The sequence below is a fragment of the Tamandua tetradactyla genome, chromosome 9 (genome assembly GCF_023851605.1).
Source record: "Tamandua tetradactyla isolate mTamTet1 chromosome 9, mTamTet1.pri, whole genome shotgun sequence".
Lineage (NCBI taxonomy): Eukaryota > Metazoa > Chordata > Mammalia > Pilosa > Myrmecophagidae > Tamandua > Tamandua tetradactyla.
This window is the reverse complement of record NC_135335.1, coordinates 117,589,866-117,834,784: the sequence shown is the minus strand read 5'-3', so window position 1 is coordinate 117,834,784 and position 244,919 is coordinate 117,589,866. Positions and strand designations below refer to the sequence as shown.

The 244,919-nt window shown below is 38.1% G+C and overlaps 5 protein-coding genes, 1 long non-coding RNA gene, 1 other non-coding gene and 2 pseudogenes across 16 annotated transcripts; 5 read left to right on the top strand and 4 right to left on the bottom strand.

The window, feature by feature from the left end:
- Positions 1–5,267: 5,267 nt before the first annotated feature.
- LOC143646299 (small ribosomal subunit protein eS24 pseudogene) lies at positions 5,268–5,709 on the bottom strand (annotated as a pseudogene).
- An 11,622-nt stretch (positions 5,710–17,331) lies between these two features.
- On the bottom strand, positions 17,332–83,067 carry OCLN (occludin). 4 transcript variants are annotated; one of them, XM_077117432.1, is made up of 9 exons: positions 82,878–83,067; positions 66,265–66,381; positions 62,537–63,218; positions 58,863–59,024; positions 31,593–31,738; positions 28,759–28,974; positions 22,826–22,997; positions 20,732–20,773; positions 17,332–19,316 (listed from the first exon to the last, which is right to left on the bottom strand). In XM_077117432.1, exons 2-9 carry the CDS (start codon positions 66,312–66,314, stop codon positions 19,215–19,217), a joined length of 1,572 nt encoding a protein of 523 aa, XP_076973547.1. In that variant the 5' UTR covers positions 66,315–66,381; positions 82,878–83,067; the 3' UTR covers positions 17,332–19,214. The 4 variants fall into 4 exon arrangements, with proteins under 4 accessions (XP_076973547.1, XP_076973546.1, XP_076973548.1 ...); XM_077117431.1 differs by lacking the exon at positions 82,878–83,067 and adding an exon at positions 82,693–82,792; XM_077117433.1 differs by lacking the exon at positions 82,878–83,067 and adding an exon at positions 82,634–82,776.
- Positions 82,866–176,755, top strand: LOC143647412 (uncharacterized). Its single transcript, XR_013158041.1, has 5 exons — positions 82,866–87,528; positions 104,022–104,155; positions 139,073–139,159; positions 139,303–139,465; positions 176,652–176,755. It is a non-coding gene; the product is annotated as an uncharacterized LOC143647412 (long non-coding RNA).
- MARVELD2 (MARVEL domain containing 2) lies at positions 169,972–195,507 on the bottom strand. Of its 3 annotated transcripts, XM_077117426.1 has the most exons (8): positions 195,014–195,224; positions 193,801–193,921; positions 190,577–191,725; positions 188,401–188,436; positions 175,954–176,102; positions 175,535–175,706; positions 172,289–172,339; positions 169,972–171,747 (listed from the first exon to the last, which is right to left on the bottom strand). In XM_077117426.1, exons 2-8 carry the CDS (start codon positions 193,822–193,824, stop codon positions 171,625–171,627), a joined length of 1,704 nt encoding a protein of 567 aa, XP_076973541.1. In that variant the 5' UTR covers positions 193,825–193,921; positions 195,014–195,224; the 3' UTR covers positions 169,972–171,624. The 3 variants fall into 3 exon arrangements, with proteins under 3 accessions (XP_076973541.1, XP_076973543.1, XP_076973542.1); XM_077117428.1 differs by lacking the exons at positions 193,801–193,921; positions 195,014–195,224 and adding an exon at positions 195,453–195,507; XM_077117427.1 differs by lacking the exon at positions 193,801–193,921.
- A 427-nt stretch (positions 195,508–195,934) lies between these two features.
- On the bottom strand, positions 195,935–228,685 carry RAD17 (RAD17 checkpoint clamp loader component). 5 transcript variants are annotated; one of them, XM_077117422.1, is made up of 19 exons: positions 228,407–228,675; positions 227,624–227,666; positions 226,717–226,806; positions 224,488–224,745; positions 223,697–223,780; positions 218,228–218,384; positions 216,407–216,552; positions 216,002–216,054; positions 215,792–215,917; positions 215,632–215,701; positions 212,478–212,589; positions 209,828–210,013; positions 208,619–208,704; positions 208,355–208,501; positions 205,568–205,717; positions 203,060–203,180; positions 198,620–198,677; positions 197,442–197,660; positions 195,935–196,601 (listed from the first exon to the last, which is right to left on the bottom strand). In XM_077117422.1, the coding sequence occupies exons 3-19, from the start codon at positions 226,789–226,791 to the stop codon at positions 196,334–196,336; spliced, it is 2,316 nt and encodes a 771-aa protein (XP_076973537.1). In that variant the 5' UTR covers positions 226,792–226,806; positions 227,624–227,666; positions 228,407–228,675; the 3' UTR covers positions 195,935–196,333. The 5 variants fall into 5 exon arrangements, with proteins under 5 accessions (XP_076973537.1, XP_076973536.1, XP_076973538.1 ...); XM_077117421.1 differs by lacking the exon at positions 227,624–227,666 and having other exon boundaries at positions 228,407–228,674; XM_077117423.1 differs by lacking the exons at positions 208,355–208,501; positions 227,624–227,666 and having other exon boundaries at positions 228,407–228,685.
- On the top strand, positions 198,894–199,620 carry LOC143646390 (dihydrofolate reductase pseudogene; annotated as a pseudogene).
- Positions 206,294–206,364, top strand: TRNAG-ACC (transfer RNA glycine (anticodon ACC)). Its single transcript has one exon. It is a non-coding gene; the product is annotated as a tRNA-Gly (tRNA).
- Positions 228,686–228,753: 68 nt separating the features above from the next.
- AK6 (adenylate kinase 6) lies at positions 228,754–244,652 on the top strand. Its single transcript, XM_077117435.1, has 5 exons — positions 228,754–228,883; positions 230,806–230,898; positions 240,143–240,201; positions 240,319–240,464; positions 244,026–244,652. Exons 1-5 carry the CDS (start codon positions 228,856–228,858, stop codon positions 244,216–244,218), a joined length of 519 nt encoding a protein of 172 aa, XP_076973550.1. The 5' UTR covers positions 228,754–228,855; the 3' UTR covers positions 244,219–244,652.
- Positions 230,800–232,721, top strand: TAF9 (TATA-box binding protein associated factor 9). Its single transcript, XM_077117434.1, has 2 exons — positions 230,800–230,898; positions 231,690–232,721. The coding sequence occupies exon 2, from the start codon at positions 231,707–231,709 to the stop codon at positions 232,493–232,495; it is 789 nt and encodes a 262-aa protein (XP_076973549.1). The 5' UTR covers positions 230,800–230,898; positions 231,690–231,706; the 3' UTR covers positions 232,496–232,721.
- Positions 244,653–244,919: the final 267 nt, after the last annotated feature.

The following is a 244,919-nucleotide window of genomic DNA, read 5'->3' as shown; positions in this document are numbered from 1 at the left end:
ATCCTTGTTCTCCTAGGAAGACAAGCGCATATAATGTATCAAAAAGTGAAAAAGCTATAGAGAAAAATTAAGCATGGAAGGGGAAAGGGCTGGAAGTTTTAAAAGTGGTCAGAGAGGTCCTCTGAGCCATGATCTGATTGAGGGAGTGAACTACCCATCTGGTGCCTGGGGAAGAACTCAGCAGGAGTGAGCAGGGGTAGGGGTGGCTGCCAAGGTCCCTGGAAGAAAGGTGAGCATCCTAAGAATTTTGAAGGACCATGGCTTGAACTAGTGTAGTATGGCGGTGCACCTAATGAAAATGATTCGGTCCTCAATGTCGTCCACAGACTGGATGTATTCAGAAAAAGAAAATCAATAACTCCTAGGTTGTAAACTGAGCAGCTGAAGGGTTGGAGTTGCAATTACTGAGAGGTTGCTTGCAAAGGCTAGGGTGGCACTGTGTAGGATCTGGTGAGTTTTTTGTTGTTTTTTCTCACACTCACGTAGTCACACTGAGGAAGCTGTATCATTATACAGTCATTTTCAAGAAGCATGGCTACTGGAACACATCCCCACAGTCTCAGGTACTTCCCTCCAGCATTTCTAATAAACCTTAAACTAAAAAGGGATACTTATAAAATGCAAAAGAATAACCTCCAGGATAACCTCTGGACTCTGTTTGAAATCTCTCAGCTACTGACACTATATTTTGTCTCATTTCTCTCTTCCCGTTTTGGTGGAGAAGGTTTTCTCAATCCCTTGATGCTGAGATCCAGCTCATTCTAGGATTTCTGTCCCACATTGTCAGAGAGATAAGCACCGCTGGGAGTCATGTTCCAAGTAGAGAGGGGAAGGGCAGTGAGTTTGCTTGTTGTGTTGGCTAAGAGATAGATAGGCCACATCCAAGCAACAAAAGAGATTCTCTAAGAGTTATTCTTAGGCCTAATTTTAAGTAGGCTTAGTCTATCAGTGCTGGTTTGAAGGAATGTATTTCCCTTAGAAAAGCCATGTTTTAATCTAAAACCCATTTCATAAAGGCAAAGTAAACCCTATTTAATACGGTGTGTTTGAAACTGTAATCAAATCATTTCCCTGGAGATGTGATTTAATCAAGAGTGGTTGTTAATCTGGATTAGGTGACAACATGTCTCCACCTATTTGGGTGGGTCTTGATTAGTTTCTGAAGTCTTGTAAAAGAGGAAATATTTTGGAGAATGAAAAAGATTCAGAAAGAGCGGATAATGCAGCAGCACTATGAAGCAGAGAGTCCACAAGCCAGCGACGGTTGGAGTTGAAGAAGGAAAATGCCTCCCGGGGAGCTTCATGAAACCAGAAGCCAGGAGAGAAAGCTGGCAGATGATGCCGTGTTCGCCATGTACCCTTCTAGCTGAAAGAGAAGCCCTGACTATGTTTACCATGTGCCTTCTCACTTGAGAGAGAAACCCTGAACTTCATCAGCCTTCTTGAACCAAGGTATCTCCCTGGATGGATGCCTTTGATTGAACATTTCTATAGACTTGTTTTAATTGGGACATTTTCTCGGCCTTAGATCTATAAACAAGGAACTTATTAAATTCCCCTTTTTAAAAACCATTCTGTTTCTGGTATATTGCATGCTGGCAGCTAGCAAACTAGAACACTATCCTTTGTGCAGGTAAGTTTCATATGAACAAACCCCAAGAATGAGGGGTCGGCCAATTGCTTTGGTTGTCTCCACTGCTTGTGAGAATATCAGGAATTCTCACAAATGGGAAAGTTGAATTTTCCCCATATCTCACCATTCCCCCAAGGTGACTTTGCAAATACTTTTTTATTCACTGTTGAAATCAATTATCTTTCCTTCTGGTTTCATTTGTGCCCCCAGCCCTCCTCCCTCTATCATTCGCACATTCAGCTTCATTGAATGTACTAACATTATTGTGCTATAATTAGATAGTATTTTTTTTCTCATGCATGAACATATTTTAATCTGTACATTTAGTCACTATCATTGTACATTCTAGGCATTCCTAGATTATGCCATTTCAGTCTTTATCATCTATCTTTCCTTCTGGTTTCATTTGTGCCCCCAACCCTCCTCCTTCTATCATTCTCACATTCAGCTTAATTCAGTGTACTTACATTATTGTATCACAGGTAATATTGTGCTATCCATTTCTGAATTATTACAATCAGTCCTGTTGCACATCTATATCCCTTCGTTCTGATTACCCAAAATCTACCCATTTTCAATCTCTTGATGGCCTCTATTCTTAACTGAAATTCTCCAAATTCATTCATAAATGTTGGTTCATATCGGTGAGACCATACAATGTTTGTCCTTTTATTTCTGCCTAATCTCACTCAGCATAATGTCCTCAAGGTCCATCCATGTTGTTACATGCTTCATAACTTTATTCTGTCTTACGGCTGCACAATATTCCATTGTATGTATATGCTACAGCTTGTTTAGTCACTCATCTGTTGATGGACATTTTGGGCTGTTTCCATCTCTTTGCAATTGTAAATAATGCTGCTATAAACATTGGTGTGCAAATGCCTGTTTGTGTCCTTGCCCTCACGTCCTCTGAGTAGATACCTAGCAATGGTATTGTCGGGTCATAACGCAATTCTATGTTTAGCTTCCTGAGGAACCGCCAAACTGCCTTCCCACAGTGGTTGTACCATTTGACATTCCCACCAACATTGGATAAGTGTGCCTCTTTCTCCATGATCTCTCCAGCACTTGTTGTTTTCTGTTTTATTGATATGGCCATTCTGTTTGGTGTGAGATGATCTCTCATGGTTTTGATTTGCATTTCCCTAGTAGCCAGGAAAGTTGAACATCTTTTCATGTGCCTTTTAGCCATTTGTATTTCTTCTTCTGAGAAGTGTCTGTTCATGTCTTTTGCCCATTTTGTAATTGGGTTGGCTGTGTTTTTGTTGTTGAATTGAACAATCTCTTTATATATTCTAGATACTAGACCCTTATCTGATATGTCATTTCCAAATATTGTCTCCCATTGTGTAGGCTGTCTTTTATACAGACAGTTTGTCAATTTTTTCTTGACAAAGTTCTTTGATGTACAAATGTGTTTAATTTTGAGGCGTTCCCATTTATCTCTATCTTTCTTCAGTGCTCATGCTTTGGATGTAAGATCTAGGAAGCCATCTCCTATTATAAGATTTATAAGATATTTTCCTACGTTTTCTTCTAAAAGTTTTATGGTCTTAGATCTAATGTTTAGGTCTTTGATCCATTTTGAGTTAATTTTTGTATAGGGTGTGAGATATGGATCCTCTTTCATTCTTTTGCATATGGATATCCAGTTTTCTAGGTACCATTTATTGAAGAGACTGTTCTGTCCCAGGTTAGTTGGTTTGATTGCCTTATCAAAGATCAATTGTCCATAGATGAGCAGGTCTATATCTGAACACTCTATTTGATTTCATTGGTCGGTGTATCTATCTTTATGCCAGTAACATGCTGTTTTGACCACTGTAGCTTTGTAATATGCCTTAAAGTCAGGTAGTGTGAGATCTCTGACTTTATTTTTCTTTCTCAGGATACTTCTAGCTATTTGGGGCACCTTGCATTCCAGATAATTTGGTTACTGGTTTTTCTGTTTCTGAAAAGTAAGTTTTTGGGATTTTAATTGGTATCGCATTGAATCTATAAATCAGTTTAGGTAGAATTCACATCTTAACTATATTTAGTCTTCCAATCCATGAACACAGTATGCACTTCCATTTATTTAGGGCTTCTGTGAATTCTTTTAGCAATTTCTTGTAGTTTTCTTTGTATAGGTCTTTTGTATCCTTAGTCAAACTTATTCCTAAATATTTTATTCTTTTGCTTGCATTTGTAAATGGAATTTTTTTCTTGAATTCCTCCCTCAGATTACTCATTACTAGTGTATAGAAACACTACAGATTTTTGAGCATTGATCTTGAAATCTGCCACTTTGCTGTACTCATTTATTAGCTCAAGTAGTTTTGCTGTGGATATTTTTGGGTTTTTGACATATAGTGTCATATCATCTGCAAACAGTGAGAGTTTTACTTCTTCCTTTCCAATTTTGATGCCTTGTATTTCTTTTTCTTGCCTAATTGCTCTGGCTAGAACTTCCAACACAATGTTGAATAACAATGGTGATAGTGGACATCCTTGTCTTGTTTCTGATCTTAGGGAGAAAGTTTTCAGTTTTTCGCTATTGAGGATGATGTTAGCTGTGAGTTTTCATATATTCTCTTTATCATTTTGAGGAAGTTCCCTTCTATTCTTATCCTTTGAAGTGTTTTGAACAAGAAAGGATGTTGAGTTTTGTCAGATGCCTTTTTTTGCATCAGTCAAGATGATCATGTGTTTTTTCCGCTTTGATTTGTTGATATGGTGTATTACATTTATTGATTTGGATCTGACAAGTTTTGAACTTGTTCTACTGCTAGATACATGGAATTACTAGCATTTTTCACACTTGAGAAATGAGGCAAGGCACCCTAGAAGATCATAAAAGGATTAGCACCAGGTTAGAAGTAGCAGGAATTGCAGGAACTGTGGCTCTTTGCTTCCTCCATGAGCATATACATCTTCTCTGTTACCTTTGCTGATAGCAAATTCCTCCCATCTGTGTTCTACATTCTGAAAAATATAAATAGCCTAAAATTTTATGCTGTTACTAGAATACATTGAAAAAAGAACACAATTTTACAACACCCTAATGTAAACTATGAACTATAGTTAATAATTCAATTGTAATATTTTTCACCAATTGTAACAAATGTTCCACACTAATCAAGGTGTTAATGATAGGGGGAGTATATGTGAATTCTGTATTTTCTGCAAGATTTTTCTGTAAATCTATAACTTCTCTAATAAAAATTATACACACACTCAAATACAGAAAGCATTCTACATAGTTGTGGAAAAGAGCAGACTTGGATTTAAATCAGGCTCTGCCATTCTACATTAGTGACTTCAAGCAAGTCATAACCTAAGTATGTGATCTTATCTATGAAATACAAATACATTTACATAAGATACAGGACTCTTGTGACATATTAAACACATGCCACATAGTAGCTACTCAGTAATCAGCTACCATTATTTCCTCCCAGAATGCAAGGTCTTCTTGTTTAATTTTTGTTGTTGTTGTTAAGTTTTCACAGAATGTTTAATGGAACAATGTGAACCCTGAGCATCAATCTAAATCTGCCATAACAGCAGACCAATTTTATAACATTCCGAATAAACTTCAAATATATTTCATATAATCAAACATAAAGTTTTTAGTTTTATTAATCCTTTGTTGAAATATCTGCACAATCATGGTTTAAGTCACTGAAGAACTTTTACTACTTCTTTTTGCCAGCTCCAAAATTGGCCTTTGCAGTGCCCGTGACTTTCTTCATTCTGTTCTTGCATTCCTTTTGCTGTTTTATTGAGGCCTTTTTCTTCTCATACTGGCCATGTCTTGCAAGTCTGTGTTTGGGTTCATTTTTCTTTGCATAGTCCGAGGAATCATAAATCATGCCAAAGCCAGTCATGTTGCCATCTCCAAAATGGGTTTTGAATCCAAATACAAAGATGACATCTGGGGTAGTCTTGTACATTTTGGCTAGTTTTTCTGGAATTTCTGTCTTAGGTACCATTGCCTTTCCAGAGTGAAGGACATGGATGACCATTTGTTTCAGCTGAAGTAGTCAGTTGGTCATGAACTTCCTGGTCTGCATAATTACTGTGTCATTCATGAAGGTAGGTCATCCTCTGGCAGCCAGGGAGGAAAAAGTAATTTATGTATTTTTTATCTTGTCTTCACATATAACAAAATTTTAAAAAGAAGAGAAGGGGAAATTGTCATTATTGATTCTTTCTCAGTGCTTAAAGGCTTCCATTTTACATCCACATTTTTTACCCAATTTACAAGAACATCACAAAGTTCACTTCTTCTCCCCCCACCCCAATTGGCTATTCTATTCTGAGACAATATACATTCTGATAAGAAATACAACCCCAAATCTCTTTTTTTTTTAATTTTTTTTATTAATTAACGGAAAAAAAAGAAATTAACCCAACATTTAGAAATCATACCATTCTACATATGCAATCAGTAATTCTTAACATCATCACATAGATGCATGATCACCATTTCTTCTAAACCGTACATTTGCATCGGTTTAGAAGAACTAGCAACACAACTGAAAAAGATATAGAATGTTAATATAGAGAAAAAAAATAAAAGTAATAATAGTAAGAACAAAACAAAACAAAAACCTATAGCTCGGATGCAGCTTCATTCAGTGTTTTAACATGATTACTTTACAATTAGGTATTATTGTGCTGTCCATTTTTGAGTTTTTGTATCTAGTCCTGTTGCACAGTCTGTATCCCATCAGCTCCAATTACCCATTATCTTACCCTGTTTCTAACTCCTGCTGAACTCTGTTACCAATGACATATTCCAAGTTTATTCTCGAATGTCGATTCACATCATTGGGACCATACAGTATTTGTCTTTTAGTTTTTGGCTAGACTCACTCAGCATAATGTTCTCTAGGTCCATCCATGTTATTACATGCTTCATAATTTTATCCTGTCTTAAAGCTGCATAATATTCCATCGTATGTATATACCACAGTTTGTTTAGCCACTGTCATGGACATTTTGGCTGTTTCCATCTCTTTGCAATTGTAAATAACGCTGCTATAAACATTGGTGTGCAAATGTCCGTTTGAGTTTTTGCCCTTAATTCCTTTGAGTAGATTCCCCCAAATCTCTTTCATATGATTGTTATCCTTCAACCTGACAAACTTTTGTTTGTCTTAGAAAAACCAGGAAAAAGACATTCATTCACTTTTCCTAATTGTAAAGTTTACTGTGCTCTTTATAGATTTTAGTCATGCATCTTAAGATTCACTAGGAATGGTACTAAGATAAACAAAAAACAAAGTATACATATGCATAATTCCATGGTAATTTTTCAGGATAATTATGACTGGCAATATTCAAATTGTGCATAAAGTGGTAGAATAGAGAAGGAAATAATCTAAGCCTAAATGTACAGCTGCTAAAACTAAGGAACTCTTTAGCTATATTAATATCCAACAAATTAGACCTCAAATGTAAAAAAAATAAAAGAGACAAAGAAGGACACTGTATTAATAAAAGGAACAATTCAACAAGAAAAAATAACATTCATAAATATTTATGCACTGAACCAGAATGCACAAAAATACATAAGGCAAACACTGAAAAGAGAAATAGACACATCTGCCATAATAGCTGGACACTTCAATTCTCCACTCTCATCAATGGACAGAATATCTAGAGAGAGGATCAATAAAGAAACAGAGAATTTGAATAATACAATAAATGAGCTAGACTCAATAGATATTTATAGAGCATTACACCCCACAACAGCAAGATATACCTTTTTCTCAAGTGCTCATGGATAATTTTCAAGGATAGACCATATGCTGGGTCACAAAACAAGTCTCAATGAGTGCCAGAAAATTCACAAATATATGGAGGCTCAACAACACACTCATAAACAACCAGTGGGTCAAGGAAGAAATTACAATAGAAATCAGTAAGTATGTCAAGACAAATGAAAATGAAAACATGACATATCAAAATTTATGGGATGCAGCAAAGGCAGTGCTAAAAGGGAAATTTATTGACCTAAATGCCTATATCAAAAAAGAAGAAAGGGCAGAAATCGAGGAATTAATTGTCCTTGGAAGAACTAGAGAAAGAACAGCAAACTAACCCCAAAGCAAGCAAAACGAAAGAAATAATAAAGATTAGAGCAGAAATAAATGAAAGTGAAAACATGAAAACAATCAAGAAAAAACAAAACCAGAAGTTAGTTCTATGAGAAAATAAGATTGATGGACCCTTAGCAAGGTTGACAAAAAGAGAAGAGAGAGGATGCAAATAAATAAAATCAGAAATGGGAGAGGATGTGTCTGATGCTCCTTTTATCTACCTTGTCAACAGATGAGTAGAACATATGGAATAAAAATAAATAATAGGGGGAACAAATGTTAAAATAAAAAATAAATAAATAAAATTTAAAAATAATAAATGAAAGAGGAGACATAACCACTGACCCCACAGAAATAAAGGAAGTAATGAGAGGATACTATGAACAATTTTATGATAATAAACTCGACAATGTAGATGAAATGGACAACTTCCTAGAAAGGCATGAACAACCAACATTGACTCGAGAAGAAATAGACAACCTCAACAAACCAAAAACATGTAAAGAAATTGAGTCAGTCATTAAGAAACTCCCCAAAAAGAAAAGTTCACAACCAGATGGCTTCACATGTGAATTCCATCAAACATTCAAGAAGGAATTAGTACCAATCCTACTCAAACTCTTCAAAAAAATTGAAGAGGAGGGAAAGCTACCTGACTCATTCTACAAAGCCAACGTCACCCTTATACCAAACCCAGACAAAGACATTACAAAAAAAGAAAACTACAGACCAATCTCTCTCATGAATATAGATGAAAAATCCTCAACAAAGTTCTTGTAAATTGAATCCAACAGCATATTAAAGTAATTATACACCATGACCAAGTAGGATTCATCCCAGGTATGCAAAGATGGTTCAACATGAGAAAATCAATTAATGTAATACACCATATCAACAAATCCAAGCAGAAAAATCACATGATCATCTCAACTGATGCAGAAAAGGCATTTGAAAAAATTCAACATCCTTTCTTGTTGAAAACATTTCAAAGGATAGGAATAGAAGGGAACTTCCTCCACCTGATAAAGGGAATATCTGTAAAACCCACAGCTACATCATCCTCAATGGGGAAAAACTGAAAACTTTCCCCCTAAGATCAGGAACAAGACAAGGATGTCCACTATCACCATTATTGTTCAACATTGTGTTGGAAGTTCTAGCCAGAGCAATTAGACAAGAAAAAGAAATACAAGGCATCAAAATTGGAAAGAAGTAAAACTCTCGCTGTTTGCAGATGATGTGATATTATTGTTGAAAACCCCAAAAAATCCACAGCAAAACTACTAGAGCTAAAGAGTACAGCAAAGTGACAGGTTACAAGACCAACACTCAAAAATCTGTAGTGTTTCTATACACTAGTAATGAACAATCTGAGGGGGAAATCATGAAAAAAATCCATTTACAATTGCAACCAAAAGAATAAAATATTTAGGAATAAACTTAACTAAAGCGACGAAAGATCTATACAGAGAAAACTATAAGAATTTGTTTAAAGAACTCACAGAAGACCTAAATAAATAAATATAAGGGCATACTGTGTTCATGAATTGGAAGACTAAATATAGTTAAAATGTCAATTCTACCTAAACTGATTTACAGATTCAGTGCAATATCAATTAAAATCCCAAAAACTTACTTTTCAGAAATAGAAAAACCAGTAACCAAATTTATCTGGAATTCAGGGTACCCCAAATAGGTAAAAGAATTCTGAGAAATGAAGTTAGCGGTCTCACGCTACCTGACTGTAACAGCATATAACAAAGCTACAGTGTTCAAAACAGGATGGTACTGGCATAAACATAGATATACTGACCAATGGAAATGAATAGTGTGTTCAGATATAGACTCTTCATCTATGGACAATTGCTCTCTGATAAGGCAATCAAGCCAACTTACCTGGGAAAGAAAGTCTCTTCAATAAATGGTGCCTAGAGAACTGGATATCCACATGCAAAAGAATGAAAGAGAATCCATATCTCACACCCTATACAAAAATTAACTCAAAATGGATCAAAGCACTAAACATTAGACCTAAGACCATAAAACTTTTAGAAGAAAATGCATGGAAATATTTTATAGATCTTATAGTAGGAAGCGGTTTCCTAGGTCTTACACCCAAAACATGAGCATTGAAGAAATAAATAAATGAGAACTTTTGTGCATCAAAGAACTTCGTCAGAAGTAAAAAGATAGCCTACACAATGGGAGACAATATTTGGAAATGGCATATCAGATAAAGGTCTAGTATCCAGAAAATATAAAGAGATTGTTCAACTCAACAACAAAAAGACAAACAACCCAGTTACAAAATGGGCAAAAGACTTGAGTAACACTTCTCAGAAGAGGAAATACAATGGCTAAAAGGCACATGAAAAGATGCTCAACTTTCCTGGCTACTAGGGAAACGCAAATCAAAACCACAATGAGATATCATCTCATACCCACCCGAATGGCCATTATCAATAAAACAGAAAACAATAAATCCTGGAGAGGATGTGGAGAAAGAGGCACACTTATCCATTGTTGGTGGGAATGTCAAATGGTACAACCACTGTAGAAGGCAGTTTGGTGGTTCCTCAGGAAGCTAGATATAGAATTGCCATATGACCTGGCAATACTATTGCTAGGTATCTACTCAGAGGACATGAGGGCAAGGACACAAATGGGCATTTGCACACCAATGTTTATAGCAGCATTATTTACAATTGCAAAGAGATGGAAAAAGCCCAAATATCCATCAACAGATGAGTGGCTAAACAAGCTGTGGTATATACATACAATGAAATATTATGCAGCTGTAAGACAGAATAAAGTTATGAAGTATGTAACAACATGGATGGACCTTGAGGACATTATGCTGAGTGAGATTAAACAGAAACAAAATGACAAATACTGAATGGTCTCACTGATATGAACTGACACTATTGAATGAACTTGGAGAATTTCAGTTGGTGACAGGGACCATCAGAAGATAGAAATAGGGTAAGATATTGGGTAATTAGAGCTGAAGGGATACAGATTGTATAACAGGACTGATTGTAAAAACTCAGAGATGGATAGCACAATACTTCCTAACTGTAATACAATAATGTTAGAACACCAAATGAAGCTGAATGTGAGAATGATAGAGGGAAGAGGGCTGGGGGCACAAATGAAATCAGAAAGGAAGATAGACGATAAAGACTGAGATGGTATAAATTAGGAATGCCTAGAGTGTATAATGATAATGACTAAATGTACAAATTTAAAAATGTTTTTGCATGAGGAAGTATAAAGGAATGTCAATACTGCAGGGTGTTGAAAATAGATGGCAATTAATATTTTAAAATTTCAACTTATGTGTGAGACTAAAGCAAAAAATGTTTATTAGGTACAAAATTTATAGTTTGACTACTGCAGTTCCTAATATAACTTATATGGACAGTTTAATTGAACACCATAAGTATATGGAACATTGAGTAGGGCATAAGATTTTGTAGGTTTGTCCAGTGTGATGCCCCAATAAATCCCAGAGTGATTTGAACAATGAATAAAAAAGTATTTGCAAAGTCCCCTTGAGGGAATGGTGAGAAAGGGGGAAAATTTATCTTCACCAAGTGGAGAATTAGTGGCAGTGTGGCCAACCAAAGCAATAAGCTGCACCCCCAATCCTGGAGTTTGTTCATATGTAACTTAACCCCGCAAAGGATAGGGTAAGCCTACTTAAAATTAGGCCTAAGAGTCACCCCCAAGAGAACCTCTTTTGTTGCTCAGATGTGGCCTCTCTCTCCCAGCCAACACAGCAAGCAACCTCACTGCCCTCCTCCTCTCTACATAGGACATGACTCCCAGCGGTTTGGACCTTCCTGGCATCGTGGAACTGAAATCCTAGAATGAGCTGAGACTCAGCATCAATGGATTGAGAAATTTTCTCAACCAAAAGGGGGAAGACTAAAATGAGACAAAATAGAGTCAATGGCTGAGAGATTCCAAACAGAGTCGAGAAGTTATCCTGGAGGTTATTCTTATGCACTAAATAGATATCACCTTTTTAGTTAAGGCGTAACAGAGAAGTTGAAGGGAACTGCCTGAAAAAATGTAGAGCTGTGTTCCAGTAGCCATGTTTCTTGAAGATGATTGTATAATGATATAGCTTTCGCAATGTGTCTGTGATTGTGAAAACCTTATGTCTGATGCTTCTTTTTTCTATCTTATGGACAGATGAGTAAAACATATGGATTAAAAATAAATAATTAATGGGGGAACAAATGTTAAAATAAATTTAGTAGATTGAAATGCTAGTGATCAATGAAAGGGAGGGTAGGAGGTATGATATATGTAAATTTTTTTTCTGTTTTCTATTTATTTCTTTTTCTGAATTGATGTAAATGTTCTAAGAAATTATCATGATGATGAATATACAACTATGTGATAAAAAAAGAATGTTCATATTGTATGTTGATTGTTTTCATTAATAAAATGTTTTTAAGAAATAGATGTAATGGAGAGACTGGCGGGAACTGCCTGAAAATGTAGAACTGAGTTCCAGTAGCCATGTTTCTTGAAGATGATTGTATAATGATGTAGTTTTTGCAGTGTGACTGTATGATTGTGAAAATCTTGCATCTGATGCTCCTTTTATCTACTTTATCAACAAATGAGTAAAACATATGGAATAAAAATAAATAATATGGGAAATAAATGTTAAAACAAATTTAGTAGATTGAAATGCTATTGATCAATGAAAGAGAGGGATGAGGGATATGGTATGTATGAACTTTTTTCTGTTTTCTTTTTATTTCTTTTTCTGAACTGATGCAAATATTCTAAGAAATGATCATGATTATGAATATACAACTATGTGATGATATTGTGAATTACTGATTATATATGTAGAACGGAATGATCATATGTTAAGAATGTTTGAGTTTATTTGTTGTTGTATTTTTTAAAAATTAATTTAAAAAAACAAAACTAAGGCACTCTAAAGAATGGAACAAACAGTTATTTGCCCATGGGTGCCTGGACACAACCAGAGAGGTTAAAAAACTCCATGAACAGCTTAGCCAGTGGAATCAAGCAGAAATACAGAAGCGAGTAACCTGAAAAGGACTAGGAGAGGTGAGCCTGTCTATTCCAGTACCTTTAGGTGAAGCCTACATTTCTAGAGAGAAAAAGACTCATTTAAAGCCTCCAGATTGGACTATAATTGTATCTAATTGTTCTTATCTTGTCTGTTAGACTCTGATTTGTTCTATCCTTAAAAGCATTTGTTCAACATCTATGAAGTCAGAATACCAGACCTAAAGCTGCATCTGTCAAGAGTTCAAAAAACTTATACTCTAAAGCTGCACCCAGGAAGAGCAAGCACATAGGGCAATGCATGCACTCTTAGAAACACAATTTGCTTCTTAAAAACTTGTTTAAAATTTCACCTTCTGGCTTTAACATGTAGATGGAAAAGGGTAAGCATAACTGACCATTTTATTGAGTCCTTGTTTTTCAGACAAGCCTTTTCTAAGTTGCACATTAACTTACCTTCACAAAAACTGTATTAGACACAAGTATCTTTCTTACAGATAAGAATAATTGAGGTACAGTGAGGCTAAGTAATTTGTTCAAGGTCACAAGGAAGTAATTGCTAGAGGGCAAGTCAAGAATGACTTAATACATTCAGGAAGAGGAAATGGGCCTTGTGGGATCAACTGGGAAGTTTGGGATCCCCTTCCGTATTGGGTCACAGTCAAAAGGAAACATCCTGATTATGTCTCCACGTTCTTTTTCTAACTCTGAAGTATCATCCTTCAATTTCCTAACACATGTTTTCAAAATACTATCCATAATGTTTAGGAATTTTTGTTCATGAAAACTTTCCCACTGGTAAAACAATCAACAATATGACACATTCAAAGAGGGAGGACGATCCAACCCTCCATGTAATTTGTCCTCTCACATAAGAGGTGGCAGGGTGTGGTGTAGTGGAATCACACTACCCAGAGATTGTAATGGAATTCTGACTCTTCCAACTGAGTCTTTGAAAAAGTTGAGATGCAACTTTTTCAGTATCACAGTGTAGAATGTCTCTGTGTGAATAACTCCGTAATCCCACTAAGGTCCCTGAAACTAAGGTCCCAGCTGCTATGACTAAGGCACTATTATGCCCTGACCCTTCTTTGCACAAATCTACTCTTTCAGATTTTCAGATATTTCAGCTTAACCAGGTGCAATATTTTGTATTAAAGTACATAAAATGCACTCAAAATAAAATAGAATGCCTTATTAACATCAGCTAGAGCAATCTCACATTATTGAACCCACTAGACTAGTAACAAAGTCAACCTACCATGGAAGTATAGACCCTAATAGTCAAACAGACTAAGATTCCAACCCTCAGTTTGGCAACTTGATACTGTGTGACCATGGCTAGTTTACCAAATCATTAGTGTTTCCTTTTCTCTAAAAATGAGAATGAGAGTAATAATGACTATATGTCAGAATATTGTGGGGGTGTTGTCATCAACATGGTGATTTAACACATCACTTAGAAAAGTCTCCCCGCAGAATCAGCTGATCAAAGGAAAAATCCCCTTTGTGTAGAACGCGAGAGGATGCCGGAGACTCCACAAAAGCTGAATCAAAATAAAGTAAAAAGAATCTCCAAAAGCAGGTAGTGATCTCCAAGTGCAGCTAATGAGAAATGATTGGATTCCCAGGCAGGAAACTTCAGTTGTGGACCCGCCAGGCCAGACCCCTTCCCCTCTCATTCCTCTGCAGCTGGGAGTCATGCAGAGGCCGCAGAGTTGGCCCCTCCTGCTCTGGATGCAGACTACGGAGCCACTCGCACCGGGGAGGTAGAGCCCAATGCACATCCAGGGACATGGATCCAAGTCCACAGAGACCCAGGGAAGGACACAAACCCCCTTGTTGTGCTGCATACAAAAGGGCCCCCAGGGGATGAAAAGCAAAATAATGGAGATTAAAAACAATAGAGGCATAGAAGAGCAGATTTGAACAGGCACAAGAAAGAATCAGCAAACTAGAAGACAAGGTGATTGAAATCATACAGTCAGAACAGAGAAAAAGAACAGAAAAAAAAATGTGCATTGTCTCAGGGGTTTGAGGGACAGCATGACATGCACAAACATATGTGTCATGGGGTCCCAGAAGAAGAGGGAAAGGAGGCAGAAAGAATATTTGAGGAAATAATGACAAAAATTTCTCAATGTTCATGAAAGACATAAATGTCCAAAAAGCACAACATATTTCAAAAGAATAAATCCTAATAGATCTACTCCAAGACACATACTAATCAGAATGTCAAATGCAAAAGACAAAGAGAGAAATAGGAAAGTAGCAAGAGATTCATCACATGCAAGAGATCCTCAATAAGACTATGTCCCTATTTCTCAGCAGAAACCAAGGAGTGAGAAGGCAGTGGTATGACATATTTAAAGTACTGAAAAAGAAAAACTACCAGCCAAACATTATCTGGCAAAATTGTCCTTCAATTATAGAGAAGATAGGATTTAACAAATGAGTATGACTGCTGAGTCATTATATTGAAATTTCTGTTGGTCTTCAATGTCTTGGAGCAGCTAGAAGAAAAAATGAAAAATCATGGAACTGTAACCCATACCAAACTTATACTAAAATCTGTCCTATAATTATTTGTTAAAATGTACTTGGAAATTTGTTTTTGTATATATATGTCACAATGAAAAAAGTCAAAAAATAATAATAAGGGAGAGAAGACTTCCAATAGCTGGCAGAAAAGGGAGTTGCAGGGCCCACTCCTTCCCCCAAAATGGCAAATGGACAGGCAGAAACTGTCCAAAGTAACAGTTCTGGGGCTAGATGACAGTTCTGGTGCTCTGGAGACCAGGGAAGTACTGCACAGTATCCAATCAAGAGCGGGGACTAAGAGACTGAGAAACTGTGGTAAGAAAGTGTCCATAACTCACCTGGCTGAGGTTCCTGAAACCCATCTCCTATCCTCGAGGCAGGCAGCTTTGAGTCGGCAGTCCCTGCCTGGCAGGCTGCTGTGGACTGAGAGGGCCTCCACCCTAAGCACAGAGCAGGACACAGCACAGTACAGAGCCAGCTATTATTAGCCCGTGCATTTAGACCCCTGGGTGTTACTGCTTTAGCCCATCCCAGAGGCGATGCCTGCACCAGTTTCAAAAGATGGAACTGCCAAAAGATGGAAACTGTCCAAGTGTCAGTCAGCTGATGAGTGGGATAAACAGACTGTAATATATACATACAATGGAATATTATACAGCTATAAGGAATGATGTTCTAATGCAATGGACAACATGGATGAAGCTTGTAGACATTATGGTGAATGAAATAAGCCAAACAAAAAGCCAAATATTGTATGGTCATGCTAATATGAACTAATTATGAGCAAACTCTGGGAGTTATAAAATATAAAGTATAAGTTACAGGAGATAGAAAGAGGGTAGAGAATGAACAGATGATGCTTGAGGAGTACAGAATGTTTAATAGGGCTGATTGTAAAGGTTTGGAAGTGAATAGAGGTGATGGTAGCACAATACTGTACTGTGATTAACAATGCTAAGTGTACATTGAACAGGCAAGTCTGGGGTCGTGGATGTCACAGGAAGGAAAGCGAGAGGATGAAACATGGGACTGTGTAACAGTAAACCTTGTCGATGATGAAGGTAGTTAGTAATACAAACATAATGCTCTTCCATTTGACATACTAGAACAAATGTATCACTATTACAAGGTGTTAATAATAGGTTGATATATGGGGGAAAAAAGCACCTAATGCAAACTATGGGCTATATAGTTAACATAATAGCATAATGTATCTTACATCAATTGTAACAAAGGTACCACACTAATGTTAAGTGTCAATAATAGGGGGTTTAAGGAGTATTTGTTTTTTCTTTCTGGAGCAAGACCGTTTTCTTAAATCGATTGTGGTGATGAAACCACAACTCTGCGGATTATACTGAGCCATTAATTGTACCCGTTGATGAATGGTATGATGCATGAATAAGACTGCGTTAAAAAAAAAGAGGGGGGGGAGTTTTAAATTTTCATAGATAAACAGAATGGGAGAGAATTCATCAACAAAAGACCTGCCCTGCAAGAACTTCTAAAGGGAATTCTGCAGGTTGAAAGGAAAAGACAAGACAGACTGTCTTGAAGCAGTGTAAAGAAATGAAGATTTTCAGGAAGGGTAACTGAAAGGGTAAATGCAAACCTAGAACTTCTTTAATTTAAAAAAGTTAAGAGAGAATATTTTGGGGACAAAAAGATATTATGAGATTAAATGAAATATCATGGACCTATGTACATGGATATATAGAGAATATTAAATATTACTTATAAATACTGAAAAATTTGTTTCAAAACATACGAAGCACCTATGGTAAAACAACACCTGTTATTTCTGGGTGGTGGGTATATGTATGTTTTTACTTCTCCGTATTTCTTTAAATTTTTCAAAAAAAGGAATTAAAAATATTGATCCCATCCACTTAATATGGAATCACACATATAGGGTACACATCACGTTATGCAATTTATCAGATAAATTTATCCGATAAATCTAACATTTATCCGACAGATCACGTCACAACAAACTCAGTGCAACAATCATTTATAGCAAAAAGCAAAATACAGACATATTGTCACAGAAGGTAAAATATGGGAGAAACCTTGGAGATCTAAGTGCCTCTTATTTTCTTCCACATTGGCTTTTCAAAGCTACATGCAGTTAGTTAACGCCAGCACCAACAGAAACACCCTGATCTTGGCTTCCTGAAGTGCCCTTATTGTAAGCACCACATCTGAAAAACAATTTTCTAATTTTTTTTTATTTCAAAGTTCACACATTTATGGCACACATTTACAAAGCAAACAAATTTTATTGTCTCTACACATTGTTCTTTTGTAAGAACATTAGCAAACTTGCCTTCATAAACTAAGTACACAGACATCCAAAAACAAAAGCTTAAAAACTTAACAGACATAGAAATCAGTTACTGTGCTCAAGTCTGAATACAAAAGCAATGAAAAGCACAAACTATCTACCTGTATTAAGTATTAAGTATGTACAGTGGCAGAAAATTAAGAATTTCTTCAATTTGAAGAAATGAATTAGTGTTACAATGGAAACGTTATTTCTTTAAAAGTTTATCTTTGGAAAACGATTCAGGCTCATACATAGAAGACTGTATACTTAAATGTCCAAATTGTATACTAAAGATTTTCAGAAAAACATAAACTTTGTATAGAGCACAGTTCTAAAACCTGGGAGGATGGTAGCAGTGAACTTATTAGCTATATGCAAGGCATTATCAACTAATTTTACTTTACTAACAGTGAGGTGAATTTTTAGAAAACCATGCTGAGATTGAAAGGCACCATTTGAAATAATTTGGTGTTTTATAATACAACATTTTATTTCAGACAAATTGGTTTGCATATAGCCAAAAGTATTAGGAACTACCAACCAGCACAGCACCCAGAATAGTTTACAACAACAGACACAATTCCTGAGTGTAGTTTTCTATAGCTTAATATTAACAGCACTAATGAAATCAAGCAGATATATTATAGAAGGAAACACCAGGTTTAATACCTTATAAAATATATTCAGAACTTAAACTTTCCTGTAAGATTCAATTCAAGTCAAAATTGAATTATAAATGTTATCAGATAATTATTATTATGAAAAAGTCTAGTTGGTTAAAAAACAACTTATAAACCATAAAAGACAAAAAGTATTTTAAAATATGCAACAATAGACTAACTACTAAGTTTAAACTTTTATTTTAAAAAAGTAAATATACATTTATGATCTTTAAATTTTACATGTTTGTTATTTGTACATGATCTTTATTATTAGAGCAACAAAAAAAACAAGAAAGAATACTCTGAATCATTTAGACACAGGAAAAATCAATAGAGAGGTTGGATGAATGCTAAAGGAGTTAAAATATGAAGGCACAAGGACTTCATTAGTGGAGTCATAAAACAGACTTCACCTAAACTGGAAGCTAGAAAACAAGCAGTTATTTCAGAGACCTCAGGGCGTGGACCTTATCTGAAATGAGTTCTAAATAACAGCTATGTGAAGGGTGTGAGGAGCATGAAATGAGATGCCCTGTGGGGATACAGTTAGGAATTCTGAAGACATCACTGTCCAGGAAGTCCAAGTTCATAGCACGGGTCAAACAAAAACCTTCCCTTAAAGTTAACAAATCCAAATGGTATCGACTTCTTAATAAAAGAATCAACGTTTACAGCATAAAATCCTTAAACGGAGTGTTCAGCCCAGTTGTTAGCAAAAGCTACTTATAAAATGGTTCAATACTGATACTAAGCTGATGACATTAAAGCTACCAAAACTTTGTAATGACCACAAAGATGTGGCGTCCCAGACTGGAGTCCAAAGTCACGTGCCTTCTGAGAACACTGCAGAGATGTCCACAAATACACCTGAATCTCTCCAACAACGTGACATCTCCCTTCTATGTTTTCCTTCTATCATAATCTCCAACCATCTTCTTGATGTGTGACAATTTGCTCTTCAACTGCTTGCAATAATTCCTTTTACTTTTGTAATCTGCAGACTAAACAGGTTAAAAATGAATGAGATGAAATCAATAAAAATGGATCTTTTGTGAGTTGTGAGGAAGGCAGAGATGAACATAAAGAGGGAATTCTATTTAGTCACACTGAATTGTTGGGGTGTTAAGTGAGATAATATGACTTAAGGCACCTAGCGGTATCACTGACCACACAGGCAGGTGAGTCCCTTTCCTCAATCATATCTTCTAATCTGAATTTCACAAAGAATACCTTCAATTCTAAAGATCTATAAAACAACCAAGAAAATGTGCTGGCATTTTTGCTAGTAAATCATCTTTAAAATATCAGTAAAATAAGAAACTGGTCATTTCAGTTGACTTGGGAAAGGGCAACTGGGTAAAGGGAGATAACAGACAAAAAATTTGACTACATAACATTATAGCCTTGCATTTAATTTAATTTAAAATTTTCTTTTAATTAAAAAAATGTTTAATAAGAAATCTTTTCAAAACAGAAGTATTTTAAGTCAATAAAGACTGATGCAAAGTTTTGGCAAGAATTTGGAGCAACAGAAACACCCACTGCTTGGTGGGAGTGCAGACTGGCACGACCACTTTGGAAAGCTGTTTGATGGTTTCTAGGAAGGCTGAATGTACACATGCCCAGTGACCCTCCAATTTCACTCTAGGTAAACACCTAGGCAAATGTGTGCAACCGTACACAGAAAAACATTTACAAAAAGTTTGAAGCTTTGTATTTGTAAAAGCTAAAAACTGGGAACAACACAAATTTCATACAATAGAATGGATGAATAAGTTGTGCTTTTTTCAATAAACACAATACATAGCAATAAATATGAAACACAGAACTCTGTAATTTTACCCATGATTTTTCTGTAAAGCCACAACTTCTCTAAAACAAAAAAGGAACCACAGCTAAACACTACAATAGAAATGGATCTCATAAACATAATATGAGCAAAAGAAGCCACACACAAAATAAATACTGTCTGACTCCATTTATATAAAGTTCAAAGTAGGTAAAACTAATCTATGATGTTGGAAGTCTGGACAATGGCTATGGCTCCCTCTAGGAAGATGGGAGAAATTGGAAAGGAGTAAAAGTGGAAGTTTGCGAGGAGTGTTAGAAAATTCTATTTCTTCATCTGGGTGTCAGTTACACAGGTGTATGATCATTTTGTGAAAATGTATCATGCTATATACACTTATGATTTGTGCCCTCTGTTGTATGTATACTTTGACTTTTAAAAGAAGTTTAAATATATATATATATAGGTTATAGCTGTAAACCACTAAAAGTTCTAACTTCTCAGCTACGTTTTCATCTTGCAATTTCAGCCCATTTTTCTATAATCAGTGCATAACAACATATCAAAAGTTAAGTTTTTCTATTAAAAAGTTCTTCCTAAAAGGATCTTACAATCTGAGATACTTACTCGCTTAACTTGCTTCAGTCTATTGTATTCATCAGCAGCAGCCTATTAATGAGAAACACGGGGGGAATATATTTTCATTGAGGACATTTTCTCTTGCCAGAATAACATTCCTAAAGTTTTAATTTGGAGATAAAAATGCCAACATGTGAAAAAAAAGATAGGAAATTAAAATAATAAAGTTTTTAGACTCCTAAAACTATCGTCAGCAGGAAGGCCTATGAGACTCCAGTAAAGAGATATCTATGGCATTCTATTTTACATGCTCCATTCACACAGGCAGGTAACTCTATTTATTCTGCTGCCTCTCATTTCTCCCCAGGGAGCCCACATTTCATAATGACACCAGAGGTCTTTTCTAAAGCAGAGGACTGATAAGGTCATATCCCAGTTGATGTAAAATCTGGCTAAGCTCCCTGGTCAATTTCTCTGAGAACCTAGTCTCCTATCTTTCCAGTTTCAGCAAAATATCTACCTATCCAGCAGAAAACATCATTTGCTGTTCTTTTTAAAAACTAGGCATGTTAACTCTTCCAACCCTCTCATCAATGCTCCTTTTAAGGCTCTAGTCCTGCTTGGTCCTCTCCCCACTCCAATCTGAAGAAATTATTAAACCTACCCTAAATTCTTCAGACTTTGAGCAGACTTTATTCTTTCTCGAAGCAATGGTAGTATTTTCTGCACATAATGCAAATACAGCATTTATCACATTATCTAAGTTGTTTAGTTTCTCTTACATATAATGTATATGTATAAAATGATGAAAAATGTTAATTACTAATATCTAAGATACAAGGCAGTTATTTTTCAGGCATATTAGTGAAATGTGGCTCACACAATCCCTCTAGTGTGCTACCAGGGGGAATGCAGTTAGTACTATATTTCTGGAAGACAGTTTTGCTACAATATGTATTAAAAGTTTAAATGTGCATGACCTCTGATAACCCAATTTCATATTCTGGAATTTGGTCTAACTAGATAAGTAGACAATTACACAAAGATGGGTAAGTTCAGCAAAGTATTTGTGCTACTGGGAGGGGAAAGGCAGGAATGAAAATACCTAAATGTCTATCCATAGAGGATTACTCTTAAGTAAATTATGGTACAACCTTAAAATTGAATATTATATAGCTATATTTACAAGAAGTAGATCTTTATGAGCGTGAAAAGGTAGCCATACACTGGTGTTGTGTGAGAACAGGATTTAAGTAGTGACAGAAAGTGATAAAACAAACAATCTCACAATGATGGGGTCTGTCAAAGGGACACAGGAGCCAAGTGAAAGAGCTTCCTGTGCTCAAAGTTGGAACAATTTGAGCAACAAAATAAAATAATATCAGATTATAATCCAAGTATAAAATAGAACTACGTAAATCCACAGTGATACAAAGGACTAAATGGGGAAGACCAGACTACTCTCCAGTGCAGAATAATTCCTAATAATCTTTGTGGCTATCATCCTGCCCTTAAGGAGGCAGAACACTTACATGCAGGCTGTGCATGGGGGCTTCCTTCCAAAGAGTCAGTATGAAAGGGAGATTAAAAAAAACTGTAACTTTACAGTGGAAAAGGCTGATCAATACTACCTCAGCCGAGTAATCAAGAGAAAGAAAGCAAAAAGCGAAAAACAAAGATAAGTATAAACTGTTATGACGTAAAGGAGCAGGAAGAATGATTGCAAATCATGACAATTCCAAATCAAAGACTAAGTGTGTTTAGGTGCACTCCTGCAGAGAGAGGATGCTTTAACAACCAATATTTTGGTAACAACTGGTGGTGGGATTTAAGGTGATTTGAATTTTTTTATGTAAGAAATTAATTATATTTATAAATAGAAAAGATAATATGACTTTTCTTTTAAACACAAAGGGATATATGTATACATAAGACTATTGCTTTCTAACTCTTAACTAAAACCATTAAAACACTCTTAAATTTGAAAAGAGTTTTATCTAAGACTGTTCTAAATTATTCTTCAATGAAATCAGTTTGATAATTAGTAGCACAATTTTTATCAACATTAGTGTAAAGGACAACATATCTCTGTGGATTAGAATAAACTTCTATTTAATTTGCAAATATCAGGTTTGAATTTACCATATACTCTTCACTTTCTTCTCTATAGTCATCCAATTCCTTATCCAGACGAGAGAGTTCTTTATTGATCTCATCAAGTTCTGCCTGTAAGCGCTTGTATTCCTGCAGACCACTGTCAAAATTTCTCTTGTAGAGTTGTCTTTGTTGATCTGAAGTGATAGGTGGATATTCCCTAAAAAAATGAGAGGGAAAATGACTGCATATGTATCTCTAACAGACATAAAATGCAGTGTTTCTTCCTCAAAAATAACAAAGCTGGTGGGGATATAGAAAATAAGATTCTCTTGTTTTCTTAACGTTTCTTACGGGGAGAGGAAGGTACGGTGCAAATACGTTCTATCAAGAATGATTACTCCTTATATACTATAGTTCATGTTAAAAAAAAAAACATGCCTATATAATCTTTAGAAAAAAATCTTGAGAACTATTTATGAATTTTAAGGTTCAAGTCATAGAAATGTATTTAACTCTGAATACAAAACACCACAGGATAACGGAATACTTCTATTTAAAGTCTTAAAACTAGAATTCTGAAGAATAAAGTATGTTTTTATCACTATAGTGGCAAAACAGTTGACTGGCAGCCTGGCTGTTTCCTGCTACCACCTATAGTTTTCAGACTGCTTTTTATTGTTTTTGCTGTTATCTGAGTGATGCAAAGGAGGGTCTTAAATTTCCTAAGCAGAAATAGCCTTTTTGTTCTTTGATTCTAAAAGTAAACACAAAGCTGTACAGGTATAAAAATGTGTGCTCATTGTAAAACTCAGCTGTCAACCCATTTACCTATAAAGAATTAAGCCTGTTAATTCTATATTGCTTTTTATCTCTCAATATACCAGCCACTCTTTACATATGAAGATGATGCTACTAACTCATATTCCACTAAGAAAACATTGTGTATCATGTCACAGGATTGAAGGGCTTCATAGCAATATAAAATTTCAAATTTACAAAGTTAGGCAAGTATTTTCCAGAGATGGCTGACACTTGTGGGGAAAGAGGAGGACAAGTATCAGAATATCAGTGAATAGGGTTTTTCAAACTATATATGCCCCAGCTGTCCCTCCAATACCTTGAGAAGCAATGTTTCGGTTAGCGAGTTTCTGAATTGTGTCCTATTCCTCAGAATACTTAGGCATAAAAAGCTACACCTCAAATACCAGTCGAGTTGATGATGGTGAACTAGAGTAAAACCGCTGACACACAAAGGAACTTAACACCATAACTTTAGCCAGAGCACTAAATTGTTACCACAACTGTTTATAAAACTGCGTACCAATGTTCTTTGGCTTCACTTCTAAAGGAAACTCTGGCGCCCCACCCCAGTCAACATGGTAGAGTGAGACACTTCCAGACTGTCGCAGATAGAAGCTTTTAAAAAAAAAACAGCAAGAATTTGCAAAAACATCTTTCTCAAAGCTCCAGAAAACAGTAAAAGGTCTACAGGAAGAGGGTAAGCACCCACTTAAGGAAAAGGCTACTAAGATCTCTTGGTGCCCTGGCTGGCCCCGCTCCATCCACTGAGGGGCTGAGGTGGGGCTGGCTCACGCTCCTAGGGAGCCTGACTGTCCGGCCCAACCTGTCTGGTTATGGCCCAAGGGCCTGGCTGTTCCAGGACTTGCTTGCGTGTAAGAGCCAGTCCACAGAAACCTCCTACAGGACACCTTGGGAGAACAGTCACGTTCTGGAGCAAGGGATTGCTGGTTACAGGACATACAATGCAGTGCCCTGCACTGTCAGGGAAGAGGGGATATTTGTATTTATGTAAAAGGGGAAATCCCTAAGGCCACACCCAAGCCAAAGACAAGACATATGAGCAAAATGGATCAGGGAGGCCATTACACTTCGACTTGGAGCTATTCATAAAACTCCTTCTATGGATAAGCCCTGAAAGAGAACACTTGCACTTCCCTTCTATTTTTTTCTATTTTTGGCTTCTATTTTTATCTCACTCTTTTTTTAAATTAGCTCCTCACCTTCATTAGTGAGGAACAGATGCCTCTGAGTCTAAATTACAATAGCACATTAAAATATCACAATGTCCAGGTTTCAACAAAAATACAAAGAAACAGGAAGCACTGGCCAAGACAAAGGAAAGATTAAAGCATGAAAAACAATCAAGGAGGCAGACCAGACTTGGACATGTCAAAGACGTTTTAATAATCATCCTAAATGTGCTCAACAAGCTAAAAGAAAACATGGATAAAGAACTAAAGGAAATCAGGAATATGTTAGAGGAACACAAAAAGAATATTAACAGAGAGATGGAAATTATGGAAAGGAATCAAACAAAGCTGAATACCACAGTAACAGAAATTAAAAATTAAAAATTCCTTAAAGGGGTCAAACCGCAGATTGGAGCTGACAGAAGAAAGAATGAGAGAACCTAAAGATAAAACAACTGAAATAATCCAGGCTACAGAGCCAAAAAGAGGAAAAATGAACAAAGCTTGAGGAAACTGTGAAACACCATCAAGCTTATAAATATATGCATTGTGGAACTTCCAGAAAATGAAAGAAAGAGGCAGAGAGAATATTCAAAGAAATAATGGCTGAAAACGTCCATACATACATCCAAGATGCTCAATGAACTCCAAGTAGGGTAAACCTAAATAAATCTGCACCACGTCAATGTATAACTGAACTATAAAATGTCAAAGATAAAGAGAAAATTCTGTAAGCTGCAGGCAATGAACAACATTTCACATACAAGGGAGCCTTAATAAGATTAAGTGCCAGTTTCTCATTGGAGGCAAGAAGGGACTGCCTTCTTGAAGTATTGAAGGCAAGAAACTGCCAACCAAGAATTCTGTCAAAACTATCTCCCAGGGGCGGGCCGCGGTGGCTCAGCGGGCAAAGTGCTTGCCTGCCATGCCGGAGGACCTCGGTTCGATTCCCGGCCCCAGCCCATGTAAAAAACAAACAAACAAACAAAATACAATAAAACAAGAAAATGTTTAAAGATGTTTCCCTTTCTTCCTTCCTTCCTTCCTTCTCTCTGTCTTTCCTTCCCTTCCTCCCTCTTTAAAAAAAAAAAAAAAAAAAAAAACTATCTCCCAAAAATGAGGGAGGAACATTCTTAGATAAACAAAAGTTGAGGTACTTAAGTCACCACTAGACTTGTCCTACAAGATATGCCTAATGAATTCTGCAGGTTGAAAGGAAAGAACAGACAATAGGTCAAAGCTGCATGAAAAACTCAGAGGTAACAATGCGGATAAATATAAATGCCAGTACTACAGTAGTTTTGGCTTGTAATTCCACTTCTAACTTCCTACAGGATCAAACAGGTATCATATAGACAGATAGACAGATACAATGATATAGCAAATATGATAAAACATTAAAATTGGTGGATATGGGTATCTGGAGGATTTGGGTATGTTCGGAGTCCTCTGTGTGGGTTTAGTATTGTTTTTTCATTGCCCCATAAATATGCAAGTATCTCAAAATAAAAATTTTAAGTAAAAAAAAAAAATTTATGTTTAAGCCCTGGCTATCAAGAGAGTAAAAACACAACTCACAGAATAGGAGAATATATTTGTGAATCATATATCTGAAAAGGATTTAGCGTCCAAAATACATTAAAAAAACTCCTACCACTCAACAACAAAAAGACAACTCACTTAAAAATGAGCAAGGGTCCAGGTTAGTGGGATGCCCCGATATTTCCCAGAGTAATTTTGGCAGTGAATAAAGAAGTATTTGCAAAGTACCCTTGGGGGAATGGGGAGAAAGGAAGAAATATTCAACTTTCCTATTTGGAAAATTTCTGATATTCTCACAAGTAGTGGGGTCAACCAAATCAATAGGCCAAATTCTCAATCTTGGGGTTTGTCCCTATGGAACTCATTTCTGCCAAGGACAGGCTAAGTCTACTTAAAATTAGGCCTAAGAGTCACCCTAGAGAACCTCTTTTGTTGCTCAGATGTGGCTTCTCTCTCTCTAAGCCAACTTGGCAGGTGAACTCACTGCCCTTCCCCCTACGTGGGACATGACTGTCAAGGGTGTAAATCTCCCTGGCAAGGTGGAATAGAACTCCCAGGATGAGCTGGGACCCAGCATCATGGAACTGGGAAAGCCTTCTTAACCAAAAAGGGGAAAGAGAAATGAGACAAAATAAAGCTTCACTGGCTGAGAGATTTCAAACAGAGTCGGGAGGTTATCCTAGAGGTTATTCTTATGCATTATATAGATATCCCTTTTCATTTAATGGTATATGGGAGTGGCTGGAGGAAAGCATCTGAAACTGTTGAGCTGTGTTCCAGTAGCCTTGATTCTTGAAGACAGTTGTATGAAGATATAATGTTTACAATGTGACTGTGTGATTGTGAAAATTTTGTGTCTGATGCTCCTTTTATCCAAATTATGGATAGGTGAGTTTAAAAAATATGGATAAAAAGCAAATAAATAATAGAGGGGATAAGGGGTAAAATAAATTGGGTAGATTGAAATACCAGTGGTCAATGAAAGGGAGGGGTGAGGGGTGTGGGATGTATGGGGTTTTCTTCTTTCTTTTTATTTCTTTTTCTGGAGTGATGCAAAGGTTCTAAAAAATGATCATGGTGATGAACACACAGGTATGTGACAATATTATGAGCCACTGATAGTACACCATGTATGGAATGTATGTATGTGATGATGTGTCAATAAAAAATCTTTTTTAATGAGCAAACGACTTGAATAGACTTTTTCAAAGATGATATAAAAATGAGAAATAAGCACACAAAAAGATGCTCAACATCAACCATTAGAGAAATAGTATAACACACCATTTCACTAGGTTGGCCATAATTTTAAAACAAGTGGGGGGCAGGGGTAAAAAAAGGATATGGAGAAACTGGAACCTTGTGCATTTGCTGATGGGACTGTAAAATGGTGCAGCTACTGTGGTAAATAGTCTGGCAATTACTCCAAAATTAAATGTGGAATTATCACATACCCCAGCAATTCCACCCTTGGGTATATCTCTAAAGAATTCCAAACAGGTGTTCAAACAAAAACTCACACATGAATGTTCACAGCAGCACTATTCACAAAAGCCACAAGGTGGAAACAACCCAAGTGTTCATTAACTGATGAATAAACAAACTCTGGTCTATCCATACAATGGAGTATTATTCGGTCATAAAAATGAATGAACAACTGCTACATGTTACAGCATGGATGAGCTTAGAAAACACGCACAGTCAAAGAAACCAGATACAAAAGACCACATTATTGTATGATTCTATTTATGTGAAGGTCCAGAATAGGCAAATCCATCAAGACAGAAAGCAGGCTACTGGTTGCCAGAGGCTGAGGGGAGGGGAAATGGGAAGTGATTGTTAAAAGTGCATGGATTTCCTTTCGGGGTGTCAAAATGTTTTAGAACTAGATAGAGGTGATGATTGTATAACACTGTGAAAGTACTAAATGACCCTGAATTGTACACTTTAGAATGACCAATGGTTAATATTATATCATGGTGAATTTTACCTTAATAAAAAAAACGCAAACCAAACCAAACATCTTGTAACGAAAGCTCAGCTTCAAAATAACTGCCAAAGGAAAGTCACAGTCCTGGCCTAGGAACTGTATAATCAGTAACTTTTTTGTAAAACAATCTTCCCCAAACTTCTATTTTATTCATCTGAAAGACCTTCCTTGGGTGAGCACTGGTGGAAGAACCCTGGTAAACTTTATCAACCCTTAGTGGGGAGGCTGAAAGTGATTTGAAGACCCAGTTAGAGCCGAATACATCTGCAATCTCCAGGTTCTCAAACTAAGGAGACTTAAGGAGAAAAAGAAAATTGTCTCCAGTCCTGGTTGACACAGAAGGAAATGGTGTCATGGCCTCCAGTTTAGGAGGCACCAATTTCCAAAATTTGTTGGCCCAAATTAATCATCAGAATGTGAAAGTGGCTTTAGCAGGAGGACGGCTGAGCGGGTACCTGATCCAGTCCTCCTCCAGCTCATCGCATGACTCCCCGCCAGTCGTGTAGTCCGTCTCGTAGTGGTCTTGCTCTGTCCTCTTTGGCTTTCCTGCTGTCCCCTTGGCAGGAGCCCTTCTCGAGGGCGTCTCACAGTTAGCACTGCTGCTGTAGCGAGGCTGCCTGAAGTCATCCACAGGTGAAGTCACCGGACGCTCCTGCACCACTTCAGGTACGCTAAAAAAACAGGAGTCATTTTCAGTGATGTCTGGGTATACTACAGCCCTCAGTCAAGGCATGGTAACCACAAAAAAGCAGCAGCAATAATACCAGGAAACATCCACATGTAGGTATTCTCAAGAAATTCATATGCCCCACCCTGAGCGGATCCCTACTTTCCCAGTATTCAGTTTAGCACCAGCTCGTTATCCCATAATACATGCCAGTAGAAGTTCTGATTTAAAGGAAGCTCTTTTACAACCCTTCTAAGTAAAATGGATCTGAGAGTCCCATCTTAAGAGGTTCAGACTGATCTGGAAGAGGTGCTCAGTTTCTTCCAGGCCCATGGAAGGCTGGGTGGGAAAGAGGAATGTACATACATAGCTAATGCTGGAAGCTGACTCTCAGAGACAAGCTCTTTGTAACATTAATTGTAGACTACCTTATATTATTTTTCTTTTCAAGATAAAGATCTTTTAAAGTCTGAAGAAAAAAAAGTAAAAGGTTTACATTGCAATGAATTGTCGTAAGAGTTCATTGAGGATTCTTTTTAAATTACTATATTAATCTTGAAGTCATGTAGCATGAATGGAAGGGCTACCATTAAACTTACTTTTCTAATGCAATTATAATGTTGCATCAGATTTTTTAATTGTGCATAACATTTCTGCTATAAATCCAAAAACTAAGTCTAACACAAGAACATGATAATAGGAGCTGTTATTAGATAACTGAAAACTATTTCTGAGTAAAGGAAATGCCAAGATAAGTTTCCACTGTAATAGACCTAAAGAAAGGCAAGAAAAGAATGAAAGGAAAACCAAAGAAAGGGCCTGAGGATTGCAAGCTTCAGCCTTGCTATTCAAAACAATTATTAAAATAATTTCTGAAGGAAATCTACGGAAATTTCTGTCTTACTGCTTTCAATACGGAAACTGTAATCATATTCTTTATCTACCAGCTGTACTCTGTTTTTTAAGTAATTCAGAGCTGCTTGATTCTAAACTGTTGTCAGAGTCTTAAATTTCTAATCACACATCAACTTTTCAAGACCCCTAAAGCTTCTGGGGTATGCGTGTGCATGTGTGGAGTTGGAGATAGTGGTGGTGGTATTTACTTCTTCTAAGTTTATTCAGGCACTACGGCCTTGTGAGCTACGCCAATGTTATTCTAACAAAGGGAAAATGTGACTTTCTCCATGAGTCAATGATTAACAAGTTCCTAGACATTCAGCCCAAAACGCCAGGTATTATGGTTTTTGCTTTGAGGTGGCAGAACAAAACCTGTAGAATAAAGTTGTTTTATTTGGGTGCGGGAGCCAAAGAAGTTGTAAGCTGAGAGGCAAAACAAAATAAAAACATCAGTGCAGGCCTTCTGCCATAAGTTTATGTTAGATATTAGTATTAGAAATCATGACCTTGCAGGTTTTTCACCTCCCCACATTCTACACCCATTAAGATAGTGAAAACTTGATCTTGCATGAAAGCTAGAAATGAAATGCTTAGCAAGAAAAGTATACATAAATTAAGAGTTAGGGAATGCAAGTACACTCTTTAACCTTCAAACCTATTTTTAGATGCATATCTTGAGAGTCAAAACCTGCACAACCCCCCCCGCCCCCCCGCAAAAAAAATTTTTTAAAGTCTGTAAAAGCCCCTATACTTCCCCAGCTCCCCCAGTGGTGCCTGACCCACTCACTAGCATGCTAGGTCTCACCACTCATTCCCCAGGAGTACAGCCTTTAGCAGCTTTTTAATTCATTCTTTTTTATTCTTTATTCATTTGTTTTGTTCTCATCTCCCACCCCCACCCACGCACACACCTGTACTGCTCCTATCTTGCCCTATAAGTGAAGTTACTGTGCACTTTTATCTACCCTGGTTAGACTGCAACCTGTACGAGAACATGAACTTGGAATTCCCGGGAGCACCTGGACCCATATTATGTACATGGCAGGTGTTCAAGATAATTACTAAAGTGAAAGCACTTCCACAAGAATCTTTTTCTGATGACACATAGTATCAGTGAGGGAAGAGAAACACTACACAATGCCATTACTGCGTATGTCCTTTCAGAATGGCCAGTTATATAAGGAGACACAGCAAAGCCTTGTCAGAGAACTCCAATCTCCCAGCCTCAAGCGATGGCAGTGATCCAAAAGAAGAATCGTGTTTGGACAAGACTGATCAATAAGCAATTGTCCCTTTCTGTTAAAAGAGATCTAAAAACTATAGGCAAAAGGAGAGATTGAGACCCACACTTAGCTCTACTATCAATCAGTAACTTCTTTTCACCTTCACTAAATTTCAAAACCAGACAGAGATAAACAAGAAAAAAGCAAAACAAAAAACAGAGAAAAGAGAATGTGGCAGAGGCCCACATTCCTAAAGTGAAAATACTCAACACAGATTTTCTCTATTTAATATGCAAGTGAAAAAAAGCATTCTCAGTTTAGAAGGGGATGAGAACCCCACCGCCTCACAGCCTCATCCTCCTACTGTCCTCCACTAGACCTCTAACAACAAGGCAAAGACCACTGAACGTGTAATGCAAACATCAGTCTCCAGCTTTTGCGTGCCCTTTTGGGTCACTTTTAAGGTGAGTTAATGGCACAAAACATGGGAGATGCTACTTACGGTGTTGATTTATAGGAAGAATCTGGGTACGAACGTGTGTCATTCACTTTACCATTGGAAGAGTACGCCATAAAATTGTCAACTCTCTCCACAATATCGGAAGGTGGGGGGAGCATGTCTTGTGAGCCTGCAGAAATATTTTTAACCTAAAGAAACAGCCCCAAAAGACATAGTTATTATTTAGCCTATAATTTAAAGGGGAAAGAAATAGAAAAAAAAAATACCATATACAAAATTATCATCTAATACTCATCAGGCTCATTAAATACTATTACTCTAATTAATAAAATAGCAGTCATTACAGGTTAACCGTCAAATCAGTATTTTTACAAACACATAAAAGGTGCTATTGTTATTGCTATTTAACAAGACCAGAATGTATTACAAAGAAGGAAAAATCCTGATTAACTGATTCTCACCCAGATATGATTAGGTGGAATAACCATCTCTGGAAGTTTCCTTTTCTCCCCTTCATAGTAGGAAAATCAGTCTCATTTTATCTAGGCTAGGTCTGGCTTAGAGCCTGAGAATTTGCATTTTTAATAAGCTTCCAGGTAATGCTGATGTGGGCTGCACATCCAGGTAATATGGGCTACACATGGAAAGCCACAAATCTAGGACAAAGGACATTGGTCATTCTTAACCCGTTCATTCCTAAAGGCTTAGTTAGACGCAATTAGAATGCTCAAATCTGAATTCCGCTATAGCTCTTCATTAAGAGGTCTAGTCTTTCAATGTAAGTTCCCAATGGTTCTGTTATCTGCAGCCTTCACACTATTGCCTTCCTTTCTACTTTCCTTTTTACTCCATTCTGGTCTGTAACTAAATTCATTCTACAGAAGTAATATGTGCTAGAGGTTAGGCCCCCTTAACACGGAAGGAAGCTGACCACAGAACTTACAGGACAATAACAGAAGACAATTCGTTAGATAGAAAGAACATACACTGGGGACTCCCGAGAAACTAGGCCAAGCTCTTGATTTTGAGTCTTGCCCTTAAACTTATTTCTATAGCGGAGAAGCTAAGACTATCTATAACTATGCCTAAGACTTACTTCCACAAAACCTCTCTGGCTCCCATGTGGCCTTTCTCTCTAAGCCCAACTCTTCAAGGAGAATGATTACCCTCCCCCCTATGTGGGACATGACATTCAGGGGTGAAAGTCTCCCTGACAATGAGGGACATGATTCCCAGGTTGAGCCTGGCCTTACACCAAGGGACCGACAATGCCCTCCAGACTAAAAGGAGGAAAAGAAATATAACAAAATAAGGTATCAGTGGCTAAGAGAGTTCAAGTGGAGTCTAGAGGCTATTCTGGAGGCTACTCTTATGTGAGCTTCAGCTACATATTGCTAATTGCCATGGTTTGCCAAACCCCAACAAATATCATTCCTGTTAACCCTAAGGAACACCTAGGGCTCTGAGACTCTACAAAAGTTTCATGCACTAAGTTTACTTTCCTGAAACCTGTAACTTCCAGAGGGTTCCTAGGCCAGGTAAGTCCTGAGAACCAGAGTGGCCAGTCTCTCCAAGAATATCAACTAATTGCATCCCCCTACCCTATACTGTTGACACTCCTTTTCAACATGAAAAAGTTAGAATGGGTGTAGCCCTGTAGAATGGGGGAAGGATCAAAGGAGAAGGAGGAATTATAATACTCGTTTAACAAACGAATATGACTGCTGAATTACTACAATGATATTTCTTATAGCTTCCAGTGTTTTAGAGCAACTAGAAGGAAAACCTGAACATATGGAAGGGTAACGCATACCAAACTTTGAAATCTGTTTGGTAATTACTTATTAAAATGTACTATGAGGGGTGCAAGGGTAGTTCAGTGGTAGAATTCTAGCCTGCCATGCAGGAGACTCAGGTTAGATTCCTGGCCCGTGCACTCCCCCACCAAAAAAAAGAAAAGTACTATGAAAATCATTGTTTTTTTTTATATCTATATTTCACATTAAAAAAAAGAACACAGACAATTAGATTCCCAGCATAAAATCCATTTGATTTTATGTAGCAGACCCAACACTCTTAAAATGTCACCTAAAATCTTTTAATGATCACATAATGCTTTGCAACTGGTAAAATTTTTAAAGTGTTTTTAAATCAAAGTCCACAAAAGTGCTAAGGCCAAATTAATCACTGAGTTATTTTAACATAAAAGATCAGAAATAGGATGTGGAAAATCAAGATAATTCCACAAAATATTTCTGTGAAAAAGAGCAACTTTTCAAAAATAGGGAGAGTAGGATTGCTACTCTTATATGATAAGAGCGACAGCACCAGATTGCCTGGGCTCACCCCAGATCAGCCAACTACAAATTCTCTAAAGCCTCTGTGTCTTTGTCTACAAAAAACAGGGAAAGCTACCTACTTCATAAAGTCTACTGTAACAAATCAGATGACACAGCATCACATTTTGCACAGTGCTGTTAACTGTAACTATATTTTAGTTAAAAAATCAGATAATGTTGGGTGCTAGAAATAGGGCCAGTGAATCTGATTAAAGAATTGTTTTACAATTTGAAAATAACAGGCTTTTAACTGGATTATTTTGCTATTTTAAGTCCATGCCATTAGGTTCAACATTAATATATTTTCTTCGAATATATACCCCTTACATTTGTGACTTTTCTATTCTGTGTAGCATTAAAATATGGCATGCGTCTCGCAATCAATATCATATACCAAAAAATATTTTACCCACCTCTCATAAAACACAGAAGTAGTTCTTATTGCTTCCCATTCCTGTTAGCCAGAAAGAAATGGAATCACTTCCCTCTGAAAAGTGGAATTTGGCAGCACTGGGGAACCAGTGGGTGGGCTGCCAGAAAATATTATGTCTGGGGAGGCAGAGGGTGGGAACCATTCTTGGCTCCCTCTGAATTCCTTAGGACACAGCACATCACCAAATCACAGGCAAATGCTTGGCCAGACGCCTATTCTTATTCTGGAGGCTTCCTTATCCTAAAGTGCACATCTCATACTTTTCCAGGTTTTCTCCCCACCCTAACATTAGGGGAAGCTGTAAAGCTCATGGATTTTCTACTGACCTTGGCAAGTTTGAAATCACAATTAAGGGACCTCCATGTCCTTAAAGACACTTCTTACTGCTCTTCCCCTTTCCTTTGCCAGCTAATCCTTAACTGGGCTTCAAGTCTTGGCTCAAATGCAACCACCTCCTTCCATGTAAGTCCTTACTGGGAGGCACCTACCTGTCTCCCTATCTCCCGAGGCACTACGGTATACAAACCTCTCACCAGAGCACCTGCCCCACGATTGCTTACGCACATTATAATCACTTGCTCCCATATCGTAAAGTCAACATCTACTGCCTGCTTACAACGTGCCAAATACTGAACTGATAGACCATTTCGCAGGCACGACCTTACAGGTAAATACTGTTCCTCTCTCAGAATGAGGAAGCGGTGGCTCAGGGAGTTAGACAGCTTGCCCAAGGACCTACACCTAGTAAATGGTAAATGGTAATGTGGAACTTATATGCAACTCTAACTCTAAAGTTTCTGCTACAACTCACTGCCTCTCCTGGATAGTCTTCTACTTTTTCCCTCTCTGACTCTCCAAATCCTAGCACAGTGCCTGGCAAAAATCAGGAGTCCAGAGTTTGTTGACTAAATAAATGTTACCTTATTTTTTACCATTCTACTTCTATATTGTGTATACCCAAGCTTTTTGTCAAATGAGTAGCTCTGAGCTGTTTATCTTTTTTTTCTTTCCCAGCTAAATGTATCCATATCATTGCTTTAATTCTCCAGGTTTTTTAAATTCAAATTTTTTATTTTACTGTGGTAACATACAGACAACACAATTCTCATTTTAATCACTTTCGAGTAAACAATTCCGTGGTGTTAATTATATTCACAATGTTATGCCACTATCCCCAACCATGCATTTGACCTTTATTTAAGAGTCAGAATTAGATTAGTTACATCACTGATTCCAGCACAGGTCCTTTAATGCTTTTTAAATACATCTACATAAAAAGAATTCCATGCCCACTGTGATACCAGATTCAAAGATGAATAAGAAACAGTCTCTGTCCTTAAAATGTATTTAGAAGCTAGACACAGAGACAAATTATACTTATAAAACAATGGAATAAGATCATTTTTTCCTTTTTATGCTTTCGTCTTCCCAAAAGAAACTAAAATGTCACCTTTCTCTAAACCACTTTAGTGGTCTTAGTAGTCTCAAAACTGAGCAAAAACCTGAAACCTGGTTTGAGGTTCCCAGATCCCTAGCGGGGCCATCATGCTGTTTAGGTACTGACTATTCTGACAAAGAAGGAACCTTTCTCATTGCCTGGCCTTGAAACTCTTCACCACAACCTAATGAGAGATGACGTGAACCTGTTTTGAAGGATTTCATTTGCCTACTAGTCTAACTTTACAAGAGCAGATTCTCACACAAAATTCTATGATTACGTAGTAACCAGGTCACCAGGGACCAGGTGCCCTTGCTTAGGGCAGAGTGCAGGAACACCACCTTCAAAAGAGTAAAAGTGGAGAGACATACATGCAGCCTCAGAGGGAGGGGCACCTCAATCTCAAAGTATCATCTCCAGTTTTACAACCTGCACATTCCACCTCTATCTGCCACGTGCGCTTGTGCTGCAGGCTCTCTGAACAGTAAGCCATACAACTTGTTTTTCCCGTTTTCTGATATTTTACACCCACAGATGCTCACCCAGCAATGCCTCAATATTCGTCGGAGAGTTCCTTCAGACCTTTCTCCACCTTTGGCTGCTTGAAGGCAAATGCTCTCAAATGTGCTAACCCCACAAATGAAAAGATCATGGACCAGGTCTGAGCAAGTCCATGATCAGATGGCAATTTGACAAGATGGCACTAAGGATTTTTTAGTATTTTTATTGAGAAATCTTCACATGGCACTAAGGATTCAGCAAACACACTACCAGCTACCCAACTGCATACTTCCCATAGGGAAATATTAATATATACCAGCAAGGGCGAATTCTGAAACTCCCTGAAGAATCAGTGAGTTATCAGAACTTTGGGAGGGAATGAGGTGGAGAAACTTGATACTCATTGAGTGAATTTTATCTATCAGTGATCTCATTCAAGGTCTCGTGGCTCGACAAGCAGAAATCCTGGCGAATACTATACTTCAGTTTAATACACATAAATCTTATGCCAGAACTCTCCAACAGGTATGCTGCAAAGTATAAGCCATATATCTGAGTTAGAATATTTGTCCTCAGCCTGTGTGTCAGTTCAACTGTGAGCATAAAAAACCCATCTGTGGTTCCAAATCCCCTTCAGTTTACTCTAAGGTCTCATACAATGTTATCATATTCTAAATATATTATAATGTAGAAAAAGCCTACGGCATATACCAAATATACTAATTCAGATGCTAATTAGGCTGGCAGTACTGTTGCAGCTTGAATCTACAGAATAATGGTTCTCCAAGTGTGGTCCCCTGACCACCCACATCAACATTACTTGGAAACTCATTCAAAATGCAATTTCTTCTTGGATGTGGGCCCACCAATGTTTTAACGAGCCCTCCAAGTAACTGCGAGACACATTCAGGCTTGAGAAGGACAGATAGAGGACACAATTCTCCTGTATGTCACAGACAACTCAACTGTGCCTTGTTCAATAAACCACTACTCCTAGAGTTGACTTCAGAAAAAATTCTATTTAGTGCTAAAAATCGAGAATCCTTGCTTTCAGAGAGCTACAAAGACACTCACCAGCTCTAGCACATACTAGCTCACCTTCCATTACTGAACTCTTACAACTGGCTCTCCAGAAGAGAGAGCCTGCCCTCCCACACCTTTCCATTCACAGTGGTGCTGGAACTGAGAGGGCCGTCAGCACCCAGACTGAGTCAGCAGGCAGACAAGGTACTTTTATACTGGTTCTACTTTGTTCCATCTGAGGTCACAGTATTATCTTTCCTGGGTGTAAGAACCTAGCTGACAGCCCACAGGACTGCTTTTACACAGAAGAATGGTTGTATTGGCTGAACATAAAAAGGCTGTTCAAGTCTCATTAGAAGTCTAATGCTAACTATCACCTTCGTCCTATCTCAGCCTCCTACCCATGCATACCTGTCTCCCCGCTGCATCCAAAGGCAGATGATATAGAGGGCATGCCTGTAGCCATGAGAAAGACATCTGTTCTAAGATAAACTAGTAGCAGAATGGGTAAGAGGAAGATAAGTTAAACTGCAACCAACATTAAATGTACTTACATGTTCTCCCTAATTCAAACTCAGTGCTGCAAATACTAGCAAGTACTATTCTAACTAAAACTTATTGGGGGCTGGGCCATGATAGCTCAGCAGGCAGGGCTTGCCATGCCCAGAGTTCAATTCCTGGTGCCTGCCCATGCCAAAAAAAAACCTATTGGGCATTAATAGATTATGTGCTGGCCCTGATCTAAGCCCTTTAATCCTCACAGTATGAGCATACCTGTAGATGGAATTGTTATTTTCCCCATTTACAGATGAAGAACAAATTAAAGAAACAGACAAGGCCACCTTGGGGCAAACTGATTAAATTCACCAGAAATCCAAGGAAACCAACAGCTACCTAAGCCTGACCCCAGATACAGGATGTGGGCAGCACAACAAGGAACACTGTCCCTTCTCTACACCTCAGTCATCCTCATTAGCCTATCTGGACAGGCAAATGCTGGGAACAGATGCTTACATAAACGTTGCATCACAGTGTTAAAGATCAAGAAATAGTCTTTACAGACCAGATAAAAACAGACTACCTGGACGGCAAATTTAGCTTTTAGATTTAGATACAGGCACTTCCTACTTACCAGCATCTTGTTAAACAGCATTCGCTTGCTATTTGGTAACATTGGAGAAATAAGTTCATGGTATGTTCTCTTTAAATTTGTCTATTCCTACTTCTGATATAAATCATATGCAAAAAAAAAAAATCATAGCAAGAAAAGACGCAAATTAGGGGACATGCAGATAATATTCATTGGGAATTGGTTTTATGATTTGTGATAGAGACAGTTACTTTACACATACATTACCTCATCTTAATCCTTAAGTATTATTAGCTAAGTACTATTTTCCCCAATTTTACTGGCAAAGAAACTGAGACTAGAGGGTCTCTCTGTGTATAATAGGGGGGAAAAACAAGTTATAAAGGCATATATCTTAGTTAGAATACTTGTCTTGCTTTTCAGTAGCTTTGATGCCTGAGAAAAGTTACTGAAGCCCTCCCAAACTTCAGTTTCTCCTTCTATAAAAAAGTAGTCAACCTTGTGAGGACTGCAGTTAGGATAAAGTGGATAACCTTAAGATAACTTAAAATAATGTACAAAGTGGCTAATATATAGCAGCTACTTAGGAGGAAATGGTGATTACTACTTTTATTTCTTCTATTGCAATTTTTTTAACTTTGTTGTCAAAGTTTTGTTTGTTTTTTTTTTGCATGGGCAGGCAACAGGAATCAAACCCAGGTCTCTGGCATGGCAGGCGAGAACTCTGCCTGCTGAGCTACTGCGGCCTGCTGTTGCCAAAGTTTTTAAGACCTAAAGCTCAAATGCAAATCAGTCTGATTTAACACACTGAAAGGAGCACATAGTAAGGAGATTTCAAACTTATAGTCCTGAATCGTCCTGTCATCACCAGCAAGCTGCCATCTTGTTAGTGTGTCCACCTCACAGATCTTTAGCTTCCTTGCACTTACATTCAGCGAGGTAGATTAAAGTCTTTAACCACTCTCAGATTCTGATTTCTTTAACTTTATCAAAACCAAATCAAAAGGTAATCACAGAAGCATCTGAAACTTTTTAATTTTTAATTACTAACTCCTTCACCCAAATACTGCAGGTATTGATAAAAGCTAATCTCAAGAACACAAGTTTTATAATCAACCCTTAATATTTACTGTTGGTGTGTACCTTTCCAAAACCAGGCCCCAGCTATAAGTATTTACTCTAGAGAAAGTGATTATATATGCTCTGGTTTTCATGACCTTCTAGAAGTAGGGGATGGGAAGACTTGAACACGAAGATCAACACGCAATACCTGTCTCCATGGACACAAGGGTGCCAGAGCCCCTCACGGCCCAGCTCTGCCACCCACACCTTAGCCAAACAGCTGGATTTCTCAGTATGCCAGTGGTACACAATTCCTTGGACCACAGCCCCCTGCTCTTGCAAGAGGCCAAGCTCAAACAGGAACAGGACAGATCTAAAGCAGTATGATGCTCTAAATGGGAGGTGTCAACGGAGTTCTGAAGGGACTGGCAAGAGGCAGGCAAATTCAAAGCTACTCAGCACTCATTTTAAGGGTGCACGGGTAGTTAAGTGGTTAGAACGCCCACCTTTCATGTGGGAGACCCGGGTTCGATTCCCAGACCATGCACCCCGCCCCCCCCCCAAAAAAGCACTCATTTTAAGAACTCAAATTGCATCTTATATTTAAAAGCTGGCAACAAGGGAAGTGCCTGAAACTGTAGAGCTGTGTTCCAGTAGCCATGTTTCTTAAAGATGATTATATAATGATACAGCTTTCGCAATGTGACTGTGTCATTGTGAAAAACCTATGTCTGATGCTCCTTTTATCTACAGTATGGATGGATGAGTAAAAAATATTGATTAAAAATAAATAAATAATAGGGGGAGCACATGTTAAAGTAAATTGAGTAGCTGGAAATGAAAGGGATGGTAAGGGGTATAGAAAAAAATAGGAGGAACAAAGGTTAAAATATATTGGGTAGCTGGAAATACTAGTGGTCAACGAGAGGGAGGGGTAAGGGGTATGGTATGTATGAGTTTTTTCTTTTTTCTTTTTATTTCTTTTTCAGGAGTGATGTGAATGTTCTAAGAAATGATCATGGTGATGAATATATAACTAAGTGATGATATTGTGAGCCATTGATTGTACACCATGTATGGAATGTTCATATGTTAAGAATGTTCATATTTGTATGTTGTTTTGTTTTATCAATAAAAGTTTTTTTAAAAGATTTAAAAAAAACAAGGGAACAATTACAACCAATTCATCCGGCATAGTTACAGTACATATTGCCTACAGAGCAACCACGTCCACATTGCACACATTCGCATCGGAAGCTGCCATATGCCCTATTATGTGAGGAGGTCCTGCCCCTGGCAGAGGATTAGGGTAAGGTGGCAGCAAGGCAGTCACCTGACCCAGGCTCAGCTCTTATACAAAACTAAGAGCTCCAAGTGGCTACTTTTGGCCCTGTGGAGAAAATTCATCTTCCCTGAGAGAAAAATGAAGCCTATCCAGACAGAAAGAAGTCAAAATGAGAAAATAACAGCCTGTAATTCGTAATTTTATCTTTTCTGTATGGGAACCACATCTCAGCCCTCTGCTGCTAAGTTGCTCTGCCTAGGATTTCATAATGACCCTCCCCAACTCCTGCAAATAGATTCTTCTTTTTACCTAAGATAATTTAAGTTGTTTTTTGTCTCCTATACCCAAAGAAACTTAATTCATGCAACATCCAAATTCTTTCTTTTCTAGATAGGTGTTTTCCTTTCAATGTCCCTCGGAGACAGACAACCATATTTTACAAATCTTACCCATTTTCTTATTTGCATCTCACATCAATCCTAAGAGGCAGATAAGATATTACTACCCTATTTTATAGATATGGAGACCAGGCTCAAAGGGATTAAGCTGCTTACCAAAGAGCAGTGGAAGGAAGGCTGGTCCAGGTACAGAGAGAGGTTACAACTAGTTGCTGAAGGCCAGTTACAGATTTTTTGTTCATTCTTCACTCCCATTGCTTCATTTTAGTTGAAAAAAAAAGAGAGAGGTGGGAAGTAAACGAAGCGAGCTTTGGGATCCAATGTTGTTGCCATTATGCCAGGCATCTTCTCTAAACCAGACTGGTTTGACATACAAAGTTTAAAATAACAGAAATTATCTGCCTAAAGTCACAAGAAAAGCAATGAAGCTAGAACCAAAACTCTGCTGTTCCAATTCCCTGATAGGCTGTGCTTCCATCAGAAAGAAGTAGAAAAACCAACACTGTACACCAACAGCGGAAGGAAGGAAGGGCTAAGAATCCCATTAGGTTATATATCTAACAAGTGAAAGAACTCCTTTGCCTCAAGTGATTAATGAACGCAGCAGTGCCTAGTTTTCTGTCCTGTACATGATAAAATATCTTAAAGCAACAGTAAGGAGGTACCACTCAGCTGGAGATGAGCACAAGGGCATCTGTTCCCACTAGCTATATATCATTACTATATCCCAAACACTGAGAATTAAGTTTTCAACATCACACAATCAAGAAAACATCTTACCAATACAACGAGGGAAGGTACTTTGGTTTGTCATATCTATAATGGGTTAGTCATTTGTGAAAAGTGCACTAATGATCGTACAATAAACTATGCTACTTCAGACATCAGAATCTTGCCTCAGAGCAGGTGACCTTTATCCCATCAAAACTCTTACGAGAATCAAGAGTATCAGAAAAACTGGTTGTTTTGCCACCTCAGCAACTGCCAAAAGGTAAGCAGCAGAAGAGAAAAAACACAATGCCAATAAACATGAAGACACGCTCAGAGAAACAATAATCAAAACAATAATCAGATTCTTTTTACACATTTGAATGGCAAACATTATAAAGTCTAATAATACCAAGGGTTGCTGGTAAGCTTATAAAATAGTTAAATTTTAGCAAATAATTTGGCATTATCTTATAAAGCTGGACAGCCACAGCCTTACACCACAGGAGTTCTTCTCTTGGTTATATACCTGTGATGGTTAGGTTCCACTGTCTACTTGGCCAAGTGATTATGCCTAGCTGTCTAGTCAAGCAAGCACTGGCCTGACCGCTGCTACAAGGATATTTTCTGGCTGGATGACAAACTGGAAGGCCCATGCATTAAGTCATCAGCCAGTTGATTTCATCTGTGGCTCATTACATCTATGATCAACTAAGGCCTGTTGCCCCACCCCCACACCCCAAACAGAGACAATCCAACCAGTTGAAGGCTTTTAAGAAGAAGAGAGACTCTTTCACTGCTTCTTCAGTCTGCGAGCCTCTCCTATAGAGTTCATCCAGACCCTTCATTGGAGCTGCCAGGTTCACAGCCTACCCTATGGATTTTGGATTCTTCCATCCCCATGGTTGCATGAGACAACTTTATAAATCTCATATTTACAGATCTCTCCTGTTGGTTCTGTTTCCCTAGAGAACCCTGACTAACACAACACCCAAAAGAAACCCTTACACAAGTGTAGGAGAATCAAAAATGTTCATGGTAATGTTGCTTTAATAATACAAATGCCCATCAGCAGACAAGATAAATAAACTGCTATAAAATGTTGCAAAATAGAAGATCAGACAATGGTACAACCAGGTGGACACCAGGTACATATAATATGGATGAATATTACTAACCTATTGCTGAAGTTTAAAAAGCAAGTCTCAAGTAACTAACTGCTGGAACATTTTCTATAAAATTAAAAAACAACCAAAACAAAACAATATATGGTTGAAGCATAAATACATGTAGGGAAATTTTTTTTAAAAGCAAGGTGTAATGAATTCAAATTTCAAGATTGGTCACTTCTGATATCAGGTAGAAGCAGGTAGATAGGAATGTAACTTAGATTTAATATTCTAATTCCTGGGTTGAACAGTAAGTTCACAGGTGCTCATTATTAAACAAGCAAACAAATAAAACAAGAAGCTTATACATGGACCAGAAATGACAATGTCTTGACTTCCGGAGAAGATGGCGGCTTAGTAAGACGCGCGGGTCTTAGTTCCTCCTCCAGAACAGCTACCAGGGGAGTAGAAACGACACAGAACAGCTCCCAGAGCCACGACAGAGATCAAGAAGACAGCGTACCCCATTCTGGAACGGCTGACTGGCTGGGAGAACCCACTCCGGTGAGATCGCCGAGGGGCGCGGGCTTCCCCAGGGCGGCAGGCGGCCGGAGTTCCTTCCTCCCTCCTTCCCGGGCCGGCTGGGAGAATTGGACAGGCGGTCCCCTCAAACCGCGGCGGCTGGCGCCCTCCCGCCACGCTTGGCACCCCGGGCCAGCTAGGAGATTCAGACGGGCGCTCTCCCGGGCTGCGGCGGCCGGCGACCCTCCCCGCGTTCAGACCCCCGGGCCGGCTGGCACTCTTCCAAGCCGCTTCGGCTAGCGAACCTCCCCCACGGCGAGAGTTTTCCAAAGTTAAAGGACCCACAGCACCTTTTACTGGTGGGACCCACAGACAAACAAGTGCCACAAGCACCACCTACTGGGCAGGATAAGAAAAACAGAACCCAGAGATTTCACAGAAAAATCTTTCAACCTGTTGGGTCCAACACCCAGGGAAATCTGACTAAATGCCCAGATGCCACCAGAAGATAACGGATCACGCTCAGAAAATTGAAAATATGGCCCAGTCAAAAGAACAAACCAATAGTTCAAATGAGATACAGGAGCTGAGACAACTAATGCTGAATATACGAACAGAAATGGAAAACCTCTTCAAAAACCAAATCGATAAATTGAGGGAGGACATGAAGAAGACATGGGCTGAACAAAAAGAAGAAATAGAAAAACTGAAAAAACAAATCACAGAACTTATGGAAGTGAAGGACAAAGTAGAAAAGATGGAAAAAACAATGGATACCTACAATGATAGATTTAAAGAGAAATGACAATGTCTTGAACCAAAAATTGGGATTAACCTATTTCTGCCTTTCGCCAAAAATGTTTAACTTTAGGACAAGTGGCAGGCCATGTGGAAACAAAACCAAGGTAGATCTTGTTTCATATCATAATAAAAAAAGAAAATTGTCAAACTAAATGAAATATGGACTTCAATGAATAATGTACCAATGTTGATTCATTAGTGGTGGCATATCTACTACACTAATCTAACATGTTAACAATAGGGAAAATCAGATGCAGAGCATATGGGACTTTGTACTAGCTTTGAAAGTTTCTGCAAATTCAAACTAAAATAAAAGATTATTTTTAAAAATTTGGATTAGGATGATGGCTGGACAACTGAATAAACTAAAATATCACTTCATTTAATAATTATAATGGGCAAATTTTATGATGTAACACCTCAATAAAGCTGTTAAAAAAGTTTCTGAGAGTCTAACAGTCTAAACTGAAGGAAAGAAAAAAGCAACAATAAAAATAAGAGAGGAGCAAGCAGTGAAACGGTGGCTCAATGGCAAAATTGTTGCCTGCCACGCCAGAGACCCGGGTTTGATTCCCAGAGCCTGCCCATGCCAAAAAAGAGAGAGAGAGAGAGAGAGACAGAGAGAGGAGGAAGCTCGCAACATTCAACAATGACAAAATGTACCATGAATGGACAAATATGTTTAACTCCACTCTCTGCAAACATTTAGTTCAAAACAGGGTGATGATAAAGCAAAGCTTTTAAAATACAGAGGAAACTGCAGGAGTATATTATTTAAACTTTAAAAGGAAGTAAGACTTTCTAGGCACGTGGCAAAGAAATGCAGAAGACATAAAGAAACATGAAAAATGTGAAAAATAAAAACACAACAAACAAGGGTAAAAGATGAAAACTATGAGAGGAAATATTTGCAACATATAAGACAAAATGTTAATAATCATAATATGAAACTATTTTCACTTATCAGAGTAAGAAAAATTAAATCCTGATAATATCCAGAGTGGGGAAAGATGTTGGGAAATGAGCACTCTGATATGCTAAGTTTTAGTGGAACTGGAATAGTCTTTGAAGAGAGAAATTTGGCAGTACCTAACAAAATGTAAATTGTGTACGCAGTACCTAACAAAATGTAAATTGTGTACGTTCAATGACCACTTCTAGAAATCTATCTCATAGAAGCAATACTAGCAAGCATGTGTAAGATGTGTATGTGTATATATATATATATATATATATATAAGAAATCTTCACTGCAGTGTTATTTGGAATAGAAAAAAATTGGAAGCAATATTAATGTTCACAACTGGTGAATGAGTCATGGAATACTCATACTATGCAATACCAAACAGCTGCTAAAAGCAATTAGGTAGATGCCTGTGTACTGACAGACTTAAAAGATGTTCTCAATACAAGGTAAGTTTAAAAAGATTTAAAAAAAGAAACAAAATCAGTGTAATTATGAACCCATTTTTTGGTTAAAAAAATGACATCAAACTATTAAAAATTACATCACATTGTTTACTAAGTGTGGGGCAATATACTACGTACTTTACAACTATTAACTCATGGCAATGGTACCTACAAGATAGCTAAGATTATTATCCCCATCTGAGAGATGGAGAAGCTAAGGCAGAAATGTCAAAGACTTGACCCAGGTCTCACAGAAGTAATTGACCAGGCCGGATTACAACCCAGGCAATGCACCTCCAGTCTACACTGACACCCAACCCTGCTACACTGCAACAAATCTGTGTCATCATCGTACAGAAGGATGATCAATTCTAAGATGTAACACCCATATATTAGCAATTTTAGAGCAGAAGGGGTGAGTATTCCCTGCTATATAAACATCACCCAGTAAGCAGGGAAATACTGAAAATTTTAAATGAGAAAACCAAGGGAGCATGCCTTAGAATGTATGAAGTCAATAACTGTATAAGAGTGAGGATAGAAGGATATAAACCCATCTGCTAAAAGTTATAAAGTGAGGGTGGTGCGATGGTGGCTCGGTGGCAGAATTCTTACCTGCCATGCCACAGACCCGGGTTCAATTCCCAGTGCCTGGCCATGCAAAAAAAAAAATTATTAAGTGAAAAGGGAAAAAATATAGTTGAGAGTATCACAAGAAAAAAAATTTTTACTAGATGGCCCAAAAGGGGAGTTACAGGAAAAGAGAAACACTTCCATTTTCTTCTTTATTTTTGCTATACTGTTTGTATTTTGTTATAATAAATGTGTATTACTTTTATAATAAGGATTTCTTATAACCACCACAAACAAAAAAGGCAAATAGCATTTACAAAATGGTGAGCTTGGGGAACCATTTTCTCCTATTGCTCCTATATTTTAAAACATACCTAATAATTTTCAAGAAAAAGCGCTTGTAAAAATATAATAAAACAACACAAAGATCGATTGCAAATTAATTAAAAAAAATAAAATTCCAATAGAAAAATAAGAAGCATTTTATAGAACAAAAATGAATTTTAAATATATCCAGAGCACTATTAAAGTTCCCATGCTTTTACCTTAGCTCTAGTCTAAAGAAATAACAATTTGGACAAAGATTTCTGTAAAATATTCATTAATCCATTATTTAAAATAGTCAAAAACTGAAAAACATCTTATTGCAACAACAAGAGTTGGCCAAATGCATCTCTACAATAGAAAGTAATTGGCAAAGATGGGTAGAAACAATTCCATACTCACTGATAATCCCATGAATTGGTACAAACCCTATGAACAGCAATTTCCCAATATCTGGCAAAAATTACAGATGCATATACTCTTGACCCAGCACTACTATTTTGGGGAACCTATCCTAGAGATGTAATACATGTACAAACATTAAACAAGGTATACAAATTTGTATTTTTTTAATCATATCATTGGTTGTGAAAGCAAACAGCAAATGCATGCATCAACGAGATATTGGTGAAATAAACCTTACCATAAGGAACTTATCTATGCAGTGATAAGCAAAGACTGCAAAGATACATTACCAAGTCTAAAGGGCAAGATGCAGGCAGAATGGTGTGGTTAGCAATTTCTGTGTGAAAGAGCATGAGGTAGTCCATTTTTCCGTGGTTTTATTTTCACACATATACAAAAATGATGAAAGAAATCATAAGATCAAGAGTGGTTACCTGAAGCCAACATCACCCTCATACCAAAACCAGGCAAAGATATTACAAAAAAAGAAAACTACAGACCAATCTCTCTAATGAATACAGATGCAAAAATCCTCAATAAAATTCTAGCAAATCGTATCCAACAACACATTAAAAGAATTATACATCATGACCAAGTAGGATTCATCCCAGGTATGCAAGGATGGTTCAACATAAGAAAATCAATTAATGTAATACACCATATCAACAAATCAAAGCAGAAAAATCACATGATCATCTCAATTGATGCAGAGAAGGCATTTGACAAGATTCAACATCCTTTCCTGCTGAAAACACTTCAAAAGATAGGAATACAAGGGAACTTCCTTAAAATGATAGAGGGAATATATGAAAAACCCACAGCTAATATCATCCTCAATGGGGAAAAATTGAAAACTTTCCCCCTAAGATCAGGAACAACACAAGGATGTCCACTATCACCACTATTATTCAACATTGTGTTGGAAGTTCTAGTCAGAGCAATTAGGCAAGAAAAAGAAATACAAGGCATCAAAATTGGAAAGGAAGAAGTAAAACTATCACTGTTTGCAGACGATATGATACTATATGTACAAAACCCAGAAAAATCCACAAGAAAATTACTAGAGCTAATAAATGAGTACAGCAAAGTAGCAGGCTACAAGATCAACATTCAAAAATCTGTAGCTTTTCTGTACACTAGTAATGAACAAGCTGAGGCAGAAATCAAGAAACGAATCCCATTTACAATCGCAACTAAAAGAATAAAATACCTAGGAATAAATTTAACCAAAGAGACAAAAAACCTGTATAAAGAAAACTACAAAAAACTGCTAAAAGAAATCACAGAAGACCTAAATAGATGGAAGGGCATACCGTGTTCATGGATTGGAAGACTAAATATAATTAAGATGTCAATCCTACCTAAACTCATCTACAGATTCAATGCAATACCAATCAAAATCCCAACAACTTATTTTTCAGAATTAGAAAAACCAATAAGCAAATTTATCTGGAAGGGCAGGGTGCCCCGAATTGCTAAAAACATCTTGAGGAAAAAAAACGAAGCTGGAGGTCTTGCGATGCCGGACTTTAAGGCACATTATGAAGCCACAGTGGTCAAAACAGCATGGTATTGGCATAAAGATAGATATATCAACCAATGGAATCGAATAGAGTGCTCAGATATAGACCCTCTCATCTATGGACATTTGATCTTTGATAAGGCAGTCAAGCCAACTCACCTGGGACAGAACAGCCTCTTCAATAAATGGTGCCTAGAGAACTGGATATCCATAAGTAAAAGAATGAAAGAAGACCCGTATCTCACACCTTATACAAAAATTAACTCAAAATGGATCAAAGATCTAAACATTAGGTCTAAGACCATAAAACAGTTAGAGGAAAATGTAGGGAGATATCTTACGAATCTTACAACTGGAGGCGGTTTTATGGACCTTAAACCTAAAGCAAGAGCACTGAAGAAATAAATAAATAAATGGGAGCTCCTCAAAATTAAACACTTTTGTGCATCAAAGAACTTCATCAAGAAAGTAGAAAGACAGCCTACACAATGGGAGACAATATTTGGAAACGACATATCAGATAAAGGTCTAGTATCCAGAATTTATAAAGAGATTGTTCAACTCAACAACAAAAAGACAGCCAACCCAATTACAAAATGGGAAAAAGACTTAAACAGACACCTACCAGAAGAAGAAATACGGATGGCCAAGAGGCACATGAAGAGATGCTCAATGTCCCTGGCCATTAGAGAAATGCAAATCAAAACCACAATGAGATATCATCTCACACCCACCAGAATGGCCATTATCAACAAAACAGAAAATGACAAGTGCTGGAGAGGATGCAGAGAAAGAGGCACACTTATCCACTGTTGGTGGGAATGTCAAAGGGTGCAACCACTGTGGAAGGCAGTTTGGCGGTTCCTCAAAAAGCTGAATATAGAATTGCCATACGACCCAGCAATACCATTGCTGGGAATCTACTCAAAGGACTTAAAGGCAAAGACACAAACGGACATTTGCACACCAATGTTTATAGCAGCGTTATTTACAATTGCAAAGAGATGGAAACAGCCAAAATCTCCATCAACAGAAGAGTGGCTAAACAAAATGTGGTATATACACACGATGGAATATTATGCAGCTTTAAGACAAGATAAACTTATGAACCATGTAATAACATGGATGGACCTAGAGAATATTACGCTGAGTGAATCCAGCCAAAAACTAAAGGACAAATACTGTATGGTCCCACTGATGTGAACGGACATTCGAGAATAAACTTGAAATATGTCATTGGTAACAGAGTTCAGCAGGAGTTAGAAACAGGGTAAGACAATGGGTAATTGAAGCTGAAGGGATACAGACTGTGCAACAGGACTAGATACAAAAACTCAAAAATGGACAGCACAATAATACCTAAATGTAAAGTAATCATGTTAAAATACTGAATGAAGCTGCATCTGAGCTATAGGGTTTTTTTTTGTTTTTGTTTGCTTGTTGGTTTGTTTGTTGTTGTTGTTTTTTACTATTATTACTACTTTTATTTCTTTTCTTTATATTAACATCTTATATCTTTTTCTGTTGTGTTCCTAGTTCCTCTAAACCGATGCAAATGTACTAAGAAACAATGATCATGCATCTATGTGATGATGTTAAAAATTACTGAGTGCATATGTAGAACGGTATGATTTCTAAATGTTGTGTTAATTTCTTTTTTTTTTCTTTCCGTTAATAAAAAAATAAAAAATTAAAAAAAAAAAAAAAAGAAAGAGTGGTTACCAACGGGAGTGAGAATGGGTAGGAAAGATACCCAGAAATGGGTAAATGGCAAGAAGAGATTTCCCTAAATACTTTTTTGTTTTACTTTAGACCACGGCTTTTTTAAAAAGGATAATCAGGAAAAGCTTTTATCTTGACAAAAATTTTTTTTAAGTATCCTATTGATAGATGTGAAAAATAAAGATGAATCTCAGTCACTATTCTAGTGAAGGACACAAAAGCACAGGGTATAATTCCATTAACACGAAGTTTAAGAACAGGCAAAACTAACTGATGGTGACAGAACTCAGAAGAGGAGTTTGTCTCATTCTGGGGAACACTAACTGGGAAGAGGATGAGGAAACCTTGGAAGCTAGAATTTTCCATAACTTGATCTGGGTGATGGTTACATGGGTACATAGGCATAAAAATTCATCAATTTAGTTGTTTAGTTTGTTTAACAACTGAATTGGTACACTTCGTGTGCTTTATAAGTGTGGAGTACTTCGATAAAAATTTTAACAGGATCAAAAAATATTGTTGACACATATTCAGGAGATGTAATTCTAAATTCTCAGATCCTGAGCTGTTTGTACACAACCTGGTTGTTCCCAGAAATTTCAGGTATTTATGGGACAACTGAGACTCAGAGCTCTGAAGCTACGAAAGGCAGCATTACTCCATACAGGAACTGTTTAAAAAGTTGAAAAAGTGATCAGAAACATTGAGTAGAGATATGAATGAAGCTGATCTGGATAAGACTAAGATATATTAGAATTCAGGGTAAAGGAAGATATCATTCATATTTTAAAACTTCAACTTCTGTGTGAGACTAAGGGAGAGATGTTTACTTGGTGCAAAATTTACATTTTGGGTAGTGCATTTCCTCATTTAACTTGTATGGTCAGTATATTTGAACATGGTAAGTACAAGGAATCTTGAATAGGACGTGAGATTTGGCTGCTTTGTCTGGGTTGTGTGATGTTCCAATAAATCCCAGAGTAATCTGGGCAGTGAATAAAGTATTTGCAAGGTTCCCTTGGGGGCTGGGGAGAAGGGAGGAACTATTCAACTTCCCAATTTATTTAAACTTTTTTTAATTAATTAATTTTTTTATTCAACATACAAACACAAGCATTCTTACCATACGATCATTCCATTCTTATTATATAATCAATAACTCACAATATCATCACATAGTTGTATATTCATCATCATGATCACTTCTTAGAACATTTGCATCAATTCAGAAAAAGAAATAAAAAGAAACAGAAAAAAATCCATCCATACCATACCCTTTATCCCTCCCCTTTCATTGATCAGTAGAATTTCAATCTACTACATTTATTTTAACATTTGTTCTCCCTATTATTTATTTATTTTTAATAATATGTCTTACTCATCTGTCGATAAGGTAGATAAAAGGAGCATCAGACACAAGGCTTTCACAATCATATAATCACACTGTGAAAGCTATATCATTATACAATCATCTTCAAGAAACATGGCTAATGGAGCACAGCTCTAAATTTTCAGGCACTTCCCTGAAGTGCCTCTCCATTACACCTTAACTAAAAAGGGGATATCTATATAATGCATAAGAATAATCTCCAGGATAACCTCTCAACTCTGTTTGGAATCTAACAGCCATTGACACTTAATTTTGTCTCATTTCGCTCTTCCCCCTTTTGGTCGAGAAGGTTTTCTCAATTCCTTGATGCTGAGTCCCAGCTCATTATATAGGATTTCTGTCCCATGTTGCCAGGAAGATCCACATCCCTGGAAGTCATGTCCCACACACAGAGGGGGAGGGCAGTGAGTTTGCTTGTTGTGTTGGATGGAGAGAGAGGCCACATCTGAGCAACAAAAGAGGCTCTCTTGGGGGTGACTCTTAGGCCTAATTTTAAGTAGGCTTAGCCTATCCTTTGTGGGGTTAAGTTTCATATGAACAAACCCCAGATTGAGGGCTCCACCTATTGCTTTGGTTGTCCCTACTGCTTGTGAGGATATCAAGAATTCTTCACATGGGGAAGTTGAGTTTTCCCCCTTTCTCACCATTCCCCCAAGGGGGCTTTGCAAATACTTCTTTATTCACTATTCAAATCACTCTGGGATTTATCGGGGCATCACTCTGGACAAACCTACAAAATCACATGCCCTACTCAAGGTTCCATATACTTATATGGTGTTCAATTAAGCTGTCCACACAACTTGTATTAGGAAATAAATGCACTAGATAAAATATAAATTTTGTACCAAATAATCATTTTTTGCTTTAGTCTCACACATAAGTTAAAGTTTTAACATATTAATTACCATTTATTTTCAACACCCTGCAGTATTGACATTCCTTTATTCTTCCTCATGCAAAAACATTTTTAAATTTTTACATTTAGTCACTATCATTACACATTCTAGGCATTCCTAAATTATACTATCTCAGTCTTTATTGTCTATCTTTCCTTCTGATTTCATTTGTGCCCCCAGGCCTCCTCCCTCTATCATTCTCAATTTAGAGAATTTCTGATACTCTCATAAGCAGCGAGAACAACCAAATCAACAGGCCGTGCTCTCGATCTTGGGGTCTGCTCTTATGAAAATTATTCCTGTAAAGGATAAGCTAAGCCTACATAAAATTAAGCCTAACAGTCACCCCCTACAATTGTGTTGCTCAGATGTGGCCTCTCTCTCAAAGCCAACTCAGCAGGTAAAGGTACTGCCTCTCCCCTACCTGGGACATGACTCCCAGGGGTGTAAATCTCCCTGGCAATGTGGGACAGAAATCCTGGGAACAAGGTGGGACCTGGCATCAAGGGATTGAGAAAGCTTTCTTGACCAAAAGGGGAAGAGAGAAATGAGACAAAATAAAGTTTCAGTGGCTGAGAGATTTTAAACAGAGTTCAGAGGTTACCCTGGAAGTTATACTTATACACTATATAGACATTCCTTTTTAGTTTATGGAGTATTAGAATGATTAGAGGGAAATACCTGAAACTGTTGAGCTGTGTTTGAATAGTCTTGATTCTTGAAGGCTACTGTGTGATCGTGAAAACCTTGTGTCTGATGCACCATTTAACCAGGGTATGGACAGACGAGTAAAAATATATGGCAAAAAATATAAATAAATAATAGGAGGGACAAAGGGCAAAATAAATGGGGCAGATGGAAATACTAGTGGTTAATGAGAAGGAGGGGTAAGGTGTATGGTATACATGAGTTTTTTCTTTTTTCTTTGTATTTCTTTTTCTGGAGTGGTGTAAGTATTCTGAAAAATGATTATGGTGATGAATACACAACTATGTAATGTTGTGAGCCAATGACTGTACACCACATATGGAATGTCTGTGTGTGAAAATTTCTCAATAAAAATATTTTTTTTAAATGTTGAGGAACATTTAATAACATGGTGAAATGCTCACAATGTAATGTTAAGTCAGAAAAGGCAGGATGTTACACTGATGGGGTATGATCTTAATTCTGATACAGAATAAGAAGCAGAGAAAAAAAGATTAAATGGCAACTGATGGTTGTAGAATTTTCTTTATACTTTGCCGTATTTTCAAAATCTTTTACATTTAAAATCATATAGAATATTTTGTTTTAAATTCAGAAAAAACAGTAAGATATAGAGTTGAGGAATGAGAGAAAAAATAAAGATCTGCATATTTAAATAAGAATCTTAAAACATTTACAATAAAACAATGTTGATACAAACAAGCGAATAACTGAGTACACAGGACCAGGTTAACAATCAAAAATACCCTGTTTATTCCACAAAGGACAAGGTACCTGGAAAGGGGAGGGGAAAAAAAAACTAAAAACCCCTAGGAAGGCAGTAGAAATATGGTGCTGGGGATTCAAGAATAGGAAATAAGAAATTTTCAAGTTTTCTCACAGATACTATAAAAGGGTCAAAACTCATTTCAAACTCTGAAGGCTCAGCTTCTGAGGTGCCTCTGCTCTGTGGACAGGGACCCTAAAAATGTCAAAAGTCCAAGGCCGGATGAAGCGGGGAATGGGGAGCTGATGCTGAGTAAGTGAGGAATGTCTGTTCGGAATGATAGACACGTCTTGGTAATATGCAGCAGTGATGGCAGCACAGCACTGTGAGTGTAGTTAATACCAATCAACTGTATACTTGAAAGTGGGAGAAAATTGAAAATATACTTGAAAATTGGGAGATTTTATGTTGAATACATAAAAATCTAAAAACAAAGCATGATTTAATAAGATAATGAATTTTACAGACATACCCAAAGGTAAGAGTAAACTAATATTGATGAGGCCTCTCTCAGCCAACACAACAAGCAAACTCACAGCCCTCCCCCTATCTATGTGGGACATGACTCCCAGGGGTGTGGACCTTCCTGGCAACATGGGACAGAAATCCTAGAATGAGCTGAGACTCAGCATCAAGGGATTGAGAAAACCTTCTCAACCAAAAGGAGGAAGAGTGAAATGAGACAAAATAAAGTGTCAATGGCTGAGAGATTCCAAACAGAGTCAAGAGGTTATCCCGAATGTTACTCTAACGCATTAACTAGATATCCCCTTTTTAGTTAAGGCATAACAGAGAGGCTGGAGGGAACTGCCTGAAAATGTAGAGCTGTGTTCCAGTAGCCATGTTTCTTGAAGATGATTGTACAATGATATAGCTTTCACAATGTGACTGTGTGGTTGTGAAAACCTTGTGTCTGATGCTTCTTTTATATACCTTATGGACAGATGAGTAAAACATATGGATTAAAAATAAATAAGTAATAGGGGGAACAAACATTAAAATAAATTTAGTAGATTGAAATGCTAGTGATCAATGAAAAGGAGGGGTAAGGGGTATGGTATGCATGAATATTTTTTCTGTTTTCTTTTTATTTCTTTTTCTGAATTGATGCAAATATTCTAAGAAATGATCATGATGATGAACATACAAGTACATGATGAAAAAAAGAATGTTCATATTGTGTAAAAAAAAAAGAGTAAACTAATGTTGAGTAACTAATTGTTATCTTAGTTAACTTCTTTCTTCTTACCCTAAAACAACCCGGTATCAGCAACAGGGGGAATTTCTTCCTTAGTTCTCTATAATTAGTAGAACCAAAATTTTAATCTTCACTTAGCACATACATATCGTGAGCCACTGATTTTATGCTTTGGATGGACTGTATGGTGTGTGAAGATATCTCAAAAAAAATATTTTAATAAAATAAAGTAAAAATCTCTAACGACCAAAAGGAAAAAATCACTAACCCACTTCAGAAGCAAAGTCTAACATTTCTACTTCTGCAGCCACTTTTTTCATTGCTCATTATCAGAATGATACTGATTTGAGCAGAACAGTGCATTAGAGCAGAGAAAAAAAGGGTAATTCACTACATCTGGCTGTTCCCGTAAACTGAGGAAAGAGAAGAACGAGAACGTGTGTTCAACAAAGTGAACTTCGGCAGGGGGGTGGAGAAAGGAAGGAAAAACCAAATGCCTGTGACTAACACCACTACCAAATAACTTATTTCAAAGAGCATAAATTCCTCGGGCATTTATTGGACAAACTAAAGGGAAGGGGAAGAAAAATGAGAAAGTTGCATGTGATTAAAACATATAAAACATTAGTCGAAATCATATATTTACTACTTATCAGATTATTCTTTATTAAGTTTCATACAATGAAAACAGTTTAGTTTATTACTAGAGAGAGAACAGAAGTACAGGTGAAACCCCCCTATTGGGTGTCAAGTTCCAAGGAAGTCAGTGAGGAGGCTTTATAAGAATGATACCATGTCCAAGGCAAGTAATCCTTTCAGCTTAATCATCATCACCACCTCTGCTAAGTTGTTAGGGCTATCTTGCCCCCAATTACCAAAAGCACCTAAACCTGATTAAACCTCCATGACAGTAAAATTAGATGACAGGCCAAAGTTCGCTGGGACTCATATTACTGGCACTGTCTCCCTTGAGTCAGATTTTTCCTAGGCTCTCGAAACCTTAAGTAAACAAATTCAACAGCCAGTGAAAACTGACACACCCAGAAACTCTCAGCAAAACATTTACTTCACAGCTCACAACAGACTGCCCTATTCCATCTACAGGTGACTCTGCCTGGAGCTGAAGGATGAAAGAAAGCATACTCTAATGCCTTCATACCTTATAAATCCTAGGGAGGGAAATAAGGTGGGAAACGGAGAAGGAAAAGGGGAGGAGGACAGGGAATAAAGAACAAGGGTTTCAACTAGAGGGCAGGAGAACAAAATTGGAATCTATCTCATTGTCACAGACACGCCTCACCCCTTCCAGCTTTGTAAATACTGCATCAATTTTCTTTTAACATTTTTTAATGGGAAATATAACAAATATACAAAAAAGCAATGAATTTCAAAGTACATTTTAACAAGCAGTTATAGAACACATTTCAAAGTTTGGTATGGGTTACAGTTTCATAATTTCACAGCTCCACAATTTCTAGCTGCTCCAAAACACTGGAGACTAAAAAGAAATATTAATGTAATAATTCAGTACTCACACTTATTTGTTAAATTCTAACTTCCCTATTATAACTATTCATCCCAATTCTTAGGGATGTTTGGGTTATGTCCATTCTAATTTTTTTCATGTTGAAAAGGGGTGTCAACAATATGGGATGGAGGATGGAACTGGTTGATGTTCTTGGAGATACTGGCACTTCTGGGTTTCAAGACTTATCTGTTTTAGGAACCATCTGATGGTGTTAAGTTCTGAAAAGTAAACTTAGTGTGTGCAACTTTAGTAGGATCTCAGATAGAGCCCTGCGTGTTCTTTAGTGTTACAGGAATAATGTTGTTTGGGGGTTGGAAAACTGTGGCAATTAGCAATAGCTAGCTGAAGCTTACATTGAGAGCAGCCTCCAGAATAGCCTCTCGACTCCATCTGAACTCTCTCAGCCATGATACCTCATTTAGTTACACTTCTTTCCCCCATTTGGACAGGAAGGCATTGCTGATCCCACAGTGCCAGGCCAGGCTGATTCCTGGGGGTCGTGTCTCCTATTACCAGGAATACTCACACCCCTGGATGTCATGTTCCACGTAGAGGGGAGGGTAATGATTATACTTAATACTGCCATCGATTTTGTTCCTTAACTAACTAGAAAAAAATTTATACACATTTCTAAATGTATTAAAAAAAAAAAATACCCAGGCTTATTGGATGCTAAAGCTAAAGGAGACTGCAAGATCATCAAGGCCTTTATGCCTTCACACCCTGCCCTTAGCCCTCCCCACCACACTCCCACTGACCCACGCCAATCTACTTTAGAATCTATGTCCAGTGAACTCATCTACTCCTCATGGCATGAAATCAATCTACTCAAAGAATCCTGTGGTAGCGGTTTCTGAGGATGCTTACAACAACATCCTAACAGTATTTTTGAGAAACAAAATTTCATTCCAAATACTTCTCAAGACAGCTTACTTTTTGAGAGAGGGGCCTTCTAGGCAGTCACAAATCACATCATCCTAGAGGAAGTCACCTACCGATATAATTAACAAAGGAGGAAATGGCTCTGCCTTTCTCTGCCTCACTGATGTATTTCCTATGCAAATGCAGAGGGAGTTACAGAGGTACTGCCTCCTGCTCCCATTCCTGCAAATCCTGAACAAAGCCAGTATCACAGCACGCAGGCAAACAGTGTTTCCCTCCAAAATAGCAAAGGGAAAAACAAAGGGGGAGAGCAGAAGCGGTTGTTTTTGTTTTGCAAAGGCCAAGACCTTTCTGCATCACTCCTTTACAAGCCTTTTCCGTTCAGTGCTAGATCCAGTCCTTGGAAATGGAAATCTGGTATTTACCTCATGGTGAAAGTCTTAACAATTATCCCACCCTTTCAAAATTCTGAGTAAAATGGGGCAACACAATCCTCAAGATATATAAGGGCAATATATAAGATTTCACAAGGGTTCCATGCACTAGAATAACTTTCCAGATACCTACAACCTCCAGAGGGTCCCTGGTCCAGATAAATCCTGAAACCCAGACAGTTCCATCTCCCTACTCCTTAGTAGTGACAGACCCTTCCAATATTAAAAATTTAGAACTGCCATAACCCAAACACCCCTTAAGAGAGTAATGGAAAGATCAAAGGTGATGGTGGAGTTATACAGAAAACATATGATTTAACAAATGAACAGGAATGCTCCAGTATTTCAGAGCAGCTAGAAGTAAAACCTAAAGTTGGGAAATTGTAAACCATGTCAAACTCTGAAATATGTTCTACAACTAATTGTGGTGCTGTGCTTTGAAATTTATAACATTTTTGTATATATGTTATTTTTCACAAAAAAAAGAAGGAAAAAAGTTGATTGCAATGATAAAAAAAAACATTTAAGCCCTCTAGCCTCCCATATTCTGGAGCAGCTAAAAGGAAAAATATGAGAGGATCACATGGTAGTCCATGACAAACTCTGGGATCTGTACTGTAACTATTTGTTGAAGAGTGAAAATCATTGCCTTTTTATTTCATTGCTTTGTATGTATGTTATACTACACAATAAAGAAGTTCAAAAAAATGAAGCAACAACTTTTGCAACACACATAGACAATACTTCTGAACAAGGTTTTATAAAGCACTAAAACTTAAGGTTAGAGACAGTAACCTTGGGATTTAATAAAAGATTGGAAGTTCATTGATATTTTCTACACTCACCCACTCTTCGACATTGGGTGGCTGCTCCTCAAAGATGTGTTCCTTGTCCCACAAAATATTCGACTTGTCATACCGGCTCATCTTTCTTCGAGTTTTCACAGCAAAGAAAATTATTAAAGCAAAAGCCACAATCAGTACGAACCCCAGTACAATGGCAATGGCCTAAAAAGGGAATTAAAGATATTGACATGATTAGTTTTTTAATTTCTTATTTATCACAATGCACTCTCTACAAATTACTAAAACCCACATCATCTAAGTTCCTACTAAATATTTGTGCCTTAATTGACATAAAATTGAAGCAAACTATTACACTTTAGAAATACCATTAAAACTTAACCTGCAATTATTGGGCTAAGGTCAGCAAAACACATGCACACAGACTGCTGACTGAATCCGCAGACTATGCTTGCATCACCATCCCCATTTCAGGGCTCCAAAGCCCGTACACTTAACAGCCATATTTTTATTGACAGATGAGAACAGCCAATAATGATCTCAAACATTGGTATACCTTTAAAGGGTTTGAAAAAAATTACCAGTCATGCTTAATAATCACGTTCAAAATATATTTTTGGCAAACCTTTACCCTGAAAGTAAATTTCAGTTCAAAAAGCATCTGCTTTACCATAAATTATGAGGATATGGAGCTGATCAAACTATAAATTAAAGCAAATGGACTGATGATGCATTTGCTCTGGTAGGTTTCTGTTTTAGGAGTCTCTAGAACACTTACTAGAAAGGACCCTGTGACATTTCTCCCAATGTCTGATAGGAATTAAGTGCTATTTCGACCTGAACTTGAAGTAGAGGCAGGTACCATGTTGCTGCCCTGGATATGCAGCAAAGGCTCTCCTTTCAGCTGTCTGACAGTGACATCCTTTTGCAAAGAAAACAGGTTTGAGGTGGTCAGTGGACTGAGAGGGATAAGGGATGAGTAAGATAGGAATACCAATCCTCAGCCCCAAAGATACATCTTAAATGGCAACAACCCCTCTGAAAATCTACATTTGCAGGGAAAACATTTCAGTCTTCAAAATAAGCGTCCTTACTGAAAAAGAACTAACCTTTTTACCGAAAAAGGACTAACTCATGCAAGTAAAAGAATGGGAATTCCTGAGTCACTGTAAGAAAAAAAAATTCCAAGGAATATAAGATTAGTAATCCAGAAACGTCTTTGTTACTATAATTAAGTGACCACAGTTACAGATGGCAGAGCTCTCCTCCATGCCTGAGCATTTGAATCACTGGATAGCTTTTAAAAATACTGACATCCACTCTGAAAACTGCAAAATACTTTTGAAAGAATTTAAAGAAGACATGAATAAATGGAAAGGTAACCTATGTTCATTAATAGGAAGATTTAATATTGTTAAGACAGCAGCGCTCCATAAATCGATTCATAGAAACAATGCAACTATTGAAATTCCCAACTGGCTTTTTTTGCAGAAATTGACAAGTGGACCCTAAAATTCATACGGAAATGCACATGTTCCTGAATAGCCAAAACAATTTCTTGAAAAAGAACAAAGTTGGAAGAATCACTCTTCCCAAGTAATCCATATACATCACTAACTTCAAAGATAAAAGTAATCAAGCAATCAATATAGATCAGTAGAATAGGACGGAAAGTCTAGAAATAAACTCTCACATTTATGGTCAACTGATTTTGGATAAGGGCACAAAAGCCATTCATTGGGGAAAAAGAATAGTCCTTTCAACAAATGATGCTGTGACAACTGGATATTGAGATGCAAAAGAATGTTGGCTACTTTCCTTACACTACACCCAAAATTAACTTAAAATGGATGAGGACTTAACTATAAGAGATAAAATTATAAAATAAAAAAAAAAAGGAATAAAATCTATGTGACCTTGAATTAGGCAAAGCCTTCTTAGATATGACACCAGAGGCACAGATAACAAAAGAAAAGTTAAACTAGACATCATCAAATTTAAAAACTTTTGTACAAAGCACATCATTAAGAAAGTGAAAAAAAAGAACCTGAAGAATGAGGGAAAATATTTGCAAATCATATATTTGATAGGGGACTTATATTTAGTTATGTAAAGAATTCTTACAACTCAATTATAAAAAAAAAAAAAAGACAAAGAGCCCAATTAAAAAGTGGGCAAAGGATCTCAATAGAAATTTCTCCAAAGAAGATATACAAGTGGTCAACAAGCACATGAAAAACAGCATCACTAGACAATAAGGAAATGCAAAACAAAATCACAATGACCTACCACTGCATGCTCACCAGCATGTTTATAATCAAACAGACAATAACAAGTGTGGGAGAGAATGAGGAGAAACTGGAATCCTCAGATCTTACTGGTGGGAATATAAAGTGGTATCGTCACTGGGAAACAGTTTGGCAGTTTATCAAAATGTTAAACAGATTTACCGCAAGACCCAGTGCAGTGGTTTGAAACTGCATGTACCCCAGGAAAGCATGTTCTTAAAGTTAATCCACTCCTGTGGGGGTGGACCCATCGTAAATGGACTCTTTTGAGGGGGCTACTTCAGCGAAGATGTGACCCACCTCTCTTAAGATAGGTCTTAATTCCTTTTATGGGAGTCCTTTAAACAGCAAAAGAGAGAGAGAGAAACAGAAAGCAACAGAACAAGAAGCTTAAAGTAACGAACCCAGAAGAGAAGTGAGACCAGCAGACATCACCATGTCCCCTGCCATGTGGCAGTGGACCCAAGGATGGATGGCAGATGGTCTTTGGGAAAAAAGCATCGCCTTGATGATACCTTGACTTGGAAATTTTCTCAGCCTCAAAACTGTAAGCTAATAAATTCCATTGTTAAAAACCAACTCATTTTACAGTATCTGCTTTCAGCAGCCTAGCAAACTAAAACACCCAGCAATTCCACATGTAAATATATACCCATCTGTCCACATTAAAACTATACATGAGGGTGGTGTGACAGTGGCTCAGGGGCAGAGTTCTCTCCTGCCATGATGGAGACCTGGGTTCGATTCCTGGTGCCTACCCATGCCAAAAAAAAAAAAGCAAAACTATACATGAATGTTCATAGCATCATTCATAAGAACCAAAGTAGAAACAACCAAATGTCCATCAACTGATGAATGGATAAATAAAATCTGATATATCCATAAGACGGAATTTTATTCAGGAATAAAGTACTGATACATATGATAAATGGATGAATTTTGAAAACATTATCCTAAGTAAAATAAGCTATTTATAAAAGACCACAAATTGTCTAATTCTATTTATATAAAACACCCAGAAAAGGCAAATTCATGGACACAAAAAGTAGGTTATTGCTGCCTTGGGCTCAGAGAAGGGAAAAGGAAGTTTTGCTTCTTCTGCTGCTAATGGAAGTTTCTATTTGGGATGATGAAAATGTTCTAAAATGTGCTGTGGTGATGGTTGCACAATGCTGTGAATATACTAAAAAGCAATGAACTGTATATTAAATTGGTAAGTTGAGTGGTAAATGAATTACATCTTAACCAAAGTGTTCATAAAAAATATTAACACCCAACCCCTCCCCCAAAACTGATGTAACTGGTCAGAAGTGTGACCTTGGCATCAATATTTTTTAACATTCTCCAAGTGGTTCTATTGGGCATCCTGAATTGAAAGTGTCTGACGTAAGGAAAAGGAGGGGAGAGGAAAAAAACCACTACTCATACCTCCTGGGGATCCACCACACAGAAGTGATACAAATATTGATCCACGTAGAGTCCAGTAGCTGCAGGTGTAGAAAACTGGTTGCAAAGGGCATTAATTTGAGAACCGAACATAGATCCAGAAGCCTGAGCTGTTGGGTTGACTCCCATTATATATACTATTGTGGCAATAAACACCATAATGCCCAGAACAGCACTCACTATTATCACAGTCAAGTAATACCTTCTTGTTCTGGATATGTCAGATCTTATAACGCTGGTAACAAATATCACCAATGCTGCAATGAAACAAAAAGCAGCCATAGTCAATAGGAAGCCCTTTGCCGCTCTTGGGTCTGTGTAGCCTGCTCCATAGCCATATCCGTACCCATAACCATAGCCATAGTTACTTCCAAAGCCACCAAAGCCACTTCCAACATATGGGTAGCCTAAGCCACCTCCCATGAAGGCGGTTCCATAGCCTCTGTCCCAGGCAAGTGTGGAGGCTACACAGGCAAATATGGCAATGCACACCACGATAATGAGCATTGACAGAATCCGAATCACTCCTGGAGGAGAGGTCCATTTGTAGAAGTGAAGAATTTCGTCTTCCGGGTAGAAGGAATACGCTGGCTGAGAGAGCATTGGTCGAACGTGCATCTCTCCACCATATATGTCATTGCTTGGTGCATAATGGTTTGGTTTGCTGAAATGCACATGAAAATAAGACCAGTTAGTATTTTTTGGTGGTTTTAAGCAAAGAGAACACATCAAGCTCTTAGAATAATTTAAACAAACCATTGGTCAATGAAACTATTATTAGTTCTGCCCCACTGAACCCTCAGGACACCGTGCATGAGAACCACTTACACTGCTTGTGAAAACATAGACTGCTGGGCCCCACACCCACGGGAGTTTCTGATTCTGCAGATCCAAGGTCAGATAAGTTTCCACGTGACGCTGATGCTGCTAGTCTGGGAACTATACTTTGAGAACCACTGCCTTAGTACTCTACAGAGCAAAAGTTCTAAAGTTTTGCTGCATATTAGAATCATCTGGTGATATACAAAATTCTCAGATTAAGCACTCTTTATTAATTAAATCACATCTCTGGAGGCTGGATCAGGCAGTTTAGAACAATGGTTTCAACCCTTTTATCTGTGTGATTCAAAACCGGTGCATTCCGATATGACACATACCCTGACCTACCCAGGGTCATGTTAATAAAAAATATTGACATACAACCCCACCCCGAAATCCTGATGTACACTTTACTGGTGTTGCCAAGCTGACATGTGCTGTGTACCGTGCTAGGTACCGGGAACACAAGACTCACTCTGGGCCCATCACAATGTCTAGTCTCTCTCAGGGCAGTAGGCTAGTAAAGACATGACTACACGATTATGTAATATGGTGTGAGTATGGTACGAGCTAAGAGTAACAAGTATGCCTAATTGAATATTGAATCTCCTTTGTAAAAACACTTTGCAAACTCCAGTTACTTAATCATAAACAGACTACTGGCAGCAGACACACTGAAGGTAAAATTCAACTCCTGAAGTGAACTGATTCCTTCTGTTTTTACCATTATTTCCACATGTCTTCCTCATTCCAAAGAAAGGCATCTTACCACCTGGTGCTACTAAACACAAGAAATCAATGAAATTACCTGAATACATGAGAATGAAAAGTAAATGGGGAAACTGACAAGAAAACTGTTAAGATGGTCTTTGAAAATGTCAGGTATGAAAATCTCAAAACCCATTCTACTTGGACATTTGGGTTACCTCCATTTGAAGCTGTCATGAAAAGTAGCTCTGACCACCTTAAATATGTATTCTGATTACATACAAGGACTTATTTTCTAGGGTATCTATCCAGGAGAAGAATTTCTAGGTCAGAGATTTTGCATCTTCAGCTCTACTAGACAATATCAAACTGTCTTCCGAAGTGATTGTATCACACTCCCATCAACAGTATAAGCTCTCACTGCAGCATTATTTATGATAATCCCAAAACTGAAACAATCCAAATATCCATCTACAGTGCAATGGTTAAATAAGCTGTGCTATGTCCATACAACACAGTATTATAGAACTGGCGCTGTCCGATACAAAAACTATTAGCCACATGTGATTATTAAGTACTTGAAATATGGCTAGCCCCAAATAAGTTATGCTGTAAATGCAAAATACATACCAAATTTCAAAGATTTAGTGTGAAAAAAAGAATGTAAGATATCTCATGAATAATTTCTGTATCACTGAAATGATAACATTTGGGATATGGTAGGTTAAATGGAATATATTATAAAAATTCATTTTGCCTTTTATTTTAAATGTGGCTTAAAAAATGTAAAATTACATATATTACTTGCATTATATTTCTACAGTGTGGATAAACGTTATAAACAATGCTGAAAGAAACAAGATATATTATAGCAGCATTATTACATGTTTTTATGAACGTGTATTATTTTGTTCAATACTAATTATTGAACTAATAAGCAAAACTAATCTGTATTGTTTAGGATTTACAAAGTGGTAAAATAATAAAGAAAAGCAAGTAAGTGATGATTATGTCAGGACAGTGGTCTCCTGAGGACAAGGAGAGGACACGCAGAGGACACACGTTTTTGGGGTGCTCTGTTTACTGACCTGGGCGATAACTGTGTGTTCATTTACTTTGCCTTCAATCCTATCACCCATGGGTCTGGTGCCCTTTTCTATATGCATGTTATATATCACCTTGTTTTTTGTTTTTTTTTTTTTTTTTTGCATTTTATTTTATTTTTATTTTTTGCATGGGCAGGCACTGGGAATTGAACCTAGGACTCCCGCATGGCAGATGAGAATTCTGCCACTGAGCCACTGCTGCACCACCATCACCTTGTTTTGAAAAAAGCACATAAAATCAGTATCAGTACTTAATATATTTATTCTCCAGCATTTGCAGAACCGCGTTGTCACACACAACGAAGCACGGCCATGTTCACGACTCACTAAGGATACGGCACAGCAGGAGCACCCCCCGCCACAGTCATGCTACGCTTAGAAGCCATTTAAAGAAGGTAATCTCTATCAGTGCCTGGTAGCAAATTATAAATTTTTAAATTTATGGTCAAATCCCCAAGTGACCAAAGGATCTCGGAACCTTCAACTCTGCCTCTTATTTTATCATGCTTAAAGTCGACAATATGGAAACAATATCCTAAGTGGAAGATGCCAGTCACAAAAGAACATATACTGTATGATTCTATTTACGTGAAATGCCCAGAATAGTCACATGTATTAGAAAACAGATGAGTGGTTACTTAGGGCTGGGGAGAAGTGGGTAGTGACTGTCAATGGGTGACAAAAACGTTCTAAAATTATTATGGTGATGGTTGTACAACTGAATATACTAAAAACCACTGAACTGTAGACTGAACTGTATTCAATAAAACTTTATGAAAAAAATTGGCAACATGTTGCCAACAACCATCTAAGCAAGGAATTAATATAGAAGCTTCACATCATTTGTGAAAAACAAAAAGGACTAAAAAACAAAAGGACCAAACATATATGCAAATTCCTTTTGTGGGGGGTGGCAGTGCTTGGTCCAGGAGTCGAACCCAGGCCTCCCACGTGAAAGGTGGACATTCTAACCACTGAACCACCCGTGCCCCCCAATATACATGCAGATTTAAAACTATTTCTTTTCACATTTGATACTTAAAAAAAAATTTTAATCCTAAAGAAGTATTTACTTACAATTCATCAGGTCTGTAAGGAGGTGGACTTTCCAAAGGCCTCGAGGACATGGCGGATGTCAGCGGTTACCCCGCGCTCAGGACAAGCAATCCCTTACGGCTCCCAAGGCAAGCCAACCTGAGAGACGAGAGCACGGAAACCGCATCACTACTGCAGGGCAAGGCACAGTGTCCTTACATCAGCCAGAAAGATAGTGACACCAACCTCTAGGCAACCCCTCGCTCCATGGCTACTTCTCTCGTCCTTTCCATGGCCACCTTTACATGCTGGACTATTAATTCCTTGAACATAGGAAATGACTGAGCAAAGCAATCATTCAACCTCATATCCCTCAAAGCACCTAGCATCGTGCTCTGTGCATTACTGGAATACATATCTTTTCTGAACTTGAAATTCTACGTTATAGTAATGATAATTCCACAAAGCTTTTACAGCACAAGTAAAATGATACTCTTAAATTAGGCATTTCAAAGAACAAGGAAGTTGTTTAAAGAAAAAGACTGTTAAAAATTCTCATAACAAATTTATCCAGTTTCACAGTATTTTTGGAAGTTCATATAAAATGAGACTGCAAATGAAAATGCCTATACAGCAGTGGAACACATAACAGCCCTTCAATGGTAAACAAAGCATAAATGTTTTAAAGTATTTTTTTATCATCAAAAATGATTACAGGGCGGGCCACGGTGGCTCAGCAGGCAAGAATGCTTGTCTGCCATGCCAGAGGACCCGGGTTCGATTCCCGGTGCCTGTCCATGTAATAAAAAAAAAAAAAAGATTACAAAACCTGTTATGGATAACAGATTTGTGAATATTTTTTCCTCTTCTAAGTCTTCAAAAATTAGCACAACTTTTACAAAAGGGGAGAATATTAAACACATTGAATTCAAGAGGCCTTTTCAAAGAGAAAAGCAGAGTTATTTGTTCTCAAATTCCTCAGGGGCAAATCTCTACACATCTCAGAGACAATTTCACTTAAGCAACAGGTATTCATTAAGTGCCTACCCCTTACCACGGGAACCTGTACAAGTATCAAACACAGCTCTTAAAAATGTCACACACTATTTGGAGAAAGTTAATTAACAAAGAAAGCACCAACTACATCAAGCACTATTTAGGGCTAAACTACATGGTACAGTACAGTATGGTGGTAACCATGGAAAACTTCAGAAGAGATTTCAGCTGGGGCAGAAGGAGGGAGGGGCAGGTTGAGAAAGGGGACAGAAGAAGAGAGGGCAAACTAGGCCAGCTAGGAGCTGGTGTAAAGAGCGGGTCTTGTGGGACAGTGGCAGATGCAGACGTGCTAGAATAAACTACTACAACAAGGCTTCATAGATTGGGAGGTTGTGAGAATTAGGAAGGGTTTGAAAGCTAAGTGGGAGTTACTTATCTCATTCAGGTAGAACTAAGAAGCCAGTTCATGATTTTGGGCAAAGATATAATGAAGTTTGATTTCAAACCAAATTAGAAAGACAAACAGCAGCAGAGTTGAAAGTGGCACTTGCAGCCAGCCACGGCAAATCCGGGGTAATGAAGGACTGGCTCAAGAGGTCAGAGAGAAGGAAGGGAACTAACATTTATTAGATATCTTCCATGTTTCAGGTGCTTTTGAGAAAATCCTCATTTCATCATCAAAACAACCTTCTGTGATTGATTAGTTAGCTTTACAGATCTAGTAAGGACTGAAAATGTTAAGTAGTTTGTGCAAGGTCAGATGGGAGCTAATGAGCCAGTGAGCCGTAATTTGAACCCAGAAGAAGTGAGGTGCTTTCCACACCTACACTTATAAAAACGGCCTCTGCTGTGGATATACTAGTTTCGTGTACAGGGGAACCCCCTGGCGTTAATGCCCACTAATGGGTGAAGCTGGGAGTCATCCACCTGGGTATAAGGCAGCAAGCACTCTCCAGGACAGATTCAAGAGCAGCGGAGTTGGTGAGCACAATCCCACCAAAAACACCAAAAGAGCTCGAGGTTTATTCCAGAAAGTCCAGTACCAGGGACACAGCCAGGTGTTTTGTTCCTCCAGCTATAGCTCGCCACTCTTCTCACACTGAGCCAATTCCGTAAGTTCGTTCCAGGTTACACCAGTGATTAGTAAACAAGACCTACTGGCAGGAAGATCCATGAGAGAGGGACTTCTGCATTCTGCTCACTGATCAGAAAACACTCCGTGAACAGCAGGGGCTAAAATATTTGTTGAATGTTTATTGAATTAGATTGGACCAAGAATACTTTGCCTGGAAAACCTCTCATGATTTCAGGTTGAAGATAACAGAAAAATAACATTAACTCTGTAAGGTTTTACTGCCAAATGACATCTGAGCAAGATCTATAATCTGAGTATATTAAAGTGTCTAATATTCTTACCTTTTCAAATAAGGCCTGTGTATGTTAAACCCAGTAAATTAATAGGAATTCTTTAAAATTAACTCCATAAATTCATAATTTTTGTCCTATTAAAAAAAAGGCAACCCACCTTTAAACTCCAAATTCCTCAGAATAAAATATTGCCCAAATGCATACTAGGTAAAACCACAAAGGGAACATAAAATCTGCAGGAAGTATTAACATGATTAGCATAATTTTCCAAACACAGTGAGAGAGGGCAATCTCTCTCCAGTCTTTGGTGTTTTTTGATCATTTCATTCAAATACAACATATGTACAAATCATAAGTGTACACAGCCCTGTAACCAACAGCCAACTCAACTTGTGTCTAAGTGTCTTCCTAATTGATGTTCAAAAAGAGTATTAAGAAAAACCATATTTAACATCATTAAGGTAAAGTGTGGGACCCTGTTTCTCCAACTGAATGCCAAATACCGATAAACTGAACTTAGAAGAATCTTGTCTTTCACATGCCTACAACTCACTCATTTATGATTGTCCCGAAGTTTCCAGGCTCAGTAGTAATTTTTGAAAACTCCAAATAAATCCAGCCTCATGCTAAAACCTATGTTCTGTCAAAAATTCATACAAGAGGATCAAGATGGTACAGTAAGATGTTTCTGGGCTCCATCTTTCCACAGAAACTTTGAATCAGCAAGAACTGGCAGAAGCATCTATCTCAAAGCTCCAGAAGACTGTTAAAGGACTGTAGAAGCAGGGCAAAAGCCAAGTAAGGAAAAAGGGTACTTAGGCAGTGCAATGGTGGCTCAGTGGCAAAATTCTCACCTGCCATACTGGAGACCCAGAGCCTGCCTGTTCTAGTTTGCTAGCTGCTGGGATGCGATATACTAGAAATGGTACGGTTTTTAAAAAGGGGGGACTTAATAAATTGCTACTTTATAGTTCAAAGGCCGAGAAAACGTCCCAATTAAAACAAGTCTATAGAAATATACAATCTAAGGCATCCAGGGAAAGACACCTTGGTTCAAGAAGGCCAATGAAGTTCAGGGTTTCTCTCTCAAGTGAGAAGGCACATGATGAACATGGTCAGAGTTTCCCTCTCATCTGACAAGGCACATGGCAAACATGGCGTCATCTGCTAGCTTTCTCTCCTGGCTTCCTGTCTCATGAAGCTCCCTGGGAGGCATTTTCCTTTCTCATCTCCAAAGGTCGCTGGCTGGTGGACTCTCTGCTTCTCGTGGCTACATCATTCAGCTCTCTCAGAATCTCTCTTTTATAGGATTCCAGCAAAGTAATCAAGACCCACCTAGAATGGGTGAAGACACGTCTCCACCTAATCCAATTTAACAACCACTCTTGATTGAGTCACATCTCCAGGGAGATGATCTAATTACAGTTTCAAACATACAGTACTGAATAGGGATTAGGAGAAACTGCCTTTACAAAATGGATTAGAATTAAAACATGGCTTTTCTAGGGTGTATACATCCTTTCAAACCGGCACACTGCCCATGCCAAAAAGAAAAGAAAAAAGGTACTTAAAAGTGGTAGGATTCTGTGGCATGCTGGCAGGCCTCTCCTCCCCCCTCACTGCCTCTACGTGCAGATTCCTGATTCCATTCCAGAAGGAGCACAATGTCTGGCCCGATCTCGATTCATGATCCTAGAACTTACCCTGACTATAGAAATTAGCTCACAGGATCATCCTAGAAAACACTGTGGAAGAACAGTCCAATCATGATGCATGAGGCGAGAGATTGGTGGCCGTGGAATATAGAGTGCAGTGCCCGGGGACATGTCCTAAGAAATGGGAGACATTCCTAACCAAACACAGGCCACATGTACATGCTCAAGACAAGACAGTGCTCAGAAAGGATCAGGGCAGCCTCCACACTTTGGCCTGGATCTATTCTCTAAACTCATCCTATGGATAAGCCCTGAAGGAAAGCAGTCACACAGGTCAATATGCAAAGACTGGGAAAGGTGTTTCTTTCTTCCCCCTTTTTTTTTGGTTAGCTCTTGGCATGCAAGGAAAGTTTTGTCATAAATGGTAAGATATAAGATTAAGGAGTAGACGCCTCAGAGTCTAAATTCCAAAAATAACACATTAAAATACCAAAATGCCCAGGTTTCAACAAAAGGCTACAAAATATATAAAGAAACAGGAAGTCATGGTCAAAGGAAAAAATCAAAGCATTAGAAACAATCAGTAAGGAGGACCCGACTTAGGATATATTAGACAAGAATTTTTTTTTTTTTTTAAAAAAAGGTCTTAATATTTAAGCATGTTGCTCAAAGAACTAAAGGAAAATACGGACAAAGAAATAAGGGAATTCAGGAAAATGATAGATAAACACAAAAGGAATATCAATTGAGAGATGGAAATTATGAAAAGGAACCAGAGATGAAAACCATAGCAACAGAAATTAAAAATCCCCTAGAGAGGTTCAACAGCAAGTTGGACCTGGCAGCAGAAAGAATCAGTGAATTTGAAAAATCATCCAATCAAATGGGCAGAAAGAAGAAAGAATGAAGAAAAGAAACAGAGCCTGAGCAACCTGTGGGACAAAATCAAGCATACTAATATATGCATTGTTGGAGTCCCAGAAAGAGAAGAAAGGAAGGGCTGGAGAAATAGTAATAAGAGCTGCAAACTTCCCAAATTTAACCAAAGACATGAATATATACATTCAATATGCTCAAGGAATCCCAAATAAGATAAGCCCAAATAGACCCACACTGCAGCATATTATAATCAAACTACTAAATGCCAAAGATAAAGAGAGAATTCTGAAAGCTGCAAGAAAGAAGCAACTTTCACAAACAAGGGAACCTGAATAAGATGAAGGTGTGTCAATTTCTCTTCAGGAACCATGGAGGCAAGAAGACAGCAGGGTGGGGCGGGCCGCGGTGGCTCAGCGGGCAAGAGTGCTTGCCTGCCATGCCGGAGGACCCCGGTTCGATTCCCGGCCCCAGCCCATGTAAAAAACAAACAAACAAACAAACAAAATATAATAAAATAAGAAAATGTTTAAAGATGTTTCCCTTTCTTCCTCCCTTCCTTCCTTCTATCCTTCCTTCCTTCTAAAAAAAAAAAAAAAAAAAGAAGACAGCAGGGTGACATATTTAAAGCGCTAAAAGCAAACCAAACAAAAAACGCTGCCAAGCAAGAATTATGCATATGGCAAAACTGTCTTCCAAAACTGTGGAAGCAATTAAGACATTCTCATATGAACAAATAGTGAGGAAATTCATCATCACTAGACCCATCCTACAAGAGATGCTAAAGAGAGTCCTAAAGAGGTTAAAAGGAAAGGACATTAGACAAAAGATCGAAGCCGCACGAAGAAATAATAAAGATGTATGGTTAAGACCCATCTGGAGTTTGCAGGTTTCTGGAGGGTGGCCCTGGTGCACAGAACTTTTGTAGAATCTTGTACAGAGCCCTAGGTGTCCTTTAGGGTTGGCAGGAGTAGTTTCGGTTGGGGTTTACTACTAAATATTTTTAAAATAATTAAAACTAGTTTACTTGAATAGTGAGAGAGAGCTTGTTGGTTTGTACAGGCTAGTGTGATGCCGATACATCTCAGGGTAATCTGGAAAGAAAATAAAAAAGTATTTGCAAAGTTCCCTTGAGGTATTGGGAAAAAAATGTGGAAATATTAAACTTCCCCACCTGAAGAATTCCTGATATTCTCACAGGCATTGGGGACTAACAATTTAATAGGCCAATCCCTCGATCTTAGAGCTTGCCTTTATAGAACTTACTCCTGCAAAGCAGAAGCTAAGCCTGCTTATAATAATGTCTAAGAGTTAACCCCAAAGAATCTCTTTCATTGCTCATATGTGGCCTCTCTCTCTAAACCAACTCTGCAGGTAAACTTGCTGCCCTCCCTACCCACCCCCCCTTACCACCACCATCACGTGGGACATGACTCCCAGGGGTGTAAGTCTCCCTGGCAACATGGAAATGACTCTGGTGGATGAGCCTGGCCCTGGCACTGTGGATTGAGGGAAACGTCCTGACCAAAAGAGGGAAGAGAAATGAAACAAAATAAAGTTTCAATGGCTGAGGGATTTCAGATGAGTCATTCTGGAGGTTATTCTTATTCACTACATAGACATCCCTTTTTAGTTTTCAGTGTATTCAAATATCTAGAAGGAACTAAACTGAAATTGTTGAACTGTAATTAGTAGCTTTGATTCTTAAAGATGACTGTATAATTACATAACTTTTATGATGTGACCAAGTGAGTGTGAAAACCTTGTGACTGACACTCCCTTTATCTAACGTATGAACAGATGAGTAAAAAAATAAAGACAAAAATAAATAAATAATAGGGGAGGATGAGGGATATGGGTGGTTCTGGGTGTTCTCTTCTATTTTTATTTTTATTTTCATTCTTTTATTTTTGGAGTAATGAAAATGTTCAAAAACTGACTGTGGTGATGAATGCACAACTATGTGAAGATAATGTGAGCCACTGATTATATACTTTGGACGACTGTGTGGTATGTGAAAAAAATTGCACTAAACAAAAATCTATGTTAAGGGTAATGAGAGAGGAAAATATAAATGCTAATACGATTGTATCTTTGGTTTGTAACTCCACATCTTACTCCCTACAGGTTCTAAAAGGCAAATGCATAAAATATAATGATAAATCAGTGATTTTGGACTCACAATGTATGAACATACAATCTGATAAAACCAACATAAAGGTGAGGGGATGGATGGGTATAGAAATCATTTCCTTATACTACTGAAATTAAGTTGGTATCAAAGCAAACAAGATTGTTACAGACTTAGGATGTTAAATTTAAGCCTCAGGGTATATAGAAAGAGAAGATGCAAGCGCACAGAGACAGAAATTTGAGTACAGGTTACCAGAGGTCAGAGGGCAGGGGGTATGGGGCGTTAATGCATGATGGGGTGTAGGGGTCTCTTCGTGGAGATGGGAGAATTTTAGTGATGGATGGTGGTGAGGGCACTGCAATATTGTGAAAGTGATTAATCCCACTTGATGGCATGCCTAGGAGTGGCTGTGATGGGAAAGAGGGATTAACTAAAGAGACAATGACAAAGGCAATACATGATCCTGGACAGGATCTAACAAGGGAGGAGAGAAGGCTCAAAGGGACATTACTGGGACGTACGGAAAACTGGAATACAGACTGTAAGCTTCATATAGATGTTAAATTTCTTGAACTTGATACCTGTACTTAAGATACATACATAAGTGAATATCCTTATTCTTAAGAAATGTACATGGCGACATTATATGTTCAGGGAGATGATGTATACAACCTATACTCAAGTGATCTGAAAATGGATTACTACATGAGTAGAAAGACTGACAGACATCTGTCTTGATAGAATGTGGCAGAATGATTGATAGAATGTGGCAGAATGTTAAAATTATTGGATCTTGGTATCAGAACATAGGGGTATGTTGGAATTCTCTGTATGAGGTTTGCAATACTTTTGTAACTGTTCTATAAGTTTGAATGAATTTCAAAATAGAAAGCTTAAAATAAAATAAAAAATCCGTATAACAAAATCCCTTTTCAAATTGCCATTTCCTGGATCAGAGTTTAGTTGCTATATCTCATGATAGCAGAGATTTTAAACTGTGAGGCAAATAATTATAAGAAATTCATTCAAACAAGCCAAGCCACACCAAACCATCCCTTTATTTATTTATCTATTTATTTATTTATTTATTTATTTATTTATTTATTTATTTATTTATTTATTTATTTTTACAATTACCAGACCGTTAGCTGAAGGGAATGCAGAGCGAATACTGTGAATCTTGAGTAAGTCTTAAATACAAACGGTGTGGTTAGGCAGATTCCAAACAAGAAGAAGGTGGATGACTCAAGACTTGCAGCTGACCAAACACGGGGAAGGAAAATCAGCCCACTGGCTGAGAGAGGCCTCAACACTGACCAAGATCTCTTTAGGGCCAGAAAGATGGCTTAGAACAAATCCAGGAGTTTTAAGAACCCCATTTCCTAGTTTGCAACTTGGGCAAGTTTCTCATCTTCACTCACCTGCAGTGCTCTCCTCTGTTACAAGGGGAATAATTCTGATCTTGTGGCTAGGAGAATTAAGTAAAATAATGCATTAATGAAGTTGAGCAAATGCATTCACAGACAGGTGGATATACTGAAGGTAAGAAATTGCACAGCTTAGGCACTTAGGTACATTGTATCCATTTTCAAATACTGGTGGCATGAATAAATCACCTAAAGAGTGTAAACTCAATTTTGAAAAATAGATAGCCCTATGACCTGGCAATAAACTACACAGTATATATCCAGAAGAGCTGAAAGCAGTGACACAAACAGACATTTGCATATCAATGTTCACAGCAGCATATTCACAACTGCCAAAAGATGGAAGCAATCCAAGTGCCCATCAACAGACCTTAACAAAATGTGGTATATACATACGATAGAATACTATGCAGCAGTAAAACGAAATGACGTCCTGAATCACATGACAAGATGCATAAGCCTTGAGGACATAATGCCGAGTGAAATAAGTCAGACACAAAAGGACTGACATTGTGTGACTTCACTTTTATGACCATGGTCAACGTAAAATTCTAGGCTTATAATATACAGAATACAGACGACTTAAAGATAACAGAAACTAGAGATGGGTGAACCATTAGCTAATGAGGTTGAACTTCAATGTAAGGGAATAGATAGGAGTGAAGGTGGTTCTCTAGTGGGTCTATAAGTAATATTACCATAATGAAGATGAACATGACTGAAAGGGTTGTATAGACGTGTATCCCACTGTTCAGGGTACAGGGGAAAAATCGCTACTGCATGCAATGGGCTATGTCTGGCAGGAAAATACCAGCAGTACCACAGCAACACCTGGGGTAAATAATGGGGGGAGAGATGAGAGTTCAGGAGACTGTGCCAGTTTGAATCTGGTGGACCCTAGAAAAGTCATGTCCTTTAATTCCCATTCAATACTGCTGGCTGGGATCTTTTTGATTGTTCCCATGGAGATGTGACCCACCCGATTGTGGGTATTAACTTTTGATTAGAGGGAGATTTCGGGTGGGCCTTGACTGGAATCCTTTAAAAGATTTAACATCTTGTACAGAGTCCCTTTTAGAGCTTCAACAGAGCCCACACAACCAGAGACCATTGGAGATGCAGAAGGAAAACTCCCCCAAGGAGCTTCACGAAGCAAGAAGCCAGGAGAGAAGACCAGCAGACATCGCCATGTTCACCATGTGCCCTTCTAGTTGATAGAGAAATTCTGAAAGTCATCAGCCTCCTTAAACCAAGGTATCTTTCCCTGGATGCCTTTGATTGGACATTTCTATAGACTTGCCTTAATTTGGACATTTTCATGGCTTTAGAACACATAAACTTGCAACTTAATAAATTCCCCCCTTTAAAAGCCGTTCTGTTTCTGATATATCACATTCTGGAAGCTTGCAAACTAGAATAGGACTTTTATATTACCTATTTGGTGAGGGTGTGTTTATTGGTTATCTTTCTATTGGGAACAATGAAATTATCTAAAATTGAGACTGTTGATGGTCTGTGGACTTTGGACGTTATACAGGATACCTACTGAAAGGAGGTGGCTGAAGGATGCACTGACTAAGTAGATTGGTGAATGATCGTGTATACATATGATCGAATACTGTGCTGCTACAAAAAGGAATGACGTTGTGCGGCATGCAGCATTGTGAATGAACCTGTGGTATATTTGGTGAGGTTAAATAAGCCAGAAACAAAAGGGCAATTATATGAGAGGATGGTATGGTAGCCCATAACAAATTCTGGGATATGTCCTATAACCACTTGTTAAGAGTGCTTTGAAAACTATTGCTTTTTTATTTCTTTGCTTTGTATATACGTTACACTATACAATAAAAAAAAGTTAAAAAAATCGATAGCATAAGTACACAATAAGGAAGATCTGACAATAGCTGCTTACTTTTAGAAGTGCCTTTTGAAATGATTTAACTTAGCAATGCCTAGAGTGCACAATGATGATGATTAAATGTACAAATATAAGAATGTTTTTGCACGAGGGCGAACCAATGAATGTCAACATTGCAAAGTGTTGAAAAGATGATGGTATACAGGAAAAAATACAATCAATGCAAACTAGGATCCAGAGTTATCAGTAACACTGCAACGTCCCACTGAACGTAACAAAAGCAACATGGCAAAACTAAATGTCAATAAACGGAGGATATGGGGGAGGGATATGGAATTATTTTTGGAAGAAAAGGAAATGTCCTCATATACATTTTGGTGGTGAAGGCATGACTATGTGATTATACAGGGAACCACTGACTTTTTACATAGGTTGGACTGTACAATATGTGAATAAAATTGTTTAAAAATGAACAGAGAGGACGGTGTGATGGTGGTTCAGTGGCAGAATTCCTGTCTGCCATGCTGGAGACCCAGGTTTAATTCCCAGTGCCTGCCCATGCAAAAAAAAAAAAAGAAAGAACAGAGAGATAGAAGTGCTGGAGAAAATGAGGAAAGACTGATGCACCTATTCACTGTTGTTAGGGAAGCAGAGTGGCACAGCCCCTCAGGAGGGCAGTCTGGTGGTTGCACAGGCGGCTAGGGGTGGGGCTGCCATATGATCCTGCAACCCCAAGTTAGGTGTATACTTGGATGAACTGAAAGAGGGGGCATGAATGAACATTTGCACACTGGTGTTTATGGCGGCGGTGTTCACAATCTACAACAGAGCGAGGTGGCCTAAGAGTAAGTCAACTCAGGAATGGAAGGGGGAACTGTGGTGTATGCATACAACCGACTACTGAGCAGCTGCAAGAAGGAATGAAGTTGTGAGGCATGCAACCAGGTGAATGAACCTTAAGGACTGACTGTATGTTGAATGAAATGTTAGAAACAAAAAGAAAAATTTTAGCATGCCTCACTCATATGGACTAATTATAATACACAAACTTGGAGAGAACTGAAATCAAGAGGATAGGTTATCAGGTTCAATCCTATTGTAAAGGTTCCTAGATTGTAAGTCACAACTATTCCAGATTTGTGACTGTTATTTTCTAAATTCTGAAATACTAAGCTCTCATTGTATAACCTGGTCATTCCCTGGAACTTCAGGTATTTGTATGACACCTGAGACTCAGAGTTAAAGCTCTGAAGCTTTGAAAGTCAGCATTACGCATACAGGAACTGTTTAAAAAGTTGAAAAAGTGATCAGACTTCAAGTAGGGACATGAATGAAGCTGATGGGGACAGGACTAACGTAAATTAGAATACAAGGTAAAGGATGATATGGCCTATATTTTAAAACTTTAACTTCTGTTTAAGACCAAAGGAAGAGACGTTTATTTAATACTCTACTCAAAGCATTATTTTTTCACCTGAGCACTATGTCTGTGACCACTGCCTCACTTTTGATACCTTGTTAGCTTTTGTTGAAATTCTCACCAATAAAAAGCACTCATTTAAAAAAAAAAAAAGAATATTTTGAGATATCTTCATGCACTGTATAGTCTGCATAAAGTTGAATTTTGTACATCCTATTCCAACTAGGTACCTCTCCTGAGGTTTATTAATGCTCTACTCAAAATTTATATTTTGAGTAGAGCATTACCTAATATAACTTATATGGTCAGTTCAAACAACATAATTACATGGAATCTTGAATAGGGAGTGAGATCTCATTGGTTTGTACAGGTTAATGTGATGCCCTGATACATCCCAGAGCAGTGTGGGCAAAAAAGTATTTACAAAGTCCCCTCCAGGAGCTGGGGAGAAAGGAGGAAATATGAAACTTCCCCATCTGGGAAATTCCTGATATTCTCACAAAAATTGGGGACAACTAATTTAAGAGACTGAGCCCTCAATCTTGGGGGTTACCCCTATAAACCTTATTCTTGAAAAGGATAAGCTAAGTCTACTGATGATTATGCCTAAGAATCACTCCCAAAGAAGCTCTTCTGTTGCTCAGATGTGGCCCCTTTCTCTAAGTCAACTCAGCAGGCAAACTTACTGCCCACCTGCCTACATGAGACATGACTCCCAGGGGTACAAATCTCCCTGGTAATGTAAGACAGGACTCCCAGGGATGAACTGGGACTCAGTGTCACGGAATTGAAAAAGACGTCTTGACCAAAAGGGGGAAGAGAGAAATGAAACAAAATAAAGTTCAGTGGCTGCGAGATTTCAAGTAGAGTCGAGAGGTTCCTCTGCAGATTATTCTTATGTGCTATACAGATATCCCTTTTTAGTTTTAGTGTATTACAATAGCTAGAAGGAGACACTCGAAACTGTTGAACTATATTCAAGTAGCCTTGATTCTTGAAAACGATTGTATAATCATACAGTTTTTACAGTGTGACCATGTGATTGTAAAAATTTTGTGGTTGACACTCCATTCATCCAGGGTATAGACAGAGGAGTAAAAAAGTAAAGATAAATAAACAATGGGAGGGGGGTAAAAGGGGTTTTAAAAAATTGCATAGATTGCAATACTAGTGGTCAATGAGAGGGAGAGGTGAGGAGTGTGGGATGTATGGGGTTTTCCTTTTTATTTTTTTCTGGAGCGATGCAAATGTTCTAAAATGATCATATGATGAATATACAACTATGTGATGATATTATGAGTCACTGATTATCTACTTTATATGGATTATACAGTGCATGAAGATATCTCAAAATATACTTTTTTTTTAAATGAGTGCTTTTCACTGGTGAGAATTTCAACAAAAGGTAACAAGCTATCAAAAGTGAGGCAGTATTCACAGACATAGTGCGCAGGTGAAAAAATAATGCAATTATTAAAAAGAAACAAACTTCTGCATAAAGTTGAATTTTGTGCATCCTATTCCAACTAGGTACCTCTCCTGAAAGTATGACTAAGATTGTTAAGAATCTAGAAAAACCGTGCTATAAATCAAATGATTGGAAAAACAGGAAATGTTTGACCTGGAGAATTCAACATTAAAAGATTCACATGGTGGCCTTCAAATATTTGAAGAGCTGTCTTTGTAGTCCTAGAAATGGTTTTGATTTAAAAAAATGAAAGAAAACACAGGTTCACATTTCAGCTCAAAGTTAGGAAGTCCCCCCCATAGCCAGCAAAAAAAATAACAAATAACAATTTGAGCTCATTCCATTTTTTGCAAAGCTTATGTTATTTGATATTTTTCGGAGACTGGATTACAGACTTCAAGTCTCTTTTAAGGCAGATGTGCATTAAGGTCTGCAGCCAAAAAAAGAGGGCCAAAATAGCACAACAACATAAACAGTATCTGGTAAATGGATAGGTGCTGGGCGAAGGAAAAAACAAAATGAGGAGTGATAAGACCACTGGATTGCCCTAAGGTGCACACAGGTCATTTTCAGAAAAGCTGCTGCAAGAGAGTGGAAACCAGACCCAGCTGGGGCAGAAGGGAAATGCCACGCCCTTACTGAATATGTTAACTGAAAACCAGCATCACAAAGCTAAAAGCTAACACATAAAAATCAAGAGGAGTGTTGGTTAGTGGGTATAGTGTTTGTAATTTTTAAACATTTTAAATAAAATGAAAAACAAAATTATATGAACATCATTAATAGCCTCACGTTTTAAAATTAGGTAGATACAGACTAGCTGTATCAGAAAACCACACTTTAATAAGCTCTCCAGATGATTTTTAAGTACATAAAAGCTGTCTTAATAGAAAACTAAACTAAGATGAAAAAGAAAAGTCTGAAAATTCTGTGCTCCGAAATTATTCTTTAAAGCAAACAGTCAATAAGTGAAAAATAAACCTTATCATATTTAAGGGCAGTCTGTTTTTTGATTGCATGCAACAGTCAATTTGCTGTTGAGAACTTTTTAAATGTATGCCTGATACCATTAAATGATTCTATTTAGATTAAATGCACATCATTAATAGTCTAACATTTTGAAATTAGGTATGGACTGTCTGTATCAGAAAACTGCACTTTAATAAGCTCTCCAGAGGATTTTTAAGTATACCAAATACTTCGAGAATCACTGCCTAAAATAAAAGTGTCGATCCAAAGGGCTTTGGATTTTGCCAGTTTCCTATCTAGAAAGCCCAGAGTGTCATATAACAGGTACTTTCTCAGACGTGCCCTCCCAGCCACTCATTCTATCACACCAAACCTGTTTTATTTCAGAACAAATTTGCCCCTTCCTAAAATTATTTCCCCTTTACTGTCACTATCCCTGCCCCACCTGAAATGTCAGCTTAGCAAGCACTCAGATACCTGTTTTGACTCAACTCCCCAGGTAAGATTCTGTGCTGGCATCCCGAGGACTGGTACTTCTCCCAGATACCTCTACCTGATTAGCTGAAGTAGTGTTCAAGGAGTCCACTGTAACATGATTTCCCCACCTTTAGAATGGGTGCTAATAAGATGCGCCCTTTAGAGTTGTTGGGATGGCTAAAGGAGGTACAGTATAAAGCTTTTAGCACAGTGCCCTGCACACGATAAAAGACTGGCGGTAATTGCCTGATTTAATAGACTGGAAGCCGCCTGAAGGTAAAGTGTCTTGCCTACTTAATTTCTTCTCTCCATCACCTAACAAAGGGCGAATCACAAAAGAAGTACCTAATAACTCAGTTGATGCAAAAAAAAAAAAATTATTCTGGAGAAATAACTATTACTGTTTCTCCGCTATTTAACACGTCTATTTTAAAACACCAGGAAATAAAAATAAGGATTCATATAACTAATGCAAAAGAAATATTACTACAACACTTGGGAACGCGTAGTTTGAGAAACCTACCTCCTTCTAGAAAGTTTTCAAACATGCTAAGAACCACCAAAAGTGCCTTAACGTGAAGCGTTTCCCTTTCCCAGGGATTCCAATAATACACCTGCTGTGAGTCAGGGACACACACCAACCTAGAAAGCAGCCTCCTCATGCCCCAGCCCGCGTCACTCCCAGGTGGGCAGTGTGCCCAGAGAGCCCCGCGGCCGGTCTAAGCATGCGGTGGCTTCTTCTCGGGCCCAGCTGCCTAATCTGGGACACAAGGGTCTCCGGCATGCTCCTCCACCCCCAGGCGCCTACCAGCCCTAAAGTAGAAGCCATCTTGGCCCCTCGACCCACTTCTCCCCGCACACTTCCTCCGATACCGGCAACATGTCCGCGGGCTGCGGGCGGGGCGGGCCGGCCCGGGAGGTCTCCAAAGAGACGACCCGGCGCGGAGCAGGTCCCGGCCACGGCGCGCGCCCTGGCTGCAGCTCCCGGGCAGGGTGCGCCCGCGCCCGCCCGGCAGGGACCGCCCGGAGGCAGGCCCGCCCACCTGGCCATGGCCTTTTTGTCACGGGTGAGAATCCGAAGTGTAAGCTGCTTCCCTCGAAGTACAACTTCACTAGAAATTAAATGCCCACCCCCAGCTTAAGTAGACGCGGGCTCACACGGCTCGCACAAGTGGACGTAGCGTAGGCAGAGTGGCCCACTATGTGACTCCAGGAATATTTCACAGGCTAATTCCAGCCACCCTCTCTCCCCGGGATACCCAAATGGGTGGGGGACGGAAATGGTGAGGGAGGTCCCCCGGTCCTGGCCAGCGAGCAGTCCGCCGCGCTCCAGCCCTCGGGCTTAGGATCCCCGAGACGCCGGGCTCCCCTCGTCCTGAGCACCCCAGGAACTGCAGCCCCGAAGGCCAGGCGCAGACTTCTCATTGTTCTCAAACCTTCGGCCCCCATAAAAGCCAAAACACCCGGCGCCACCTGGATAGCTTTACGCGCTTCGGTGAGGAAAGCTGATCGGAGACTCCAAGTACCCCCTTCCCCCGGAGCCAGGGTCACAAGTTAGCCCCGCGCCGCTTTCTCCGCGGACGCGCACCTCTCGGGTCCCCACGAGCCCCAACCCAGGGGCTAATCCGCCATCGAGAGCGCCGGGTCGCGTCCTCCCTCAAGTACTCCCCCCGCCCCCGCGAGAGAAGCGCCACCTTCACCGCCCCCCTCCAGGGAACTTGGGGCTCCCGCGCGCTCCTGGCACCGCGCCTGACTCTCACCCACTCACCGCGAACAGGCCGGACGCACGAGCGGCCGCGGAGACAAGGAGCACGCTCACCTGGCGGGTGCACCTGGCGCTCTGTGGGTAGCCGGCACTCAGCCGGAGACCAGGTTGGGGTTCAGCTCGTCCTCTTCTCCCCTCCCACCGCCCCCCTCCCCGCAGGCCGCCCTGCCCCGGGGCATGCGCGCCAAAGCCACGCCTCGAGTGCCAGAGCGCAGCGGCCCCGCACCGGCAAGTCCCACCTGCTGCTCCCAGGAGGGCTCGTGCGCGCTCTGTACTGTTTTCCCAGGCCTCGGCCCGAGGAAGGGGAGGGTGGTGGGCGCGAGGGAGGAGGTGGGTGCGAGAGAGGACGTGTGGTGCGGCTGGCCTCCTCCCTGGGTGACCCATTCACCTGAAACTTGGATGGGAGGGGGAAGGAAACCGTGGAGGAGGAGGAGGGAGGGACCGGCCCTTCTCTCCGCACACTGTGGTAGCTCGCAGAATTAAAGGGACAGCGACACGTTTCGGCTCGGGCCTGGCGCCCTGGAGGGGCGCGGGTCGCTGGGGACTGCAGGGGCTGTTCCGGGACTGTAGTGCGGCGCGCTTGGACTTCTTCCTGCAATGGGATGTTTGTCTAGGAGGGGCGCAGTGAGGCCTGAAAGAGGGTCCAAGGATGGTCAGCACTTTGGTGAGAAGAGCATGTATTCACCTGTTACTTTACTCCAAAAGTTTGGTTATAAAGTTTTGTTGGAAAGAAAAATCCTGGGGGGTCTCAGGAGTCTTGCGTGAATTTCAGCACTACGAAAGCGCTCTGAATTCAAAAAAGGACTATTATTAAGAGTTGTTCGGATAACGTGATGTGCTGTCGTCGTTGGTGTGGTAAATTTTCCATCCGTCCATCAGACAGGATTAAGTGTGAGCTGCAGTACACATTATAACCCACACTGAGGTCTCACCACCCAAACTCCCACCCCCTTGACAGTTCTTGGGGAGAATTAAGCTATTTTAATATTGTCTTTGGCTTCTTTTTTTTCAGTTCTGGAGTGCTAGTAACGTTCAATTTCATGGTCTGGTTGCATGTTCCATAAGAATGCTCATTTAGAAAAATAATAGTCTGTGATACATGCACTTTTATGTATGTATGTTGTGTTTCAATTTTTTTTTAAATGTATTCCAAGATGTGGTGATTTTAGTTCTTGCAATTTAACTATCCGCATTGGACTCTAGAATTCAGACTTCTTAAATCCTACTTCATTTTGTGTTCCTGTCCAGAATGTCTGTTCTCCTAATATTTCTGTTCAACCCGACCCATTTCTCTACCTTTAATTATGTAATTAGAGATGTGACTCTCCCAAACATTAGATCTTAAGGCATAACTCAATAAGGGAGTAGAAACATTTAAAGTGTTTTGAATGTCTATAGTCTTAATGGGTGATTAATCAAATTGGTATTTTTTTATGGAAGTCATTTCCACAATTATTTTAATTTGGCTATGTAGTTTTTGTGAATGTTGCAATTTAAACTGGTATTATTAACACTGGAGAAGTCAGGTTAATCCTCTTAATGTTCGCTGTTAGATTACTGAAATCTCCAAACATTCCACAAGTTTATAATTAAACAAGGAACATTTCCTAATACCCTCAGATCTGTAAACATGTCTATTATTTTATAGTGTGCATTGACAACTTCTGAAGAGAAGGCCTAGTTGGGTTTTCTTTTCTCACTTTTTAAAACAACTATAACTCATACACCTTAAAATTCACCTCTTTAAAGTGTACATTTCATTGGTTTTTAGTATATTCACAGGATCATACAACCATCTGCCACTGTCTAATTCCAGAACATATTCATCACCCCAATAAGAAACACCCCTACTCATTAACAGTAACTCCCCATTACTCCTTCCCCCCAGCCCTTAGCAACCACTAGTCTACTTTCTGTCCATACCTATTTGCTTAAGATACTAAGATACTAGGATTGTTTAAAATACTAGGAGAATCATACAATGTATCCTTTTATGTCTGTCTGTCTTTCATGTAGATTCGTTTGTGTTCTAATTATGTACCAGTAATTCATTCCTTTTTATGGCTGGTTAATATTCCATTGTATGGATATAACAAGTTTTGTTTATCTATTCATCTATTGATGGACATTGTTTATTTCCACTTTGAAGCTATCCTGAGTAATGCTGATATGAACATTCAAGTACTTGTTTTTGCCCAGACATATGTTTTCAATCTCTTGAGCAAATTAAGTTTTTTGATTAAACTTTTTATCAGTTTTTGAGCTTTTTATTTAGTAACATATATGAAACTCAAAATTTCGCATTTTATTCACTTTCAAGTATACAGTTGAGTAATATTAATTACATATACAATATTGTGCTACCATCACTAATAAAAAACCCAAACTTTTCATCACTTTGAGAATAATTTTTGCATATTGTCTTATTTTTCTTATTCTCACACTAAACCTAAATCCAAAGGCATACTTGTATTGGGTTGGGAGGTTAGTTTTATCATAGTTCTTTTGCTTTCCTAATTAATTCATTCAGCTGTTTTCTGAATGCATACTCTGTGCACAACAATAAGGCCAAAACATCCCTTAGTGAAGCTTACTTTCTAGTTATGGCTAAATTGATGTATATGTAATAGTAAGATTTATTAAATTGGAATTACATGGAATTGGTAATATTTGACCAATTTCATTAATTTTCCAAACAATGCTCACAACATTGAAATATCTAAAAACTGTGTTCTTTTAATTATTATCTAATAGTGTGCAAATTATATAGTAGTTGAAATTAAAAAGAAAACCCAGACTTAAACATAACGTATCATTCTTCAATAGCAAAACAAAATTTGTTGGCTACTAAATGATGCCATTCTCAATTTAATGTCACATAATCATAAATCATAGCAAAAATGTAATTATTTTTAATCAAATATTCCTTCTTGCCAACTCAGAATAGTATTATCCACTGTTGACATTATTTGAAATAAAGTCTCATGACTCAGAAACAAAGTAAATATTCTGAGAAGACCTGTGATTTGAAACTGTATGATTTTACCTACAGTCAAATGAGTGATAGTAATATATAATTTTTCCCCTTTTTATGTGTAAAGGAAAAAGTTAAGAGTTTAGATTATATCAGGAGTCTAGATTGAAATCTTGGTTTTGCCACTTATTAGCTGAATGACATTCAGGAAGTTAAACTTCGTAAGCTTCTTTTTCTCATGTCAATTTGAGGGTGAAAGTAAGTAGTTTTTCTTCATAAGGCTGTTGGGAAGCACATGGACATTTGTCAAGATAGAACATAGGCTGGGCCATAACACAAATTTCAGTAAATTTAACAAGTCATTGTTGTTTCCTCTCTGCCTGAGACAGTCTCTGTCACAGAGAACTTACTCCATAAATATTTGTTGAATGAGTAAAAAAATATAACTGATTCCTGGATTGAACTGTAGAGATTTACCCATCTTTTAGTTATAGCCTCCTACCATTGTGGAAATAACACCTTCTTTAATAGGAATTTCAAGACTTAAATCTGTAGTACTGGATCTTAGAGGAGAAAAGAAGGATGTGCTGGTTTAAAAGGATGTATGTACTCCAGAAAAGTCCTGATTTTTTTTTTGAAAATATGTATTTTTTTTATTTAAAATTTTTTTTTAAAATACCAAAAAACACCAAACAAACGCATTCGTTAACTTTTGATCATTCCGTTCTACATATATAATCAGTAATTCACAACATCATCACATAGTTGCATATGCATCATCATGATCATTTCTTAGAACATTTGCATCAATTCAGAAAAAGAAAACAGAAAAAAATTCATATTTACCATACCCCCCACCCCTCCCCCTTACCAATCACTAGCATTTCACTCTAAATTTATTTTAACATTTGTTTCCCCCTATTATTCATCTTTATTCCATATGTTTTACTCGTCTGTTGATAAGGTAGATAAAAGAAGCATCAGACACAAGGTTTTCACAATCACACATTCACACTGTGAAAGCTATATCATTATACAATCATCTTCAAGAAACATGGCTACTGGAACACAGCTCTACATTTTCAGGCACCTCCCTCCAGCCTCTCCACTACATCTTGACTAGCAAGGTGATATCTATTTAATGTGTGCGAATAACCTCAAGGATAACCTCTCAACTCTGTTTGGAATCTCTCAGCCACTGACACTTCATTTTGTCTCATTTTGCTCTTCCCCCTTTTGGTTGAGAAGGTTTTCTCAATTCCTTGATGCTGAGTCTCAGCTCATTCAAGGATTTCTGTCCCATGTTGTCAGGAAGGTCCACACCCCTGGGAGTCATGTCCCATGTAAACGGGGAGGGTGGAGAGTTTGCTTGTTACTTTGGCTGGAGAGAGAGGCCACATCTGAGCAACAAAAGATGTTCTCCTGGGGGTGACTCTTAGGCCTAATTTTAAGTAGGCTTGACCTATCCTTAGAAAAACCATGTTTTAATCTTAAATCCCGTTGTGCAAAGGCAGCTGTTTCTTCTAATCCCTATTCAGTACTGTATGTTTGAAACTTTAATTAGATCATCTCCTTGGAGATGTGACTCAATCAAGAGTGGTTGTTAAACAGAGTTAGGTGGAGACATATCTCCACCCATTCTAGATGGATCTTGATTACTTTACTGGAATCCTATAAAAGAGAGAATCAGAGGGAGCAGAGAGCACCACAACTCCATGAAGCAGAGAGTCCACCAGACAGTGACTTTTGGAGATGAAGAAGGAAAACGCCTCCTGGGGAGCTGGAGAGGAAGCTAGCGGATGATGTCGTGTTTGCCACGTGCCCTTCCAGCTGAGAGAGAAATCCTGACTGTGTTTACCATGTGCCTTTCCAGATGAGGGAGAAACCCTGAAATTCATCAGACTTCTTGAATCAAGGTATCTATTCCTGGATGCTTTAGATTGGACATTTCTATAGACTTGTTTTAATTGGGACATTTTCTTGGCCTTAGAACTGTTAACTAGCAATTTATTAAATTCCCCTTTTTGAAAGCCATTCCGTTTCTGGTATATTGCATTCCAACAACTAGCAAACTAGAACAAAAGGAGATTAAAATATTTCCACTCCACCTCACCTGCTTAGTGAAGGAATTCAGTGATTAGTATATGTTCAAATGCAGCTCAGTTTGCAGTTGCTGAGAGCCTGGGAGGAAAGGCCCTCTTGTTTCCTCACTCACTCAGGAGGAAGGTGGTTCCCTGCCCATGTAGGACAGTTTCCTTGGAGACGTTTATGGATGAAAGAAAGTATGGGGAAATTAATCAGGAAGATCATTTTAAGAGGATAATAATACTTGGTGAGTAAACCTCTATCTCCTCAATTCCAATGTATTAAGTAAGATCTTCCTGGGAGGAAACCAAGGTCAAACAAAGAGTCAGCACCTAAACTGGAATTGGAGCAAGTGCAATAATAATTGTGATTGTTATTATTATTACTCATACTCAGTACGAACATGTGCCAAGCACTGAACTCAGTGTTTTATGGACTGTGTTTTTTTTTTTTTTTTTTCAGTTTTGCCTTTACAACAGCCATATGACCTACTATTGTTTTCTCCATTTTATTTGTTGGGAAACTAAGGTATAGAAAGATTTGATCATTTATTCCAGATATCTGCTAAGTTGTAGAGTCAAGATTTGAACACAGGTCATCTGATTCTAGAACTAATGTTCTTAACAATATTTCTAGACTAATAGGAACACATTTTGTCCCTAAAATATACCCAAACTCCTTAAAACTACCTATAGATTTCAGAATGGCGCTTAGGAAAAAGAATCCTAAAAACAAGTTGGGTACAGTGGTACATTACTGATGAGAATGAACCATTATAGCTATTCTTGATGGGCTAAATCTTTCAAACATAATATTTAGCAAAACAATACAAGTTCCCCCCAAAAGGCAATATAAGTCCAATTATATAAAATTCAAAAACAGGTAAAACCAAAGTACAAAATTTGGGGACTCATCCGTAAGTGTCAAAAGTATAAAGAAAAGGAAAAGAAGTTATGACAAAAGTCAGATAGCATTTACCTCTTGCAAGAGGTGAGAGAAGGCAGATGAGAGAGGGTAAGGATTGGAAAAGAAGAGTGGAGGTGTTCCTGGGGTGCAAACAATATTCTGTTTCTTCATTTGGGTAGAGGTGTCACGATATTAGCCTTACAATCATTTCTTTTTTGTGTGAATTTTATGTTTTATAATTAAAAAAAGGATTAGGCTTTAGGGACATTCTTAGAAGATGGCTGGAGAGCTATGTTTAGATGTTATGTTTTGTGAACAGTATTCCTCAAATACAGCAGAAAATAACTATAGGATCAGAATAAGTTGATATCATCATCTGAAGAGGGAGAAGATTGGTCTGAGACAGAATGTTGTCACATTACATGGATAATCCAGAGAAAGAAATTTGGGTCTAATTTTTTTTTGATTTTATGAATCATCCATTATAGTAGAGAATTGGCCTTGTAGGTTTTTAAAAAGTTATTATTAGAGACATTGTAGGTTTATAGAAAAATCATGCAGAAAATACAAAGTTCCTATATATGCCTCCCCTAACCCTGCAATCCTGCCTTAATTAACATCTTGCATCAGTGGAGTACCTTTGTTACAATTGATGAAAGAATTTTATTATAATTGCACTTTTTTTTTCAGGAAGATTTTTAAATTGTGAATTATATAACACAAAAAAGCAATAAGTTTCCAAGTACATTTTAACAAATAGTTAGAGAAAATTAGTACAGGTTACAGTTCCATGATTTTTCATTTTGTTCTTGTAGCTGCTCCAAGACACTGGAGACCAACAGAAATATCAATATAATGATTCAGCAGTCATACTCATTTGTAAATCATATCTTTTCTGTATGTTCCTCCTACCCTTTAAATAATGTATGCACATAAAAGCAATAAATTTCAAAGTACATCGCAATGTTAAGTTATAGAACAGATTTCATTTTGATATGGGTTACAATTCCACAATTTTAGGTTTTTGTTTGTAACTGCTCTAAGGTACTGGAGGCTAAAAGAAATATCAGTGTTTTCCTGCATTAATATAATAAAATGAATTGTACGGAAAAAAAAATATCAGTATAATGATTCAGCACTCATACTTATTTGTTAAACCCAACCTTCTCTGTGTAACACCACCATCACCTTTGATCTTTCTATGCCACTCTTTAGGGGTATTTGGGCTATGCCCTTTTTTCTTTTTCATGTTGGAAGAAGCTGTCAATAGTATAGGGTAGGGGGATGGAACTAGTTGATGTTCTAGAGAGGCTGGTCCCTCTGCATTTCAGGACTTATCAGGTTTAGGGATCCATCTGGAGGTTGTAGGTTTTCGAAAGTTACCCTAGTGCATGGAACCTGTCTAGAATTTTCTCTAATGCCCTCAGTGTTCTTTAGGATTGGCAGGAATGGTTTTGGTTGGGGTTTGGCAAGTCGTGGTAGGTAGCAATGTCCAAGTGAAGCTTGTGTACAGTGACCTCCAGTGTAGCCTCTCAACTCTATTTGAACTCTTTCAGCTGCTGATACCTTATTTGTTACACTTCTTTTCCTCCTTTTTGTCAGGATGGCATTGTTATAATTGCACTTTTAACTATCATCCATAGTTTACATTACGGTCTCGCAGACTTTTTCCCAGATCTAGCCTTCCTGAATATTCTAAGCTCATAAAAGGATAGAGGGGAAAGTAAACATTAACCAAACACTGTTTTCCTATCTAATTGTAAATACATGGAAGTCTTTACCTCCTGTATCCCCAAACTTAAAAATAATCATAATAATAATAATAATAACATTAAATTTATTGCAAAGAATCAAAACATTAGAAACAGCACTTGAACTGAGTTGGGATGAAATTGATATATTTTAAGCAGATCAAAAATTCCTCTCGAAAAAAAATTCCTCTTGAAATTCTGTTGACTATGAGGTATAGTTCTCCTTTTATTCATTACTGGAGCTTCTAAGTGGCTCCTTTCTGATTTGTTTGGAATTTCTTTAGGAGACATTTTAGGAGTCTCTAAAGGGAAACACTGCAGCTCCTGAAATGCTGATTCTAACCCACCTAGGGTGTGTTCTCAGTGGCACATTTGGGAACTATGTATGGACAGGAATATTTATACAGTCGAATAATATTTATTGAGCACCTGCTAGATACCAGTCCTTGTGCTAAGCCCTGGAGATACAGTGGAATCAAGACAAACAAGTCTGTCATGGGAGATTACACTCTGGGGGGAGACATGCAACAAAGGTGATTAAACGGAAAATGAACACGATCATTTCAGATACTGTTGAGTGAATTGAAGAAAGGAAACAGGTTAAGAGGGCAGAGAGGGTGGGAGTGGCAGTGGAGGAGGGGCTGCCTTGGGTAAGGTGGTCACAAGGCAGCTGTTCTAAAAAGGTAACATTTGTGCTGAGATTTAAATGACAAGGAGCCAACCATGCAGAGATCTGGGCAGAAAATATTCTAAGACAGGATCTAGACCATTTTGGACATTGTAAGTATAGGAAGCTAGAAGGAAGGAGTGAGTGGGGGATATGAAGTATGAGAACGGCAGAGGTTTGACCTTGGATGCCGTGCACCCAGTGTGTGTTTTCTTCTAACAGCAATGGAAGGTCTTTGGTGGGTTTTTAATATTTCATAGTGATAACTTTGTTGAATTTTGTGGAATTTTGAGTCTCAATCTAAGCATTTAAAATATAATTTAAAATTATTTAAAAATAATTTTTGAATACTTGAGCATTTATCTGAAAATTTTGTAGCTTCAGACTAGACAAGGATTAAACTTGAGAAAGAGCCAGAGTTATCTGAAACCCAACTGATGGGATCTGTAGAAATATGAACTACTCCTATTCTTTTTCTTATAGGAATCTTAATTAGATTGGCCTTTGCCACAGAGCTCCTATGAAGAGATGCAGGACAGAAAGAAAGGAGATATTTCTGACAGGGAAAAAAAAAAGATCACATGATTATTTTATTTTTCATGCTTTTTTTATATTTTCTAAAATGTCTCAATGAACAAGCATATGTTGTTTTTGACAATTAAGGAAAAGACATATTTTAATTTTTCCTGACTTATGTTGAAAAAGTTTAAACCTACAAAAAAGTTGAGAAAATAGCACAAACACCCTACCTATCCTTTACCTAAGTTTGCCAATTGTTAACATTTTCTACCTTTGCTTTCTCTCTCTCTGGTATGCATCTGTATGTGCATATATAAATGCCTATGTATATATATGTTTATATGCTTATACATACATGCACACATCATATGAAATGTGTACACAGTATACGTTTTTGCTCAACTGTTTATGCTCAACCATTTATACTTTTTATATGTTGGCTTAACCACTTAAAAATAATTTGCAGGTATCATGACACTTCACCCATAATTCTTCACTGTGTATCTCCTAGGAACCAAGACATTCTCCTATGTAACCACCGCACCGTAACACACTGAAGAAAATTAACATTAATGCTATAATCCTCATATGTAGGGCATAGTCACATCTCCCCAGTTGTCGCAGATATGTCACTTATAGCTTTATTATTTTTTTTAAATCCAGAAACCAATCAAGAATCATTCCTTGCATTTGGTTGTTATGTCTCTAGTCTCCTCTAATGTTGAATAATCCCATTGCCATTCTTTGTCTTTCAGGACATAGCTATTTTTTTAAGAATCAGGTCCAGTTGTCCTTTTGAATGTCTTACAGTCTGGATGTTTCTGTTTTATCCTCTAATTATTAGGTTTAGAAGAAGCATTTTGGCAAGCGTATTACAGAGGTGATGCTGTGGACTTCGGACCATATCACATTGTGGTTCCACGCTTGGCAAGTTGTGCCAGGATGACTCATGTTCAGTGATTGTCCGGTTAAGGCAGTGTCCCCCAGATCTCTCTTTTCCCTTTAAAATTAATAAGCATTCTATGGGGTGATACTTTGATTCTGTGTGACTATCTTATTCCACAACAACTTTCATGCAGGGAAAGCTTTTAATGTTCATTGTTGGTCCTTGCTTGACTCAACAAAATATTTCATTGGTTGTTGCATAATGGTTAATTTCTAATGCTATCAAATACCTATTAGTGTCATTATTATCTAATACCTTCAAATAAAAGGAACAGTTTTTTTTTTAATTCTAAGTATGAGTAAAAGAAAGTAAAAAAGATCCTAATTCATTTAACTAGTGACTTTCTTGCAACTGTCAGATAAGTTTGAAATTATTTCAAAATTAAAAGTAGGGTGGGCGATGGTGGCTCAGTGGCAGAATTCTCGCCTGCCATGATGGAGACCCGGGTTCGATTCCCGGAGCCTGCCCATTCCAAAAAAAAAAAGAAAAAAATTAAAAGTAAAAAAAAAAGTTTGACATTTCATAACATTTTTTTTCCCTCTGGTGATGCATTTCTTTCTCTTCTGCCTTTAATCATCAACCAATTTTCTTGCCTGCTGTTCTACCTTTTATTAATCAAGCAGAATATATGTATTATGTATTTATTTACTAAGTAGGGTAAGCGATACGAAAAGGAATCAGTGCATGCTTTTGTACAGCTGTCTTCCTCATGTAATCTAGGATATGAGGTCTCTCATTTAAAAAATGAACCAATAATAATAAAACAAAACGACAGCTAATTGCTGGATGAGTACTAGAGATAGCGTTCTCACTCTGAGTGGATGTGCTCACCTGGTTGCCCATGTGCTCCTCAGAGTTCTTTCTCTGTGACTTCCCTAATTCCTCTACCTGAAATGTTCTCCTTCCAGTCCTTCAAGACTGAGAAGAAATACCACTTCCTCTATTCAAAAACAGCAACAACAAAACTTTCTTTAACTTTTCTTATGTAAGAAGTGATTTCTGTGAATTCTGCACAAATCCAACAACATTTTATCTGAATCTTTTTACCATTTAATGTTAAATTGCTTTCTACCTTCTATTACATAAGTATGTGTGGGTCCCTCTTCCTAAAACATGCACTGAGGGCTAACTTTCCATCTCATTCATCTGGGTTCCCTGTGGGCCCCTCCTTAGGGTGCTTTGTACTTTTACTTGAGTAAATGAACCACACTCAGTTACAACAAACTATCCTTAAGTATATTGGAATTGAATTATGCTGTTAGTAATCTCGTCAGAAGCTCTGCCCTTGCCTTCTTGTTTATTTTTTCAAATATATTCATTACAGTATTAGATTAATGAGGAAGTTCCCTTTACTCCCTTCCCCTAGTCAAAGGGGAAAAAATAACAGGAAACCAGCCCACAGAACACAATGAAGATGAATATCAAGTATTTGTTCCTTTCTGTATAACAGGACTTATGTGCAATATTAGGTTGCATAATATCAAAAAAAAGAAAGTTGCTTTGAGCTTTAAGAATTTTCAGTATAGGAATTTGACTATTTTTATCTAAGTGAAGTAAAGTCAAAACCTAGCATTCAACAGAAATGCATAGGCATTATTCCATTTCCTCATGCTAGTCCTCTGGAAATTGTGCTCACCATCATACCTGTGATCCAGAAACTTGATCTGATATTGCAGGCAGATAAATTGATTCTTTACTGTGTTCCCATAGATGTCATACCTTATAAGAAAAGAAATAGAGGATACAAGTTGTGTGAGTACCTTGCATGTATCACAGGCATATTTTACGCACTTGCCATTACAACATCTCAAGTTAAATATTATCTCCATTTTGGAGATAAGGAAACTGAGTTTCAAAGGTGCTAAACAACTTGCTTCAGATCACATGGCTACAAAGGCATAAAGCTGGAACTCAAAAGCCTATGTCTTTCTGATCCCCAAACCCATGCCATCATAGGATAAGGCTTGTTTAATTGCCTTCCTCCTACACCAATCTGTGAGCTCTCTCTGACCACATCTCCCACCTCAATGCCTGGTGCATAATTATTGAATACATTTATATACCTCCCAACTTCCTTTACCCCTTTCTTCTCACTTCACTAAATCCCAATTTCATTCTTGTGTTTACCCTCCCCATGTAGCCAGGCACTTTAGGAGAAGTTGATCCCACGCCTAGCTCCAAGGGTAGGGCTGATTGGCTAAAGTTAATCCTAGTTGCTTTACCAGTGTTTGTTGAGGAACTCTCACCTAAACCAACTAGCACATAACCATCCCCAGTAACTGTTAATAGTCCAGAAAAAGGCAAAAGCTCTAAGATAGGCCAGTAAGACTTGCTGGTGAGGAGCAAATTTCCTCCATCTAGTTATCCCAGTGTTGCTGGCAGCCATCGGACAATCACAAAAGCAAACAATGTAAGGATCAATTGCACACCCAGAGCTAGGGAAGCTTGGTTTTCTGTTATTTTGAGCTTAAATCATCTGAAGTGTTACAGAAAGTGCTACATAGGCACTTTGTAAATATCTGTGATGATTTGAAGCTGTATATACCCCAGAAAAGATCACGTTCTTTTAATCCACTCCTGTAGGTATAGACCTATTGTAGATGAGACCTTTTGATTAGGTTATTTCTATTGAGATGCGATCCACCTCATTCAAGGCAAGTCTTAATCCTCTTACTGGAGTCCTTTATATAAGTAGTATAAAAGACAGAAAAAAGCCCCAAACAAGCTCAGTGCGGCAAAACCTGGGAGAGAAGGACCAGCAGGTGTTGCCACGTGCCTTACCATCTAACAGAGGAGCCCAAGCTCACTGGTAACCAGTCTTCAGGGAGAAATCTTGCCTGATGATGCCTTGAGTTGGACATTTTTCATGGCCTCAGAACTGTAAGCTTGTAAGTTAAATCTCCATTGTAAAAGCCAACCCATCCCTGGTGTACAGCATTTCATCAACTCTAGCAAACCAAAACAACGTCCCCTGAGTAATATTTCTACCCTTGCAAGCTGGCTATTTTCATCACCTCCCAGCCCTTATTTTATAAGTGAGGAAAGTAAATCTCAAAAGGTTAAGTCAAAGAGGTGTAAATACTGAATTTGGAAATCAAGCTGAGGTTTTTTGACTCTGTGCCTCCCTTATCTACCATACTAATAAAGGGATGAAGGTCCTCACTTTGTGACATTCTTAGGCTTAAGGTAGAACTCACAAGAAATAACAAAACCATTATTTGGCAAGGTTAATTTCTTCTGCTTTCTTACTAACCAAATATTTCCATATACTTTCATTGATATAGACTAAAACATCCATGTACAAAGTAGCCAGGCCAACCACAGTGATTCAGTTAGGATAGGCTAGGTCATGCTGAGGTGACAGAAATCCCCAAAATCTTGGTATTTTATTCAGGGTTCTCCAGAGAAACAAAACTGACCGGAGATATTCATGTAACTATTATAAGATTTATTATAGGAATTGGCTCACATGATCATGGGGATTGGCAAGTCCACATTCCTTAGGTCAGGCCACAAGTTGGAACACCAATATAGATTTCAGTGAATTCCCCAGGGGAAGCTGGCTGGCTGGGGTAGAGATAGAAATTCTTCTTTCTGATTGCTGGAGTCATCAGATCTCCTTTTAAGGCCTTCACCTGATGGGATAAGAATTCTCTTATTGCTAACGGCAGTCTCCTTTGTAGATTGTAGCTGTAATCAGCCATAGATGCAATCAAATGACTCACAATTTAAATCCATGAAATATCTTCATGGTAACAATCAGACCAATACCTACTTGACCCAATGACTGGACAACATAACCTGGCCAGATTGAAACATGAACTCACTCTCATGGTCTACCCCTTGTCAACTTGGCCCTCATACACATTGTGTTAAACCATACTTAATCTCTAAGTAAGAACAATAACAGTCATACTTTCACTGAACATAGTTCAATTCTGCATACAACCAGAAACTCCCTTTGTCCCCAGAAAGAGAATGCAAGTCCTTTAGTAATATTCACTCTAAAATCAGCAACTTAACTACTATGAATGAAGTAAATATAAATTATGTCATATGATAAGGTGACAAGATAGGGAAGAAAACAAAGATATTTTCTTTTTGTATATATACAAATATTCATAATAAACAAGGAAGAAATATGCATAACCACAACAGTCCTCGTGTCTTTGGGCATATGAACATCACTCACATTTGTAACTACCTTCTTCCCTTACCCATCCCGTATTCCCTTACTCTCAGCAAGCAGCTTGGGTGGTCTTGGTAACCTGGTGGGGTACCCAAACCTTCAATAAAATAATGTCTGTGAAAATGTTTTGGATATACAAAGGGCTATTAGTTCTTAATTGTTAATCCATTCTATATTTAATACCAAGCTGCTTCTATGAGCTCAATCTTAGTAGGGGATACTAGGATAATTAAGCCAAGGTCTATGTTGTGGGTACTTGTTTTTGTTTTTGTTTTTTGCATGGGCAGGCACTGGGAATCGAACCCAGGTCTCCGGCATGGCAGATGAGAATGCTGCCACTGAGCCACCGTCGTACTGCCCCACTTGTTGTTTTTGCATGATTAAAAGCACTCAGCTTTTCCAGTGAGGATTCGTCCCTCCCCCGCTGCACGATGGGGTGGTCATTTACAAAGCTCTGCCCCCACAATAGTGGGCATGTGATCCAGAATAGCTGATCAGACACGGTGATTGGTTCAAGGATGGACACATGCCCCAAATCAAGGCCCATCAGGGGCTTCTCAGAGATGTGCAGGATGGATGCTGGAAGAGAGTCTGTCTTCCTGGTAATCACTGGATGTAATATGTGCATACTGGAGCTGACAGCAGCCATACTCCTAAATGTGAGCGCATGAAACTAATATGCTATGAGGAGCAGAGAAGAGGGAAGAGATGGTCTGAGAGGTTGCCCTGATTATATCCTTTGCAACTTTGAATCTACCCTGGAGCCAACTAGACTCCTGGACCATTTGCTTCTCAAAGTCAACAAATTCCCCTTTATGCATAAACTGGTTGGACTTGGGTTTCTATCACTTGCAAGTAAAGAAGTTATGAAAATTATGGTCTCAGAGTTCAAATAATTAATATCATATAAACTGTATATATTTACATAATAATCAAGGAATAGAGGTGATTTAAAAACATTTCAGCTAACTTTAAAATGTCAGCTGAAGGCCAGGATCAAGATGGTGGAGTGAGACGCTGCAGGGCTCCATCTTCCACAGAAACTTCGAACAACCAGTAAAAACTAGCAGAAACATCTTTCTCAAAGCTCTAGGAAATGTTTAAAGACAGCAGTAAAAGGACAGGAGCCAAATCAAGGATTAGGTGCTTAAAACGGGTAGGATTTAGGTGGCATCATCAACATGATGTCATATGACATCCCCTGGAAAAGTCGCCCCTTAGAATCAACTAATAAAACGACAAATCCCACCTGCCTGGATCTCTGGAGTTATGATAGAGACAGGAAGACTCCACAAATGCTGAATCAAAGAAAAAGTAAAACAAATGCCAGAATCAGGTAAGAAATTTCCATCCTGGACCCACCAGTTCAGACGGCTCTCCCTTGCTTGGTCCCACGCAGCTTGGTAGTTGCACAGAGACAGCCTCCTCCTGCTGCAGATGTACATCATAGAGCCATTCACAGAAGCGAACTAGAACCCCATGCTATTCCAGGAACAGGGACCCAAGTCCACAGAGACCTGGGGGAGAACACAAATGGCTGAGGAGTGCTGCATACAAAAATACCTCCAAGGGAAAAGAGAGACAGTGATAGAACTTTTGTCAAGAGGTACACACACTCCATCCAGCCTCTGTTTGCTGGATCAACTAAATGCAAAATGGACCTTTCTGAATTGACCCCATCTGGTTCCCTGGGGTGGTGTTCTAGTTTGCTAGCTGCTGGAATGCAACACACCAGAGATGGATTGGCTTTTAATAAAAGGGGATTTATTTTGTTAAAAACGTGTAGTTCTTCAGAGGAAAGGCAGCTAACTTTCAACTGAGGTTCTTTCTTACATGGGAAGGCTCAGGGTGATCTCTGCTGGCCTTCTCTCCAGGCCTCTGGGTTCCAACAACTTTCCCCGGGGTGATTCCTTTCTGCATCTCCAAAGGCCTGGGCTGAGCTGCGAGTGTTGCGATGAGGTATGCTGAGCTGCTTGGGCTGCACTACGCTGAGTCTCTCATTTAAGCACCAGCCAATTAAATCAAACAGCATTCATTGCAGCAGCCATGCCTCCTAGCCAACTGCAGATGCAATGAGCAACAGATGAGCTTCACATACCATTGGGTCATGTTCACAGCAAAAGAACTGGCACCTTCACCTGGTCAAGTTGACAACTGAACTTAACTACCACAAGTGAGGTGCCCTAACAGTAAGAAACCAGAGGCATAAAAGCCTTACAGGAGGGGGAAAAAAAAGTGGGTGGTTCACAAATCCTGGGCAGGAAGGGGTTGTCCCAGATGGAAAATGAGGTTTCCTCCTGTGAGCTGCCCCCTTCAGCACTCTCTGAGGAGAGGACACTGAAGGAGAGACCCAGATGCGATGAGGGAGTTCTGGGAGAAGAACATTCTAGGCCAATGGGAATAAGGGGCGAGCTGGAGCGAAGCAGCAGGATGTGTGCAGGAAACTATGGACAGTCACCAGGATATGATCATCTGAGTAGAGGCTGTGGAGCCCGTCTCAGGAACGTGCATGAACACATGCAAGCACAACGAGTTTTGCCCTAAACTTCAGAAAATTCACAGACCTTCTCAAGTCTATCCATAAAAATCTGGTAGGGAGGAAACAAGCTGCTGTGTGGACCCCTTAAAAATTGCTGTGTTGTAGCTAAAAGGTGGGGCAGAAAGAGCCAAAGAGATGAAGCAGAAACCATAGGTGGAAGTCTGTCATAGCAGACTTTGAGTGTCCCTGCCAGTTCTGATTTCAATGGACTGTCATTGGCATGTGTTATAAACATCATTATAGGATGCAGAAAGATTTAGGAAGATGTTGCAGGCAAGAGGTGATGAGGGCTAGGAAGGATGAGGAGAAGAGAACAGATGGGAGAACCATTTCAAATGAGGAATATGTTAGTTTCCTGTGCCTACTTTGACAAATGACCACAAACTTGGTTGCTTAAAACAATACAAACTTATGATTTCCAGTTTTGGAGGCCAGAAATCCAAAGTCAATTTCACTGGACTACAGTCAAGATATCGGTTCCTCTTGCAGGCTCTAAGGAAGAATCCACTTCCTTTCCTTTTCCAGCTTCCCACCTGCATTCTTTCCTCATGTCACTCCAACCTCTTGTTTTCAACCATCTCCTATTTCTTCTGCTGTGATCAATTCTCCCTCTGTCTCCCTTTCATAAGGACTCTTGTAATTACCTTGGACCCACCCAATTAATGCAAGATACTCTCCCCATCTCTATATCCTTCACTTAATCACATCTGCAAAGTCTCTTTTGCCATATAAGGTGACATTCTCAGGTTCCTGGGATTAGGAGGTGGATATCTTTGGTGGGGGGGGGGGCGGTTTATTCAGCTACCACAGGGTATACTGACAATTTATGGTTTTATATAAATTGAAGGGAAGGAAGTGTCCAGGAGGGCTCTGTGGTTTGGGGTGTAAACCACCACTACATGCTGTTAAGCAACATGGAAGGCAGAGGGAGAACAGTTTGGAACAGAGGGAACTGGTCCAATCTTGGGTGTGTCCAGTGGGCTGTCCAAATTGGGTCGGCAGGTTTTGAGCTCAGGGGAGCTTTCGGAAATGGTTTAGGAGATCAGAAAGCATCACATACAAATATAGTTAAAAGCATGATCTGGAAGAGTGAGAGTTTGGAGTGAGAAGAACAGGGAGGTGGCAGCAGAGCCCTGAGTGTGGGGTGGGGGGTAGGGGTAGGGGGTTGGGGATTAGGAGCCCATGAAGGAAACCTCAAAGTTGGCACCATATCGGTCGGAGGGAAACCAAGTGGCTGCAGATTCATAGACACCTTGGTGATTTTCAAGACATGGGGAGGAGTTCCCAGCATCCTGGGCAGAGAAGATGAGAAATGAAGATGAAATCAGAGGAGTGACTGTTGGATTTGTCCAAGAGCAGGTCAGTGGTGTTCCTGGGGAAAGCAGTTTTAGGGAAATGGGGAAGCCAAAAGCCAAACCTCAAAGCATCATAAATTAAATGCAAAACATGAAATCTGCTGAAACATAGAAGGAAGACTTTGAAACTAAATTAATTACAGCTCACATTTACTTGAACACTTACCCACCTTAGTGGGTGCACTACATTCATTATCCTATTTATTCATCTGCATAACAGCCCTACAATAAATTACTACTGCTATCATTGTCTCCATTTGCAAATGAGGAAATACAGGCTCAGCAGGTAACATAGTTGCACAGCTGGCAGTTGGTGGAACCAGGATCACTGCTACCCCAGGTTGTCGGACTGCAGAGCTGTGGCGCTGAGCCACAATGCCAGGCCACCTCGCCTGGTCCCATCACATAGTCTTCACTGGGTGGGTCACCATGGGTTGGAACATTAGACTTTGAATAGTGCCTGGGTAGGGATGGACTATGCCTGACTCGCTCCTCTCTCTCCCCCTAAGGGCCTGGAAGGTCACTTAGTGGTCTTAGAGGTGAAACAAATTTATTTGTACTATCATGTTAAAAATCCTTCCTGTCCTGCAGTGTCTGTAGAAATCTTCTTGAGTCAGGACTGGAAGCTGTAGCTTCTTGATCTGATGGATGCCTGCTGGGCAGGAGGCACGGCCGACTTTGCTGCCATCTCTGGAGAGGCCTCATGGCCTCATGGGAAAGTCACACCCATGCTCTGGGACCACTGAGCTCACAGCACACGTAGCTCAACGTCCCTGCACCTGGGACAGGCCACTTGCTACCTGGGGTCGTGTGGTGCGTCTGTGAGGCATGCTGCCCTTTGCAGCTGGGTGCCTCCCCAGGCTCCAGTCACACAGAGGAGGTCCCTCTCAGCATGGGGGGGCTTCAGCTGATGCTCCTTCCAGGACTACTCAGGTCCACCCTGATGTCAGCCTTAAGTCTCAGCTCAAGCCCCACCTCGACCAGGCTGTCCCAGCCGGCCAGGCTCCCACCAGAATTCTAATACAAGGAGAGTGAGCAGGAGGAGGGAAGGAAGTGATCCCTTTCACTCTGAGTTCTTCTAAATTGCTTGGATGTTATACCTTCACCATAAATCTGTGTGGACATTGAGAGAGAGCATAGTGACTAAGGTGTGGACATCAGACTGCCTGGGTTCAGATCCTGGCTCCTCCACCTGCAAACTAGGTGATGTTGTGTGAATTATTTTATCTCTTTGTACTTCAGTTTCCTTACCTTCAAAAACAAAGATAATGCTAGTAAATATATGCTTAGCTCAGTGCTTAACTACTACACATATTATAATAGTTAAAAGATACCCTCAAAAAAAAAAAAAAAGACGCCTTCAATCTGATTTTGAATCCTAGCTCCACCACCTATTAGCTGTTCAATCTTGGGCAACTTGCTAAACTTCTCTGTGCCTCAATTTCCTTATCTGTAAATGGGATTGCTGATAATAGTTATATATCCCTCATAGAGTTGTTATGAAGATTAAACAAGTCAGTGTACCTAATCACTTAGCATAATGTCTGGTATAGCGTTAAGCACTGTGTAAACATTAGCTATTATTATTACCTACTAAGTATTAGCTATTATTTTTTTAAAAGGTGGAAGGTAGGGAGGGGGGTTGAATCCCAGATCTGAAAAGTGTAATGAAAAGGGGACACTGAGTGAGGGAGAGAAGTTAAAAGAGCATAAAAGCTGGGGAGAAAATTCTGCACAAAAACAAACAGAAGAAGTAGGAACACTCATTCATTGTTGGTGGGAATGTAAAATGGTGCAGCCACTGTGGAAGATGGGTTGACAGTTCCCCAAAAAACTCAGTATAGAATTTCCATATAGTCTGGCAATCCACCTTCTAGGTATAATCAGAGAATTGAAAGTAGGGACTCGAACTGGCATTTGCACACTGATGTTCATAGCAGCATTATTCACAACTGCCAAAAGGTGGAAGCAACCCAAGTGTCCATCAACTGATGAATGGATGGATAAAATGTGGTATATATACATACCGTGGAATATTATCCAGCTGTAAGAGGGAACAAAGTCCTAATACATGTGACAATGTGGATGGACCTTGAAGACATCATGTTGAATGAAATTTAGTCAGGCACAAAGAACAAATATTGTATGATCTCACGGATTTTAGCAGAAGCAAACTCACAGAGGTAGAACCTAGAAGATAGGTTAGCAGGGGCTGAATTAGGGGTAGGGAATAGGGAGTTAACGCTTAAATCACAAAGAATTTCTTTTGCAGTTGATTGTAAAGTTTTGGTATGGTGTTGATGATAACACAACATTGTGAATGTAACTAATAGCACTGAATTATATATGGGAATTGGTGAAAAGGGAAATTTTAGGTCATATATATGTTACTAGAATAAAAATTAAAAGAAAAAACGTAGGACTGTACAACACAATGAACCCTATTACAAACAACGGACCAAATAGTTAATATCACTATAAAAATGTTCTTTTATGAATTATAATAAAAGTACCTCACCTATGGAAAGTGTTAATAATGGGATGGTATAAAGGAACTCTGTATTTTATGTATCTTATGCATGATATTTTTGTAAACCTACAACTTCTCTAACCAAAAAAAAATTTTATTAATAAAAAGAAACTGGTACAATTTCCCCCACTCCTCACTGACATTTGATGTGGAGGCAGGAGCACTCCCTGTGTGGATCCCTGGTCCCAGTTCCAGAAAGAGCAGAGTAACCATTGTATACATACTGGGAGTATGTATGTCTGTTCCAATCTGTCTGGTGGTGACCTGAGACACTCCTGTATCAGAACTTGCCCTGCATGTGGAAGGCAGCTCACAGACTTCCCCTATAGAATGTTTGTGGAGAGTAGTCAATTAGATACCTGGGCAAAGAATTGCTGGCTGTGTGACATGCAGTGCACTGCCTAGGCTGATGGGGAAACCATTTTCTAGAGAAAAGGAGAAATTCTCAGCCATGTAAATGGAGGGACTCCTAAGGCCAAACACCATGCTCAAGAGAAGATGCATTTGCAGAAATGATAGGGAGACCCCTAAGCTTTGGCCTGAAGCTTTCCTCTAAAATCACAATACGGATAAGCTCTGAAGGAGAGCACTCTGCACAGGTCAATCTGCAAAGACTAAGAAGGGTGTTTTCCTTATTTTATTCATTCATTCATTCATTCATTCATTTTTGTTAGTGCCTGGCATTCAAACATATTTCTGTCATAACACAAGCTTAAGGGATAGATGCCTCAAAATCTAAATTCCAGTGATAACATAATAAAATATCAGAATGTCCAGGTTTCAATTAAACATACAAAAAACAGGAAATGAAGGCCAAGGCAAGGAGAAGATTAAGACATTAGAAACCATAAATGACAAGGGTCAGATCTCAGACATTCCAAAGACTTTTTTAAATGATCCTAATACCTCTTTTGTTTTTCAGATGTGGCCTCACACTCTCTAAGCCCAACTCTGTAAGTGAAATCATTGCCCTCCCCACTACATGGGACATGACATCCAGGAAGGATTCTTTGACCTTTAACATCTCCCTGTCGGCATGGAACATGACTCCCAGGGGTGAGTCCGGCCCTGGCACCATGGAATCAACAATTCCATCCTGACCAAAAGGGCAAAAGGAAGTGTAACTAATAAAGTATCAGTGGCTGAGAGCATTCAAATAGTCAGGAGGCTACTCCAGAGGTCACTCTTTTGCGAGTTTCAGTTAGACATTGCTACCTATCATAACTTGCCAAGCCCCAACCAAAACCATTTCAGCAAATCCTAAAGAACACCTAGGGCAATATATAAGATTCTACCAAGGTTTCATGCACTAGGGTAACTTTCCAAAAACCTACAAACTTCAGATGGGTCCCTGGACCAGTTAGGTCCTAAAACATAGAGGGCCCAGCTAGTTCCATCTCTAGCTGATGGAACTAGAGATCAGCTAGTTCCATCTCCCTACCCCATATTATTGACAGCCCCTTCCAACATGAAAAAGTTAGAAATGGCCATAGCCCAAATACCCCTAAAAAGTGAGATAGAAAGATCAAAGGTGATGGTGGAGTTATTGTTGCTTTTTTTCTTTCTTTGCTTTGTGTATATGTTATATTATACAATAAAAAGAAGTTTAAAAAAAGGTCTTAATTATGCTAAAAGAGCTAAGGAAAATATCGACAAAGACCTAAAGGAAATCAGGATAATGAAAGATCAACAAAAGAGACTATCAATAGAGAATTGGAAATTATGAAAAGGAACCAAATGGGGCTGAAGACCACAGTAACAAAAATTAAAAATTCCCCAGATGTGTTCCACAATAGATTGGACCTGGCAGAAGAAAGAATAAATGAACTTTAAGATAAGAAAATTAAAATCGTTCAACCTGAGGAGTAGAAAAAGGAAAGAATGAAGAAAAACGAACAGATCCTGATGCTAGAAACCATCAAGCATATCAATTGATATATGTGGGAGTCCCAGAAGAAGAAAAAAGAGACAAAGGGGCAGAGAGAACATTCAAAGAAATAATTGGCTAACAATGTCCCAAATTTAACAAAAGACATGAATATACAAATCCAAGACATAAAAAATTCCAAACAGAATAAACCTGAATAGACCAACACCACAGCATGTTATAGTCAAACTGTTAAATGCCAAAGATAAAGAGAATATTTTTAAAACTGCAGGAGACGAACGATGTGTCACATCGAAGTAAATCTCAGTAAGATTAAGTGCTGACTTCTCATGAGAAACCATGGAGGCAAGGAGGAGTGGGAAGACATTTAAAGTGTTAAAGAAAAACACTACCAATGAAGAATTCTGATTTTGGCAAAACTATCTTTGAAAAAAATAAGGGAGGAATTAAGATATTCCCAGATAAAGAAAAACTGAGTGACTTCATCAGCACTAGATCAGCCTTATAAGAAAAATACTAAAGGGAGTTCTGCAGGTTGAAAGGAAAGAACATGAGACAATTGACCAAAGCCACATGAAGACATAAAGATCACTCTGGTAAGGGTAATGACATGAGTAAATAGAAATGCCATACTATTGCATTTTTTATTTGTAACATGCCCAACTTCCTATGGGATCTAAAAGGCAAATGCATAAAATGTAATGAGAAATTAGTGGTTTTTGGACTCATGGTGTATAAACATGCAATTTGTGGCAAGAACTATATAAAGGTGGAGGGAAGAGGGGTATAGGAGCATAGTTCTTGTATAATGTTGAAATTAAGTTGGTTTCTAAACAAACAAGAGGGCTAGAGATTTAGGATGTTAAACATAAGCTAAACAAGAAAAAAGAGCAAACAAGACATATCCAGTCTCTCTGAGAATCTCATGAGATTTGGTTTCAATGGAGTTTCAGCAGACTCTTGTGAGATTTGGTTGTTAGGTGAGGGGGGTTTACATTCTCTGACCTTTAACTTCTGTCCAGGTCATGTAGGGGGCTACATGACTTGCTCTCAGAATGGAGAAGGGGCAGGGTGCCAGCCCTGGGTCCTCACAGTGACTTTGCTCCTTGCAGCGAAATGAGAAGAGTGACATACCTACAGGATTTATACCGGGTACCCATTTTTTAAATTATCCCCCCTCCATACAATGAAATTGTTTTCTGTAATAGTAATATAATAATCAGTAGTGATCATACTGTTTGATTTTTTGGCATTCAAAAAAAGTTTCTCCCTTGAGCCACATTCAGATATATAATTCAGTGGTATTAATTGCATCCACAATGTTGTTCCACCATCACCATCATCCATTACCAAGTGACCATATTTTCTCTATTCATTTTTTGAAACAGTTAACAAAGAAAAAGGAATAAATTTCTATTTTAAAGATATTATTCACATTCAGTAAAATACTTCATATATGAATGTGCTGGTCTGAAAGGGTGTGTGTACCCTAGAAAAGCCATGTTTTAACCCTAATCCCATTTTGTAAAGGCATCCATTTCTTCTAATCCCTGTTCAGTACTGTATGTTTGAATCTGTAATTAGATCATCTCCCTGGAGGTGTGACTCAATCAAGAGTGGTTGTTAAACTGGATTAGGTGGAGATGTGTCTCCACCCATTTGGGTGGGTCTTGATTAGTTTACAGGAATCCTATATAACAGGAAATATTTTGGAGAATGAGAGTGATTCAGAGAGAGCAGAGAAGAGTGACATAGCCACGAGAAGCAGAGAGTCTACCAGCCAGCGACCTTTGGAGATGAAGAAGGAAAATGCCTCCCAGGGAGCTTCATGAAACAGGAAGCCAGGAGAGAAAGATAGCAGATGATGCCGTGTTTACCATGTGCTTTCCCAGATGAGAAAGAAACCTTAATTGTGTTTGTTATGTGCCTTCTCATTTGAGAGAGAAACCCTGAACTTCACCGGCCTTCTTGAACCAAGGTATCTTTCCCTGGATGCCTCAGATTGGACATTTCTGTAGATTTGCTTTAATTGGAGCATTTTCTTCGCCTTAGAACTGTAAATTAGAAACTTATTACATTCCCCTTTCTAAAGCCTTTTTGTTTCTGGTTTATTGCATTCTGGCAGCTAACAAACTAGAACAATGAACTAACAATTGCAATCATCAAACAAAAATATTACATGTCACAGTTTGCACTGTTGCAGTGTTTTAAAGTTTATGCCCAAATAAAAAAACTCCAAGCGGTCACATAAAATGACAAAAATTGAAGCAGTTTAACTTGTAGTTTTGTTTTAGTAATCACTGTGCTTTACATGTTAGTTGAAATCTACTATTTAAATGCAGAGATATGTAAACCCCAGGGGTTGGAGACTAACTAGGTCCCCTCAGGAAGTTCAACTTCCATTATAAATTTACTTTCCAAAAGAACATGAATACCTGAGTTCCCTGATGTTAAACAGTTCTCTGAATTAGCTTCTATGATAAAATACAATGTTTTTAAAGGATAAATAATAAAATATGTTCACTTGAAGCTTACGCAAAAATTATTAAAACTCCACTGTAACCTCAGCAATTGTGTAGAACTTAGACCAGCAAGTAGTTTTTTCACTGGCCTTGTTTGGAGTTACCCTTCCTGTTTAGGATGATGATAAAAATCCTGCAGGCTTTAGTAAGTTTTATTTATGTTTTTAAATTCTCTACAGGCAATACACCCCATTATTGCCTGCCCCTAAGGTAGACAGTTTCTCAGCCACCCTGATCTTACATCACTAAGATGAGATACATAGTAGAAAATAGAAAATCTTGTAAAGGTTGAGATTTTAAATTTCGTGTTGTTCCATGGAGGGGCAGCTTTTATTTATTTATTTATTTATTTAAAAAAAGTTTAACAACAAACGAACAAAAACATTCTTAACATATGATCATTCCGTTCTACATATATAATCAGCAATTCACAATATCATCACATAGTTGCATATTCATGATCATGATCATTTCTTAGGACATTTGCATCAATGCAGAAAAAGAAATAAAAAGTCAACAGAAAAAGAAACAAAACGAAAAAAAAAAAGACTATACATACCATATCCCTTACCCCTCCCTTTCACTGACCACTAGCATTTCAAACTAAATTCATTTTAACATTTGTTCCCCCTATTATTTATTTTTATTCCATATGTTCTACTCATCTATTGACAAGATAGATAAAAGGAGCATCAGACACAAGGTTTCCACAATCACACAGTCACATTGTGAAAGTTCTATCATTATACAATCATCTTCAAGTAACATGGCTACTGGAACACAGACCTACATTTTCAGGCAGTTCCCCCATGGAGGGGCAGCTTTTGAAGGAGTTGCACAAAAAAAGTATGTTAGGAAAAAAAGACTCTTGGTGACTATGGATAGAATGCATTGGAGGAAACTGAGCTTGAGTTTGTTTATTTCTATTGCAATTTTGCACATCTTTCCCAACCCCAGCAGTTCCCCACACTGCAAAAACCCATCTAGGGCTCTGAGTTCTAAGTAGCCTAAAGCTTAGTGTGCCATGCCCTCTTCAGTTTGGTCTTCTGTGGTTCTATGGACTTCTAATGCAAAGGCAATAATCTGACCTGCTCAAAGCCTCTTATCACACTTTGTTTTGAAATCCCAGCTCAGGCCTCAATCCCACAGAACATTTCCATCCAAAAATTTTCTGGCCATTCCAAATTATTGTAGCCTCTTCAGAACTTTCCCTCCCCAGAATTCTTGGCACTTTTTGGATCTGTCAAACCTAAGATAAGGTTTCTTAAAGGGCTTAAGAAATTATAAGGATTACATAAATGTAAAATTATAATATCTCTGGAATTGCTATTTAAATAGAAGCTTTCAGCGGAAAATTCCTGAAAGACCAGGCAGGTGTTTCAGGCTTCTTTGAATTTTGAAGAGCACTGCATTAATTTATGCTAGTGCACATCATAACTTCCAAACCCTACCGTAGCTCTCACTTTCTTTCAAGTTTGGCTTGAGACAAGACTGCTTTTACCAAGAAGATCTAGGCAGCTTTCATCTTTCTCAAAGTGTTTCTGGAGCATTAACCCTCCTCTGGTCCTCCACTTCCCCCTCTCCCCACACCTCACATCCTGGTTTCAAATTTTCAGAGAAAAGACCTCTCTTATCCCGCTGTTAGCTTTGTGTCCTCCGTCAGTGAATTCACAATCTAAAAGTCCTTAGTTCAAGTCTACTTCTCAAGGGGCTGCCCACTAATGCTAAACTGGAAGTCCTTTCTGTGGTTCCAAATACAATTCTTCCTTTCTTTTTATGGAGTAAATTTTTATGTAACAATATGGACTATTACCTCCTATCAGAGTCATTCAGGGTAACTCATCTTGCCTATTCATACACTCGAGTGTTAGCATTAACTCAACTTTATTCAGGAACCAATTCAGTAGTGTGCTGAGAAGATGAGTTGCCAGAAATTTTTGCAGAGCTCAAATTTCTGGTAGAATGCTTTACTTTTGGTGCATTATCAGTGTTGACTTGGGTTGGTCTTTAGGCTGTTAGGTAGAATTAAACTTTTCCTTTAAATATAAGTTTTTGATAGTTTAGCTTCACTGTTATTAATTTGGTTTGGGTTATTTAGCTCAGTACATAGTTTTTGTAATGCCTCTTAGCAGCAATAGGATTTTGGGACCATAATTTTTGAGGAACTAGACTTTAAAATGTTTGTGCTTTGTTATTCTAAGAGGACTCTTCTATAAGCCTATTGCTAAAGCAGATGTTTTGGCTATGTGCTTCTCATTAATCTGTGCCATTTACATAACATAAAACATGGACTCAACGCCTGCCAGGACCAGGCTCACCCCTGGGAGTCATCTCCAGGCTGCCAGGGAGATTTTCACCCTTGAATGTCATGTCCGTCCCTACTGTTTGACACAGTATCAGGGGTTTCCCCACTGGTAAAGTTTAATAGTTCCACCTTTTTTCTCCCATCCTTTAAGAGAATTTGCCAATACCTTTTGATTAGCTGCTTAATATACTCTGGGATATATCAGGGCTGCACATTAAGCTCTACAGGACCGAAGGCCATCATTCTTATTCTGGGTTCCCTGTGTTTGAGTTGTTTAAATGATTCATCTAGACAGATTGAATTAGATTATATGCTATTGAAAATTTAGGTTCTGGGCAATATAAAACTTGCTTCCTTTGGTCTCATAGAGAAGGTGAAGTTCTAAAATACAGACAATGTCTTCCTTACTCCTGTGTTCTGAATTACCTTAATCCCAGTCTGATTGGCTTCATTCTTATCTCTAAATACAAGGTTATTCCTCAAAATCCAGATATAACATTTACCATTCCAGTCTATATGTGACTGCTATGAAAACCTACAATCTAGGCCCCTGTCTTCTTATAAGTATTTTCTAAATGAGACCATACAATATTTGCTCTTGTGTTTTTGGCTTATTTTGCCTCACCAAATGTCCACAGATTTATTCTCAATGTTGCATGCCTCACAACTTCATTCCTTTTTGTAGCGGCACAATATCAATCATATGTATACGCTGTTGTTCACCAATATAGTTTTCAGTGAGTGCATCTTGCAGCTACCTCCATCTGTTGGGCACTATGTATAATGTCCAAGGTCAACAGTCCACCAACAGTCTCAGTTTTAGACAATTTCATTGTTCCCAAAATAACAATAACCAATGAACACACCCTCACCAAATAGAGAACCCAAACTTCCCCTTAACTCTTGTCCCTCCGCCTGTTATTTACCCCTGATATAGCTATGCTACTGTTGATATTTTCCTGTTAAACATAGCCCATAGCATGCAATAGAAATTTCCCCCTAAACCCAGAGCTGATATATTCTTTGTACAAGATTCATACCTTTGAAGTAGTACATGCAAGAACCTATTTGTATTTATGGTGTTAATCAGTGGGATACATGGATCTATACAACCCCTTTCAATCATTGTCAACCTTTACCATGGTCATAAAAGTGGAATCATACAGTATTTATCCATTTGTGTCTGGGTTATTTCACTCAGCATTATGTCCTCAAGGTTCATCCACTTTGTCATATGCTTCAGGAGATCATTTCGTCTTACTGCTGCATAATATTCCATTGTAACAAAATATACCACATTTTGTTAATCTCCTCATCTGTTCATGGGTACTTTGATTATTTCCATCTTTTGGCAATTATGAATAATGCTGCTATGAACATAGGTGTGGAAATGTCTGTTTGTTTCACTGCTTTCTGCTCTTCTGGGCATATATCAAGTAGTGGTATGGCCGGTCATAGGGAACCTCAATATTTAGTTTGGACAGTTGGAACCGCCAAATTGTCTTCCATAGTGGAAGTACCATTATACATTCCCACCAGCAGTGCATAAATGTCCCAATTTCTCCACCTCCTCTCCAACATTTGTAGTTTCCTTTTTGTTTAATAGCAGCCATTCCTATAGATGTGAAGTGGTACCTCATTGTAGTCTTGATCTGCATTTCCCTTATAGCTAATGAAAATGAACGTCTCTTCATGTGCTTTTTAGCCATCTGTATTTGCTCTTCAGAAAAATGGCTATTCATATTTTTAACCTACTCTATGATTGTGTTGTTTGTTCTTTTGTTGTTGAGTTGTATGATTGCTTTATGTGTGCAGGATATCAAACCTTTATTCAATGTACGATTTCCAAATATTTTTTCACATTGAGTTGGCTGCCTCTTTATCTTTGGACAGTCTTTTGAGGCACAAAAGCATTTGATTTTGAGGAGTTCCCGTTTATCTATTTTTTTATTTTGTTGATTGTACCTTGAGTGTAAAGTTTAGGAAGCTACCTCCTATTACTATGTCTTGAAGATGTTTGCCTTCATTTTCTTCTAGAAGTTTTATGGTACTAGCTCTTATATTTAGGTATTTGATCCACTTTGAGTTAATTTTTGTACAGGGTGTAAAGTAAGGGTCCTGTTTAATTATTTTGGCTATAGATATACAGTTCTCCCATGCCCATTTATTATTTTCTTTTTTTTGTTTTATTTTTATTATTAAAAAATGACCCAACATACCAACGTTCTTGATATACAATCCTTCTTGACATATGAACATTCTAGACATGGTTACAATCAGTGGCTCACAATATCATCACATAATTGTGTATCCATCACCATGATCATTTTTTGAACACTTGCACTTCTCCAGAAAAAGAAAGAAAACAGAAAAACTCATACATGTCATATCCCTTACTACTCCCTTTCATTGACCACTAGTATTTCAATCTACTCAATTTATTTTAACCTTTATTCCTCCTATTATTTGTTTTTTTAATCCATATTTTTTTACTCATCTGTCCATACCATAGATAAAGGGAGTCTCAGACAGAAGGTTTTCACAATCACAGTCACAATGTGAAAGCTATAGCATTATACAATCATCTTCAAGAAACATGGCCACTGGAACACAGCTCCACATTTTCAGGCAGTTCCCTCTAGCCACGCTAATGCACCATAAACTAAAAAGGGAATATCTATGTAATGTGTAAGAGTAACCTCCAGGATACCCTCTTGACTCTGTTTGAAATCTCTCAGCTGACACTTTATCTCATTTCTCTCTTCCCCCTTTTGGTTGAGAAGGTTTTCTCAATCGTTTGATGCTAAATCCCAGCTCATTCTAGGATTTCTGTCCCACATTGCCAGGGACAAATCAAAGAAGATTTAAATAAGTGGAAAAACATTCCACCCTGGGAGTCATGTCCCACATAGAGAAGGGGAGGACTGTGAGTTTGCTAGCCATGCTGGTTGAGAGAGAGAGAGGCTACATCTGAGCAACAAAAGAGGTTTTCTGGGGGTGACTCTTAGGCCTAATTTTAAGTAGGCTTAGTTTAACCTTTCTGGGGATAAGTTTCATATGAACAAACTCCTAGATTGAGGGCTTGACCTATTGATTTTGTTGTCCCACTGCTTGTGAAAATCTCAAGAATTCTCCAAATGGGGAAGTTGAATTTTGCCCCTTTCTCTCCCTTCCCCCAAGGGGACTTTGCAAATACTTCTTATTCCCTGGTCAAATCACTCTGCCATGCCCATTTATTGTAAAGGTTATTTTGTCCCAGTTCAGTGGATTTGGGGGCCTTGTCAAAGATCAGATTTGGTGGTCTATTGCTGCAGTCTTGATTTGATTCCATTGGTCAATGCTTCTGTCTTTGTGCCAGTACCATGCTGTTTTGATCACTGTGGCTTTATAATAAGTTTTAAAATAAGGAAGTATTAATCCTCCCACTTTGTTCTTCTTTTGTAGGATGCTTTTAGCTATTTGGAGTCTCTTTCCCTTTCAGATGAATTGAGTAACTAGTTTTTCCAAATCTTCAAAGTAGGTTGTTGGAATTTTGGTTGATACTGAATTCAATCTTTAGATCAATTTGGATAGAATTGACATCTTAACTATATTTAACCTTCCTATCCATGAGCAGGGAATGTCTTTCCACCTATTTAGACCTTCTTTGATTTCTTTTAGCAATGTTACATAGTTTTCTGTGTATAAGTCATGTAAGTCCCTGGTTAAGTTCATTCTTAAGAAGTTGATTCTTTTAGTTGCTATTTGAATGGAATTTTTTCCTTAATTGACTCCCTCGTTAGGCCATAGCTTGTGTATAGAAACATTACTGATTTTTGTACATTAATTTTATATGCTACCACCTTGCTGAATTTATTGGCTCAAGTAACTTTGCTGTAGGTGTCTCAGGATTTTCCAAGTATAATATCATGTCATCTGCAAATAATAAAATGTTACTTCTCCCTTTCTAATTCAGATGACTTTTGTTTCTTTTCCCTGCCTGATTGCTCTAGCTAAAATTTCTAGTACAATGTTAAATAATAATGGTGACAGAGGGCATTGTTGTCTCATTCCCTATCTTAGGGGGAAAGCTTTCATTCACCATTGAGGATAATGATGGTGTGGTAGTTAGATTCAGCTGTCAACTTGACCAGGTGAAGGCACCTAGTTTTGTTGTTGTGGACATGAGCCAATGGTACATGAACCTCATCTGTTGCTGATTACATTTGCAGTTGGCTAGGAGGCGTGCCTGCTGCAATGAATGATGTTTGATTTAATTGGCTGGTGCTTAAATGAAAGACTCAACATAGCACAGTCCATGCAGCTCAGCAAACCGCTTCTCAGCACTCGCAGGTCAGTCCAGGCCTTTGGAGATGCAGAAAGAAATCACCTCAGGGAAAGCTGTTGGAACCCAGAGGCCTGGAGAGAAGGCCAGCAGAGATCACCCTGAGCCTTCCCATGTAAGAAAGAACCTCAGATGAAAGCTGCCTTTCCTCTGAAGAACTAATGAAATAAATCCCCTTTTATTAAAAGTCCATCCATTTCTGGTGTGTTGCATTCCAGTAGCTAGCAAACTAGAACAGATGGCTATGGGTTTTTCATATATGCCCTTTATCACATTGAGGAAGTTACCTTTGATTCATACTTTTGAAGTGTTTTTATTAGAAAAGGATGTTGAATTTTCTCAAATGTCTTTTTAACTTCAATCTAGATGACCATGGGATTTTTCTTTTTCAATTTGTTAATGTACTGTATTACATTAATTGATTTTCTTGTGTTGAACCACTCGCATTCCTGGAATAAACCCCACTTGATCTTGGTGTATAATTCTTTTAATGTCATTGGATTTGATTTGCTAGTATTTCATTGAGAATTTTTGCATCTATGTCCATAAAGGAGATTGGCCTATAGTTTTCCTTTCTTAGAGCATCTTGACCAGTTTTGGTATAAAAGTGATGTTAGCGTCATAAAATGAGTTAGGTAATGTTCCTTTTTTCCTCAATTTTTTGGAAACTTGAGCAGGATTGCTCTTAGTTCTTTTTGGAATGTTAGATAAAATTTCCTTATGAAGCCATCTGGTCCTGGGCTTTTCTTTGTTGGAAGATTTTTGATGACTGATTGGATCTCTTTACTTGTGACTGGTTTGTTGAGATCTTCTATGTCTTCTTGAGTCAGTGTAGCTTGTTTGTGTGTTTCCAAGAATTTGTCCATTTTGTCTGAGTTATTTAGTTAGTTGGCACATAGTTGTTCATAGTATCCTTTTATGAATTTTTTTATTTCTTCAGAGTCAGTGGTAATAACCCCACCCTCTCATTTCTGATTTTGTTTATTTGCATCTTCTCTCTTTTTTCTTTGTCAATCTTGCCCGTGAACCATCGATTTTATTGATTTTCTCAAATCAATTATTTTATTGATTCTTTCTATTGTTCTTTTGTTCTCCCATTCATTTAACTATGCTTTATTGAGAAATCATTTAACTTTTGTTATTTCTTTTCTTCTATTTGCTTTGAGGTTAGTTTGCCATTCTTTCTCAAGTTCCACCAGGTGAGCAGTTAACTCCTTGATTTTTGCTCTTTCTTCTTCTTTTTTTTTTTATTAATTAACGGAAAAAAAAAGAAATTAACACAACATTTAGAAATCATACCATTCTACATATGCAATCAGTAATTCTTAACATCCTCACATAGATGCATGATCATCGTTTCTTAGTACATTTGCATCGGTTTAGAGGAACTAGCAACACAACAGAAAAAGATATAGAATGTTAATATAGAGAAAAGAAATAAAAGTAATAATAATAGTAAAAAAAAAAAAAAGAACAAAACAAAAAAACCCCTATAGCTCAGATGCAGCTTCATTCAGTGTTTTAACATGATTACTTTACACTTAGGTATTATTGTGCTGTCCATTTTTGAGTTTTTGTATCTAATCCTGTTGCACAGTCTGTATCCCTTCAGCTCCAATTACCCATTATCTTACCCTGTTTCTAACTCCTGCTGGACTCTGTTACCAATGACATATTCCAAGTTTATTCTCGAATGTCCGTTCACATCAGTGGGATCATACAGTATTTGTCCTTTAGTTTTTGGCTGGACTCACTCAGCATCTTTCTTCTTTTTTAATAAAGGCATTTAGGGCAACAAATTTCCCTCTCAGCACTGTCTTTGCCACATCCTCTATGTTCTGAAATGTTGTATTCTCATTTTCATTCATGTCCAGATAGCTAGCAGTTATTTTCTCTAGCAGTTTCTTCATTGACCTACTGGTTATTAAAGAGTGTGTTATTTAATCTCCATATATTTGAAAGTTCTCATTCTTTGGTGGTTATTGATATCCAGCTTCATTTCATTGTGATCAGAGAGAGTGCTTTGAATTATTTCAATGTTTTTAAATTTATGAAGACCCACTTTGTGCCCCAGCATATGACCTATCCTGGAGAAGGTTCCATGAACATTAGAGGAGAATGTATATCCTGGTGTTTTGGAATGTAATGCTCTATATATGTCTGTTAGGTCTAATTCATATATCAAATTGTTTAATTTCTCTATTTCCTTGTTGATCTTCTGTCTCATTGTTCTATCTATAGAGGAGAGTCGTGTATTGAAGTGTCCTACTATTATTGTTGAAACATCTATCGCACCTCCCTTCAATTTTGCCAATGTCTGTCTCATATACTTTGGAGCTCCTTGATTGGGAGCATAAACATTTATGGTTGTTATTTCTCCTTAGTGAATTCTTCCTTTTATTAATATATAGTGTCCTTCTTTGTCTCTTATGATGTCTTTACATTTAAAGTCTATTTTGTCTGATATTAGTATAGCTACTCTTGCTTTCTTTTGGTTCAGCTTGTATGGAACATCTTTTTCCATCCTTTCACTTTCAATCTATTTGTGTCCTTGGGTCTAAGACGAGTCTCTTGTAAGCAGCATTTGGCTGAATCATATTTCTTAATCCATTCTGCTGATCTGTATCTTTTAATTGGTAAATTTAGTCTACTAACATTCAAAGTTATTACTGTAAAGGCATTTCTTGAATCTACCATCTCATATTTGGATTTTATTTGTCAGATCTATGTATTCTTTTCCCTCTTTCTCTTTTTATCCTTCAAGTTACACTTACTTATACTCTTCAATTCTGCAGCCTCCTCCAGACCTCCCTCTCCTGTCTTTTTTTTTTTCTCAGCTGACAGAACTCCCTTTAGTATTTCTTATAGTGCTGGTCTTTTGTTGATAAACTGTCTCAGCATTTGTCTATGAAAATTTTAATCTCTCTCTCACTTTTGAAGGACAATTTGGCTGGGTCTAGAATTCTTGGCTGGAAGTCTTTCTCTTTCAAATCTTGAGTACATCATACGCCTGCCTTCTCACCTCCATGGTCTTGGTTGAATAGTACCAACTCAGTCTTATGTGGTTTCCCTTGTATGTAGTAGATCATTTATCTTGCCACTTTCAGGATTTTCTGCTTCTCTTCAACACTTGACAGACTGATTGATATCTGTCTTGGAGTAAGCCTATTTGGATCTATTCTATTTGGGGCTTGTTGAGCTTCTTAGATTTGCATATTTATGTCTTTTGTAAGAGTTGAGAAGTTTTCCCCCATTATATGCTCAAACTAATCTTTCTAACCTTTTACTCTTCTCTTCTCCTTCTGGGATACTGATGATTCTTATATATGTATGCTTTGTTTGTTCCATCATTTCCCTGAGATCCAATTCAAAATTTTTCATCTTTTGTGCTTTTGCTCTTTTCTGTGTTCAAAATCAGTTGTCCTGTCCTTTAATTCACTTATTTCTTTTCTGCCTCTTCAAATCTACTTTTGTGTGTCTCTAGTGTATTTTTATTTGGTCTACAGCATCTTTAATCTCTGTGATATCAATTTTTTTTATTATTAATTCATTCAAATTCTTCTTTATGCTCTTCTAGTGTCTTATTGATCTCCTTTATGTCATTTGCCATCCCATTGATTTTATTTAGTAGAGTTAAATGAACATCTTTGAATTATTGTTCCAAAGTCTGTGTCTCCTCCAGTTTTTTAATTTGGTCATTAGGTTGGGCTATATCTGCCTGCATCTTCATATGCTTTGTGATCTTCTGTTGCCTTCACAGCATGTAAATATCTTGATAGGGTTACTTTGGGAGTTGATTTCCTTCAATAATCTAAAGCTTTGTATTTGACAGACAAGTGTGGGCAAGGATATGGGGCGTAGAGAAGGGCAAACAGTGTGGTGATGAGTTGCAGTGCAGGAATAGGATCAGGTTGGGGATGCAGGGTTGTAAAGGTGTGGTGTGGGGGCTGTGGGGGCTGTGGGGGGCTTTGGGGGGTGCACTTCAGGCAGGCCTTGGAGCACAGGAGCAGTGTGTGGCATGGGGGACCTAGAGGTAGGGCATGGTGGAGGTGGGTGGAGCTGCCATGCAGACGAACAGGTGCTGGTGCCCCAGCAGGATGTGAGTGGGCATGGAATGAGGGTGTCAGGGTATGGAATATGGGGCACAAAGATCAGGGCAAATGGCGAGTAGGGCAGGGGTACATACTTGCAGAGGGGGAGGGGCCCAGGAAGGATGCACTGTGTGCAGGAGTGGGGTGCCAGTCATAGGGGCTGTGGGGTGTGGATCAGGTGCAGGTGTTGTGGGGTGAGCAGGGCCCTAGAGTGGTGGTGTAAGTGTGTGGGGGTGGAGCAGTGGTGCCTACCTGTGCAGGGCAGGAGCTGTGAGGCACAGACACACACATGAGCACCTGCAATATGTGGGAGAAGGACATGCTGGGGGTGGGGCAAGGGTGTGCAAGTGAGCAGGGCAGGAAGGTGTGGTTCTATGATTCAAGAGGTTCATGCGCAGATACAAGGGTGCATGGCAGGCAGGATGTGCTGTACTCATGCACAGGTCTGGGGGGTGGGGCCCTGGTGTGCTTAGAGGCAGCAGGGTGGGGGTGCACCTGCATGGGCTGGAGGTGGGTGCTGCCAAGATGTGCCAGTCAGTGCTTGTCCAGAGCTGGGTGGGCAAGTGTGGGCACCTGTACAGGGCCAGGGAGGTGGGGTATAGAGATTGAGGGGGCAAGGTGTGGATATGTGGGTGCTAAGGCGGACAAGATGTGTTTGTGTGCATGTGTGTGCATGGGTCTGGGGGAGACAGATGTTGATGTGTGTGTGCGCCGAGCTCAGGGGGTGTGGAACAGGAGTGCACAACTGCACAGGCTGAGGGTGGGTGTGGCTCAGGTATACAGGTGAGCTTCTGCAACGGGGAGAGAGGGAGAGGTATTTAAGGGTGAGGGGCTGGGTGCAGAAGAGTGGGTCTTGGGATGAAGATGTGCACTTGCATGGGAGACGTGGGTTGGGCTGGGGCAACATGTGTGGGACATGGATTTGGTGTGGGGTTTCACGGGGGCTTCAGGGTCAGGTGCTTGGTGGGAGGTGAGTGGTGGGGTTCAGATGCATGGGGTGTGGGGATGGTCACAGGTTGTGGGGTGGGGGCAGCATGCATGGTTGTACTGTGTTCAAGGAATGTGGTTGGTTTACTTCCTAGTCCCCATCTCCCTGTCTGTGCACTGCTGAGGGCTCCGGACCTCCGTTTGGACAGGGGAGCTTTAGGCTGTCTGCACTAGCTGGATGGTCTTCAGTTCTCTGGGTCTCAATTCTTCCACTTTTGCAACCAGGACCTCCTGCGTGTACAGAGCCACAGGCACCTCTGTGTTGGTCCCACAGGAGAAATATCTGAGTTCAGTGTGGAAGCAGCACCATAATCCACAGGGCCCAACATGGTCAGATGCTCATTTTTGCCTCTGGGTGGCTCTTCAGGAAGGCCTGCAAGGGGCTGGCCATGACATACTGGCTGCACAGGTGGCATGGCCCCAACAGGAGGCCTCCTCAGGACCGGGAGCAGCCCTGCACCCCTGTGCCCTGGCATGCCTGTGGGACCTGCCCAGACCTCCCAGTGCAGGAATGGAACATGCACTGGTGAGCTCCTGAAAGGTCTGTTACAGATCCCTCGGGAGCACCAGGTGAGCCCTCAGGAGGGCAGAAAGCCCAGGAGAGATGGGGCAACACTGGCTGAGCCAAAGGCAACTAACAGCCCCCTATTTCTCTTAATATCTGTATGATATGCTACCTGAGGAGGTTTATGGATGGACATTTAGATTGTTTCCAGTATTTTTCTTTAATGAGCAATACATAGCTGTTTTGGTTTACTGAAGCTGCTAGAGTGTAATATACCAGAAACAGAATGGCTTTTAGAAGGCAATTTATTAAGTTGCAAGTTTACAGTTCTAAGGCCATGAAAATATATCAAAAGGAAGTTACCTTCACTCAAGAAAGGCTCATGCCATCCAAAATCTTTGTCAGCTGGGAAGGCACGTGGCTGGCATCTGCTGGTTCCTTGTACCTGGGCTCCATTGCTTTCCGCCTCTGTTTCCTGTGGGGATTCCTCACTTGGCTTCTCCAGGCTGTGTTTCATCTCTCGGCTTCCCTTGGCTCTCTCCAGATTCTGGCTTGCTTAGCAGATCATGGGAAGGCACGTGGCAATGTCAGCTGGGCTCTGCATTTCCAAATGTCTGGGTGTCATGTAGGTTCTGTTGGCTCTATAAGCACTCTTAATATCCATATTTCTATCAGCTGTAAAGCAACTGTTCTTAAAGTGTCTGCATCTAAGATTTCTTAAAAATGTTTCCCCTTTTAAAGGACTCTAATAAACTAATCAAGACCCACCTTGAATGGGTGGGGTCACATTTCTATCTAATAAAAAAGCCACACCTCAGGTGGGCCGGTGGTAGAATGTTTGCTTTCCATGCAGGAGCCCTGGGCTCGATTCCTGAACCATGTGCCCCCACCACCACCACCCAAAAAAGCCACACCCACAACTGGGTATTTCACATCTCCATGGAAACAATCCAATCAAAGTTTCCCACCCTAAACAACAGGTCTGGCCATACAGGATTGGATCAGAATTAAAACATGGCTTTTCTGGGGTACATAATAGTTTCAAACAAGCACAACAGTAGAGGTTGCATATATGCAGATTTATCAGTAGGATAAAGTACTAGAAGTGAGAGTACTCACTCAAAGAGTGTGTTCATTGTAATTTTCAGTCGTTGCCAAATTTCCTTCTACAGAAGTTGCACCAATTTACACTCCTACTGGTAATATAAGGAAGTGACTGTTTCCCAAAATGCTGACCAACAGTGGGTTATCAAATCTACCACTCTGTGGGGTGACAAAATGATATTTTGGTACTATCTTATTTTGTATTTTATTTTATATGAAGTTGAGCATCTTTTCATGTTTAAGAGCTGCTTGTATTCCTTTTCAGTGAACTGTCCCAATCCTTTGGCCATTTTTCTATTGTATTATTCATCTTTATTGATTTATAGGAACTGTTTATATATTAATGAAATTGGTCCTTTGCACTACGAATGATTAACTAATGCTTTCTCCAATTTGTCATTTGTCTTTTGCTTTTTTTTATTGTTTGCTTTGTGTGAAAGGGATATGGCGAGTTGCCATGAAGGTATTTTTTTATTTTCATGTAGTCAAATTTATCAATCTTTTTTGGGTTACTAGTCATCCTTAGAAGGACCTTCCCTACTGTGAGACTAAAAAAATTCATGAATTCTTCTAGATGTTTGCAGTGTCATTTTTGATGTGTGAATCCTCGACCCATCTGAAATACAGTTTAGTGTAAGGTATAAGGGTGGGGATCCAACTTTCTCCAGATTGCTACCCATTTTGTTAAATAACATTTCTTTTCTCCTTTCATTTGAGTTGTTACCTACCAAATTTCCAGAGATACTTAAATCTGTTTCTAAATTTATTTTCATTAGTCTGTCTCTTCATTCATCAGAACCATATTTTTTGGAAAAGTATTAGTTTCAGCTTTTTTCTTAGGCTAGGGTCTGAGGGAGGATGGGGTCTCCGCATGTATTTCCCATATGGCTCTGAAAACTTGTTCCTGTCCCAGGCAACCTTGGAGATTTTAGTGTATTCGGTGACACCTGCCGGCAGGCACCACAAGAGTCCCGAGAATGATAGACAGGTGACGGCCACTCCCCGGGTCTGAGACACCACGCAAGCACAGCAGCATTGGAATCGGGGTTCCAGGTCCGAGGTGAAGGGGTCAGGGGCACTTTGCGGAGGATCCTTGAGCTGGACGGCCTTCCAGGCCTGAGGCATTTATTCAGTGCATGGTCCTTTCGAAGACACCTCAGTGGAAGAGAGTTCATGGAATTCAACGAATATTTATTGAGCATCTACTGTATGCCACACACAAAGCTTGAACATGGAGTTATGGGGTTGCAGCAGTGACTGAGACAAGGCCCCATTTTCTCAAGGAGTAATTGGGAGCAACAGGAAAAAACACACAACTAAACTAAGACAATTTCTGAGAGCTGTGCCAGCTATGAGGAAAATAAGATGGTGGAGACCAGTGATGAAAACAGAGCGGGTGTTAGGGATGGGGCTCGGTGATGAAGAGGAGCCGCTCATGCAGAGGTCTGGGGGAAGTACATTGCAGGCAGAATAAATAGCACATGCAAGGGCTGGGAGATGAGAAAGTGATGGCGTTGGAGTCTTGAGCATTTGGGGGATCCAAAGGCCCCAAAGGCCCCAAGATCAGTGAGTATGGGGTGTAGTTGAGGAACGTGTTGAGCTGAAGCTGGAAGCAAAATGGTGGGCGCGCCTTAGAACCCTAGTTGAGTTTTCTGGGCGATGGCAGCCAGGGAATGTCTCTGAGCAGAAGGATGCTACGACCAGAGCTGGGCTTCGGAAAGATGAAGGGGTGTCCATGTGTTGAGGGTGGACCCATAGGAGGGAAGTTTGACTCCAGGAAGATCATCCGAAAGATTTGTGGTTTTAAGATATGTCCACAAATTCTTTGATACATCTCCTTTCAAAAGGAGGAGGCCAAACACCACCACACACACACACGCACACACACCCTAATTGTGAGCTATATTGGTTCTAACTAATAAAATGTAGCAAAAGGTCTGGAGTGAGAGATCTGAGATGAGGACATAAAGGCATTGTGGTTTCTGCCATACTCTCTATTTTGTATCTTTCATCCATGGGGAGCCAACTGCTGTGTCCTGAGGACACTGGAGCAGCCCTGGGGAGAGGCCCACAGGGCCAGACTTTCTGGTGTTCCATCCTGGAATCAGACCCTCCAGCCCTGGTCAGGCCATCATGTAATGCTACCGGAGCCATTGTCTTCACTGCAGCCTTTGCAGAGACCCTGAGCCAGAACTATCCAGCGAAGCTGCTGACCCACAGAAACTAAGAGCCGTTAGATGCTTGGGGGGTAATATGTTAAAGAAGCAACAGATAATTAACACAAATGTACTACCAAGCTTTTGAAATGGGAAAAGAGAAAAAGAAAGAAAAACTTTTCAGGTCACAAAATATTCATTGTGTAAAACTGCAAAAATATTGAAATTGAGAGAAAAAATAATTTGTTGGAATTCATCCACCAATGTCAAAAAACAGCCACTCTTGATATTTCTTTCTAGTTATTTTTTCTTTATGTATGTTTTTTAATCCAGCTGATCTCATTTTATATCTTGCAATTTTCTTGTAAAGTAATCATTTTAAGCATTTTTTCCATGCAGCTACCAAGTCTTCACAAGCACAGGTTTCCCCCCAATTAATATATTTATGAATGTATTTGCCAAACCACCTGGAAGGACATTGGCTTTGAAAACCTTTATATTAAGTCTTATTGGTATTTTCTTTATCAAAGTTAAAGTATCTTATTTGTTATTATTGCAAAAGTAATATGTGCTAGTAATAAAAAGTCATACTATACCGAATTATATGAGGTAAAAAGCAAACACCTGAACTCTGGAAAAGGGTATTGCTTTAAATATGATGTATAAACTTCAAGAATGTTAATGCATGTAAGTAACACACATGTATATAAAGTTATTTATATCATTAGAGTAGTACTACATGTAATTTTTAGTAACCTGCTTTTTACACATAACATTATAATTCCTTTTCTCTTTCCGTGTAGTACATAGCTCCTTCTCCAGATCTGCCTAATACATGTTACATGGATATACAGTAATTTATTCAATCAATTCCTTCTTGAAGAACTTTTAGGTTGTTTTCATCTTCTTTGCTGTCAGAAACAATGCTACAGTGAACATCTTTGTAAATAAAAATATTTTTGCACACTTGTCCTTTATTTCCTTAGGATAAATTCCCAGAAAGAGATTAAACAGTCTAAGGATATGCATATTTAAACTGTTCATCTATATGATTAACATTAAGCCCCTTAAAGTTTATAGCCTCTTACTCTCTCTGCAGGGTGCAGACTTACCAATTTCCCCACATTTTCACCAACCCTGGTCATTATCAGCCTTTTATATCTTTGACAATCTGACAGGTGCAATGTAATGCAGTTCATTGTTTTCACTTGCAGTTCTTTGATGAATAAAAAGGTGAATATCAAAAAAAAGTACTAGTTTTATAATGTTTTAATGTCTAGTAGACCTAAGTACCCCATTATACTTTTTTCCAGAATTTTCTGACTACTGTTTATTTTTCTACATAAACTTTAGAATCAGTTTGGTTTGATCCAAAATACTATGGTAATCTTTTAATAGGGACTGTATCAAATTTATAAATTAACCTAGAAGAGTTTAGACTTTTTCTCCACGTCTTTGGTCTCACTATTTTCTTTTTCTACTTGATAGCATGGATGGCTGGGTTAAGTGAATCGCAGGGTGTTTGTAACAGTCTGGGGAACTAGACTTCAAACCTTTTCCATGACTAGTCTGAGCCCCTTTGTCAGCCCACACTGGGACCTCCTCCTAGCAGCAAGTCTGTGGGCCTCCAACTAGCTTTCTCCCTCCAGATGGAAGCCCTCACTTATTCTAGGATAGGGGACTTCACCCACTCTTTCTTAGATGCTCTCCTTAAATCCCAAATCTGGCTGCACAAGGGGGACAATCTTTGCCCCAGTTTCTTCCCTTCCCCATTTTCCTGAAAACTGGGCAGAACCTTTTAAAAGTTTTATTGTCAATTACTCTGGGGAAATGGACAGAGAGCTAAAACACATGATAAATTTATAAAGAGTAAGGAGACATAAAAAAATCTCTTCCTCTGACCACATAGTTTTTTTCCTTAACATATGAACATTCCATTCTTCATATATAATCAATGACTCACAATATCATCACGTAGTTATATATTCATCACCACGGTCATTCTTAAAACATTGGTATCACTCCAGAAAAAGAAAAAAGAAAATCTCATATACACCATAGCCCTTACTCCTCCTTCTCATTGACCACTAGTATTTCCATCTACCCATTATATAAATATATGTGTGTGTTTATATGTATTTTTTTTTTCATGGGCAGGCACAGGAAATTGAACCCAGGTCTCTGGCATGGCAGGCAAGAACTCTGCCTGCTGAGCCATGGCCTGCCCTACATGTATGTATTTTTTAAATGTTTTGTTTTTATTGTGAAATATAACAGTTATACAAAAAAGCAATAATTCCAAGTACATTTTAACAAGTAGTTATAGAACAGATTTTAAAGTTTGGTATGGGTAAACTTTCATGATTTTTTATTTTTAGTTCTAGCTGCTCCAAGACACTGGAGACCAAGAGAAATATCAATATAATGATTCAGCAGTCACACCAATATATTTTAACCTTTGTTCCCCCTATTTTTTTCTTACACCTCTTACCACTCCCTTTCATTGATCACTGGTATTTCAATCTACTCAATTTATTTTAATATCTATTATTTATCTATTATTTATTTATTTTTAATCCATGTGTTTTACTCATCTGTCCATACCGTAGGTAAAAGGAGCAACAGAGACAAAGTTTTCACAATCACACAGTCACATTGCGAAAATATATTATTATACATTCATCTTAAAGAAACATGGCTACTGGAACACAACTCTACAGTCTCAGGTACTTCCCTCTAGCCTCTTTAATATACCTTAAACTAAAAATGGGATATCTATATAATGTGTTAGAGTAACCTCCCAGAAAACCTCTCGACTCTATTTGAAATCTCTCAGCCACTGACACTTTATTTTGTCTCATTTCTCTCTTCCCCCTTTCGGTCAAGAAGGTTTTTTCAATCCCTTAATGCTGAGTCCCAGCTCATTCTAGGATTTCTGTTCACATTCATTGCTAGGGAGGTTTACACTCCTGGGAGTCATGTCCCACCTAGAGAGGGTGAGGGCAGTGAGTTTGCTTGCCATGTTGGCTGAGAGAGAGAGGCCACATCTGAGCGCAAAAGAGGTTCTCTGAGGGGGTGACTCTTAGGCCTAATTTTAAGTAGGCTTAGCCTTTCCTTTGTGGGGACAAGTTTCTTAGGAACAAGCCCCAAGATTGAGGATTTGGCCTATTGATTTGGTTGTCCCCACTGCTTGTGAGAATATCAGGAATTCTCCAAATGGGAACTTGAATTTTTCCCTCTTTATCACCGTTCCCCCAAGGGGACTTTGCAAATATTTCTTTTTTCACTGTTCAAATCACTCTGGGTGACCACCTAGTTTTAAATAGACATCCAACTACTGTTTTTTAATTTTTGTTTTGCATGGGCAGGCACCGGGAATCGAACCTGGGTCTCCAGCATGGCAGGTGAGAACTCTGCTGGCTGAGCCATCGTGGTCTGCCCCCAACTAATGTTTTTAACATCATAATTAGTATTTGATATTTGTCCTGACCCGCAGGACAGTCAACGGGGTCCGCCACCTGCTGAGGGAAGAATGGCGATGGGACAGAGAGACGCAAGAAGGACAGCAAGACAGGATTCTGATCAAGCTGCAAATTTTATTAACCAAGCCAGGTGTATATATACCGGCTTGGGGAGGGAGTAGGGTATGTAGGGCATTATGATAGGAGGGAGTTCGCGCCGGCGGGGAGGACTGGTTAGATAATTGGTGGGGAATTCGCGCCGGCGGGAAGGTCCCGGCAGGAACCTATTTCCGTGAAGAACCTTGTTGTACTAAGTAGGTGCTGTTGCATCAGCCAGGGTGGCCATGTTAGCCCAGTCGCCATCTTAGGCTAGCCTCTTGTCCCCAACAGATATTATTCTTATTTTTTATTTGTCTCCTTCACTACAATATAGGTTCCATGATAGCAGGGGGCCTTTTTGTTGTGGCTCACCACTGTATCCCAAGGACAAGCCTGACATATGGTAGATAATACTTTTTAGATGATGAATGAATAAAATTCTTAGAGAATTCTAGATAATCACCAATTCTGTAACCTTGTGCATGTTACATAATTGTTCCAGATTTCAGTATCTCCATTTGTAAAGTGGAGAGAAGAGAATGTATTGAGAATCAGAAAGGAAAAGCGAGGGCAGCTATGGAGGGAACTCCGGAGAGCTGGCCTTATTTGTTGCTTTGGATTGTTTTGATTAGGGGAGGGGTCATCTGGACCGTAAGCCCCACTGGGTTCTCCTCTAGGGTTTGGTTTGCTGCTGTGGTCCAAGTAACTATCCCATTGTTTTACCTAGAATAGATGGGCAATAAGTTTGTTGAATGAAGGCATGGAAGGCTTGCTGGAGCCAAGGATTTTGAGAACTAATTAGGAAATAAAACCTGGTCATGAAGTGAATGTTAGGAGAGAAAAATAAATGCACAGATTCCTAACTGAGAAGAAAACAGAAAGCTGTTTTTCTGCATGATTGTTTTCTTTATGTGGATAGGGCTCCCCAGACCTGACCTTCATAATTGTAAAACCCTTTCCCTAGAATAATTCTTCCAAAATCTAGTAGAATAGAACCACTTTTTTTTTTTTTTTAGTTTAAGGAAGCAATTTGCTTCCTCTGAAGACCTTAGCATCTTCCTGTTTCAGTATTCAGACGGGATTAAAACAGAGTAATTTCCTGGCAAGGGGTAACTCAAACTTGGAAGGGAAGAGAGAGGTGAAGTCAGCTGCAATAAACCAGCTGAAATTAAAACAAAGGTTTAATGAGGGAAGATTAACTGCGGCTGGGTTGGCAGGTCACGTCTCTGAAACTTAGAACCACAGATCAGAGCCAGATTTTATTTCCCTCCTCACTCTTCCCTCCCTTTGCCCCTGTTCCAGATTTAAAATACTCATAAATTTAACAGTACTTTCCCATTTCTGGTGTCGCCCCCAAGGCTACTAAGAGTAGTGACTGTTAGGTCGGGAGAACAGGGAAGGTCACCGTGATTCGAGCTGTGCAAAATGTGCTGCCCCTTCCGTACGCAAGCAGAAGCAGTTCCAGGAACAAGGCGATGAACCATTGCCATAAGACCCTTGCAAAACATCACCTGACCCCCTTGCTTAAAAACCACGCGCATCAAGACCCAGGCGCGGACTCACCAGCCCCTACCTTGGGTTCTGGGAGCTCCGTCCGGGAGCGCGGGAATAAACCTCCTCACCCTAAGGTTTCTTTGCTTGCCTTTTCTCTCTTTCACCTCCAAAACCTTTCAGTGACCCCACATATTCCCTTTATTCTTGTTCACTTGTCTTAGCTGTTTACAGTTTCTGAAACATGGACAATGACTCCGAGTTGACCAAGATGGTAGCAGAAGCCATTCTAAGATGCTAACCCTCACAAAATCTTTGAGCAACTGGCAAAACCGGCAAAGCCATCTTCCTCAAAACTGCAGAAGACAGATAAAGGGTTGCTGTAACTAGGCAAGCGCTGGATCAAGTAAAGGCAGCCTGAAAAATGAAAGGCAGGCTCTTGCTGTCCTTGCTAGTTTCTTTCCCACCCCTTCCGTGGCAGCATGTGGCGTGAGACTGCACTTCCACTGTGGGTCCCTGGCCCTGTCGCAGAGGGGGCAGAGTAACCCCTGTGTGCTTACTGGGATACTAGTATGTCAGTGCCCAGTCTGTCTGGGGAAAGCCTGAGAGACTGAACCAAGAAATTTATCTTCTACTCACCCTCCTAGAATTTGTCCTGAAGACAGAGAAGCAGCTTGCAGACATCTAGATCAGTTTAAGAAACAATTAATCTGAAGTGGTCTTGGACAAAGGACTGCAGCTGAGCACCCAGGAGGATGAGAAAGTCTATTTCAAAGGTTGTATAGAAGGCATTTTAACTCCTGTAAACTGTATATGAGGAAATTCCTAAGGCTAAGAGGAAGTTCAACCCAGGAAAAGAAGGAGGCTCCACTCTCCACTCAGGCCTAGATAAGTTAGAAAGAACTCTATGCTTACCATTCACCTCAGTTTGATCTTGATAGGATGGCTCTAGAGAAGATCACCAACCAAAGCAGAATCAATTTGCAGATTCTGAAAAAGTGCTTTTTGCTTTGGTTTGATTGATTTTGTTAGCTCCTCGTTCTCATGGAAATTTGTCATATCACTAGCTTCATACAACTTAAGGAAAGGATAGCTCAAGGACTAAATTCCAGAGTTAACACTTTAAAATATTAAAATGTACAGTGTACAACTAAAGGTTACAAGAGAAACAAAGAAAGAAAAATTATGACCAATCCAAAGGAACAAGATAGAAATCCAGAAACCATCAACAAAGACGACCAGCCTTTGGGACATAATGGACAAGAATTAAAAAAAAAAAGTTCCCAATAATTGAAATGAAACATTTCCTAGAGGGTTTTGAAACTGAGAAATCAGGATTTAAAGAGTGATTTTGATTAGTAAATTGCTATATAAAAATTCCTTTCTGCTTTCTGAAATGTTGGTGTAGACAGGGAAATACCTGAGATCTTTGAATTGTAGTCCAGCTGCCTTGACATCTGAAATGAGTGTAAAAAGCCCTTATCCTGGGCCTTTGTGATGGTAAGAGCTGGTCATTCTCTTGTAGAGCACAGGCCCTAATGCTAATGAAGTTGGCCATTAACTATTTCTTCCTTTTGGTTTATACCTTCAGTACTGAAGTAATAGCTCTTGCTCCCCTCCTTTCCACTTATATTCTCCTATTGAAATAATAAGTAATAGCTCTGCCTCCCTTCCTTTCAACTTATGTTAACTTTATATTAACTACCAGAAATGACCTCATCTCCCTTTGCTAAAATCCTTAAAACCCTTGAATTCTCTAAACTTGGAGAGAAAGATTTTGGGCCATTAGGCTGTCAGTTCTTCTGCTACATGTGTAGTAATGTAGCGCAAAAACCTGGAACGAGGCCGCAGGCCTCCAGGGACGTTCCGCGAAGTTAGAACAGGCTGAGACTAAGGATCCGTAGTTTCGGGAAGCAGGTTTTGTGTGCTATGGCCATAGGGCTCAGTGAGTAACCCCTGAAAGTCTGAGCCCCAAACAAAAGGCAACCTTAGCTTTTATAGACTTTTTGACATGTTAAAGAGAAGGTAAACAATTGGCTGATTTAAGTTGAGAATGGCCCAAAGCTGAACCATTAAGGGAGGGGTCCCCACCCCAGAATGTCTTATCTTGCCTACTTGCAGCTTCACCAGTTCCTGAAGGCTAGGGGAGGGGGTTTCTATCCCAGGAATGTGTCTTATCTCGCTTGCCTGCAGTTTTACCCATTCCTGAAGGTCAGGAGAGGGGGTTTGGAGATTTTCCACAGAGAGCACAGCTGAACCAGAAAGAGGGGAAGGCTGCCTGCTACAGTAATAAACTCTTTCTCTCTTTGAAACCAGGTGTCTCAGGAATTGGTTATTGGGCATGTTGGGCAGAAGAATCCACAGCCTTTGTCTGGTAATAGCTTCAATTGAGGGTTGGAACTAGCAGAGAAAGAATCAGTAAATTCAAAGACATGACAATTGAAATGATTCTGGCCGAGGAGAGAAGAAAAAAGTGGACAGAGTCTAAGACACCTGTGGGACATCATGAAGCATATCAACTTATGCATTGTGGAAGTCCAGAAGGAGAAGAAAGAGAGAAAGGGGAACAAAGAATATTCAAATAAATAATGGCAGCAAATAGCCCAAATTTAATGAAAGACATGAATATGTACCTTCAAGAAGCTCAAGAAACCCAAACAGGATAAACTCAAGGAGAACCACATCCAAGCACATAGAAATCAAGCTGACTAATTTCAAGGAGAGTTCTGAAAACTGCAAGAGAAAAGCAATGAGTTGTGTACATGAGAATCCCAATAAGATTGTGTTCATTTTTATCAGAAACAATGGAAGTGGAGGAAACTACACAATGGGATGAAATATTTAAAGTGCTAGAAAAAACAACTACCAACCCAAAACTGTATAACCTGCAAGGTTTTCTTTCAAATATGAGGGAAAGACTAAGACATTCCTAGATAAGCAAACTTTGAGGGAGGTACTTGACCTAAGATATAAGTAATGGTAAAAGGAGTTCTTGAGACTGAAAGGAAAGGACAGTAGACAGTGGAACAAAGCAAAATAAAGAAATGAAGAATGCCAGTGAAAATAATAGGGAGATACAAGAGGTAAAGGATTTTTCTTTCAGGAGCAATGATGATGTTCTAAAATTGATTGTGGTAATGAAAGCACAACTCTGTAATTATACTGAAAGTCACTGATTATGCATGTTGGATGGATTGTACATGTGGGAATGAAATTGCTTTTTAGGTTGTGTGTATGTATATATATTAATTTTTTTTTTAATGGAAGGAGACTTCAATAAAGCCCTTTCAATAATAGAGGGTATTTACATGGAAGATCACTAAGGAAAATAGAATAAAGATTGAATGATACTCTAAACCAATTAGACATGTATTGAACATTTCACCCATCAGCAGCAGAATACACATTCTTCCCTAGTGCTCAGGAATAATTCTCCATGATAGCCCATATGTTATGTTACAGAACGAGTCTTAATAAATTCAAAATATTGAAATCACTATTTGACCATAGTGGAATGTAGTTACAAATTAAAAGGCAAAAATCTGTGGTATTTCTATATGTTAGTAATGAACAATCTGTAGAATAAATCAGGTGAAAAATTCTATTTACAATAGCAAATAAAAGCTTAAATATCTAGGAAGAAATTTAACAAAGGAGATAAAAGAATGTGTGCAGAAAAGTGAAAAACATTGCTTAAAGAAATCAAGAAGTCCTAAATAAATGAGAGAGCATTCCATGTTCATGGATTGGAAAGATTAAATATTGTTAAGAAGTCAATGTTACCCAAATGATTTACAGATTCAACACAATCCCAATCAAAATCCCCACAGCTTCTTGGCAGAAATGAAAAATCCAGTCATCAAATGTATATGGAAGTGTAAGGTGCTCCTGAATAGCCAAAGCCATTTTGAAAAAAAAAAAAAAAAGAACAAAGTTGAAGGAGCCACATCGCCTGATCTTAAAACACATTGCAAAGTCACAGTAATCAAAATAGCATAAAGACAAATATATAGAGTAAATGAATTCCAAATGAAAGTTCAGAAATAAACCCTCACAACTCTGGCCAACTGATTTTTGAAAAGGGTATCAAGTTCACTCAAAGGGGATAATCTCTTCACAAATGGTGCTGAGAAAACTGAATCTCCATATGAAAAAGAATGAACATGGACCCCTACCATATACAAAAAATGAAACAAAATGGATAAAAACTTAAAAAATAAAAAATTGATACTTATCTTAATTTGCTAAGACACTGGAATGCAATATACCAGAATGGAATAGCTTTTAAAAAGGAAATTTATGAAGTTGCAAGTTTATAGCTCTAAGACCATGAAAATGTCTAAATTAAGGCACCAACAAAGAGATTACTTTCATTCAGGAAAGGCTGATGCCATCTGGAATACCTCTGTCACTTGGGAAGGCATATGGCAAAATCTGTTAGCTTTCTCTCTCAGCTTCTTGTTTCCTTGGGGATGTTTTCCTTCTTCATCTCCAAAGGTCTCTGGCCGTGTGGGCTCTGTTGGCTCTGTGCTTTTCTCTAAAGCTTTTCCCAAATGGTTCCCTCTTGAAAGACCACTGTAAGCAACTCCACTTTGAATGGGTGCTGTGCTGGTTTGAAGCTATTATATACCCCAGAAAAGCCATGTTTTAATCCTGATCCTATCTTGTGGGGGCAGCTATTTCTTTTAATCCTGATTCAGTTTTGTAGGTAGAAGCTTTTGATTAGATTATCTTCATGGAGATGTGGCACACCCAACTGTGATGTAACATTTGATTAGATGGAGATGTGACTACACCTATCCCAGATGGGGTTTGATTAGTTTACTGGAATTCTTTAAGACAGACAATATTTTGGAGTGAGCCAGAGCTGACAAAAAGAACAGATATAGATGCTTGGAGAACAGTTGCTTCAGAGAACAGAGACACAGAAGCTTGGAGATACTTGGACCCCGGCAAATGTTGCCATGAGATGTTAAGCCAGAACTTGGAGAGAGCCAAAGGAAACCAAGATATGAAAGACAGCCCTGGAGAAGCCAAGTGAGGAACCCCTAGAGGAACAGAGGCAGAAGACAATGGGACCCAGGAGCAAGGGACCAGCAGATGCCTGCCAGGAGACTTCCCAGCTGACAGAGGTATTCCAGACCCATTGGCTTTCCTTGAATTAAGGTATCTTTTTCTGGATGCCTTAGTTTAGACATTTTTATAGGCTTAAAACTGTAAACTTATAACTTATTAAATTCCCTTTTCATAAAAGATGTTCCATTCCAGCCTCATTTAACAAACTAATACAGATAGAGACACATCTCCGTGGAAATCACCTAATCAACAGGTCTCACCTACAATTGAGTAGGTCACATCTCCATGGAAACAACTTAAACAAAAAGATCCAGCCTAACAATATTGAATGAGGATTAAAGAGCATGGCTTTTCTGGGCTACACAGCAGTTTCAAGCTGTTTTGTCTATTTTCTAGACAAAAACATAGAGAAGAATTTTCAGGGCTTTTTGTCAGGCAATAATTTCTTAGACTTTACACCCAAAGTGCTAGCAGCAAAAGAAAAAATAAAGGGGACCTCATCAAAATTAAAACTCTTGTGTATCAAAGGACTTTTTTTCATGAAAGTAAAAGATCGATGTATACAATGGAAGAAAATATTTGGAAAGCATATATTCAATAAGGATTTAATTAACCAGAATATATATAGAAATCCTACAACACAAAAACAAATATTCAAACAATGCAATTTTAAAATGTGCACAACACTTGAATAGGCATTTCTCCAAAGATTATAAATGGTTAAAAAACATATGAAAAGATGCTTGATATAGTTTTCCATTAGGCAAATGCAAGTCAAAACTACCATGAGATAAACATATGGATTAAAAATAAATAAATAATAAGGGGAACAAATGTTAAAATAAATTTTAACATTTGTTAAAATTAGTAGATTAAAATGCTAGTGATCAATGAAAGGGAGGGGTAAGGGGTATGGTATGCATGAATTTTTTTCTGTTTTCTTTTTATTTCTTTTTCTGAATTGATGCAAATGTTCTAAGAAATGATCATGATGATGAATATACAATTATGTGATGATATTGTGAGTCATTGATTATACATCAAGAATGGAATGATCATATGGTAAGAATGTTTGTGTTTGTATATTGTTATGTTGAATAAAAAAAAAAACTACCGTGAGATACCATTTTACACACATTGGAATGGCTACTACTTAAAAAACAGAAACTTACAAGTGTTGAAGAGGATGTGGAAAGATAAAGTGTATGAGTATGCATTGTTGGTGGCAATGTACAGTGGGGCAATACCTGTGTAAATGAGTTTGGTGGTTCCTCAAAAAGTTAAGAAAGTTAAGTGTAGAGTTAACATATGACCTGTTGTTTTAGTCTGCCAAAGTTACTAGTAATGCAACACACCAGAGATGGATCCACTTTTAATAAGGGGGTTTATTTAGTTAAAAATTTAGAGTTCTTCAGAGGAAAGATAGCTAACTTTCATCTGAGGCTCTCTGTTGCATGGGAAGGCACAATGGCAATGTTTGAAGGTCTTCTTCCCTGACTTCTGGGTTCCAATATCTTATTCGGAGTGATTCCTTTCTGCACCTCCAAATTTCTGGGCTGAGCTGTGAGTGCTGGGATGAGGTATGCTGAACTGCTGAGCTCTCTTCTGACTTCTTTTCTTTTGGTTTCCTAAGTTAAACCTCACTCATTGTGGAAGGCACTCTCCTTAGTTTACTGCAACTGTGGTCAACCATAGATGAATTTCACATACTGATGATTTAAAGGCAACAGAAACAGAACAATGGGGCATCATCACCTGGCCAAGTTGACACCTGAACCTAACTACATACCTGTCAATTCTACTTCTAAGTATATAGCCCAAAGAATTGAAAGCCCAAACTTAGACAGATATTCATAGCAGAGTTCATAGTGGCATTATCCACAATTGCCCAAAGATGGAAGCGACCCAAGGATCCAGCTATTAACCAATGAATGGATTTTGTTTAGTGTAGTATATATATAAATGGAATATTATTCAGCTATCAAAATTTAATGAAGTTCTGATACATATGACTACATGGTTGAACCTTGAAGACATCATGTTGAATGAAATAAGTCAGACACAAAGGGCAAATATTGTATGATCTTACTGATATGAAGTAATTAAAGTAAGTAAATTCATAGTGTCAGAAACTAGAATATAAGATGACCAGAGGCCAGGGTGAGGTTAGGGAATGGAGAGTTAATGCTGAAATTGTGCAGAGTTTCTGTTTAGGGTGACAGGAAAATTTGGTAATGGACGGTGAGAATTGTACATCATTGCAAACATAGTTAACATCAATAAATCATGTATTTGAATGTGGTTAAATAAATCATGTATTTGAATGCGGTTTAACAGGATTTTTTAGGTTGTACATATATTACTAGAAAAATCACTGGACTGTATAACATAAAGAGGGAACCCTAATGTAAACTACGGACTATAGTTAATAGTACAATTTTAATAATATTCTTTCATCAATTGTAACAAATATTCCACACTAATGCAAAAGGTTAACAGTAGAGGGGATATATGCAAACTCAGTATTTTCTGCATGATCTTCCTGTAAACCTACAACTTCTCTAATAAAAATAAAGAAAAATAAATAAATATTAAACAAAACTTGGGCAGTAAAGGAAATAACACCCCTCCAAGACCTTTTGAAGCTCTGGGCCGTGCTCTCCAACTTCCTCCTTTCTCGCTCCTCAGAAAAGAAAGGGCAGACTTCCAATGTGGCAAAATAACAAAGTTTGGTTTAAAAAGGGAAACAAAAATAAACATTTTACATGCCTTTTCCCATGTCTCAGGGTCCCCAAGGCAAAGATTTAATGAAATATTTATTCTCTGTCCACTTCTGCTTTTTGATAAGGAAAAAACATACCACTTTTCTCTCAATTAAGTTGAATTAACTAAATATATATATTTATATAAAATCATACATATGATTTCCAAGTATATGTTTTAATGTCCTTTTTAGAAACTACTTTATAGTTTTATAAACCCCAGAAATTTAAAAGTTGTTCATCTATTCATATTATTTAAAGGGCTCATTAACTTATTTTGTTAGAATTTTTCAATAGCTTTCCCTCCTTTTGTTTGGAATATGCTTGAATAATTATAATGACATCATTAAATAAAAACAGTTTTCTGTAAAATTACTAGATAGAACCAATATTTGTGTTGTTGCTATTTTGAAAGGGTCTCTTTTGTTAGCATTATGTTTCACTAATTCATAATATTCTTGTGACTATAACAAAACTCAAAATTCTTGAATCTCCTCTTCAGTCTAAGGTCTTGTTAAACTAGATAGCAAACAAGGCAAAGGTTACAGCATGAAAGCAAATATTTAGATTGACTCAGAAAATAACTGTCACCTGCAATCCTCCCATAAAATAGTGTTACTGAAGTCTACATGGGAGGTGAGCATGAGAAGGAGAATTGGGTGATTTATTTTAATTGTTAATGCCCTGGCCCTAAATATTTACTTGTGATAGCTTAATTTTCATATTCTCTTATTCACTATTGGTACCCACATTTCCATTCTATCAATATCTCTGAAAGTGCTCTCATAATGTACTCTAAATTTCATCCCCATATCTCACCATATTTCTATTCAATACATACTATATTTTCTTCAGAATCTTCTGTACTAGAAGATCTTGGAATGATTCACTGGAGCACCCTCTCCTGGCTACAAGCCAAAAAAATACCTGTAAAACTTCTCCCATCCATTTCCCACTCATTTTTGGACACCCATGTGCAGAAGTGGAGAGGCCCAGCAGCAGGTCTGGGAATGAAGTACAAGAAAACACAGTTGCAGATCTGAAGAGAGTCTTGGCTTTTGTTGCTTGATTTTTTTGTGTGACCTATTGTCCCTAACTAATCTAGCAAGGCCAGCTAGTAGTTTTATCTGCTCACCTACAAAAACTCCACCATCATTATGATTATTTGCTTCTGAAGATAATCTAGCTGAGATTATTACCTGGAGTCTATTTTCACGAGTCTTCTGATGACAAACTGATAGATTTAGCCAAGTGCAAAACTAAATCAAAGAGAAAAGAAAAAAAAAAGAATTGAACAGATGCTATTATCTTCTCTCAGGTATCTCAATACTTTTCAAATGTGATAGAACCATTCTCAAATGTAATTCCTGACTCCAGGATATGGCCATGGGTGATCAGCTCAACTTCAGGTCACTTAGCTCAACCAAGTGAGAAGGTGAAATTACCTACCCAACTTGAGTGATAGGAGAAAATATGAAACCCATTTGCAAGCTGGTATTCTTTTTTTGTTAAGCTGGTATTCTTAAGAGATATGAAGGTTCTGAGACAGGGAGCTGACAAAGGAAAGGGGCAGTAAAGATCAAGCATCTCAGTTGCAATTCTCAATTCTTTATAAGGCTCACAAGAGCTAAAGATTTTTTTTTTATTTTTTTATTTTTTACATGGGCAGGCACTGGAAATTGAATCTGGGTCCTATGGCATGGCAGGCAAGCATTCTTGCCTGCTGAGTCACGGTGGCCCACCCTGTTTTTAATTTTTTAAAAATAAGTTTTCTTATTACAAAATAAAATAACCATATGATTCAACAGCTTTTTCTCAAACAGATACAGATAGTTGTATAACAATGTTCATAGCAATATTATTCACAATAGCCAAAAGGTAAAAACAACCCAAGTGTCTATTAAAAGACAAATGGATAAAGAAAGCATGGTACATACACACAATGCAATATTAATTGGGATGGAGCTCAGAGATATGCTGAAAAATGTTAAAACCATGAAGACATAATACCAAGGGAAATAAAGCAAGATGTATAAGAACAAATATAGTATGATGTTCCTTGTAAGAGATATCCAGAAATAGCATAATTGCAGAGACAAAAAATAGACTGGAGGTTATGAGGGGGATAGAGGAAGGGGGAATTTTTAAATGTTTGTAAATTAAAATCAATTTTTAAAACTTTCATGGAAAAATTGCTGTATGTGATTGGTGAATAGAGAGGTTTAAAAGGTTGTGCTCACTATATGGTGATACCGTGAGCCAGTCAATGTAAATACTTCAGATGGTTTCTATGCTGTGTGAATATATCTCAATAAAATTGCATTTAAAAAGTCTGCTCAGGCGGGCAACAGTGGCTCAGTGGCAGAATTCTCACCTGCTGTGCTGGAGACCTGGGTTCAATTCCCAGACTTTACCCATGCAAAAAACAAAGTCTGTGCTCATTTTGAAGTTAGATGCTAAATATCAGGTTAAAAGACATTGTACTTCCTGTCTCTTTGATAAGAAAAAAAATGCATTGTGAAATTAGATTTTTAAAACAGGCAACCTATTTTTCAACCATTTTTTCTTTAGCTTTAACTCATTGTAAGTAGTCATAATATCTGGAGACAATTTGGGGGTCAAAAATAGAAATGTAAACATCTTGTCTCCTGGGGTCAATCTTCCATTCCTTGATGTAATAGAACCCTGCTGGTTCACACCTGTGACTGATTATCACGGGCTTAACTTTTTGTTGATTTAGTCTTTGTGCAACTAACATTTGTTGATGTCCTGTTACGTCCTCTGTACTCAGGATACAGTGATGAGTGAGACCAGGCATCAGCCTTGCTCACGTGGAACTTACAGTGCGGGGAGAAAAATGCAAATGAAAAGGAGACAGAAATAAGTATGATAGGGCAAATAGTATCCTGATGGGCATGGAAGGAGAGAGAGGGCAGTTCTGGCAGGCATCTCTGAGAGAGCACCCAGACCACAAAGCAGGTTTGATCGGCCAGGACAGGGTCTTCAATCTGATCTTTAGGTGGTTTATAGAGCTACAAGTGCTGTCACCTCCAAAATCATGGGGAATAATAGTACTGAATCACTTATCTCCAGTGAAGGGGAAAAAATGATGGTGGGCTTCAGGGAAAAGGCGAGAAAAATAATTGTTAATTATTTTTTAATGTTCACTGTGTGCTAAATTATTGTTCTCTGTGCTTTACAGGTTTCAGCTCATTTAATCTTCACAGCAACCTTCAGACATCAGTGAAATTATTCCCATCATACAATAAGAAGCCTGAGGCACAGGGAGGTAAAGTAACTTGTTGCTAGAATCATTGCAATGACTTGGACCCAGGCAGTCTGGTTCCACAGCGAGCACCCTTAACCACTCAACTGATTTATTCTTTGTGCAACTAACATTTGTTGATGTCCTGCTATGTCCTCTGTACTCAGGATACAGTGATGAGTGAGACCAGGCATCAGCCTTGCCCACGTGGATCTTACAGTGGGAGGAGAAAACCACTCAACTATACACCTTCCAACAAAGTTCATGGGCATATGGCACACCAGTGACTTCTAAGAAAGAGGAAAAGCATGGTTAAGCCTCATGAGTTGGGTAAGCAAAGCATTCTGCTTTGTACACAGGAGCCCTCAATTCATGTTGAACTGGCATCACAGAATGGAGATAGGATGAGCAGATAGGTGGCTATTCTAGCCTAGATGTGAGCTGGTGAGCACCTGGATGTTACAAAGAGGAAGAGGAATTTTTAAGTGCAACCATTCAGTACTAATTTCTTATCATGAAAATAGGCAGAAATCAAAGTGTATCCTAAAGGGAAACAGTTATGCTATAAAGTGATTCACCAAGGGTTACTCACTGACATATGGCATGCTGACATAATCCACCCACAATTACATTTTTGCAATATGTAATCTCTCCTTACAAACCCTTAATCCTAATATTTTCCACGAAAACCCTGTATATCCACTAACCACATGAGCAGCAACAGACCATTTTCATCACACTGCTGCAACTAGGTTGCTAAGTCACATGGTGGGCACCATCCAAATACCTGGATAATAGTTCTGAATAGCTCTGCCCCACTGTTGAACTTGGACTTGCCCTTCTCAATGACCCCAGAGTACCTTTGAATATTAACAACACTGTCAGGTTTACTGGTCACGAGCAAGATTTGAATAGGGACAGGCTGCTGCTTTTCACACATTAATAATGAATTGCATTTTCCTTTCCTGTCATACATTCTCCACCTCCTATCCTATGCACAAGCAAAGAGAACTCAGTCATTAATACAAAAAAATTTGAGTAAAAGCATTTAAACGGGCATACATAATCTTCAGGTTCACTCATTTGCAGCCTTTCTGTTTTAGGAACACTCATTTGGGAAGAAAATTGTTAAAATCTGCCATCTCAGAAGTGAGGCTGATTCAAAGTAATACATACATTCACACATGCACACACATATGCACACACGTGCACACACACACATGCACATACTCACACCCCAGGCTTGCGTTTCACATACCACTCATGAAAGCCATGGTTGTAATGTTGAGTTGCAAAAGTTCACATTAATTGAGAAGTTGCAAAGTGTGGAGAACTTTGTAAATGTTCTCCAGAGAAAACTAGATCACTATAACCTGTTCCAAATTTATGAATAGGTTGTGTTGCAAAGTTTATATTGATTGTTTTAAAGTGGGGACATACTTTTCTTAAAAAATATATATATATATGTGTGTATATATATACAGTTTTTTTAAATGGAGGTAAAACTTATGCACAATAAAGGGGCTTCATTTTCAAGGATTCATTAGATGGAGTTTTATAAATGTATATACTCAGGTAACCAACACTGAGATCAAGTTAGAGCACCCAGAAGTCTCCCTCATGTCCTCTCCCAGTAAATAACCATCTTCCATGCAAATATTCAAAGAAATGATCATGATGATGAATATGCAACTATGTGATGATATTGTGAATTACTGATTATATATGTAGAATGGAATGATCAAATGTTAAGAATGTTTGTCTTTCTTGTCATATTTTTTTAATTTAAAAATTAATTTAAAAAACTTTTTAAAAATAATAACCATCTTCCAGAGGCAGCCCCTATTCTCACTTCTATCACCATAGATTAAGTTTTTGTTTTTTAAATAAGATTTTATTGATACAATATGATAAGTGCATAAAGTACACTAATTTCAGGGTAGAGCTCAATAAAAATTTAAATATAAATACACTTATCCAGAGCAGTATATGCCTCTCACAGTTAATACCTGTGTTTCCGAGGTAACCAGTCACTGACATATCACCACCACTCAGTGTTTGTTTTGTTGTTTTACAGTTTAAATAAGATTTATAAAGCAGACATCCTGCAGCCACCAGTCAGGGAAAGATATAGAATAACATCAGCATCCCAATAGTCCCTCTGCGTGCTTCTTCTTTTACATTTCTTGGCTCTTCACTAGAGGTAAATACTATGTTGATTTTACATCCTTTTCATGGTCCTGTTTATTTTTAAAATCTTCTGGGTTCTTCAAACATAGACTCTTTTTTTATGGTGAAAAATAACATATATAGAAAAAAGCAATAAATTTCAAAGCACATCACAACAATTAGTTGTAGAACAGATTTCAGAGTTTGGCATCAGTTACAATTCCACAATTTTAGGTTTTTACTTCTAGCTAGTCCCAGACCCTGAAGACTAAAAGAAATATCAGTATAATGATTCAGCAATCATAATAATTTGTTAAATGCTATCTTCTTTGTGTAACTCCACCATGTCCTTTGAACTTTGTCCCAGTCTTTATGGTTATTTGGGCTATGCCCATTCTAACTTTTTCATCTTGGAAGAGGCTGTTGATAATATAGGGTAGGGGGATGGAACTAGTTGATGCTCTGGAGAGGTTGGCCCCTCTGGGTTTCAGGACTCATCTAGCCTTGGAACTCATCTGGAGGTTGTAGGTTTCTGAATCCTGCTCTTTTTTGTTCCCCAAGAGTTCTTTTTATTTATGTTGAGTTTTTTTTTCTTTATAGAGAAGTTGTGTGTTTACAGAACAATGATACATAAAATACATATACCACCCTATTAGTAATACCTTGCCTTGGTGTGGAATATTTGTTACAATTGATGTTAGCATATTTGTATAATTGTACTTTTAATTAAGGTACATGGTTTAACTTAGGGTTCACTGTGTAGTGTAGTTTCATGGATTTTGTTTCTTTGTTTATTTGCTGGCTTCCTTATTCTTTATTTTTTTTAATTTAAGAAAACAAACAATACACTTAGAACCACCAAAAATGGATATCTTTGTTAGCTTAACTATAGGCATATTTAAATAAAGTAACCGTACAATCATTGTAAAGCCTGTGTTTGCATGGTAATTTTCATAAACCAATTTAAAATTGGGGCAGCAAGAAAAATATCTACATATTCAGGTAACAAATTTCTTAAACTCTACGTATTAAACAGTAACTTATACTATTTGATCAGCTGTCAAAACTGTGAATGTTCTCAAAATATTGAGTAGAAAGTTCTTACAAATATCTGCATTGTTATAGTAATGACTTATGTTACTAAATATTTTCCTTATTTCAGGAAAATATAAAGATACAAATATTTTAACAATTAACATATAGCTCCATGGATTTAAAAAAAATTTTTATTCTGTTACTATATATAATGTGATGGTTAGGTTCTCATGTCAAATTGGCCAAATGATTATGTCCAGTTGTCTGGTCAGGCAAGCACTGGCCTAAACATTGCTGCAAGGATATTTCGTGATTGATTGATAAACTGGAAGTCTTGGTATATTAAGTCATAGGTCAGTTGATTGCATCTGTGGCTGATTACATCTGTGATTAACTAAGGCACATCCTCAACAATGAGATGATTCAATCAATTGGAGGATTTTAAGGAAGAAGAGAAACTCTTTCACTGCTTCTTCAGCCAGCTCTCCTGTGGGGTTCATTTAGACCCTTCATCAGAGCTGCCAGCTTCACAGCCTGCCCTCTGGATTTTGGACTCTCATTCCCACAATTGCATGAGGCACCTTTATAAATCTCATATTTACAGATATCTCCTGTTGGTTCTGTTTCTCTAGAGAATCCTGACTAATACAACTTGTTACCAGGAGTGGTTCTTGAGAAACAGAATCTTAAAAATGGTTTTTCATGACTGGTTTTCTACTCTGAATAGACTCAGAGGCACTAATGACTCTGTATCCAATAATCAAGATGACACTGACACTTTATGGGGTGATTTGGCAAAAGAGATACTCAAAATATCACCATTAAATTCTGCTAATTATACATTTATATGAATCAAATCTCTGGGTGATAATGGTTTTGACACTTTTACGGAGTTTTGAGAATTAAGAGGTATAATGATGTTGGCTGGTTGTTCTTAGATAGGCTCAATACAGTGATGAGGGAAAGGGATGAGCTGAAGGCTTCAAATGTGAAACTTCAGCACTGTATGAATGATGTAAAAGTTTCCATGTGTGCCCTAAAAGAAAATTTTATTTTCTGAGATTGCAGACACGAGATCTCTGAAAACCAGACATGAAGCCTCGTTGTGCAAGTAGCTGATTTACAATATAAACTAAAAATCTCAAACTTGCAGGTGTGTGTTGTTAAAGTAAGGGCTTTTATTTGGAAAAAAAATGGGATCCTGAAGCACGGGATGGTGCTATATGGGTTGATAATGATGGCAATGGAAGACAGGATCCCTGGAGTCTGCTGAGCCTTTGCTAAATAGATCTGTAAGGAACTGACCTAAGAAAAGAGCTTCCCAACCTCCAGCCTGCCTTGAGTAAACAGCTTCCCAGCCTCCAGTATCCTCAGAGAAGTCTGCCATCCAACCTCCACCTAATGAGATTAGCCCTTCACTGCCTGCTAACCCTGTAACCACCTCCCTTGGGGAAACTGCCCTCACTTCTCTGGAGACAGTTTACAGACCCAGATCCCCTTGAATGAAGGGAGGGCCAGGTAACTTTGGGGGACTCTTTTACACTGCCCAAAATTTATACTGTTAACCTTCCTCCCAGCCTTCCCCAAGGAGACCTACAGCCTTTTACTAGGGTGGCTGTGCACTGGGGAAAGGGAAATTTTCTGAAATTTTTGGGGTTATTAGACACTGGATCAGAAGTGACACTAATTCCAAGAGACCCAAGCATCACTTTGGTCCACCAATCAAAGTAGGGGCTTATGGAGGTCAGGAGATTGATGGGGTTGTAGCTCAGGTCCGTCTCACAGTGGGTCCATTAGGTCCCTGGACCCATTCTCTGGTCATTTCCCCAGTTATAGAATGCATACTTGGAATTGACATACTCAGCAACTAGCAGAATTCCCACACTGGTTCTCTGACTCATGAAGTGAGGGCTATTATGGTAGGAAAGACCAAGTGGAAGCCACTAGAACTGCCCCTAACTAGCAAAATAGTGAATCAAAAGCGATACTGTCTTCCTGGAGAGACCTCTGAGATTAGTGCCATTCTTTTATTTTTAACATGGGCAGGCACCGGGAATCGAACCTGGGTCTCTGGCATGGCAGGCAAGAACTCTGCCACTGAGCCACTGTGGCCTGCCCAGTGCCACTCTTAAGGACTTGAAGGATGCAGGGCTGGTGATTCACTCCGCATCCCCATTCAACTCTCCTATTTGGTCTGTGCAGAAAGCAGATAGGTCTTTGAAGAAACAATAGTTTATCCTAAACTTAACCAGGTGGTTACCCCAATTGCAGTTGCTGTCCCAGATGTGGTATCATTGCTTGAGCAAATCAGCACATCACCTGGTACCTGGTATGCAGTTATTGATTTGGAAAATATTTTTTTCTCAATAGCTTTTAGTAAGGACCACCAGAAACAGTTTGCATTTAGCTGGCAAGACCAGCAGAATACTTTCACTGTCCTGCCTCAGGGGTATATCAATTCTCCAGCCCTATCTTGCCTGCAGGGACCTTGATCTTTTCTCCCTTCCACAAGACATCACACTGGTCAGTTAAATTGATGATATCATCCTGATTGGACCTACTGAGCAAGAAGTAGCAACTACTCTAGACTTATTGGTAAGGCATTTGCAGGTCAGGTGATGAGAGATAAATCCAACAAAAATACAGGGGCCTTCCACCTCAGTGAAATTTCTAGGTGTCCAGTGGTGTGGAGCATGTCGAGATATCCCTTCTAAGGTGAAGGATAAGCTGTTGCATCTGGCCCCTCCCACAACCAAAAAGAGGTGCAATGCTTAGTAGGCCTCTTTGGATTTTTGGGACAAAATATTCCTCATTTGGATGTGCTGTTCCAGCCCATTTACTGAGTGACCAGAAAAGCTGTTAGTTTTTTCTAATACAGTTTTATTGAGATACACTCACACACCATACAAACCATCTGAAATTATACAATCATTGCTCACGGTATCATCACGAAGTTGTGCATACATCCCCATGATCAATTTTGGAACATTTTCATTACTCCAGAAAGGAAATAAAAATAAGAAATAAAACCCAAATCCTCCAATACCCCTTATCCTCCCCCCTCCCATTGACCCATAGTATTGGTGTGGTGCATTTGCTAACTGTTAATGAAAGAATATTAAAATATTACTGTTAACCATAGTCCATAGTTTGCAATAGGTACATTTTCCCCCATGTACCCATCTATTATTTTTTTAAACATTTGTTCCCACTATTATTTATTTTTAATCCACATATTTTACTCATCTATCCATACAATTGATAAAAGGAGCAAAAGACACAAGGTTTTCACAATCACACAGTCACATTGCAAAAGCTATATCAATATACATTCATCTTCAAGAAACATGGCTACTGGAACACAGCTCTACAGTTTCAGGCACTTCCCTCTAACCTCTCCAATACACCTTAGCCTAAAAAGGGGATAATGAGTAAGAACAACATCCAGGAGAACCTCTCAACTCTGTTTGAAATCTCTCAGCCACTGACACTTTATTTTGTCTCATTTCTCTCTTCCCCTTTTCAGTCAAGATGGTTTTCTCAATCCTTGATGCTGAGTCCCAGCTCATTCTAGGATTTCTGTCCCACATTGCCAGGGAGGTTTACACTCCTGGGAGTCATGCCTCATGTAGAGAGGGGGAGGGCAGTGAGTTTGCTTGCCATGTTGGCTGAGAGAGAGATAGGCCACATCTGAGCAACAAAAGAGGTTATCTGGGGGTGACCCTTAGGCCTAATTTTAAGTAGGCATAGCCTATCCTTTGCAGGGATAAGTTTTATAGGCACAAACCCCAAGATTGAGGGTTTGGCCTATTGATTTGGTTGCCCCCACTGCTTGTGAGAATATCAGGAATTTTTCAAATGGGGAAGTTGAATTTTCCCCCTTTCCTGCCACTCCCCCAAGGGGACTTTGCAAGTACTTCTTTATTCACTGTTCAGATCACTCTAGGAATTACTGGTGTATCACACTGGACAAACCTACAAAATTTCATGCCCTATTCAAGGTTCCATGCATTTATGGTGCTTGAGTAACCTGTCCATATAAGTTCTATTAGGGAGTGTACTAGTCAAAATATAAATTTTGTACCAAATAAAAATTTTTTTACTTTAGTGTCACACAGAAGTTGAAGTTTTAAAATATGAATGAACATCGATTTTCAATACCCTAAAGCTGCTAGTTTTGAGTGGGGACCTGAATAAGAGGAGGCTCTGTGACAGTTCCAGACTGCTGGACAAGCTGCTCTGCCACTTGAAGCTTATGATCCAGCAGATCCAATGGTGTTGGAAGTGTCAGTGGCAAATAGGGATGCTGTCTGGAGCCTTTGACAGGCCCCTGTAGGAGAATCACAATGAAGACCATTAATATTTTGGAGCAAAGCCTTACCATTTGTTGCAGATAACTATTCTCATTTTGAGAAAAAGCTTTTAGCCTGCTACTGGGCCTTAGTAGAGATTGAACACTTAACTACGGACCACCGAGTTACCATGAGACCTGAGTTACCTATCAGGAACTGAGTGTTGTCTGACCCACCAAGCCATAAAATTGGGTGTGCACAGCAGCACTCCATCACAAAATGGAAATGGTATATACAAATAGGGCTGGAGCAGATCCTGAAGGCACAAGTAAGTTACAAGAGGAAGTGGCCCTAATGTCCATGGCCCTTACTCCTGCCACATCGCTTTCTCTTTCCTAGACCAGAGCTATGGCTTCTTGGAGAATTTCTCACAGTCATGTGACCAAGAAAGAGAAAACTCAGGCCTGGGTTACAGATAGTTCTGTACAAAATGCAGGAACCACCCAGAAGTGGACAGCTGGCAGCTCTACAACTCTGTTTTGAGGTGTCCTTAAAGGACAGTAGTGAGAGAAATCCTCCCAGTAGGGGGAACATCGAGTAGTGCACCTGGTTGTTCATTTTACTTGGAAGGAGAACTAGCAAGAGTTGTGTCTGTATACTGACTCATGGGCTGTTGCTAATGGTTTGGTTGATGGCTAATTGGATAATTGGAAAGTTGGTGACAAAGGCCTGGGGTAGAGGTATGTGGATAGACCTTTCTAAGAGGACAAAGAACTTGAAGACATTTGTGTCACATTTGGATGAATGCTCACCAGAAGGTGACTTCAGCAGAGGAAGGTTTTAATAATCAGGTGGATAAGATGACCCATCCTGTGGATACAAGTCATCCCCCTTTCCCAGCCACTCCTGCCATTGCCCAATGGGCTCATGAACAAAATGGGCATGGTGATAGGAATGGAAGTTATGCATGGGCTCAGCAACATGGACTTCCACTCACCAAGGCCAACCTCGCTATGGTCACTGCTGAGCTCCCAATCTGCCAGCAGCAGAAACATACATTCAGTCCCTGATAGGGCACCATTCCCCAAGGTGATCAGCCTGCTACCTGGTGGCAGGTTGATTACATTGGATCACTTTCATCATGGAAGGGGCAATGATTTTTTTCTAACTGGAATAGACACATACCCCAGATATGGGCTTGCATTCCCTGCACTCAGTGCTTCTGCAAAAACTACCATATGTGGAAGTATGGAATGCCTTATCCACTGTCATGGTATTCAACATAGCATTGCTTCTGATCAGGGAACACACTTCACAGCAAATGAAGTGCGGGAATGGGCACATGCTCATGGAATTCTCTGGTCTTAACATGTTCTCCATCATCCAGAGGCAATTGGATTGATAGAATGGTGGAATGGCCTTTCAAAGACCCAATTATGGTGCCAGCTAGGTGGAAATACCTTGCAGGGCTGGGGCAATTTCTCCAGAAGGCTGTATATGCTCTGAATCAGTGTCCACCCTATGGTGCTGTTTCTCCCATAGCCAGGATTTACGGGTCCAGGAATCAAAGGGTGGAAATGGGAGTGGCACCACTCACTATCACCCCTAGTGATCCACAAAAAGCAAAACTTTTGCTTCCTGTCCCTCAACCCTTAGGCTCTGCTGGTCTACAGGTTTTAGTTTCAAAAGCAGGAGTGCTCCTTCCAGGAGACACAACAATGATTCCATTGAACTGAAAACTAAGATTGCCACCTGGCCTTCTCATGCCACCGAATCAACAAGCATGAAAAGGGATTACTGTTCTGTCTGGAGTGATTGATCCTGACCATCAAGGGGGGAATAGGACTGCAACTACACGATAGAAGTAAAGAAGAGCTTTCCTGGAATACAGGAGATCCTCTAGGGCATCTCTTATTACTACCATTCCCTGTGATTAAAGTCGAAGGAAAACTGCCACAACCCAATCCAGGCAGGACTACCAATCACTGAGAAACTTCAGGAATGAAGGTCGGGGTCATCCCATTTGACAAAGAACCATGGCCAGCTGAGGGTAAAGGGAACATGGAATGGGTGGTAGGAGAAGGTAGTGATAAATGTGAACTATGAACATGGGACCAGTTACAGAAATGAGGACTGGGATTGTGTGAATATTTCCTCCCTGTTTTGTTATGAGTGTGTTTGCATTTCTACATAAGCAAATATCTTGTTTTTCTCTTATCATATGACATAAGTTATATTGTTCATGTTATAATATTTAAGTCATAGGATCTGAAGGTTAAGAGTGAATGTTAACTAAGGACTTTCACCCTATTCTTTTTTTTAAAATTTATTTATTAATTAAAAAAATAAAGAAACAACATACATAATCAGTAAATCACAATATCATCACTTAGTTGCATATTCATCATTTCTTAGAACATTTGCATTAATTCAGAAAAAGAAATAAAAAGACAATAGAAAAAGAAATAAAATGAACACAGGAAAGAAAAAAAAAAGAATGTACCTACCATACCGCTTACCCCTCGCTTTCATTGATCACTAGCATTTAAACTAAATTTATTTTAGCATTTGTTCTCCCTATTATTTATTTTTATTCCATATGTTCTACTCATCTGTTGACAAGGTAGATAAAAGGAGCATCAGACACAGGTTTTCACAATCACACAGTCACATTGTGAAAGCTATATCATTATACAATCATCATCAAGAAACATGGCTACTGGAACACAGCTCTACATTTTCAGGCAGTTCCCTCCAACCGCTTCATTACATCTTTTTTTTTTTTTTTTTTTTTAGAAATCATACCATTTTACATATGCAATCAGTAATTCTTAACATCATCACATAGATGCATGAGCATCGTTTCTTAGTACATTTGCATCGGTTTAGAAGAACTAGCAACACAACCGAAAAAGATATAGAATGTTAATATAGAGAAAAAAATAAAAGTAATAATAGTAAGAACAAAACAAAACAAAACAAAACCTATAGATCGGATGCAGCTTTATTCAGTGTTTTAACATGATTACTTTACAATTAGGTATTATTGTGCTGTCCATTTTTGAGTTTTTGTATCTAGTCCTGTTGCACAGTCTGTATCCCATCAGCTCCAATTACCCATTATCTTACCCTGTTTCTAACTCCTGCTGAACTCTGTTACCAATGACATATTCCAAGTTTATTCTCGAATGTCGATTCACATCATTGGGACCATACAGTATTTGTCTTTTAGTTTTTGGCTAGACTCACTCAGCATAATGTTCTCTAGGTCCATCCATGTTATTACATGCTTCATAATTTTATCCTGTCTTAAAGCCGCATAATATTCCATCATATGTATATACCACAGTTTGTTTAGCCACTCGTCTGTTGATGGACATTTTGGCTGTTTCCATCTCTTTGCAATTGTAAATAATGCTGCTATAAACATTGGTGTGCAAATGTCCATTTGTGTCTTTGCCCTTAAGTCCTTTGAGTAGATTCCCAGCAATGGTATTGCTGGGTCATATGGCAATTCTATATTCAGCTTTTTGAGGAAGTGCCAAACTGCCTTCCACAGTGGTTGCACCATTTGACATTCCCACCAACAGTGGATAAGTGTGCCTCTTTCACCGCATCCTCTCCAGCACTTGTCATTTTCTGTTTTGTTGATAATGGCCATTCTGGTGGGTGTGAGATGATATCTCATTGTGGTTTTGATTTGCATTTCTCTAATGGCCAGGGACATTGAGCATCTCTTCATGTGCCTTTTGGCCATTTGTATTTCCTCCTCTGAGAGGTGTCTATTCAAGTCTTTTTCCCATTTTGTAATTGGGTTGGCTGTCTTTTTGTTGTTGAGTTGAACAATCTCTTTATAAATTCTGGATACTAGACCTTTATCTGATATGTCATTTCCAAATATTGTTTCCCATTGTGTAGGCTGTCTTTCTACTTTCTTGATGAAGTTCTTTGATGCACAAAAGTGTTTAATTTTGAGGAGTTCCCATTTATTTATTTCCTTCTTCAGTGCTCTTGCTTTAGGTTTAAGGTCCATAAAACTGCCTCCAATTGTAAGATTCATAAGATATCTCCCAACATTTTCCTCTAACTGTTTTATGGTCTTAGACCTAATGCTTAGATCTTTGATCCATTTTGAGTTAACTTTTGTATAGGGTGTGAGATATGGGTCTTCTTTCATTCTTTTGCATATGGATATCCAGTTCTCTAGGCACCATTTATTGAAGAGACTGTTCTGTCCCAGGTGAGTTGGCTTGACTGCCTTATCAAAGATCAAATGTCCATAGATGAGAGGGTCTATATCTGAGCACTCTATTCGATTCCATTGGTCGATATATCTATCTTTATGCCAATACCGTGCTGTTTTGACCACTGTGGCTTCATAATATGCCTTAAAGTCAGGTAGTGCAAGACCTCCAGCTTCGTTTTTTTTCCTCAAGATGTTTTTAGCAATTCGGGGCACTCTGCCCTTCCAGATAAATTTGCTTATTGGTTTTTCTATTTCTGAAAAATAAGTTGTTGGGATTTTGATTGGTATTGCATTGAATCTGTAAATCAATTTAGGTAGGATTGACATCTTAACTATATTTAGTCTTCCAATCCATGAACACGGTATGCCCTTCCATCTATTTAGGTCTTCTGTGATTTCTTTTAGCAGTTTTTTGTAGTTTTCTTTATATAGGTTTTTTGTCTCTTTAGTTAAATTTATTCCTAGGTATTTTATTCTTTTAGTTGCAATTGTAAATGGGATTCGTTTCTTGATTTCCCCCTCCGCTTGTTCATTGCTAGTGTATAGAAATGCTGCAGATTTTTGAATGTTGATCTTGTAACCTGCTACTTTGCTGTACTCATTTATTAGCTCTAGTAGTTTTGTTGTGGATTTTTCCGGGTTTTCGACGTATAGTATCATATCGTCTGCAAACAATGATAGTTTTACTTCTTCCTTTCCAATTTTGATGCCTTGTATTTCTTTTTCTTGTCTAATTGCTCTGGCTAGAACCTCCAACACAATGTTGAATAATAGTGGTGATAGTGGACATCCTTGTCTTGTTCCTGATCTTAAGGGGAAAGTTTTCAATTTTTCCCCATTGAGGATGATATTAGCTGTGGGTTTTTCATATATTCCCTCTATCATTTTAAGGAAGTTCCCTTGTATTCCTGTCCTTTGAAGTGTTTTCAACAGGAAAGGATGTTGAATCTTGTCAAATGCCTTCTCTGCATCAATTGAGATGATCATGTGATTTTTCTGCTTTGATTTGTTGGTATGGTGTATTACATTAATTGAGTTTCTTATGTTGAACCATCCTTGCATACCTGGGATGAATCCTACTTGGTCATGATGTATAATTCTTTTAATGTGTTGTTGGATACGATTTGCTAGAATTTTATTGAGGATTTTTGCATCTATATTCATTAGAGAGATTGGCCCGTAGTTTTCTTTTTTTGTAATATCTTTGCCTGGTTTTGGTATGAGGGTGATGTTGGCTTCATAGAATGAATTAGGTAGTTTTCCCTCCGCTTTGATTTTTTTGAAGAGTTTGAGGAGAGTTGGTACTAATTCTTTCTGGAATGTTTGATAGAATTCACATGTGAAGCCGTCTGGTCCTGGACTTTTCTTTTTAGGAAGCTTTTGAATGACTAATTCAATTTCTTTACTTGTGATTGGTTTGTTGAGGTCATCTATGTCTTCTTGAGTCAAAGTTGGTTGTTCATGTCTTTCCAGGAACCCATCCATTTCCTCTAAATTGTTGTATTTATTAGCGTAAAGTTGTTCATAGTATCCTGCTATTACCTCCTTTATTTCTGTGCGGTCAGTAGTTATGTCTCCTCTTCCATTTCTGATCTTATTTATTTGCATCCTCTCTCTTCTTCTTTTTGTCAATCTTGCTAAGGGCCCATCAATCTTATTGATTTTCTCATAGAACCAACTTCTGGCCTTATTGATTTTCTCTATTGTTTTCATGTTTTCAATTTCATTTATTTCTGCTCTAATCTTTGTTATTTCTTTCCTTTTGCTTGCTTTGGGATTAGTTTGCTGTTCTTTCTCCAGTTCTTCCAAGTGGACAGTTAATTCCTGCATTTTTGCCTTTTCTTCTTTTCTGATATAGGCATTTAGGGCAATAAATTTCCCTCTTAGCACTGCCTTTGCTGCATCCCATAAGTTCTGATATGTTATGTTTTCATTTTCATTCGCCTCGAGGTATTTGCTAATTTCTCTAGCAATTTCTTCTTTGACCCACTCGTTGTTTAGGAGTGTGTTGTTGAGCCTCCACGTATTTGTGAATTTTCTGGCACTCCGCCTATTATTGATTTCCAACTTTATTCCTTTATGATCCGAGAAAGTGTTGTGTATGATTTCAATCTTTTTAAATTTATTAAGACTTGCTTTGTGACCCAGCATATGGTCTATCTTTGAGAATGATCCATGAGCACTTGAGAAAAAGGTGTATCCTGCTGTTGTAGGATGTAATGTCCTATAAATGTCTGTTAAGTCTAGCTCATTTATAGTAATATTCAGATTCTCTATTTCTTTATTGATCCTCTGTCTAGATGTTCTGTCCATTGATGAGAATGGTGAATTGAAGTCTCCAACTATTATGGTATATGAGTCTATTTCCCTTTTCAGTGTTTGCAGTGTATTCCTCACGTATTTTGGGGCATTCTGGTGCGGTGTGTAAATATTTATGATTGTTATGTCTTCTTGTTTAATTGTTCCTTTTATTAGTATATAGTGTCCTTCTTTGTCTCTTTTAACTGTTTTACATTTGAAGTCTAATTTGTTGGATATTAGTATAGCCACTCCTGCTCTTTTCTGGTTGTTATTTGCATGAAATATCTTTTCCCAACCTTTCACTTTCAACCTATGTTTATCTTTGGGTCTAAGATGTGTTTCTTGTAGACAGCATATAGAAGGATCCTGTTTTTTAATCCATTCTGCCAGTCTATGTCTTTTGATTGGGGAATTCAGTCCATTAACATTTAGTGTTATTACTGTTTGGATAATATTTTCCTCTAACATTTTGCCTTTTGTATTATATATATCATATCTGATTTTCCTTCTTTCTACACTCTTCTCCATACCTCTCTCTTCTGTCTTTTTGTATCTGACTCTAGTGCTCCCTTTAGTATTTCTTGCAGAGCTGCTCTCTTGGTCACAAATTCTGTCAGTGACCTTTTGTCTGAGAATGTTTTAATTTCTCCCTCATTTTTGAAGGACAATTTTGTTGGATATAGGAGTCTTGGTTGGCAGTTTTTCTCTTTTAGTAATTTAAATATATCATCCCACTGTCTTCTAGCTTCCATGGTTTCTGCTGAGGAATCTACACATAGTCTTATTGGGTTTCCCTTGTATGTGATGGATTGTTTTTCTCTTGCTGCTTTCAAGATCCTCTCTTTCTCTTTGACCTCTGACATTCTAACTAGTAAGTGTCTTGGAGAATGCCTATTTGGGTCTAATCTCTTTGGGGTGCGCTGCACTTCTTGGATCTGTAATTTTAGGTCTTTCATAAGAGTTGGGAAATTTTCAGTGATAATTTCTTCCATTAGTTTTTCTCCTCCTTTTCCCTTCTCTTCTCCTTCTGGGACACCCACAACACGTATATTTGTGCGGTTCATATTGTCCTTGAGTTCCCTGATCCCCTGCTCAAATTTTTCCATTCTTTTCCCGATAGTTTCTGTTTCTTTTTGGAATTCAGATGTTCCATCCTCCAAATCACTAATTCTATCTACTGTCTCTTTAAATCTATCATTGTAGGTATCCATTGTTTTTTCCATCTTTTCTACTTTATCCTTCACTTCCATAAGTTCTGTGATTTGTTTTTTCAGTTTTTCTATTTCTTCTTTATGTTCAGCCCATGTCTTCTTCATGTCCTCCCTCAATTTATCGATTTCATTTTTGAAGAGGTTTTCCATTTCTGTTCGTATATTCAGCATTAGTTGTCTCAGCTCTTGTATCTCATTTGAACTATTGGTTTGTTCCTTTGACTGGGCCATATTCTCAATCTTCTGAGCATGGACCGTTATCTTCTGCTGGCATCTGGGCATTTAGTCAGATTTCCCTGGGTGTCGGACCCAACAAGGTTGTAAGATTTTTCTGTGAAATCTCTGGGTTCTGTTTTTCTTATCCTGCCCAGTAGGTGGCGCTCGTGGCACACGTTTGTCTCACGTGTTTGGAAGGGATCCCCCCAGTCACCGATCTCTGCGGCCTGGGGTTTTCCGATCCAATTTTCTCCGTTGGTTCGGGGGGCCACACGTGGTGAGGGCGTCAGCCGCCGCGGCTTGAGGGGACGCTGTGGCTGCTCGCCGGCTGCAGCGGGCCCGGGGAATTCGCCACCGGACCAGGAAGTCGCCCGCGGGGAAGGGGTGTCGGTCACTGGCCACCGCGGCCTGGGGAATTCCCCACCGGACCAGGAAGCCGCCCGCGGGGGCAGGGCCACCGCGGCTTGGGTAGCCCTCTGATCCTAGACTTGTAGCCGGACCAGGAAGCCGCCCGCAAAAGAGGGGTGCTGGCCGCCTCGGCTTGGGAAACTTGCCTCTCCGAGACTCTCAGCCGGCCCGGGAAGGAGGGAGGGAGAAGTTTCGGCCGCCACAGCTGCCGCTGCTTGGGAAATTGCGCACCGCTCGGGGATCTCACCGCAGCCGAGTCTCGCAGTCAGACTAGCCAGTCCAGACTGGGGTACGCTGTGTGTCCATTCCCTGCTGTAGCCCCGGGAGCTGTTCTGCACTGTTTCTGTTCACCTAGTAGTTGCTTTGGAGGAGGAACTAAGACACACGTACCTTACTAAACCACCATTTTCCTCTCCTTTCACCCTATTCTTGAGAGACATAGTGTGTTTCTAGTTGTACCTAGAACAGTTGAGTATTGTTAGGTGAAACATATGTCTGCTATTGTGTTCTACTTGGGAATTAAGCATGTTTCAAGGTGATGTGTATAACTGCCAACTTGACAAGGGGTGAACTGTGATGGTTAGGTTCTGGTGTCAACTTGGCCAAATGATTATGTCCAGTCGTCTTGTCAAGCAAGCACTGGTCTAACCATTGCCTCAAGGATATTTCATGTCTAGCTGATTAAATCATAAGTCAGTTGACTGCATCTGCAGCTGATTACATCTGTGATCAACAAAGGCATGGCTCCACAATGAGATAATCCAATCAGGTGACAGCTTTTAAGTGAGGCGAGAGACTCTTTCACTGCCTCTTCAGCCAGCGAGACTGTCCTGTGGAGTTCCTCCAGATGCTTCATTGGAGCCACAGCTTCATAGCCTGCTGTATAGATTTTAGACTCTTCCATTCCCATGGTTGCATGAGACACCTAATAAATCTCATATTTACCTATCTCTCCTGTTGGTTCTGTTTCTCCAATGAATAACACGCATATTTCTAGTGCAAAGGGGTGTGTTTTATGTAAAAAGAGTAACTTTGTTTGCCACTCATAATTCAAACTGTCTCGGTAAATACCTATTATGGTATTTACCATAACGTCTTGCAGTAACTTTCGTTCCTCCAGGGCATTTAAATGTTAGGGTTATCCATTAAACAAAATTACTCTATAGGCAAATAATATGAAATATTTAAATACATACCTAGAGGTGGGGTGAGTGATAAGCTCCTTATATCTTGGGTCTTTTTTCTCTTATAGAGAAGAAAGTATTGTTTCAAATCTTTATTCTGATAAATTGAAAAATGCACCCCTGTTCCCCAGTGACATTCTCTTTTCTTCCTCTCCTCTTTTCCCATTTGCATGTGAAGTTACATCTTCAGTCAACTGAATCAGTTGAAATGAAAATGTTATTTGAATGTGTCAACCCTATTATGGAGCTAGTAGGCTGTACCAGTATATACAGCCTTCCAAAGGAGCCTGATTTTGTCATAAATATACACATCACCAGATATTAATAATGAATTATATCACTATTAATGGAAATTTCTTATAAGTAACATTATCAGAACAAAAAATTAAAAGTAAACATAAGGATATCAATATTATTTTCTTAGAACTTTAAAATTTACAATATAATTTCATGTACTTTTGTCTCATCTGATCCCATTGCTCAGAGAAGTGACTTGAGGTCACACAACTTGAACCTAGTCCTAACTCCTATTCCTTTGTCTGTCCACCACATAATATGAAAACCAACAACTTTAAAATAATGATAACTGAATTGCATTAAAATTAAATAAACAGAGAAACCCTAAATTCAGAAAAATTACATGATAAAGTTCTAGCCAAGGAGAATGAAAACAGAAAGTACATAGTTAATTTTATTATTAATTAAAACGCAAACTACAATATACTATATGTTTTGGTTTGCTAAAGCTGCCAGAATGCAATATAACAGAAATGGATTGGCTTTTACAAAGGGCAGTTATCAACTTACAAGGTTACAGTTCTAAGGCCATAAAAATGTCCAAATTAAGGCATCAACAAGAGGTCTTTACATGAGAAAGGCTGATCATGTCCAGGGTTTCTCTGTCAGCTGGGAAAGCACATGGCTGGTATCTCCTTGTTCTTTGCTCCTGGTTTGCATTGTTTTCAGCTTGATTCCAGTGGCTTTCTATGTCAACTCTCCAAGCATCTTCAAATGTCTGTGTCTAGCATCTGCTCTCTGTATTGACTCTCAGCTCTGTGTCAGTTCTCCAAGCATCTGTCCTTTCTCCAAAATGTCTCCCTTTTAAAGGACTCATTAAGACCCACCTCTCCATGGAAACAATGTAATCAAAAGATCCAACGGTAGGTCTTCCCCAACAAGATGAAAAGAACGTGGCTTTTCCGGTGCACATCACAACCTCAAACCAGCACACTATGCACTTTCACTCCTGTAGATACAAAAAATCTTCCTTCTATATATGCTCTACAAATGTACACAGGAGTAAGATGAGAAGGGGCACATTCACGCTCCAAAATGTTAACAACGACTGTCTTATAGGCGATTTTATTTGTGTATTTGGGAAGGGGACTATGTATTTATCTTCATTTTCTAAAAATAAACACGCATTACCTATATACTTTTTTAAAAAAGACTTTTTATTATTGTAATTGTTAAAAATAAATGTCATACCATCCAGGGGTAAAAGTCTCCTGGCAACATGGGAGATGACTCCCAGAGATGAATCCAGACCTGGCACCTTGGGATCAACAATTCCATCCTGAACAAAAGGGGGAAAAGAAGTGTAATTAACAAAGTATCAGTGGCAGAGAGAGGCTACTCTGGGGGTTGCTCTTATGCAAGCTTCAGGTAGACCTTGCTACCAACCAGGACCATTCCAGCCAATCCTAAAGAACATCTAAGGCAATATATAAGATTCCATAAGAGTTTCAGGCACTAGAGTAACTTGCCAGAAACCTGCAACCTCCAGATGGGTTCCTGGTCCAGATAAGTCCTGAAACCTAGAGGGCCCAGCCTCTCTGGAACATCAGATAGTTCCATCTCCCTACCCCATATTAGTGACAGACCCTTCCAATATTAGAAATTTAGAATGGCCATAGCCCAAATGTCCCCAAAGAAAGGTTGGAAAGATCAAAGGTGGTGGTGGAATTATAAATAGTAGACAGGACTTAACAAATGAATATGAATGCTGAATCATTAAATAGATATCTCTTTTAGTCTCCAGTATTTTAGAGCAGCTAGAAGTAAAAACCAAAAATTGTGAAATTGTAACCCATGTAAAAGTCTGAAATAAGTTCTACAACTAATTGTGATGCTGTGCTTGGAAATTTATAGCTTTTTTGTATATATGTTATTGTTCACAAAAGAAAAAAGAAAAAAAGTCAATTGTGATGATAATAAAGTATTTAAGCCCTCTAGCCTCCTATATTCTGGAGCAGCTAGAACGAAAAATATGAGAGGATCATATGGTAGCCCATGACAAACTCTGGGATCTGTACTGTAACCATTTTTTTTAACATTTTTTTTTGTTGTATAGTATAACATATATACAAAGCAAAGAAATAAAAAAGCAATAGTTTTCAAAGCACTCTTACATGCCTTATGACATTGTTCATTATTGTAGCTGTACAGCCTTCATTCATAAGTATACACCATCATTTGTGATTCTACTTCTCCTTCAGTGCATCCCTATAGAATCTTATATATTGCCCTGGGTATTCTTTAGGATTGGCTGGAATGGTCCTGGTTGGGGGTTGGCAGGTTATGATAGGTAGCAAGGTCTACCTGAGGCTTGTGTAAGAGCAAACTCCAGAGTAGCCTCTCAACTCTATTTGAACTCTCTCTGCCACTGATACCTTATTAATTATGCTTCCTTACCCCCATTTGGTCAGGATGGAATTGTTGATCCCACGGTGCCAGGCCTGGATTCATCCCTGGGCGTCCTCTCCTATGTCACCAGGAAGACTTTCACCCCTGGATGTCATGTCCCATGTAGTGTGCAGTGATTTCACTTGCAGGGCTGGGCTTAGAGAGACTGAGGCCACATCTGAGCAACAACAGAGGTCCTCCAGAAGTAACTCCTCGGTATGCCTTTAGGTAGTCTAAATTTCTCTGCTACCCACATAAGCTTCACAAGAGTAAGACTCGTGATTGAGGAATGGCCTATTGATTTGGGTGCCCCTAAAATTTGACACAGTATCAGGGGATTCCTTGATGGTAAGGTTTAATATTTCCATAGTCTTTCTCCCCTTCCTCGGGGGACTTTGCCAATACTTTTTGATTATCTGGTTAATATACTCCAGGATGTATCCAGGCATTACAATGATCTATACAGGATTAAAGGACCTCTTTATTATTCTGTGCTCTCTGTGTTTCAGTTGTTCAAATGAGCTATACAGATAGGTTGAATTAGATTATGCACTACAGAAAATTTCAGTTCCAGATCAAATAAGCCTTTCTTCCATTGGTCTCCAAGAGTATGTGTGGTTCTAAAATATAGACACTGTCCTCCTTATCCCTGTGTTCTGAATTAACTTAATCCCAACCTGTTTGGCTTTGTTCTTATCTCTAAATATCAGGTTATATATGTATAAAACAGCCCCTCAAAATCCATAAATAATAATCACCACTGCAGACTTCATGCGTCTAAAAGCTTACAATCTAGGCCCCTATTTTCTGATAAACATTTTCTAAAGGTGACCATACCATTGTTGTTTTTTTTTGTTTCTGGCTTATTTTGTCTCACCAAATGTCACACATGTTCATTCAAATTGTCGCATGCCTCACGACATTGTTCATTTTTGTGGCTTCACAGCCTTCATTCGTAAGTATACACCATCGTTCGCCATTCTACTTTTCCATCAGTGCATCCTTCAGCCACCTGCATTCATCGGGCATCATGCAGAGGACCCAAAGTCCACAGTCCATCAGCATTCTCAGTCTTAGATAATTTCATCATTCCCAAGAGACAGAAAACCAATGAACACACCCTCACGAAATAGGAAATCTAAACCTCCTCATACGTCTTGTCCCTCACCCCATTATTTATCTCTACTGTTGCTGTGGTAGTGCTGATGGTTTCCTTTTGAACATAGCTCATAGCATGCAATAGTAGTTTTCCCCCTGTACCCTGGACTTTAACACTCTTTATACAAGAATCCTATCTTTGAAGTAATTCTTACAAGAACCTCATTCATATATCTAGTCTGAGTCAGTGGGACACATAGGTCTATACAACCCCTTTCAATCTTGTTCATCTTCAATATGGTAATATTACTTCTAGAACCACTAGATAATCACCTTTGCTCCTATCTGTTCCCTTACATTGGAGTTCAACCTCATTAGCTAACGGTTCACCCATCTCTAGCTTCTATGTATCTCTAAGTCCCCTATCTTCTGTATTATACTCCTCGGATTATACATTTATGCTGGTCATAAAAGTGGAATCATACAGTATTTGTCCTTTTGTGTCTGGCCAATTTTGCTCATTATTATGTCCTCAAGGCTCATCCATCTTGTCATATGCTTCAGGACATAATTTTATCTTACTGCTTCATATTATTCCATCGTATGTATATACCACATTTTGTTGATCCACTCATCTGTTGATGGGCATTTGGTCTGTGTCCATCTTTTGATGATTGTGAATAATGCTGCTATGAACATCAGCGTGCAAATGTCTGTTTGTGTCATTGCTTTCAGCACTTCTGGGTATATACCAAGTAGTGCTATTGCTGGGTCATAGGGCAGCTTGATATTTAGTTTCCTAAGGAACCACCAAACAGTCTTCCATAGTGGCTGCACCCTTGTACATTCCCACCAGCAGTGCAGAAGTGTCCCAGTTTCTCCACATCCTCTCCAACAAGTATAGTTTCTTGTTTATTTAATAGCAGCCATTCTTTTGGTGTGAGGTGGTATCTCATTGTAGTCTTGATTTGCATTTCCCTAGCATCTCTTCATGTGCTTTTGAATCATCTGTATTTGGTGGCATTTCAGAAAAATGCCTGTTCATTTCTTTAGCCCATTTTATATTTGGATTGTTTATTCTTTTGTTGTTGAGTTGTGTGATTTCTTTGTATACATAGAAAGTCAAACCTTTGTCTGATATTGATTTCCAAATATTTTCTCCCATTGAGTTGGCTGCCTCTTCACCTTTTTGACAAAGTCTTTTGAGGCACAGAAGCATTTGATTTTGAGTTCTGTTTTTTCTTTTGTTGCTTGTGCTTTGGGTGTAAGGTTTAGGAAACTACCTTCTATTACTACGTCTTGAAGATGTTTCCCTACATTTTCTTCTAGAAGGTTTATGGTACTAGTTCTTATATTTAGGTGTTTGATCCACTTTGAGTTAATTTTTGGGTAGGGTGTAAGATAGGGATACTTTTTCATTCTCTTGACTATTGATATCCAGTTCTTCCATGCCCAATTATTGAAAAGACTATTTTGTCCCAGTTCAGAGGATTTGGGGGACTTGCCAAAAATCAGTTGACAATAGATTTGGTGGTCTGTTTCTGCACTCTCAATTTGATTGGTCAATGCCTCTGTGTCTGTGCCAGTATCATGCTGTTTTGACAACTGTGGCTTTATAAGAAGTTTTAAAGTCAGGGAGTGTTAATCCTCACACCTCAGTCTTCTTTTTTAGGATGTTTTTAGCTATTCGGGGTCTCTTTCCCTTCCAGATGAATTTGGTACTAAGCTTTTCAAAATCTTCAGAGTAGGTTGTTGGAACTTTGATTGGTGCTGTGTTGAATCTGTAGCTCAATTTGGGAGAATTGACTTCTTAACTATATTTAGCCTTCCTATCCATGAGCAGGAAATGTCTTTCCACCTGTTTAGATCTTCTTTGATTTCTTTTAGCAATGTTATGTAGTTTTCTGTGTACAAGTCCTTTATGTTCCTAGTTAAGTTCATTCCTAAGTATTTGATTCTTTTAGTTGCTATTTGAATGAATTTCTTTTTCCTTAATTAACTCCCTAGTTAGGTCATAGCTTCTGTATAGAAACATTACTGATTTCTGCACATTAATTTTATATCCCACCACCTTCCTGAATTTATTAGCTCAAGTAATTTTTCTGTAGATTTCTCAGGATCTTTCAAGTATAGTATCATATCATTTGCAAATAATGAGAGTTTTACTTCTTCCTTTCCAATTTGGATGCCTTTTATTTCTTTGTCCTGCCTGATTACTCTAAGTGGAACTTCTAGTGCAATGTTGAATAATAGTGGTGACAGTGGGCATCCTTGTCTTGTACCTGGTCTTAGGGGGAAGGCTTTCAGTCTTTCTCCATTGAGTACAATGCTGGCTACCAGTTTTTCATATATTCCCTTTATCATTTTGAGTAAGTTACCTTTGATTCTTATCTTTTGGAATGTTTTTATCAGAAAAGGATGCTGAATTTTGTTGAATGCTTTTTCAGCATCAATTGAGGTGATCATGTGATTTTTCCCTTTTGACTTGTTAATGTACTTTATTACATTAATTTATTTCCTTGTGTTGAACCACCCTTGCATTCCTGGTATAAACCCCACTTGGTCATGGTGTATAATTCTTTTAAAGTTTTGTTGGATTCGATTTGCTAACATTTTATTGAGAATTTTTGCATCTATGTTCATTAGGGAGATCGGCCTGTAGTTTTCCTTTCTTATAGCATCTTTACCCGGTTTTGGTATTAAATGATATTAGCTTCATAAAATGAGTTAGGTAGAGTTCCTTTTTCCTCAATGTTCTGGAAAAGTTTAAGCAGGATTGGTGGCAGTTCTTTCTGGAATGTTTGATAAAATTCCCTTGTGAAGCCATCTGGTCCTGGGCTTTTCTTTGTAGGATGATTTTTAATGACTGATTCAATCTCTTTACTTGTGATTGGTTTGTTGAGATCTTCTATTTCTTCCTGAGTCAGTGTAGTTTTTTTGTGTGTCTCCAGGAATTTGTCCATTTCACCTAAGTTGTCTAGTTTGTTGACATATAGTTGTTCATAGTATCCTCTTATGATTTCTTTTATCTCTTCAGGGTCTGTGGTAACACAACCCTTATCATTTCTGATTTTGTTTGTTTGCATTTTCTCTCTTTTTTCTTTGTCAGTCTTGCTAGTGGCCCATCAATTTTATTGATTTTCTCAAAGAAGCAACTTTTGGTTTTATTCTTTCTGTTGTTCTTTTGTTCTCCCATTCAGCATCAATTGAGCATTCAGCATCTCCCATTCATTTATCTCTGCTTTAATCTTTGTTATTTCTCTTCTCCTATTTGCTTTGGGGTTAATTTGTGGCTCTTTCTCAAGTTCCTTCATGTTTGCTGTTAAGTCCTCGATTTTTGCTCTTTCTTGCTTTTAATATAGGCATTTAGGGCAATAAATTTCCCTCTCAGCACAGCCTTTGCCACATCTTATACATTCTGATAAGTTGTATTCTCATTTTCATTCATCTCCAAATAGCTGCTGATTTCTCTAGCAATTTCTTCTTTGACTCACTGGTTGTCTAAGAGTGTGTTATTTAATATCCATATATTTATGAATGTTCTCATTCTTTGGCAGTTATTGAGATCCAGCTTCATCCCATTGTGATCAGAGAAAGTGCTTTGGATAATTTCAACATTTTTAAATTTATAAGGACCTGTTTTGTGTCCCAGCATATGACATATCCTGGAGAATGTTCCATAAGCACTAGAGAAGAATGTATAACCTTGTGCTTTGGGGTGCAATGACCTATATATGTCTGTTAGGTCTAATTCATTTATCAAGTTTTTTAACTTCTCTATTTCCTTGTTGATCTTCTGTCTGGTTGTTCTATCTATAGAGGAGAGTGGTGTATTGAAGTCTCCTACTATTATTGTTGAAACATCTATTGCTCCCTTCAGTTTTGCCAATGTCTGTCTCATGTACTTTGGAGCTCCTTGATTGGGAGCATAAACATTTATGATTCTTATATCTTCTTGGTGAATTAAACCTTTAATTAGTATGCAGTGTCCTTCTTTGTTGCTTTTGATGTTTTTACATTTAAAGTCAATTTTGTCTGATATTAGTATAGTTACTCCTGCTTCCTTTTGGCTACAACTTGTGTGGAAGATCTTTTTCCATCCTTTCACTTTCAATCTATTTGTATCCTTGTGTCTAAGATGAGTTTCTTGTAAGCAGCGTATAGCTGGATTATGTTTCTTAATCCATTCTGCCAAACTGTATCTTTTAATTCTTAAGTTTAGGCCATTAACATTCAAAGTTATTACTGAAAAGGCATTTTTTTTAATTCCACCAACTTATCTTTGTTATTTTGTCAGATCTATATATTCCTTTCCCTCTTTCTGTTTGTATTCTTTAAATTACCCTTAGTAGTACTCTTCAATTCTGTGCCCTCCTCCAGACCTCTCTCTCCTGTATTTTTTTTCAGCAGGCAGAAATCCTCTTAGTATTTCTTGTAGGGACAGTCTCTTGTTGACAAATTCTTTCAGGACTTCTTTGTGTGTGAAAGCTTTCATTTCTCCCTCAATTTTAAAGGACAATTCAGTTAGGTACAGAATTCCTGGCTGGAAGTCTTTCTCTTTCAGATCTTGAATATATCATACCACTACCTTCTCACCTCCAGGGTGCTCACTGAGTAGTCTGAACTCAGTCTTACATGGTTTCCCTTGTATGTAGTAGATTGTTTTTCTCTTGCCACTTTCAGGATTTTCTGCTTTTCTTCAACATTTGACAGACTGATTAGTATGTGCATTGGGGAAGGCCTATTTGGATTTATTCTCTTTGGAGTTCTTTGGGTTTCTTTAACTTGTATATTTATGTCCTTTATGAGGGTTGGGAAGTTTTCCCCCATTATATCCTCAATTACTCTTCCTTGTGCTTTACTCCTCTCTCCTCCTTGTGGGACACCAATGATTCTTATATTTGTGCCCATTGTTTTGGCTATCATTTCCCTGAGTTCCCATTCGATTTTTCTGTCTTTTTTGCCATTTGCTGTTTTGAGTCTTTGAAGTCAGTTATCCTGTCTTCTGTATCACTTATTCTTTCTTCTGTCTCTTCAAATCTGTTGTTGTGTGCCTCTACTATGTTTTTTATTTGGTCAACAGAGTCTTCAATCTCTGTAATTTCTGCTATTTTTCTATTTATTCTTTCAAATTCCTCTTTGTGCTCTTCTACTGCCTTCTTGATCTTCTTTATGTCATTTGCTGTCCTGCTTATTTTATTAAGTAGAGTTGTATGAACATCTTTGATTAGTTGTTCCAATGTCTTTGTCTCCTCAGGTGTTTTAATTTAGTCATTAGGCAGGGCTATATCTGTCTTGATTGTGATATGCTTAGTGATCTTGTGCTGTCTTTGTTGCATGTAGATATCTTGATTGATTTACTTTGGGAGTTGATTTCTTTCAGTAGTCTAAGGCCTTGTGTTTGTGGGATGGTTGTACAGCAGGGAGCAGGGCATGAGGTGGAGCACTCAGTACAGTGATTTGTTTCATGACAGGTATGGGCACACACAGGTTGGGATGTTATGCTGGTGCTTGTGAATTTGGGTGCCCAGTGGCCAGGGGGTATGTAGCTGTGTGAGTGCACCGGTCTGGGGGGCATAACCCTGGTGTGCACTGGTCTAAGGCATGGGGCCCTTTGTGTGCATGCATGGAGCTGTGGCAGCAGATCAGCATTATGGCTTTGTGGATTAGGGACAGATGTGACCTGGCTGCGCAGGTTGTCACTTTCTCAGAGCTGGAAAGTGAGGCTGAAGGTTATGCACATGTGCAGTTCTAGGACTGCTGTAAAGTGCAGTTCCCAGAGCTAAATGATGTGATTGGGGGTCGTGCGCAGGCGCGAGCCTGGGAGTGCTGTAAATGGATGTGCTGAGCTCAGCGAGGGCGGGGTGAGGCTGTGTGACACTATGGGTGGGGGGCGGGTGTAGCCTAGGTATGGAGGTCAGTGTTCACAACTTTTTTGCTCTGGCAACAGCCTACAGGAAACAGGGAGGGGTAGGTAGTGCCCAGGAGGGGTGCAGGAGAAGTGGGTTGGGCTGCACTTGGGGTGGGGGTGGGACGCAGGTATGTGCACTGGGAGCTGGTGGGTGAGGACGGACGCCTGGAGCACAGAAGTGGGAGTGGGTGACAGGGTTCAAGTGCGTGGGGTGTGGGGTGAGTCCCTTGTTACAGGGCTGTGCCGGTTAGGATAGTGGGCCCAAGGAATGCGCGCGGCCTGGCTTACTTCCTAGTCCCACGTACCTTTCCGTGCACTCCTGCCGCTCCGTGCCTCTACTCCAGGCTCCAGCTTTCTGCCACTTAAGACTCTCCAAGGTCAGCCGCACTCCTGTTCCTTCTCTAACTTTTCCACGGAGCAGGGCTAATCTCAAGCTGCTCTAGTCGGCCATCTTCCCGGAAGTCTCCCTTTAACCACTGTTTAAAGAGTGCTCTGAAAACTATTGCTTTTTTATTCCTTTGCTTTGTATATATGTTATACTATACAATAAAAAAAAAAGAAATGTCATACTTGCACACCAATGTTTATAGCAGCATTATTTACAATTGCCAAGAGATGGAAACAGCCTAAATGTCCATCAACAAATGAGTAGCTAAACAAGCTGTGGTATATACATACAATGGAATATTATGCAGCTATAAGACAGAATAAACTTATGAAGCATGTAAAAACATGGATGGACCTTGAGGACATTATGCTAAGTGACATTAGCCAGAAACAAAAGGACAAATACTGTATGGTCTCACTGATATGAACTAACATTAATGAGTGAACTTGGAGAATATCAGTAAAGAAGAAAGGTCATCAGGAGATAAAAATAGGGTAGAGATTGGGTAATTGAAGCTGAAGGGATACAGATTATGTAACAGGACTGATTGTAAAAATTCAAAAATGGATAGCACAATACTACTGATTTTAGCACAATAATGTAAGTACACTGAATAAAGTTGAATGTGTAAGTGATAGAGGGAGGGCTGCAGGCACATATGAAACCAGAAGGAAGGATAGACGACAAATACTGAGATGGTATAATCTAGAAATACCTATAGTGTACAATGATAGTGACTAAATGTACAAATTAAAATGTTTTTGCATGAGGAAGAACAAAGGAATGTCAGTATTACAGGGTGTTAAATAGATGGTCATTCATATTTTAAAACTTCAACTTCTGTGTGAAACTAAAGTAAGAAATGTTTATTTGGCACAAAATTTATATTTTGAATAGGGCATTTCCTAATTTAACATATATGGGCAGTTTAATTGAACACAAGTACATGGAACCTTGAATAGGGCATGAGATTTTGTAGGTTTGTCCTGGTTAGTGTGATGTCCTGATAAATCCCACAGTTATTTGGACAGTGAATAAAGTATATGCAAAGTGCCCTTGGTTGAAATGGGGAGAAAGGGGGAAATTCAACTTCTCTATGGAGAATTTCTGTTATTCTCACAAGCAGTGGGGACAACCAAATCAATAGGCCAACCCCTCTGTCTTGGTGTTTGCCCCTACGAAACTTATTCCTGCAAAGGACAGGCTAAGCCTACTAAAAACTAGGCCAAAGAGTCGCCCCAGATAACCTCTCCTGTTGCTCAGAGGTGATCTCTCTCTCTAAGCCAACTCAGCATGTGAACTCACTGCCTTCCCCCCTATATGAGACATGACTCCCAGGGGTGTAAATCTTCCCAACAACATGGGACAAAAAGCCTGAGATAAGCCACAACCTGGCATCAAGATATCAAGAAACCTTCTTGACCAAAAAGGGGAAGAGAGAAATGAGATGAAATAAAGTTTCAGTGGCTGAGAGATTTCAAATGGTGTCGAGAGGTTATACTGGAGGTTATTCTTATGCACTATATAGATATCCCTTTTTTAGTTTATGGTGTATTGAAGTGGCTAGAGGTAAGTACCTGAAACTTGAGCTGTGTTCCAGTAGCCTAGATTCTTGAAGACAATTGTACAATAATATAATGTTTACAATGTGACTGTGTGAGACTGTGAGAACCTTGTGTCTGATACTCCTTATATCTAGGGTATGGACAGATGAGTAAAACGTGGATAAAAATAAATAATGGGGGGACAAGGGGTAAAATAAATTGGGTAGATGGAAACACTAGTGGTCGATGAGGAAGGTATGAGGGATATGGTATGCATGAATTTTTTCCTTTATTCCTTTTGCTGTAGCGATGCAAGTGTTCAAAAAATGATCATGGTGATCAATATATAAATATGTGATGATATTGGGAGCCATTGATTGTACACCATGTATGGAGTACTTTTATGTCAAGAATATATGTTTATATGTTAAGCTTTTACAATAAAAAAAATTTTTAATGTTATGTCAATATTCTATCTTTACAATAGCTAACTCACTATTTAACTCAATGAAAAGTATATTTTGAATATCCAGCGAGCACTTTCCTGGTGTTTTACATAAAATTATTTCATTTAATTGTTACAATAACTTCACCAGGTAGGTATTATTATCCTTATTTCACAGACCAGGAGGCTAAGAATCAAGAGGGGTTAATTTGCTAAGGTCACCCAGTAAGCAAGGAAGTCTTTTCTGTGAAGAGCTCACAGCCCACCATCTTCTCCTGCTGGAATGAAGTATCCCAGGTCCCTCTGCCTATCCGCAGACAGCTTCTCTATTATAGGAGCGTTGTACAGTCACATGCTGGTGCAGCCTTCTGATACTTAGCATAGATATGTTCCAAACAGTACATATTGCTGCGGAGTGGAATTGATAGTGGTAAGACTTTGATTTTTCTATTTTATACTTTTTTCATTTTATACTATTTTTAAATTTTAAGCAAAAATTAAAAATACAGATTATATGGGAGTCAAAAATTATACACCGATCTTTCCTATGTTGTGCGTCGGTTGAACTTTGGTATATCTTAATGTCAGGCTTACTATACAAACCCTTTTAGAAGTGCACATGACAGGATGTTTACTTCATCACTGACCTGTCTTCTCATTCCTTCTCCTGTTGACAGTAACTTTAGGGTCTGTATGTGTTTCACTGACTTTTTTTTTTAATTCTTTAAAAAAATTTTTTTTATTAATTTTAAAATTAAAAAAAAAATATGACAAGAAAAACACATTCTTAACATATGATCATTCCATTCTACATATATAATCAGTAATTCACAATATCATCACATAGTTGCATATTCATCATCATGATCATTTCTTAGAACATTTGCATCAATTCAGAAAAAGAAATAAAAAGACAACAGAAAAAAATTTATACAAACCTTCCCCCTACCCCTCCCTTTCATTGATCACTAGCATTTCAATCTAAGTTTATTTTAACATTTGTTTCCCCTATTATTTACTTTTATTCCATATGTTTTACTCGTCTGTGGATAAGGTAGATAATAGGAACATCAGACACACGGTTTTCACAACCACACATTCACATTGTGGCAGCTGTATCATTACTCAATCATCATCAAGAAACATGGCTACTGGACCACAGCTCTACATTTTCAGGCAGTTTCCTCCAGCCTCTCCACTGCATCTTGACCAACAAGGTGATATCTATTTAATGCATAAGAATAACCTCCAGGATAGCCTCTCGACTGTTTGGAATCTCTCAGCCACTGTTTCACTGAGTTCTGTATCTTTGGTGCTAGAACAAGTTCTGCACAGTGGGAACACTTGACATATAATTGGCTATCTGAAGAATATCCATGTTCCCCTTTCCACATTTAGATATACTGACATACATTAATTACCTTTCAAATTAGATTACATATTAAAGTCAGGCAGAAGAAAGATATGGTACAGGGAAGCATCATTTCTTCTCAATTTCATGACTTAACAAAAGTGGCCCTGACTTTTGAGTTCTTGCAAATAAGGGGAAGGGGCATGTGAGGCACCTGAACATCAGGACCTACAGGTTTTCAGTGACTTTCTGGTTCATTTTCTGATAAATGAAAATATTTTCAAGAAGTAGCATACTCAGTGAACACAAGAATGCTAGAAAAACAAACAATAAAGGGCATACAATGCAAAACAACAGGTAATTGAAATTTTAATATGCTTATGAATTGACAAAATCTTCGTGGTTTTTTGACATAAAAACCTATAAAAAAATCAGTGTTACAACATTAGTTTTCAATGATTAATATTTACAATTGTAGTAAAATAAAGTTTCACAAAGTTAAATTCCCTTAATACATCATTTCAGTATTAATATAACTCTTTACAGATCTAAATGGTGGTATGTCGACTTTTTAAAAAAGGGAGCATTGTACTTAAGTGGAATGTTAACACAGGACCCCACTACACAAAAGAGAAAGTGGATCTGTCCTAGATGCCTCGCTCCTCCTGAGATGTCATCTCTTAAGACTTTCTGGGCTTTAAGTATAGTCTGGAAACCATGGAATTAAAATATTAACAAAAACACTAAATACGATTTCATCGACAAAGAAAAACTAGGAAGTTTATTCAGTAACCAACACTTTCTAATCTTCGGTTTTATCACTTTTAGAAAACTTTTTGAGTATGGATTGTCTAAACGGCAGTTATATTAAAACAGAAACTGTAATTCTGGATTTGGAAATTTACCTACAACAAAGATGCTGCTGAATAGGATCCAATAATTTTTAATGGTTTTTAGGCAGTCTATTGTTCGTACAAATAAAAATAAAACATTTCTTGTGAATATAGCCCTATAACCAAGCTAATTCTTGGAAAGATGCTTCCCAATAAATCAAAGGGATATTCCAAGCCAGTACAACATCATGGGGGCTTAGGATGGATGTTCAAAGGGGAGAGAAAAGGGCAGTATTCACACAGCCCCTCTCTTCCATGTGTAGTCAGGCTGGGCTGAAGGCACACAGCGCTATCAGCGATGCCGAGCAAAGACAGGGACCCCAGTGGGCACAGAACCCCCAGGAAGCATCTGCCTAAGTGTGGTACACGAGGTCGAGTTAACTGCACAAAGAAAGTCATGAAGCATATGGGCCTTTTTTGTGGCCGGCTGACTGAGCTTGCTCATCGAGGACCTTCTCTAGAGACTCACTCTATCTAGTTTATTTCACAAACATTTCCATAGACTTCACAAGCACTAATAAATGAGTGAAGCACTTGACCTTGAGTGCATATAATGTGCCAGGCTTTGTTCCAAGTGCTTTAGAAATATTAATTCATTTAATCCTCATAACAACCCCATAAGGCAGGTATTATCTTGGTTCCATTTTACAGATGAGGAAACAGCACAGAGAGATTAAGCAACTTGTCCAAGATCACAAAGCTCGTAAATAGCAATCTGGGATTCAAACCCCTTTCAGGGGAAGAGATGATACCTTTGGCTAGAAAGGGAAATTCGTCCTAGAAAAATCCTAGGAAAATGCCTGAATGAAAAGAGAAAAAGCAGCACCAGAATCGCCACTCCACTTACTCACCACTTTGCAAAGATGTGGTCTCTAAATCACTTCAAATGACGACATATTTAACAAGATAGGTAAGCATGAAATGGTACACAAATGGTAAACTCTGAATTTGTTTTGAAATGCTTGAGGGAAGTCATACTCTTTAATAATGTATACAGGTTAAACCAACTAGAAGCTGATTCAAGAAGCAACTGCTTCTCTATCAGAGACTAGCATAAAAAAGACAGTAAATAAATATTAAATTTGCCATTAAAAGGGGGTTTCAAATAAGGTTTAAGAATAACCTTGTATATCCCAATTCATTACTTTATCATATTCCTGAATTCTCTGTTTTATGTGAGAAAGTTTATTCTTTAAGTAATCACAGCGTTCTTTTTTTTCAAGAAATGTAGGATCCTGTAAAAGAAACATAGCCATTATTTCAGCCTCTGACTTCATCAACAAAAACAGACTTACTTGAATTTTAATACTTGCCTCATAAGAGTTAAGCTCTATACAAGTTTGAGATTTTAACTTTAATAGTTAGAGATATAGCAAAAAGCAAATGATAAATATAGACAAGATAGCAAGGGATCTTTTCAACCTCTATTGCTTTGTGAGATTAAGAGTGGCGTTAGAAAGATGTAGAATAACTTAATTCTTTTGAAGGAAATGTAGATGAAGTTATATATTGCTGTTCATTTCCCTAGGTTGTTAATTCTTGATATCAGAATAAAAGCTGGGCAGAAATGAGAAGAAAATGGGTACACCACCCATTTTCCTTAACAAATGGCACCTTAAGATATACATTAAAAAAAAAGTTCATTTCTTCATTTTCTGGTGCCTGCACACGCAAAAAAAAAAGGAAATACTTTAGCTAGAAGGATCTAAGTCTGTCCCTTATCATGAGTGTAGCTGGATAAGAATACACTTTGAAGAAGAAAATTGTTTTACTCACATTCTTTTTTTTCTTAAACTCTTCGTGGATTCTTGAAATTCTCTCATGTTCCTAAAAATAACATTATATAACTGAATTAAAGTATTAATATTTACTCAAATCATGTCTCAAAGCATACTGAAAATTAGTACAGAAAACAATTTTTACCCAAGATTATAATAAAAATATTCACACACAAAAATTCAGTTCACTAGACAAAGATCTGAGTGCTTTACTCTCTGTCAGGCACAGGGACCCAAACGGAACCAGGCTTGAGTCCCAGCGCCATCGCTTATCCTCCTCGAACCTCAGTTTCTTTATGGGTAAATGGGAAAAAGAACCCTAGTTATGTAACAGGGTGATGGAAATGTTTACTTAATGAAATGATCCCATAATAATCAGGATATTAGCCATCATGAAGTATCATTCTCATCCCCTTCGGAAAGTTCTTTTTTAAGTTATCAGGTGTTGAGATTACGAGGTTATGACTATTCAACTTTTGAAAACAGCTAAAAAGGTTCCTTCTCACTTTATTCTAAGTTTTAAATAAATATGAAGTTGTTAAGGGACTGAACAGTGTCTTCAAAGGGAATAGATTATAGAGCAATGGCATCATTTGTCCATGCAAACCTATAACTATCAATGCCAGGTACTGCAGACCTAATAAATGAAAATTGCAATCTAATAATCTATGGTTCTAAAAGCTTCCCCTAAGAACATTTTCTACCATTTATTCACTTTGTTTTCCCAATATATTTTTATTCTTCAATGTCTTTTACATACTAAGATCATGAGTATCATTTGTTCTTTTTTTTTTTAAATTTATGCTTTGATTGCTGGTGATTAAACTGTAATCTATAATCAGAGGTCCTGGACTGGGAATGAGCTGGCTGCCTGGAGTTAGAGGTTCTGTGCTTTAGATGCAGGTAGACATGAGAGCTGTCAAATCTATCCCAGAGTTCCTATAGAGGGAATATTTTGGGCAATGTTCCTGTGCTGGTTTGAAAGGAAGCATGCCCCCTAAGAAAAGCCATGTTTTAATATAAATCCCATTTCATAAAGGTAGAATAATCTCTATTCAATACTGTATGTTTGAAACTGTAATGAGATCATCTCCCTGATTGATGAGATTTAGTTAAGAATGGTTGCTAAACTGGATTAGGGGATGACATGTCTCCACCCGTTTGAGTGGGTCTTGATTAGTTTCTGAAGTCCTATAAAAGGAGAATGAGATTCAGAGAGATTCAGAGAGAGCAACACTACAAAGCAGAGAGTCCACCAGCCAGCGACCTTTGGAGATGAAGAAGGAAGATGCCTCCCAGGGAGCTTCATGAAACAGGAAGCCAGGAGACAAAGCTAGTAGATGACGCCGTGTTCGCCATGTGCCCTTCCAGCTGAGAGAGAAGCCCTGACTGTGTTCGCCATGTGCCTTCTCACTTGAGAGAGAAACCCTGAACTTCATCGGCCTTCTTGAACCAAGGTATCTTTCCCTAGATGCCTTTGATTGGACATTTCTTTAGACTTGTTTTAATCGGGACATTTTCTCGGCCTTAGAACTGTAAACTAGCAACTTACTAAATTCCCCTTTTTAAAAGCCATTCCGTTTCTGGTATATTGCATTCCAGCAGCTAGCAAACTAGAACAGTTCCCATTTTATGGGTTTACAAAAGTCATGCTATTGCTTTACTTTTCAAGGGCAGCTGACTAGGTTTGTAAGAGAACCTGTGTCTCCAAACAGGCCCACTAGGCTTTTTCTAACACATCACAAGCTCCCCTGGAGACATGCTGGGAAAATAAATGAAGCTTGCTAGCCAACCCCTGCTCAATGGCAAAGTTCAGTCTATGGTCTACGAGAAGTTAATGTTGGTTGGCAATCAATATTTCTACTACAGACAAGGACTGCAGGAGACCCCAATAGTACCTGGAGGCCATCCTTGTGGCTACTCACTTGCTGTGCCATGTTAAACATTAGAGAAGATGACCACTGCTGACCTGGGGCGGGAACACCACAGGAAGCTTTGGTCTCAGCTCCTACTTCATACGTAGGGCCTGCCCTCCCTCCATGCCCAACTGCAGACCCAACACCTGAGCCCGTGCCCACTCCCACAAGGCACATAAGCGAGACCACTGAGTCTGGGCTAGAAGACTGCAGGTTACAGTCAGGGTTTTGCAGGATCGTTTTTTCCAGTCAGCTTGCTCTTTCCAACCTTTACTGACCAGGTTCCTGGGTCTGCTTCTTCCTTCTTATACTCTCAAAGGACACCAAATTTGGTCACCCTCCTTGGACTTGCGGACTTTGCCTGTTTTCCAGATGGTGTTGACTCTTGATCTTCAGCATTTGCTAGAATTCTCCTGCTTCCTGGTTACTGACGTCTCCGAGCCAACACCATTGCATTGCTCTAGCGCTGGGAAAATGTCACTGCTGTATACACTTGGCTTAGACAGCACATAATTATAACTGACTTAAATGTACAGTTAAAATTCTGTGGGCAAAACAAAGATGCCCAACTAATATGAATTGTCAGGAGAAGAATATACATACAAAAGTGAATTCTTTTGACATTTAACTAAAAAATGCTTGATGGGCTTTTTTTTTTTTTTTATTAATTAACGGAAAAAAAGAGATTAACCCAACATTTAGGAATCATACCATTCGCTTGATGGGCTTTTAAAAAATTAAGTTACACAAATAATAGATTAGACTTATATATTCTTTTTAAAAAAACAACAGCAGTGCAGAAAAGCTTAGGCCCCCAGGACTACCACCTCTGCCCCTGGTTTTCTTCTCTGCTTCAATTCCAGTTATTGGTCTGACGGAGGTGCCCAGCAGCTTCTGTCTGAAGCTTCAGACCCCCTCTCCATTCTACCCACTTGCTCTCTGCTCTCTGGGTCTGTTCCTCATCTCTGCAGCGTGCACTGCCCCTGCTGGCTCACCCCCACACTGCCGACCGCTTTGTGAATAAACCCTCCTTGAGTTATCCTTGTGTGAATGTGCCGTCTGTCTCCCGGTGGGACCCCGAGTGACCCGGAAGATATCTTTGGTAAGTTAAATTAGAAAATAAAATGCTGTTTCACAACTGAAGGCAAAAGACATTAAATTATATACTTGGAATTGTCATCTTGCCTAGTCAACTTGAAGATATCAAGTGACTTTCCTAGACACAGGTGGCAGATGCAGAGGGTTAAGGATTTTCTACATTTAGGAAAAGTTAAATTTTTCCTTCCCCTTAATTTCACTGCTTCTCCTAGCCAGCTGCAGGCACTGACCTGTCGGTTTTCTGAACGATGTGGCAGTCTGCTCATCACTGCATCCAGCTCATCGAGCTTCCTCAACACAGCCTGGACTTCTGCAGAAAGCTCCTTGTACTCTGAAAACTGGTCCTGGAACACAGCTTTATACCGCTCTCGTTCATCATCTGTCTGAATCACAGGGTATTTTCTGGGAGGGGGAATAAACCAAAGTTACAACTTTTTCACTGAAAACAAGCTGAACGGGAAAACAGCTTAGTTTAATCCTTACCGACCATAGTTTGCCTTAAACCTACTGTCCTCACCAGCAAACAACTGTTCAATTATAAATCACTTCCAGCAGAAGATATTAATTTGGAGGCAAACAGGAAAATGAAGGACCCAAAGTGAAAAGTCTCAACGTCTGCCCTGGAGGAAGAAGTGAGATGTGTACTCACGCCACGTAATCGGGCATCACGATGGGCCTCGGGATGTGGCCCGGGGGGATGTGTCCACTCAACAGCTCAGGCTTCATTTTGGTTGCTCTCAATTCTTTGAAATTAACTTCTGGGTCTCTTTGTCTGTCACCATTGGCAGCCATTTCACACTACAGTTAAGGAGAAAAAGAGGATTTATTTATAAACAGACAAAAACAAACAAAAAACTCCACACACACAAATAAATTTGTTCTTATAAGAAAATGGGGGAGGATGGAAAAGTGGAAATAGCAGTTAGCATTGCACTTCAAAATTACATGTTTAAACAAAGTTGTTCTGAATCTTTGCTTAATAAGAGAGTCATATTTGAGATATGAAAGTGTATAAAAGGTAAAATACCCTCCCCACCTCCAACTATACAAAATGTGAAATTTTATTATTATAACAAAAAGGGTTTTAAGCACTTTACTTATTTACAATGTATACACCAACTAAGTTTAAAAGGGTAAGAGAAAATAAGAAATTCAGGGATAAAAATGGAACAAAGTTTATTTAAATGAAAGGAGAAAAAAATGATACATAGAACTTCAGATGTATTAATTGCAGGTAACCAATGGGTACGTTTTTATTATCTGAAAAGGGAAGCATGCAACTGTTCTTGAGAAAGAAAACCTTCCTATCTTCACTCATTCTTTTTTTCTTTTTTTTTGACCGGGCAGGCACCAAGAATCGAACCTGGGTCTCTGGCATGGCAGGTGAGAACTCTGCCCCTGAGCCACTGTGGCCGCCCTCTTCAGTCATTCTCAATACAGGCTATTGCTGGGATCACAGAGGAAAGCCCATGGCTCTTTGTTTTTTTTTTTTTTTTTTTTTATTAATTAAAAAAAGAATTAACAAAACAATTAGAAATCATTCCAATCTACATGTACAATCAGTAATTCTTAATAACATCACATAGTTGCATATTCATCATTTCTTAGTACATTTGCATCGATTTAGAAAAAGAAATAAAAAGACAACAGAATAAGAATTAAAACAATAATAGAAAGAAAAAAAACAAAAAAAACAAAAACAAAAAACCTATACCTCACATGCAGCTTCATTCAGTGTTTTAACATAATTGCATTACAATTGGGTAGTATTGTGCTGTCCATTTCTGAGTTTTTATATCCAGTCCCGTTGTACAGTCTGTATCCCTTCATCTCCAATTATCCCTTCTCTCTTTTTTTTTTTTTTTTTTAATTAACGGAAAAAAAGAAATTAACCCAACATTTAGAGATCATACCATTCTACACATGCAATCATTAATTCTTAACGTCATCACATAGATGCATGATCATTTCTTAGTACATTTGCATTGGTTTAGAAGAACTAGCAACATAACCGAAAAAGATATAGAATGTTAATATAGAGAAAAAAATAAAAGTAATAATAGTAAAATCAAAACAAAACAAAACAAAACAAAAACCTATAGCTCAGATGCAGCTTCATTCAGTGTTTTAACATGATTACTTTACAATTAGGTATTATTGTGCTGTCCATTTTTGAGTTTTTGTATCTAGTCCTGTTGCACAGTCTGTATCCCTTCAGCTTCAATTACCCATTGTCTTACCCTGTTTCTAACTCCTGCTGAACTCTGTTACCAATGACATATTTCAAGTTTATTCTCGAATGTCCGTTCACATCAGTGGGACCATACAGTATTTGTCCTTTAGTTTTTGGCTGGATTCACTCAGCATAGTATTCTCTAGGTCCATCCATGTTATTACATGGTTCATAAGTTTATCTTGTCTTAAAACTGCATAATATTCCATCGTATGTATATACCACAGTTTGTTTAGCCACTCTTCTGTTGATGGAGATTTTGGCTGTTTCCATCTCTTTGCAATTGTAAATAATGCTGCTATAAACATTGGTGTGCAAATGTCCGTTTGTGTCTTTGCCCTTAAGTCCTTTGAGTAGATACCTAGCAATGGTATTGCTGGGTCGTATGGCAGTTCTATATTCAGCTTTTTGAGGAACCGCCAAACTGCCTTCCACAGTGGTTGCACCCTTTGACATTCCCACCAACAGTGGATAAGTGTGCCTCTTTCTCCGCATCCTCTCCAGCACTTGTCATTTTCTGTTTTGTTGATAATGGCCATTCTGGTGGGTGTGAGATGATATCTCATTGTGGTTTTGATTTGCATTTCTCTAATGGCCAGGGACATTGAGCATCTCTTCATGTGCCTCTTGGCCATCCGTATTTCCTCTTCTGAGAGGTGTCTGTTCAAGTCTTTTTCCCATTTTGTAATTGGGTTGGCTGTCTTTTTGTTGTTGAGATGAACAATCTCTTTATAAATTCTGGATACTAGACCTTTATCTGATATATCATTTCCAAATATTGTCTCCCATTGTGAAGGCTGTCTTTCTACTTTCTTGATGAAGTTCTTTGATGCACAAAAGTGTTTAATTTTGAGGAGTTCCCATTTATTTATTTCCTTCTTCAGTGCTCTTGCTTTAGGTTTAAGGTCCATAAAACCGCCTCCAGTTGTAAGATCCATAAGATATCTCCCAACATTTTCCTCTAACTGTTTTATGGTCTTAGACCTAATGTTTAGATCTTTGATCCATTTTGAGTTAACTTTTGTATAGGGTGTGAGAGATGGGTCTTCTTTCATTCTTTTGCATATGGATATCCAGTTCTCTAGGCACCATTTATTGAAGAGACTGCTCTGTCCCAGGTGAGTTGGCTTGACTGCCTTATCAAAGATCAAATGTCCATAGATGAGAGGGTCTATATCTGAGCACTCTATTCGATTCCATTGGTCGATATATCTATCTTTATGCCAATACCATGCTGTTTTGACCACTGTGGCTTCGTAATATGCCTTAAAGTCAGGCAGCGCGAGACCTCCAGCTTCGTTTTTTTTCCTCAAGATGTTTTTAGCAATTCGGGGCACCCTGCCCTTCCAGATAAATTTGCTTATTGGTTTTTCTATTTCTGAAAAATAAGTTGTTGGGATTTTGATTGGTATTGCATTGAATCTGTAAATCAATTTAGGTAGGATTGACATCTTAACTATATTTAGTCTTCCAATCCATGAACACGGTATGCCCTTCCATCTATTTAGGTCTTCTGTGATTTCTTTTAGCAGTTTTTTGTAGTTTTCTTTATATAGGTTTTTTGTCTCTTTAGTTAAATTTATTCCTAGGTATTTTATTCTTTTAGTTGCAATTGTAAATGGGATTCGTTTCTTGATTTCCCCCTCAGCTTGTTCATTACTAGTGTATAGAAATGCTACAGATTTTTGAATGTTGATCTTGTAACCTGCTACTTTGCTGTACTCATTTATTAGCTCTAGTAGTTTTGTTGTGGATTTTTCCGGGTTTTCGACGTATAGTATCATATCGTCTGCAAACAGTGATAGTTTTACTTCTTCCTTTCCAATTTTGATGCCTTGTATTTCTTTTTCTTGTCTAATTGCTCTGGCTAGAACCTCCAACACAATGTTGAATAATAGTGGTGATAGTGGACATCCTTGTCTTGTTCCTGATCTTAGGGGGAAAGTTTTCAATTTTTCCCCATTGAGGATGATATTAGCTGTGGGTTTTTCATATATTCCCTCTATCATTTTAAGGAAGTTCCCTTGTATTCCTATCTTTTGAAGTGTTTTCAACAGGAAAGGATGTTGAATCTTGTCGAATGCCTTCTCTGCATCAATTGAGATGATCATGTGATTTTTCTGCTTTGATTTGTTGATATGGTGTATTACATTAATTGATTTTCTTATGTTGAACCATCCTTGCATACCTGGGATGAATCCTACTTGGTCATGATGTATAATTCTTTTAATGTGCTGTTGGATACGATTTGCTAGAATTTTATTGAGGATTTTTGCATCTGTATTCATTAGAGAGATTGGTCTGTAGTTTTCTTTTTTTGTAATATCTTTGCCTGGTTTTGGTATGAGGGTGATGTTGGCTTCATAGAATGAATTAGGTAGTTTTCCCTCCACTTCGGTTTTTTTGAAGAGTTTGAAGAGAATTGGTACTAATTCTTCTGGAACGTTTGGTAGAATTCACATGTGAAGCCATCTGGTCCTGGACTTTTCTTTTTAGGAAGCTTTTGAATGACTAATTCAATTTCTTTACTTGTGATTGGTTTGTTGAGGTCATCTATGTCTTCTTGAGTCAAAGTTGGTTGTTCATGTCTTTCCAGGAACCCGTCCATTTCCTCTAAATTGTTGTATTTATTAGCATAAAGTTGTTCATAGTATCCTGTTATTACCTCCTTTATTTCTGTGAGGTCAGTAGTTATGTCCATGGCTCTTTGTTTTGATAACAGTTTTATTGAGAAATAACTGACATACCACACCACAATCAATTTTAGAATATTTTCATTGACCCAAGTAGAAACTCCTACCCATTAGCAGTCACTTTCCCTTTTACCCCAACCCCTCCTCTCCAGTCCCATAGATTTGTTTAGACTGGACATTTCACAAAAGTGGAATCATACAATAACTTGTGGTCCTTGGTGATTGGCTTCTTTCACTTAGCATAATGTTTCAATGATTCATCCATGTTATGGCTTATCGGTACTTCATTTCTTTTTTTTCACTGAAACAGTTGCAAGTTTGCAGAAAAATCATGCAGAAAGTAATGAGTTTCCATGACTCCTCTCATACATGCAGTTTTCCCTATTATTAATACTTTGCATTAGTATGATGCCTTTGTTTCAACTGATATAATAATATCATTACAATTATACTATTAGCTATAGGCCATAGTTTATGTTAGGGTTCATTCTTTATCCTGTATAGTTCTATGGGCTTCAGTGGCTGTATTTAACTTGCCAAAGTAACCTGTGATTCCCCGAAAAGGACTATGAGAATCTTAGATGTAGGAAGTGGTGGTTTAAGCCACCCTGAGTCCTAAAACACAGAGCTCCTAGAGGCCTTCTTAGTAAAAAAAAATGATGCGCTCAAAAAAGCAGAAAAGAACATAAGATAAAATGGTCTAGGGAGGAAGTCTGGGAGAGCAGGCCTTAAGAGCTAAAAAGCTAATAGAAAACAGGAGATAACCCAGGGAAATCAACTCCAGGCGGGCAGCTTTGCGGATGGGAAAAGACTATTCAGGGGCTCCATTGGGCAGTGCCCAGAACACAAACCAAGATGGTGAGGCTGGTGGGCCTCGAAGAGGAGTTTCCATTTTACACATAAAGAAGTAAGGTTCAGAGAGGCTAAGTAAATTTCGTAAGTTTACACGGCTATGAAGTAGAAAAGCCACAGCTTAAAACAGAACTACTTGGCTCACTGTTATTTTGAGTAATATGAGGAAACCTGTACTTTATACATAATTCTTTCGTATCCTCAAGTTCACTGAAGCACTAGTACCACACTGGAAATGAGTTTGTGATGGCCAGGGTCCTGGTGCCATCCTGCTAAGGAAAGTAATAATGTGCTTGCATATTGTGAACAATGATTCCTTTTAGGGCAGTATCCTCTCCTCTACTGACCCCTTGATTCATCAATAAATGCTTGCTTTTATTTTTTTAATTCGCTTTACTAAATTGAGAATGGCTTCATAAGGGCCCTCTAATTCATTGAAAACAATATACAAAACAGGATTTTAAACCTTGCTCTTTATCTTGCCAAGGCAGCCTTTTAAAGCCTGTTTCCTGATTTCATTAGCTTTGAGGTTCAGTTTAACATTAGCTCATTCCAAAAAAAAACCACTGGCCAAATAGCACACTCTGGGGATTAGATATTCAGTCTGGTAACCAGCCCTCGGGGAAGGTTATAGAAAGGAGAAGCTCTACACCACAGCCAGGGTGGGAGGGAAACCAGATCATGAAGATGGAGAAAGCACACCCAGCCGCTGGGTGCACAAACAGCAAACCTGCCTACGGGAAACAGAACTCCGAGGAAACAAATTAACATGACTATTTCAGAGGACACACTTTGAGGTTAACATCTATTCTGCTGTATTCTCAGCTATTTAGGATGTCATTTCTTCATTCTAATGAATCCCTATAGAGTTAATCTTGATAATGAATCATGGCATTAAATATTAGGGGAAACTTTCTGGTCTGAAAAAATGGATCTCTATTTCATGCTGCCTCTCCTTAGCATTTAAATATTTAACCATCCAGCTCTCGTGGGGACTGACGAAAGAAGCTGCGGTGGTGTCTGCATATCCTCTGGCTCTTGGCAGAAGCACCAGGCATCGATCTCAAATTTCCTAGTCAAAGTATCAAATTCTGCCCAGGTGGTCACATTGAAGGAGAAGAGTCTATAATTAATTTTTTTTTCTAGGTAAAGTATTTTCAATCAGAAACTATTCATTCTCTTACTTGCCCATTCCTCATTTCAAGATTTACCTTTTGATATCAAAAGGGTTTTTTTTTTACTTTATTAGAGAAGCTGTGGGTTTGCAGAACAATCATGCATAAAATGCAGAATTTAAAATACAGTATTTTAATAAATCAGAAAATTTCTATACCAACTATTTCACCTGCTTTTTTTTTTTATTTTATGATCTTAACATTTTCTTCCTCTCTTTTTTGATGAACTTCAGTGATCATCAATTTGGAAAACTCTATTGGGAAGAAATCCTTAAACTGGACATGAAGCAAAGAATTAAAATCTCTTTAAGGCTTTTACGGGAAGGATGCACTGGGCTCCAGCCTCTGCTCTCAAACAGGACTCCTGATGATAAACCTATCAAAGGAGGCCAGGGAAAGCGCCCAAAGCTCCAAATTTAACATAAGCTTCCTTTGCTTCTAGCAAAGACTAGGCTTGTCAGCAAATATTAGAAAAGTCTTATTGTAAGACACACAAAAAAGTAATTAAGCAACACGATAACTAATATTTTTCAATATAATTATTAAACTTTTCAACTGAAAAATGAGTTGAATAAGTATCTTGTCAAGTTAGGAACAGGGAGAGCCAGCTATCCATTTCAGTGTGCTACTGCCCAGTTTCTGACTCTCTCTCTCCAAGTGTATAATGTAACGATGTGAGGCCCCAGGCCCCAAACCCGTTCCATCACCTTTGAGGCCCTTCAGATTTTGGCTTAGAAAAGCCTGGAAAATAAATCTTAGGTATTTATTATGATTTTTTGCTGTTTCTATTTGATTTTACTTTTATGTCTCTATATTTCTTCTTTTTAAAAATAAATTTATTAGCTTTTTAAAAATTGTATTCTTTAAAATGCAAAATAAGAAGAGATAGTCTAATCCCAAATAAAGGACAGGAAACTCAGTTCCAGAAAGGGTAGATGTGATGGTTTACGTGTCACCTTGGTTAGGGTATAGTGTCCAGTTGTTTGGTGAAGCAAGCACTAGCCAGATGTTCACTGTGAGGGTATTTCCTGGATTTAAATCATCAGGCAGTTGATTGCATCAGTCGCTGATTACATCTATAATCTACAAAAAAGATTGCCTTCAATAAAGAGAGAAATCGCTTCCAATCAATTGAACGTCTTAAAGGGAAAACGATGATACAGAGTTCCTATCTCTATTTCAGCCAGTCACCCTCTCCTGGAGAATTCACAGAAACCTTCATCTGAGTTCCCAAGTTGCAGCGTGCCCTGTGGTATCCAGACTTGCTACTCTCCATAATGGCATGAACCAATTCCTATAACAAATCTTACAATATTTATATGTATATACATGCATATATGTCCTGACAATTCTATTTCCCTGGAGAACCCTAATATAGTAATTTCCCCAAGATCATAAAAGCAGGTAAAAAAAAAAAAAGCAAGCAAGTAGCTGATCTAGTACTGGGATTCAGCTGTGTCCAATTCTAAAAATTCCTTCTCTCTTCACTACACTGCACTATCTCTTCTGTGGTAGTTCGTCAATTCTTCCCTGTAAAGGACTAGGAAGGAAGGAGGTGAAAATCATACCGAATGAAAAGCAGGAGGTCCCAACCTTCTAAAGGTTTCTTGTTGGTAAACCCAATAAAGACTCCTCAACTAAGTATGAAATTTCCTTTTACCAAGGTCTGCCTCTAACGTACACTTAAACATGTGGATCCAAAGTGATCCATCTCCCAGAAAGAGAGGCCTATGGAAGGATGCTCTTTGTGTTCAGCTCTCCTATCTTGAAAGAGTAGGGGAGGTTAACTGGAGTAATATGATTTCCAAAGGAGTCCTAGAAACAGGGGTTCCAACAACTGCTAAAGTTATTCCTATTTCAAGACCTCTCAGGATATGGGACCCTGCAGTACAGCTGGGACATGCTACACACCAGCCTCCCAGGAATGCCTGAAAGAGGTGCCCTAAGAGCTCTGGCAGACCCTCCTAATCCTGTCCCACCTGTGGAGCTTACTTCAGCCACATTCTCACCAAACAATGACACTGACCACCCTATCATTTGGGGCAATTTCTTTCAACCCAGCCTGACCTTTCAGGTTGACTCTCCTCTATGCTCAATTCCATTGTTAACTTCTGTACCATCAGAGGGATTGACCAGGAAGTTCATAAAGTCCACCCCAGCCAAGGATGGCCACCATTGCCACATCGCAGCTCAGTGACAGCCCTGTCACGCCTGGTGCTGAACAATACACAAGTGTGAAAGTGCACACTTTTAACCCCCCAAGGCAACTGATTCTTCTCTTCTGCCCCCCAGGGCGTCTTAAAACTGTTAAGACTCTGATTGGCAAACCCTGATGTAATACCTGTTGACATCATCTGATAACAAGAGTGTCCTTAGAAAATGAACTTCCTTAGGTCTAAGTTTTTAGGCTCTTTCCTATTATAAAGTCTTTCTAATCCCTATCCACCTTCTAAACCCAAGTCCTTTTAAACTTAATATTTTCCATGTAGTGAGCATTATTGCAGGATTCTCACTGGGCTGTGCTCTAGCAATGGTGACGGTTCTTGTCCAGGTAGGATTAATGGGCTTCCCAGACAGTCCCTCTGAGGTGGTGAGATTTACCAATGCACTGCGGTAATGCAGACAAACTTGAATCAGAGTGTTGCCAATGACTTTGCCAAAGCCACCATCATAATGATTCCGAAATGTACCCTCTCCATTTACTTAAACTCACTATGTCTCTGTATTGAGAGGCAGCCCGTAGGATAAATCTAGAGAAACTGCACTCAGCGCTCAAACAAAGGGTCAGTGTAATTGATAATTTAATTACCAGCCTTATATTGATTATCTTAATGCTTAAAATGGGTATTTTATTAATATAATTTTTTTTAATTTAAGAAAAATTTGATAGGCAATATATACCCATGGCATATAATTCAAAAGGTTCAAAGGGGCATATAATGAAAAGTAAGCCTTCCTCTTCCTCTCTCTTCCCAGTTAACTGGTTGCCCTCCTAAAGGGCAACTGCTACTTACCAATTTCAGTGTATCTGATGTGTATATTTGAGACAGCTTAAAAGTGAGTATCTTAAAAAAAAAAGCATCTTGCAAATGTTAAAAAAATGATCATGGTGATGAATACACAACTATGTGGTGATATTGTGAGCCACTGACTGTATACCATGTATGGAATGTTTGCATATCAAGAATGTTTGATGTTTGTTTGTTATGTACAATAAAAACATTTATTTTTTAAAGTATCTTCCTTATTTAACTTACTCCAATTGCTACCACCATTATCACTTAGTCAGAACAAGCCTAACTGAAATGTGCACCCAAGGGGTAATAAACATTGAATAAAGTAATTGCTATATAACCAACTAAAATTCAAGGTCATGGGAATCAGGAAGTTAAAACAAAGTAAGATCTAAACACACACCACATACACACACAAAGTAGAATCACTCTAATTCTATGGATAGTGTTTAAAGTCTATGGAATTTGTAGCTCTAGGTCCACACTGCTTCCCGAGAGAGGAGTTCTAACTAAATGTCCCTAATCTGTCACCCAGCTGGGACTGGCTTCACTTTTCCCACGCCCACAGTCAGGTCTAGCCAGGTATCTCTGCATTTCTAAAGTTTATGCATAGCCAAAAAAATCCCAGCAAAGTCACCTAGTCATCTCAATTGCAATTCAGATGACTCCACATATATGTCAGAAACAACTGAAAGCAAATGACCCACTAAAAAATGTGGCTAATTCGTGGTGTACCAAGCCCCAACAACAGTATTCCTGAAACCCTGAAAGAATACCCCGGGCTCTACCTGAGACTCTATAAAAGTTTCTCTCACTAAATTTATTTTTCAGAAACGTAAAACCGCCAGATTGTTCCTATGAGAGCTCTGAAACCGAGAGGACCGTCTCTTCAAGAAAACCAAGCAGTTGCACCCCTCTACCCCGTAACGTCAGCACCCCTTTTCAACATGAGGAAGTCAGAATGGTCATTGCTAAATATCCCTAAAGGCTGGGAGAAGAATCAAATGAGACGGAGGAGTTATACCAGAGAGGACAGGATTTAACAGATGACGGTGGCCACTGAATCATTATATTGGTATTTCCTGTTAGTCTCCAGTGTTAGAACAGCTAGAAGAAAATACCTGAAATTCCACAACTGCAGCCCATACCATACTTTGAAATTTGCTGTATAGCTACTTGTTAAACGCTACTTCGAAATTTATCACTTTTCTACATATATATTTCACAGTAGAAATGTTTTTTAAAAAAACGTGGCTAATAACAGAGCCTAAAGGAATGCTTTGGATGATAATGCTGATTTTGAGACATTACCATCCATGAACTGCTTTCTTAGCAGATATCAGAAAAACACAATTCTCTAAGCGAGTTATTTAGCCTAATTTTACAGTCCTTGATGATGTTTTTCTCTCTCATATATACTGCACACACATAAATATACATATATGGATATATCCAACACAAAGCACATCGCACTGCTAATCTTTTGTCTATGCATTTTTCTTGTCTACTTCCTTTGCAACCCCCTGAAAAAGAGATGATGCTCCCTTCAGTATACACTTTGCATCACTGGTCCATAGCCTAGCTGGTAACGCTTGCTGAATCAATGAATAAACGATGGCACTGAGGTATTAAACATGATCCCTTGGACAGACCACTTCATAAATAACTTATTTCAGTGTGAATAAAAGATTTTCAAATATTGACATATAGAATAAAGTCAAAAGTAATTTTACAAGAGATATTTACAAATGTATGTTTCAGAAAAGGGCTCATACAAATAAACAACCCAGAGGAAAACTGGACAGGACACGAACACTGAGTAGGGAAGGGGATACAAACATAACCTATAGGAAGACGCTCAGTCTCATTCCTGATAAAGAGAAATTCAAATTGAAACTACATGAAATGTCAATTCTCCCTTATCAGATTAACAAACAACAAAAAATTTCGTAACATTATACTGGTCAGGAAGCTTATACAACCATATTGTGCTGTTGGGAAATTGGTAAAACCTCTACTGGACAATCTGGCAATTAAAATTAAAAACGCACATTTCCTTTGATCAAGAAATTCATTTCTCAGAATCCATCCTTCAGATGTACTTGTACATGTATGGAATTAAGTATGTAAAGAATGGACTTGTATGTACAAGGCCATCTCCTGCAGCACTGGTTTTAATAGCGAAAGATTGGAAACAACTTAAATGTTCACTTATGGCTAAATAAATTATGGTACAGTCATAGAATGCAATACTACACAACTATAAATAAAAATGTAGATGCTTTTTATGTACTGATAAGAAACATTTTGGAATGCATGTTAAGTGACTAAAACAAGGGACATAGCAGTAAAGTATTGCTGTCATTTGGTATAAAAGGAGAGGAGAGAATATACATAACACATTTCTGAAAGGAAACATGAGACACTGATAACCTGGTCACTTTCAGACAAAGGAATGGGAAGCTGGGGTTACAGGAGTGAGAAGACTTTGTATTAGAGACCCTTTAGAACTCTGTACTATGTGAATACAAACCCTTTTCAGAGAAACAAACCCGAAGGCTAGAGTCTCAATTTCTCATTAGAAAAACAATGTCTAGTATCTTAAAAGAGAACATTTCAATAGAGGGTAAAATTATGATCATTAATAAAATATTAATTACAACAGCATTTCATTCAATCCTCTCAGAAAATGAGTGAGGTAGAACTTATTATTATTACAATTTCACAGATGGAGAAATGAAGGCAAGGCGAGGTTAAATAATTCGCCTACGGTCACACAGCTAAGTAATCATGGAAAGCAAAGTGAGAAAGATAGGAATGAATGGCAAAGAATTTTAAAGAGAACTAAAGGAAATTTGGTAGAACTGCTTTCATTTTTAAAAAGTTACATTTTAAACATATAATGAGAACTATGTTCACGGGCATCTCTCAAAATGAAAAGGAGCTATAAATAGCATTGTTTGAATTGGTCCATTTTATTACTATAAAAAACTCAAAACTCCTATTATGAATTCAGTGGAGTAGGCACACTTTCACAGACAGATGATTCTACCATTAGATTAGTAGATAAGAAAACGAGGTTAACAAATCTTGAGATAAAGTGTAATGTGAAGGGAACTTTATTCTTACCATTTTCCTTTTTGACGGCAAGGATGACTCATTTATCTGGAACAAAAAAGAGTTAAAATGATTTTTCAAAGGCATGTGAGGCTATTTACAAACATGTTCATCCATTTGGTATGGGAGCCCAACTCCATTCTACGGAGGCTGATTCTCTAACCGGCAGGCGGTTTGAGAGCTCAGAGTCCCTCCACTGCCTCGGCCGTATCCCTGGCAGGTGGGGACCTGAGGCTCAGAGCAGAACCGGGACAGGGGGCAAGGACAGAGGCTGGATGCTACTATGAGAGTTGCTTTGAACTTTCCAGAGATTTTAGTTTTTCCTGGCTTCCTTTACCTTGCAAGACTGAACAGTTTGGGGACGGTTACACTCTGAAATTAACAGAAAAAAACTGCAGTCATTACACCTTCTGACTTTTAGGAAGTTTTAGCCACACACAAAAAAGGCACATCTCCACATCACAGGTAACGCTCTCATCAACCGTTATGAAAGGAATGTGTTTATAGGAATGAGTTTTTGTGGAGAAGGGAACAAGCAGATTAAAGCATAATGGTGATAATTATAGACATACTCACAGAATTTTGAAAATGAAATTAAGAGCTTTGTTGTTACTAAGCTTGCATAAAATTAAAGAATTTTGTTAGTATCACTGTCAGGATTTCACACTGATTACAATTTAAATTTGTTTAACTTGAATACAGAGATGTAAATTTAAGAAATACGCTTAAGGTGCTGAGATAAATTTTTAGAAATAATTTGAAATACATAGATTTCTGGTAAGATAAATACATTTTGTGACATTAGGGTGTGGATCTCATTGAAACATTTTGAGGTTCTTTATATAACACATAAGGTACTTGTTATGAAACTGCTCAAGGGTTTTTGCTGTTGTTATACATCAGACACTTGCAAAAGATTAAAAATTACATATATATGCCAGAGTGTATTATTGGAGTGAATAATGATAGGATTTAATTCTCATTTATAAGTTTGCCCAAAATACATCAGATGCAAGATCTTATATAATCTATGAAAGTGGGAAAGAAAAAAAAATTATGATATAATTGACTTAAAATAAAGAAAATATTTAACACAAAGCTTAAGGTTTCAGTGACATAGAAAATTCTACTATACAAGCCTCCTTAGAAGAAAAAAGCAAAACATCAATTTATTTCAGGGTATACTGAAGCTCATAAACCATACTGTAATGTTTTTAATACTTTTCTATTAAAGTAATTTTAAATACGACTTTTGCATAATCTTATTTTCCAGATATTAATTCTAATTCTCCTTATTATTATATTTGATTCTCCCCCTACCCTGGCCCATTCCCCTCCAGAAACAAAAGAAAGCATGAAACAGCAAAGCTCTTTGGAAAGTTTTCAGAGTATGTTCATTACAACTCAGCCACACAATACTTGAAAAAAATCAAAGATCGTTCGCCATATTCTTTTTAATTAAAAAAATTTTTTAAAGATCACAACAAACAAACATAAACATTCTTACCATATGATCATTCCACTCTACATATACAATCAATAATTCACAATATCATCACATAGTTGTATAGAATGTTAACTTTTCCTTTTTTTTTTGCATGGGTAGGCACCAGGAATCGAACCCAAGTCTCTGGCATGGCAGGTGAGAACTCTGCCTGCTGAGCCACTGTGGCCACAATTTGCCATATTCTTGCTTGGTTTTATTTAACTCACCGGAAGAAGAGGGACTCACCATAAAAGATTTAAATGAGTACTTTCCACCTGTAACTGCCAAATTATGTTGTTTTTGTTTTTTAAATTAATTCTTACCATACTTAAGAATCAAGATTTTTCTCTGACTTACTTTATCAATGAGGCAGCTATTTTTACTGAATATGTTATTCCTCTTTGCAGAAATTTAGTAGCTGCGCTTTCATCTTAAGCATCAGACAGAAATAATGGTGCAATCAACAAACTATATATTACACATCCAAGGTCTACTTGCAATGTTATACAAGAGTGAAATGCCAGAGAGGGTTACCCCAGTCAAAGCAGGTCTGGAATTCTGAGTTAGGAATTTTGAACTTCATATTAAAAAGAAAAACTTCTATAAAAGCTTTCTGTTGAGAGGACCATATACATATTTAATAAGAGAGTAAATAATATAGAAGAAAAAAAAAGAAAACAAAAAGATTGTGAAACCACTTACCTCTTGCTGCTCTATATATTCCCTGTGTCTCCGAGCTGCCTCATGCCTCCACAGCTTTAGGCAAACCAAAGCACTAATGAGATAAATAATCATGGTGACAAACAGGAAGATTATCGCCGCTATCTGTCCTCCTTCCACCCGGCAGAACACCGCGTTCACTGGCGTATTAAATAATGGATAGTAGCAGAGTCCACCTCGGTTGGTGTCATTCACATAGATTATGGCTGCAGCCATATACAAAATAAACAAGGCAACGTTAATTCCAAATTCAGTGAGAGGCCACCAATTAGAGTCTAAAAGAATGGTCCGGTAATACATGGACATGCCGAGAACCAGAATAATAACAGTGGTGATCCACGCTAACCCAGCAGCCACGAGTACAAAAGCGGTCTTGGGGCCGCTGTAGTAATAGCCCCCGTACATACTGCCCAGGCCACCAACACCTCCGACACCATAGGGCTGCGAATATCCAAACAAGTTATACCACTCGCTGTCTTTATGGATGTAAGCTGTGACACAAGCGAAGACGCCTGCCCCCAGAAGCAGCTCCGCCACACCCAGAATTCTCAGCAGGCCTGCCCACGATTTCATGTAGGAATACCTCAGGTGGTACTCCTCCACCTTCTCGCTGTACGTTCGTGCAGTTTGTGTGTGCCGGCCTAGAGATCCATAGGGATCATGGGGAAGCATCACTTCAGACTCCTTCTGGTAATCAAAGGCTCCTTCTGACCCTCTGCGATGATCTTTCCAGGAGTTGGGGGCACAGTGGTGGTTTGGTCTTGCTGGAGAGGCTGGAGGTGAACACTCTACTCCATCGGAAATGTATCTGATGTCCGACGGCCCCTTATCCCATTCGGGCTCCTTTTTCTTCCCTCTGAAAAAATTCTTCCAGGATTCGGGGACAAAACGCCTTATGGGTTTGAGATCTGGTGCTATGGCCGGCTCTTCTGTGTCACTTGAGTAGAAGTCTGGGCCGAAGGGTGGCTGTAATGGGAGAGGTGGCGGTGGCAAAGGGTCAGCGCTCAGGGCCAGCTCGCTGTCCCGAAGAGTCTGGAGGGTTCCTGCAGTACCACTTCCATCAGGCAGATCCACGGGGCCCTCATCATAGTGCCTGTGCCCAGTCCTGGACGACATCTGGGATTTCCACACCTGTGGGAGAGGTGAGAGTGAGCTTTTATGCTTAGTATTTAACCTTTCAGTGATATTGATCTTATTCACTTAGCTGCAAATGATCATATTCAGGGGAATAGCACGATCAGGTCTAATCATAATGACACATAAAATGATATTATAAAGAGGTATATTTTATTTACTTATTTATTTTTATTTATTAAACATACCAATATATGAACACAAACATTCTTATCATATGATCATTCCATTCTCTATATATAATCAGTAATTCACAACATCATCATATAGTTGTATATTCATCATCATGACCATTTCTTAGAACATTTATATCAATTGAAAAAAAGAAATAAAAAGAAAACAGAAAAAAATTCATACATACCATACCCCTTACCCCTCCCTTTCATTGATCACTAGCACTACAATCTACTAAATTTATTTTAACATTTGTTCCGCCTATTATTTATTTTTATTCCATATGTTTTACTCATCTGTCGATAAGGCAGATTAAAGGAGCATCAGACACAAGGTTTTCACAATCACACAGTCACACTGTGAAAGTTATATCATTATATAATCATCTTCAAGAAACATGGCTATTGGAGCACAGCTGTACATTTTCAGGTAGTTCCCTCCAGCCTCTCCATTACACCTTAACTAAAAGGGGGTTATCTATATAATGCATATGAATAACCTCCAGGATAACCTCTCGACTCTGTTTGGAATCTCTCAGCCATTGACACTTATTTTGTATCATTTCACTCTTCTCCCTTTTGGTCAAAGAGGTTTTCTCAATCCCTTGATGCTGAATCCCAACTCATTCTAGGATTTCTGTCCCACGTAAATAGATATATTTTAAACCTATGTAACAATGTTTATTTTGAATTTTATAAGTTGCGACATTTATAAATCAATTTATGAGCCCCCAAAACAACAAAATGTAAAAAACAAAAGTGACAAGAAAACTTTAACAATCTAGGATACTAACACTCCCAAGGAGAATCCTTTCCTCAAACATCTAAATCAAAACACTGAAGCATCTGAGCATACCAAAATTTGATGGGTCAGCAAATACTCTTCATTTTCATTAACTCAAGTCTGCTTTGGAATGGCTAAGGGAGAAGCAGTTTGTCAAAACACATAAAGAGGAATTTTCCTTCCCCAAATGTGGGAAGTTAATTTATAGGAGTTGCTTCCTCTGCTCTAAAATATTAACACTTAGAGATTTAAAAACATTGAATTGGGGTGGACCACAGTGGCTCAGCAGGCAGGAATGCTTGCCTGCGATGCCAGAGGACCCGGGTTCGATTCCCAGTGCCTGCCCATGTAAAAAAAAAACAAAAACAAAAACAAAAAAACATCGAATTGTCTGAGAATAAAATCACTGAAGGAGAGGGTTCCCTGAAAGTGCAGTCCAGAGAAACAGCAGAGTAATTATCATAGCATTGCACCTGATACTATGAAGGTCTCAAAATTAAAACAGATAATCTCATCTTTGTGATGTTGAACAACTTAGCTATTCTTAAGGCTTTGTTTTATTTTACTTTATAAAATAGAGACTTATTATTCAACAAATATTTGCTGAGCATTGATAAAAGAAGCCTGAAATCCCTGTCTTCGTGGTGTTTAAATCCCAGTGTGGGGAGACAGATAAGGCAAGGTAAAATACAACATAGAGTATTCTAAGGAACAAAGTTGAGAAAGGGGATGGAGTGCATTGCAGGCATGGTGTTGCAATTTTAAATGAAGTGGCCAGGGAAGTCCCCATAGAAAAGATGACATGACTAAAGAATTGAAGGAAGTAACGGAGGAAACCAGGCACTTATCACGTGGAAGATGGGACAGCTAGTGCAAAAGCCCTGAGGCCGGAATGCCTGACATGTTTGACAAATATTAAGGCATGAAGAGCTGTGTGGCAGCAGCAGAGAGAGTGAGCAGTAAAAAGCTGTAGAAGTTGAAGCCATTTGAATTGTATAGAGCCTTGAAAACTACTGTAAAAGTCCTTTTGCTTTTACCGAAAGTGAAATGAGAAGCTACTGGAGGGTTCTGAGTAGAGGAGTAACATGATTTGACTTATGTTTTAACAGGATTACCTGGATGCTGTGTTGAGAGCACATTCCAGACGGCAAAGACTAAAGGGAGACTGCCCAGGTTAGTAAAATAATCCACTGAACCATGGTGGTAGCAGTGGAGATGGTCAGAAGAGGTCAAATTCTAGATATAGAGAGTTAAAAAATGTTTATTACAGAAAGTTTCAAACGTAATAAAGTGGAGAATATATTATTATGAATCCTTGTGCACCCATCAGCCAGCTTCTGTGATTATCATTTCATGGTCAATCTTGTTTCATCCATTTCCCTCCCCTTCCACCCTAACCCCTCCACTAATAGATCACTTTTAGGCAAATTCCAAATATGATCATATCATCTGCAACATTTCATTTCTCCAGCCCTCCAGCTTAGTCCTGGGAAGAAGTGGGTTGGATATACATAGCTTGAAACACCTGTTACAAATCCAAGTGGAGGTGTAGAGTTGTCTGCATAGAGAAGTTAGACCTGGGACAGGATAAGGTATAGTTGTAAACTGAGAAGTGATCTGAAAAGAAAGGGTGGGGTCCTCTAACGGGGACCAACCTTAGATAATTAACTGTGACAGACTCAGCACGGTCCCTTCTGCTTGGAGCTTTATAAAGGAGAGCAATTATTTTTGTCTTTTTAGAGTCTGTTGTCTAAAAAGTTTAATTTCTAGATATGAAGACTGCAGAGTAGCGGTAGTACTAAAATAGTTTCCCCCCCTCTTCTTTAGAGAAGTTGTATGTTCTAACATAGTTTTTGAGATACACATTCTTAAGAAATGCAGAGGCAAAACACAACAAATAACTTCAGCAAGCTGATTATGATACCTCGCCATAGCTATTATAAATATGCACCTTAGTTACTTCATTGTTTAAGTCACTGATAAATAGTGTGGCTCACTGTAATGGATTCAAAGTGGCTTCCTGGGATTAGATCACCTTATCAATGTTTAAATAGAAAGCAAAAAAAAAAAAAAAAAATTGAAGGACCGTGGAATAGCAAATTCAGTGACTTTTAGAGGGGCCTGGTCAGCGGCCTTGGCTTACATCTCAGGCATACTCGGAATCTTTCTGGACGCCACTAAGCGTCCGCTCCGTCCGGCACACTAAGGAAGAGGGGGTCTGTGTTTTGCTCCAGCCCTGAATTGCGCCTCCCCTAGCCGGACAGCACGGCCCCAGCAGAGGGCCGCGGAAATCCTGACTGGTCACCTTTATACCGACACAATCCCTACCGTGGCTGGCTGTCAAGTTTCGCTGGACTCCCGAAACGGTGAGGTTTCCGGGATTTCTGAGCCTCCGGGGAGGGGATGCGCGACGGGGTTATCCTCCGTGGGTTTAAGTCAAGCCACCGGACCCGAGCCCCTCGGCGGGGTCCTCCCGAAGTCCGCCCGTCCGGCCGCCGCACAAGTGCGCTCCGCGCCCGGGCCGCCCGCAGGTGAAGGCTCCGCCCGCAGGTGAGGGCTCCGGCCGCGTTTCCGACTGGGGAGCCTCCCGCCGACTCTCTTCTCTCCGGACTTCGCCCCCGCGGCCGGAGCCCAGGCGGCCCAGACCTCCGCGGGTCGCGACCACCGGGCCGCAGTCTCGGGCTACGCGCGGCCACAGGGGCGCGGACCAGGCTGGCGGCCCTTCCCGACCCCGGGACCCTGCTCCCCGGGGCCCCTCCGTCCTTACCGCGCCCGCGGCCCGAAGCGGTCCGGGTCCCCGCTGGCTGCGGCGGTGCGGGCGGCGCTGCGCGCGCGGGCCGCGCGGGACCTTCCCAGGGCGCCGAGCCCCGCCCCGGCCCCCCGCACACCTGGGGCGCCGGCCGGTCACGTGGGCCCCGCGGCCTCCGCGGCCCCGCCCCGGCGGAAACCCGACCAGTCCCGGGGCGGCGCCGAGGCCTCCGCGGCCGACGGGCCGGGGCCTGCGGCCTGGGGCGCCACGTGCCCGCGCAGCCGGTTCGGACCCCGCGCCCCCGTCACGAGGCTCTTGGGGAGCCTGGAGCAGACAACGGCAGGCAGTGCGACTCAGCAGATGTTAAAGGACAGGAGAAACGAAATGAAATCCAACATTTAATTTTGATATAAATTACGTAATACTTCCCAGAAAGTATCTAAAACACTCCACCTGCACAATGCAGAACAGGGTATCTCAGAAGTCAGAGACCGCAGAGAAACTGTAAATAAGGCACAACGTTTATTTACACTCATAATTGCAGCCTGAACTGTTGCATAATTCCTATTTACAATCTCCACATAAAGTTTTCATATTCTGAATCATTCCTTCACATTTCCTTATATTTGGCACAACGTTCAAACATACTTCATACGCGCTGACCTCTGCACACCACTCACAAACCTAAATAAATACTAGAGGAAAAATGAAGACATTTCAAGGCTTGATCTTTCCTTTACTCCAAGACCACAGAGGAGTCAGTCCCTTGTGATGAAATACGACCAGAGCGAAGAATGAATCATTTTAAATTCACCTGAAACTGTTTTAACTTCGTTAAGTACCCCTGAATAAAAACTGAACTAAGCCCGCCCAGCAGCGGCGGACCGGCAGGCGGGCTTCTAGGTCCCATCGCTCTCCCACTCCTCTATGACTGCGTCCTCGTCCGCGTCTCCTTGGGCAGGAAAGGCCCGAGGCTGGCTGGGCGGCAGCTCAGACCCACTACTCGGACTCGGAGGCAGAGGGCGGGCTTCAGGCGGGACAGCCCGAGCGGGCGCCCCCAGCGCGTCCTCGTCCTCGGCGGGCAGCCCTCCATCCGGCCGGGCTTCATCTCCACTGTCCGGGTCCGCCGCGGCAGGCTCCCTGTCCGTCAGGGCTTCCATGTGCAATCTGTCCGAGTCACGACAAAGGCATTAATAATCACCCAAAGAGGTTATTCCTTTAAATTACACCATGCGTACGATGCTCGCAAACCACCTCCTTCAGTCTTCCGTTTATCTTAACAATATAAACAAAACCACAAAAATAACAAACTGTGACTAAACTCTCACAACTTGCAATACAAAAGTTAATAATATGTTCAATGAAGAGCTGCCTCAAGTTAAAGAGAAAATTAAATATGATAGCAAAATGGGCACAGAACATGAACGGATAACTTAAAAATACAAATGCTTAGTAAACTGTTTAACCTGATTTGTAATGTAAAAAATGCTAATTAAAATAAATTATTTTCATCTTCTAAATTGGCAAAGATACATCTAAAATGATAAAACTTGTAACAAATGTTCCACACCACTGTAAGGTGTTGGTGGTGGGGCTAGTGAATGGGAATTCTGTATTTTATGCATGATTGCAAGGTAAGCTCTAACAAAGAAAAATAAATACATAAATAAAAATACAAAAAGATAAAACCCAGTGTTTGCAAGGGTTAACAGAAAAGAACACGCTCATATTTTCAGAAGCAATCTGGTAAGACAGAGCAAAGCCCTCAAAAATGTATCCTCCTACTCATTCAGCAATTTCATTTCTATGAGTCCATCCTAAGTAAACAGTATTTGAAACGAGGTTTATAATTTAGTTACAAAGTTGTGATGACAAATGTCATTAGAATCAAAGAATGTTAAATATGATCTATATAAACAAAAGATTACAATACTGGTCACTGTGATATGAAATACTGACAAAAATCCTGCCTCCTAAGTCAGACCAAGTAGATGAACCAATTTTCACCTTTTGAGACTCCCTTTCACCAACTGCATTTTAGGAGTTAAGACAATAGAAGATGCTTGTCCTCCCTTGATTTTTATGTCAGGTTCTTGGTATAAAGGAGCCAAGAAAGAGAGCTGGTCCTGCTTTCTGATTAAAAAGATGGGGGGCGGGCCACAGTGGCTCAGTGGCAGAGTTCTTGCCTGCCATGCCAGAGATCCAGGTTCGATCCTCAGTGCCTGCCTATGTTAAAAAACAAAAACCAAACAAAAAGATAGGAAGGGAAAAGCAAATCTTATAAAAGGTCTGAGTCCTGGTCACATTCCAGTAGGATGATGCTTTAAGATTCATCTCTATCTCCGTCTTCCTATAATCATAAAGACAGGCTCCATATCTAGCAAAACCATAATCCATAAAGAACCATTAATACTACAAAGGCTTTATACTGAATCTATTCGGGTGGAGGAAAAAAGAGTCCAGACAGCACAAACGTCTCCATTTGGGACCAGGAACAGGTGTCATTTTTACAATTTACTTTTGTCCTTACAACTAACTAGTGAGCAAGTCCTTTAAAACATTTTTTAAATGCCTGAGTGCCTAATTTGACCTTACTAATGATCTCAATAGAAGTGAAATAGGCTTTGTGTCTATAATTGGTCTAAATTCATACATCCATGCATATATGCATATGTATTTATTTTTCTTTGCCTGAATTTTCTATAAGGAAATAAAAAGGATAGTGCTATCTTTTGAGGTAATTCCTGATCATTACAAGTTTTAAGCATAGGCTAAGAACCTCTCTTGGCAGGGAAGCTGAAAAGAGGTTTCTAGATTTGCAAGACTTGTTGAACTAGTGGAATGAATGTAAAGATCCCTCTGCCTCTGTGATTTCATGATTCTGTTCAGTCTGTTACATTCCATCGTGATACGTGAAAATATAATGTTTTATTATATTTCATAATAAAACAAAGGGTAGGGTGCACGTACAGGTGGTTCAGTGATAGAATGCTCGCCTTCCATGTGGGAGACCCAGGTTCGATTCCTGGATACCCCCCGCCCAAAAGAAAATGAAGGATATGCATTGCAATTGTAGAACACATATTTCACAGAGGATATCTGTTGATTATATATTGAATAAATACATAATATATTCACTAGATATTTCAATAACAGCTCTTTGAAAATTAGGGCAATCATCTTACCTTCCAAAGTGTTGCTTCAGAGGAAGCCTTCCAATATCTTGGATAAAAGAAATCTGAGCTGAAAACAGATTTAAAAAGTTTTTAAAGATACCATAATTAAGGAAGAAATGTTACTGATTCACAGCAATATAAGTTGTCTATCAGCACACTTTAAAAACCTTCCCTATCAACAATGCCATCTTGACCGAAAGGGAGAAAATAAGTGTAACAAATAAGGTGTCAGTGGCTAAGAGAGTTCAGATGGAGTCGAGAGGCTACTCTGGAGATCACTCTTATGCAAGCTTCAGTCAGACACTGCTATGTATCATAACCTGTCAAACCCCAACTAAAACCATTCCAGACAATTTTTGCTTTATATATATGTTATAGAATAAAAGAAGTTAAAAAAAAAAAAAAAGCTTTTTTAAGGTGAGCTAGCTCAGTCGTATCTGCTGTTCCTGTCTCCTGGTTCGTCCACTAAACTGCATCGTCGCTGTGTTCCAGAGCATGAGCACTGTCAAGAACAGAGACCCTGGCCCCCATTCAGGAATGAATTCAATTATTTACAAAGAATGACCACAACCTCTTCAGTAGAAGGGAAACAATTTGGTAATCACGGCTGGAAAGACCTGGTTCTCCATCCCTGAGAAGAATTGGACTTTAAAGGACAGAATTAATTTAGTTCTCAGTGGAGAACTCAAAGAATTCCTACAAGAACACATTTTCTTGCCAAAAGTTCGAATGATGCCTTAAATTTATTGAGCAACAAGAATTAGCAAATGAAGTAGACATGGCTTGGATAGTGGGAGGCAGTTCTGTTTATAAGGAAGCCATGAATCAGCCAGGCCATCTTAGATTGCCTGTGACCAGGATCATGCAGGAATTTGAAAGTGACACATTTTTTTCCAGAAATTGATGCAGAGAAATATAAACTTCTCAAAGAATACCCAGGTGCTCTTTCTGATGTCCAGGAGGAGAAAAGCATTAAGTACAAATTTGAAGTGTATAAAAAGAATGATTAATGTGAAGATATTTTCTGACTTAATTAAATTTGTTTCCTCCCCTCCAAAAATTACATATTTTTACATTAGAAAAAAAGACTTTTGTCAACTTTAAATCTATAGATAATTGTTTCTAAGCATGGTGATTTTACCATTTGTGAAATATTTCTTGTTATAACTGCTTTAATGCCTATCATTCAAGAGTCAGGGTTAGGTCTCCAATCCCTGCCTGGGGTAACATGTCCATCAAGACAGACCAAAATTGGAGAGTCCCTGGCAGCACGCGTTGAAACCAGGACCTATAGATTAGTCCAAAGGGCAGGAAGGGATTACAAAAAAATACTACAACTCGTATTCTAAAACAAAACTGAATCAAAACAGGGACTGTAAATTATTCTGGTTTTATCAACCTTCTGTGAAAAAATTATGTTCACTCAGACAGTGAATTGAGAGCTCCACTATATTCAATAGGGAAGGCAGGGATAGGTAGGAGACTAACTCTTTGAGGGTAAAGGAAGAGAAAAGAGGGGATGCAAAGGTAGTTCAGTGGTACAATTCTCGCCTGCCTTGTGGGAGACCTGGGTTCAAGTCCTGGCCCATGTAATCCCCACCCCCCCACCAAAAAAATTCAACAAATGGTGCTGCAGTAACAGGACAGTCACATGGAAAAAGAATGAAGTGTGATTCCCACCATACAGCATACAATAGACCTTTAAAACTTCTGTGTCTCATCATCTGTGAGATTAATAGGCTGCTCTTTACAGAAAGCACAATCTAATAACACACATAATAGGTAAAATTAAACACAAAGATGTAATAAAAACAGAATGGATATTACCAAGAAACCAAAGTTAGTTTAAAAGTCTCACAACATTAAAAAATGAAATATACAATACTTTTTACATACCATGTTAGCAAAGATCTAGATTATTATGATATTCAAGAAAATAACATTTTCAGCATTATGAATTGGGACAGTCATTTTAAGAATGTATATTAGCAATATCAATTAAAATTCCAAACGTTCAGATTCTTGGAACCAGAGCTTACATTTCTAGAAATTAAGCCCGAACTAAAAAAAAGGCCAATAATATTTGCTGAGGAATTTTTTTTTAAAATAACAGTTTGGAAACAGCTAATGTTGATCAATAAAGAAATATCTAACCAATATATCTATAGAATATAATATTCTATGGGATTTAAAAGGGTTGAGGTACTGAAATTAAAAATTGTCAAGGATTGCTAAGCAAAAGAAGCAAATTGTATATAATAGCCAAATTTTTAAATAAATATTATGTATACAGGGGAAAAAAACAAAAAACAAACTTTTCTAACTTGCCGTTCTACTTTATGGGGTAAAAAGAATAACCTTTGGCTCTGTTTGAACCAAGGTAACAGTGATTCTGAAATTTTAGTATATATAAGAATCAAAAGCGCCTTACTCTTGTTAAAATGGAGGTGGAAAAACAAAAAATGGAGGTGGTGCCTTGCAGGAGACCCAGGTTCGAGTCCCAGCCCATGCACTTCCAAAACAGACAAACAAAGAAACCAACAAGAACAAACAAACAAAAAATTCAACAAATGGTGCTGCAATAGCAGGATACTCACTCAGAAAAAAAGAATGAAATGTGACCCTGTCATACAGCATACAAAAAAAAAGTGTCATATGCCTTGATTTCAAGTTAAATACAGTGGATTGAATACATGTGTTTGATTTATCTGCTCCCTCCTGACCCAAAAGATCAAAGACTGCATAAGGAACGGTGAGACCCAGATCCCCTTCACTAGACTTCCCCCCAGCATACCAGAGACCTAGTGTAGTATTCTTTAGCATCTAATATTTTTTATTGCTTTTGAGTATTATTCTTTAGGTAGGAGTTTTAAGGATTCTCGTCTAGAAAACCTAAACAATAAACCCAAGAAAATACCTACAGACACCTGTATCTCAGGACCTTCCCTAAAGTGAAGCCCAGCTGTTAGCAATGCTGGCCATGCACACACAGATTCCAGTCAGCTTTTTTTTTCTCTTTTTGGCATGGGCAGGCACCGGGAATCAAACCCAGGTCTCTGGCATGGCCGGTGAGAGCTCTGCCACTGAGCCACTGTGGCCGCCCCCAATCAGCTTTTCAATGATTCATTTTATAATACTGATACAGAAGAAAACAGAGATGTTAAAAAAAAAAAACACCACCATCCTATTCTCAGAGTAATAAGTAAACAGATATTGCATTCACGAAACAAAAAGATGCCATTAAAAAATCATGTGCATAAAAATACTTGTGGAAATGAAAATATGATCACTAAACTAAATTCAATACACGGTTTGGTGGTTTGAAAGGATTATGGACCCTAGAAAAGCCATGCTTTAATCCTCATCCATCTTGTGGAGATGAAGGGTATACAAGATTTTTTTTGTAATATTCTTGCATCTTTTTACTAAGTGTGAAATCATTTCAAAAATAAAAACTTAAATTAGTATAATCCTAACAAAAAATAACAAGGATAGGGAAATCTTTGGATTTTGAGGCAAGATTAATCAAACCCACTGCCCAAAAGTGACACCACTTTTGCCTATAAATGCATACTTCAAAATCTTTTAAGTAGCAATACAGTCAAAATCCATAAGATGAAACTCTTAATGTATGAAAACAGACATTTACACTATTATCCTTCCTTTCTGATCACACGTAAGGCAAATTCTATCTTAAAAACTATTGAGAAATTCGGTAAGTTTGTGTTAAATTACCGAACACAAACACATACTGTGTTTGTAGTATTTTGAACATTCCACAAATTCTCTGTTCTACCTTGTAGATCGGCACCACATGAAATGTGGCGCCAGACTGAAAGAGAAATAACTGATTAAAAATTAATTATGTACATGAAAAGGCAAATCTCAGTAGATACATAAATTGTGTAAAGTGTACCTCACCATAGGTATGTTTTTTTCTAGCATTATTTATAATTTCAAAAACTTGAAAAGATAACATAAATATACTATTATGGACATTCCACTGTAATAATGGGAAAAAATGAAATATTATGAATTAAAAAATGAGTTGAATTTGAATATACTTTAGCATTTTTGCTTTGGCATAATTTGTAAGATATGGAGAGCTAACCATGGTAAATGACATAAAGAAGTAAGAGCTTACAGTCCATTCTGTTTTAAAAAAAAAACTGTATATGCCCAGAGGGTCCAGAAGAATTTACATCAAATTAATTGTCAACAGCAGTACTTCCAGTTGTAGGGGAAGTACTTAAAATTTCTACTTTATATACCTCCGCATTTTTTTGTTTTTAAAACAAAACAAAAAAGGTTTTAAAAACCTGTATTAATTCTGGATAAAAAAATAAAAGGGAAAAACTTATTTTCATTATAACATAGCAATGAACTGATTACAAAAAGATATTGATATTAAACACTACTTCTTGAGGAAATAAAAACCCACATCATTACCTTGATTTCTCATTGGAATAGTTAGCAGAGCAAGGTATGGCAACAGCTGAGTTTGGAGACATAAAGCTGGTAAGCAGAAGTCAGAAAAAAGTGCTTTTGCTGCCAGGCAATTCTCTCGATACTGTATAGAAAAAAAATCAAAAATGGAAAGTAAAAGGAAAAAATAAAATAAAATGAAACTATGGATACATTTTCCCAAAGTTTATTATATCACAAATTATTCTAATTTCAAGTTATGTAATTTACTAAATTTGAGTGTACTTTTTTTGAAGATTTTTTTATTGTATCACAGTACATTTATTTTTCTTTTTAACTTTTTTTATTGTATAGTGTAACATATATACAAAGCAAAGAAATAAAAAAGCAATAGTTTTCAAAGCACTCTTCAGCAAGTGATTATAGGACAGATCCCAGAGTTTGTCATGGGCTATCATACAATCCTCTCATATTTTTCCTTCTAGCTGCTCCAGAATACAGGAGGCTTAAATACTTTTTTATCATCACAGTCGATTTTTTTTCCTCCTTTTTTTGTGAACAATAACATATATGCAAAAAAGCTATAAATCTCAAAGCACAGTACCACAATTAGTTGTAGAACATATTTCAGACTTTGACATGGGTCATAATTTCACAATTTTAGGTTTTTACTTCTAGCTACTCTAAAATACTGGAGACTAAGAGATATCAATTCAATGATTAAGCATTCATATTTATTTGTTAACTCCTATCTTTTCTGCAGAGTGTACGTGTTTTGAGTTTAGCCTTAAACATACTTTCTATATCTTTGAAATAAGTGTTCGTTTTTAACCTATTAAATATTTCTCATTTAACACAAGGTACAATGTGAGGCTGATGAGGGAAAGCAGCATAATCCCAGCCTTCAAGGAGCTTATGGTCTTAAAGATAGTAAGTAACTGTAATGTGAAATTGATGTATGTGCCATAAAGAGCTAAATTTAATAAAAGACAAATTGCTTAGGGTGGGCCACAGTGGCTCAGCAGGCAGAGTTCTCCCCCGCCATGCTGGAGACTTGGGCTTGATTCCAGGTGCCTTCCCATGCCAAAAAAAAATTTTAAAAAGCCAAATTGCTTAAAAGAAAGGAGTTCTCTAGGAAATCTGTTGGAAAAAGTCTCTTAGGTAGATTCCAAACAGAGTCGAGAGTTTATCCTGGAGGTTATTCTTATGCATTAAGTAGATATCACTTTGTTATCTAAGAGGAAAAGGAGAGGCTGGAGGGAACTGCCTGAAAATGTGAAGCTGTGTTCCAGTAGCCATGTTTCTTGATGATGATTGTATAATGGTGTAGCTTTCACAGTGTGACTGATTGTGAAAACCTTGCGTCTTATGCTTTTATCTACCTTGTCAACAGACGAGTAGAACATATGCAATAAAAATAAATAATAGGGGCAACAAATGTTAAAATAAATTTAGTTTGAAATGCTAGTGATCAATGAAAAGGAGGAGTAAGGGGTATGGTGTGTATGGTTTTTATTTCTGTTTTCATTTTATTTTTCTGTTGTCTTTTTGTTTCTTTTTCTGAATTGATGCAAATGTTCTAAGAAATGATCAGGATGATGAATCTGCAGCTATGTGATGATATTGTGAATTACTGATTATACATGTAGAATGAAAGAATCACATATTGGGAATGTTTGTGTTTATTTTTTTAATTAATAAAAAAATAAAAAACAACTAATTTATCAATCTTGGCTCATTATAACAAATATACTGACACAAGATATGAATTATTAGAGGAATTAGATTTGGTATATAGAGGAATTCTCTGTACTATCTTTTGCAATTTTTCTGTAAATTTAAAACTATTCTAAAATTAAAAGTTTATTTTAAAAAGCAAAAAAAAAAGTCTCTTTGGTAATTAATTACAGGCTCTTCATATTTAGCCCTTTGATTTTAGAACTGGCAGAATTCTTAGAAATTAGTCCAGGGATCACAAATCCAGACACTACCACAGCCGGGGAGGTAATAAGAACATGTGAAGGGCCCAGGTGCCTGTCATTCCTTTCACAAATGGGGAAATGCTGCAGGACTCAAGAAGGGACCAGTGTTGTCCCACTTTCTAATGTTTTTTCAGGATATTCCAGAAATTAAAAAACGAGATTTTTACATTTAAATTTTAATTATTCTAATTTTTAAAGATTGGCAAATAATTTGAAACAGAAATCCCTCGCATGTGTTGTATTCAGCTTGATGGCCACCAGTTTTTGGCCTCTAACATAACATAATCAACCCTCTCTATAGCTGAGGAAACTAAGAGCACATTAGGTGAAATAACGTGTCCACGTGGTTAGAGACAGAGCAAGAATTTACTTTAAATTAAAACCAAAAAATAATTACAAGTTTACTTGCTTCCAATACAAGTCAATTAATATATAAATGGGTAGGTGATTTCAAATTTTCAGTGTCTTATTCCAATAATTCTTAGAAAATTGTAGTCCTTAGGAACTATATCGTACTAAGAATGAAACATCATTTTCTTTTTCTTTTTACCTTTTTACTTATTAGAAACCACTGGGGTTTGTGCAAAGGTCGAAAAGTTGATCCTCGTCCCTGGCAGTGAGCAAGCCCTCGGGCTCTGTTGGAATGCATCACACCTCTCGTGGCTACAGATGTGCTGTATTCTCTGAGTAAAGAGCGGATCTAACAAATAAGATGTGAAATTAAAAAAATAAGCATTTTTAAAAACTGTACTAATGGTACTACTGAACTGAAAAACTCCACTAACCATATTTAGTTATTATATGTTTGCTTATTTCAACATCACCACACCCCTAAAAATAACAGCACTACAAAATTAAGTAAGATTCAACTGAGACATGACTGAATGAAATGTGTAAACACTGACTGGATCTTGGATGGGGACAGAGGAAACAACTTTAAAATACATTTTTGACACAACTGAGGAAATATGCATAGGGACAGTAAGTGAGCTAGTGAGATAATGTTAATTTTCTTTGTTATGACTATGCTGTTGTCCTTGTAACAGAACGATGTCCTTCTGGATGCTTAAGTATATTAGTGTCACGATGTTTGCAATCACTGTACCTTCCAATTGTCTGGCCAAATAGTGTATAAATATACGAAGACAGATAAAGCAGATATGGCAAAATGTGAAAAACTGATGAACAAAACTGAAGGGCACACAGGTATAAGAGTACTGTTCTTTCAACTTCTCTATGGATTAGAAACTTTCAAAATAAAAAGAAATTTTAGGAAGCATAGGTAGTTTAGTGGTAGAACGCTTGCCTACCATGCAAGAGACTTAGGTTCAATTCCCAGCTCATACACTCCACTCCCGAAAAAAAGAAATTAAAAAAAATAATTTAAAAATCATTAAAAAACGAATAATGAAACTCTAAATATAACATAAAAACTAAATCATAAATATTTTTTTGATAAATCTTTCCTAACTTTAGTGTTACTGCTATATCAATATTTATAACATGAAAATAGCACTGTCCAAAAGAACATTCTGCAATGATGGAAATGTTCTGTACCTGAGCTGATCAATATAGTAGCTATTAGTCAAATTTGGCTATTGAATACTGGAAATGCAGCTAGTAGGCCTGAGGAACTGAATTTTAAATTTTATTTCATTTTAATTAACTCCATGTAAACAGTCATGTGGCTAGTAACTGCAGTACTGGAGAGGGCGGCGTTAAAATGTTAAGAAAAATACAACTTTATAATTTTAAATATGTAAAAAAAAAAGACTAGCAGGCAACATTAAGATGCACAGCCTTTTGTCTTCTATCCACTTTTCAATGGCTGTCAAATTTCTACAAGTTACACTATAATTATTATTTTTGTTATTTTTATTTTTTTGGTATGGGCAGGCTCCAGGAATCGAACCTGGGTCTCCAGCACAGCAGGTGAGAATTCTGCCACCGAGCCACTAGCATACCACCCATTATCATAATTTTTAATTGTGAAAAAAAGCAATAAATTTCAAAGTACTCCACAACAATTGGTTATAGAACAGATTTCAGAGTTTAGTTTGGGTTATAGTTCCACAATTTCAGGTTTTTCCTTCTAAATGCTCCAAGATATTGGAGACAGTGGTAGTTAGATTCAGTTGTTAACTTGGCCAGGTGAAGGTGCCTAGTCCTATTGCTGTGGACACAAGCCAATGGTACATGAACTTCATCTGTTGCTGATTACATCTGCAGTTGGCTAGGAGGCGTGGCTGCTGCAATGAATGATGTTTGATTTAATTGGCTGGTGCTTAAATGAGAGAGCTCAACGTAGCACAGTCCAAGCAGCTCAGCATACCTCATCTCAGCACTTTGGAGATGTAGAAAGAAAACACTCCGGGGAAAGTTGTTGGAACCCAGAGGCCTAGAGAGAAGGCCAGCGGAGATCACCCTGAGCCTTCGCACGTAAGAAAGTACCTCAGATGAGAGTTAGCTGCCTTTCCTCTGAAGAACTAATGAAATAAATCCCCTTTTATTAAAAGCCAATTCATCTCTGGTGTGTTGCATTCTGACAGCTAGCAAACTAGAAGAGACTAAAAGAAATATCAGTATACTGATTTAGCAGTTATACTCAGTTGTTAAATCCTATCTTCTCTGTTAGAATTCCTTCTCCGGTGACCTTTCTCCCAATCTTTAGCAGTATTTGGGCTGTGCCCATTCTAACTTTTTCATGTTGGAAAGAGCTGCTGACCTATATTCCTTAGGGAGATTGGCCTGTGTTTTCCTTTCTTATAAATATCTTTATCGGGTTCTGGTATTAGAGTGATGTCAGCTTCATAAAATGAATTAGGTAGTGTTCCTTTTACCTTAATTTTTTTTGAAAAGTTTGAGCAGAATTGATGTTAGTTCTTTTTGGAATGTCTGATAAAATTGCCTTGTGAAGCCATCTGGCCCTGGTCTTTTCTTTGTAGCAAGATTTTTGATGACTGATTGAATCTCTTTACTTATATGACTGATTTGTTGAGATCTTCTATTTCTCTTGAGTCAGTGTAAGTTGTCCATGTGTTTCTGGGAATTTGTCCAGTTCATCTCAGTTGTTTAGTTCATTGGAGTATAGTTGTTCATAACATTTTTATAATTAGAAAATAACTTTAAAAATAAATAGCGCTAGATATCCTAAGAAAAGTCCAATTAACTACTGACGCTTCATACAAACACTGGGCTGAACAAATTAATTTTATCATAGTTATTAAGAGGTTACATTTGGCATTATGCCAAATAATTGAAAATTAAAAGTAAACTTTCCTTTCTCAATTCTGAGGAAATACTCAAAATTAAAAACACTTAAGTGAAATGGTCTTACATTCCAGTCACCATTGAAGATATCTGCAAAACTCAGAAATTCACTGGCTCTCACGAGATCATCTATATCCACAAAGAAATCTATGTAGTTTTGATGAAGATATAAGTTAAATAACTCTCCTGGCATGTGTGACATTTCTACTACATCCTATAAAAAAATATACACATATATATGTGATTTTGGTAAAAATGCAGTGGTCAAATATATAGGCATATAAATAATACACATTTTATAAAGAGCACTAAATGCCATTAAAGACTTTACCTCAGGTTGAACAAGTAATGTATCACGTTCATACTCTGATAAATGAGGGGGCAAGCGAGGAGAGTCTAATTCTGTTAAGGATGCTCCTATAAAAAAAAATTCTACAATTATTAAAGATAAAACCATTGTCATAATTGCATATCACTTCTCACTTTAAGATTTTCAAAATTTTAGACATATAGCCAAATATACTGACCAAGCTGTTAAAAAAAAAAGAAATAAAAACAACAAAATAACTTGAAGTTTATGTGAGTTGCCTAGTCTATTGTTATTAGCAAGAGCTGCATTTAGGTTGATCCTGTTGCCTGTATTCCAGCTCCTCAAGACTTTAAAATATTCCACTTCTCAAAGCACTCCCCATTTCACCTTTCCAGCTCTGGGCTGCTTTTTCCCTTTGATTTTCATCATATATATGTTTCCAATTTTATTTACTATGTAGAAAGATGCTGCTCTCTGTGTGAGAGAATGGGAAGCTATTTCCTAACGGAAAAGACTGTAAAAGAAAGCAAGGACAAGAACCAGGTGGAAATGGGCACTGAGGTTCAGAGGCAGAAGAGCCAGGAACAGAGCAGCGTGTTCACTGCCGCCTCAGGGATTCCATTCCACTTTCCTTAGCTGGCAGGAAGACAGCCATTTAGATATCCCAATTTTCTCTCTCCAGGATCATAAGACTGTAACTGGTATTTACTGCCTAAAGTACAGGAGTTTAGAATTTTTTTGAAAGGAGGGACAATTTGGGAGCTAGAGATGGACAATGGGCACAGAAAGGCCAGGACTAAGGGGAAACAGGTATCAAAGAAGATCCAAGAGGTCAATGAGAAAACAAACTAATGAAGAGAATAGAGGAACATAAGAAACACTTAGCTATTTGGCAATTTGCCCCGAGTGCTGGTGGCAGGAGCCCAATGCTAAGAAGGCTTTGGGCTAACAACATTTGCCGCTAAAAGTAAATATGGACTGATGCCTTATATAGTAAATCATAATTTTAAAGACTTATAGATAATAATGTTTTCACATTTAATTCTGTTCATAGTCAGAAAATACTCTATATAATCTTTCCTGCTATATCTCAGGCCCTTCCAAGCAGACTCCGACCTAACTTTTCCTTTTTACAGAATCAAATACATGTGACATTTGAAAAATGTGGTATCTGATTTCAGTTTTAAGACTAATATCCAACAGATGAAAAAAAGAATAAAGTTTTCTTACTTTTGCAATACAGTATTTTCCCCAAAGCTCTGAAGAGGAAGAGAGAAACATCTTTGCCACCAATAGCCTGGATCTCTTGATTTTCAGAAATCCCATTGGATTTTTTTCTTTGTTTTGACTTTGAGAGAGCAGCATCAGATTTTAATGAAGATAGTCCTTTTTTCCTTGGCCATAAATAGTTCACTCCTAAATAATGTACACCCAAATGATAATATTTAAAATATGAAATTAAAACTAAGATCATTTCAAATAAAGTTATACCAAATATTCTCATTAAAATATATTTTTCTAATAATCAATGATTATAAAATATATGAACTAAGAGTCCTCTTTGGGTTACTAACATTAAAATGGCATTTAAAAGTATTACGATACATTTCAAAATTTCAACATACACAATGACACACTCGCTAATACAGTCATATTACTTTGGTTCCTTACAGCAATATGTGCAGGGCACTGTTATGCATATTAACTATAATTTAATCCTCACAACAACCCTATGGGGAGAGAATTATTGTACAGATGAAAGAAATGAGATACAAAAGGTTAATAACAGGCTCAAGGTCATCCGCTTGCAAGTGACTGAAACCCATCTGACTCTGGAAGCCATGCTTCACCAGTATGCTATATTACCTCCTGTGCTGGTTTGAAAGGAAGTATGCCCCCTAGGAAAGCCATGTTTTAATCTAAATCCCATTTCAAAAAGGTAGAATAATCCCTATTCAATACTGTTATGTTTGAAACTATAATCAGATCATCTCTCTGGATGATGGATTTAGTCAAGAGTGGTTGTTAAACTGGATTAGGTGACGACCTGTCTCCACCCATCTGGGTGGGTCTTGAGAGGTTTCTGGAGTCCTATAAAAGAGGAAACATTTTGGAGGAAGGAGATTCAGAGAAGAACGACATAGCCACAAGAGCCCACAAGCCAGCGACCTTTGGAGATGAAGAAGAAAAACGCCTCCCAGGGAGCTTCGAAACAGGAAGCCAGGAGAGAAAGCTAGCAGATGATTCCATGTTCACCATGTGCCCTTCCAGATGAGAGAGGAACCCTGACTCTGTTCGCCATGTGCCCTTTCACTTGAGAAAGAAATCATGAACTTCATTGGCTTTCTTGAACCAAGGTATCTTTCCCTGGATGGATGCCTTTGATTGGACTTTTCTATAGACTTGCTTTAATTGGGACATTTTCTCGGCCTTAGAACTGTAAACCAGCAACTTATTAAATTCCCCTTTTTAAAAGCCATTCTGTTCCTGGTATATTGCATTCTGGTAGCTAGCAAACTAGAACATCTCCCTATTGATTTGGGCAATCTGAAATTTATGAATATGCTCATGTTCAAATTTCATTAACAAGTCTATTGTTTAAAACTTAGAATGCATAACTTATAGGCTCATTATGCTGGTCTGAAAATTAAATGAAATAAGTGTACAATTGTTAATATGGCTCCTGGCCCACTCAGTAATTATCTTCCCTTTAAAATTCCTGAGCCCAGAGAAATAATTTCAGAAATGGTAGTTAAGATTCCAAACTGGCCCACTTAAGCCTTCGTAACCCATAATTCCAGTTCCAAACCTGGAATTAAATAGTTCTGAACTATTGACATTTATATATGTTCATAGGAATAAGCAGAATTCTAGTCTCAGTTGTGTTAGGCTGGCTAAGCCTATAAAGTTATTTTGAAAAACCAAGAGCCAAACTAAATGAGCAGGTTACACTTGTGGGCAGAAACACTGGGATTTCAGATGGATTTTGAGAGCTCCAAAAATATTTTTAAAATTTTCTAAGGTCAATTCTTCAGTGTTAAGTATCAAGCAGGTAGTTTGTTAAATGCCTTCTGATGAGGATTGTGTATGTAAATTATGATCTTTAGAGCAAAAATGTAACTCTCTGTTACATTTTTGTTATTTTTTGTAACAAAAAATAGTGGGACTATTTTTTCTTTTTTACACTCTCATGGCTATTAGCCCTTTTTTACATATTAGTAAAAAGAAATCAATTTCCTAAACATGTCATAAACTATTATATGATTATTTAACCCATGGCCAGTTGGCTATAACATTTGTTGAGCCCTTCATATGTCAAGAACTGTTATAAGCACGTTATAAGTATTACTTCATTAAATCTTCATACAACCCTGTCTATGAGTTAGGGTCTCATAAAAAGTAAGAAAATGGAGGCGCAGAAAGATTAAAGATAGGACTACACAATTGGTAAATAACAGCCGGGACCTTCACTCAGGAAGTCTCACTCCAAATTAACGTGGTTTTTTTTTTCTTTGTCATGGCAGGTTCCAGGAATCAAACCCAGGTCTCTGGCATGGCCGCCGAGAACTCTGCCACTGAGCCACCGCTGCACCACCTCACTCCAAATTAACTTTACAAGGTAAAGTAATAAACCACGTAAATGGACTAGATTTTCTCTCAGAGATAAGGGTAAATATGATGATGTATTTATAGGGTATGTGTATGCAAATGTACATACATAATCTTAAACTATTGTCTCAATTTATCAAAAAAAAAAAAACCAAAACTGGAGATAGGAATATATTAATAAGTTCAAATATTTTTAGTTTGATTTCATAAACAGTTAAGAGAAATTTAGTAACTTATATAGGGCTGTATGAATGTACCTTCCAATTGTTACCTTTTAAAGAAGAAAACTGGAGGCTGTTTATTGCACTTCTGATATCACCAGAACATCCTCGACAGAGCAACTCTAGAGAAGTTTTATCAGGGACAATAATTTTTCTTCCATTCTAAAATGAGCAAATTAAAGTTTAAAAAACCATGGACCCTAAATTAGAATCTTTTAAACTTGAAATGATAAAAAAAAAACCTCCATGAAAACACCAATCTGCCTATGAGAAATTCAAGTATAAAATCAAGTATAAAAATCAGGTATAAAATCAAGTATAAAATACAAGTAAAAAATAAGGTATAAAATATTGTTTTACATTTTTACTTCGACCAGGTCATTTTTTTTCATATTTATGTGGTTTTACTTCAAACAGATAAATCAATTCAGAATATCTAAGAACTGCAGGTTTTAAAATTTTATGCACATTTTATGCATAACTTCTTTTTAACTTTTAAAATTATATAATTAAAAAAATCATATAATACATATATACAAAGCAAAGAAGGAAAAAAGCAATAGTTTTCAAAGCACTCTTCAACAAGCAGTTGTAAGGCAGATCACAGAGTTTGTCATGGGCTACCATGATATCCTCTCAGATTTTTTCCTTCTAGCTGCTTCAGAATATAAGAAGCTAGAAGGAATAAATATTTTCTTAGCATCACAATGTAGTTTTTTTTGTGTGTGTGTGAAAAAATAACACGTATACAAAAAAAATAATGAATTTCAAAGCACAGCACCACAATTAGTTGTAGAATAGATTTCAGAGTTTGGTATGGGCTACAATTTCACAATTTTAGGTTTTTATTTCTAATTGCGCTAAGAGACTGGAGACTAAAAGAGATACCAATTTAATGATTCAGCAATCATATTCTTTTGTTAAACCCTACCTTCTCTGTATAACTCCACCATCACCTTTGATCCTTCTATCTCACTTTTGAGGGGTATTTGGGCTATGGCCATTCTAACTTTTTCATGTTAAGGGGCTGTCAATAATATGGGGTAGGGAGATGGAACTAGCTGATGTTCTGGAGAGGCTGGGCTCTCTTGACCAGGTCCTATTTCAAGGTTTTTTTTTTTTTTTTCTTTTTCTCCCCACCCATACACATATATACATACACACACACACCTCTACACAAAATAATGATAAATAAATTTAAATACACAAAATAATTGTCAAATTTAAAAACAAAGTCATCTGGAAAATCTTTGAAATAAACACGGAAGTCCCTACACTAGGGTTTTCAACATATTTACTATCTGTTGAGTATTAAAAAGCCATGATCGCATCAACTTCATATTAATGCCTAAGCTTTATATAGACGTTTAGGATAGATAAAACAGATGTGTGTTTTTAAAAGATGTGCATGTAAATTTAAATAAATAATATTTATTTATTTAAATAAATAATTTAAATAAATAATATAGCACTTGGTAATATAAACACATTTCAGATCTTTGTAAAAACTATTAATAGGAAAATAGTAATTTACTGCAATCCTTAAATATACTTGTCTAATTTTATTTACTAGATATTTCAAATATTCTTATGAAAAAATTACTGTCCTCTGTCATTCTCCCTAAATCACACAAATTGAGAGAATAACTATGTCCTCCCCACAGTTGTTTCCTTACCTCTGAACTGGAGATAATATACCAATCTTGTTACTGACACATACTAAGGGCTGAATACATCATTTCTATTATTAATATTATTATTTAATTTTTCACATTGTTACTTTTAACATGACTTTAAATTATGTTTTTGCATGTCATTAAATATTCTCCAAAATATTACTGTCAATAGTGTAACAGTCCACATAGCAACTGCTCCCTCTATTATTAAACTTGGCTTATTTCTACTTCTTACTCTTAAGAACTGTTATTGATTAAGCTAAATGCTCTACATACATTTTCTTGCTTAATCTTCAAAATAACCTCTCCCTTTGAGATTTCTCTCACTTCCTGTGATCCCAGCAGTGAAATAAAAAGTTTTTTGCAAGATTTAGTTGATTTCTACCATTAGGGCCCCTGGATCTATGCTGCTGGAAGTACAAGTTTCATTATTTTATCATCTTTATTTGAACAATAGAACAAAGGAAGTATTAAAAGTGACAACAGGACAAAAGTAGAGTTGGACTGTTGATGACTAAGGTAACTAACTAGATAGCAGAAAACTATTTCTTTTTTTTTTTTTAACTTTTTTATTGTATAGTATAACATATATACAAAGCAAAGAAATAAAAAAACAATAGTTTTCAAAGCACTCTTCAACAAGTAGTTATAGGACAGATCCCAGAGTTTGTCATGGGCTACCTTACAATCCTCTCAGATTTTTCCTTCTAGCTGCTCCAGAAGATAGGAGGCGAGAAGGCTTAAATATTTTTTTTATCATCACCACTGACTTTTTTCCTTCTTTTTTTGTGAAAAATAATATATATACAAAAAAGCTATATATTTCAAAGCACAGCACCACAATTAGTTATAGAACAGATTTCAAAGTTTGGCTTGGGTTACAATTTCACAATTTCAGGTTTTTACTTCTAGCTGCTCTAAGATACTGGAGATTAAAAGAAATATCAATATAATGATTCAGCATTCATATTTATTTGTTAAATTCTATCTTCACTGTATAACTCCACCATCACCTTTGATATTTTCAACCCTCTCTTTAGGGGTGTTTGGGCTATGGCTATTCTAAATTTTCCATATATTAGTCTGTCACTAATATGGGGTAGGGAGATGGAACTATCTGATGCTCTGGAGAGGCTGGGCCCTCTAGGTTTCAGGACTTATCTTGTCCAGGGACCCACCTGGAGATTGTAGGTTTCTGAAAAATTACTCTAGTGCATAGAACCCTTGTGGAATCTTATATATTTAGAAACTATTTCTTAATGAGAGTCCCAATTTTGAACAGCAAACCAAGCAAAGGGAAAATTTACCTCAGTGTGAAAGAGAAAGCTGTTTAAATAGTAGAAAAAGGTACAAGTTTTAATCAATTTTTTCTATATTTTAAAATGTGACATGCCTCATTAACGAAATAATTTTTATAATAATTCTAAAACCCAAAACACAGCATGTCTCCAATTCCTCAAGTTTTACTAAAGTCATTTAAGGTGGGCTGTCTACAAGATTCAAATTCATCAGTTCTTAAGAGACTTACCTTATTAGCTTCTATTGTCACTATTCGATTAAGAAATTTCATCATAATTGTTGGTGCCACAGGGTTGAAACTGTCAAAGTTTTACAAAGAAGGATGTTGGTTAAATTATTAATTTTAAATTATAGCCTATATGTGAATATATGAAGCAGGAATTGTTTACCTAATATTTGATATAGAACATTCTTCTTGAATTTCTTTAGGAAATAGTAACCTTTGATTATTATCTCCACTGAGACTGTCAGAGATTATAAATACAAGGGGGCATCGACCAATCCGTACATACTTCCTAAAATAACAAAATACAGCAATGTTGAAACTTAAGCCACTTGACATGCAATTTGGAGTTTTAGAAAACATCAGTGAAACTCACCTTAGAACTTCATGTAATGTCTGAGGATCTCGATAAAATTGGTTAGGTAAATCCTAGGGAAATGTGAAATTCTAATCAATAAGATGCATCAATCAATGGGAACCCCAATTTTCAGATCATGTTTTCTTAAGGTCACTTTACCAGTTATTTATTATTTTCACTTAGAAGTTATTTTCTAAATACTTCTTTGACTTTTTTATACTTAAGCCATTTAAATTTTTAACATTTGTTAACCTTTAAAATCTCTATTCTAGGTTAATAGAAATACTTTGGATTACTGCCAGTACAAAAACTTTATGCTACATTTGACCACTATTAATACTATGGAAAGGAGCCACCACATGAAATATTATCTCTCATTTCATTACTCAGTAGCCATGGGAAGATTTCAAAACTGGTCCTTACTTCAATCAGAATTATCTTCTTATCAGTTCTCAGATCATCTCCAAGCATTTGTAATTTGTTATACTTTGTTGCTCGTAGTAGGAACTCTTTAAAAACTGCCATCTGAGACTGACAGGGGATGTATGGAAATGTACGGAAGCTTGATTCTAAAATGAAACACATTTAACACCTTTACTTTCAACAAATTCTATATACGTAAAATTTATATACATATGTACATATATATATACACATTCATATACATATATACTTTTACTTACATATGATGGAGCTCACAATACAGGCTGACTATTTTTTAATTAGGGGAAATTGTTCAAATTAAAAATAAGATACTCATTTCAAAAGCCAAGAATCACCATGGATAACAGTAATTTTTTTATAACAGTGAGTGCAATATGGAGTTAACTGACTTTAGAACACAGCTCTCAATATAATGTGCATATAACTGTTGAAAATAACTAAAAAAACAAAACAAAACTATGAAGTTGGCCTACCTAATGAAGACTCTACAAATGAGTACCTGACTAAAAACGAATAATCTTCAATAACAAATGTTTAACAAAAGCAAAATGACTGATTAGTGAACTTGGAAATAAAGGAAGTTCTCTGAAGACATGATTTACATAGAAGACTAGCAAATGAAGACTTTCACTTCATTTAAGTGTCCAAATTACATTACCCCTTAAAAAACAATAAAACCTCAGGAACATAGGATACCACACGTAAAGGTATGCATACCAAAGATGGTATAAAAACAACAACCCAGAGAAAAGATTTTGCGGGATACTCCTCATTAAATAACACTGTCCTTTTACAGACCCCTGTTACTTCAAAATGGCATTTGAGATCTGGCTACCCCTAGAGTCCAGCCATCTTTATTTTATTTTATTTTTTTACATCTTTTTTTTTATTAATTTAAAAATTTTTTTTAAAATACCAAAAATCACCAAACAAACACTAACATTCATAACTTGATCATTCTGTCCTACATATATAATCACTAATCCACAATACACATAGTTGCATATTCATCATTATGATCATTTCTTGGAACATTTGCATCTATTCAGAAAAAGAAATAAAAAGAAAACAGAAAAAAATTCATATACCAGCCATCTTTAGTATCTATTAAAATAAACAAACTAAAAAACACCTATGTAAGTTAAAAATGATCGTGCAGGCGTATATAAGCACATGGATGGATGTCTGTCTTAAGGGCTCCTTCCATATTCCAATGACAGTCTTTGCCTTATATTTTGATTTGACTTGATTTTGAAAGGTTTCTACTGATCTAAGCTACCTTGTTTGGTGGCAAATTCCTTTAAAAGATCTTAAGGCTTAATCTACATTTTAATAAATAAAAAGATTTTATTTGTACTGTCTAACCACCCATTCCAGAGCCTAGAAAAAAGTACATAAAATAATGCAAAGAGACTGACTTGTTACCTAACAAAAAAGTTTAAACATAATCCTCAAAAACTCACTGTCTTTCACCCCGTTGGAGGCAATCGTTCCTTCCTTCTCCTTTTAAAATTACACTCCTCTGAAAGAGGGAAATACGGGAGAAAATGCACTCATGTGGTTTCACCTGATTGCTATTCTGACTTTGTGACACAGCAAATAGTGAAAAGATGCCAATCTAACATAGAAGTGGCATTACATAACGTCTAGAAGTGGCATTACATAACGTCTGTTCAAAAACATACTGAACAGGATCATAAAAACCTCAGATCAGAAGTACACAGATGGGTTGATCATTTCACAGCTCAATTAAGAACAGTTTTTTCCCACTCTCTCCTTTACCCTTACAGCAAATCTTACCAAGATTAGACATCTCCTTGGAATCATCTTTTTGAAAGTCTGATAAAACTGGATTAATCCACTCTTGTACTTGGATACCATGTTCCTTTGATAGTATTTTTATAGTTGTTGTCTTTCCACATCCAGGAGGACCTGTTATTAATAAAATAGATCCACCCTAAAACCAAATACAAATATTAATTCAAAAATCACCAGAATGCCAGAATATCATTTTTAAATTTTCATTCTAAATATTACTTATTATTTTCACAAATAGGTACTGACTGTCCCATATCAGCAGACTAAACTTCATAATGATGCTAGCTGGAATAAACCAACTTTGGACAAAATGAGAGACTTATTTTCTGAACTTTAAGCACAGTAGAAAAAACATCAATTTCCTCTAATTCCTCGATTCTTTCATTATGTCCCTCCTAAGGCGACATACTAGCCAAACTACAACTGAACTTTTCCTAGAGTAAGGAAGTAATTCTTGAAACAAAGATTTTCAGAGGTTAACTCAATTTGTAAAATTCAATCTAAATATAAACCTGTCATTGGATAATATAATATTATATAAATATGTAATTACTATGGCAAGACCTGTTTGGAAATCAGATTCTTTCAGAAACATATTTACCAAAGATAGGTTACGGGTTTCAGTAACACTGCACCATATTGTAGATGTGATGAAAAATTAATGCTAAATAATGTATCAGAAGCTTTCCTTAAAGTCTGGCATGGCTGTCATGATTTTTTTTTTTTTTTTACATGGGCAGGCACCGGGAATCAAACCCTGGTCCTCTGCCATCGCAGGCAAGCATTCTTGCCTGCTGAGCCACCGTGGCCCACCCGGCTGTTATGATCTTAACGTGAAGAAGGCAAACCTTATTTTCACTAGCTACATTTCTTTTTTCAACTATTTTTAAAATTACAAAAGTAATGTATGTTCATCGTTAACAAATATCAAATAATATAAGTGGATATAATAAAAGGTGAACGCTCTTTCAAAAAGAAACAAATAAAATAGCAGTGCTTCAAAATGAAAGACCTGATTATTTACCAAAAACCCCATTAAAATATATATACCAGGGCGGGCCACGATGGCTCAGTGGCAGAGTTCTTGCCTGCCATGCCGGAGACCCGGGTTCAATTCCCGTGCTTGCCCATGCGAAAAAAAAAGATACAAAAAATACATATAACAATATATTGGGGTCAATGTAAATGTTCCAAAATTGATTGCTGTGATAGATGCTCAACTCTATGTATATACTAAGCCACGGAATTGTACATTTAAATGGCTGAATTATGCGGTATGTGAGTTGCATGTCAATAAGCTGTTAACATTTTTATGTGTATACGTATATACACATACATATGCCAATAACAAGTTTTGGTAAGGATGTGGAGAAAATGGAACCCTCAGATACGGCTGTTGAGAATATAAAATGGTACAACCACTTAGGAAAAGAGTTTGGCATTTCCTCAAAAAGTTAAATATGGAAATGCTACATAAACCAGCAATTGAACCCTTAGGTATATAACCAAGAGAAATGAAAACGTAAGTCTTCATAAAAACCTGTACGTGAATGGTCACAGCAAAGTGATACATAATAGCCAAAAAGTAGAATAACCAAATGCCCATCAACTCAAACATGGCTAAATATAATGTAGTATACACATACAATGAATACTATTCAGCCATAAAAAATTATGAAGTACTGATGAATGCTACAAAATGGATGAAATCTGAAAACATTATGGTAAGTCAGAAGAAGCCAGAAAAAAAATGACCACAGATTCTATGATTCCATTTATATGAAATGACTAGAAGCGTCACATTTATGGAGACAGAAAGCAGACCGCTTTCCCTGGAGCAGGAGCAGGAGGAGGAGGAGGAGAAGGAGGAGGTAGGATACAGGAGTGACTGTCAGTGGTCACAAGATTTCTTCTGAGGGTGATAAAAATGTTCTGGAATTAGACAGTTGCGCAATGCTTTGAATGTACCAAAAACCATTTAATAGAATACTTTCACTCCATGAGTGAATTTCATGGCATGTGAATTAAATCTCAATAAAGCTATTAAATATACGCTGTATATGAGTAAATGCATGTTTACATGCACATATATACACACACACAGATTTCTTTCAATACATTTCAAGTATGGACCTACATTTTAAATGACCCACATTCCACATCGGGATGGTGAGCTTTACAGGAACGGCTATTTTATATTGTGGAAAAATCTGTTCAGAATTTAAAAAAATGTTTTCCTTTGTATTACCAACCCAATTATTAATCTCCTCCAACAGAACATAAATTCTATGAGTCAGGAGCCATGCCTGCCTTGCTCAAAGTTGTATGTCCAGTGCTTACTGCAGTGCTGGGCCAGGGTAGTTTCTCAATAAATACTACCTGATTGAGGAAATGAATAAACAAACAAATGAACAAATGGAATGAGGGATATAAATTCAACAAAGAGCAAGAGAGAAAACATGAGTATGTGTATGAATTTACACATGTACATTTAAAACAGGAGACTTTACGGTTTTTCTACTAAGAGAACTATAAATAAAAATTCCCACTCCATTTAAAGGCAGTGTAACTGGGCTGGTGACACAGGAGCAGAAAAGTAAATCAAGATAGTATTTTCTGTTCCCTTTTGCTATTGCAGTTATTGAAATTGCTCCCAGCTTAGCGTTTCCAAGCAGATGAGTTTTTAAAAAGTAGAAGTCCAAGCACAGGCAGTCATAGCTTTTTCTCACACAATAATCAAAGGTGTATTTTTTGACATGATGGTAGAGCCACATAGCAAAATTTTTGCTTCCAGTAAGGGAACTGGAAGGTAGTCAGCCATCAGAACATGAAAACATGTAAGACTTTCGGTTAATTCCCCATTGTCTACATTACAATATATTTAATTATATTTTAAATTGCCACCTCCCTAAATTAAACTGAGCAAATATCTAGAGAACTTAAAACAAATTTAAAAAAAATTAGTTTGCTCATAGACAAATCTAATTGCTAAATATTTTGTAGGAAAAAAAAGTCTTATAATTACTGGTATTATCGAATCTTTTGTACAGTCTATGACCAATTAAAGCCTACCTCTTTAAGGGGAAGAAGCTTGAAAATAGTCAAGAAAATACTCTCCCCAATTCCTACATATGTACACACATATATGTTTATATAGGTAGTTTTAAGACATAATAATGTTTATACTAAAAGAGTGTTACAAAGAATTGAAACCACACAACAGCATTTAACACCCACTAGGATGACTAGTATTCTTTAGAAGGTGAGAGCGGGGATAACAAGTGTCAGTGAGCGTGCTGAAGAACTGGAACCCGAACCCGTAACGAGTAGCCACTGTGGGAAACAGTTTGAAAGTTCCTCACAAAGATAAATATAGAACTAATGTACGACCCAGCAAACCCACTTCCAGGTATATATTTAAAAGAACAGAAATCAGGAACTCAGATGCCTATATGACAATGTTCACTGCGGTATTAATTATTCACAATGGCCAAAAAATGGAAACAACCCGAATGTCCATCAAGAAATGAAACAGATAAACAAAATGTGATCTGCAATGTATTACTATTCACCATTAAGAGGAATGAAACTCTAATACATGCTACAACACGTTGCTATGGAATTCTTTCTTGAATATATTACCTTAACCATAAAGAAAAAGGTTAAAACCACAGATCAGATAGCAAGGACCTTGATTCAAGAGACAGGGATCTGCTCCTAAAACACGAACCCCTTTAACTGGAAGTTGAAAATTAAAGGTATAGAGATTTAAAAATTAAACTGCCTTTCCAACTGGAACTGTATTTCAAGGTAACTAAATCAACCCAGCTTTTCTTTACAAAAAATGCTGGCTAGTAATTTTAGAAATAACAATAAAATTAGAAAGGCACCATTAACAACCTAATAAAATAACATTCAGACAAGGATCAACAACAGACACTAAAGCATTTAAGTGAAAGGTTGCTCAGGAACTGGACACTCCAATGCTGCCAACCATCTCCCCACCCAATGTGTTTGTCCATTTCAAGGCAAAGTTACTTATTTTGAAGATTTCTGACTATCATTTAACATCAAAGATAGAAAGCCAGACATACTTTCTTATAGGATGTAACATAAAATTATAGCAACGCCTTTGAAGTATTCTTACAGAAAAATTCAACCTGAATCTAATCAAGCTCTGATTTAAAAGTTCAGGTTACAGGAAATGCCAGAGAGAAGATCAAGTTAACCATGAGGAGGAAACAACCTAAGAAATCCAGGATGTTAGCTTCTGCTAGTCAGCCTACCCAGTCTCTTCAATAAGTCAAAGCTTTGGAGGAAATAGGAGGAAGAAGGGAACTGTTCAATATTTAAAAAGACCTAAGAGATATGAAAATCAAATGCAAAGTGTGGTCTTTGATTAGATCCTGGTTTGAACAAAGTAGGTATAAAAGACATTTTGAAGATACAAGCTGTTAGATGACATTAGTTATTTTTGCTAATTTTGTTAGATATAAAAATGGTACAAGGGCGGTGCAACAGTGGCTCAGCAGAAAGAATTCTCGCCTGCCGAGCTGAAGACCAAGGTTTGATTCCCAGAGCCTGCCCATGTGAAAAAAAAAAAAATAATGGTATGAACAGTCAGTTACGAAAATGCCTTTTCTTTAACAGAAGTAAAATGAATTATCTAAGTCTGACTGGAATTTCAGAATGCCTATAATTTAATTCAAAATACCTGGAGGGGAAATGATGGGTATATGAGTATTAATTTAATATTCTATGTCTTTTAGGTTTGAAGAATATCAAAATAAAGAAGATTTTAAAAAAGAGAGAGAGGGGGAAGAATATTCTAGCTTGAGGGCCTGAGAGTAATTTTGCAACTAGGAAGTGAAACAAAAAACATCAGCCTAAAATGAATGATGACTGCTGCAGGCTATAATTAACACAAAAACTAATAAGTAATTTACCTGCTTGTTTCGGTGTCAAATAACTTGATATGCTAAATATATTAGCACCCTAACGGTTTACTGTGCATTATGCTAATGACAGGACGTAAGTGGGGAAAAAGACATTCAAGTAAAGGGGAAAAACGTTGCTGAATCTTTGAGTGTGCCTTCTAACGTGGAAGGCACATTCTTTCTTCTGTAATTTGAGTTATTCACATCTAATAATGTGGCAGTAAGAGAAGAAGTAGAAGTGAGGCTGAAGGCAAATTCAGGGAACTTTTATTACAGACAATCTGGACTTATCTGAACAGTAATCAGAAAAATTTAACTTTTTGCAACCAGCCATAAGTCAGAGAAACAATTTGAATGCTTAATACTTTTTAAATTGTTTGTTTCCTTTTGTTTTTTGCATGGGCAGGCAACAGGAATCGAAGCAGAATCTCTGGCAAGGCAGGGGAGAATTCTGCCACTGAGCTACAGTCACACCGCCCTATTAAATACTTTTAAATGCGCATTTCTTAATTACCTGTTTCGGTTGCCTTTCTAAGACTTGCGCTTTTAACCAGATTTCAACTTCTTCAATTTTCTTTTTATGCACAGCAAGTTCTTGCTAAGATTGAAAAATTAGAAGTTTAAAAGCAAAACATTTTAACTCAAGGATTTTTGGCACATCAGCACAGATTAATCTAGGATAAATGCTTTTGGTGGAAAAAGTAGCAAACAAGATAATATATTCTAGTAGAAAAGGTCCTTTCAGTTATCCTTAAGATTTTATATTATCATGGAAAATTCTGTTCTTATCCTGACACCACTGTATGATAATTTCGGGCAAGTTTACAATTACAGAATTGTTTTACATTACCGAAATTCATTTTGGGAAGGGCATGGGAAAGCATATTATATTCAGTAACACAAACAAACTAGGTTGGGGTTAACTCAACTCTGAGACAAATAACCAACAACTGTTGAAAAAACATTTTATGGGTATAGAGCTTATGTTTGGGATGATGAAACTGTTCTGGAAATAGATAGGAGTGATGGTTATACATCATTTTGAAAAATCTAATGCCTCCAAATTGTAGACTTAAAAATAGTTAAAATGTAAATTTTATGTCACATATATTTACCACAATTTTTTAAAAGTTAAAAAAATTTATGGAACACACACACACACACGTAGATACTGTTTTTTTCTAATCCATTTAGACAAAGATTTTCATGAGTTACAATCTGAAAATGTACATCCTTCTCATTCCCATACTCCCTCAGCCACCCTAAAAGTAAGATGTGCAGACCTGTTTGCATGCAGTTTAGTACCTGAGTCTCTGGTTGATATTTATCCACCCATGGTTCATTTTCAGACAGACATTCTTTTGAATTTTCTAGACCATAAATATGTTCTGAGGAAGATAGCTTTCCTCTCTTTCTGGCTGGAAATCTGCTACTTTCTAACGTGGAAGGCACATTGTTTCTTCTATAATTTGAGTTATTCACATCTAATGATGTGGCAGTAAGAGAAGAAATGTTTGTATTTTCTAAAAAATCATCAAATGATGGGTCTACCCAATCTGCTACCTGAAAAAAAGAAATTATGTAAATTTTATTACATTTTCTCCACCTATTCTTTACATAAATTAACTACTTTAGAAACAAAATATTCAAATGTGTATAACATTTTAAATAAAAATCTTATTAGCTCTTTAAGTAAAATTGGCTTTATACGTACTAGCTACTTTTCTACTTTAAAGTTAAGTGCAAATGCACACTTATTTACTTGACCATGGTAATGATAGATGTAATATAAAGGAATGAGGAATGCATTCATAATTCCTTTTTATTAACCGTAATCCTCCCAGATAAGCATAGGCTGGTTTTAAAAACTCATTTTTAGGCCTCAAACACAAATATTCAAATTACCTACTAAAAAATAAACAAAAATAGGGCGGGCCATGATGGCTCAGCAGGCAGAGTTCTAGTCTGCCAAGCCGGAGACCCGGGTTGGACTCCTGATGCCTGCCCATGAGAAAAAAAAAAAAGGCAAAAATAATAATAATAAAGAAAGATGATATTATTTTAACCAATTATAGCAATAAGAAGAGTGACACTTTTGTCTCGGCCAAGTTAAAACAATCACAAACTAAGATCCATGTGTGATTGGATAACAGCTTTGAGACTGTGAGGACAGGCTAAGAATCATAATGCTACTGATTAAATGTTTCTTCTGTGCAGAAAGCAAGTGATATTTTTATAAAAATGAGCAGGGTCTCCAATGAGGATGAAATTTGTCATTCAGAAATGCCTAGAAATAAGAAGTACTGGGATAACAGAGGAGAACCAGTGAATAATATTTCATGTTTTTCTAGCCTATAAAAATTGTCACCCTTTCTGCATTTCCCTCCATTTCTTTCTTTTATTCAAAGCTTTTTAAGTGCACATAAAGAAAAATCCTGAATTGAGCAATTTTAATTTTAAAACTTTTAGGAGTGTTAAAAAGGTTACCCTAATAATTATAAATTTCAACACAGATTTTCTTAACACTCTTAACGCTTACATAGAACTGACTGTATAAATCTAGTCTAGCACTTGGCTTTTGGAATTTCCTACCTAGCTAGGAAATTCCAAACAAGGAGGAACCAAGATTAGATTTTCTTTCAAGAATACTCAGCCACAGTTGTGAGCCATTTATTAACACGACGCTCTACGAGGAGAAAAAGCAGCAGCTGAAAACAGGCTCAGAGGAAGCAATCTGTATAAGTATTTTCTGAATGTAAAATCACAACTACTTCCTCTTTTAAGGAGAGTGGATTAAGAATATTATAGAAATTTTTAAGAAAGGAAGACCACAGGTGAAAAAAATTTCTTGGTCAGTTACCTAATATATTCCTCTTCAAAAGATTGTCAATGGCACTACAATTCTGACATTTTTCCTCTATTTTTCAAGGGTAAATAAAAACATTTTATTATATTAAACCTTTGATAGTGTTTCTTATCAATCTGCATATTCTTATACATTTCATAACTTTATTCCTTACGTAAATGCGGGCTCCTATTTAGTGAATAAAAGGAAGAGAAAGAGCAAAGTTAAATAACTTAAGATCAGAGAAAATTAAAGCCATCGCGAGGGAAACATTACGTTGCTTGAATATGATACTGCTTGACCCTCCGGCTTGCTGAGGACTGGCCATGTGATTTCTAAATGCTAAGGCCAATGGTTAAGCTATATAAACTATATAACCCACTACAATTCTTGTTTCTTTTATTCTATGGCTCTTTCATTAAAGTGGTCAGCCTTTTCTTTGCGACCAAGATTGTAAACCCCTTTTCAAATTAACACTGTGCTTTTAGTTTGTGATTGTTTCACAACTCACTACTAGACTTTCTCAGATCATTTTTTTGTTCCCTTTCTTTTTTTTTAAGTTTATTCACACACCATCATATCACTAATTTATAACATAGGTACTGAGCACCATTACTCTGATAACAGTGTTAAGTCATTAAGAACATCCTTGGGGGTCACTATTACATGGCTACTTTAGTGTATTGTACCTTTGTGGAAGATACCTTTGGTCTAAGAAAAGTTTTTGACATTATAAACTTTGATAGTTCCCATCCGTAGTACATTAAAGTACAATTCACCTACAGAAAAAGGGAAGAAAAGAAATCACCTTAAATTTACAAAGTAAATTACAGTTATCAGCATATGCTATAATTAACAAAATGATAAAGGTAAGGCTCAAAAACTAGTGAAAGAGGACATACTAAACAAAGGTTAAGGAAGAAATCAAAATGCAAAAATAAATTTTACATTTAATAATTAACCTCATCTATTTGTGTTATAAATGGAAAGTTTATAAAGTCAATAATATATTAGAGAATACAAAAAACTGCACATTTATGTACCTGCCTTTCCTTATTAAGAAAAACCAGAAAACTTTATTTGTACAGTTTTCCTATTGGAAAATAAAATTTTCCTCATCTCAAATTACAACTGCAGTTCTTCATTTCCAAAATTTCAACAAAAAGCACCATACAATTATTTCAGACATCATTCACTTGGTACAAAGAATTGAAATCTTATTCTAAGTCTTTTTCAATAATATTTTCCTTATTTGAAAATTGTAGATTTTTTTATGTGTGTGGCAACACTGAGTTTTTCAACTTTAAGAATTCTTAATGTTTAGGCAAACTAGTGAATTCAATTTTAAGTTAACCAGGAAAAAGATTTTTAAGGTCAATAAAATACAACCCAGCTTATAATATGTACCTTCTCCCACACTATAAAACAAAGAATTCGCCAGAAAAAAACTAAGTTACGACTGGAGGGGCTTTTAGCTCTGGAAATCCAAAAAGGTGGGAAAAATCTAAGTGGCTAAATAGCTCGTAGGCGAATTTAAAAGATGCGACTGTTACAGTCAAGACTCAAGTTGCTCTTTCACACCAAGACTGCAATTACCTCCTTTAAATAGCAGGTAACTGTCCCTGATGGCGCCAGGTCCCTGAAATGAGATGTCAGAGGTAGAAAAGGGACCTTCGAGAGTGTCCCCAGCAGATCCACCGCCACCCCACACCCGGGCGGCCGCTCAGTCGCCTAACGCGGCGCTGCTACCGAGCCGACAGCCGGGATGAGAGCGCCTCGGGGGGCTGGGTGCCTCGGGGGGGCTGGGAGCCTCGGGGGGCTGGGTGCCTCGGGGGGGCTGGGCGCCTCGGGGGGCTGCGCGCCTCGGGGGGCTGGGTGCCTCGGGGGGCTGGGTGCCTCGGGGGGGCTGGGAGCCTCGGGGGGCTGCGCGCCTCGGAGGGCTGGGCGCCTCGGGGGGCTGCGCGCCTCAGGGGGCTGGGTGCCTCGGGGGGCTGCGCGCCTCGGGGGGCTGGGTGCCTCGGGGGGGCTGCGCGCCCTGTGGGTTGGGCGCCTCGGAGGGCTGCGCGTCTCGGGGGACTGGGCGCCTCGGGGGGCTGGGTGCCTCGGGGGATTGCGCGCCTCGGGGGGCTGCGCGCCCTGTGGGTTGGGCGCCTCGGGGGGCTGCGCGCCTCGGGGGGCTGGGTGCCTCGGTGGGGCTGCGCGCCTCGGGGGGCTGGGCGCCCTGTGGGTTGGGCGCCTCGGGGGGCTGCGCGCCCGCCCCGTACTACGACAGGCAGGTCGGGAGGAGGAGCGACAGGGGCCCGGGCAGGCCTGAAGACGGAGATGGACTCCCGTGCCTAGGCCTTATAGACATCACAGCCTCATCTGCGGCGACCTTACTTTCCAGGAGCGGCATCACCTCGCGGCGCTGAGGCGCGGAAGAGCCGGAGCAGTGCTCCGGCTGGCAGGGCCTGGCCCGTACCGGCGCCGAGCCTCCTCCAGGGCCCGCCTCCGGGGGTCCTTCCTCCTCGGCCGGCGCTTCCGCGACGCAGCGAAGGGCGGGGCTGGCGGAGGCGCGGGGGACATAGGCATCCAGCTCACTGCCTACCCCGAAGCGTGCCCCCGAAATGGGCCCCCGCCCCGGACCCCACGATGGAACCGTGTCCTAGACGACCAGGTGCCCGCGACCAGGGGCCCGCGACCGGCCTGCAGAGGAAGGTGGGGACCCCGCGCCAGGGCTCGAGGACCCCGGCGCCGCTGGCGCTTGCTGCTGCCCGCCCCTTCCGGCTCCTCCCTGCTGGGCGCGTGGCGCGGCCGTCTGGGCGCTCAGAGCCGCCGCGGCGAGGACCATGGTGCGGCCCAACATCCTGCTTACCGGTCAGGGCGCGCCGCGCGTGGGGCTGGGCGGCGGGGCAGGCGGGGACCCGCGTGCCCCGGGTCCTCCGGGGGCCCGCGGGGTTCCTTTCCCTCGGCGCGGGGCCCTCGCGAGCGGTGGGGGGAGGGGACGAGGAGCGTTAGTTCCGTTGGCCCGAGGCAGTTCGGCGCGCGGCGGCACGGCGCGGCCGACGGACGTCCGGCTCCGGCTGCTCCGGCTGCGTCGTCTTTCCGAGGCGGTGGTGGTTGGTAAATGGGCTGCTGACTCTCGGTTGGGCTCGGGGTTCTGGCGAGCTCCCGCGAGGCCGCGTCTGGCCCCGGTCGGTCTGCGCAGTAGGCTCTCCCGTTCTTACTCCTCCTTTGGCCTTTTAAAATTTTTTCTTTTTGCGCCTGGAGCCGTGATTTCGGTAAACTAGGCTCGCATGTTTGTGGCGTAGAGTAACTGCTTTTGCTTCTTGTTTGTTTTTCTAAAGAAGAGAAGGGGTCTGCTGACGCTTCCTGGTCGCTTCTCCCGTGGGCGCGGTCTCCGGGCGGCCTGGGGCTTTGGCCCCGGCGTGGCGGCGCCGACGCTGAGAGGAGGAGGCTGACATGGCGGCGGGGGCTTAGGGAGTGTCGCTGCCGTTTCCCTTCGGAAGTGTTAGCTAAGCTAGTGGCGTTAGTGGCGTCGTAGGCCGTTCTCGAGAAGCCTAATGGGTGTCGGTACTGTTGACGAGAATAGAGAAATTGAGATGCTTTGTGGAAAGCAGTGGCGAGTTTTTCCTTTTTACAGCAGCTGTTTGTCGGCGGCGCGCACCGCCTGCACGCGGCTGATGGCCGGCGGCCAGCCCGTTTCCTACCATCTGCTATCTTTGGGTCAGATGCAGTGTGGCCGAGTTTTTAAATATTACGTTCTGTTGTTAAAACTCTAAACGTAAACCGTTTTATTGGGAGCAGTGTGAGTCCCGGGTCCAAACTTGGTGTATTATTGTGGACTTGAATTAATTGTCGTTCTTCTGCATGCATATTGGAGACTCGATTTAATTATAATGCTCATTTCATCGTTTTAGCCGTGTTAATATGAAAAACGGAAAGTGAAGAGCAATGTATAGTACATTACCATATATATATATGAGATTATATGGTAGCGTAACGTGTGTGTGTTTATATTTACGTGTATACACATAGGACTTCTTTGGAAAGATACAAGAAACTGATTTCTTGTGGTTGTCTCTAGGGAAGGGTATGAGAGTCCTTCATACTGGTTACATTTTCCTCAGGAACAATTTCTTATGTTTTTGTTGTTTTCTTTTTAATTAAAGCAGATATGTGATGGTAACTAATTTGAGATGGTTAATTTTATTCTGGGCAGTTCCCTGGTTGTGGCAGACACTCTGGATTGGCATTAGAATCATCCGAGCCCCATACCTAGCTAATCAGATGCAGTGGGTGGTGATCCTGACATCCACTTGGTTTTAGGGAAATTTTATTAGGTCATACTGTGTATTTATATATGATTACTGATGAGTAGAATTTTTATTTAGTTGCTAGGAACCTTAAGATGAGCATTTTAGCTCCTTTTACGCAGGGTATGGACAGATGAGTAAAAAAAAATTAAGGATTAAAAGAAATAACTAAATAATGGGGGCCAAAGGGTAAAATAAGTTAGGTAGATGGAAATACTAGTAGTCAGTGAGAGGGAGGGGTAAGGTATATGGTATGTATAAGATTTTTCTTTTTATTTTTCTGGAGTGATACAAATGTTCTAAAAAACGATCATGGTTATGAATACACAACTATGTATTTTGAACCATTGATTATACACCATGTATGGAATGTATGTGTGTGAAGATTTCTCTAACTATTTAAAATGAGAAAAGCATTTTAGGTGAATGAATTCTACTAAGTAATGTTTCACAAATGGTGTCTTTCTGTGGTTTGTCTTACAGGTACACCAGGAGTTGGAAAAACTACATTAGGCAAAGAACTTGCATCAAGATCCGGATTGAAATATATTAATGTGGGTGATTTAGCTAAAGAAGGTAAGGGACACTTTGGTCCTTACCAACACTTTGGTGTTGCATTTATTTTCTCAAAAAGGAAGATATCGAGGGCTTGCTTTGTGCACTGCTAAGAATGATGGAATATTAGTACTAGGTGGTGTGAGAGGATACAAAAAGCAGAGAAAGACTGCCATTAAAGAATTTATGGTCTGTTGGGGACCCACAGAAATAGAAAAATTTTAAGCATCCAGTGCTGTGTCCTGGTTATTTTAACCAATCTCTCCCCTCCCCCAGATTGGCTAGTAATTATTGTTGAGAGTAATTGGGAAGGCTTCAGTAGGAGAGTTTGGACTTTAGTTGGACTTAGGATTGATAGAATTTGAAAAAAAGGAAGAGGGATACATAAAGGTTCATATGAGGCTAAGAATACATATGGGGGCAATCAGGATATTGATCTCACTGGAAGGACAGATTATTTTGACTGCACTAGTAGGCAGTAAGATATTACTATCTTATGGTATTTTCTAAGATTATTTTGGTAGTTGCATGCAGGATGCATATATTTTAATATAACACGTTTATACTTATTTTATCCTGTCTTCCCCGAGCTTTTATCACATCCTTATTTATTATGTCTTCATCTTTCTGTATTTACAATGATTTACACAGGGTTGGATTCAGTACATATGTAAAGGGAACTTTAAGTATGCCTAGCTAATTAAAATAAAAAGAATCAACATATATTTAAAAAAATTTTTAACTCCTGACAATTGCTACTAAAGTGTTTCAGGTTTGATCTAATGTACGTGTTTTTTTCAAATGATCTAAAGTTTGATCACCGGATATCATGGAGTCTGGCAAGATGGCTTCTCCCAAGAGCATGCCGAAAGATGCGCAGATGATGGCACAAATCCTGAAGGAAATGGGGATTACAGACTATGAGCCAAGAGTTATAAATCAGATGTTGGAGTTTGCCTTCCGATATGTGACCACAATTCTAGAAGATGCAAAAATTTATTCAAGCCATGCTAAGAAAGCTACTGTTGATGCAGATGATGTGCGGTTGGCAATCCAGTGTCGTGCTGACCAGTCTTTTACCTCTCCTCCCCCAAGAGATTTTTTGTTAGATATTGCAAGGCAAAGAAATCAAACCCCTTTGCCATTGATCAAGCCATATTCAGGTCCTAGATTACCACCTGATAGATATTGCTTAACTGCTCCAAACTATAAACTTAAGTCTTTACAAAAAAAGGCATCTACTTCTGCAGGAAGAATAACAGTTCCCCGGTTAAGTGTGGGTTCAGTTAGTAGCAGACCTAGTACGCCCACACTAGGCACACCAACTCCACAAACCATGTCTGTTTCAACTAAAGTCGGGGCTCCAATGTCCCTCACAGGGCAAAGGTTTACAGTGCAGATGCCCAGTTCACAGTCCCCAGCTGTAAAAGCATCCATTCCTGCAACATCAGCAGTTCAGAATGTTTTGATTAACCCATCATTAATTGGGTCCAAAAATATTCTTATTACCACTAACATGGTGTCACAAAATACTGCCAGTGACGCATCAAATGCATTGAAAAGAAAACATGAAGATGAAGAAGATGATGATGACGATGACGACTATGATAATCTGTAATCCAGCCTTGGTGCATGCAGCATGTGTACTTGGTCTTGGATCCATGTGCTTAAACGTGCATGCTGGATCTTTTGAAGTTCTGTTTTGGAAAATTTAATTGGTATTTAATGAGTAAATATGGTTACCATAATTTTCAACTGAGATGTTGGATTTTGTTGAAAAGGATTAATAGTTGTTTTTCATCAGGTTTTAAGTGTAAAAAATAAAGTTGTATTCATCAATTTGATTGTTGGTACTTTGGCAATTATATTTTTAGAAGTTATTTTCTCTATTATCACCAATAAGAGTAACAGTTGAAGCAAGTTCCAGTTGTTAACAGTCTTATAATTACTAAGCAGAGTGTCACCCCTATCATCTTCACATGTTCAGATCATATTATGAGCTGTGTATAAGTCATTTTTATGGTCGATTCTCAGATTCTCTCAGATTTCTGAAGTATAACCATGTCCCCTTTCTGAGAGACCACTTAGAGTTTTTATTTATAGTAAGCCTTCATCTGTTTGGATTTATCTTAATTATAGTTTCTTAGATCCCATTTTTTTCTCTTTATATTTAAAGACCCTCAGTATCTTCCATCCCACACTCCACTTTTTATCATTCTTTGCAGTATCCCTTTTTGCAGGTCAGTGTTGAGTACCTTTGCTTGTTCTTCATACTATAAGCCAGCATCATGCTATGATTTTTAATCTGGATCTGGCATTTAGTTTGTAGTTTTTAAAATTTAGATCTTGCTGTAGTGCACAGGTAGAACATTCTCCATTTTCTATGTGTATGAAATCAGGTTTTGTTCATCAGGTCTTAAACTTAACCCTGTGACAAATGATTTTGGAGTCATATGTAGTCAATAAATTTTAGTCCTGTCTTCCAGTTCTTGCCCAGTCAGTTTAACATTGCTGAACTTAATGCAGTTTCTGTGTAATCATAAAAAGTACTGAGAAGAACATTAACTCCAGTTTGAGGGTTGGTGAGACAGTTGTCTTTGTCTTTACCAGATTATCTCTCACATGTGCCTACGTCATTTTTACTGCTTGTGTGTCCATCTAATGATAGTATATTTTCAACCATCCTTTTTGTGGTTTATTGATGAGATTATTTTATGAAATGAAATTCACCTTTAGGGAAAAATGTTGATTTTCCCCCCTCTTATGAAACCCGTTAAGGGCTTTCTGGAGTTAGATAAGGTTTCTCCTAATATACCAAATATTTTTTCCCCAGGTACTATTTGAATATAACAAATTCTTACCAAAAAATAGTCTGATGCACCTGGACTTTCTCTCTTTTTTAAAATGATATATTTTAAGAGAATGAAATCATCTACTTATATAAAGTAATGGTTCTCAAGCAGGGGTGATTTTACTCTTCAGGGGACATTTGACATTTGGCAGTGTCTGGGGGCATTTTGGGTTGTCAGAATGAGGTTGGGGTTGGGGCTTGCTATTGATATCTAGTGGGTAGAAGTCAGGGTTTCTGCTAACCATCACAATGCACAGGACAGAGCCCACAATGAAGAATTATCAGGTTAACTGTCAAAAATATTTAAGTTGAAAAACTCCGCTATGAAAAAATGAGGCTTTTTTTTTTTTTTTACTAACTGGTTTTAAACAAATCATGTATCTAAATGGAGTTTACTGCCATCCTGGTATCCATGTTGAATTCCCGAATTTGTGAGAGACCACTCTTAAAACACCGCTTGGAACCAAGGCAGGAAAGTATCAGGTGGTGAGTTAACCTTAATCTGAGAGTCATAAATGTGTGACTCGGAGAGTGCTTTGCTTAACCGTATTCTCCCCGTCTTAGATTCCTCCTCACAAAATTGCCTTTCCCATATTATACTCTTAACCAGCATTATCAACTTTCCTGCCACCAGCTTGCCAGCCTTGAGCCTCTGATCCTGATCCCAGGATGCTCATAGGTACTGACAAAGTAATAAATAGTTTTAAAACATAATGTGGCTTTTAATACTGACAGTCTTAACTGTGTGGCTAATCCAGGGATTGGCAGATTTACAGCCCATGGCCAAATCCCACCACTGCCTTTTTTTTTGTCCAATTCATGAATTAAAGACTACTGCATATCCCTAAAATAATTTACTATCTGGCCCTTTACAGAAAATATGTTGACCCCTGCTCTGACCTCTTCTGTATTCCATTCCCCCTTCCCTGATAACATACACCTTAGAAGCCTTTGAAATTAACAACTTGGGTCCCTCCTGACTACTTCCCCAGACTTTTTGTCTGATTCTCTCCTCTCTGCCTCCCTGCCATCATATTCCTCTTTTCCCCTGAGGTTTTCACTGCAGCTGTCTTCCAATCCTGCCCCTTCTCTAGTGATGTTCCTCATTTGGCACTTGTGCTGACGACTCTTTAATGACAAGATTTGAACTTTTTACTTTGTACATCCTCTCTAGTAAAGCATAAAGACTATAAGCTGGCCCGTTTACCTTCAGGCTTACATGCCCCCACTCTCCTATATGCCACTCTCCTATATGTGTAGTCAGACTAGTGTTCCTCAAGCACACTGGGTAGAAATTTTCCATCTCCATGTGTTTATACATGCTATTCCTTCTAAGTACCCTTATTTGCCTTAAAAATTCCTCCTTAAATGCCCAACTCAAATGTCACATTTTTAGCTCTCTGACTTCTCCCGGCAGAATTAATTGTTCTTTTCTCTCTATATAAAATGCCAGGTTTTTTCAAATTATCAACTTTACTAAACCAATTATACTGATTGTATTACAATTATAAGCTTCCTGTTGAATTGAGATGAGTGGTCAATGATTACAAAAGAAATTTGAAGATGTCTTAAATATTGGAAGCAGCGTCTGTCGAGATTCCCACCATGATTAATTTTAAAGAACAATGCTCATCTGAGTGCATAAAATGGACTGCAGTTAAAATAGTTTAACAGCTTATCTTTAGCAGAAACAAGCAGAAAGGCTACAATGTAGCCTTTTAACTCTGACTCCATCAATTTTTTTTTTTTAACATTTTCTATTGTGAGGTATATGTACAAAAAGGAAGGAGCAATTTTCAAAGTACACTCCAACAAGCAGCTAAGAACAGATTTCATAGTTTGATATGGGGTACCAGTCCACAGTTTCAGGTTTTTCCTTCCAGCTGCTCCAAAACACAGGCTAAAAGAAACAAATATGATTCAGGAGTCATACTCATTTGTTAAATCCTATCTTCTCTGTATAACTCTTTCTCCTTTGATCCTTCTCCCACTCCATAAGGATCTTTGGACTATGACCCTTCTACCTTTCTCATGTTGAGAAGGGCTGTCAGTAATACACGATAGGGGATGGAATTAGTTAATATTCTTGGAAAGATTGGCCTCTGGGTTTCAGGGCTTCATCTAGCCTAGGAACCCTCCTCTAGAGTAATCCACTATTGATTTTTTTTTCTTTACTTTTTTTCACGTATGATATAACATATATACAAAGCAAAGAAAGAAAAAAGCGATAGTTTTCAAAGCATTCTTCAACAAGTATTTACCGGACAGATCCCACAGCTTGTATTGGCTACCGTACCATCCTCTTAGGTTTTTCCTTCTACCTGCTCCAGAATATAGGCAGCTAGAAGGAATAAATATTTTTTTATCATCACAATTTTTTTGTGTGTGTGAAAAATTATATATACAAAACAATAAATTTCAAACCACAGCACATTTAGTTGTAGAACAGATTTCAGAGTTTGGTATGGGTTACAATTCCACAATTTTAGGTTTTTACTTCTAGCTGTCTAAGATACTGGAGACTAAAAGAAATACTAATTTAATGATTCAGCAGTCTCATTCATTTGTGAAACCCTACCTTCTCTATATAACTCCACTATCATATAACTCCACTGTCACCCTTGATCTTTCTATCCCTCTCTTTAGGGGTATTTGTGCTATGGCCATTCTAACTTTTTCATGTTGGAAGGGGCTGTCAGTAATATGGGGTACGGATATGGAACTAGCTGATGTCTTGAAGAGGCTGGGCTCTCTAAGTTTCAGGACTTATCTGGTACAGGGACCCATCTCTGTCAGTAATATATCTTAACCTGAAGTTTCTTTAAATAAACCTTAGGAAATTAATTTTCTAAGGTTTCAATCATTTAATCAATATACTTTTTTTTTTTAATCTTTGCTGTGTTACTTATGATCCCGAGTATAAACACCTCTAAATTTGTCTTCTAATTGAAATTTTCTAAAGTTGCATAAGTTTTTCCTTTTTATGGAAATTTAAAATAAGGCTTAGAATCTATCCGTTTCTCTCTATCCCCACAGTGACTAATTCTGGTAAAGCCATAATCATCACTCACCTAAAACTCCACAGTAGACTCAGTATGTTATCCCTGTTCCACACGGAAACGAGAATTATTTTAAATTTTGAATTATTTTAAAATTTGTGTCATTTCATGCTTAAAATGCTTTAATGATTTTCCTTTGTCTCAGAATAAAGTCCAAACCCCTTAATGCAGCCTTCAACTTTTGGATCTGGCTCCAGCTTACCTCTACAGCTCCCTATTGCCTTCTCATGGCCTATTTTCTAATGATTTTTAGAGACTTGCCACCCCTCCCTAATATCTTTACCACTGAAGATCTTTTTTCTTTGTTTAGAATAGTCTTCCCTACCTCTTTTTCCTAGCTAACTTCTTCAGGTCATAGTTTAGAAGTCACTTCCTCCAGTAAGCCTCCCCTGACATCTCAAGTTTATCATAGGTGCCCATCCTATTCTCCCTTAGAAGCATCATAGTAAAAAATATAAATATGATATGTACATCATAGTATAATTTCAGGTTACTTGTTCTCTCCCATTTTATTGTAAATCCTTTGGGGATAGGATCATTTCTGTCTTATTACCTTTCTTTCACGATTACATCTCCATTACTCCTTCAGTCACTGGTCACCAGTGTTTGATAAATGTTTTTTTAAATGAATTTTGAATACTAACATAATTTTAAGAAATTATGCATTTCAGCATTGCTAAGTATAAAGACTTTAGGTCTAAGAGGCAAAGATTTCAAATGTGAAGAAACCTCAGTGTTTATATAATCCAGATGTCCTATAATACATAAGCAACTATGGCTATTAGATTTTGTGGCTGCTTTTTATAGTATAGTATTGGTCCCCACATGCTGATTTCAGTTACCTTAAAATTCTTGGGGGTAAACATCAGTTGCTCCCCCCCGTATAGTTCCTGTATTTCACATGAAGTTCTCATAATGCATAGATGGGCCTACCTAAGTGCAGATCTTGTCAGAATTTTGCCCCTTTGTGCACATCTGCAAACATTTGCAATCATCTCAATAGCTCTTATCTCCTTATAATGGGATTGGGGAGAGGAGCATTCTGTCTTTATTACCTCCTGGAGAAAAGCCTAAATAAATAAAACTCAATTGAAAAAAAAAAAGTAAATAGTATTGTAAGAATAATGCAGTGTGGAAAAAATACTCCAAACCCACTCATTTATTTTCATCTTTTGTTTTTCTTCTAATCTTTGTTTCTATTGCAGACAACTTTGCATAGTCCTTTCTCCATTTTATGTAAGCATTTGTCATGTTGCTCCTTGGTCTATACTGCATATTATTTTTAAACTACATAATACTTATTTAACTTTAACAATATAATATTTCATCAAGTTAATAAACCAAGACTATTTCCTTATTGTTGAACATTTTTTAGCATTTATAATTTTTCCCAATTAGAAATGAAATGATAGAGGAGATTTCCAAATGGATTTACCATTTTTAATTTTCAAAATTATTTGTTAAAATAAATTTCCAGTGTCAATTTACTAGATCAGGGGGCATGAACATTTTTATGGCCTCTAAAACTCACTAACATTACATTCCAAAATGCTTATACCCTTGTAGCATGTTCATACCAGTATAACTGTGTCCAGTTTAGTATTGTGAATTAGTGATGTATACATGTATTTTTAAAATTTTTACTAATAGGCATATATGTGCTTATTTTAATTTGCATCTCTTTAATAGCTGGGGAAGTCAATTTTTTTAAGTAATATTATCTTTCACTCAACAGAGATTTAACAATTAATGTATTCAAATCAGTCTTTTTCTTTATTCTATCCCTTAGGAAAGTCAAATGAATCATTCTCTTATATATTAGATAAATTTTCTGCTAGTGTCTCTGGAATTAAAATATTAGCTCTTTAATCCATTTAGAGTTTGTGGTATAAAGTGAAGATTTAATTATTTTCTAAATTGTTAACCAGTTTTCTCTACCCAAGACAGTATAATTTTCTAGGCTTATAATAGTTTCTGGTCACTGAGCACTAACCTCGAGAGGCAGAGGCCATACTAGATTCTGTAAAAGTGGTTTTTTGTATTAGAATCAGTCCATAACCCTTCATGCACAACAAGGAGCTAAACCTGCCTCCATGCCTTTCATTAACCTTCAGACTACCTTTTGTAACTTTAGAACTAATACTCGTTTTACCTCAATATTAAGGGGAAAGATGTGGGACGCCTTCCATGTAACATGTTCTTAAGAGATGGCTAAGGAATGATCTAAGCCTACCTTGAAGTGCATACCTGTTTAGGGGTTCAGCATGGGTATGGGATTGTATCCAACCTCCTAAATTAAGACTTTCCTCTTCCTAAAGTAAATCTCCTTTCGGGATGTTGGAAATCTAGAAATATACTGCTCAGGGGCATCTGGATATTGACTTTCCTTCCTTACCCCTCATGACATTAGTGACAAGACAGTTCATTTCTGGACCATAAGAACCCATTGTAGTTTTTTAAAAAATTAATATTCTTTGCCTAATAAATTGGAACTTAATCTTTTGTGTGTTGTGTGTCTATTAGTCCTGTGTCCCTCTTCCCACCAATCTGTAGTGTAATAAAAACCAGTGCAATCCTCTTCTGATAGTCCCACAAATTTTGAAGATGGTTATTATTATTTATAGTTTGTTTCCATCTTAATACTTAAAACAGTTTCAGATACAGGGCTATCCTAGTTTCCCTCTAGATAAAATTGTGATTCATCAGTGTTGATTTTTATATTTGATGTCCACATGCTCCCTCCCTGTCCTTAAAAAATAATTGGTGATAGATTTCCTTTAACTTAAATCAGTTTAGAGATACATAGGGCTCGAACTGAGATGCTATAAAAGTTTCATACACTAAGTTTGCTTTCTTGGAACCCATAATTTCGAGGGTCTCTAGGTCATATAAATCCTGAAACTCAGAGGGACCAGCCTCTCCAAGATTATCAACCAAATTACCTCCCCCTAACCTTTAGTGTCAACATCCCTTCTCAAATGAAAAAGTCAGAACGAGCATTGCCTAAAGATCCCTATAGACTGGGAGAAGGATCAAAGGAGAAGGAGGAGTTATAACAGAGAAGATAGGATATAAGTGAGTATGACTGCTGAATATTTATATTGATATTTCTAGCCTACAGTGTTTTGGAGCAGCTAGAAGGAAAAATCTGAAATAGTGGAATGGTAACCCATAGCAAACTGAAATCTGTAACTATTTGTTGAAGTGTACTTCGAAAATTACTGCTTTTTCTTTCTTTTCTTTGTATGTAATATTTCACAATAAAAATGTTTTAAAAATAGAATAAATGAATTAAAGATTACCTAGAGTTACTTAGAATATACTATATTAATAAGCCATTGCAAATCTCTTTTAGGGCAACTATATGATGGCTATGATGAAGAGTATGATTGTCCCATTTTAGATGAAGATAGAGTAAGTACAATTTTTGAAGTTTACTTTTCTCAAATTTTATAGGAAAGTTTACCTCATTTTTCTTATGGAGCGTTCATCTTTCTCTCCTTTTTTTTTTTTTTTTTAACTTTCTTACAGGTAGTTGATGAGTTAGAAAACCAAATGAAAGAAGGTGGAGTTATTGTTGATTACCATGGTTGTGATTTCTTCCCTGAACGCTGGTTTCATATAGTTTTTGTGCTGAGAACGGATAATAGTATATTATACAAAAGACTTGAATCAAGGTAAAAAAAAAAAAAAAAAAAAAAAAAGCAAAACATTGAATTCCTAAAGTATAATATACATTTTTATTCAAATTTTGGCCAATGGCATTATGATAAAGGGTTCTATTTTAAAATATAAACATTTTGGTGTCTTGTTATAAGCCAAGTCTATATGATGTCAACATTCTGCCTCTAAGTGAAACAGGTACATTTGCAAAAAACACAGGCAGTACTTTCTAGTGACTAAAAGAGTTTGTCAAACAATCAATTTCATTCAGTATGTACTATGCAGAAACCCTGTTTAACCATACTTTTTCCTTAACGTAAAACCTTGCAAGGAAAAGACAGCTAAGATGATAATATTTTTTGCTTATCCAGTCAAAATTTCCTCACAAGAATCGAAACACTTATGAAAAATTAACAAGATCATTTGATAATCTTTAAAATACAACCCCACCAATAGAGTATCACATTTAATCCAGAATAATCAGAAAGGAGTTGTTTAGGGAAAACTTTTTTCCAGTGTCTTTTGATCTAAGCTGAGGGAATATGGGAATACTAGAATAATTTAAAGTGCAGTTTCAAGAAGGAAAGCTCCAGAATTTTACCCAAGGTCAAGTTCAAAATTTGTGGTTCTTACTGAATGCACTCAGCTCTGATTAACCACTTTTGGACAGGATACTTGCAAAAATTCTTACACAAAGGCGTACAGTGGCAACTATATATTGGGAGACTTAGGCTCAGGCTAATCCTAAAACTTTCACCTTTCTTTAGGCAATGAAAAGCTAATAAACGTTCTTGAACAGAGAAGTAATAGGAATGCTCTGATTCATCATTTTTAGAGACCCTATCATTTGGATTCCTTTTCTCAAACAAGAATTTAAAGTTTTAATTAAAAATTACTGTTTTGTATAAATAGCTAAAGACTAAGGTAAGAAAAAACTGAAAGAACTAGTCTTTTTTTTGCTTTTTGACCATTGAAAAAATTATATATTTAATCACTTTTTAAAATGAGAGCATTATTGAGATATAATTCACATGCCATACAATTCCCACACTTAAAATGGACAATTTGCTGGTTTTTAGTATACTCACAGAGTTGTGCGACCATCACCCCAGAAAGAAGCCCTGTCCAATTTGCAGTCACTCACCAATGGATTTGCATGTTCCAGATATTTATTTTAAATGGAATTATACAATGTATTAGCTAGGGTTCTCTAGAGAAACAGAATCAGCAGAAGATATCCATAGATATAAAATTTATAAAAAGTATCTCACGTAACCATGGGAATGTAGAGTCCAAGGTCTGTTAGGCAGGCTACAAGCTGACAACTTCAATGAGAGTCCTCAATGAATTCTTAAGAGAGGCTGGCTGGACAAATGTGGTAATGGAAGAGTCCAAAATCCATAGAGCAGGCTGTGAAGCTGGCAGCTCCGATGAAAGGGTCTGGACAAACTCAACAGGAGAGGCTCACTGGCTGAAGCAGGAAGAATGACTGTCTCTTCTGAATCTTCCTTAAAAGCCTTTCAGTGATTAGATTATGCATCACTTATTACAGAAGACATTCCCCTTAGCTGATTACAAGTGCAGTCAGCTGTGGATGCAGCCAATGTGATCATGATTTAAGTCCATGAAATGTACTCATAGCCACAGACAGGCCAGCGCTTGCCTGACCAGACAACCGGACACCACCACCTGGCCAAGGTGACACATGAACCTGACCATGACATACAATATATAGTCTTTTGTGACTAGCTTCTTTTATCTAGCATGTTTTCAAGGTTTATCTTTGTTACAGCATATATCAGTACTTCATTTCTTTTTATTGCTAAATAATATCCTATCATATGGACATACCACATGATATTTAGCCATACATCAGGTGATAGACATTTAGGCTATTATGAATAACACTGCTGTGAGCATTCATAGATAAGTTTTTGTTTGGGCATAAATTTTCTCCTAGGTATAGTCATAGGAATGAAATTGCTAGGTCCTGAAGTAATTCTGCTTAACTTTTTTTTTCCTTTTTAAAAATTTGCACTTTATTAATTTTTTTGATGAAAGTGTTCATAGTGGTTGCTTTTTTATTAATTTTATTTATACACATTCTATATTCACCAAACATGTACTTCACCTTCTAGCCCTTCTCTGTCCCCTGGTAATCTCTAATCTACTTTCTGTCTCTTTGGGTATACTATTTCTAGACATCTATTATAAGTGATATTATACAATATTTGTCCATATATGTCTTGCCTATTTCACTGAACATAATAGTTTTAAGATTCTTACATGTTGCAGCATGTCACAGAACCTCATTCTTTTTCACAGCCAAGTAATATTCCATTGTGTAAAAATATAGCGTTTTATTTATTCGTTCATTTGTTGCTAGACAATTGGGTTATTTATACCATTGGCTGTTATGAATAATGTTGCTCTAAGCATTGGTATATAAGCATTTGTTTGAGACCCGATTTTTACTTTCTAGGTATATAGCTAGAAGTGGAATGGCTGTATCATATTGTAAATCTATGTTTAACTTTTTGAGGAACTGCTATATTGCTTCCCACAGTGGCTGCACCATTTCCATTCCCAGCAACAATTATGCTTAACTTTTGAGGAACTACCAGATTTTCCTTCACCGGTGGCAACACTATTTTACATTCCCATCAGCAGTGTATGAGAGTTCCAGTTTCTTCACATTTTCACCAACAATTTTTTATCTGTCTTTTTGATTCTAGTCATCCTAGCGAGTATGAAGTAGTATCTTTAAATGGTTTTGATTTCCATTTCCCTGATGGCTAATGATGTCTAGCATTGTTTCATATGTTTATTGGCCATTTGTATATCTTCTTGGAAAAAATGTCTTTAGATCCTTTGCCCATTTTTAAATTGCATATTTGTCTTTTTGTTATTAAGTTATAAGACTTCTTTATATATTTTAGATGCAGGTCCCTTATCAGGTAAATGATTTGCCAGTACTTTCTCCCATTCTAATTTGAAATTGTTTTAACTTTTTAATAGCTAATTGGTTGGCTAATTTACATATCTCCCTAAAGATAAGAAATATTTTTTAATACCTTTGGAATTGGTTCATTACAAGGATCTCTGGATGATCAGGTAACCAATCAGTATATTGCATTCCTTATCATATGCACTGCATTTTTATTTCATACTGTCTGTTTTATCTCTGTATATCTTGACTCCTCTAATTTTATTAAAAGATAGGAACATGATCATAGGCTTCCTATTTATCACATAGCTCAGGGTTTGGCTTAAGGTAGGTAGGTACTCATAATTGTGTAAATTGATTCTTGATTGTAATGAATCAAGTAGCTAACATATGGGGAAAACATTCAGACTAACCTAAACATTGGTCTCCTCTTTCTTGGTTTAGCCTTCTTGTCAAGGAAATCTCTTGTATTTATAGGTACAAATCTATTTTCTCAAGGTAAAGAGACTGCAGAAAGTATTTTGGTGTGATTAAAAAAAAATATATTCAAGAGTGTCCAGTTTCTGGCATGTTCCTAAAACTCGAGTTAATGCCATTCAGTTTGATTATACCTCTCTTTGTCTTCTAGGGGTTATAATGAGAAGAAACTACAAGATAATATTCAGTGTGAAATTTTTCAAATTCTTTATGAAGAAGCCATGGCATCTTACAGTGAAGAAATAGTGCATCAGCTGCCCAGTAATAATCCAGAAGAACTAGAGAATAATATAAATCAGATATTGAAATGGATTGAACAATGGATCAAAGATCATAGCTCTTGACTTAGAAGACTGGCCACATTTCAGTCACTATTGTTGATATTTTCTTGCCCATGTCATAGAAATTGTCCAGCTATCAGTAAAATTTCTGTATTAAAATTGTGTTGCAATAGGTGGTTCAGTGGGAGACTGGGGCTCGATTCCTGGCCCATGTATCCCTCCTCCCGCCCCCTAAAAAAATTATGTTGCAAGACTAGCAGGTAGATAGTATAAAAGTTTATTCCTGAGCTTTTTTTTCTCATGAGAACGTTAAACAATCTCATATTTAATGACTACAACACTATTAAGGGTTGAAAGTAAAGACTGTCATCATTTAGTGCTTAAACTGCTAAAGAATAAACAGACAAATAAATAAATCTGACCAAATCGATAGATACCTATTAAGTAGAGGAAAGTGAAGATGATATCTCAGAATAAAACTTAAGACTAAAGATAAAGCATCAGAGTATTCCTTTTTTTTCCCTTTGAAATAGTATTTGGAACTGGTTAAACTTGTACTTTGTACAAAATTCAAATGGTACAAAAAAAGGTACACTGTGAAGTAGGCTTCCCTTCTAGGCTGCTTCTATTCCCCTGCAGCCCCAGTTCCCCTCTAGGAAAAATGTTACTGGTTTTCTGTATGTCTTTTTAGAGATGTGTATGTGTGTACTTTTTAAAAAAGCATTTCATAGCATATCAAACATGGTTCTGTACCTTTGTTTTAT

Coding starts and splice junctions, on each gene's coding strand:
- OCLN (XM_077117432.1), bottom strand. CDS start 66,314: ATGTCCTCGAGGCCTTTGGAAAGTCCACCTCCTTACAGACCTGATGAA. Junction 59,025..62,536: donor GTGTGGTGGATCCCCAGGAG/GTATGAGTAGTG, acceptor TTCCCTTTTTAG/GCCATTGCCATTGTACTGGG. Junction 31,739..58,862: donor CACCCAATGTCGAAGAGTGG/GTGAGTGTAGAA, acceptor CTGTTTCTTTAG/GTTAAAAATATTTCTGCAGG.
- MARVELD2 (XM_077117426.1), bottom strand. CDS start 193,824: ATGTGCTCTCAACACAGCATCCAG. Junction 191,726..193,800: donor GCTCTCAACACAGCATCCAG/GTAATCCTGTTA, acceptor CCTCTCCCACAG/GTGTGGAAATCCCAGATGTC. Junction 171,748..172,288: donor AGTTTAAGAAAAAAAAGAAT/GTGAGTAAAACA, acceptor TTTCTTTTACAG/GATCCTACATTTCTTGAAAA.
- RAD17 (XM_077117422.1), bottom strand. CDS start 226,791: ATGTACTACGGATGGGAACTATCAAAGTTTATAATGTCAAAAACTTTT. Junction 224,746..226,716: donor CAAAGGTATCTTCCACAAAG/GTACAATACACT, acceptor TCTTTTTTTCAG/GTAGCAGATTGGGTAGACCC. Junction 216,055..216,406: donor AGAAGATAATTCTGATTGAA/GTAAGGACCAGT, acceptor ACATTTCCCTAG/GATTTACCTAACCAATTTTA.
- AK6 (XM_077117435.1), top strand. CDS start 228,856: ATGGTGCGGCCCAACATCCTGCTTACCG. Junction 228,884..230,805: donor GCCCAACATCCTGCTTACCG/GTCAGGGCGCGC, acceptor TTTGTCTTACAG/GTACACCAGGAGTTGGAAAA. Junction 230,899..240,142: donor GGGTGATTTAGCTAAAGAAG/GTAAGGGACACT, acceptor AATCTCTTTTAG/GGCAACTATATGATGGCTAT.
- TAF9 (XM_077117434.1), top strand. CDS start 231,707: ATGGAGTCTGGCAAGATGGCTTCTCCCAAGAGCATGCCGAAAGATGCG.